This window comes from Myotis myotis, unplaced genomic scaffold, assembly GCF_014108235.1.
Source record: "Myotis myotis isolate mMyoMyo1 unplaced genomic scaffold, mMyoMyo1.p scaffold_m19_p_12, whole genome shotgun sequence".
Classification (NCBI taxonomy): Eukaryota; Metazoa; Chordata; class Mammalia; order Chiroptera; family Vespertilionidae; genus Myotis; species Myotis myotis.
In genome coordinates this window covers 14,123,051-14,355,643 of record NW_023416316.1, presented here as the reverse complement: position 1 = coordinate 14,355,643, position 232,593 = coordinate 14,123,051, and the positions used below count along the sequence as shown (strand labels likewise).

General features: G+C 54.4%; 1 protein-coding gene, 1 long non-coding RNA gene and 1 pseudogene across 7 annotated transcripts; 1 reads left to right on the top strand and 2 right to left on the bottom strand.

The window, feature by feature from the left end:
- Window positions 1–3,156: 3,156 nt before the first annotated feature.
- On the bottom strand, window positions 3,157–163,904 carry LOC118667129 (DAB2 interacting protein). Of its 6 annotated transcripts, XM_036329902.1 has the most exons (17): window positions 119,634–119,865; window positions 98,535–98,638; window positions 79,133–79,287; window positions 28,244–28,397; window positions 26,516–26,614; window positions 25,038–25,592; window positions 23,348–23,492; window positions 23,118–23,262; window positions 21,111–21,347; window positions 19,166–19,367; window positions 17,201–17,379; window positions 14,580–15,468; window positions 13,762–13,914; window positions 11,647–11,840; window positions 6,853–6,940; window positions 6,010–6,080; window positions 3,157–4,997 (listed from the first exon to the last, which is right to left on the bottom strand). In XM_036329902.1, exons 1-17 carry the CDS (start codon window positions 119,755–119,757, stop codon window positions 4,988–4,990), a joined length of 3,504 nt encoding a protein of 1,167 aa, XP_036185795.1. In that variant the 5' UTR covers window positions 119,758–119,865; the 3' UTR covers window positions 3,157–4,987. The 6 variants fall into 6 exon arrangements, with proteins under 6 accessions (XP_036185795.1, XP_036185793.1, XP_036185791.1 ...); XM_036329900.1 differs by lacking the exon at window positions 119,634–119,865 and adding an exon at window positions 163,642–163,904 and having other exon boundaries at window positions 3,157–6,080; XM_036329898.1 differs by having other exon boundaries at window positions 3,157–6,080; window positions 119,634–119,864.
- LOC118667131 lies at window positions 78,269–89,658 on the top strand. Its single transcript, XR_004971167.1, has 4 exons — window positions 78,269–78,520; window positions 80,943–81,108; window positions 87,385–87,434; window positions 88,728–89,658. It is a non-coding gene; the product is annotated as an uncharacterized LOC118667131 (long non-coding RNA).
- A 48,044-nt stretch (window positions 163,905–211,948) lies between the features above and the next one.
- On the bottom strand, window positions 211,949–212,660 carry LOC118667680 (annotated as a pseudogene).
- Window positions 212,661–232,593: the final 19,933 nt, after the last annotated feature.

Here is a 232,593-nt window from a genome sequence, read left to right as displayed (position 1 = left end):
TGCTGGCCTCATAAAAAGATCTTGGAAGTAATCCTTCCTCTTGGATTTTTTTGAATAGTTTGAGGAGTATAGATAGGTGTTAGTTCTTCTTTGAATGTTTGGTAAAACTCCTCTGTGAAGCCATCCAGACCCGGGCTTTTGTTTGCTGGAAGTTTTTTATATTATTATTATTGCTTCTATTTCATCAGTTGTTATTGGCCTATTCAGGTTTTCTGATTCTTCCTGATTCAGTTTTGGGAGATTATATTTTTCTAGGAATTTGTCCATTTCACCCCCATTGTCCAGCTCATTGGCATAGAGTTGTTCATAGTATTTTCTTACAATCTTTCTGTGGGGTCAGTGATTACTTCTCCACTTTTGTTTCTGACTTTATTTATTTTGGTCTTCTCTCTTTGTTTCTTGATGAGTCTGGCTAACAGTTCATCAATTTTATTTATCTTTTCAAAGAACCAGCTTTCGGTTTCATCGATCAGTTGTATTGCTTTTTTAGTCTCTGCGTAATTTATTTCTGCTCGAATCTTTATTATTTCCTTCCTTCTACTTACTCTGGGCTTTTCTTGTGGTTCTCTTTCTAATTCTTTGAGTGGTAGGGTTATATAGTTTATTATTAATTTTTCTTGTTTTTGAGGTAGGCCTGCAGTGCTATGAACTTCCCTCTCAGGACTGCTTTTGCTGTGTCCCAGAGATTTTTTCCCTTGAATTCTACTTTGTATGGGGCCGACCCAGCAGAGCGATGGCAGGCCCTGATTGTGGGGACTGGGGACAGTAGTGCAGAGCGCTGCGGGGGCCATGGTTTTGGCGATGAGGCGCTGGTGCGCTGGGGAAGAACAGGAGGTGAGGAGGCAGAGAGGGCAGGTTCCTGGAGGCAGTTCCAGCTAAAGAAGGGGAGGGAAGGAGACCCAGCTCGGAGCAGGTGGAAGCCCAGCACATGGAGAACAGTGAGGCCGGAGGGTTAGGAATAACAAAGGCAGCAGGGGTGAAGGGTTGGGAACAACGAAGGCAGCAGGGGCGAAGGGTTGGGAATAATGAAGGCAGCAGGGGCGAAGGGTTGGGAATAACGAAGGCAGCAGGGGTGACTGGTTGGGAATAACGAAGGCAGCAGGGGCGAAGGGTTAGGAATAACGAAGGCAGCAGGGGCGAAGGGTTGGGAATAACGAAGGCAGCAGGGGCGAAGGGTTAGGAATAACGAAGGCAGCAGGGGCGAAGGGTTGGGAACAACGAAGGCAGCAGGGGCGAAGGGTTGGGAATAATGAAGGCAGCAGGGGCGAAGGGTTGGGAATAACGAAGGCAGCAGGGGTGACTGGTTGGGAATAACGAAGGCAGCAGGGGCGAAGGGTTAGGAATAACGGCAGCAGGGGCGAAGGGTTGGGAATAACGAAGGCAGCAGGGGCGAAGGGTTAGGAATAACGAAGGCAGCAGGGGCGAAGGGTTAGGAATAACGAAGGCAGCAAGGGGCGGGCGAAGGGTTGGGAATAACGAAGGCAGCAGGGGTGAAGGGTTGGGAATAACGAAGGCAGCAGGGGCGAGGCAGCAGGGGGTGAAGGGTTAGGAATAACGAAGGCAGCAGGGGCGGAGGGTTAGGAATAACGAAGGCAGCAGGGGCAAAGGGTTAGGAATAACGAAGGCAGCAGGGGCGAGAGGGTAGGGCCTGGCCAGCAGCTGCCTTGGGAAGAGGATCACCTCCTCTCCTGTTTGCTTTCACATCCCGGTGTGGTGAATGGGAGCAGAGCTGAGCGGGGAAGGGGGCAGGCATCCACAGGGGATGAGGAGCCGGGTGCTTTTGTCCTGCAGGTCTCAGCCGCCCAGAGAGTAGGGGCCATTGGTGGACCCAGGGCTGATATGGTCAGAGCATCTGGTCAGAAGAGGGGCCGAGGAGGGAGACGCAGGGCTAAGCCTGGAGGGGAAGCAGAAGAAACACAGGGAGCCTGGGAGGAAAGAGGCCTACAATGTGGGAGGTGACAGGGAGGGTGTGACAGAGGAGACGAGGTTGAGAGCCTGAGAGGCCAGGGTGCTGAGCAGGTGGCTGTCACCCAGGCTGATGGGGGCAAGGGCACAGTCAGATGGCAGTGTGAGGCAGGGGTGGGGGCTTAAGATGTCTTATAGCTAAGCCCTGAGGGGCATGGGTTGGGAGAGCAGGATGCAGCGCCCCCCCCCCCCCCCAATAGATCCACAAGGGTTTGGAGCTACCCCAGGGCTCAGACAAGGGGCCCTGGGGGTCAGGCTGGCGAGAGGGTGGACAGCAGCCGGTGGCTCTGCTGCACCCTTCCACCCCACCCCTGAACCAGCCCTCCTACTGGAGCAGCCCTGGGGCTTCTGTGGAAATGCTGCACAGCTGGGGCCCACAGCCCTGGCAGGAGCCGAGACACCTGTGCAGGGGACAGGCCAGGGTGTCTATCTGGTGATTTGGCCAAATGCAGCCCTGCCCCTGCAGAACCTTGGCCTTGTGTGCCAGGCTGAGATGGGCAGGGGCTGGGCCTGGACTTGCCCCCTCTGAGCCAGTCTCCCCATATGTGCAAAGGGGATGCACTGACCCTTAGTGGTTGTTGCGTGGTGCCTGGGACCTGCTCAGTGGGACCCAGGGCTGCAAGGGCTGCTGTGCACAGGTGCAGCTGAAGGGGTTTGTGGGCCAGTTTGTTCACAGTGGACGCCTTGGGTTCGGTCTTGCAGGTGGGGGGCTTGGGAGAGCCTTATGAGTTGGAACCTTCCAGACATTGGAAGGTTGGGTTCCGTCCAACTTTGCCATGACTTGCTTGACCTAGGCCAACCTCTTCCCCTTGATGGGCCTGTCCCCTCCTGGAGGCAGACTTAAGCAGGTGGGACAGCATCTGAAGCAGAGCTGGGCAGGAGCTGGTGTCTGCTGCAGGGCAAGTGTGGGCCCTTCTCCCAGGAGACCCTGGGACCAGCAAAGACCTCACTTCCAAGCTGGCTGAGCCATGGGGGAGCTTACAGCCCACCTGCTCCACTGCCTGGAGGAGGGGACACCGGCTCACTCAGGGAGCTGAGACCACCACTGCCATCGGCTTGAGGGGCCTTCCCTGTGTGCAGTGCCACCAGGTGAACCAAGTGCTGGCACAGGGGGGCAACATCAGCCCATGACTCAAGGGTCACCCCCACAAAATCTCCCGAGACACAGCTGAATGGAGAGGCGAGCCAGGCTTAAAATAGCTAAATAAATCTTTAATATTTCTAATTGCAAATGTACAGAAATTGCACAGCCACACAGTCTTAGAACACCAACAACTTTCTCTGTACATTATTACATCGTTAAAAGTCACAGCTGGAGGGGCTCCGGCCGAGACTCCACGTTTGTAGTTTTGTCCTTTTCACATACTTACAAAAGGGGGGCAGGGAGGTGGGGAGCCGGGCGGCTTGGGGGGGGCGAGTGTAGAAAAGAGAGGGGCTGTTTCCCTGGACAGTCTGCCTTTCGCAGACGGACGGGTGGGAGGGAGAGGTGCATCTGGCAGATGCTCTGTGGGGGAGGGGAGAGCTCTGGCCTCGGTTCCCCACCCCCTTATCGGGCAGTTGGAAAAAGTCTTCACTTATAGGAAGTTTGGCAGTTTCCTTCACCCTAAACATAAAAGTTCACCAAATAGGCGCCTCTGTTGGCAAAGCAGAGGAGAAGGTCTCCCGTAGGGTCTGGGCTGGGACCGTGGTCCTCCCCTCACCCCCGCCCTGCGGGCCCTCTGTCTGCAGGCCGTCCAGCACCATGACGTGGGTTCTGTGTGGCCCAGCCAGGGCGCATGTGCCCATCACCCCCACCCAGACAGCACACTGCAAAGCAAACAAATTAATGCCACGGGCAGGGGGGGAGACCCCAGCACCCAAATCCCAAGCGTCTTCCTCCTGCCCAATACTGTTCTCTAAAATATAAAATACAAACCATCGGGGAGCAGCGGTCCCGGGCAGCCCTTGGCAGCACCAGGACTAGAGGACTATGTACAACCGTTAGGTGAAATAGTTACATTACAGTCAAACACCAAGAACATTTACAAAAATGGTCAGACTTGCAATTCAGATAAAAATCTGGAGTCTGTACACGTTTACAGTTTTTGCACTAGGTAAGTAAGGTTTTGGCCTGAGAGCTCACAGCCCAGCCAAGGCCGCCAGCACCGGCCACCACGCTGGCCTCCTGCGCCTGCTGCGGGCCCTGGGACCTCCCCCGTATTGCTAAGAGGCGCTCAGTCCGAGGTCGCTCTACGAGGCATCGGTGGGCGGAGAGTCAGGTGGGGGGGTTGGGGGGGCTCACTGGGCGGACGAAACGGAACCAGAGGACATCACCGGGGCCAGGCCCCGCCTGTGAGACCCCACGGCCTTCCCTCCTGAGGTCTGTGACCCTGGGGGTCTGCCCTCGCCCACCAGCGTGTCCCTGGCCTGACTGTACTGCAGGTTTCGTCTTAGCGCCCATTCCCTGAGCATGGTCCAGGCCCAGGACGGGGTTCAGTGAGGTCTGGGCCACCCCTCCCCCTCTCGCCCTCCTGGTGGGCTCTGTGGCAACCCCAGCCCTGGCACCACGTCTCCAGCCCCTGGGGCAGGAAGGGCTCGGCGCTCTTTCCAAGGGTCTCCTCGCTTCCTGAGGCTGAGGCCGAGGGCTGGCCCTGGCTCAGCCCGTCTCTGCTGCGGGGCAAAGGCCCAACTTTTGTATCCAGGGCGGGGGCTGGGAACAGGGAGGGGCCCAGAGAGACCCACGCTCCTGCCCACCTATGTCCCGCACGTGGGGGCGCAGGCTGACAAGCTACAGAACAGCCTGGAGCTGAGGAAAACCGGCCCAGCTGTGGGGTGTGCCCCTTCCCTGTCTGCGGCGCCTGGTCCTTGGCTGGGGGCCCCGGGAAGGGTGAGGAGGCGGCGGCCGCACACGGGCCGGGTGCAGGCCGCTGCTGTCTTGGAGAGGGAGCAAGTCTAACATCCTCCAGGGCCGCTATTTCCCATGCAGTGCGCACGCTCAATTTAAAAGGCCCCTGTGTTCCAGCGAGCGAGCGGGCTTTTGTTTCTAATGCATACTGCGAAAGGAAAAGAAACCACAGTTATCCGCCTGCCCAGGGTGTGGGCATTAGAATTCTTCACCCTAGAGCTCAGCCTTTCTCTCAGGATGGGCCCCAGCGGCCACTCCCTGCAGGGCCACAGGAGGGCAAGCAGTGCTGCTGGGCCAATGCTGCCCAGGTCTTTGGCTTTGGGAGCCCCAGACACTGGCCCGGGCGGAGGCTCTGATGCGGGGCAAAGGCCCGCAGGTGCGAGGGTCCAGAGGACAGACGGAGCCTCCCTGGGTCTTTTTGGCAGAATGAGGGAGGGAGGAAGGAGGCGGCGGGAATGTGGGGACAGGTCTGGGTGATCCTCGGTTCCTCACAGCAGGGTCCCCGACAGGCTGCATGCAGTGGCAGGTGCTCAGAGCCGGGCAGGGGACACGGACCTCAGGCAGCTCCATCCTCCCCCCCCGCCCTGCCCCCCACTTGTCAGCTCCTGAAACTGCAGGGCAGGGCCCACAGGGAGGGGCCTGGCTGCCAGGGAGCCTGGGCCCCATCTCTTTAACCCCCCCGCCCCTCTGGGCAGCTCCCTCCTTGGGGAGCACGAGGAGTACATGCACTTGGTCAGGTCAAGAAGGAAAGGTGACACACACCAAATTCAATAACCAACAGAGACAGATTCTGGCTGCCCCCGCTCCCGCCAGGCTGTCCCACTCCCCGCGTGCAGTCTCTTCGCCTGAACCCAACACGCTTCTTGGGCAGAAGAGAGAGGGGCTCCCGCTGCGTCAGTCTCTCTCGGCTCCCTCTGTGGCCGCCTCCGGGACCGTGGACGGAGGGCACGGGAGACGAGCCTCGGCCTCTCACCCCCCGCGCTGGGGCTGCAACTGTGGGGTGCTCCTCCCCAGGCCGAGGCCCGGCCCTGGGCCACCACAGTCCTCCCTCTCCTCGGGCAGGTTAGCAATTGCTGCTGTTTCTGAACTCGCCGTTCTCGGTAATCTGCAATTTGGTGGGGTTGGTGGGGGAGATGCCGTTACGGGCCTGCATGCTGTACCTCTCTTTCAGCTGTGTCAGGGCGCTCATGAGGCGGGCGTTGGCGGCGTCCAGGGAGGCGATGCGCTTCTCCTGTGGACAAAGAGGGCGTGAGATGGGGTCACGGAGGGGAAGCATCTCCTTGGGGCTGTGTGCGCCTGCAGGAATGCTGGCGGGGAGGAATGTGGCCTGGAGGAGAGGCCCGTGGAGCAGTGGGCGAGTGGGGCAGGGCGGCCTTGCCGTCATGGGCCACGACCTCCTGGAGTCTGCCTTTCTAACGCCGACCACATCGCCTGCCTCTCATCCTCAACAGAGCAGCTCTAGTGTCATCCATCAGCCGCCCGAGGCCCGGTGCCCTGTGCCTATGCGTGACATGCAGAGCTCACAGCTCCTGGTCCTGTGTGCAGTTTACAGTCTGCAAGGACTGGCCCTATTTCTGGGCGCTTGAGAGGAAAAGGGAACAGGCCTGGGGGAAGGAGGCCAAAAACCTCTAACATGTCTCTCCTCTCAATGCAGTTGGAAAGTCACAGCTCTGAACGGAGCCCCTCCCACTCCCTGTGCCACCTCCAGACTTCCCCATTTGCCTCCCAATAGATCCACTCTTTGGTTAGCACCCCTGGTGAAAGGCAATACCTACCATGTTGCCCCAGGGGGGAGGAGTTGCCCTACCCTTTCACAACCTGTCCTAGTGAGCTGTGGTCCACTGAGACCCTCAAGTCTGACTTCTCAGGGCAAGGATCTGTTCTCCTATTCCTCTGCAGCTTTTGCAGTGGGGTATGACTAAGGATATGGAGAAGCCAAAGTCACCCCCCTTATCCTAGGTCCTTTACCACCTGTGGCCGACCAAAGGGCCAGAGCCCCCCACCTGGGCATCGATGATCTTCTGTTTGGAGTCTACAGCTGCTTGCATCTCTGCGTGGTCCTTCTTCAGCTCCTCCTCCACTGACATCAACCTGTGGCCAGAGGTAAGGACAGTCGGCACGTGAGGGAGCAGATGAGGAGGTGGGTGTGGGCCTGTGGCCGAGGAGACATGTGCCTGGGACAGAGGGCCTCCGGCTGGCCCCTGGCCACAATGTGGGCTGGACCTATTCCTTCCTAGACTTTCCCCCAATTCCACTTCCAATTCCCCAGAAGCCCCTGGGGCTGCCCCTTTCCTGATGTTCTTCCGGGGGGTGGGCGTGGGTGATCGGTCCTCCCCATCCTCCAGAGCGTGGCAGGTGTTATGAGGTCATGGGAACGTGGTCTGGGTGGGAGACAGAGACCCTGGAGGACTCCAGAGCTCTCTCCTCCCTCTGCACTCATGGGGCTGTGCCGGGCACACGTGGCAGCGAGATGAATGAAGTGTGGTCCTTCCCCTCAAGGCACTCATAAGGCCGCAGGGACACGGACAGACAGTAGCTACGCCCTGCACGGGCAGCTCAGGGCCATGGGACAGAGCGGGAAGGGGGTGCACACACGGAACTGGACATCTGAAGGACAAGTTCTGCGGGTGGGAAACAAGCAGAGAAGGCGGGAGGAATGCCATCTGCAGAGGCTCAGAGCTAAGGCAGATGTGGGTCTGTCACCAGCTGCTCCTTTCCTGAGACCCTTCCCGGCTTCGTCCTGCTGGTCTCTCCCACAACTGTCAATCACTCCCCATCACTCCTACCTCCCAACTCCCTTCCTTTGGCTTCTGAAGCCCACACTCTCTGGGTCTCCCTGCCAGCTCCCAGGCCACTGCTGGCAGATGCCATGTCCTGGCTGCCCCTAGGATGTCAGGGCTCTGCTTCCTCTCCGTTCTTCTCGCTCTACAAACACTCCTCAGATGAGCTCATACACTCCCACAGCTTCCTCCCCAGCCCAGCAGCAGCTCCCGTCCCCTAGGTGAGCACTCAGCTCACGCACAGTAGGTGCACAGGGAGGTCAACAGAGCTGGGCAGGCATCACACAGGGCTGTCATGAGAAGTCAATGGGTCGGGAGCACTAGTCAGGAGAAAGGAGTGTGGGGCCACGTGGGGGGTTCCTGTCACAGGAAGGCAGTCATGGAACAAAGCCTACCAGAGGGGGTGGCGGGAGGCAGAAGAAAGGCAGTAGATGGCATCATTAGAAGGGAAATTAGACTGGGGGAGACTTCTGTTTCCAGCTATGATGGAATAACAGGGACTAGATTTATTCTCCTGCCATAAAAAATAACTAAAAAACTATAAAACCAGATAAAATACATATAAAACAAAGTTTTCCAGATACTAAATAACTGGCAGCACAGTCCAGTGATCCCTACAAGAAAGGAACATGCAGTGTGAGCCCCGTCCAGTGCCTGGAGTGTCCAGGCCAAACAAAAGGATGGAGGAGACCCATGGAGGGCAGGAGATGGGGCGCTGGGATTCACAGGACAGTGCGGACAGGAGGAAGATGCAGAGAGAGGGCCCCCTGTCTCCTGAGGGGTCCCCTTAGGTCTTTGGCTGAGGACTGGTCTGCATGCCTGTGAGAAAAGCCAGGCGGGGACAAGAACCACTGGAAAGTTCACAAAACCACTCCAGGAATCGTGCACGTTCCTTCCGAGCACAGTGGAAAGATGTTGTTAACGCAGGAGGCCTCCAGTGGGATCCCCAGAAAGAAACTGCCAGATTGGGCCTCGATTGAAGGCTGTCCAGGACCCGCCCAACAAGTGTAAATGTGAGCCTCAACAGATCCAAAAGTGATTCCAGATAACCTCATTGTGTCCCAGGACAAAGCCCAAAATATTTAAAGGAACACAAAACATCCAGCACGTACGTAAAATTCACAATGTCTGGCATCCAACCAAAAATGCAGAGAAGTAGAAAAACATAACCCATAACCAGGAAGGAAGAAAACTAATCAGTAAAAACAGACTCAGAAATGTCAGATGATAGAATCGGTAGGCAAGGACATTAAAACAACTATTATAAATATATTGCACATGTTCAAGAAAATATAGAAAAGCATGAACGTAAAGAGAAGTATATGGGATTAAAACCAAAGTCTAGAGGCAAAAGTATAATAGCTGATAAAAAAAAATACTTAGCAGATTAGACACCGAAGAAGAAATGATTAGAGAACTTGAAGACAGAGCAACAGAAATGATCTAAGATAAAAGACAGAAGAATGGAAACAACATAGAATCAGTGGGAAGTGAGGCAATATAAAGCAGCCCAACATATGTGCAATGGGAGTCCCAGAAAGCAAACTGAGGAGGCATGACTATGTACCCACAGACCCAAGAGCTCAACAAACCCAAGAAACATGAAGAAAACCACACTAATCAGTGATAAGTAAGTAAATCTTAAAAACAGTCAGAGGAAAAAGGTATGCTAAATACAGAGGAACAAAGATAATGACAGAGTGCCCATTATTACAGCCAGTATTAGCCTGGTATATTCTGAAGGTTAAAGCAGGCCTACGGCCTGTGTTTGTAAACAGCCACACCACACAAACAGTTCTGCTGTAACAGCAGAGTTGAATAGTTGCAACTGACACCAAATGGCCTGCAAAGCTGAAGACATTTATCACCTGCCCCTTAACAGAAAATTTCTAACTCCTGTCCTAAAGCAACCACAAAGAGATTAGCTAATAAACCAATAGGAGATAAAATGGAATCATAAAAAATACAAAAGAGGGCCAGAAAAAGGGAATAAAACAGTCCAAATAGAAAACAAGTAGCAAGATAATAGGTTTAAACATAATTATATTGACAATTACATTAAATGTAAATGGTCTAAACACTTCAATTAAAAGGCAGAAACTATCAAATAAAAAGCAAGAACCAACAGTAAGATGTCTGTAAGAGTAATTCACTTTATATAGAAACACAAAGATGGGTTAAAAGTATAAGGATTGAAAGGGATATACCAGGCTAATCCTATAATTACAATTAAGTTCTGGCAGCCTTATTAATATCAAAGATGATTTCAGAGCAAGGAATATTATGAGAGCTAAGGAGGATGACTTTATAATACAGAGGTCAGTTCATCAAAGTACATAACAGCCGAAACCGGTTTGGCTCAGTGGATAGAGTGTCGGCCTGCGGACTGAAAGGTCCCAGGTTCGATTCCGGTCAAGGGCATGTACCTGGGTTGCGGGCATATCCCCAGTAGGAGATGTACAGGAGGCAGCTGATCGATGTTTCTCTCCCATCGATGTTTCTAACTCTCTATCTCTCTCCCTTCCTCTCTGTAAAAAACCAATAAAATATATTTAAAAAAAAAAAAGTACATAACAATCCTAAATATGTATACATCTAGGAATAGTGTTTCAGTGTACGTAAAGCAAAAACCAACAGAAATAAAAGGAGAAATAGACAAACCCATAATTATGATTAGAAAATTCAACATCCTTTTCCCAGTAATTGACAGAACAAGCGGAAAAGCTAGTAAGGATACAGAAGACTTGAACAACACGATCAACCTAACTGACACTTACATTAGGGAGGAAATATGCCAGGATTGGTTAGTAGAGATAAATGTGTTAAATAAGCCACTGAATTCAGGAAAGCATGCACCTCTGAGCGAACAGACACAAAGAGGAGGTGGTTAGGAGGAAAGTGCTTCCATTTTTGTGACCACACATGTGGAGAGAGCAAAGAGCAGAGCTGGCAGTCAAGTGGACAGTGGGTTTCTGTGACCCTGGTTACAGGCCCTCTGCTCACGCTAACCATTTTCCAATGAACAAACCCAGAGGTAAATGAAACAATAATTAGGAGCAGAAAAACAGGTCATCTAAATAGGAGGGATTTGGGAAGGGTTTTTGTAGTGAATAAATTTAGCATGAAGCCCGGTGTGCTGGGGAACATCCTGGCTACTGCACTCCTGTGAAATGTGTCCAGATGACAGGCTCTTGTACCTGGTATTACTGTCATAATAAAGTCAACTCCAGGACTGGGACTCTGTGGGTTGGCCTGGATGCTACACTTTGCACTCCCTGCCCACAGACACAAAGGTGCTCCCACCCTACTCAAGAGTAGGGAGGGGGGGGGAAATCAACACAGAATCTGATATAAACCATCAATAAAGATGAGTCAGAATTAACACCCATCCCCCTCCCCCGAAATCTTCCTGTATGACCCCCATAGGCACCTTAAAACCCAACACATCCAACACTGGTGTCATCACCATCCCCCTCTCTCCCCACCTGAACTGCTGCTCTTTCAAAGTTCCCCATCTCAGTAATTAGCACAACGACACACCCAGATGCTCTTGGTAGAAAAGTCTGGGGATTATTCTGTCTCCTTCCTCCCTCTCACCTCCCACCTTCAGCCACAGAAAGTAACTGACGTTCATTCCTATTTTTCCTGCCCTGAACTGGGTCCTCATTGTCTGTCTTGGCACCTCCAATCTGGCTTCTGCACTCCCGAGTGCTCACCAAGGAAGTGGGACTCCATACAGGGCCCACAGGTCCTCCCAGAGCTGGCCTCGGCTGACCTCACTTCTGCCAGGCCTGGCTTGCATTCTACCGTCAGCACACACTGTACTCTGTGGAGCTCCCACACTCCAGGCTACCTTCTACTTCTAGGCCTGTGCCACAGTCCCCACCCCCTGGGACACTTCCTGCCTTCCTGTCTCCACACTCCACTCACCCTGCAGCTGGTCAGCCCCTCCCCGGAGCCTCCTGGAGGGCTGTGTGGGGCCAGGACTGGACCCAGAGTAGGAACAGGACTCCTCACCTGCTGATGATGCCCTTCATCTGGATGTCTTTGTCCTCCTGCTGCCGCCGCAGCCGCTCCTCACCCTCCTCCAGCCGCGCCTGGTACTCCAGCACCAGCTTCTGCGTCGTCTCCTCCTGGCACTTGAACAGGGTCTCATACTCCTCCAGCTTTTTGGTGGAGATTCGTAACTTGTCCTGCAGCACTGCCAGGTCCTGCCAGGAGGGCAGCGCGCCACAGCACAGCACCCAGGACAGAGAGCACAGCCGCGTGAGCCCAAGCAGGCGCCCAGGGAGGGAGGGAACCCAGGTTGGACTAACCTGGGGACTGTCCCCAACCCAGCTCACTTCCCACTGTGAGGAGATGCCCCCACCCGGGGCTCTCTCCACTCCAAACTCCCACTCCCCTCGTCTGACCTTACAGCTGTGAATGGGATGAAGACTCAGAAGTAAATTAAGATCTTTAGCTTTTTATAGCAAACAACGGTTAAGGAGATTTGACAGTTCCCTGTGAGATGGGGGCTCTGTAGGAGGGGAAACTGAGGCTCTGAAGGCAAGTGACCGAGTCACATGAGTAGCGTGGCCAGTGGGGTAAGATCCAGCCTCCCAGCCTCTATCTGACCCTAAAGCCAGGTGTGGTGGGAGAAAGTGAGGGGGTGGGGGAAAGGGGAAGGGGATGTTAAGGGCAAGGTGGCCTGGCTTTCTGGATCTGACTCGGTGCAGCACGCTCAGCCTTTGGGGGAGTCAAGGATGGGAAGGCAGCAAGAGAAGCAGCAAGCTAGGAGGCTGTGCGGGCTGGACAGAGGGCAAGGCAGGCTGATGCCGGAGTCGGGGGCTGGGGCCAAGGTGCCGTGAGAACACAGGCTGGGGGAGGCAGGAAGAGCCTCCGCTTGAGTCTGGCAAGAGGAGCCCAACTCTCTCAACAGTCAAGGACTGTCCCGAGGTCAGAGGGCAGCAAAGCCAGAGATCCACCTCCAATGTAATCCTTGAAGCAAAGCCTGACCCCAGGGGAGCCTGGCTCCACCCCAGACCTTCTGCCCCCCCCTGCTCAGCGGGCCAGAGGAGTGAGGGGAGGGCCTGCCAGAGGCAGGACCAGGTCCCCAGGGAGCTCAAGGAACAAAGGCCTGGATTTGCCTGCGAAGGTTAGTAGCAAAGTGGGTGAGAGAAGCAGCAGCTCATTCAGCCAAGGGACAACGAGGAAGGGGGCACTCCAGCCTGGCCCGAGGAGCGTTCCGGCCATCCTTGCAATTCATACATGGAAGTCTGAGCCTCAGAAAGGCACGGAGCCTGGCCCCAGGTCCACGCAGGGAGCCTCGGGGGGGAGGCTGGCTCTCCTTGCCCCCCAGCCAAGCAGTGGCTCTCGGAGCACGGTGCCCCATGTCCCCCTCACGGAATTATGGAGAAAGCAGGTGGATGCGGTGGGCCACGGGGCGGGGGCGGCATGCAGCATGGACATGGACCTCGCCCTAGGCCAGAGAGGGAGCTGCCGCCTGACTCCACGGCCCTGCCTGAGGCTGCCACGGGCTTTCCTGGGGCTGAGAGTGAGAGGGGGAGTGACTGCTGCCTGGGGGCCTCGCACGGGTAGACCTGGGCTCTGGCCTCGAACCAGCCATGGATCCAGGGCAGCCATCACACCACTGGGAGAATGGGAGGCGCCCACTGCCCACCAAGGGCCAGATGTGTGTGGTGGGCGGAACGTGGGTATTTTAGAACCACTTTTTCCCCCGGAGGAGAAGGGGACTGGGAAAGCGCCAGGCCTTGGGCAGGCACAGCCCAGAGTGGAGGGGGCCTGGCTGGGGCACCCTCCCAGCTGTCTCGGGGACGCATGCCTCCCCCGCCACATGCACAAGGCTCCCTCAGGGTCTCCATGCACCTCTTTGGCACCCTCAACCCCCAAGTCCCAGCTGAGTCTCACGCACAGCCCGTGTGGGAAACCTCAGGTCTAACCTAAACCCTCCTGCTGCTCTTCCAGATCCCACTGGCTGCTGTCCTCACAGGAAACCAGGGGTTGAGAGGGGCCTGGCCATTTGCAGGAGCAAGCAATGCCCCCTCACTCAGGTCTCGAGCGGGGAGAATCCTGTCAGCTGCCAAGGGATGCAGCCCCTCCCTGTCCCGAACTGACAGGGTCCAGCGTTACCTTTTCTGCTTGGCTGAGCTCCTCCTTACTCCTTAGCCTATCCCTGTGGGGGGGATCTGGGCCCAGTCCCTCGTCTTCTAACAACTGTGCGTTCATGGTCAAGAGCCAAGCAGCTGTGCGGTCCAGGGCATTGGGGCTCACAGGTGAAGGGCCCTACAATGAAACACAGCTGTGAGGGCTGGCGGGCGGCAGGGGGAGGGTAGGAGGCGGGAGTAGCACCCGGTGAGCCACGAGAACAGGTGGCTCAGAGGCACGGGAGAAGGGAAGGGACCTTCAGCTGACCGGGCACCTACTGAGGCAACAGCGCCTGACCGAGGCGGCTCCAGCTCCCAGCCGGCAGCCTGGGGCGGGGTCAAGCGCCCAGGTGAGAGTGGGGAGCTGGCCCGGGAAGACCAGGCGCTCTACCCAAAGCAGGACAGTTCCATGTACTGCGTGCAGCCCCTGGGTGACAGGAAGCACGAGTGGCAGCTGAGCTCTAGAGGCCAGCTCCGAGCACGTCACAGGTCAGGTCCGACCCTGGGCAGGGCGTCAACAGGCTTAGAACTGAATATGGTCTGACCCCTCACTCTCTCCCTGACCCCAGCTGTCTCAGGGGAAAGGGGCAGAGGGACCTGGAGGCTGCAGTGTCCCTGGTTCACAGGACTGAGGCAGAGGCCAGCAGGGCCGGGGGAGAGGAGAGGTGTATGTGGTGGGCTGGGGCTGAATGTGGCATCATCAGCATGGGATGGCAGCTGGGTGAGGGGAGATGAAATGACCGGGAGGAGCAGCATGGCCCGGGGAGGACCACCCTCACGCCTGCCCTCCACCTGCACACTGACCTGCTTGTGCACTGCTCGAGGCTTCAGCTCGGGGCTGTCGCCCTTGGAAGAGGAGGACTGCTGCCGCAGCCGGGCTCCGGGGCCAGCCCAGTCGGGTGAGGCCGACGCCAGGGTCCCGCTCGAGGGCCGAGGGTACTGCAGGGTGCTCAGCAGGGTGGGCGGTGTCCGGCCACGGGGTGCAGGAGGTGGCGGTGGGGGCGGGGGCGGCGGCTGGTCGATCCGACGCTGGGGGCCGGCACTGTTCTGCCGTGGCACCGTGGGCTGCCCGCCCTTTTCAGTCAGTGACATCTGCCGCCGTGCCAGTTCCCCCGGCCGCCGCCCGAGCTCCTCAGCGGCGCTGCTGAAACTTCCCAGCTTGGCGGCGGCTGCCAGCTCCTCACTGTTGCTGTGGGAGCTCAGGGAGCTGTGGCCCTCGGAGCCGGAGTCGCCAAGGCCGCGGGGCGACAGCGGCAGGCCAGCCGCCATCTGGTACACAGGGTTCTGGAAAGAGAGCGGTGCCAACAGCTGGGGCCGGCCTGGTGCTCCCTCGGAGGTGCCCGGTGTGGTTGGCGTCTGGCCTGCCCGCCGCACTGTGGCCAGCCCTGCCAGGCTCACGGGGGCTGCCCGGGCTGGCCACCCAGCCACCAGCTGAGCTGCAGGCATCTGCCCATCGGTGGTGAGAGCGTCGGGGCCCGCTGGGGAGCCCGCCTCCCCATCCAGCGTGCGGGCGTCTTGGAGGTCCACCATGGACAGGCTCTTGCCACCGTTGGCCATCTGAAGATCAGGCTCGTTGGCTTCCGAGTAACTCGAGCTGCGGGCAGGTGATGGCTGGACCCCGGAGGACCTTGTGACAAAAAACAAGTCCTTGTTTTCGGGGGTTGGAGACGGTAACCGGGTGAAATCTATCAGACTGCAGGGAGACAAGCACACACAGGGAAAGAAGGGGGAAGAGAAGAACTGTGAGTGCGGCCAAGGCGGGTCCGAACCGAGAGCCCCCGCCAAGCTGCCGGGCCTGGCGGCCGGAGCCAAGGCTGGGGGAGGAGGGGGCGGGGGCAGGGAAAGGAGGTGCTGGGGCAGCAAGAATCGGAGAGTCCTGGGGCCCAGACGCAAAACGCACAGCCTGGGCAGCCGACCCCAGCGGAAGCCACTGTGGACTGGCTGGCCGAGGTGGCCGCTCCTGCACAGAACCTATGCCAGGGCGTTCTGGAAATTTCCCTTAGCTGAACCCCATCCCACAACGCAGTGGCTCTCTGCTCCCCAGGGTCCTGCACAGAGGAAGCCGACGTCAAAGCCACTAGGGCTCTCTCTGCCTCTTCCTCTTGTTCCTGATCAGCCTGAGAACCAAGGTGGGGGCCTGCTGAAGCCTCCCCTGCCCAGCCTCCTGCTGCCACACCCCCTGACTGACAGGCAGGCGGGGGCTGGCGCTCCTGCTAAAAACACGGAATCAGAGGAGGATCCTCCAGGCATGACTCACGCGCGGAGGGACTGCCCCTGCAGTGGCAGGCTGTGCCCTCCCCGAATGTGGCCCCGTGGAGGACGGCACAATGGAGTGGGGCCAGCCAGGCTTGGGAGGGAAGGCCGTGGGGGTGAAAAGGGCTCTGAGGGGGCTGGCGGCAGCAAGGACTTTAGGGTTTGACATGAGCTTGGAAGGGGAGTAAGAGTTGGCTTAGCCTGAAACGGAGAGAGGAAGCGCCAACTGGTGGGCTTCGGCAGGGCAGGCTGTGACCACTTGACAGCCCTTGTGGGCTGAGAAGACGTGACCGAGGCGGCAGTGGAGCTGGGAGAAACCCGCACCAGCAGCCACCTGGTCAGGTCTCCTCAAAGCCATGCATCCGGCCATCTCTCAGCTAAGCTGTGTGCCCACCTGAACAAAGACTTGCCTCACAGGCAGGTTGTATAAATGAACCCCAAGACTCAGAGGGACCTGAGAGGTGGCATCTGGCCTCCAGTCCTGTGCCCCACACCCTCCTCCACTTAAAAGCCCGCCATTGCCACCACCTTCAGGGGAGACCTGCTCCCAACTCTGCTGGCCCAGCCACATCCTCACCAGCTGGCCCAAGCGGCCCCTGGTAGGGAGGGGAGTGTACGAGGGAGGCACAGAGGGGTCAATAAACGCCTCTGTTTTAAAGGAATAGCCTCATTTTGATGTCAATATTAGAGAACGTGTCCCTCTGCCTCCACCAAGTGTGCATTTGCCCCAGGGCTGAGGGCTTAGAGTGAAGGTCAGGCCTGAGCTCCCAGCCTCAAAGCCTCGTAGTTACCCAAACTCCTGCTGAACACACAACCGTGCGCACCACTTTTGGAGATTCCGACTGGGCCTAGCAAATACCAGGAGAACTGGTATGTTTAACACACCTAGACGACCTGGAGGTATTTGGGACCAATAAATTGTTCTTCGACAGAACATTGTTGCCTTTGTGTTAGGCCCTCTACCCAGAATGCTTTTTCCATCAATGAAAATGCTCAAAACTACAGCACCACCTCATCCAGGCAGCCTTCCCGGATTTTTCCTAAATGGAGGCTCACTACTGAGGGCCTGCACAACACATTTCCAGGCCTCCTCCTGCCCAGCTGAGACTGCATGCAGGTGGGTTGCACTTTGCACGTGTACCCCACAACGCCCAGCACACCAGGGCTCTTACCCAGAGAGGTCATTCTCGATCACCATCTTCTGCAGCCCGGCCGAGATGCTGCTGCTGCCAGAGCCAGGCGTGGAGGCCAGGTCATTTGTCCCTGGGAGCTGCCCACTGCCCGGGGTGCTCAGTGCCGTGTGGACGTCCCTCAGGATTCGAGGCAGGGGCCCCAGTTTGGATACGATGCTCTGTGGACACACGAAGAGGCAGATGTGACCTGCTGGGGCCACCTGGAGAGGCCACGTGAGCTAGCTGCAGCCATGGTGGTTTAAAACTCCTGAGGCATCAGGCAGAAATGCAGACCTCTCTCCTACCAGTCAGATCCAGCGGGTCGGAGGTTGGCGGGGGAGGTGGGGGGGATGGGGGAGGAGCCAAGGACAGTGAAAATTACATATTTACCAGCATCCCAAATATTTCTGAGATGAAGGTGTGAGGCCCACAAGGAGAAGTGCTGAACCAGTCCTAGCCTTTGACCCAAGTTCATCCTACCTTTGCCTCCGGGGAGGAAAATCCACGAGGAATCCAGAACTTTTCGCACCCACACCTCCCCATCTGAGAGGCTTCTGGGACAGCCCCTCCCACATCACCTCCTCCAGAGGGTGGGTGGGGCCTGACCCATCGATACCTGAGGCCCAGGGGACATGGTCCAGGCACAGAGCAGGCAATGGTGGGATTAACAAGTGGAGGGCCAGGCAGAGGCAGCACCTCACTGCCATGGTTAAGATCGACGGTGCTAAGGATGCCGGCTGTGGGCCGAGCGGAGGGAAGGGGACCTGCCTTCACCTGCTTAGCAGCTGGCTTCCAGGTAGGACTTTGCACAGAAAGAACATGTGAACAGAGCAGAGCCTCGGGAGGCAGAGCGCTCCGTTTCAGTCCTGCTACAGCACCGCCAGCTGTGATGGCTGCTGACCACGTGCAGATATGGGGCCGGCACGGGGGCTCAGGAAGTGGAGGCACTGGGGTGACTGGCCTTGGTTCCCATTCCCCTCCGTGTCTCTCGCAGCCAAAGGGCAGTGGACAAGGCTGAGCAGAAACGACTGCATCAGCATCTGTTGGTGAAAAGCTGGACTAACCCGAGTGCCCGGCAACAGAGGGCAGGGAGCCGCGGAGCAGACGTCCACACAGAGTGTGAGACACACACACTGCAGTGCACACCTACGTTCTCCCTTTAGCACACTCCAACCAGGAAAAGAGCTCTGTGCTTGCGTGTGCACCTAACACACGTGGATCCAGAGGCTGCAGCCCTGAGCGCCCTGCGTGGTCCCCTGCGGGAAACAGAACAGGAGCAGGAGCCTCCCAGCCCTGGTGCAGCAGGAACTGCTTTTGTAAGGGGGTCTCTCGGAGCCCCAGGAAGCAACAAATATCCTGGAGGTCGACGGTGGCAGGTATAGCCCTTGCTGCCAACAACCTGTCCACTGTGGGCAGAGCTGCTGGGGGCGGGGCAGGGAGCCGCGGGTGGCAGAGAGCACACGCCGGTGGCTGCAGCCATCTCAGGGATTTCTGGGCAACAACCATTTCAACTGACTTGACGGCCAAGGGCAATTGTGGGAAGGTTTGTGGAAAGGTTTGTGGGAAGGTTTGTAACTTCCTGCCTGGTGCTTGAAGGTATAGCGGAGCATACTTGGTCTTTTTCTTATGGTGCCCTTAAAACCCAGAACAAGGACATTTTCACAGAAAGAGCTCAATCTGATCACATTTCTCACGGGTAGGAAACACACCTTCATACGTGGAATCTGCCCACTCAGCGCCGAGTGTACAGAGACACAGCCAAAGCCCCAGTACCCAGGACGGGCGCCCGGCCCGCAGGTGCTGGCGAGCGAGCACGGCACCCCCACCAGGGAAGCGGGCCCCAGTGATCCCAGCATGTGCCTCGGGCTGAGTGGGAGGTGTGAGCCCAGCACCGGGGCAGGCTACTGATCTGCACCCACAGGAGAGCCCTCTGCCCGCACCCTGCCCGAGGGACAGGACAGGCACCTGCTCCAGCTGGCTGACGGCCTCCCAGAGCAGCGCGTGCAGGCTGGACAGCTCGCGGCCCAGGTCGATGTAGCCCTCGAAGCCGGCAGTGTTGGAGATGGTCTCCGGGTTGGAGATCTCCAGCAGGAAGCGCTGCATGTTGGTCCACTCGTGCTCCAGGAACTGGTTCATGAACGACATGTACTCCTCTTTGCTGCCAAACCTGGAGGGAGAGCAGGTGGGGTGAGCGACCCAGGTCCGCGGACGGCCTGAAAGCCATGCTCACCCAGAAACCCTCCTTCTCGGAGATACCCGCCCTCAGCTCCCATCCCTCCTCACCCACTGTGGCCACTAATCCACCAGCCAGCCGATCTGCTATATGACTCAGGGCCCTCGTTCCTCAGGGACCCTGAGGACCCCTTCTCGCAGGACCTGGAATGTTCTGTGGCCCTCGTTCCCCTTTCACTGCCGGTCACAATCTCCTTCCTCTCTCCCTCCAGGTTTCCAAGGCCTGGTGGGCAGATGATTCCCAATCTATGCTCGGCCAGGCCTCTCCGCTGAGCCTGCAGACGTGTGTCCATAGCAACTCCCCTCGCACCCAGCCTGGCCAAGTCTGAAGTCATCACCGTCACCCCAAGCCCATGCCCTCCTTCCAGACTCCCTGTCCCAAGTGGAAACCCAGGTCCACCAGAGAGCCGAGCCAGAGCCTGTCCCGTCATCTCCGCCCTCCCACCGGCAAGGCCCCTGACTTTGTCTTCTCATCGCCCGTTGACCTTGCAGCCCCTGCCTCCTGCATCACCTCTCCAAACCCCAATTCCCTTTTGCCAGAAACACAGCTGTGCTCTGCTGAGGTCTCTCAGGTGCCAGTCCCACTCCCTCCAACCCCCTCCCCACTGCTGTCAAGCTGACCTTTTTAGGACCCAGAACAGACAAGGGCCACCCCTCCGCCCCCCATGCTTAAAGCCCCGCCTGGCCGTCAGGTCCCTGCGTCCTCCTGGGTCTCATCTCCCACTTCTCCCTGCCTGTCACTTGGAGATTCAGGAAAGCCAGGGTGCCTTGTCCCTATAGCACACGGCCCTCCCAGGAGCTGCCCTGCCTCTGCTCCCATCGTTCAGCTGGGGGCACGTGTCTGGGGAAGTCTCTCTGTCTCCTCTCCCAGCAAGCTGAAGGCCCTCCTGAGAGACCATATGCACCTCTGTCGCCCTCCCCTGTCGAAGGGCTGGGACCAGGTGTGACTCCGAGCCCAGCACAGAGGGGCCCGGAACTGGCGACTGGATGACCAGCCCTCCCGTTTCTGCCCCCGCGCTCTAAGGCAGTGATAGCGAAACCATGACACGCGTGTCAGAGGTGACACGCGAACTCATTTTTTTGGTTGATTTTTCTTTGTTAAATGGCATTTAAATATATAAAATAAATATCAAAAATATAAGTCTTTGTTTTACTACGGTTGCAAATATCAAAAAATGTCTATATGTGACACGGCACCAGAGTTAAGTTAGGGTTTTTCAAAATGCTGACACGCCGAGCTCAAAAGGTTCACCATCACTGCCCTAAGGTATAGTCCAAACACGGACGTGCTCGACGAGCAAGGACATTCTTGACAGCATTACACAAGGACAGTGTGAAACAGCCCGCGGACCGGCTCAGGGGCCGGGCTAGGAAATATGGGCCCTCCTCCCTGAAGGCATATTAGTCGTTCGTTTCAAAATGAGGCTTATGGCTGTTAAGCACATGGGAGAATCCTTATGATTAAATGTTCATTCGAAAATGCTGCAGGAAAAAACATCTTGGCTTCTCACCTCTGAAAATTAAGGAAACATACCAAAATGGCATGTACCTTTGGTAGGGAGGGAGGACGGGGTGTGGAGGGGACAAAAGCAGGGCCCATTGCGCAGCCCAGCTCCTGGGAAGACACGCCCATGGCCTGCCCCCGTGGGCTCCTGCCCGTCGGGGACACAACACTCACTTGGCGAAGTTGGCCAGGTTCTGGGTAACCTTGGCGATGAGGGTGAGGGTGCGGGCAGTGCGGTCATCGGGGTACTCCTGCAGCAGGTTGAAGAGCGAGGGTGACATGATGGCCGGGCAGAGGAAGCGCAGAAACAGGGAGGCGCTGATGAGCCGCTCGCTGATGTCCGGCCGGCCGCGGCTGCTGCACTCTTGCCGCCACGAGGCAAACACCTCTTTCAGCTCCCGTGGGAAGACACTGGGCAGGAATAGACAAGAGTGGGCCTGGTGGTCAGGCAGGGCGCCAGGACAGGTGGGTGCAGAGCAGAGACTTGGTTCTCAGTCTGATGGAATCCTGAGCTCCAACCCTGATAGCTATGAGCTGGCCCTGCTGCCCATCACCATTCTATCATCCATCCCCCTATCCATCACCCACCGGACAGGGTTGCTGGGGGAGCTGAGGCAGCACAGGGCGGGCAGAGCGAGTGCTCAGGAAGGGCAAGGGGTGCAGGGCCAGGCACTGAGTGATGACATCTACCCATGGCACCCAGAACTGAGAGGTGCCTCTGGGTCTCTGACAAACACCAGAAAGAGGAAATGGAAAATCATTGTCCACGATATGTTTCCCTGAGTGCCACACCCACTGCCCTGGGAATAGCAGGGCCGAGTGAAAACAGCCTGGCCCAGGGCAGGAAGTGTGTTCCCTCAGAGTTCAAGGCTCCCAGGTCACTGCCCCGCCCCCTCAGTGCCATGGGTCACGTGACCTAGCCCGAAGGGCCAGGCTGGTCCAGGTGAGCCCAGAAGCAAAGAGGGGTGCAGGGCGGGCACTGGCTCCGCTGGTTCTCACCATCCCCTCGCCTAGCAGGCCTCTCTGCTGAGCAATCACGGAGCCCTTTGGTGTGCCCAGCCCTGAGCTGGGGCTCCACCAGCCTGGTGCTCCCAGCACGTGCAGGAAGCAGATTTACATCAGATTTACTCTGATGGGATCAGGGCTGGGACAGAGGATGCCCAAGAGGGGTGAGCTGACCTAGGCAGGCCACAGAGGGAGCCAGGCATAAGCCTTAAAGGAGAAAGGGAAGAAGTGTGACCAAAGAGAGGAGTCAGGTATCGCTGGGGGTGGGGAGGGGGACGCAGGTCCTGAGCTGGTGCCGTGACAGGAGAAAGTCTGAGCAGCCGTGCAGTGTGAAAATAACCCGTGCTCGGCACTGGCAGCACGTCCCTGCCCTGGACAGTTATGCCTGCCTCACCATTAGCAAGGCTGTACCCTGCAGTCAGCTGGCACCACACCGACCTGGGAGGAAGCAGGTGCCCTGTAGGCTGTGGCTCACGCACCAATCCTGGCCCCGACTGTGGTCCTCTCTGAACAGCCCGTCCGCACGCCCCGCTCCTTCTCTCGGGGCTGCAGAACTACGTTCTCCTTAGACCCCCATCCTGTCTTCTCCATCCCTACAGTCCAGGCACCACACGAGCCCTAGCTAGGCCCAATCACCAGCCTGTGACATGAGCACCAACAGACGAGGGGTCTCAGGTTAAGTCATCCACCCACCCCAGGGGGGTGCCCGAGCTGGGCCTTGCCAGTCTCGCTCCCTGTGCAGCCTCAGCACCTACAACAGCACCAGGCACAGGGGGCGCTCGCTAATGAACACGTGCAGTGGACTGCCGCTGCTCCCAACCCTCCACGCGGCACACACCGTGTCCTGCGTGGTCTGGAACACTCCCTCACATCGGAGAACCCAAAAAGGGCCAAGACTTGCGGAGTCAGGCAGAGGGGTTCCCATCCCAGAGCCACCTCTCTGAAGCTGTGTGAGGCCAAAGGCGTGTCCACCTGCCCTCTCCTGGGTGAGCCTCAGCTCTCGTTTGTAAGTCAGGCACAGGCAGCAGCCTCTCCCTGAGCCGTACGCATGAGGACGGCACACCATGCCTCGCACCGCACCTGGCACACTGCAGGCACTGACACAGCACGGGTCACGCGATGGGTGGGGAGGCCTGGGCAGCTGAGCCCAGGGAGGGGGTGCGGGGCAGCACTGACCAGTAGGAGTTGATGATCTTGCAGAAGGCCAGTTCACAGCACATCTTCAGGTTGCCCTGGTGCTCGGGGAGGTCAGAGGCCGAGCACTTGCTCGGGTCCACCTCGCAGTTCTCGTCCGACTCATACAGCGCTTTGATGAACTCGCCTGTGACCGGGAGGGCAGAGAGGGGCGGTGAGGACCTGGTGGGCATGTCCCACCGTCTGCCCACGCCGGCCCAAACCCTCCCTACCTAGCGCGTCCTGCAGATACTTCTGGCCCACCAACTTGAGGTACTCCTCGATGGCCTTGGTGGCCAGCGTGTTCTCTCGGAAGATGAGGTGCTCGTTGTCCCCACAGCGGTCCACCTCTGACATCATCAGGTCAGTCAGGAAGTCCTGGGGAGGCAGGCAGTGAGGAGGGAGGGCCTGGGCCAGCCAGTAGGGAGGACCCTCGGGTTCCACACTTGCTGCCTGGGCAGCAGCCAGAAGCCCCTGCTTCCCAAGGCTGCTCCACTGTCCACCTCGGGGGCTGCCGGAGGGCAGGGCCGCCTGGTGACATCACAGCTGGGTCTTGGGACCGGGGAAGGCAGGCCTGGGCAAGAGCATGCCACAGGGACACGAGCTTCCTGCCCCATGGCCAAGCCAGCTGGACTCAAATCCCTGCTTGGCCCTGAGCAGGCCTGGGTGACCAGGGAACTCCCACCCCCCCCCATCACCATCAACGCCAGAGAGGACAGACGGGCACCCTCTCCACCATCTACCCATGACTCTGATGAGTCTCCCACACCAGACATGGCTCGCCTTGAGTGGTGCGGCAGAGGAGGAGAGAGGCAGAGGCTGCCCGCTGCCTCGGGGGCAGTGAGCCAGTGCTCACCTGGGGAGAGAAGGGAATTTAGCTTCGTTGGGAAGGTGGTGGCACCACTGCCCACCTGGCAAACCCAGGGCAGCAGTTCCTCACTGCTGAGGGCAGCTGTTAAGTAGACGAGCCTGCTGGGCCCCCAGGCAGGGTCATGGGCAGACCCCAGGAGGCAGCCTGGCGCACATCTCCCCAGGCCTGCAGGGAGGCTGGAGAGTGAACCTGCTGCCACGGCCCAGATGGGAGCTCCCTTCCTCCAGAGACCCTCCTCCCACCCACAGCCAGCCTCGTGACTTGGGGGAGGGAAGAGGACAGGCAGGGAGTCAGAGGCCCAGGGGAGGGTGAAGGGCAGGGCAGGGGCCACCAGCAAAGAGGCTACAAGGTGGCCAGCGTGGGCCAGGGTTTCTGGTGCGCACAACTTTGGCAACCTCTCTGACATCACACATGGCCCCTCAAATACAGAACTGAGCTTGCGGCCCAGGAGGCCCTGCTGGCCAAAGGAGGGATGATGGGGGGGTCGGGGAGGGGGGGATGTTTAAGTAGCTCCCGCTGCCTCTGGGGACCACATAATCTGAGGAGCCCTTCCTGACCCTTAGCTGACCTCTGGGATCTCCTCGGAACATGGAGGCAGGACCCCAGCTCCTCCGCCCGGGTCTTCCTGGGCTCATGGAGAGGTACCCAGCCCAGGCCGGGTGAGGAAGAGCTCTGTAGAGCGAGGACCCAATGAGGGAGCCAGCACAGAACAGGAAAGTGACCTGTCCAAGGCCACAGCTCCCAGGCCAGACCTGGCCCAGGCCTCCTGCTTCCCAGAGCCCGTTCCTCCTGCTGCACTGAGGGGAGAAGGGGTGGCAGGGAGAAGCCCTTGGAGTCCACGACAGACTGAAAAGTCACTGCTCACTTCCTCACTACAAGCTGCCATCCCGTCCCTCAGCTCCACATCTGCCGCAGCGGTGGGGGCAGAAGAACGAAACCCCTCACTCCACGACACCACGCTTGGGTTCAGGGGGACCACCTGGTCAGTGCCCCCGACAGGGCTGAAATCCATTGGACATAGGAAACAGCAGGTAACCTCGTGTCACACGCACCTTCACCTTGCCCGTGCTCTGGAGGATGTGCACCAGGGCCGACGCCATCTCCTCCTTGGTCTTGGCGCTCAGGATGGGCTCGAGGGCTGCGCAGAGCCCCAGGTAGTGGTTGGTGATGTGCTCGGCAAACTCCTTGTACATCTCCATGGGCAGGATGCTGATGGTCTGGTAGCGCGCCTTGATGCGGATCATGGGTCCGGGGCCCTTGCCGCCCTTGGGGTTGGGCGTCATCACTGGGTACCACTTTTCCACGAACTGCCGCCCGGCCACCGAGGCGGCGGGCAGGCTCACCAGGCCCAGGTAGCTGTTGCGCTCCTTCTTCTTCTTCTTGTCGGTCTCCCGGTACAGGTGGACGGTGACGGTGCGCAGGGGCGGCAGGTTGTGGAACTCAAAGTGCTCGCCCCAGAAGACGTTGTCCGTCTTGAGCTTGCCCGTGGTGCGGGCGTAGAGCACATCGTCCAGGCACAGCTCGCACAGGTACTTCTTCTTGGCCGGCAGGTCCTTGGCCTCGATCACCCACAGCTTCAGGATGTGCTCCACACGCCGGCTGTTGTCCTGCATGTGCACAAGGTGAGCCGTGGTCACTGAGGGGCCGGCCACCTGCCCACCGCCTGGCCAGAGCTGGGGGAGCTCTCAGATCCAGGAGAGCCCTGGAAGGTGTGGGGACGGGCCAGGCACTGACAGGATGGGGCGGGGGGCGGGACAACTCTGGAGTCTGGTGGCCACGAGGCTGGATCTCTGCTCTGCCTCAAACAAGCTCACTGACCTTGGGCAGGTGACTTAATCTAAGACTCAGTTCCCTTTCCCATAAAATAGGAACAAATGGTGAGAGATCAAGTAAGAGGTTAGCACAGTGCTTGGCACCGCAGGCCACTGTGCTACGTATCAGGCCTTCTAGTTTGCTGGTCTGTAAGTCACTTAAGAGGGGACCACTGCTAAGGCCCCTCTGCAGTGATGTTATGGTGACCAGGCTCAGCCCAGGCCCGGTCAGCCACGGGGGCAGACACAGAAGCAGGTGATTAGAGTTGGGGCCCATGAACCTGATGGGGGAAGCCCAGGGTAGTGGGAACACAGAGCAGGGCGTCAGGCTGGGCCAGCGGTGCTCACTGGAGGATGGGACAGAGGTCTGAGCTGGAATTGGGTGGGTGGCCAGGAATCGGCCAGGGGAGGAGAGACAAGAGGTCCAGGCAGAAGGTCACCAGCACCCAACTCCCTAACAGCCCATTCTCAGTTCTCTGGCCCAGCCTCCGTGGTGTAGCTTCGAGGACAGAGGCCCACAGCACCTGAGTCGGCTTGGCTACCTCGAACCCCTGTTCCAGGGCCCAACCCTACTGCCCACTCAGGCCCCACCCCCACAGGCTGCCCTGCCCCCACCCAGCCCACCCCAGAGACCCCACTATGCTCCCTGGTGTCAGAGTATGCGCTGCTCCGGGTCTAACCGCAATCCCCGGGCTTTGGTGAGAGGGGACGCAGCCTACCTTGTTGGGGTGCACTGCTCGCCGCAGGTTCTCCATCCACTTATCCCGCTCGGCTGCTGACCGGCAGGAGAAGCACTTGCTTCCTGACGATGTTGTCACCTGTGGGGCCGAATAGGACAGTGTCACAGGGGGGAACACAGCGAGGGACAGGGCAGGACAGAAGACCTCTGGGGTCTGGGGCTTGAGCCACCAGGTCTGCAGCACTGCCTTGGGAGGGGGCAGAGTGAGGCTCAGAATGGCCTATTTCCCATTGGCAGGTGGTGCCGTGAGATCACTGTCCCAAGTGGGTGACAGGGTGGCCCAGCCCTGACCATCTGGCTCCTGGCCCTGGCTCCTCTCCCCGTTCCTCGACATCCTTTGTCCACGGGAAAGTATCTTTCTGACTCTAACCTCACTCTCCGAGGATGGGAAGAGAAAAGGCACGGGGTACCTGCTCCCTCTCTAAGTGGAGCCACGGGCACCAAGGACACACCCTGGGTAGGCACAAGGATCGCCTCCGTCCTCAGCTGACACTTGCTGACGGTTATCTTTTGCCGAGTGACAGTAACAACGATGGCCACAGAAACTTAACATTTTTAGGGGCCAGACTGGAGAAATGAAAACCGGGCTGTCCAGGTGTGCTGGGCCTGGGGTCCTCCTGCCTGGAACCCGTACCCTCCCCCGCCATCGGACTCTCGCTCCTCCTCCAATCCCCACCGGGGAGGAAGCCCAGCCCAAGCAGCTCCTCCTCTTCCACTGCCCCCAGCATCATCCTATGGGCTCGACAGAAGGGAACCAGACTCCTTATCCAGCCACTCAAGGGCCGGCACAAGCCGTAGCACCCACTGTGGACCAGTCCCCCGGCACCGTCAGCCTGTCCCAGGCAAAGAAGCCGGAGCCCAGATGGAGCCCAGCTGGACCAGGAGTCTTGATGCAGAAACAATGGGCACAAGGGGTGGCGCAGATGCCAGGCACATTCCACTCTTTCCCTGGGGCTGGGTTGCCAGGAGGTTGCCACGAGTCCCCGAATGGCTGACTTTCATTACCAGGCTCACCCCTCCATCAGAGAGCTCCCTAATTATGTAAGCTCCTTGTGGGTGGGAGTGGAGGGTGAGGTGGGCAGGGAATCTGATTGATGAGAGAAGCAGTCAGGAACTCCCAGGAACACCTACGACATTCATCACCCCGGTTCTGGCGTGGCCTCAGACTTGTGGTGTGACCTCTAACATCTTGCCTCTCTGGCCTCAGATTCCCCATCTACTGTGAGAGACTGGACAGGTGATCCCCAGGTACAGCCCTGCCAGGTAGGGTTGCTGCCCTCTGCTTGCTCTTAAACCTTGCATCACCAAATGCTGGGGCACAAAAGATTCTGATGTCTTTATAGAAGGGGGAGACTGGCCCAGAAAAGAGGGTGCTCTCTACCATTTAGGGGGTTTCTAAGGAGGGTGAGCAGGCTTCAGGCACAGGCCCTGGAGCTTAAGCAATTCTACATGGACTTTTACCCCCTTTTACTGCCGGGAGCTCTTGCCCCCACCAGCATGGAGAATAGTGCTGGTCTGTCTCCAAGGAGCCCACAGAGAAGGAACGAAGCCCCCATCTCCAAGCTCTACCTGGTCTCTTAGGAGCCAAAAACAATGGACAGTTTCCAGCCACTGCCCAAAGCTGAGGCCTCTGAGGACTCTAGGAAGGGTCTGGAGACCGGCCTGGCTCGGAGATGTGACCAGAGCCTACCTGCCCCAGCGGACCCACCTCGAAGCAGTAGTCCTGGCCCAGGATGCTGCTGTGCACAGGCTTGATGACCACCTCCTCCTCCATGCTGAGGTCCAGCGCCTCCACCGCGCTGCTGGGGCTGAGCAGGGACTCGTGGGAGCGAGACTCCTTCACCCTGGGCATCAGATGGGACCTGGGGGGTGGGCAGCAGGTGTGTCAGGCTGGGCCTGTCACTCCCCTCCCCTGCCCTGTCCCCTCTCCTCCAGGAAGCCTGCCCAGACCCCCCAGTGGGAGGCAGTCACTCCTTGATCAACCCCCAAGTCCTTGTCCTCTAAAGGCAGACTTGGGGGAGGGGTACGTCTGTGCAGGAGTCAGAGACCCAGTATCGGTCCCTTTGCCCACTGCAGGACGCTGTGTGGCTGGCTCAGCCTCTAAGGGAGCAAGTGGCTGAGGATGAACCAATCAGGAGCTGAAAGTCAGCACTGAGTGCAGGCCAGGGTCTGCCTGGCTCCCAAGCAGACTCTGAGACCCACATACAAGAGCTGAGCTCACCCAGGTGGCCTTCCCCACCCCATCCCATCCCCTCCGCCCTGGTCCCCATCCAAGACCAGAGCAGTCACCCATTTGTCCAGAATGTTACTGTCAACCGAGCCTTTCTCATATGCCACCCCACTCGAGGCAGGAGAGTCACAGGGACCTCTGCTGTACCCATTTTATAGATGAGGGCAGTGAGGCTCAAAATGCCAAAATCCAGACAGGTCCACATGCCGGGGCTTGGGGGCCCAGGCCTGAGACAGTGGGCCCAACACAGACACAACGAGCGGAGGTAGTGGATGCCACCTGGTGCCGAAGTGGAGCCTGGACCTGGACTGGCTGACAGATCTGGCCTCACTTCTCGCCTGCTATGTGGCCCTGGACAAGCCACTACCCTTCCCTGAGCCTCGGTTTCTCAGCACAGGCCATGGAAAGAGCCTCAGATGGCACCTGCACCAGTGGAGTCTGCCTCAGAGCTGTGCAAGTCCCTCTTCAGAGCCACCGCACACAGCAGTGCCCGTGGGAGCTGCCTCCCACGGCTGGGCACAGGAAAAGCTGGAGAGCCAGCCAAGCCTGATAAGACCACCTCTGGCGTGGAAGCTGAGCAGGCCTTGCCCCTCTTCACGTCCACGGCCCAGACCCCCGGCATTGGCACAAAACCCTCTGTGGGCTTTGCTCACCCAGATCTCCCAATCCCTCTCCCTCTCAGCTCCTAGCCTCCAATCCATCAATCTCTCCCTGCCCTCATGTCAGTGAGGCCTGGCAGGGTCACCACACACTTCCCTGCCGGACACACACCTGTAACCTACTTCCATGACCAGCTGGAGTAAGGGAGGCGGAGGCTACTATGTGTGCGATCAGGAATCCAGAGAATAGCGGACGGGTCCTGCTCACAGGGACTCACAGGCTGGCAGAGGCCACCCTCCACCCCCAAACTCCACGTCACCATGGCAGCAGCCTACCCTGACATGGAGTCCTGTGCTGGGCGAGGCATGGGAATGAGAGCTGGAACTGGGACCCCAGCCCTTGGGGACCCCACAGCCCAACCCAAGAGGCAGTCAGCCTCCCTGCACCTGCTCCCCCAGGCCCAGCATGAAGCTGGCACATGGCAGGGCTCAGGTCACTTGCGCCATATTGATGTCCTCGGGCAGAGCTTCTGAAAGCTCCAAGGGAATGGACAGACCACAGGGAGGCTGTGAGGCAGACTGAAATCAAGTTAGAAACACACGAACCTCCACAGGGCCCCCGTGTGGAACTTTCCGTGAGGCCCAGCCCACCAGCATCCCAGCTGGGGTGCCTCTGCTCTTCCAGCGCCCTCTCTGGGAGGCAGTGGTTCACACACATGCGCTATGGCTGAACACGTCACCCAGTGCTAGGTGCCGACAGGCTGCTGCCTTTGACAAGCCCTCCACCTGCTCCCCCGTCACACTCCTGACCAATGCCTTGGGTGGGTCTGTTATGCCTTGGGTGGGTCTGTTATGCCTTGGGTGGGTCTGTTATGCCCAGTCAATATTCCACACAGGGCTGCTCTTCCTCATGGGGCTTCATGGCCAGTGCAAGAGAAGACCTGCCTCAGATGCTTGGGGAAGTCACCAGGCCAGGAACGGCAGGGACCCACAGGCCCTGGGCCTGCCATGCAGGGCTGGAAACCCAGCCTGCAGATCGGGATCGGGCTGCTTTCTGGCCCAGCACAGAAACCCTGACGGGTAAAGACGCTGGGAACCAGGGCAGGTGCAGTAGGGACCCATGAGGTGCAAACAGAGGGGCTGGTGGGCTGCAGAGAGGGGAGGGAGGCACAGTTCAGTGGACTGCGCCTGCCCAGGAGACCGAAGGGCCCTGGTTTGACAGGCCAGGAGCCCAGCAGGCCCAGACTTGACCTCAAAGTGGCCAGAACCTGGGGCCTGGAGCTGCAATACCCACTTTTCCTTCCCCAACATCCTGTCCCACAAACATGCCCCAGCTGGCCCTGGCCTCAGGGGGAGGTTCCTGCGTGAACTCTCGTTCATGCATCCTGGCTGCAGCTGGGCAGCCCTGATCCTCCTCATCTCCCCAGCGTTTCTAGGCCACAGCAGCACCCTCTGACCAGACCCCTCTACCCAACTGGCATCACTCCCATCTACCTGCAGTCCCCTCAAGGCCTATAGATAATCAAGTCGCCACACTTCCACCTGGTGTTGAACCCGCCCTGGAATGACCCCTCTGCACTTGCTCTCACAACCCACCCTGGAAAGATGCTCCTCCTAGCTGGTCCCTAACTTCCTCTGCTCTGGGATCCATGACCATGTTTCTCCCGAACCCGTACTACCTCCCCCAACCTTCTCTGCCTCACAAAAACCGTTCTCCATTTTCAAAGCCCAGGCCAAAAGCCACCACCACCACGCTGTCCCTAGTCCCTCCAGCGGACAAGCGCTCACACTCAGGCCATGTGGCTGAGCCCCACTCCACACCACGTCCCACCTGTCTCCTCACCTAATTAATTCTCCTAACAACCCATCAGGATCAAGGTTCCACACCTCAGGAAGGCCAGGTGGCTCGCCCATGACTGCACGGTGGCAGGTGGCAAAGGCCGCGTGTGATGTGGACTGCATTCAGCAGAGTCCAAGACTAACTCCATCAACACAAGGTTCGTCTTCTCATCTCCCCACAGGTGATGGGCAGAGAAAGGCCCACAGCCAGCTGAGCTGCTCACTGGAACCCACTCCTTCCAGGTCTGGGAGAAAGAGCTAAAGAGACTGGCTGGGGCAGGGCACCCCTCCCAGGAGCCCAGGAAACGTGGGCACACCACGGGCAGGGGCAGAGGCAGAGCTGCTGCTGGAGATACAGCCAGGTCCCAACAGCAGCTCATTGTGCGGCCAGGGAGCAGGAACAAGGAGACCTTGTCCCAGCTCCTGGGCCACAGCCTTATCTGATAGCCTTCCAGCAACCCACGAGCTGTTTTTCAACCCCGCCCTTTTTTCTCTTAAAATGTTAGTGACACAGAAGTTTAGCAAATTCCCCATTATTTCAAGGAGGGAGGAGACCCCAAAACAAAACCTGCAATTATCAACAAGTTCCTGACATGGTGAGGACTTCACCAGCTATGGGTGGAATGAGCTGAAAGTGGGGTTGTATAGCCTGGAAAGTAAGAGCCTCAGGGCAGGCAGAGGGAGCTGTCCTGTATGCCCACAGGGAGTAGGGCTGGGACCAGGAGAGGTCAATTACAGCTCAGTCACAGCTGGCCCCACACGGGCCAGGCTGGTTCTAGGGGAGTCAGCACCCAGTCTCTGACGGTGTGCAGGTAGGAACTGGGAGACCCTTTCAGACATGCTGTGGAGGCGATGCCTACACTGCTAGGGGGCTGTTAGGGTAACAGGCGGGCAGTCTGAACATGCAGGCAGGCAGTGGAAGGAGCCCAGGAGTGAGCACGCACGCCCCCCTACCCCCCCACACACACACCTGTCGATGGGAATAGGCAGGAGGGCCTAGTGTCAAGGGTGCCCAGCTGTAATCTAGTCTCCATTCCTTATAAAACATGCAACCTTGAGATTTTTAAATCATTCAACTCTCCAGGCCTCAGTTTCCCCATCCATAAGTGGGGAGAATGAATCTCTTCCTCAGAGGGCTGCTGTAAGGATCAGGTGAGAATGCGGGGGAGATGCTAGGGAGAGCAGGGGTAAATGCCGGTGACTCCATCAGTCACTTGTGACAGTTCCAGTGGCAGGAGCAGGGAACGGCTGTGAACAAGGAAGGATGCACCTGCTGTTATCGAGGTTGACGGCAGATGACGCTCCTGACATTTGGGGTGACAAGATAGGGACTCCCCAGGCCATTGTTTCCTTCCTCTGACCACTCAAATCCCTTACCTTCTCCATGCCTCCATTTTCCCCATCTACAAAATGGGACAAACTCCTTCTACCCAAATGCAGGGAGGGATGTCTCAAAAAAAAAAAAGCCCTTAATTTCCTGTGTGGGCCCTTGCCACTGCCACTGCCATAGCCAGGCCTGGAAGGGGCAGAATCCTGGATAAAGCTGGTCTCGAGAGAGGAGGTGCCCACTTAAGGGCTGGCAGGACCTGCGGACTGTGGAGTCAGGTCACAGCGTGCCAACCATGCCTCTGCCTGTCACAGCCAGGCAGGTCCAGGAGGCCGTGCTGAGAATCTGCCCACGGGTCCAGGCAGAGAAAGGGCGCCGACCTCCTGGGAATCCAGTGAATCTAGTGGCAGGACAGTGCCCCACCCAGAACGCCCAGCAGAGCCAACTCCCCCCAGGCCCAGCCTCGCCCTCCAGGCCTGGGAACCGGCTGCTCAGCGGCCAGCGCTCAACTCCTGGCCCAACTGGAGTCCCAGGGGAAGGGAGAAGAATGCAGCCGCCCTGCGGCTCCCGGGGCCCTGGGGAGACAGAGCCTGTCCTTAAAAGGCAGGGAGGTTACCCATCCGGCCTGGGAAGGCTCCCTGGGATGACAGGGCCTAGCCTGGAGGCACGGACTCTCTTGGCCCAGGGTTCCCTGAGTCCAAGGCGAGGGGCAGGTCCTGGCAGTCACTAGAACCAGCATGACCCTGTCCCCATACCCACATGAGCCCTGGGCTGGGAGAGGCCTGGTCTACTGCCTGGGAGCCTGTGCTTCCCCTGTCACCACAGGGCTGAGCTGGCAAAGGAGGCTCCACATCCTGGCAACCAGACAGGAGTACTGGCAATGCATCACGTGCTGTGGCTACAGCAGCCTGCACTGAGCAGCCACTTAACTAAGCACCTACTATGTGTTCACCTGTGTAACACATCGATGCACAGCCTTCTTCAACAAAAGGCGCGTCGCCCCAGCGTAAGGGAGAGCAGGAACTCAAACAGGTTGATGAGCCCTGGTTCATGGGGCAACCCTCCCCACACCCCCAGATCACTCAAAGGATTCGATGATGGAAGCTTCAGGACACCAGGCTTAGAGAGAGGAGTGGCTTGGCTGGGTCACAGGATCCACAAGTGGAAGCTGGGACCCTAACGGCCAGATCACCCTCTGTGGGACTGTCCTGGAACCTACTTCACACGGGGGCAGGCCTGGGGGCCGGCATCCAGTCAGCCAGTGCCCCAGCAGGCTCCTGTCCTCGTACGCCCTGAATCTGCCGGTGACCTCGGGCGCACCCCTTTCTCCCTTGGATCCACAGATGCTGCAATGCCCTGACAGGTTTCCTCCTCTCTCTAGGCTGCTATTTCCTCACCTGAGCTACTTCAGAAAGCACCACAACCCCACCTCCTAATGCCAACTCCGTATAAACATAAGACCCTTTACTAACTGCCATCTCTCTTCTTCCCACCGCCACCGCCACCCTAGTATCCACAGAGTGATACCTCATTGCTGCCTGCTGGTGACCTGGGCCACAAGGCTTGAGGAGAGACCAGGGACGCGGGGAGAGACCCCCATCCCCCATCCCGCATCCCGCATCCCCCATCCCCCATCCCCATCCCCATCCTTGCCAGTATAATTCAACAGCCTAATGGAGTTTTCAAAACCATCCCAGGACACATTTACCTCCCCACCCCTTCTTTCTTTTCTTTTTCTTTTTTTTGGGGGGGGTGGGGTGGGAGGGAGGTGGCAAAGGGCACGCAGAGAAAGAAGAAACAAAAAAACTTTCCATCTAATCCCTCACGTTCTCCTGCAACCTGAATAATTTTGGGTTTTTAATCAATAGCTGCCAGACTTGTCAAATTACTTTGGGGACCTCACAGCAGTTTTTAAACATTCATAAACCTCAGTGGAACTGCGAAGTGCCCTGAATTTTAAGAGAATCTGAGGAGCACTCATTGGATAGGATGGGATCTGGGCAAATTGAAAGTTAGCTGAGGGCCTCGCGCCCCTCCTCTTCTGAGTAGGGACAGCTCTCTATCCCCTTCTTGGTCCCCAGGAGAAATTACCAAGCCTGGCCCCGGCCGGCGTGGCTCAGTGGATAGAGCGTAGGCCTGCGGACTGAAGGGTCGCAGGTTCAGTTCTGGTCAAGGGCATATGCCTGGGCTGCGGGCTCGATCCCCAGAAGGGAGCGTGCAGGAGGCAGCCAATCAATGATTCTCTTTCATCACTGATGTTTCTATCTCTCTCCCTCTCCCTTCCACTCTGAAATCAATAAAAATATATATTTTTAAAAAAAGAAAAGAAATTACCAAGCCTGGCCCAGCCACTCAGAAAGATTAGAGAGGGTGACACCCCCAAACCGTAAGCCACCCCTAGTCATCCAGAGTAAAGAGCCCCTCCCCCTCCCGGACCCAGGAGCACAGCGTCCAAGACTGAGACCCCAGCCTCATCTGCCACAGCCTGGACACTGTCAACCCCAGAGCAGCCACTGCACGCGGCCGGCTGCCCGTCCAGCTCCTCCACGTGCACAGCAGGCTCTCGAGAATGGTTCAAGGCCTGGCCAAGGCGTTCCCTCCCTGCCAGCTCAGTCTCCTACTCACACATGTAAACACACCCCTCGGTCCCCACAGATCACACCACCCACTGTGGGACTGGTTCCCCCACCCCCACCGGAAACCAGAAACACCTCCAACAGCTGCCTCGGGCTAGGGGGACTCATGACCCAAGTAGGAATGGATGATGAAATAGATAAACGAACGCGCTGAAAACCAAGGACTTCCGCTCCTTAAAGACGCCACGTCCCCTCTGGCTTATCAACTCCCTCCCATTTCTCCACCTCCAGGAAGCCCTCCCAGGTTCAGACTGTACCCCCATGGAATGTGAGGGCGGGGCAGGAGCAGCATCTCCCCCCTCATCTCCTCCACCCAATGCCCGGGCATCATGCCATGTGGTCTCCTGGTGCTGTGTGGGCCATTCATGCTAGTGACAGTATGACCTTGGGAGAGTCCTTCCCCCATCCCTGGGCAGCAGGCTTTCTGTCAACCAAGGACCAGGCCCTTGTCAACACAGCCCAGCTCCTGGCACCACACTGGCTGATGACTGGTCGAATGTGGTAAGGCCTCCTTCCTCAGAAACAAACACATAAACATAATGCTCTGTGACTCTGTTAACCTGCACGCCTCAGCTATCCCCTCTGTAGAATGGGGAAACAGTACCTTCGGAGCCACAGAGGGAGCCTGTGTGCAGCCTGGCCCTGCCTCTCTTGGGCATTCGGCCCTGTGTCGCCTCTCTGGTTGCTCCTGGCTTTTCCCTGGGCCCCCTGACATTTCCAAGACGCCTCTCACTCTGCCCAGCAGGCAGAGCCCTCCTGGCCCTCCCTGCATGTGGGCTGTCCAAAAGCCTCTGCCGACTGACCCCGAGACCCTCAGCCGCGGCACCGACCCACTGCCTCCCAGAGCAGCTGGAGGAGACTGACATTTCAAGTAGGCGCCTCAAGTCCCCTTGAAGAAGAGAGACATAGCTCGGAATAAACGCCGGCACCCTCCGCTCCAGCCCCAGTGCTCACCTGCAGCCCAGCTGTGTCCATCCCAGCCACCATTAGGGACAGAGGGGCTTCGTGGCAGCAGGGAGACAAGAGGCAAAGGCAGGGAGGGGGAGGGGTGCTGGCTCGAGGGAGCGTAGACCCCCACAGGGCCTCTCCTGCTCCTCAACTTCTGTATCTAACAAATGGGACCTCCCTTACCTCCTGCCAGGATTTGTTCTGAGGTTCATTATGCTGATGCCCCCTCCTCCCGGGCTAGCGAGTCCAGCACCCCAGTATAGTTACTGAGTACCTTCAGTACGCCAGCACTGAGCCGGGGGGCCTTGGGACCCCCAGGGGGGACCCTCAGAGCTCTGTTTCCCACTGTCACATTCGACAGGACAGGAGAAGGTGGTGCCAGCAGGCCACAGGCTCCCAGGCCACCAGCAAAGGCAGACACTCAGAGAAATGATGTCAAAGAAAACTGGGGTGTGGCTAAGCCCTCTGTGGCTCTCTAGTACCTGCCTCACCCAACACACACCCCCACTTGCCCACACACCTGGGAAGTGCACAGGCAGGCACCAGCTCCACACTGAACACATCCCACATCGCTGACCCTCAAGTAGCCCGGCTGCCCAACTACAGTTAAGAAAAAGGAGGCTCCAAGACCTTGGGGCTTGCCAAGGCCCAGATAGTGCATCAGACTCCGAGAGCCCACCGCCGCTTCCCACCCCACAGGGGCTGACTCTGGGCTAAGCTGGCTCTGTCATTTGCCACCTGGCCCATGGACTCCAACCCATCACGCCACACACTTTAAATGCAGCTTCCCAGGTACCTCCCAGCCCAGCCACAGCAGCCCTGCTCAGCCCCATCTGGCCTCCGGTCACTCGGGGCTGTCCACCTCCAGGCCTGGCCCCAAGACCACCACCTCCACGCTGTCCCAGCAGAAATGACAAGACCCTCCAGGGTTTGCCCTTACACCTCCGCCTACACAAAGAAGTGGTGGCTCAAATGGGTCCTGCAACTCGCCCTCGGTCAAGTTCCAGACCAGGGCTGGAGGCCTGGCCTCCGGGCTCCAACTCCACGTCCTCTGAACGGCCTGACGCTGCCTCAGGCTTTCACCAGCCGACAGAAACCGTGGGATCAACCGATCCAACTTCCGTAACGTACAGGAACTCTGGTCACCAGAACGCTCACCTCCTGTGCGACCCTGGGCAAGTCGTTTCCCCGGTCGGGAAAAAGGGGAGGAGGACATCAAGCTGGTAGGAATCTGACCCACTGCCAGCCCCAGCAGTGGCAGTGAAAGCGGCTAAGGACCAACGGATACTTGTGACAAACCAGGCAGCTCAGTTATTCCTCATGACCCATCCGCAGGAAAGTTTGTAACAGTTTCTGGCTTCAGAGATGAGGACTGCCCCAGCAGAGGCTGCATCACAGGGACCCGGCTCCTTCCTGACAACTGTTTCAAATATTTATGCTGGAGCAAAACACACTCTAGGCCCAGACACAGCCTGCCTGGTCTTCCACCACCCCACCCCGCAGGCCGACGGACCAGGGGACAGGCACCGGCAGGGAGGAGGGGAAAGGAGAGACCCACTGGGGGGCTGGGATGGAGATGACATGGCCCCCAAACCCTGCACAGCCCCACCCAGCCTGGCCCAGGGTGGGGCCACTCAGAGCAAAGGCCAAGTTCCTCAGCTCAGAAAACTTCTCATCGGCTCCAGGCGCTTCCCGGTTCTCAACGGGGCCGCCACACAGGCCACCGGACCTTGCTCACAGAAAGAAACAACACACCGATTTCCTCTGTTAAAGACTAAAACAGCCGCGGCACTTTCTGTTTCTTGCTCTTTGGCGGGGCTGTCCTAATTGCTTCCATATTCAGGCTGGCTGTCCATGTCTGCAGAGGGACGGACACACCATCCCCGGGGAATTCCTGAGCCCCCCCACCCCCACCCCCACCCCCCAGGCTGGCACCTGGGCAGTCCCTCTCTAACAGGTAGCACCCACCCATCTCACAGAGGTGGCCCTGGGCCCAGGAGGCTGGCTGGTGGCCCCAGGGCCAGCAGCTTCCCTCCTTCCTCCTTCCCGGCCTCCCTCATTCCAACCTCTGTTCAGGCCGCTCACCATCTCTCAGCGTGGCCACCGAGCCCGCCAGGCCCAGGACACCAGGGGGCCGGGCCAGCCAGCCAGCCGCCCGCCGTTCCCCACCGGGCCCAGCCAGTCCAACCCAGCTTGGGTCCTGGACATGCCACTCCAGCCCTGTCCGCTGGGACTAATCATGGCTAGTTAAACAAAGGCTAAGTTCCAACTCTCCGTAATGTGCTTTTAAAGGAACAGTGTCCCGCTTGGCCCAACCAGGGTCTTAAAGGCACAGATCCCTTTTTCTTTACAGAAAACAGGACATCAAACAACAATAAAAACCAAAGAGTCACGATCAGATTGAAGGTCTTGGGCTTCCAAGGAAGACTTTAGATAAAATGCACAATAGTAAAAAAATCCAAATTTCACCCAAAGGCTCCAAAGAACCCCAAAACAATGGGGCTACATCTTGAAGAATAAGCGTAGAAATGGCAGCCGTTTTTAAGCACTCGCTTCGCGCCTGGCACGGCGCTTAGCACTTCATAGCACGGGCTCACTATTCCTCACAACCACCCCACAAGACAGGCAATAGCTGGCCCCATCTCAGAGGAGGAACGGCCATGGGCAGAGGTTCCCAACCTGCCCAGGACTTCATACAGCGTGCGGAAAGCTGGGACCCGGCCACAAGAGGTCAGCCAAAGCCAGGATGCGTTCCCCCACTTGCTCCCTCCCACTCCCGGAGGCCCAGCTCTCCCCAGCCCAATAGCCCCTTTCCTTCATGGGCAAAAGGAAGGGGTGAGGATGAGGGCTCCCTTGTCACAGGTGCCCTAACACGGGGCTTTCATCTGGGCCTCAAAACCCTGTGAGGTTGGTTCCAGTCTTTCCCCTTCTCACATACAGATGAGAACACTGTATCATGACATCTGGCAGGACACGAAGGAGACAGGCAGACCTGCAGCGGTGGGCACTTCACACCCAGGCCCAGGCCCTCCTGGACAGGCTGCATGGCCAGAGGTGGCGGCAGGTGAGGGGAGCCCGGGGCTCAGCAGGCTCTCCTGGGGCCCCAAGACTCCAGAGGGTGGGCAGGGCCTGCCCAGCTGCGAGATAGAAGGGGCCCAGGGGAGGAAAGGAAGAGACTTGACTGCCTGGGCCTCAGTACCTGTTCTAACAAGCCCTCTGAAAAAGACGGGCCATTTCCTGGCACCTGGGGTAGCTAGGCAGGCAGTAGACGCTGTTTCTCAGATGCCATCCTCTATCTGAAAGGCCAAGGCCAGGTGGAGTCCTCAGGCCTAAAGCTGCAGGGGCGAGCCAGGCAAGGATTTACCACCCTCCTTCTGTTTCCATGGAACCCCCAGTCACATAAGTTTGAGGCTACAGCCTGGCGGTTAAAAACATGGGCTCTGAAGCCGGAATGGCCAGTTCAAATCTGGGCTGTGCCACATACAACTTGTGTGCTCTTGGACAAGGCCAGGCACCTCTCAGGGCCTCTGTTTCCCCCTCTGTCAGATGGACAATAGTAATGGTATTAACCTCACGGGGTGGCTGTGAGGAGTCACTGATTGCAGACAAAGCGTGGCTCAGAGCGAGCACTGAAGAGAGACCAGCCCAGGCTATCCCGGGAGGCACACAGCTGGAAACCAGTCCTGGGTAGTAACCCTGGGCAAGTCACTTTTCTCTGGGCATTAGTTTCTTTCTGTAAAAAGGAGGGAGTCCAATTGGGACCCTCATGACTACCAGGCAAGACCACCCTCCCAGAACCTCTCAAATGCCCACCCTCTCCCAGGAGGCCAGAAAGACAGGAAGGCTGGGCTGTGGCCCAAATACTTTGAAACCTGAAAACAGCCTGCCTCTGCCCCACCCCCAGGCCAATTGGGATTTGCTGGGCAGGGGGGAGGGAAGAGAGGGCACGAAGCAGCCAAGCAGCGACACTGACTGTCATCAGGAGGCAGCGTAAGAGTGTCACCTCTCCAGGTGGAGCCCAGCCCGACCTTGGCCTTCTCTGCCCGTCCCCTCACACCCCAGGTGTCCCCGGGGTTTGTGGTGCAGCTGAGCTCACTTTCCTGTGGGAAGCTGTGCAGCAGTCAGACAAGCCACCTCACACCTGCCGCACAAACAGCCTCCCTCGGCCCCAAGCGCCCCAAGGCTGGGCCAGGCTGGAGGTCTGCCTCCTTCTACCTTCCCGGAGCCTAAAGCTACCAGCATGTGTGCTGAGGGCGGGCAGGGCGGGTGTGGAGCACCAGAGGAAACAAGATAGGCTGCGGGATCAATGCCCTGCAGCCCTGGCAGACCCTGTGGCCACTATCCCTGGGGCAGCAGGGCCCTGGTGACTTAGGCGCCACCATCACCTCCTCACCCACAGGGTTATTAATCAGTCAGCAAGGGGTGGCCTGACCTGGCGCCCCTCCTCCCGCACAGGCCACTGTGCTCCTTCCCAGGCACCCGCATCACCTTTCCCCCAGGTGTAGTTTCTCAGCATCTGATTTGGGACACTCCTCCAGGAAGATACTTTCCTTTGGTGATTTCACCACTCCTTAGCTTTAAGTATGCCCAGTGTGCTCAGGACTCCTATGTTTCTATCTCCAGCCCTCCCCTCCCCTGAGCTTCAGGCTCACAGATCTAAATGCTGGCTGACATCTCCTGGACTCCTGAAAGTCCAAAGTGGGCCTCCATCTCGGTGGTTAAAGCTTAGAGTCTCAAACGCCACAAACCCTACCTCTCCTTGGCCTTTAAAATGCAGCCCATCAGCAAATCCGACTGCTACCTCCTCTGAAATCCCACACTCATCCACTCCATGGAACCTGCTCGGGCAGCCTCACTCCACCCCCCAACTCCCTACTAGGGTGGAACTGGGACCCTTTAGAAATGCAAATCATTATTTAACTCCAGGGCTAGAAACCCATCACTTAGTCCAATCAGCACTCAGAATACAGCCAAAGTCCTCCCCAGGTGGAAGATGTTGGCCAGGTGGATTACCTGCCCTCAGCCCTCATCCAGCAGCCCCCACCCTGCACCTGCAGGCAGCCTGGGCTTGTCTGCCTCCGGGACTTTGTACTGCGGCTCCTCTATTTTCCCTCTTCCAAAGGCTGGCTGGCTTAGGGAATCTTTTGGAACTCAGCCCTCCCCCTACTGCCCCATTCCAACAGCTCTTGACACATCTCCATTACTCCCCACTGAACCACCTAGGATGCTTCCTTCATTGCACCGTCCTCATTCAGCCAGCAAATATTTAAATGCAAACTATGTCCCAGGCACTCTTTTGAGCACTGGGAATCCAGGTGCTGAACTAAGCAGACAGAAATCCCTGACTTACATTTCAGTTAGGGAACTTCACCCAACCTGGAGTTCCTTTCCAGAGCTTGGGATGCCCCAGGGCCACGTCTGTTTTTTCCACATCCTGAGGCACAGGGGGGTGGGGTTTGGCATGCTGTAAGAGCTCGGTAAGTGTTTAAAATAATGACTGTGCAAAAAAACAGCATGGCAGCAAAGAAACCAAGCCTAGAAAGACACAAGTCAAGAGTCCAGCCTTCAATGCCTCCTAGGGAGATGACTCTCGCTCCCTGGGGAGTGGGGGGGAGTCCCAGGTGAGCGAGAGGCTTCTGCCGCCCCCCAGCCCCTATGGGAGACAGACTAGATGCACAGTGGCAGCTTCGGTTCACTGACTGGAGAACAGAGGGATGACCGCAGGCCTGCGCAGCCAGGGAAGGCTCCCTGAAGAGGTGACATCTGAGCAAGGCCACGTCACCCCCTAGAGCCCCAAATCTAGGGAGAGGGAGAAAAATAAAACTGTGGTTTAGGACTCTGATGTCCTTTTCTCTAGTAGGAAAAAAAGAAAAAACCATGCTCCAAAAACCCCTTTACTTTTCATTAGTGTCTGGATCAATACAAGTTTTCGGAGTCAAGCTCCTCTCCTGCAATACTAACCACCAGAGAGACAGGCTAGGATTATTAAATCTGGGTCCAAGAGCCCCAGGGGCTTGCCCCTTCTCCTCACCTGCGCTGGCAGCCTCCCCCTAAAGAACAGGCAGGGGTCCTCACTGGGAACACAGCCTGAGGTCAAAGCCCCCTCCTGACAGCCTGCCTTGCCAACCCCACCAGTTCCCTGGGCCTAGATCACCTTCCAGGTGCCCCACTGCCTCCCCTCCCCGAGACCTGATGCTCCCAGAGGGAGGGCCTGATTCCCAGAAGGAGGAGAAGCCAGTCTAGCAACCCCGGGCACCCACCTTTGCACTTCCTCTCAAGCCCCTGAAGGGTCCTGGCTGGCTGTTGACCACCTTCACTCCTCAATGAGGCCCTGGCCCAGGACAGGGCTCCCAGGAGAAACAACCCCACAGCCTCGTTTCCCTCCACCCCCATCATAGGTCCACGGGGGAAGGAAGCTTCCTGTGCCCCTGCCCTGGCAAAGCCACCCACAGACCTTGGCGGTGAGAACCCTGGCCTCTCCGCAGACCCAGGTCTGGGTACCAGGTGCCCGGGAGTCAGATCCAGCTTTTGAGAATGGGCAGGCCTCCACAGCGCAGATCCTCTGGCCCGGTCCAGGATCTTGCTGAGGTTGTCACCAAGGAGTCCAATACCACAGAGGCTCATCCCCAAGGATGGTTGGCATCCAGGTGCCACTTCTGGCCGGATCAGGAGACCTCTCAGCCCAGGCCAGCATCTAAGAGGCGTGCCCAGGCAGGCTTCCCCCTTCCTGCAAAGTACACGTTGAATCTGTCTTCCAAGTTGAAATTTCACAAACGTCTTAAAAAAAATACAGCGGTGACAACATCAGAGATTTCCGGGTCCTCCAGAGAACAGTGGAAAATTACAGCCTTCCATACAGGTAACCAGTAGGCACCATCTCCAGGTCCAAGAAGTTTAGAAAGACGCCTGGAAACCGCCACTTCCGGCCTCAGGAAAGGGTCCTTCCCAGGGCACCTGAGCAGGGAGCTCTGGGCCTGGCTGAGACTCACAGCCAGGAGAGGTCCCTCCCAGGCTCCTCCCCTAAAGCGCTGGCTCCGCCCAGGGTCATCAACGGCCGGGAGCCCCGCCTCTGGGTCTTTGCACTGGACATTCCCTTCGCTGGCCCTGGCTCTAGGCAAGGCTGGTTTTGCCTCATTCTTGTCTCAGATCAAGTGTCCTCTTCTAGGACAGGCCGTTCCTGAGCACTCCCGCTAAAGGAGCACCCCCTCACCCTCCACTCCCCCACCGTCAAGTTATCACCTGGCTTCATATTCTTCATAGCACTGGCCTGGAATCTCACCTTGTTTGCCCCCTCTCTCCCACCATGAGAATCTCAGGTCCGCAGGAACAAACCTGCTCACCTGGTAAACCTGGCACACCGTAGGCCGATGCTGGTACAAGGTAGGCACTGACAGATGTGTTGAATGAACCTTTCTGGGATGGGCCAGCTAAAGCTGTATAGGTGGGAGTGGGGGTAACCAAAAGACTGGGAGGGATGCCAGAGCCACCTCCCTGGGCACTGCACACTGAGCCTTCCAGACTTCCGCACCCCCCCCCCTCCCGCCACCCCCCCTCCACACACACACATGCTCTCCAGCCCGCCCCACCATCCGCCGCCACCGAGCCAGGCGGCTCGCCCACCTGCAGCCACAGGCCCTTCCCTTCCCGGGCCAGGCAGCTGGGTACATTCCGAAGCCAGCTGCCCCCAGCTGCAAACACTTTCTTCTCTGATCACAGGGAAGTACAGCCCCACCCCCAGCTCAATGCAATGGGGGGGGGGGGTAGACTGCTCCCCCCGCCCCCACCCTTCCGCCCCCGCCCTTTCATTCAAACATTTAAAAAATTCAAACAAAGACGGAGGTGCAGACAAGGCCAGCGATTTGCCTACCAAGGTCACCAGACTGGAGGGCCTGGGGAAGCTGGGCTCCCGACTCCCGCCTTCCCGCCTGACTAAGGGAGTCAACAACAGAGGCACCCAGCTGGGAGGAACTGAGTTCCCAGCAGCAGTCCAGGGTTCAAGTTTCCTCTGGGCCTGGTCCCCTGGGCTGAGCCAGAGCAGAGAGGGGGAGGGTTAATCTCGGGAAGGACGGAGTACACAGGCAGGTGAGCTGGGAGAGCTGCCCAGGTTTGTGAACACCACAAAGGCGGTCCCATCGCTGGCCTGCTCCTTTATCCTGGGGTCACGTGCACCTGATCCTCAGTGAAACACAAGTCCCTAGGGAAGGGCAAGTCCAGGTAACCCAACATTTTTGCCTGGGGTCACCCCCTTTTCTGTCCACTAGAGAAGCCAAAGCAATGCCTTGAACCTCTACCACAGGCAGGAAGCACTCTGTGTCCCTGACAGCCACCACCCAGTGGGACCAATTCAACTGAGGCCCCCCACCCAGTGGCCTCCACCGAAGGGGCTGCTGCACAACTCCTTGATGCAGTGGGATAAGAGATTCTAATCCCTCCATGTAAATATGGGTAAAGAGGGGCCCTGGGGGGTCAGAGCCCTACTGGGGTCCTGCCTACTCCATGGCTTCTGTATCCAGAGGCATCACAAGCCCCAGTATAAGTCCCCTGCTCCAGTCCCTCAGCAAACAACTGAACCCCTACTAAGTGCCAGACCAACAGGCACCTACTTGGTGCAGGACTCTGGCTGGGGCGCCTGCAGGGCTGGTGAACAGGTCTGACTGTGGTCCAAAGCAACCCCCAACCTGGGAAGTCAAACTCATTCCACCCCCTGCTGTGCCCTGTTCTGGGCATAGGTGATTCTGACCACAGGTGATCCAACAATGCCCAAGTCCTCCCCACCCCTCCCCCATTCCAGGGGGCTCTAAGCCAAGCAGTGCACTTAGTGGTTCTCTTTCCTCTGAGGTGGCATCTCCCTCTCACAGTTTTCATCTGGGCCTATCCAATGTCTTAATAAAATTTCAGGAGAAGCCCCTCTGGCTCCCAGAGCAGCCAAGGCAATGACGCAGGAGGGAGCAGAGCACCTCCGAGCACCTCCTCCCACTTGAGTTCAATTGTGGCAACGAAGAGACAAGGCTGATGCTGTGACCACTTTATAGACAAAGAAGTCAATAAAGAGTTCAGTCACTTGCACAAGTTGATGCAGCTTCATCTGAAAGAAGTGCCTCACCGCAGACAACCATTTGTACCTATTACTCGTCCCCTCTTACCGCCCTCCCAAGTCTAAAACCCTTCCTCCTGGAAGCCTTCCCAGATTTCCCCTGCTGGTTGGTCCACACAGTTCTAATATCTGTAAGAAAATGGGCTCCTGTGACAGAGTCTCTCACTCTGCATGACAGCTGTCACAGGAGGGGGGGGCGGTGTCACAAACTAAAAAGAAATAAGCCTGTATCTGGGGGTCAAAAGATGTACATCCCAACTTAGGCTCTCACACTTACCGGCTATTTGGCCATGAATAAGTTGCTTCCTCCATCCCCTTCTTAGCCTCAGCTCAGAGGACTGCATAACCTCCTGCAAGCTCCTCCCACAGTCATCTCGAACAATATGCAGAAGCAGAGTGAGTACACCTGACCATCCTTGACCATGTGTAGCTAGGGAATTTCAGAGGCTGCCCGATCCAGTCCCTCCTGGTTCCAGCACCTCCAGTGAGCCAGCCTCCGTAATTTAGGCCCCACCCACCACACACTCCTCACCTTTACACCCATTCCATCCAGCCACCAGGGCCTCCTTTTCTATTTTCCCCATGCATGCCCTGTCCTTTCTCAGGCTACACCTCCTATTTCTAATTCTCATTCACCTTCCAAGATCCAGCTCAACTACCCACACCTAAGGGGGGGCCTTTCTCAAGGTCTCCAGGAACAGGAGTGTGCAAGCTCTCTCCCTCTTCCTGAATCCCCGGCCTGCCTCCCCGTCTCCTGGGTGCTGCTGGGGGTCTATTCATCTCTGTTTCTTCAGGTCCTGGGACTCAGTAATTGTGCGATGGACATATACACCCTGCAGGCCAATCTTCTCCCCAAAGCACAGAGCCCAGATGTCGCATCATTTCAGATCTGAGGGTGTCTCACCAACAGGGCGAGGCTCTCTGGACCCCTCCTCCCTCAGAAAGCTTTGCATTTCCTGGGGTGCGAGAGAGCCAGCCCCAAGACTGCCAAGGAACACTTCCAGGCAGGGCCAGGCATTCCCTTGGGGGGAGAGAGAGGCTCATGTCTGGGAGGGACCTTTCCTGTGACCACGGCTCTCCTGTCTAGAGGCTGTGGGAGGACAGGCCCTCTCTGGGGGGCCTCAGAACTGCCTGAGCGGGAGGAGGAGGCATCAGCGGGACAGAAGCAGACACAGGACCAGACAGGGACGCCCTGCAGACAACGGTCAGCCCCAGAGCCTGGCTGTTCGTGGACAAAGGCTTCTGAAGAGACCATGGCTCTCCTCAGCGGAGGATGAGAAGCAAATGTGGTGGTAGATTGGGGGCCAACTCTGGGTAACAGTTTCAAAGCAGCTGAGCCATTAATTTATATGAGCACATCTATGCTTGTGTGGTTTCATCACCACCAAACAACAAATGTGTCCTGGCACCGGCCATGTGTAAGGCTCAGTGCTAAGTATTTTACATGCATTATCTTGATTAACCCTCCAAAGAGCCATAAAAACTGTTGGTGTCCACGGCTACATTGTACTAAAATGAGGCGGAAGCACAGGAAGGTTGGACAGCTGCCCAAGGTCACACAGCTAGTTACTGTCGGGAGCTGGCATTCAGGCCCCTCGGTCTGGCCCCAGCCTGTCTTTCTGGTCTGAGCGGCCAGTGCCCCGTTCTCTGTCCTTGCCCGCTCCGCATGTGTTCTCCGCTCACCTTGTTTTTCGATGTGTGGGGGTTCATGTATATTGTCAGCCTGCAGCCTCCCAACTACCCCCTCCCTCCTCTTCACCTGCTCAAGACATCCCCCCAGCTCACATCCCCGCCTCCCATCAGGCCAGCCAGTTTGTACCACCCTATCTGCCCGCCAACCAGTGTCTTGTGGAAATGACTTCAGTGGGCAGAGAATCCTGGAACCTCCCCTCGACAGAGATGTTGACACATGTTCACTCAAAAAACGTAATGATGATTCCATTCAGGGGAGTAAATTCCCACCCATGCGAAGGCTCCTCGGAAAAATGCAGAGTAAATTTACTCAAACAGACGGTGAGACACGGTCAGCATTTCTCTTTTCTGGTTGTCACGGTGCCATGTGCTGGGTGACACTCAGCACGGTGGTCCAGGGACTGAATGCTGTGAATGCTGTCAGGGGGCAAGAGGAGATGGCTCCAGTTGATGGGCCTGTGACTGCCAGCCCCTACGGTACAGTATGCTGGGGTCAGCGGGTGTGTGTGTGTGTGTCCCCCTCATCCCCAAGCACTGTCCCCAGGCTCCAGTTCTACTCACTGTGTTCCCACCAGAGCCCAGCTTCTGTGTCTCTGACTAGTTACCTGCTGCCCAGGACCCAAGTCTTTTTAAAAAATATATATTTTATTGATTTTTTACAGAGAGGAAGGGAGAGAGATAGAAACATTGATGAGAGAGAAACATCGATGAGAAACATCAATCAGCTGCCTCCTGCACACCTCCTACTGGGGATGTGCCTATAACCAAGGTACATACCCTCGACCGGAATCGAACCTGGGACCTTTCAGTCTGCAGGCCGACACTCTATCCACTGAGCCAACCCGGTTAGGGCCAGGACCCAAGTCTTATCCCCACCCCACTCTGCTCTCAGAACTATCACCACTACCCCATGTCAGAACCAGGCCCAGTGCCCAAGTTCACACACGCCTCCTAAAAGGTCAAGGAATTCAAACCTCCCTGAACTGTGTCCCCTTACTCACCCAAAACCCTTGGGACCAGTGACAACACTGTGAGGTGGGGGTGGGGAATCTTGCCCCACCTCCAGGTTCCAGCACTGCTAAAAGGCAAGGTCAGTGGCAGGCACTGGACCCGGATGCCTTGTCTAGAGGTCAGCAGGGCATGGGAGGTCCCAGCCCTACCACTGGCAACTGGAGATGACCATGAGGCTGGAGTACCTGGCCTTGGGGCAGGCCCAGCCCTCTGCAGCAGAGAAGGTGGAGCAGAGGCGGGGAGACCGCCGGCCACACCCTGCCCACACTTCTTCCTGTAGTCCGATGGTACTTCTGCAACAAGATGGCACTGCCAACCCACTCAGGACCCCCGAATCCGGCTCTTAGGTTCCTGGCGTGAAGAGAGAGTGGAGGGAGATGTTAGGGTTGTCGAAGGAGGAACGTATGAGGCCAAAGTGGTGAGGGATTATACATTTACTAGGTCATCTGGAGAATAGATGGGCTGAGCCCCCAAATGGAGCCAGCACCCAGGGACGGGGAGTCGGTGGTTTTAAAGGACTGTAGGCGGGCTTTTTCGGCGGGGAACTCTCTGGGCGGGTCCGAATCCTGGGATAGTCCGGAGAGGAGAGATAATGGTCTCAGCAAGTGGAATGTGGTCTTAGCAAGTGGAATGTGGTCTCAGTGAAAGGGAATGTCAGTTGTGAAGTGGCCTGAAGGTCAGTTCCCAGGGGAGGGGGTAATGATTCAGTTACTTGGTCAGACCTAACAGGAAGCATCTGATTTTATTTCCTCCAAGTGTTTTCTGATCCGCTGCAGGCATCTCCCACAGCGGGCCATGTCTGATACTCCTCGCCCCTTCCCGTGCCATGTGCCAGAGGGAGGCATCCTGTCCCATTTTACAGATGAGGAAACAGGCCCACCAAGGTTAAACATCCAGTCCAAGGTCACACAGCCAGAATACAAGCAGGTGAATGAGACACCTGGTCTCTGCCCTCAAGAAGGTGGCACTCCAATGGGGGAGGGTCGCACACAGACATTAATGCTAAAGAAAAACACACTCATCAAGCCCTGGGCCCAGAGGAAGCTGCACAAGGTATCCATTGCAAGGCCTGGCCAACAGGGGATCTGTAACAGCGCAAGGGCACATGCAGGGTGGGTGCAGGGAACTGGGGAACGTTTCACCAGAAGGAGGAAGTCCCAGCACATCCTCTCCTGCTGAGACCTGGGTCCCCACCGAGCTCTGAGCCTGGTACGTTGTGCAGTGTGGACAGGTGGGTGCACCCAGGCAGACCCCTGACATACTGTGTCACATTTACCTCACCACAGCCCCACCCCAGGTCAAGTTCTCGTGCCTCATTTACAGGCAGGAGACAGAACTGCGAGCGGTCACGTACTCTGCCCAAGTCGCACGGCTGGCACAGTCCCCGTCGGGTCCGACTCCAAGGCCTGCCTCCCCCGCAAGCACTCTCCTTCGCCGGGCCTTAGTCTCCCCACTTGCAGAAACTGCGCTGTCAGGAGCACCTCCACGGCAGACTGGTGTTGGACATTAAACGCCCCATACCTACAGCCTGTTGGGGGAATGCGCCGAGGACGGGCCTGTTCCCCAGCCAAGCTTGCCAAAGAATGGCCGCTGACAGGGACTTCTAATTGGTGAGCCTGGCGGCACGGAGCCCAGCAATACACCCGGTGGGTGATGGTGTTGCAGGGGAAACAGCTGAGCACAGCAAATATAGCACTGACCCAATTCAGTTCTGTTCTGTCTTCGAGAAAATAATTGAGTTTAAATGAATAGGTTTCCCATGTCCCCTCCGGCCTCGAGGAGGGTGGAAAGCGAGAGGGGGAGACAGGAACAGTTCCGCGGGCTCCCTGTTGGTTATTTCTGAATCATTAGGCCTGTGAAAGGTTTCCTTCTTTCCTTGGCGGTTGGGGGGGGGGGGGGGAGTCGGACAGGGCTGGGAGGGGGTCGGGCAGGGCTGGGAGGTAAGGAGGTGAAAACCACATAAGGTGGGCGGTGAGGTTGGAGGTTTAAGTCCTGGCCTCACCAGCAGTTTGTGGAGTGGCCCAGTCAGTCCCCTTGGGCCCCAGGGTTGGCATCTATAGAATAGGAACCCCCACCCCCACACACACTTCCCCCAGGACGGCTGGGAAGAGCTAATGCAGGTGAGCACCTGAAGGTGGGGTGAAGGAGTCTGGGTGAACTGCCGAGGCCAATGCTTTGCCCTACAGGAATAGAGGCCCAATGTTGCCACATCTGTGTTTTGTTTGTTTCAAAGAAAACCCCCCCCAAAACCCAGATTTTTCTAGTGCATGTTTTAGGGGTGGTTAAGTATTGGTAAGCAATTACAAAAAATACACACCAAAAAACACCGCTCCACCCTCCCAAACCAAACGAAACCTGCCTGTGGGCTACCTGTGGCCACGAGCCACTCATGTGCAACCTCCCATTTTATGACAAAGTGTGTCAAGCAATCGGTGACGTGATGAGATGCCAGTGTCCTCCCACCTGTTTACTGCCCTCTCATTTCCTTTGATCAGAGGCCAAGCCCAGCCCAGCTGGAGTAGGAAAGGCAGACACCCTCCCCTTTGGACCTCGGGGAGGGCGAGGAGGGGCTGCGCCCTTCACTGTGGGAAGGTGGGTGGAGATGCTGGGCCTGGTTTTACCCTAGAAATGCCTGACCTCCGCCTCCCCTCTTGCACTGCCCTCAACTCTGTTAGAGTCTCAGCTTCCTCTTTAGCAAAAGGAGGTTTCTGAGAGGACCAAACCACCAGCAGAAAGCTTCAAGACACAATGCGAGCACAGTCCTGTGTCCTAGAGAAGTCCTGTCAAAGAGAGGAAAGAATGCAAGGGTCGGCAAGGCCTCGGGGCATTTCCCCAACCGCCAGCTCTGGGCTGTGTGAGCCCAGGGCACAGATTTCACCAGAGTGCTTCAGTCTCACCCTCAGGAATCTTAGGGACACAGAGCTGTTGTGAAGATTCAATGAGATGAAGACGATCAAGTGCCTGGTAGGATGCCTGGCACATAGTGAGAGATCAAAAATGACAGGCACTATTATTACTGTTGTTGTTATCTTTAGTGAGGAGCAGCCGGGGAATCCTGACGGCGTGATCACAAGAATGTAGCACAACCAGGCAAGCTTGTTCACAGAGGAGGCCACCTATAATTAGCACCATCGTTATGCATGCAAATGGTGTGGCTTAGATGCTGCAGAAGGGTGTTCTTTGAAGTGTGTTTAAATAACCTCTCTCCCCTGGCTGCCCGCCCTCCCCAAATCTTATTTATACTATTAATTTCATTAGCAAACACTTTCTTCATAAAGCAAGACACAATTCCAAACGTTTTTAAATCAAGGGGGGGTTTTAGCCATGTGAGACCCTGCCCGCCCCACCTGGAATTGTTTGTGGGGGCCCCTCCTAGGGCTCAGGGGGCAGCTGCAGGCCTGGGGCTGCCAGTTTCTGTCTCTCCGCCCTCGTTCCCAGGAGGTCAGGCTGGAGGCCTGGCTAACTGGCTAACTCCGCCAAGCACAGCGCAGCTGGGAAGAGGACAGGTGGGGCTGGGTGTGTTCTTGGCAGGGAGCAGGCACTGTCAGAAGAGGCTCTGAGCAGCATGAGTATGACGGGGGGGTTCCCTAGCAGCCCGGGCACAGCCTATCAGGCATACCCCATTACCCATTTACATCGGAGAAAGCCCCGGCTCAGAGACACAGAAGGAAGTAATGTGCCCAAAGTCACAAACTTCAAACTTAGGTCCGCCTGCTCCATCCGGAGTCTGCTCTTTGGGCTCTGCCCTGACACTGCACTCAGACGGGGTGTGCGCACATCCAACACTGGTCCCAGAGCTTTTGACCGGGAAGGAATCACCAGACTGACCTAGGTTTGAGGCTGAAGACACCAAGGTCCTGTAATCTGCCCAGCGTCCCACAGGCAGAAGAGAGAAGCGCCCAGAACCCAGGGCCTCTGGCCCCAAGGGTAACTGCTTCTGCATCCAGAACTTTAAACACAAGACAACACAACAATCTTCCTCCCCCTTAATAGCTGCCTCAGTATATTAACCATCCCTGCCTGTCCTGGGCCCAACACAGGCCCACGCAGATAAAAGATGCTGAGGGAAGGTTTGCTGAACTGTTTTCTTGCCCCAAAAGACAACGCTGAACCAGGGGCGCGGTGAAGGCGGGTGGTGGCTGGGCACAAGGGAGAGAGCAGACCAGCCCTCCTCTCTCTGTGGGGGAACCTGGCGTCCTCAGCTGGGCAAGGACCCCTTTCAAAGCATTTCCCTGCTGGACACCTACTGGAGTCGGGCAGTTAGATTCTCACTTTTGGAAGAAATGAAAACAGAAGTTTTAACAGATATGTGAGCCCCTCACCAGCCCCTGCAGGCTCAGACCTCCATCTCAAGCAAAATGAAATGTTTGCTTTTCTCACTCATTTCTGGGCCCAGAAATTGAGGCTGGGAGAGATGAATAACTTGCCTGGGGGTTCAGGAAGTGGACTAGGACCCTGACTTCTTTCCTCTCCCATCCTCCCTCCCATCCCTGGTCTACCAGCTTTCCAGGGGTGGGGACAGCAGCCCCTGGCTGTATGAGGTAGGGGCAGGGAGGAGACTCTTCCCCTTGAGGATGACAGGGAAGATGGGGCCAGCCCTCAACTGCCAGCTTCCTGCTCCTCCTCCTCTTCCCAGACACCCTCCAGCACCCACCCTCACACACAGCCAGGGAGGTGCTCCTCACATCACTGATCTGACCAGTTCCCACCTCCTCTAATCCTTCCAGCTCCCAGTGACCTTAAGGATCAAGTTCAAACCATGCCTGCCTTCCCACTATCTTCCTCCCTATTCCCTGCCACGCCCCAGGCCCAACATACAATCACACGTGGCCAGCAACGTAGCCTGTCAGCAAGCCTTTCCCCTCCTCTACGCAGGGATACCTTCCACCAGCCTTCACCTTCCCACTGTGGCCAGACCACCAACTCCCAGAAGCCCCTCTAACCATAGGTTCTGGTGACCCATCTGCCTCCTCTAGCAGCCAGCAGGAGCCCTTGAGGGCAGAGCCTGGGTGTGCTGGCTGAAGTTTGCTGCCCTGGGCTCCCCATGGACAATGAGGGCCAGATTTAAGGGTGACCATTGGGAGGGGAGGCTCTTGGAGGAGATCTGACCATAAACCTCTGGCCCAGGTCAAGTTAGGGCCAGCCAACTGGCTCTCCCAACCCAGCTCAGAACTCAGATAGTGCCAGGCCCAATCTTTCCACAGAGGCCTGACAATGGCTGTCGAGAACCACAGGAGATGAAGTCATCGCTCCCAGATATAAACTGATTAAGAAGACGTGACAAGGCAAATAGCGAGGCTGGACACAAACACACACACACACACACACACACACACACACACACACACACACACACTCCTTCCCTCTCTCCCTCCCTCACCATGTTTCTCCGCCCTAGGGCGGAGACCTGAGCTCATTGGGGACATGGATGATGTCAGATACCAGAGCCGCCAGCACAAGGAGCCTGGACTCTGGTGGCACGTTGGTCTCTGGGAGCAGTGAGGCCCCAGAAGGACTCTGCTCTGGGGTTCCCTTGCAAAGGCTCCCTGTCCAGACCCTTGCTGATGTCCTCAACTTGCCCCTGGCCCTCTGACACCCCCCAGTTTCTTTTCTCACTCCCTTCCTGCCCCCACCCCTAACCTCTTCCTGGGATACAATCCCCCTCAGTCTTGTCCTACCCTGGAGCTCTGTCCTGTTCCAGCTGTGTAACCATGAGCTAGTCAATCCATCTCTCTGGGCTTACGTTCCTCCTCTGTACAATGGAGGTAGCAATGTGTCTGCTGCAAAGGGGTAAGATTAAATGAAATATGTTGATCTGTTCATTCCTCAATCTTGTGTCAGGCCCTATTTTAGAGACACACTAGGGAAGAAGACATCAATTTCCTGCTCCCCTGGGGCTTCGTCTAGTTGGGAGATGTTATGGGGGGACACAAAGGCTGGGAAAACAGAGAGTAGGGCCCACCTAGGGGAGGGGAGGAGGCTGTGTCTGACAGTGTGGTTGGATGGAATGAAGAAGCAGGTCACCGACATACAGGCCAAGAGCAACCTGGGAAGAGGGAATAATGAGGGCAAAGATCCTGGTCTGGGGCACCCAAGGGATGGGGGACAGGGATGCGCACGGGCAGTGAAACCAGCAAGGCAGGCAAAACTGGAGGTGGAGACCTAGGGTTCGGCTGCAGGACCCAAGTATGAGGTGGCCTGGCGTGGATGTGGCAGTGGTGGTGGTGGTCCATGAAGCACAGGGCCGGTGCCTGGCACAAGGTGAATCTTCAGTATTCTTCTTCTTGTCCCTGTCCTCCTCACCATCCTCCTCCACACCATCACCATCCTCCTCACCATCAACACCCTATCGCCGCACTGGGAGGACTCCGCTGGTCCCGAAGCTGGGAGTCAGGCCGATGTCCTCGGCCCGGGGTACAGATGACCAAGTTCCTCGCTAAGGTCTCCCGAGCAGGGCCAGCACTCTGCCCAGACTGGGCTCTCCGGTCTAAGCAGCTGATCTCCATGAGCCCTCCCTTCCCCCATGAAGGGCCCCATCCTCAACCAGCTCTGTGTCTCAATCCACACGGGGCCTCCACTGGGAAAAAAATCAGACTCCAAATGAAACAACAGCACCAGTGTTTGCGCCTCACAGATTCGAGGGCTTTCTATCCAGTGTTATCACTTGCGAACAGGAAGGTACTTCAAGCCCCATCGATGATGGACTAGGACTGAGAAACTGAGAAAAGCTCCTTCGAATCCTAGTTAATTCTACCTCCTCCAAGAGCTTCCCGGAGCACAGCCAACACTCTTGCCTAGGCCTGGCGGCCCCCCAGCCGCACCCTGGGGCCAGGCTCCAGGGCCTCTGCACGGCAGCCCGCTGGCCCCCATCAGAGTCCCCAGGTAGAGTCACTAAGGCTGGATGCACCTCTGCCACCCCAGGCTGGGAGCTCCTCCAGGGCAAGCAGGGGCCGCAGCTGATTCCTGTCCCTATCCCTGTCCCCAGGGCCGGGCACAGGTGAGCAAAAACAGAAATAACTGAATCCCGAGGGTCCCTTGGGGAGTCTTGTCTGCACAAGACAGCCATCCAGCTGCCTCTTTCCTCTCTCACTCACCACCTCCGAGTTTGGGGGAAACTGCTAGGAAAAGACCATTCCCTCCCTGCACATGCTCCCCTGCCGCCCAGCCCAAGCTGAGGGGCTGGGAAGAGGGGTCTGTATGATATGCCCCCTCCCCACCCAAGGGTTCTAGGCCAGACAACCAGTCTCCCCCTCCCTCTCACGGGCCAACGAGGTAAGATTAAGCTAGACCACATGTTCTCAGGCACACGTACATAGATACATTTTTTTAATAAGCCACCGAAAGTCTGCAGGAAAAGTCCCCAACCAGCAGTCAATGGTGAGGTGGAAGGAGAAATTTCACTTTTTGCTTTACACTCCTGTATGCCTGGAATTGGTACTCTTATGTTTGTATTTTTAATTACCTTTATGTTTAAAAAGGCTTAAACGTAAAGTTAAATGAATGAGAGGGCATCTGGCAGGTGCTGGCACCTGTTCTTCCGTGACCCCATGAGCTCCAGAAGGCCAAGTGCCTGCCTTACATTTTGTTTCTTCCGCCTGGTCCCCACCCAGCCCGGCCAGCCCCCTGCACACTCAGAGGAGAGAGCAAGAGTGGGAGGAGGCAAGGCTGGGAAACCGGCCAGGAGCCCCTGCCTCAGACCCAGGCATTTGGGGATGGCAGCATCACCTCACCTCCTCCCTGACCATCCCCCCCTCATTTTCTGCCTCGATCTCCTTTACACAGACCCCACTACTGTCCATGTGTCTGTCTACTCCTTCAGTCACTGGCTGCCCCGGGCTTCAGTCACCTGCGAGTTTCTGACCTAAGGCCCTGCACAAGCAGCTGCTCAATGAAAGCTTGCTAGACAGGGGACATTCTGAAGGACCGACGGTATCAGGTGATCATTTAGAACAGGGGTGAGGAACCTTTTTTTCTGCCAAGGGCCATTTGGATATTTATAGCATCATTTGCAGTCCATACAAAATTATTAACTTAAAAATTAGCCTGCTATACTTGGTCAAACATCTATAATAATAAAAGCATAATATGTTACTTAGACCAGACGTCCGTCCTTCCAGACGAAGCCGGGGCTGCGAGGGTCGAGCCCCTTGCACAAATTTCGTGCATCGGGCCTCTAGTTTAAATATATTTTTATTGATTTCAGAGAGGAAGGAAGAGGGAGAGAGACAGAAACATCAATAATGAGAGAAAATAATTGATCAGATGCCTCCTGCACGCCCCCTACTGGGGATCAAGCCCACAACCTGGGCATGTGCCGTTGGCTGGAATCAAACCTGGGACCCTTCAGTCCACAGGCCAATGCTCCATCCAGGGCTGGTCAAACATTTCATTGCTCGGCAGGGCCCAACCAAATGAGCGGGCCTTATATGGCCAACACCCAAGGACCAGATGTTCCCTACCTCCGATTCAAAAGAAACTCAAATCTGGATTATGGAGGGAGTGGCAGATGTGGCAGAAAGGGTGGAGAAACAAAGAAAAGCAATGCCTGCAGGCCCAACAGGAAGACACCCAAACAGGCTTTGGCCAGAGCAGTTCTAACCCTCAGAAGAATGCAAAACTGGGCAGGGGGGAGAGGAGTGAGCCCTCTTGCGCCCAAGGACTTAGAATTTCTAGTGCCTGAGGAGCTGCACAACCTGCAGGAGAACAAATGCAAAGGGAAGGGGAAGGTGAGCGTGCACCTGGACACACAGACAGACAGACAGCCCCCAAAGCTGTGTAGTTACTTACACCTTAGCTGAAATGACCTTTCTTCCCTTCGCTCTTTCCTGACCAAAGCCTCTGTTCAAGGTGACAATGCTGGACAGAAGCAGGAGACACAGCTGCCGCAGGCGTCTCACACCAATCAGGCTCTTCCCTCAGCGCTTGGCCCCATCGGCCCTGCAGCTCCCGTCCCCTCACTGTCCTGAACACCTTCATGCAGATTCCCACGGCCACACCCTTGCCCGGACGGCTCCCAGGCCTTACCGATCCTCTCTGCCCACCTGGGTTTTATCCAACCTATGATGAAGGTCTCGAAGAAGTAAAGGCTGTATTTGGTCAACATGCATGTTTTGTTTAGCCCACATCGTGTCTGACATTTTTGGGTTTTGAATCAATTGCCAACATTTAAAGATGTGAAATTTCAAAATGTCACCCAAAAACAGCTAGATGTCTGCTGTCTCTTATGAACCCAAAGGCCCAGTGCCACGGCTTAGTGGCAGCTGTCCCCCTTGGCAGGACTCACTCTCTCCAGGTTGCCAGTGTCTACATCTGTGACGGCCCCAGCCAGTGGCTCCTGTGTGGCTGCTGCCAGAACATGGGGCAGGACCCACACAACACATCTCCAGGCACACACTCAGGCCATTAGAGACCCAATGCCGCACTGTGCCCAGGATCTCCTGATCTCTACTTGCTTCCCCGAAAGACCCCAAGCAGGGACAGGACAATGCTCTTCCGTCCTGGTCCCCTCCCACGGCGGGGCACACCTGCAGCGCGGGGCACACCTGCAGCGCGGGGCACACCTGCAGCGGGGGGCACACCTGCAGCGCGGGGCACACCTGCAGCGGGGCACACCTGCAGCGCGGGGCACACCTGCAGCGCGGGGCACACCTGCAGCGGGGGGCACACCTGCAGCGGGCCACTGGGGTAGCCTCCAGGGCTCCGTCCAGGTTCTCACGTCAACATCTGACCTCCGCTTCAGTGGTTGTGTCTTCCGTAGGCCAGTCAAAGCTACAGCGGGGATCCTGCCGTCTCCACGCCTTTGATAAAACTGGCAGGATTCTGGGCCAGCCCGCAGACACTGATCCCAGGACTTTTGTTAAACTGAAAAAGGAGAAATTTGGCAGCAGGAACTGACCAAGCAAACGCTCCTTCGTTGCCCGCCTGCAGGAGGCCTGCCCCCTTTGAAGCCGGGGCCAATTCTTCCCTTTTCCTGGGTTTTCAAGGTCAGACTCGCATTGGCAGGAAGGGCTGGTTCTCTTTGTTCTCCTGCCTCTGACTTACCTCAAACACAGTCACTGTCGCCAACAGCCAGTTCCTCAGCAGGGCAGTGTCAGAGGAGGCCCTCCCTGCCCCTGCTGGGGTGGAGTAACGAGACAAGAGGAGCCCCAGGGACCCTGCTTCCTGGGATACAGGTCTCCATGGGCCTGGCCTCCTGGGCCTGGGAGTGTCACTCTGGTTCTCAATGAGGGTGCTTGGTAAAGGCTGGTTGGAGAAGAAGGAATAGCCGACAGCCTAGAGCAGGAACCCGCTAGGAGGACTGGCTGGGAGATGGGCTTGGCCTGGCTCTGCCCCTCCCCGCTGGTGATGTGACCTCAGGCTACTTGCCTCCTCTCTCTGAGCCTCTGTTTCCAAACAGGGAAATAAACACCTGGCCTGAGACATTCAACCTCCTAAAGGAACTGGGAGGAGCTTTGTCAGTCGTGAAGTGTCACCAAAGTTAATTACTCCCGCCTTTGGCGTCGCACCCGCACCTGCATAGTGGGGCTCACTGTATCCCTCACGGTGCAAACGTTTATTGGGTCCTTGTGCTGAACCAGGCTGCATGGGAGGGGCCAGAGGCCCAGAATGAAAGCCTGGGCCCTGTGCACAGGTCTATCCTTCAATGTCACACTGTGAGAGCTGCCAGGAAGTAAGGATGCGAATGCTGTGAGGCCCACAGCACACCCTGGGCTCTACAAGGTGGGAAAAGGGACCCACGCCATACAAGAGTCCCACCTCTTGGCTGCCGGGCTACAGAGGTCAGAGTTGGGGCAGCCCAGCTGTAAGGTGCCTGCCACTCCACCCATTTCCCATCAGCCTCATTTAAAGAGAGCTGTCAGCCTTGGTGAGCAACCCAGTTCTGTGAAGGCACCCATGTGCATACACACATCTGGGCTGTGCGCATCTGGACATGAGTGCTGGGGAACTGGCAGTGACACAGCACCTGTGTGGCCAGACCCCTTGCCACGCCTTTTATATACACTGTTAGTGACCTGCACACCTACTTGGGGAAGAGTGAGCTTTTAAGAGATAAAGCATCACTCTGGCTGGTGTTACTAAGTGGTTAGAGTGCAGGGCAGCGCACTGAGAAGAGTGGGTTCGATTCCCGGTCAAGGACATGTAACTAGGACGTGGGTTCACTCCCTGTGCCAGTCGGGGCCCATGCGGGAGGCAACCAGTTGATGTATCTCTCACATCAATGTGTTTCTCTCTCTCTCCCTTTCTCTCCCCTTCCCTCCCTCGTTTCCGTGCTGTCTGAAAAGCGATGGAAAAAATATCCTCAAAAAAGGACAGCGCCTGGCACAGAGGAAGTGCGCATCTTCATGCCTACTTCCTCACTCTTGGCCTCAGCTTCTCTCCTGTGAATGACTTCTCATTCTAAAGCCCTATGAATGAGCTCGGTCACGTGATCTATTGGGGGGAGGGGGGTTGGGGCGTGGGGAATTTCCAGGTTCACCGAGATTCTGGAGGACTGGGAAGGTGCCAGACACTGCCTTGTTCTACCCAGGACAGCAAGCCAGCAAGACTAGTACAGCTCAAGAGATCCCACCAAGTACCCTCAGGCCGCCTCACTTGCTATGGGGAGCAGACCCCATAATAAAGCACAGAAAATGCAGAGCAAAGGGAAGTCTATCCGGGATGAGGTGGGATCGGGACAGGCTTCAAGCAGGACCTAGGACTTGAAAGACAGGATGAAAGTAGGAAGAGCGGTAGGAAGAGAAGGGGGCATTCAGACAGAGGGAACACAATGAGACAGGGAATCTACGGCACAGTAATGCTCACACAGCTGAGGTGCCACTGCACCCGTCTCAAGGCAGTCTGCTAAGCTCAGCTACAAATCTCATCTTCCTCTCCACAGCTCTTCGGATAGGAATTGCTATCATCCCCCTTTTACAGAGTTAAGCAAGTTCCCCCAAGTCACAGAGCTGGGATTTGAACCGGGCATGCTGGCTGCATCTGTATGAGTAAACAGGGGATGAGGAGGGCATGGCGGCTCAGGGGAGTGGGGAGGCAGTGAGGTTGAGAGTCTGGGGGCTCCCGAGAGACTCATTAAGACCTTGGAAGCCAGGCTCCGTTTTCCTTGCAGCCTGATCTTGAATGGCGCCCAAGCCAGGCCGATGTTATTGATGAAATCCTGTGAGGGTGACCCCACCCACGCACGGAGTGTGCAAGCCAAGAAGAGTCCGAGGACCCCAGCCCTGCACTTCCTTTGCACGCTCTGCCTGAAGGATGCAGGAAGCTGCTGGTAATGAGTGAGCGAGCAGGGGAGGGAGCTGGAGGCGCCGTAGCCAGTCAGGAGCCACGGCTGTCAGCGGCCACACCGACAGGCTGGTGCGGAGCTGTTGCCAGGGCAGCCCAGCGATTCTGCCTTCACAGGCAGAGTGATTGAGAACTGGCTGCTCCGTCTGGGCAACCAGCTCGGAGGTGAGCGCCTGGCCCTTCCAAAACCTCAACACAAAATGCCAGGGGCCTGGTAGTGGGGCCACTGGCACAAAAGGCCGTCAAGACAGAAAGCAGGGGCCTGCCTCACATGATGAAAACAAGTCCCTAACAGGGACCATGGCTGGAGGCTTGAGGCTTCTGGGCCAGGAGTTCCAGCAACCCAAGCTCATCTCGTAGGATGCTCACTCCTGAGTAGTACTTGCCCCTCTAAGGAGGGGCCCGGACCTGCAGCACAGGCAGCCATGGGACTAGAAGGGGAGAGGAGAGAAGAGTGATGGAGGGTGGGTGGGGCTGGGATGAGAATGATCCAAGGAAGGCAGGACCCTGATGGGACTCTCACCCAGGCCTCCTCTCAGTGCCCAGCACCTGGCTGCCACAGGGCAGGGTCAGACAGCAGCTAGAACAACTCCAGGCAGAGGGTGATGTTAGTTCAGAGAGCCCTGGGTATTGCTAAGGTGTATGTCGGCCCCTTTGAAACATATTAAGGCAAATGACTGACTGTAATAAACATGTGTGAAACATTTAAGTGAACCTACCCAAGGCCAGATTTGCAGGGGCCCTGATGGGGACTCCAGGCACAGGGGTAGCTACAGTAGGCCCATTAAGTAGTTTTCTGTACAGCTGCACTAGATAGGATGCAGTGTGTCCTCTCATTTAGAAATGTGTTTCCACTGTGCAGAGTGGCTTCAGACGTGACCAGACAAAAAGGCCATAGGGCATCGCCATCCTGTCTGAACCTGCCCTAAGAGTCAGCAAACGCAGCAAGCCAACCCTTTGCAAGTAGCCTCTTGGGGTCCAGAATTCTGTTTGCCCCAAGTACCATCACACAAGGGAAGACCTTGTCCCCCAAGCCACTAAAGAGACTGGCAGTCCCTGCCGTGAAAAGCTGTGGCATTGCCTGGGAGTGAACCAACGCTGCAGGGTGCTTCTCCAGGGTGGAAGGACAGAGTGGGGGGCTGCCCCGGCTTTGGAGAGGCCATGGACTGTCTGAGAGTTCCTAAACCACGTGTGCACAGGGCAGTCTTCACGGAAACTCTTCCTGGTAGCTGGGGGCAAAGGAGGCAAGAGTCCCACCCACTGCTAACAGTCAGAGGCTACATGTTACTACATGTTACCGAAGGAACATGACAAGAGCTAAGCAGCCACCTTGACCTGGGAGGGGGAGAAAACAGGAAAGACAAATCAGAAACGAATGGCGGCCAACCACCAGGCTTTCTGGTGAGCAGCCCAGGTTCCCCAGGTTGGTCAAAGACCAATGGAAGGCACGGAACCAAGCTAAGGGGACAGCCCGCTGTCCACCTGCGAACAACAGAGCACCTGTGAAAACAAGCAGGTCCCAGGGGGGCATGTTGGGGTAGAAACTGAGGGAAGTGAGACTCTGGAATTCATCCACAGCCCAAGCGGAGGAAAGAGTGTGGGATAAGCTTTGGTCCAGCTCCTTCTGCTTCACATATGCCTGGACTCATGTCATGTGGCCCGAGCCTGCCGCCACGGAGGGACAAGGACTGCCTATGGGGAGACCCATGATTTGGTACCCAGAGCCAGAGCTGTTGTGGTGGCTGGCGTCAGAGCTGTGAGTGGGTCTGGCATGCCTGGCTTTCTCTCTGAAGGAGGAACTGGCTCCTGGAGGAGCAGGAACTAGACCAGAAAGCTGACCTCGGGGCACCAACTCCAGAGAACCACCATGTCCCCCTCTGGGAGCCTCAGAAGTGCTGGGGCAGGGCTGGACCCTCTATACCTTCAGGGCCAGGGCCAGCCCAGATCTCTCTGGAACCCCACAAGGGATGCCCTGCTGTTTATCTGAAGAACTAAGCAGATTTCTTTTGGAAGTGAAATCTGAGCAGGACAAAGGGCCCTCAGCAAGGGCTCTTCAACCAGACCAAATAAACACTCAGCCTCTCAACAGGGGGCCGGGCAGAGCCAATCAGATTTGAGTTTGGGCTGAAACTGGCTCTCAGCCAACAGCAGTAGCAAAGTACCCCAGGCCCAGTTCCTGCCTTGTCTGGAACTCAGCTGCCCACCTGGCTCTGCCCTACCAGTGTCCCACGAGGCAGGGTCAGGCCTGGAGTCCCAGGCTGGAGCAGGCAATGGTATATCCAGTCCCAAGGTTACTCTGCAGCCTGATAACCCGGCACCCCCACCCCCACCCCCACCCCCAAGGAGGCATGGGATCCTTCCAGAGAGGGGGGTATCCAGAACTGCTAGCTGGAGGTCTCAATGCGTGAGTGGGTCTCAGAATCAGCCAGGGTGCCATGGCACCATGACGCTCAGCTATATCCAGGAACCAAGACAGATCGGACGATCTCTGATGCCCCAATGCCTCCTTCCCAGTGCCCACAGGAATGCTTGGTGGCTCCCATCTGCTGCTGAGCTTCCTAAAACCCTTGGAAGTCCACAGGTCTCTAAGCACCTTCAGCTGACCACCTCGCCCACCTCTGCAGGCAGGCCGTAGGCCCCAGATGACAGGCCTGCTGGGAAGAATGGCAGGGAATAAATCAACCCACTTCATCGGAGACGGGCGCTATTAACAGAGCTTTTTCAAAGAGGAGTCATTAGTCAACATGTGTTTTGATCATCAGAAAATTACCCAAGTTTTGTTGCCTTGAAGAGGAAGCAAAATCCCAACAAGGCAGAGAGGCCTGGCTTTGGGTTGGCAGCCCCCGCTTCACCCTATGCCTCCCCAGATTAGGAGAGTCTTAGGCAGCCCTCTGCGGAGCCCAGACCTACAGGAGTGAGGTCCCTGACACTGGCTGTAGAGACTCCCGCAGGGCAGCAGGTGCCAAGGCCAGCTCCCTGATGCAGGTGGGCATGCACCTCAGCTTGGAGCTCCATGGACCTGGGTTCAAATCCAGACTCTGCCATATAAGGGTTACATGATCTTGGGCAAGTCTTTTAACCAACTTCAGCTTGGGCTTCCTCACCTGGAAAGTGAGGAAGTAGCTACTTCTCAGGATTGCTGTAGGGTTAAGATCACAGGGACCTTCAGCCCCTCACTCCCAGACCCAGTGGGTCTGCACAAGCCCCTCCAACTGCCTAGAAGGCTCTTCCCTGAGAGCTCAGCTCTTTCCTCTTTTCCTCCAGGAAGCTGTCCCCACCACCCCCACACATCAAACCCTCCAGTTCTGGGCTCTCAGTGCCTTCAGGACACGTGCCTCAACTGCAATCTACCTGTGGGATGATTCATTCCAGCCTGTCTCCTCCACAAAGGAGGGGCAGGCTGGTTCTGCTCAACACTCCACCCTCCACACTGGCATCGTGCCTGGCAGAGAGTGGGCCATCTCCTCAGGAGTAGGTCATTGAGCTCCCTGTCCCATCGCTGGCTCCAAACTTGACCACTTAGGAACTCCCACTTCCAGCCCCTTCGACATTCAAGCCAGCGCCCAGAAGGGGCCCCCCCAGACCTTCCGCACCTCTGGAGCCTCTCAACGCCAGTAGCTGCTTCCTGGGACTCGGCCGCACGTGGCTCTCCAGATTTCTCATAGTCACACCTTCTTGGAGTTTTAGAAGCAAGTCATTTGCCAACTATTTTCTCCCATTAATCTCACAATGCATTTGCTATTTTCCCTCCATAATGACTCATTTAGCAGCAACAGAGCAATTAGGCAGACCACAGAGTATCGATTTTCTAAGTGGGAGAAAAGTCCGCACAAACATCTTTCATGTCTGTCTTGAGCTGTCTCCTGCTACATGATGGGGTGGACCCTGTGAGGGCTCGGCCAGATGTGCTGGCAGGATTCTGGGGTCTCAAACAGAAGCTCAAAAGCATGATATGTGCAAATGTGAGAGTGTGCGCGCGCACATGAGATATGATAAAATCATCATGTGACATATACGATCCCATGTGACCTCAGAGCCCTAAGACGCCAACACCATTGTCATACCCATTTGTTTTTGTTTTTTTAATCTTTATTGTTGAAAGTATTAAGTCCCCGTTTTCCCCCCACTAACCCCCTCCAGCCTGCCCTGTCCCTCCAGCCCCGCGCCCCAGGCCTTCACTACCCTATTGTCTGTGTCCATGGGTTATGCATATATGCATACAAGGTCTTTGTATCACACCCATTTTAAAGATGAGGAGAAAAAGGCTCAGAGATTAGGTGACTGGCCCAGATCACAAAGGAAATTAGGGTCAACAGAAGATCCATGTGTCAACAGAAGAATTCTGTTCATTAGGGACCAAGGTAAATATGTCACTTGGGGGCAATGCAGTAGGTCCCTTTGATGATGTGACCCAAGGAGACTCCTGGCACATAAAACAGTTGGTTGAGGTCCTGAAGTCACCCCTCAGCCTAAGTGCAACCTCTGAGTCTACCTTCTGTAAACAGGCTGTCCTTGGCCATCCACCAGGCCTGGGCATGGCTCTCAGAAAGGCCTGCAGCTGGACACCCCTGCCCTCCTCCTCCCCACAGACAAGAGCCTACCCACCCTATGAAAAGAGAGGGCAGAAGAAAAGCATGAGTCAAGAATGGTTTGATGAGCAGGACATCTGAGAGTTTTATGCCCATTATCTGGGTATGGCTCTGAAAGCAGGCCTTGCAGCTGAGATATTATTAAACAGGGTTTTAGCTTACCTACTTCCTACCCCCAGAAACTTACTCTAAGCAAGCTGGGATGGGAGCTATAGGAGCAACAGGTCCCCAATGTCCTCAGGACCAAGGCCAGCCAACATACTGACCTTTACCCAGAGAGTAAATGGTTTCTTCTTCTTTTAATATATATTTTTAATTGATTTCAGAGAGGAAGAGAGAGGGAGATAGAAACATCAATGATGAGAGAGAGTCATCTGTTGGCCACCTCCTGCATGCCCCAAATGCCCCTGGCATGTGCCCCAACCGGGAATCAAACCGTGACTTCTTGGTTCGTAAGTTGATGCTCAACCACTGAGCCACACCAGCAGGACAAGGAATAAATGGTTTTTTGTTGGCCAAAGGCAAGAGGTGAAGATCTATCTAGCAGACATTGGTTTAATTGCCAACTCTACCACCATCTATGTGTCTTTGGGTGAGATAATTACCCTCTCTGAGCCTCAGTTTATCTATAAAATGGATGATGCCTGCCCTGCCACCTCCCCAACTGGTAGGAGGGCCAAATGGTAAATGATAAAGTGCCACATAAATGCTGGCTAGAGAAACTCAACAAAGAGGTGGGTTTCCAAGGGTGGGCAGTGTCAAGCAATGGCCTGGGCACCTCCCCATCTCAGGAGATGTGCAAGCAGACGCTGGACAGTCTGTGTGGATAGAAAGCAGAGCATCCTATATATCCTCCTATACACCCAGATGCACGCTAACATTAAAGGCTCCTAGGAGTCAAGCATTGAAGAGACTTAACTTGTTTTGGTTCATTGGTTGCTTCCCTCACCTGTTTGGACTTTGGAATCCTCTTATCCCAAGCACCCACCCATTAACGTCTGCAAGAATGTGGAACTCAGTTTGAGAAACAGTCGTATGGGCACTTTGGACAGTGACTAGGGGAGGTAGTGAAGACTGTCCCCTAGATGCCCCTCAGCGCTATGGGTGGCTATGGGTGGCCGGGGACATTCCTCCACCCCAGCAAGGCCTTTCAAGTACACCCCTGGCTTGAAAAGACTATAGGACCTCTCCCAATGTCAACTACATGTCAGGAGTACAGCCAGCCCTCAACATCCTTTAGCCCAGAGAGAAAATTCCCTTCAACAACATAAACGACATAAAAAAAGGACTTAGAAACCTCAAATAGGAGTCACTTCCCGGCTACCCAGATCTTACCAAGGCCAAAAACTTGAAGGGATTGAAGAAAGGCCTCGAACTGAAATGCCTCCCTTTCCCTGCCTTTGCCTGAAAACGCCCATCACTGCCCTTACCTGCTGGGTCAGCAGTGCCCCCCCAGGCTAACCAAAAAGGACACCAAGTCTCCACACCAGCTGATCACACTTCAGGGAAGAGCTTGTGGGACCAACCACACAAAGCGGAAGAATAGAATCCCAAGTCATCTGTGTGCTCGAGACCCATTTGTGGGTCCTGGAGAAAGAAGCCTGTACTGCCAGCCCCGCCCAGTATGATTGACATGGACACACCCCCTCCAATCCAGTGCCCTCTCTTCTCTCTGGGGGACTCATGCCAGGAAAGGCCGAGGAGTCCGGGAACCATCAGCTCCCTAGAAGAGCACTGGCAAACCCACCCATCACGGTGCAGACATTGCTCCCAGCAAGGACAGAGCTTTATTAATTATTCAGGGGACAGTGCAATTATGCAAATCAGTGGGCAGCCTCTGCCCGATTGCCGTCTTCCACAGGAGTCCAGTGGGGGATGGAGATGCCCAGAGCCCAAGCAGCTGGGTGCCAGGAGGGAGCACCTAGCCCACAAAAGGGGAAATAAACCCCTCCAGGCTCTGGGCCCACAGAAGCCAGGCCCCACCCCACACACAGGAGAGCTGGTAGCTGCCTTGAGGAATGGTTCTGAGGACCTGGGGATGCCTTATTCCAGAAAAACACATCCCAGTAGCTTCTTCTGGGCCAGCAATGCCATCCCTCAAGACTTACTCCTGTGCGTCCTAAAGGCATGGAATACTTCCAAAGTTCCCTCCTAAGGAACCCACTTCTAAGGAGAGGTAACACTTCCAATTAGTGTTTACCAAAGAATGTTTGGCAGAACATCACTACTCAGCAGATGCTGCCAGCCACTCCTGGGGTGAGAGTAAGGGTGCGGGAACAGAAGGCCCAGGACTAACCGAGGTGAGGCTGCAGGACCCCTCAGGGCCTTCAATGTCCTGGATCCTAAGAGTGAGTTTCTAGAGTGAGGATGCTCCCACACCTGTGGAGGAAAATGCCTAGTGTCGCCTCCAGGAACCGAGTTTGAGAACCTTTGGGCAGATTGCTCACTAAAGCCCCTGTCAGATCCATTATTCCTTGATCTGAACTCCCTTGGAGCAGGTTTTCACTACTCTCATAGACGGCCAAACATGTGGACTTCACATGCCTCAGACAACTGGACGAGACCACCGTGGGCAGGCCAGAATACCCGGCCTCAGCATGACCACTGCCCCACACCTACCTCCAGCGCCCTCCCCGAGGCCGAACAGTTACGCCTATGCCCAGCGCCATCTCAGGGCCACAGACGGTGTGTCAACAGGGAGCCTGGCGGCATGATCAGTGGCCCTCAGCCAGTCTTGCTGGAGGTCTCAGCACCAGACTCTCCCATCCTCCCTCAGGTCAGGTCCAGACAAGGGCTGGGCTGGTTGGGGGAATGCCTGCCTGCCCCCATCACTGCTTTCTCTTTACCCTCCTGGGCAATGATGAAAGTGTCCTCTACAAGCTGACCTGGAGAGGAAGGGGAGGTGCTATGCAAAACCAGTGTAACCTACCCATGACCTCTTCCACCTGCCCCACCTCACCAGGCATCATAAATCAATAGATTCAAATGCAGCACAGCTCGTCAGCTCTGCCGAGAAGAAAAGAGATGTGGGGCCCAGAACCCTGGGGCAGCCCACAGAGAAAGACTCTTATAATCACTGATGAATTACAAATCGCATCCTGAGGGGTCCCACCCACTGAGGCTGGGAGAAAGGCCTGCCTGTGCTGCCGCCTCTACCACCAGGACTTCAGCAACAGAAGCCCTGCAGCGCTATGGGTGGCCGGGGACATTCCTCCACCCCACTGACAGCTGTTATGCGCTCTCAGGTGGGAGACATAAGCACTCTGGAAAGATTTAGGTACAAATCCCATCTCTGCCACTCGTCTGCTGTCTGACTCAGGGCAAGTGGCTTTCACTTATTGGACCTCAGTTTCCTCATCTGTAAAATAGGGAGAGGGCAGTACCGGGCAGTAGTTAAGAGCACAGGCTTGGGAGCCAGACTACTTGGGTTCGAATCCTAGGTCTACCATTCCAGCTATGCACCTCCTTTTCTGGCTGTAACCCAGGGATGACAACAGTGGGTATCACACAGGCTTTTGTGAGGATGATGTGAGTTCCTCCCAGTGATGGGCTGAGAGCAGACTTGGCCCACAGGGTGTGCTCATCCTGTTAGCTATTCCACTAGAGAAGCCCTGGCCCTGGGCCCATAGAGACTTAGATTCTAAATTCATCCTGAGGGTAATCCCCAATAAGTGATTTCACTTCTTCCAGGCCAGTTTCGTCACCTGTGAGAGTAGCCAGAAGGATCAGAGATGACATGCACACAACATATGATCCTGGGCACATAGGAGACACTTTCTATGTGGCAGGTAGTTCACTGATGTTATTATTGACAGAGCATGTCATCTGTAGAACAGGGCATCTGAACAGATGTGTGGTTGATGGTGGGCTTTTCTATAATAAGCCAGACCACCTGGGTTTGAGTCCCAGCTTGGCTACCTCTGCGCTGTATGATGGGCCCATTGTGCAGTCTGTGTCTTGCCTCAATCTGCTCTGTAAAATGAGGGCAATAACAGTCTCTATCCTCCTAGTGCTGTTGTAAGGACGAAATGAGAAAATGACGAAATGAGAGAATGAACAAGGCGCTGGGCATGGAAGCTGGCCCATCATGAGTGGCCACTCCAGAGCACTGGGGGGTTCTCACAGCACCAAGAGAAGCTGGCTGGCCGTGTGATGAGTGTGAAGATGGAAAACATTGTGTCCCATGCTGCTGCCACCCCTCCATTCTGCAATAGCCCTGGGGCCTCATGACCTGAAGGTGGTGCAACAAAGCCTCGGCAAGACTGGATGAAACCTGGGCTAGCTGCTTTCCTTCAAGAAATCCCAGAATGCTGACTCCCAACGTATTAGTCTTGGGTTTGTGCTTTGTTGAGGTGGGGAAACAGGCTCAGAGAGAAGCAGTAGGTGGAGTTGGGCCTTGGACTGGCTCTGAGTGACTGACACATCTCCTCGGCAAGCGGCAGTGTGGGGGTAGGGCTTTGAGTAAGGCAGTCATGAGTTCAAATTCTAGTTCCACACCCCACGGCCCAGACTCCTCCTCTCCTCCCGATACCCTCCTCCCCAAACCCTCAGCAGGTACCTGGCCTCTCGCAGCCGGCCACTGTCCCGGTGGGGGTCAAGGGCACCAGGTCCAGCCCTGAAATGTTGGCTAGTCCTGTTCCCCGAGCTTTCACTCAGTGGACCTGGGCTTGAACAACCATACTGTCACTCTCTCCTTCCTGGTAAGTGACTCCACCTCTCTGCACCTCAGTTTCCTCACCTGTAACCAGGGAGACAGCAAGAAGAGTGAGCCTTGTTGGGACAGGTGGGCAAGCACTGGACATGACGTTAGCAGTAAAGTTCCAACTCTAGATCTGCCCTTCACCTCTCTGAGCCTCTCCACCTCCCTATAAAATGCAAGCGTACTTGGGAGACCCCGGGCTTCTCCTTCCCGTGCGAGCACAACAGGGGCTCCTGGCCACTCCTCTAGAATGGGGAAGGTTGATTTCAAGAGGCACCACACCCATTCACTGCTGCTGGGAATGTAGACTGGCACAGCCACCATGGAAATCAGTATGGAGGTTCCTCAAAATATTAAGAATAGAGTTATCATTTGACTTAGCAACCCCTCTTCTGGGTATCTACGTGAAAAAATTAGAAAACATTTATTCACAAACATATATGCACACCTATGTTCATTGCAGCATTATTCACAGTGGCCAAGACATGGAAACAACTGAAGTGTCCCTAGATAGATGATTGGGAAAAGAGGATGCGATGCATACATACTATGGAATACTACTCAGCCAGAAGATGAAATACTGCCTTTTGCTACAACATGGATGGACCTTGAGAAGATCATGCTAAGTGAAAACAGTCAGAAAAAGTTAAAAACCATATGATTTCACTCATATGTGGGACTGAAAACAACAAATGAAGAAACAAGAAAAACAAGCAAACAAAAAACTCATAGATCTAGACAACAATATGGTGGTCACCAGAGGTAAGGGGGTGGGAGGAGTTAAGGGTAAAGGGGGCCAAATATATGGTGACAGAGATGAACTGACTTTGGGTTGTGGGCACACAATGCAACATACAGATCACGTATCATAATAATGAACAGTTGAAACTTATACAATCTTATTAACCAATGTCACCCCAATAAATTTTAAAAAAGACTTTTGAAAGAAGGCACCAGAACCATAAAAAGGAAGGGTCTGCATGCTAATGGGGGTATGTGGGGCACCAACCAGGGAATGGACTGCCTGGACATGGGTCCCCCAGTGTGTGATTCGGGACCAGTTACGTTCCCTCTCTTGGAGTTTCTGTTTCTATGTTTGTGAAGTGGGAAACAAAAACACCTCTCACCATAAGGAGTCATTAAGAACACAGCGTGGGCAGTTCCTAGGCAAGTCACTGGCCCACAACTAGGGCACAGTTCCTGCCCCTCTGCAAAAGAAATAAACTTAGGGCAACAGTTCTCAAACTGTGGGGAAACTCAATTACTCCACCAGACTCTAATTCAGAAGGTCTGGGGTGGGGCCTAAGAATCTGCATTTTATCAGGTGTCCCAGGCAATCTCTCTTTATACTGCTTTGTGAGGATGAAGGGTCAGTCCTACTGGGCTAGGCTGGCTGGTCAGTCCAACTCAGAGGCCAGCCCCTCTGCTTCCAAGACAAGAGTGTAGTCAGTCAAGCCTGGGGCTGGGTGTCCTGATGAGATCTGGGGAAGTTGCAGAGGGAAGAAGAAGGCAGGAAGGGAACAGGAACAGAGTGGGCGGGGCTGTGAACAATCTATTAATCAATCCCTTCAGTGGAAACAGAAATTGTTAAGGCTTGCACATCCTTCACGTGCTAACAGTCTGCAGCTGCAATACACTGCTTTGATTACGAATGTCAAAAAGACAGAGCATGAAATTAACTTCCCCTTAGTCAGTGGGCACAGGGAGCCGCCGCACTAATTCACTGCCCTCATATGAAACCCCCGCCACGACTCAGGGCCTGAGCTACCAGCGTGCGTCTATAGCTCTGCCCACTGCTCTCTTTCATAATCATGTCTGGCCTACCAACGAGGGTCCAGAGGATGCAAGAAAAGTCAGGGCAACAGGGCAGGTCCAAGGGTTAACTGGGTGGTAGAGCCAGCTGGAACGGGGTGGGGCCTCTCCCATGGGGGCTGCCCATTAGAAGAGGGAGGTGGGGAATCATTGCGACAGGTGTAACTCACCCCACAGAGCATCTAGCTGGGCCAATTTCTGCCCCACTGGCCCCACTAGAGAGATGGGAAAACTGACACTCGGTAGCTTTATCCAAAGCCACGGAATAGAGCCTGGCCCAGGAGCCTCGTTCCTGCAACCCCTGAACTCTGTTCGCTCTAGGTTGGCCTGTAGCAGTCAAGGGACAAGTGGCAGCATGGGAAGGGCAGCAGGAGGGTGGGGTGGCAAAGCCTTGCTCAGGGCGCCTTTGGGGGAACGTCTAAGGAGGTCCTGGGCTGCCCTCTAGCTCCTCTCCTCCTCCAGCACAGTAACCAGCCCACCCAGGCCGCAGCCATCGGCGAAGATCTTTGAGGGGACAGCCCTAGGAGTCAGGTGCTCTCAGGCTTCCTGAGCGGGTCTAAGTGGGGGTACAGGGTGGTTCTATTTTTGGCATACCCCGAGAATCAGGCTTGACCTCCAGCCTTGGGGTCACTTCCTCCCACCCATCCAATGCCCAGGATATTCCCAGGCAGACTGCCAGGGATCTTTGCAGGTGGGGAATCCTATCTCCCTGTCCTTCCCCTGGGTCCTCACCCCGCCACCCGCCTTGCTCAGAGGGGACCTCTGGTGCACAAGTGGTGGCTTCCACAAGGACCTGGAAGGTTCGTACAAGTGTTTGCCGGGTGGCAGGCGGTGAGGCCTGTAGACAAGACTGGGTGGGGCACCATGGCTGTGTGCCCAGCCATAGGCTCATACCCACACATGCCCACAGAGGATAGGATGCCCTCTACCTCAGAGGGGAGGGATCACAGGCCACCGCCAGCTAGGAAGGGAAAAACTTGCACATCATTTCTATCACAATAATCTCCTTGGGCTTTCAGCCAGTGCTCTGAGGGGGTGGGCAGGCATGATCACAGATGACTCCACACTGAGCACTGGGGGAGCACAGGGAGGAGGGAGCTGGCCCCTGGTAGAGATTTAGCCTTTCCAGAAGCTGCCTCAGGCAGTAGGGGAGGAGGGAGAGCACAGGGGGTCTGTAGGCAGCAGCCCAAAGTACCCCGGAAGAGTAGGAGAGGGGTCAGTTTTACTGAAGAGTGGTCAGTGACTGTCCTTCCCACAGCCCAGGTCTTGGGCGTGTCACCTGGCTGCAGAGGCCTCAGAGGCCCGGGAGGGGGTGCGGATAAGGCGGTACGGCCTCACCTCCGTCCAGGCTTGCAATCCACAGCTACTCACACAGCCCACCCCCCGGTGGGAATGCACCCAGGCCACTCCTCAGAGGACACCAGAGGGTCTGCATGCAAAGGGAGCCTTTCACTCCCCCTTAGCCAATCACAAGGGAGTGGGCGGCAGCTCAGGCAGGGAGAGGCCAAGTGTGCTCTGCCGCCTGGGAACGAGTCACCGGGCACTCCGGAGGGGAGTTGGATGTTCTCCTTCTTGCCTTTTCAGTCTCCCTAGGATCTCTTCTGCGGCCTTCTAAAATAGCCATTCATTAGAGCCTGGTAATTAACTTTCTGCTTCAAGTAATATTTTGCAAAGGGATTCCATTAAAGAGTCGATTTGCATGTCCTCAGACATGGGGCTTAGAAACAAGCAGAGTTACTTGGGGAGAATGTGATGGGCCCCACGGCACCCCTCAGGCCTGGCACCCCAGCCTGGGCTCTGCTGGCACCTGAAGGCTGAAGGGAATGAAGCAAGAGGGCTGCTGTCCTGATGGCCCAGGTATATGCTGAGCCCTGGAAGGTTCTCCCCAGGAAGGTGGGCGGTTTGTCACATAACAGGCCAGCTCAGCAGCCACACACCCAGACAGAAACTGCACACAGATATGCACATGTGAGAGCTCAAACACAGAACATACTATACACACATGTACACAGAATAAACAGACACAATAACAATAATGGTAGTCAGCACTTATTGAGCACTTATTAGATTGAACCATATGCCCACATTTGACCTACAAAAACAGCCACTTCATATGGTCTAACCCAACATGAAGTGCCAAGCACTATTCCAAACATTTTACATGTCATTACTCATTTCCAATGCACAGGCATGTACAGGGTATTTACATATAGCGTACACACAACACTCATGAGGGCAGGTGTGCACTTGCAAGACATACACAAATGTGCACACACAGACATATATATATCTACAGATGCCAGTACAAAGAAAGGTTCTCTAGTCTTTGAAACGCGAGCCTGGGGCTGATCACATTCTCACTAGCTAATTTCCACCGTTCCTAAAAATATTGCCCGGCTCGGATCTCTGGAAGATACACGAGGGAGCTGCAGATCTAAAAGGAGGGTGATAAAAATGAAAAGGCAAAAAATAAATTGGTTCTTCTGTACGTCCGAGTCGTGTTCTGTGGCTTCCCCCTCCTCTCTGGAGATGAGGCTCAGGATCACCTGCTCATGTGTGGGGCTCAGGTCAGCCTTGCTGCCAAGGTGCCCACGGGCTCCAAGCACAATACTGCAGGTGGTCAGGGCCCTGAGGCAAGGCCCGGCTTCGGTGACAGTCCCACCTCCATGCCTGTGACTGTGTACCTCAGTTTCCCTGAATCTAACAGTGCTTTCACTGCCCACTACCCAGTAGGGCGGAAGACCTCTCCAAGTGCTGTGTACTAGTATACACCAGGCCTCCTTATGATAATTATCGGATTAAGAATTAAATCCGATTCCCTTATGAAGAGGCAGGGGGAAGGGGAGGAGAGAGAGGAGAGAGAGCTGAGAGGATTCCTTGTAGATAATTAATGAATTCCCTGCCATACCTCTCAGAAGGCAGAGGCCCATTGAACAAAGATCCACCTACATGGGGCCTCTCAGAGCAGAGGGAGGCCATACAAGGCAACCAAGAATCCTGCCAGGGGCTTGTCAGAAGTCAAAGGACAGGAATAGACAAGACTCAAAAGGAAAAGCACTTCTGGCCATTAAACTCAGAAAACAATATTCAATCACTAGCAAGGAAAGAAATGGAAATAACAAAGAAATACCATTTTTTCCTGCCTATTCAAATAACAAAGATTGTTTTAATGATGACACCAAAATGTTTTTAAGGGTGTGAGGACATAGGTGCTCACGAGCACTCTCAAAAATCATTAAGGGAGTGTAAATTATTATAGGCTTTCGGTGGGAGGCATTTCTATCTATTCTTTGACTTAATAATTCCATTTCTAAGACTTTATCCTAAGGAAACAATCAAGAAGTAGACAAAGATAAATATTCAAGGATTTAAATACCAGTATTAATTTTAATAAAAGCTAGATAACCTAAATGCCTAAATGATTAAAAACAAGTATGATCCAACATAAAATGTAACTTTTAAAACCGATTTTTAAAACACACATAGAAGAGGTTTGCTTCCCCAGGTGTAGAGAGGAACAAAGGTCACTCTATTACTTGTGTTCAAGGTAATAATGACCCTCTTTACAGCCCTTTTCACCTTACAAGGGACAGCAACATCTGATAACTCCCTTGAACCTTGAAATAACACCTCAGGATTACTTGTTTTTATTCCCATGTTGTTGATGAGAAAACTGAGGCTTACCAAGATGAGGCGACTTTTCCCAACCAATATTAACTACAATTTATTGAAAGCCTGCAACATGCTAGTCTAGCCTCTTTTGCATGCTAATACTTATTGACTAAAATTTTAGAAATACTTAAATGAAATGTGCAAACCCAGTGTTAGTTGCAAAGGAAATAGCACTGAATAGGACAGACAATTCCTATTAAGTATGTGCTAAATATATTAAGATTAATGTTTCCACCAACATTACCATCAGGCCCATTTTACAGATGTGCAAATTGAGACCCAGAAAAGTTAAGTGACTTGCTCCAGGAAAGCCTGTCTTCAAATCCAAAGGTCGCATACTTCCCATTATGCCTAGAAACTGTCTATACTACACAGTCACCCAAGGGAAGGCAGAGAAGAACAGGGGAAGGAGGGCAGGCAAGAAAAACCAGGCCTGGATGCCCAGCCCCTCCTGCACCTACTGTCAACACTAATGCAGAAAAACAGATCCTGTCTTCCATTTTCCCTGCTCCTCATCAAGCTTCCTCTCCCGCTCCAGGGACTACCTCACCCCAAGTGGCAGAGCCAATTCCTACCTACTCAGGGCCAGTTGAGGGTCCCTGAAAGCCCTCACCTGAAACTTCCAGTATCTCCCTTCCTAGCCTCACACTGCCTAGAATCCCACCAGTAATAACTTCCAGGTATGGGAACTCAATTCCTGGGAGGGATAATCCATCTCTAACTCCTCACACAGCAGCTCTGCATCCCTGCACCTGGGCTGCCCACGTTTATTCGATAAGCTCTACACTGGAAGAATGGGAAGGGGAATACAGTCACTGCAGAATAACTATAGGTGTAGGGGAATAGTTAGAGAGCCAGAGAGGACATAATCCCAGCATGGGGGGTGGGTGGGGGCGGGGGCAGGGTCACCCAGAAACGGTGTCAGGGAGAAAAGGGATAATATTGCCAGCTGACCCTCCTAGCTTCTCAGGAACATTAATAAATAAACGAGTGACTTGGAAATTATCTTCTGGGAAGGCAGAACCACCACATCCTGGACCGCTTTTACCCACATTAAAATAGCCTTGTAAATGAAGCGGCAACATTTCCAGCCTGCAAAACAAAAATGCTTTGGCCAGCACACCTTTCACCTGGAAAGCCTCCGAGCAGCATTCATTTCAGTTATCCAGGAGCAATGATTACCTGTCCTTGGTGCTTATTTTCAAAATCTCCAAAGAAGAAATGAGAGTCTAGGGGCCCAGGGATTTTGGAGACCAGCTGGGAACCTCCCCCAGGCCACTTCAGGGGATTAAATACAAAGGTTCAAACCTGTCCTGTAGCCCTAAGAACCCCCAGTACCCAAGTGTGCCCACCAAGCACTGGCTGGCCTCATGCCAGCCTCATAATTAGACATCAGCCCTCTCCCCCAACCAGCCAGCCTCAGTGTCGCCACACCTGGGGCAGGTTCCTTTCCCGGGGAGCCCAGGGAGGTTTCCATCCTCCAAGTAAGAGAATTCCAGTGCAAAAAATAACCTTCCCTACACAGCAGTTTGTAGAGCACACAGGCAGCATGCAACAAAACCACTTCAACAGCCACAAAACAGACAGGTTTATCCAAAGTCAGAACCCAAGTGGCCGCCCCCAAGCGCCCTGTGCTGTCTGTCTACATGGGGAGGCCACAGGGACCAGAGCTCACGCTTGTCACCTAGAAGCCCCACCCTCTTCCCATTCACATCCCGGAGACTGGCATCTATGCACTTACCCTCCCCCCCCCCCCGCCCCACCCCAGCAGAAGGCGTGGCAACCCAGTGGGGGTCCCATGAAGCTGAATTCCACCCCCTCCTTGCTCCTAAACCAAGCCAAAGGCAGCCTTTCTGCCCTCCCAGCCTTCAACAGCACAACCACACCAAGTCAGAGTACAGGGAGGTACCTCACTCACCCAGGTTGACCAAGAGCTTTGTGGGAGTTGGGTCGCCATAGTCGGTTTTACTCACTCAACTCCAAATAGGATGACTCCAGGGGGTGCCCCAGAGAAATATCTGCCCATCCATCCCAGCAGCAGCCAATGAGTCTATTTCTAACCAAAGCAGCAAAACAGGAGACCCCAGTCCTAGCCAAGCCTATTTCAGCTCCAAGGCTGGGAAGAGAGATTTCAAACTCAGCCTCTGCCCGTCCGTAGGAAATCTCCTGTGCCAGAGAAGCCACCAAGCCAGATTTTGTTTATGGAAAATTAATAAGACAATTCCACACCACTGCCGTTGCCATTCTGCTCCAACCACTACCGTTTACCACCATTTCTAGAGATGGGCTTAAACAAATTCACTCCCAACCCCCAACTCCAAGCCCCTCCAGCATTTGGCAATGCTGACCTGAGGCCAAGCTGGGCAGGACCTGCTCGAGGGCATCTCAGCCATGCCCCAACCTCCAGCCAGGGTTGCCGGCCAAGCGTTCACCAGCTTCTCGGTGCAGGCTCTCCAGGGAAAGGAGGTAAACATGGCATGCACGCTGTCTGCTCCTGGGAGGGCAGACACACTCAGAGGCCGGACTGCCTGCTGTCTCTCCTGCTCCCCGACAATCAACACATGCACACAAAACGGGGTACGTACACAAGCCCCCGCATGCGGGTGCAGAGGTTCCTGACCCCCGCCAAGGAAAGCGCAGAGAAAGGCATGTTCCTGGGGGAGAGAGCCGGAGGCGGGGCCCGGCGTAGGGAGGAAGGCAGCAAACCCGGTGGCCTGACTCCGAGACAATAACAAAGATGGGAAGCGAGATTTTCAAAGACGCAGTGGCTGCACCCAGCACTGAGCTCTGGCCTGGCTGCATGTGCCTGGCACGGCACGCCTGGTCCCCTGGGGCACCACGGCCATCAGAGAAAGGCTGAGGGTCCTTCCTCAGGCTAGGCTTGGCAGCCGGGGCAGGAAACTGGCTGCAGGCAGCGGCAGGATGCCCTGGGAAGAGCAGCTCTCGGCTGGTAGAAATTACAGGTCTAGTAATTCTACTGGGGCGACTCTCCGGAAAGATGCTAGGGGTCAGTTAAAGTCACTCAACCTTGGGCAGGAGTTGGGCTATAACTTGTACTCCTTTCCTTGCTGGAACTAAGGGGGAGCAGAAACACATTTTCATTCCTCCCGTGCCTCCCCTACCCGCCAACTCGCTGATCACACACAAGGCACAGCCCTATTAAGGCAGATGCCAGCGGCCTGAGATGTGGGGCTGAATGGTGCCTGCCCGTTCTTTCACCTCCACTAGCTGAGCAGGGAGGGACACGTTCTAACTGGCACCGGAATCCATCACTGTACCTGTGCCCAAGTGGAAAGCTGTGGTGGCTGGCAGGGCTCAAGGAGTGTGACCTGGGCCCCGAGGGATTGTGCCTGCCCAGTGCCCCTACAGGCGGGCACAGGATGGCTTGCCCTTGCGAGCTGAAGCCTGCTCAGCTCCCGGTGACTCCAGGCAGGCTCAACTACCTCCCCCCTCTCCTCCGCGGGCCCACAAGCCACCTCCCCCTGGAATTTCCACCCTGCTCCTGGCTTGCCCAGGAAAAGGAAACAGGGAACAGGAGACACCCCTGGGAGTGGAGAGGTAAGGAAGGGAAGCAGCTGCCCAGGCTGGAGAGGCTAAGGCCCTTCGTCCACAGCCTCCGGCGATGTCCTGAGCTCAGGACCCCGGCACTGCCGCTCTGCTCACCCCCGCCCCCAGAAGAGCGTGCGCCCTACTTAGAGCAGATGTGCCCCCTGAGCGGCCCAGCCCCCTGCTCCTCCCTGCCAGATGTTCACCCTTTTCCTCACCACTGGGTTTCAGCAAAACCCAGCAGAAAATGCCTTTTGTATCGGACACCCAGGGGCTCCAGAGGCGGGGAGGGTGAGTCCTGTGGATGGAGGCGCCACTTCTGTCCCCAGCGCCGGGCACTGCAGCGCCCGGGAAACAATGCCCACCTCGGCCAGGCGAGGCAGGACTTCTCGCCGAGGGCACGTCCTGCCCGGCCTCACCCCGGGGGAGGTGGGTAAGAGAAGGGTCCGCCCGCCGTACCCCCCAGCCCGTGGTGGCCCCACAAGTTGCCGGAGGGCGGCGTGGCGCACCCTCCCGCGTTCAGCGCGCTCCGGCGCCGGCTCCCGCTTTGTCCCCGCGCCCTCCGGGGCGCATCCCGGGGCGGCGGCGCGAGGAGGCCGGGTCGGGCGGCGGCGGCGGGCTCACCTCTCATTGTCCGCGGCGGAGGAGGCGGAGGAGGCGGCGGCGGCGGCGGCGCTCCGGAACCCCGGCAGGATGTGGCGGAAGCTGTGGTTGCGGTCCAGCTTGGGCTGGCTCTTGGTGCGCTTGATGGAGCCCTTGAGGCGGCGGCTGAGGAAGCCCTGCGCGCGGGGCGACAAGAAGGGGAAGGGGAGGCGGGGTTAGCGCGGCGACGGCGCTGGGCCCGGGACCCGCGCGGGACCCGCGCCCCGGCTCGGGCGGCCGCGCGGCCGAGGGCGGGCGCGGGCTCGGGCTCGGCCCCAGCAGCTCGCAGCCCGCGCCGCCCGCCCGCCGACCGAGCGCCGACGGCCCGGCCCGCGCTGCGAGGCCCAGCCCACCCCGCGCCGCCCGCCCGGCCCAACCTAGCCCAGCCCAGCCCGCCACATCGCCCCCGCCCCTAAGCCACTGTTGCCATGGCGACGCGGAGCCGAGTCGCGCCGGCCGCGGCCGAGGCTGCCCGAGCCCCCCGGGCAGCGGGGACAGGGGACGAGGGGGCGGGGCTGCGGAGGGGCGGGGACCCCCAGGGGCTTGGACGGCCGCGGTCCCCTCACCTCTACCGGAAACGAGGTCACACACCCCCCACCCACCTTGAAAAATCCACGCCTCCCACACCTTTCCAGATTGACAAAGTGCCTTCCTCCCCACAACCCTGGTTACACAGATCGGGGAAACGAAGGCTCTGAGAGCAGGTGTGAGGTCCTCCAGGGGCCGGCAGGCTACCCTGGCCACCTGGACCCTTAACCTGGGTGCCCTTCCTTCCGTGGATGACCATCACTGGCCCTCAGGGGGTAGCCCTTGGCTGGAGTCACAGTATCCCAGCCGGGCAACCACCTTGGTTTCAGGGTCCCTAGTGCCTAGCTCAGGGAGAGCCAAGGGGCTGAGGATTTGCTGAGTATCTCCATTGCATGCTTCAAGATGTGGAGCCAGGTCCCAGGGATGGGGGGGGGCCTTCGTTAGAGGAACAGCTGCCTGGGCGCATTCTTGACTCATGGTGGAGAGGGGCTGCTCCTGGAAGGAGTGTGGCAGATCTCAGCTGGGGGGAGGGCTTTCAAGTCATTCCTCCATCTACCAGACTTCCCTGGACTCAGGGCAGAGCCTAATCCCACCTCCAGCCCCAAGAACTCCTAGCCCAATAGTGAGACAGGCGTTCATTCAATACTGAAATGCAGGCTGAACCAGCGCTCCCTTTATAAGAGAATGGGTAGATTTGGAGCCTCAAGGGGCCACAGCCTGAGGTGTTCTGAACTTGGAACACACAGGATGCTGGAAGGGGAAGAAAACTGGGGTTTGGGGGGAGATACCCTGAGGGAGAATTTATCTGAGAGGGCTCCGGGGCTTCACCATCCCCGCCTCAATTCCAGACGAATGGGATATTAACTTATTTGTACACAATCTGAACATCACATTTCATCCATCACACAACAGAGGGTAGTTTTAGGGGCCCTCTCTGGTCCAGTGGAAAAGTGGACATCTGCTATAGGTCATGCCATGTACGGGATCTGCCCCTCTCTATGGCCCCAGCACCCTGGACATGACAAGGTCAAGCATTGGTTGTATACATCATCTCATCACCCACACAGAAAAAGAAAAAAAAAATGAAGATGGTAAACCTTGCTCAGAGAAGTAAAATGACTTCCCAAGGACACACAGCTTCCAGGCCAACCTAAAGCCAGAGCTTTCCCCACAGGATCCCCACTTCTGCCCACCCTCTCCAAGCTTTCCTTTTCCTTTCTCCCCTTACTTTTCCCTCCCACTCGATCTCTCACATCCATGGAAGACCTATCCCTGTGGCTACCTGTCAGAATTCTGCACATCCTACAAGGCCCAGCTGAAATGCCACCTCATCCAGAAGGCTTCTCAGGCCTTGGACTCCAAAAGCCTCTCACCTCTGCAGCTCAGAGTACCCACCCATGAAGATGCTCTCACCAGCTGCAATTCACCAGGTATCTCTCAGGTGTTAGCTGCAAGAGGGACCCTAATCCTGAGGGTCACCCACAGGGCAATGCCCAATGCAGAGGGACCACAAAAGGTGGCGGATCAGGGGACATTAGACCCTCTGGGGAACACAGCATGGAGACAGGAACCCACACCTTCACACAAGCTCTTGACTCTCCAAATCTTGGCCTCTTGCCAGGTATGGGGGGAGGGGAGATGCACCTGGTTAACTTGGATGGGTTCTTTTGGAACAGGTGTTGCTGTCAAGCAAGTTCCCCCAATGGGTTTGTACTTTTTCTTGTTTTTTATTTTCTACACTGATGGAAATTTCACAATTTTTACACTCATGTGGCACAAAGAACCACAAGACATGTTTCAAAATCTATGTTGCTTATTATGTAGCAATATTGACAGCTTTACCCATATTTTTAGTGGAAAAAAAAATTTTTTTCCCCCTCCTAGGAGATTGAGTGAGACATGTGTCACTTCCTCCCCCCCACCTTTCCTAAGGTGACACCTAATACTCCTCTGACAAGCAGCCTCCCAACTGACCGTGAACTTAGGGACTCAAACTCTCTGTAACGGTCACTCATCCACCACCTATTAAAGCCCACTATGTGTCAGACACAGTGACCAAGATGGTCATGAACGCTAGGAGGTGAGCAATGTACAGATTAAGAGGCCAGAGAGCTCAGATCATGGGAGAGTGATTCTTTGCGGTTCTCAACCTGTGGGTCGCGACCATGGAAAAACACATATAGCATATCAGATATTTACATTACGATTCATAACAGTAGCAAAATTACAGTTATGAGGTAGCAACGAAAATAATTTTATGGTTGGAGGTCACCACAACATGAGGAACTGTATTAAAGGGTCGCGGCATTAGGAGGGTTGAGAACCAAAGTTTAGGAGAACGGGGAGGACCCCCATTCACTCCCATCACACTGCACATGTCTATCCTTGTGTCCCCCAGAGGACTCAGCTCCTGTCCCTGCCTATGCCAGGCTTAACAAATGCTCATCACCCCAGAAAGCCACAGCTAAAAGGGGACCCCAATCCAAAAGAACGCATTACGAGGGTGAATGAGGCACCAAGGTCACACAGCAAGGTTAGTCAAAGGTTAGTCCAGTGCCCTGCTCTGGCCAGCCTCACAGCTTGCTTACTGACCTCTTCGTGGGGTGGAGGGCTCAAGGGTGGCTCCTCACTCAGTGCTGGATGAAGGAAGCTGAGCCTTTTCTCCTGTCCCTTCACGGGCAGGTCCCCAGACATTATTTCTGGAAGCAGCTGCAGCCCTGAACTCAGGAAGAGAGAGTGGCGGTCTTCCAGACAGAAAATCTTGTTCTAGGCCCAAGTCAACCTTTAGTGAGGGGCAGTGGGAAAATCATGTTCCTTCTTTAAATGAAACAGGTTCTAGGACTGCAGCCGAGCCCGCTGGGAGCTGGAGGAAGGCAAACGGGGCTCAACTCAGGCTCCACAGACCCCCTAGCCGGGGGATGGCTGGCCAGGCCCTCACCTCACTTCTCTGTGAAATGGGTGCGGACTGCAGTGAGGCTTAAGTAGGACAGATCAAGCTCTGGACTCCTCTTTCCACACCCGAGGGGCCTGACTTCATCCCACCTTCTCCAGGAGGCAGATCCAATGTAAGATGGCCCTGCTGATCATACCCCGCACAAGTCCTCTCCCACTACTGTGTTCAAATCTTAATTCTGATAAGCGAGGACTGAAGGGAGGGGGGAGTGGGGGCGTGCAAATTACTAGAGCTCTCTGAGCCTGTGTCCCTATCTATAAAATAGGCTAATGACATCTATAGGGTGGGATTACATGAGGTAAAAGATCACCAGTAAAATGGTAACTATTAAGCAACTAAACATAGTAGTTGCCAGCTTTATTATTATTATCACTGATGTTGCCTCTAGTGCAGCGATTTTCAACCTTCTTCCTCTTGTGGCACACATAAACTCCTAAAATCCTGCGGCTCTAGTGCAACCGCCGATTTTTGCTCTGAGAAGGTATGTGGCCACCACAGGTAGAAGTCTGTCTGGCAATCTGAGGAGCTTGACGGTGGCCTGGCAGCCTGACAACATGCCTAGGAAAGGAACGAGCACGCTTGCAAAGTGAGGCTGGAGTTACAGGCTCTCATCCAGTTGGGTAGTTTTGAACTTTTTTCAACAAGCGCTGTGTTTTTTTTTAAGGCACCTCACAGAGACTCTGGAGATACAAAGAGCTGGGGCGGGCTGCTCTGGTGGCGGCCCCAGCTCCCATTCACTCGAGCAGGCACTGATGTCTCAAGCTCAGCAAGGAGCCCGCGCAGTCCCGCACAGTCCGTGGGAAGCGAGCCCCGCCCTCCCCAGATGGGGTGCTCTGCCTCCCCTCACACAGCCGTGTTCCCCGTGCCTCTCAGACAGCTGTCACTGACTGAGGTCAACTCAGGCCCCGGAGGCTTCTGCACAAGGCTGCTGCCTGGTGCCATGCCTCCCCCACCCCCAGTCCAACCCTGTGTTTGGGAGCTGACAGCTGTGAATGCCCGCTGCCCATCTGGAAGTCCTCCGGCTAGCCTGATCCAGGGGACCCCTGGGCTTTCATCCGGGTCACTGACCAAAGTGCAAGGCAGTCTGAATGGAGGACAGGAGTCTGTGGGGTCTCCGGCTGGAAGGACCGCAGTTCTCAGCAGCTCCCTCACCCCTGTTCCAGCCACTACGCCACCATCCTGGCGTCGGGCCCACAGTCCTGCTCCTTCTCCAGGATGTTCTGAGACTTTCTCAAGGGCCTTTCAGAATTCCAGACACACGAGTTCTTCACTCACCCATTTCAATCAATTCCAAGTGATGATGATGATGATAAATTACCCGTTATCGTGCTCCGGCTCTGCCAAGTCGCTCTGCCCCTGACACCCGCTGCACGTCCCAAGGAGGGCCCAATGCCTCCTCCTGGGCCTCCTTGGGAAACTGTGCGCCTCAGAATTCAGAGTGTGTCAGGTTTTCAAGTGGGTAAATGGAGGCTCAGAGAAGTTAAGCCACTTGCCCAGGGGCAGAGCTGATAGGCAGTAGAGCTGGGCGTGTAACCAGGAGAGTTCTAGCCCACGGCATGGGCAGGGTGGGTACCTCTTACACATGCACATGTACACACACACACACACACACACACTTGCATGTGTGCACACATATAAGTCAAAAGCTAGAAGGAGAACTGACAGCTCAGCCCATCCTCCCTCCACGGAGCCCCAGGCACTGTGCTGGGCCTCTGGGTGGGAGGACAAAGGGAAGGTGTGCTCTCTGAGAGCCTAGAACTCACAAGTGAGGACCTGGAGGCTCAGGAAAGGGAAGCCTGGCCCATCCTCACATGTGCTTCGCTCCCTGACCAGGAGGCACCTAGGGGTTTGCATTCCAGCACCAGCACTTGGGCACCTGGGAGCTGCATGTCACCACTGGTCTCTGGGCCACTTTCTCACCCTAGTGAAAAGCATCAAGTGCCACGCCCGGCTCATAGTGGGTGCTCTCTGAAGGGCGAGTTCCTTCCCCCAGCTCCACCATCTACTTGGTCCTGCCTTTTTCAGCTGCTCCCCTTTTAGCAAACGAACCCTAGGTCACTGCAAATGAATGGATGGGCCTGCCCTGCCAGTGAGCCCCGTGCTGCCCACCCTGGGCCGCTGAGGCAGTGCTCAGGATGGAGGCAGCACCTCACCTCATGAGCCCTCCCTCTGCCAGGCCCAGCTCCTCCTCCCATGGCCAGTTCCAAGGCTGGCACCCAAGCAGAAGTCGTGTCTCAGTATCTTTCTGGGGCTTTGTGCAAATGCCAACAGCACGCCCAAGTAAACAGGAAAGGGAGGGGCAGATCCCATCCAGATAGCACCCCAGGAGAGGAGATCTGTGGGGCACACAGGCTGGCAGGCAGACTGGACACCTCACCCCACCTGGACACAGGCTCTGGGAAGGGGCTGGGGGCAGTGAGGAGTCCTCACCGTTCATACCAGAGTCACAGGGTGAGAGCCAGGAGGGCTCATGCGGGCAATCGGGCCAATGTCCACATGGTACAGACAAGGCACCTGAGGCCCAGAGGCAGTGATCTGCCCAGAGTCAACCTCTCCTCGCCCACACCCCACCCTTCAAGGCCTCCCAGTCTCCCCGTGTTTCTTCTTTCCAGGCCTCAGTCTTCCCATCTGTACCATGAGGGCTGGGTTGGGTGATGGCCAAGCTCCTTTCCAGTGCTGATAACTGATTCTGGAAAGCTAGAGCAGCTGCCTTCCACAGTGGGCTCTCCCTCCCACAGGGCAGTACCAGTGAATTCTCCGGCTTCACGGAGTCCTTCAGATGCTGGATTCCTCCTCCCTCCTTCTCTGTTCCCGGGGCTCCACCCTCAGCAAGCCCTCAGGCCTCCTGGCCTCCTCCTTTGGGAGGTATGCATCATCAAAGAGATGGGAATGACTCACTAATGGTGGAATGTCAGACACTGTGACAGGTGAAACAGGAACTGCATGTTAAGCCAGGATTAAGTTGGTGCCTTCCTGGTGGCTATCTATTCACAGGCCATCCTATACCCATAAAACCCTCCTTCACCCCTTGCCAATGTGCCCTTGAAATGTAAGACCTCCATACTCTTCCCTACCCAGAGAAGGCAGACAGACTGCCTGGGTCACTCAGAGAACCAACTCATGGGCCATGAGAGCCAGGAGGGAGTGGGGCCTGACACTCAAGGATCATTCCCAAATTAAAATAGTACCTGGATAACGACACCTAAACATGTTCACATGGACAAATATGCAGGGCCAGAAAAACACACAAGGTCAAGGACACAAGGCAAGGGGGCGGAGGAGGGTACCCACCAAGAAATGCATGTGTAAACAATACAAGTCTCCCCATCACCCTCACCGTGTAAACACATGTGCACATTGACCAACACACACACACACACAATCATAAAACGCACAGATAAGCTCACAAACACACACTCAGCTGTCATTAGGCTCTCACAGAATTACGCTGACACCAGGCCAAACACACAGGCCCACCAGGCTCACGTTCACAACCACAACGGGAAGGAAGGGAGAGCGTTGGGGTGACCTCAGAGCTGGAAGCCCATGCTGGTGACCTCCCGGTCCCCCTGCTTTGCGGGCAGGCCCTCACCCTGTGCCCCTCTCTGAGGATGACCTGTTTGCTGCTCTCACCCCCTGAAAGCTGTCCTGGCAGCTCCCTGAACATGAGGTTTCTCAGAGTCTTGCGGCCCAGCAGGTTGTTCAGAGCCAGGAACCCCCGCTCCAAATACTTCTCCTCTGCCATCATCACACCTCAAAGGCCACCAGGTGCTCGGGTTACCTCCGTCTCTAGGAATCCCAGGTAAAAGGCAAAGGCTTCCTCCCCCACCCCGAGAAGCAGGGGAGCAGCGGGTTCCACTGCCTGTGGCTCTGGGCCTTAGGCCAGTGACCTGGCCGACTGACCCATTTCCTCTTCTGTAGAATGAGAAGGGCAGCCACCACAGGTTGCTGTAATGGTGTCTGACATCACGCATGTAAAGAATTTAGCCCATTTCCCAGCACGCAGTAAATGCTAGCTATTATGATCCTCACTGGCATTGTCATCATTTTTATTTTTTTATGGCTTGGACTTTAACCACCAGGAGCCAGCCAGCCATGAGCCAGAAGGAAACAGAAAGCAAGAGTTAACGGAAACCATCTTTAAGACCCACATCTCCTCTGACGAGGCAGGGTGCTGGTCCACAGCTCACCAGGGCGTGTCCCCTGAGCCTCGCCATGTGCTGGGCCCCGAGAAAGCCGGCTTTCTGCCCTCAGCTGCAAAGGCAGGCCTAGACCTTCACAGACACCTGCAGGGGCCTCCTCACTGCTTTTGTTACCTCCAGCCCTGCCACCACCCCCCCCCCCCCCCCGTTCATTCCCCAAGGGCATCTAGGAGGAGCCTTTAAAAGCAGATCAGATCTTACCACTGACCAGCTCCACCTCTTGCACAGCTCCCCAGGGCTCCTGGGATAAAGGCCGCACTCCTTTATGAGGCCTATGGCCCCTCATGACCTGCCCCCGACCCTGTGCTCCAGCTCCTGTCTTCAATGAGACTTTTGAAATTGCCAGCTTCTCCTGTCACAGGGCCTTTGCACAGGCTGTTCCCACTGCCCGGAACAGAGGACCCCTTTGCCCAGAGGGCCTGGCACACCCTTCAGTTTCTCCTCACATCTTCTCCTCAGGGGCCTCCCATGCCCTCAGATTAGGCCACGTCTCCTTACAGACTCATCACAGTTGTAATTGTGCATTTATTTAATGTCTGTCTCCCCCACAGGATGGTGGGGGCCCCGGCAGCCGGAGTCCCCAGCGCTGAACACCTGGCAGGTATGCCATAAATACTTCCTGAATGGATTAACAAATATTTATGGTGTAAAAGAGAAAGGAGGAAGGCAGAGAATGGGATCTGGGAGGCTTTTTAAGGGCTCCCACTTGGGGTCAATCTGGGTGGGCTGCCCAAGGTTACCTAGAGCAGGGCAGCCACACACAGGCATTCCAGGCAGAAGCACGGCCGAGCACTGGTGAGGACAGCAGCGAGCCTGGCCGCCTCGGAGGCTGCTGCAGTGACCACAGGTCCCTCTGACCTCCGAGTGGCACACCGAGGCCAGGCTTATGACATGGGCATAACTCCTGCAGAGGATGCCCAGGCAAAGGGGGCCCTTAAGGAACCCTGAGAGTCTAGAGGAGGTGGGAAGGGAGCCCGGTTGGGGAAAGTATGGGGGTGTGAAGGTGGGACAGGGAAATAAGGACATGGGGAGAGGCCCTCCTGGTACCTGCCAGTGCCCAGGACTGGGTAGCATCAGTGACCAGAAATCAGACACACATTCCTGTGGTCCAGGCAGGGACGTGATAGCCCAGAGCAGCCAGGGAGTGACTCACTGCTCTGTAAATCTTGCACCAGCCTCAGCATAATCAGCCCATCCCAGAGGTCTGGATGCCACAGACACTCCATCAGCTCTTAAGCCCTCGGCCAGCTCTGACCTCTCGGTGGGGAGTCTGGCACCAGAGCCACACGGCTGCAGGGAAAGCGACTCCATCAAGGAGCCTCACCCCTTTCTCCCTCTGCCTCCCTCCAGGCCCTGTCACTAAGGTCCCTTCACCAGGCCAGTCTTCCCAGGGTGACTCACTGATTTCGGCACTTATTCCCCATCAAAACCTGTGCTCTGCGCACTCTGTGTGCGTGAACACTCTCAGCAGAGGCCACCCCACAGAGTGACAAAAAAAAAAGCCATGCTCAGAGCCAGGAAATCTGGTCCCAGCTCTGCTAATTAATAATGGTGAAGCCTATTCCAACGTGCTCAGAGTGAGCCAGATATAGTTATGAAGCTCTAAGCCTCGGGCTCGGTATTAAAGCTTTATGCGGCTCCCATCATTTAATTCTCACAACCCAATGTGCAGATCAGAGAATGGAGGCTCAGAGAGGTCAAGCTGCTTCCACAGGGCCACACAGCCAGGAAGAGGCAGGGCTGTGTCTAACCCAGAATGCTTGCACCCAGAGCCCACGCTCTTCTAGAATCCCATCGCTGCCCTAGGAGGCTCTGAGCGAGCTTGTTAGCCTGACTCCGTTTCCCCATCTGTACAATGAGGGAGTTGGTTAGCTGATCTCTAACTCTTTTCCAGCTTGAACTGGTATCTTTCGCCTCCATGGTGACCCATCTGATGACAATAAATGGGAAGGACCTTCTGGAGACAACAACTTGCCGGAGGAAAGGTACTGACAGTGGGACTTCAGCTCTGTGCTGGGCCATAAGGAGCTTCTGTTGGGTCAGGTGGTCCCACCCTGTCCCCCCAGGCACCCAGTCAGTCCAGACCAGCAAGGCAGGGAAGAGGTGTAATCCTGTTTCTCCCTGCACCAAGCCAGCAGGAGCAACCGGGCCCCAGGGTGCCTCAGTCCCAGGGACCTGCAAACACTCGCGGGAGGGAGAGGCAAGAGGCAGGCAGCAGCCCCATAAATCCACCTGAGTGAGCAGTGCTTTTAAAAGCCCTTTCACTACAGGATACAAAACGCACTGTTTTGGGAGAGGATTTTATAGGCTATTTCTGCTCTTGGGTGATTTACAATCTGCAGGTCAGGCTCACCTGGGAGTCCTGCCCTGAGGGATCATGGGAGCCCATGGGTGGAGTAAAGGTCAATTTCAAGGCCAGGGTTGGTGCCCTTGCTGGGCTTTGCCACCGGGTGGTGGTCTGGGTGACTTGTCCTGACCTCTCCTCCCAAGACAAAAGGTGTGGGGCTCTCAGAAGCAAGGAGATGGATGCCCGCCTCGCGTCTCCTCACCCTGCACTCGCTTATTCATCCACTGCCTCTCACACACCTTCACCCCACAAGCTCCTCCATGTGCCCAGCCCCAGTGCCTGGAGTTCAGATACATCAGAAACAGTAGTTGCCCTTGAGAAAGTCCCCAGGTCTGGCGATAGTTAAGTCTCAGCATCCGTGTTCTGGAGCCTAAGGGAGGGGATGCCTGCTGGGGTCCAGGGGGAGCACGGAGCAGAGAAGGAGCTCTCGAGGCAGAGGAATGGGGAGGAACTGTGGCAGCAGAGCCAGCTGTGCAAGGGCACGGAGGTTAGGACAGCCGGGGGGGGGGGGGGGGCGGCGGGGGGGCGGGGCGTAGGGGAACAGGGCACCTCAAATGCTGGGGAATGGATCCCACCCCTGGGAGCCATCTAAGGTACCAGAGCAGGGCAGTAAAAGTCATGGCTCATCTCAGACATTCCACTGGAAAAGTTACTCATCCCAGTGTGGGACCTTGTGTCGGAAACAGATGTCATCGCTGCCACCGCAAGAGGGCTTCCTGGCTTGGGAAGCAGTTCTCCCCAGAAGACTCAGATGTCATTATGTCTGCAATCCAACCCAAATGTCACTTGATATGATAGAGACAATCACTTTATTTTCATACCATGGGGGTGGGGCATGAAGGCATCTGAGCTAGCCCCCTATACCCACTCTTTTGAGCCCCCTGGAAGAGGGGCAGGCATGCCAGGGACACAGGGTGGGGTGAAAAAGGGTGGTGTCCACCCTGCACAGACACCTTCTGACCAGTGGGGGCCAGGCCAGGGGCAGGGGCAGGACAAGATGGGGAGATGCAGGTGCAAACGCCAGTTCTGTCCCTGGTTGGCTGAGTGACCTCGACAATGCACCTCCCCTCTCTGGGCCTCAGCGTTCTCAATTATAAAACAGAGAATAACAACTCTGGCTGGCAGAGACTGGGCTGCATGCTGTGGACCGGCTCTGCGAGACCTTCAAACCCACACTCATGAGCTGAGTGATCGTCAGCAAGTTCTTCACTTTCCGTCTGCCTTGGTTTTGTCACCTTAAAAAAATGGAATGTGTGTTCTTTGCCCCTTGGGTTGTGAGGACTAAATGAGGTGATGCCTGGGGAGTGCTCGGCACAGGGCCCAACCCCGCAGACTGTGCAAAATGAGCCTTACAATCCCCCGTTGCACAGAGCAAAGAGCTGGTACAGCTGGCTCCAACCCAGCTACGCAGTTCAAGTCCAAGCTCTGCCCACCATCCCGACTGCCCCAGAACGCCTGCCTTCCTTCCTCTCAAAGCAGAGGTGAGGATGGAGCAAGGCACCTGCAAGCCTTCGAAGGACCACCATGAAGAGTGTCTAATTGGCCCAGCCAGGTGACCACAGTAGGGCGACACTGCCTGGCCCCTCCTCCTGCTGGGAGGCTGCCTGGGCTCCTCGTCCCCTCCAGTGTCCCTGACACAGGTCCCTTTTCAGAAGTCCCAGGTCTCTGGTCAACCCAGGCTCAGTCAGTTCAGCCACCAACACAAGGTACTCCCTGACTTGATCTTTTCCCTCCAACCAGCGGTGGGCTCTGGTTTTTTCAGCTCAGCCGGCTCCCTGCAGCCCTGGGGTAAGGGACACAGGATGGAGGGGGGGCCCACAAACCCCTGGGACTTCAACTCTCCTCTGGAAGTAGCCACCCAGGCGTCCACTTGCTGCACTCTGCTGCCCCCAATTGGTGGGAAATGGCCCTGCACACACCTGGGCTTCCTCTATCTGTATTCACCACTGGGAGCGGGGTCTCCGGCCCCTTGGGCACTCTCTGCAATACGTCTTTGAGGCAGAAGGTGAGGGGTGCAGAAGGGAGGACCTGAGGCTCTGGGGAAGGTGTGGAGTAGAGGTGAGCCCCATTCACCAGCAAGGGGAGCCACCTTTGCCCATTTACAAAGGCTCAGAGGTGGGAACTTGCCTGAGCGATCCCACAGAGGGAAGCCATGGACCAAGATTCAAATCCTGCCTGTCCTGGGTGGACTACTAGGAGAAACCAGCAGAATGGAGTGGGGGACGGGGAAGGGCAGAGAGAGAGAGAAAGGCCCCCAAACAGCATCCCACCTGCCAGTCACAGAGCCCGACATTCCCCGTGAATGACTGAAGCTTCCCATTGATAAGGCTCCTTTTGTGCTAGGAACCTGTAACACAGGGATTCAGCCACTGACACCTTAGGGGGGACCGGTTTATCAGACTCCTGCTGCCCACCAGGGCAAGGAGGGGGAAACGGAGCTTACAGGAATGGCCCAGAGGTGGCCCTGGAAGCCCCAGGGCAGAAAGAGGAGGGAGGTCCCAGGCTGTCCTTGTTTCCTTCCCTCTCTATCTTTCCTACGCAAGCTGCCAAGCGGACACCTCCCAGGATGAGGAAAGAGATTCCAAGGTTCCTTGAGTGGATACTTCTCTCTACCCCTGCCCTCAGGGACCCCTACAAAGAGCATTCTACGCTCAGGGGTTGGGGGGCAGAGATGGGCTCCCTCTCTGGGGATTCCATACTCCTATGAATACAGCCCCTGATCCCTTTTGCTCTGTACACTGCCGTGAATTGGCCACCCCTCGCACTCCAGCCACTTCCTAAAATTTCAGCCCCTCAAGCTGCTGCCGGTTCCTGCTATCACTTGCTCAGGCTGCTTCCCACCCCCTGGCCTTTGCAGGGGCTGCCCTGGCTGCCTGTGTCCTTTCCCCTCACCTGCCTGGAAATTACCTCCTCAAGCCCCAGGTGACCCTCTGTATTTTTGCAGGTAGCAACTATGTTTTAGTTCTCTTTGTGTCAAGTGCCCTACAAAGGTCCCAACACATGGTTGATGCTCATTAAAAATTTATCAAAAGGAAGGCAGAGAAAGGAGGGAGGAAAATTAGCTCACACCCACCGTGGGACTCGAAGACCAGAGTCTGACCCCCATCCCTGCCACTCACCGGCTGTGCGACCCTGGGACAGTCCCCGGGCCTGGTTCTCCTGATCTCAAAAACGGAGCAAATGAAACCACATTCCTGTTTCTTAATGGGGCAGCCTCCCACCCTCCATTTCGGGCCTCGGACCCTGGCCTGGCCTCGGATTCAGGAGTCGAGTCTCCAAATGGCCCCTGGTCCCACATTCTGCCTGAAGACCATCTGGGCCCAGGCCTGCCACCCTGGGCAGCGCCCGGGCCTGGGAGGCGCCTTTCCCACTGCAGGAAAGGGGGCCTCTCTTTGTGTAAGGGGGACACAGACCAAGATGATAGTAACTTTGCTTTTGGGTTGGAACAGTTTAATAGCAATTAGGGTCTGTGACAGGCAGAGGTGGAAGGGACTGAGGGTGTGGGGCCTGATGTCTCCACCTGGGAACACCAGCCACACGCTGGGTTAGGAGACTCCAGCTCACAAGGCTCAACTGAACAATAAAAATAAAAATAAAAAAATTAAAAAGGCAGAGAAAGAGGGAGGAAAATTAGTTCACACGCCCGGGACATTGGCCTCAGGGGCAAATTCCTGGTGCTATGAAGAATTCGGGGCACCCATTCATAGCACCCCAACCCAGCACTATTGCCAGGTCGGGCACAGCCTTCCACTGGTGTGTGGGCCACAGGTGTGGATGTGTCCCATGTACATGTGCATTTGAGATGGGCCAGAGCAGCCTGGAGTGGTGGAGGGAGCCCCGGCAGGTATTCCGGGCAAACCTCCCCTCTCTGAGCCTCAGTTTCCCCATATGCGCAGTGACAGAGCTGGTTCGTCTAATCTGAGCCTGACCAGCTTTTCTGTCCCCCACCCCAATGCCCAACGGAGTCGCCCTCGCTGAGAAGGGACACTAACGGGAACAGAGAGGCAGAACCCGTAGGGAGCAGAGAACGCCACTCTCCTGCCCCTCATCACTCCTCCTCCAGGCAGCCTCCAGTCCAAACTGTGAGTCCAGCCGTCATTGGTGCTGGGACCCAGTGGCCAGGAGGTGGCAGTGTGCTGAGGAGTGGGAGGGAGCGAGCAGGGGCTTCCAAGGACAGTCAGACCCACAAATACCCCTTCCCTTAGGCCCCCTCCCCCAAGAAACAAAAGGAGGCTGGGAGAAGGGCTCAGTGGTAGGGAAGAGAAGACAGGAAGGAGCAGGACTCTGGACCACTTTATGGGCAATGGAGAGGGCTAGGCTCAATTCCAGGCCCTGCCCCCGATGTGTGGTGTGACCTCGGCAGAAGACCCTCCCCTCTCTGAGCCTCAGTCCCTCCTCTGTACAGAGAAGGGGAGGACCAGATACTTTCCAACAGCCTTTCCACAAAGGGTCACCCACAGGTCTGCAGTGTGTGCTCATGTACCTGTTTCTGTGTGTGTGAGAAAGATGGGCAGCTGAAACTTGGGGAGGGTGCAGGGAGGCTGCAGGAGTGGGCAGAGAGGTGAGCAGCCGGGGAAACCCAAAGTCCACATCCCAGAGATCTCCTGCTGGCTCCACTCCTGCCCATCATCCCCTGTGGCTCGTGTCCTATAGGGGGAAGTCCAAAAGCTTTAGTCCAAAGGCTTTACCCACTCCTTTTCCCTCCAGGCTCCTCTCCTTCATGCCTCCAACTCACCCAATGCTCTAATCACACAGGGCCATTGGCTTCTTCCTATTCAGTTAGATCCCCCTTTAACTGAAGTACTCCTCTCCCTTTGTTCCTGAGAAACTCCTACACATCCCTCAAAGCCCAGCCCCAAAGATCCCTCTTCTAGGGATTCTTTCTAACTGCCCTTTATTCTGGGTTCTTACAGCACCACAGGCACACCTCCATCACAGCTTCAGAACCACCTAGGATACAACATTTGTGCATTCAGTAAGAGTGGGTGGTTGAAAGGAAATAAGCCTCACTTCTAGAGGTATTTGCAATCAACCGGGTACTGAGTTTATCTGCAGCTCCCGCCAGTCCCCTGTGCCTTCCCCTCTCTGACACTTCTTCTCCATCTCGCAAAAAATAGCCGTGAGACCTAATTTCAGCTAAGCCTTCAAACACGACTCTCCACTTTCAACTTCCCGAGGAGGAATCAATTGGCTGTCAAGTTTCCCAGAGCCTCTGCCACCTCCCACACCCCGGCCCTGTCAGCTCTCCTCAAGGTCGCTGGGAGGGGTGGGGGCAGAGGAAGGACCCAGCCTGCACCTGGGGAGTGTAGGTCTGGGGAAGGCAGCGGGCCGAGGGGAATCAGGGGGAGACCTGTAACAGTCACCATCTCCTTACCCCCAAATCAAACCATGAATTCCTCTAACATGGGGTGGCAGGTGAGAGGGGCAGCACCCTGGGCCCAGCCTGCCAGCTTGCCACCTGCTTTCCTTCCTTCCCTCCGTCCCTCTCTCCCTTCCAGGACTCCCTACTAGTGCAGTGAAGACAGACCTCAGTTTGAATCTTGACCTCACTATCTCTTTGGGGCCTGAGAGCTGAAGGCCAGCGAAGGACAGGAGGTCCCTTTGCTCACCTGCTCCCAGCTCATTTCTCCATCCTACCCTCATCCAGGGTCCCCCATAGCACCACACCAGCCTGCTGGCACCATGCGGCCCTGGGGAACCACTCCCCCACCCCAACTCCACCTGTAGGTAGAAGGAAGTTGCACCAGGTGGACAAAAGGTTCCATATCTTGCCCAAGTAGCAAAACAGATATGAGGCTCAGCCCCAGGCCTGCTGACTTTACAGCTCTTTCTCTTAGTGACTACATCAGAACATTTAAGTGCCTACCGCATGCCAAACCACATGCTGCCTTCCAAAGTCCACTCCACTCACGTTACAGAAGGGTAAACTGAGGCTCTGCCAGGGTCCCATGGTCCCCAAGAGGCGGAGGTGGAACCAGCACCGAGCCTCTGATGTCCTGTGGGGTGGCTGCGGTCCTAGCCTAACTCACCAAAGGAGCGAGGGCCACCTTTAGGGGTGCAAACAGCCTAGACTCAGAAGCGCCCCCAGCTGGCTGATGACCCTGGACAGGCCTCAGTTTTCATGGAAGAGGTGAATAGAATGAGTCCTACAGAACCCAAAACATTGATTCTCTGTTAAACTACATGGTTGCAAAGGGGCATGCATTCCTGTTTGAGGTGGGGACATCCCATCATCCAGTTTGAAATGGCAGTGAAGACAGCAGTTGCTCAGGTATGTCCTGTGTTGTCTGTCTCCCCTGCCTCCCCTGGCAATACCATGTCCTCCGGGTCCCCCGTAGGGCTGCTCCCAGCAGCAGTCGGCCGAGCACATGGGAGCTGGTGGCAACCCTGGCTGAGGGGGAAAGGGTGTGCTTCTGGTCCTGCAAAGGGTCTGGGTCTGTTTCCAAGGCCCAGGCCAGACATTCCCCTCAAACACCTGCCCTCTGCTGTCCACCCGACCCTCCCCCAGTCTTTGCTGTGCTGGAGCCACAAAGGGACGCACCATCAGCCCTAGTGATGGGTTTCATGTACTACGCACCTATCAAGGGTCAGACCTGGGCTGATGCGAAGGTGCACATCGTCCTTCGAGGCAGGCATCCACACTTCACCGACAAGGGCAGGAGGCTCAAAGAGGCTCTGTGACTAATGAGGTCACACAGGTCACTGAAGATCCCCAACTCCGATCTTTCCAGTCCCCTCCCCCAGCTCCCAGCACCAGCTCAGGACAGAAACTCAACTCACAACTGTTTCCTAACTGCTACACACAGCAAGGGACCAAGGTGCCCAGAAAAGGACAAAAAACATTGATGTCCTACAGTCCTGGCATCCAGGCCTGGTTATGTCACTCAGCAGCTGCATGACACGGGGCAAACAACTTCCCCTCTCTGAGCCTCCGTTCCCTCATCTGGGACACAGGTATACTAATAGCGCCACCCCTCAGGGCTGTGGTGAGAAGAGGGTAAACGAGGCCTGAGCACAGTTGCCATCCTGCAGACCCTAATTGGGCAGGCGGGACCAGGAGTCCCGGGGGCCTGGCAATTCAGAGGGCTGGTGCTGGCTCTGATCCACAGGTGGTTTCCACGCCAGGAAACAGAGCAAAGGCGCCACTACAGGAAAAATGCCAAGTCTAGCTGGCAATTAAAGAGCTGCAAATTATAGCAACTTCAAGGTGTGATGACACACCTATTAGAGCAGCAAAAGAAAAGGAAGAGGGTAAAAAGTGATGCTGATGGGGTGCTGCGAGGGTGTAGGGACAACAGCTTCTCTTCCCAGCAAGAGGAAGTGTGTGCTCACGCTCACGCTCTAGGGCCAGAGAGTCTGGGTTCAAGTCTTGGCTCCACCACTAGCAGGTGGCGCTTGGGTGACTTCATCTCTCTAAACCTCATTTTTCCCATCTGTAAAGTGGGGTGATCAAAAAAATCAGCTGCAGGGTTGTCTCAAGGAGTCAAAGAGTTCATATGTGTAAGACCCTGAGCACAGAGCAGCTGGCTATGTTATTAGTGGTCATTGTTCCCTAAGGCCCCAGCTGTTGTGGCTCCAGGGATCCAGGGAAGGCAGGACTGGCCTCTACTCCAGTTGACTCGAGACAGGGTCACCTCTGTGCCAGCCTCCTGGCCCTGCCTGCAGGCTGGAGACCATCTCCCAGGGGCCTGGCCACACCCAGGGAAGGGACCCTGAGTCCTCTCTCAGCACTGGCTACCGTCTCCTCCTTCCCTTCCCTCCTGGAGGCTGATCCAGAGGTTGGGGCTCCGAACCACTCCCTCAAGGAGCTTGTTAAAATGCAGATACCCAGGCCCTGCCCCTGCCCCACTGCACTGGAATCTTGAGGAGGCTCAAGAATCTGTTTTGACAGCATTTAATGACATATCGCCAGGAAGGAGAACCAGTGGCCCTGAGGAAAGCCCCTCCCCCGAGCCTGGCTCAAAGGCTCCACCCGACCCAGAGTCAGCCCAGCTTTCCCGCCTCACCGCCCACCCTGTCCTCCAGACCTCTCACCTCCGGTTCCACCAAGTATGTCACCATTCTACACACAGGTCAATGTCCTGTGTGCCTCCATGCCTTTGCAACTGATGTTCCCCCTACCTGGATTCCCTCTCACTGTCCCTGTCTACCCAATATCTAGTGCCCCTTTAAGACCCAGCTCAAAAGTCAGCTCCCTGGGGGAAAACCCTTCCCAAGCCACAGGAACAGTTGGTCACTCCTAGCTCACCTGACCCCCCACATCACAGTGTAGGGTGACAGCCAGGCCTGTGCCCTCTCTGTTTCCTCTACCAAAAGCCTCTTTCCTCTGCTCCCCAGAGGGCTGGCTCCTCATCCCTTGGGCCTCAGCCCCGATCACACCACTTCAAGGAAGCCCTCCTGGTTTTCTCCTGGATATCATGTAGCTCCAACGTGAGAGCATGAACGCATAGGCCAGGGGCCTCATCTACCTCACCTGTCTTGGCCAGTTCCTCCTACTCAGCCCCAGTCCCAAGAATGGTGCCTGGCACACAGCAAGCACTCCATAAAAAACTGTTGAATGAATGAATGGGTAAACAAATGATCAAAATTCCATCTCCCTAGACTCTGTAAGCTCCCAGGGGAAGAGAAAGTGTCTACCCCTCCGTGTCTCTTGTGGCTAGCAGAATACTGGACAGGGGACACGTAGTAACATACTAAATGGGGAAGCAAAGGGACACAAAACTGCCTGTGTGTGAGCAGCAAGATTGGTGGGGACACAGAGGGGCATGGAGAGTCAGGTATGAAGGCTTCTCGGTTCTGTTTCCGTAAAGCTGTTTAGGTTTGTGCGAGTGGGACCACTAAAATAAACAGCTACAATATTTATACCGCATTTTGTTGATTCTAATATGCCATCAATTTAAGACCCAGCATTATTTTATGTGCCACCAAGAAAAAACACAGCAATTAAATTATGACACATCACGGACTATAACATGAGAGATCTTAAAATGTAGAAACAAAATCTGTGCACCTCAAGAGTCGGGGAAGCATGGTGTGTGTGTGTGTGTGTGTGTGTGTATGTGAGGGTGTCTTTATCTGACCTAACACTAGCCTCTCTCTTCCTAGCTCAGGTCTGGGCCCCTCAGCTGCAGGGCTGTTTGTCCTCCACCAGCCCCCTCCCTCACAGGATGGGACCCCCATATGGCCCCCAGGGGTGGGGGCTGAGCCACAGAGGGGGGAGCAGCTGAGTGATCGGATACCTAGAACAAGGGAGGCTGGATGGTCTCCCGATCCATGAGGCTCCAGGAAGGGGGGCCGTGGGGTCACAGAGCAGCACCCCAGGCCAGGTGGTGATGGTGACGCAGAGATAGTTACCGTGACCCGGAACGACGCAGCGGCTGAGGGCTCCATGCTGGGGCTCTTCTCTGAGAGGCTGCCGGGCAGGCTGCGCCGGGAGCCTGGCCTTTCTTGGGGCGACTCTGTCAACAGAGGGAGAGAGAGGGTAAGCACGGACAACTGAGGCCACCCCATCAGGTCCTCCTGTCATCCCATCCTGGCCAGAACAGCAGGTTGCCATGAAGTAGTACAGTCACTGTAAAAAAACAGTTCAGCAGTTCCCCAAAATATTAAAGACAGAATTATCGCATGACCCAGCAATTCTACTCCTAAGTATATACCCCAAAGAATTGAAAACAGAGACACAAATACTTGTATGCAAACGTGCAGTGTGATTCGCAATAGCCGAAAGGTAGAAGCAATGCAAGTGTCCATTAACAGATGAATGGACAGAGACAGCCGTGCATCCACACAATAGAATGGTTATTCCATCATAAAAAAGAATGAAAGTTCTGCCCAGCGGTGTGGCTCAGTGGTTGAGTGTTGACCCAGGAACCAGGAGTTCTCTGGTTCAATTCCTGGTCAGGACACATGTCCAGTTTGCGGGCCCAATCCCCAGTGCGGGGCGTGCAGGAGACAGCGGATCAATGGTTCTCTCTCATCATTGATGTTTCTCTCTCTCCCTCTCCCTTCTTCTCTGAAGTCAATAAAAAGTATTTTTAAGAAGAGATAAATAAATAAATAAATAAATAAATAAATAAATAAATGGTCTCCTAAAACCCACACTTGGAACCATCCATCTTGAGATGCAATGAGCTCCCTGTGACTGGAGGAACGCAAGAAGTCTCTTCCAACATGAGAACCTGTGATCTCTGGCTTCCAATTCAGACCTTCTTTTCCAGGCTTTAAATTCGAGAGAAGTTCAAGGGCCTGGCAGGTAACGGAATCACGGGTAGCAGCCAGACGCTTAGCTCCAGCTGGTTATGTCAGTGTGGTAAGCGGGGCCCAGCGTAGCTAGAGCTTCCCCCAGTTCAAGAGAAGCTGGAAATCTGGGTTTCTTAAAATACGAAATATGCCGATTTTATCTGGTGACAGCGCATTCAAAACGTTGAGCCCTGGCCTGAGCTTGCTTGTTGAAAACCTCCCAGGTCAGGCCGACCTGGCTGCTCCCTCACTGGCTCCCCCACACCACGCCTGGCACCGGCTGCCTCTTTCCCACTGCTCCAGCGATGGGCCCTGCAGAGGACTCCCTTCCTGTGCCTTCCAGCCTGAACCAGCTCAGAGGCCTTGGAGGGGACCTTGGTAACTCCTTCTGCCCCCAGCTCTTGGCCCACTTCCGCTCCTATAGCAACGGCCAAGAGCGAATCTCTCCTATCAACGTTTGCACAGAGAAGGGGGTGGGGGGGTGGGGTATCGCCGCTTGCCTGCAGAACTCCTAACATCCACGCCTAAGCATTTCCACGTCCCCAGTCCCCTGCGTGGAGGCTGCTGCCTGGCAGGTGCTTGGGAAAGACCTGTTGACTCAAAAGGAAGAAAGGAACAGGGTGGAGGTTCCTCTGATGCCTGTGAACACACAGTTACAGTCAGAGGTGCACGCCCAGCAAACACACACGTTCACATCCACGCAGAAATGCCAGCGTGGACCGGCTCAGACCCACACCCCCAGGTCACATCCACGCGTGGGCGGCGCACAAACACCGGGCAGATGCCGAGGAGCAGACTTTCCCAGGGGCAAGATGGGCCATGGGGGGCAATGTTTACACATTCCGGGCCATTCCCTCCATGCAGCTGATTGGACAGGGGCCCCAGAAGTGTGGGAGGAGAGAACTGGCCCCTCCCCCAACTAGGACAGGCGCCAGGGTTGAGCTCTAGCAATGGTCAAGCAGACAAAGCCACCTGGGGCCTAGGGGAGGTGGGCCATCGGCCAGTGGGAACAGGTTCAGGCGCAGCTGACCACCGGGCAGCCCTGGGGCAGGGGTTGATACCAGGTCGGGAGGTAGACTGGCCACCCCTGGTTCACCACGACCCCTTCTCAGCCCGGTGACCCCTTCTCTTATTGTGCTCCCTAATTAGATCCTTCCTAACTTTTCCTCTGGGATCCCTGCTCCTCTCACTTTAGGGAACACCCCCTTTTCCTGGGATTTTCCTAGGAAATCTCTTCCCATGCTCACAAGTCAGCCTTCACCTCTCCCCCACCACAACACCCCACCTCAGTCACCTCCATAGCCACGGTGTCCTACCCATGAGTGAGGCACTATGCTCAGCCTCCAGAAGCCTCTTAGGAGCTCCCTTCCTATCACCAACACACACACACACACACACACACACACACACACACACACACACGGTCACACTACCCCATCCTGGGCAGGCAGGTCCTCATGGCTCTAGCCAGGAGACACAAGGAGTCACCCAGTAGAACATGAGGAGCCCAGCAAAGCTGCCTCTCCTCTGAGACAAGTCCGATGTGCCCACAACCTGGGTTCTCAGAGATGGCTTGGTCCAACCATCCATCTTACCAGTGAGGAAGCTGAGACCAGAGGAGAGGAACTTGCCCATGAGCCCCTAACCCATTAGGTCTATAGCAAGGATCATCTCAGGGACTTGCCAAATGGCCTTAAACTTCAATGCAAGCCCATCTATATCAAGAGGTAGAAAGGCAGCGAGGAGGCCTCAGGGCAGGGCCTGCACTCCAGAGGAAATGAAGGAGATCCTTAGTCCCTTTCCAGGCAGCTTCTGCTTGGCCCCAGCTCCATTCTCCATCCTTCTCTATCCTGCCTTCTGCTCCAGGGGCTGCTGACCTGTGCAGACCACACCAGCCAAGCTTCATGGGGTCTGTCTGGCCAATGGGAAACGCTGGTGGGGGATCAGGGGAGGGAGGAGAGGCACCTGGGCGGCTGGCTCCCTCCAGTGAAGTCCCAGCTACCACAATGACTGCGTTTCCCCGGCTCTCCCCTCCCTCAGGGCCTGGATGGATCAGCCCCGGCTGTCACTAGCTCTGGGGTCCTGCACTCCTCTTCACGGTTCCCCACACCCGCCCACACCTCAAATCATCCTAGTGTAAGTGCCATCTGCTTCCTGCTGGACCCCCACCGAGCCACCAGGCGCCATCTCAGCGGCTGAGAACCAACCAGTCCCCATTCGTGCAGCTGATGGAACCTCCTTTCCGTCTGGACAGGAAACCAGGCCTGAGAGAAGCTGCGATGTGGTCACACTGAATATCAGGGGCTCTGCTATTCACCAACACACCAAACACACCGGACAATTCTCGCAAGCCTGCCATGAGCTCTAACCACAAAGTTCATAGTCATAACCTCATGGGTCCCTGGGTTCTGGGCCAGCGTTTCCTTACCTCTTATTCATTATCTTTCCCCCTAATGAGTCTTTTTAAAGACATTTTCCCTAGTTTCCCCCCCCTAAAAATGTCATATCACATATATAGAAAGTAACTTTTATGCACTGCACATATATTGAGCTTTATACAGAAAAAGAGTTAAATTTTTGTCACCGCCCCGCTCCAAGAACCAATTTTTTGCCCACTCAATATTGCCCCCTTTGAGAATGCAAGTTCTGGACCCATTCAACTATAACCCCCACATGACAAATGAACAGCCATGATGAGCTCCATTTTCCAGATGAGGAAACTGAGGTGCTGAGAGGCAAGTGACTTCCACTAAAGATCCCCCGGGTAGGAAGTAAGAGTACATGCTGATATCCCCTTAAACTGTCCCCACCCCAAACCCACATTTAGGCCTCAGAGAAGGCTGAGCGAGCCTGGAGCAGGGGTGTGGGGAGGAGCCGAAGGTTGGATGAGAAGACAGGATTCAACCCCAGCTCTGCTGTGTGCCTCCAGGCCATGCCCTTTCCGTCTCTGAGCTCACAATTTCTCAGCAGTGCAGTGATCAGGGGAGTCAGAGCAGCGACCATCTCCATTTCCCGCCACCACAACCAAAACAAAACCTTCTTTATTTGACACGGGCAAAGAAGTCGGGAAGTGGATCCCTGAGTCCTAACTCTGCCTCCAGGGATTTAGCTTTGAAAAAACACAGCTGCCTTTGGCCCTTGTTTCAGCAACTTGTCTTTTCTAACTTGGGGAGGCAGACACTGAGAGGCTTGGGCCTCATGCTCCCACAGGTATATACACAGATGGTACAGCATGAAGGTGGCACCCCCAGGGACAGATCCTAGGAAGGGAGAACTGGCTGGCCGACCTCGTAGTCTCCCCAAGACATTGCAGCACTGGTCGAGGAGTCTCCCCTCAGCTCAGACTCACTATGTGACCTCCACATGACCTCCCAGGCTGCAATCTGCAAAATCAGGTCACAGAACCAGCTGATCCTGGATCCCCTTTTCACTAAGAGGTCAAAAGAGTCTCCACTGTACCCGGAAGGCCAAGCTGCCTTCCTATTCTTGGAAACCACAGCCAGAGAAACACATTTTAACCTTCACGTGTTTGCAAAAAATAAATAAAATAAAATCAGTTTCATTCAAATGCTGCTGGCTTGGTTGCCATGGACACCACCTAATCATGAAGGATGATTGTTACTTGTTCCCATGGAAACATGGAGGCCTGAGGAACATCCTGTAATTTCAGACAAGACACCAAATTTTAGTTGTCGGGTTTCAATGCCCAGGTCTTCATGCTTCAAAACAGGTAGAGGCAGTAACCTCTAATAGCAGCGTCAGGAGAAAAGTCACCACAAGGGAAAAAGAAGGCATGCATGTGTGTGCTGGACCTCAACCGTGATCAGGAAAATGAAAATTAAAACTACCAGGTACCATTTCACACCTTTTTCACACCGAATAGGCAAAGATGAAAAAACACTGACCCCAAATGTTGACAGGAATGTAGAAAAATCTTTCATCACTGCAGGAGAAGTGAAAAGGGTTTGGAGAACAATTAGACAATAACTAGTTGAAACTGACTGACACACTGACTCTGGGACCAGACATTTCCTTCCTACATGTCCAGTCTAGAAAAATGCTTCATCATTGCAAATGGAGATCTGCACAAAAGATGACTACTGCGCTACTGTTCGTAGTGCCAATGCGGGGAGAGATGACTGCACCTTGAGGCAATTCCTCAGTGGAATACTATACAGCAAGGAAGAGGGTACAACACCAAGGGACGCTGTTCTGACCTTCAGAACTGCAATGGAACACAACAGTGCTACAGAAGACCCAGTTCTATAGGATCAACAGAAATAATACTCAGAAATATGAGGTTGAGTGAAAAACGTACATTTCAAAAGGAAACAAGAGTGCAACCCACTTTGTAGTGTTTTTTGTTTTTTTACAAGACTGTTCATGGCAGCTTCATTTGTGATAGCCCCAAACAGGAAACAACTAAAACGTCCTAGGTGAATGGTTAAACAAACTGGTACATCCATCAAGTGTGAAGCAGAATAATGCCCGCCCCAAAGAAGTCCAAACCCTAATTGCAGAACCTGTGGCTGTTACTTACATGGCCAAAGGGACTTCATAGATATATTTAAGAAGAAGAAGTTGGAGGTGAGAGTTTATCCTGGAGTATCCAGGTGGGGATCATCTTAAATGTGGAAGAGGAAGGGAGAAAGATGAGTCAGAGAGATGTAATGATGAAGAAGAGGCAGGAGGGAGTCTAAGCGTGATAGGAAGGATGGAAGAAGCCAAGAAATGTAGGTGACCTTTGTCTAGAAACTGGGAACAGCCTCAGCTGACAGCCAGCAAGAAAACAGGGACCTCAGTCCTACAACCACCTGAAACTGAGTTCTGCCAGGAACTGGCAATGAAATTGATTTTTTCCCTACAGCCTTCAGAAAGGAAGGCAGCCTGCTAACCCCTTGGTTTTATTCCTGCAAGACTGTTGACCTCCAGTACCGCAAGAAGACAAATCTGTATTGTTTAAGCTTCTAAGTTTTAGTTTGTTATGGCAGCAAGAGAAAGCTAACACACAAACTATGAAGTACTGAGCAATGAAAAAGAAATGCACTATTGCTACATAGAGTAACTTGGGAGGATCTCAAGGTCATTGTGCTAAGGGGGAAAAGCCAATGTCAAAAGGCCACATTGTGTATGATTCCACTTATGGCATTCCCAATGCGGTGGAGTTTCATTGATGAACAATAGATTAGTGATCACCGGGGGTTAGGGAGGATGGGCAGCAGGCAGGTGGGTGTAACTACAAAGGAGCAGCACCACAGAGATCTTTGTGGTGATAAAGTCTTGGGTCTTTTTTTAATTCAAAATTGCCAAGTTTGACTTTATTTAGTTGTTATTGTTATTCCTCACCCAAGGATATTTTTCCATTGATTTTTAAAGAGAGTTTGGGGGTGGCGGGGAGTGGGGGGGAGGAGGAGGGGAGAGACATCAATATGAGAGACACACATCAATTGGTTGCCTCCCACACACGCCCTGACTGGGGCCAGGGAAGGAACCTACAGCCAAGGTATCTGCCCTTGACTGGGAATTGAAACCCAAGTCCTTTGGTGCATGGGCTGACAGACACACCGGCCAGAGCAAGTCTTGTATCTTGACTGCAATGGTGGTTACACGAATCTACATGTGATAAAATGACACGGAAGTATATGCACACATCTCACCAATGTGCAGAAAAGAGGGACAGCAGCAGCCCCTGACATCTGGAAGTTTGCCTGGCACTCGCAGCTCTGCCATGTTATGCTCCTGTTGGACACAAACAATCCCACTGGCTACCAACCTGAGACAAGGTCACCACGATCAAGTGAGGCCAAACAAGGCCACTGCATAATTTTGTTTAAGCATCTGACAAAAGCCAGGTCACAGCCCGGCCGGCATGGCTCAGTGGTTGAGCATTGACCTCTGAACCAGGAGGTCATGCTTCAATTCCTGGTCAGGGCACATGCCCAGGTTGTGGGCTTGATCCCCAGTGTGGGGCATGCAGGAGGCAGCCAATCAATGATTCTCTCTCATTATTGATGTTTCTACCTGTCTCTCCCTCTCCCTTCCTCTCTGATATCAATAAAAATACATATTTTTTAAAAATATATTTTATAGATTTTTTTACAGAGAGGAAGGGAGAGAGATAGAGAGCTAGAAACATCGATGAGAGAGACATCGATCAGCTGCCTCCTGCACATCTCCTACTGGGGATGTGCCCGCAACCCAGGTACATGCCCTTGACCGGAATTGAACCTGGGACCCTTCAGTCCGCAAGCCGACGCTCTATCCACTGAGCCAAACCGGTTTCGGCAAAAATACATATATTTTTAAAAAGCCATGCCACCCACAAAGTCCCAAACACCACCCCTGTGGCTAAAACAAGTGACTGCTGCTGCCTCACAAGCCCAGCTCTCCTCATGCTGCCTCGTCTCCCTGGAGATAAGATCTGCGATCACCCATCACACACTTGGCCACCCTTCCTGACAGCAGCCAATCTAGCATAAGCTCCGCTTCCTTAGACTTCCCCAAAATCACCTGACCAACGCTCAAATCCTCCTGGTACAGGAGGTTCTTTCTACCGCCCCGTGGTTCCCCAGTGTGTGGTCTCCTTCGCTGCAATGACTAATAAATCCGACTTGTTCAACTAGAGGTGCGTTCCTGGTGGGCCTCTGTCTGGAGGGCACTGACGCGGGAGGATACTGTACTACAATTACAGGAAAACTGGGTGAAGGGTACGTGAAAATCTCTGTTTTCGCAAGTGCCTATGCATCTGTAATCATTTCAAAATAAAAGGTTCCTGACTAGCCTATTGAACTATATGGAATAATCGTATCTGTGTGTAAACAATTGAGATTTCCATCCCGAGCAACTAGCTGCATAAGGATTGGTGTCCAGTGTTACCTGAGTGGAGAGTGGCCAGCCATCGAGCGGTGAGAGGCACAGGAATAGAAAGATCCCTGCCAAGTGGGGCTCTCCAGGCGCACATATGTTTGCTGTTTATGTGGTTCAGCTAATGTGATGTTTCCCTTTCTGTTTGTAGATGTGTGCGCTTTATAGAAAAATATCACAAACAGTTCTCACACACTTGTTACCAGAGGTTTTCTTTGGAGAATGGGACAGGCTACGGGTGGGAACAGATGATGGTGCTATTTACTGAATGAAGAATAACAGGCTTCCCAAAACTAATAGTAAAACTAAAGTATAAATAGGTGGTATGATGACTCAGTACAAACTGTGCCTTCTGAGTATGGCTGAGGAGGAAAGAGGAAAAGAAACAAGAAAAAGAAAATGACATCAACAGCAGCCCAAGTGACCAGAGAGAGAAAGTGGATCAGGAAAGGCCACAAAGTAACCTGCGGGTAAAGGAACATAAGAGCTCCCAAGCCTAGAGTGCCTACGGGTTACTGCCCCGGGTCCCCAACCTCGGGAGTGGCCAGGTGAACTTGAGGAAGAGCCAAAGGTGAAATCACCATGGCAACAGGGCACAGAGTCTCCAGATTGATAGGACATTCCAGACACAGCAGTCCAGCTGGTGTGTGTGTGTGTGTGTGTGTGTGTGTGTGTGTGTGTGTGTGTGTGTGAAAGAAGCACATCTGTACTGTTATTATCCGCTCTTAACAGTTAGCCAAATAGTGGGTTTGCCAAAATATTGCATTGATAAGCTGGTAGGTCTCCTTGCACGCTTTCCAGATCAGCCTTTGGTCATCCATCTTTGGGAGAGTGAGGAGAGGTGTTCCTTAAAGGTCATTAAACCTTACCCACCTGAGCTAGGCACAACAATGGCCCCTAAAGGGCCCACATCCTGACCCCTAGAACCTGAGAGTGTTACTTTCTATGGCAGATGTGATTGAATTAAGAAGCTGGAGATGGAGAGATCGTCCTAGATTATTTAGGTGGGTCCGCTGCAATCACAAGGGACGTCCCAAGAGAGAGATAGGAGGACTAAGGAAGGCAGAGAAGGAGATGTGGTGATGGAAGCAGAGGTGGGAATGATGTGGGGCCATGAGTCAAGGAACACAGCAGCTTCTAGAACAGGGGTGGGCAAACTTTTTGACTCAAGGGCCACAATGGGTTCTTAAACTGGACCGGAGGGCCGGAACAAAAGCATGGATGGAGTGTTTGTGTGAACTAATATAAATTCAAAGTAAACATCATTACATAAAAGGGTACGGTCTTATTTTTTTTAGTTTTATTCATTTCAAACCGGCCGGATCCGGCCCGCGGGCCGTAGTTTGCCCACGGCTATTCTAGAAGCTGGAAAAGGCAAGGAAATTGATCCTCCCCAGACCTGCCAGGAGGAATGTAGTCCTGCCGACACCTTGATTGTAGCCCCAGGAAACTGATTTCAGACTTCTGACATCCACAACTGTCAGATAATAAATCCATGTTGTTCTAAGACACTAAATTTGACAGTGGCAATAGGAAACCAATCCACCCACTGATGAAAGCACAACTTATTCCAATTACATTGAAGTAACGATAGAGGGAGAGCGGTAGCAGAATACTGGCCGATTTAGGACTGTGTACTCGCAAGGTCTCTCACCTCTCCTTTTCCAAATCTGCAGCTGCCTTAGAAAAGGAGACCAGCCCTGGCCCGGGCGGCTCTGTTGGTTGGAGCAGGTTTGATTCCATTCAGGGCACATACCCAGGTTGTAGGTTTGACCCCTGGTCAGGGTATGCACAGGAGTAGGGGTGCTTACAGGAGGCAACCAATCAATGGTTCACTCTTTTTTTTTTTTAAATATATTTTATTGATTTTTCACAGAGAGGAAAGGAGAGATTGAGAGAGCTAGAAACATCGATGAGAGAGAAACATCGATCAGCTGCCTCCTGCACATCCCCCACCGGGGATGTGCCCGCAACCCAGGTACATGCCCTTGACCGGAATCGAACCCGGGACCTCCCAGTCCGCAGGCCGACGCTCTATCCACTGAGCCAAACCGGTTTCGGCAATGGTTCACTCTTGTATTGATGTTTCTCTCTTCCCCTCTCCTTTCCTCTCTCTCTACAGTCAATAAAAACATATCCTCATGTGTGAGGATTAGAAAAAATTTTTTAAAGAAAAAGAGACGAGCTTCCTCTTGGAAATATAACATTCATCACCATATATAATGTAAATGTCTTTCTTCGCATGCATTCATTATCAAATGACATCAGTGATAACCACATACTATACCTGAAAACCACAAAAGTATATGGCACCTTGTTGGCTATGTCATAATAGATGTTTTCACGTCTGCACATAAAGAACATTTCATCTTTTAATACTCACTCAGCACCCTGTGTATTTATCCTTTGAATAGATGCTGATTACATCAATAACACTTCTTTAGGGTTTATAAGTCATAATGATAGCACCCCAGAGGGAACCATGATGATCCAAACATAATATCCATATGTATTATTAAATTCATCCTATTTTCCATTCATGCAGAAAATACAAACCATTTCTTTTTGCCCCCAACTTCCACCTTAGTGCTTAATATTCTGCACTTTTGTTCAAAAACTGTATTATTAAATCAGAACAACATAACTATATAGCAGGCTTATTTTTTTTCCAACAAATTTAGATGGGCATAAGTTTTAAATGTGTATAGATTGATTTTTACATATAACTTTAAACTCTCTTTACCTTTCCGTGTTTTAAATTATCTCCAAGTTTCTAAGTTAATGATTTAATACTAAAGCAAACTGAATTTCGGTTCCTTGTGTAATTTTTAGCCGGAGGAAGAGCTGACCCATAGGTTACATATCGGATCCAGGAAGGGACATGAAGTTGTAATTTGGAAAAAACAACAGAGCAGACCATCTTATGTCTTAGGATAGACCCCCTGTGACTGCCTGGGAACTTGGGGGAAAGGGGAGTTGATGCCTACATGCGGCTCATGCCACCTGCTGTGCCATGAGCCCAGAGTCCTTTGTCTCTGACCCCGGAGTCTCATGTCTCCTGACAGCACCCATGAACCTCTACCAGGTTAGGTTGTTGGCTTGCAAGTAAGGTAAACTCTCCACCCCACACAGTAATTAACAGAGGGCATCAAAAATACTGAGGAATAAATTTAACAAAATGAGTACAAGACGAATAGCTTTAAAAATATTGCGGAAAGACACTGAAGAAAATCTCAGTAAATGGAGATATACACATTTGGGAAGCCTCACTACTGTTAAGATGCCATTTCTCCCTCCCACAAACTGATTGGTAGATTCAAATATGCAATTGCAGTCAAAATCCGAGCAGGCTTTTTGAAGATACTGACAAGCTCAATTTTAAATTCAGATGGCAAAGCGAAGGACCTAGAATAGCCAAACGATCTGGAGAAAGAAGAAACAGGTTGAGAGACGTATATTACTTGGTTTCAAAACATACGTTATAATGTTGAAATATAGCTGAAGTAGTGAAGGCAGTATGGTTTTAGCAGAAGGATGGACATACAGACCAATGAAACAGAAGAAAGTGCAGAAATAGTCCCACACAGATATGGTCGACTGATTTTGGGGGAAAGTTCAAAGTCAATTGATGGTGGAAAAGATAGTTTTTTCTACAAATAGTCTAAAACAAGTAGATTTCTGTATGCAATAAAAATGGACTACCAGCCCTGGCCGGTGTGGCTCAGTTGGCTGGAGTGCTGTCTAGCACACCAGAGGTGGCAGTTCAATTCCTAGCTAGGGCACACACCCAGGCTTCGGGTTCCATGCCCAGTTGGGGCGAGTTCAGGAGGCAATGCATTGATGTTTCTCTCACATCAATGTCTCTTTCTCTTTGTCTCTCTCTCCCTCTCTCCCCCCTCCCTCCCTCTCTCTCAGATCATTTTTCTTTCTTAAAGGACTATTAGAAAGCATGGAGAAATAAATCTAAGAAGGACATTGATTTTGCTATATAGGCATATTTTTAGCCTAAAACTGACTCCTGAAGTAAGAAACATCAGCTCCAACTTTAATGAGAAGAAAGTGAGGTTCCGACACATCAAGCCTGAAAAATAAAACAAGACCAAACAGCTAGAAAACGCAGAGGTGGGATTCGAGCCCGGCAACCTCTAAATCTAGGGGCTGCCCCATGAGAAAGGAGCCTCTGTGCACAGGCCAGTGAGAGGGCGGGTCCCAAGTCGCCCAGAATCTGCGTTTCCTCCCTGCCTTTGGCTTCTCCCTACATTTCCAGGGCCATCCCAGCCTGGCTAACAGGCAGAAAAGGATGCCTCGCCTGGTCCCTCGTGTTTTGTGTCCATGATGTTGTTGGGTGTGGGGAAGGGTAGGTGTCATGAGACTATGGAACTTCGATGCTTGTCGTCTCTCGAGTGGAAACGGGTCAGAGTTCGCATTGTCTTTAAGTCCAGAATGTGGGTCAGAGTCAGTGGAGGGTACCCACTGTTGCCGGGGTGGGGTCTGCTGGGAGAGAGGCACGGAGATGACCCGGCAGGGCTGGGGTCCAGGGAATCGCTAACTGGCCTGAGAACCCTTAATGTAGAGCATCCAGCAGTCAAGCTGCTGGTGCTCAGGGAGTCGGGGGAAGAGGGAGCCTAGGAGATGCGTTCCCTCCAGGTCTGTCCCAGGACCCGTGTAGGCCTCTAACAAGGCCGTGCAGGGTTCGCGCCCTGGCCCCTGGCTAGCTCGTGTAAGTCCTGCAGACTTTTCAGCCTCTGTAGACAGTGACCAGCTCTTCTTTACGCCCTTCTTCTGGAGCCCCTTAACCACTGCCTCTGATACTACCCGCTTCCCGTCCCTCCCCCTGACATGCACCTCACTTTCAAAGACTCCCCAGCCTTCCAGCAAACTCCAGGTTTCCTGGGCACTCCAGGGATCGGTGAAGGGGCCTGAAGGCTTCTCTCATCCCCGAGTCTCTTTCTCCCCCTTTGCTTTCTGAGGATCCCTGCACACTTCAGTGTCACCTTCCCCATTTTCATTCCTGAGTGTATGCCTGTGACTCTTCGCTCTGCAGCCACAGGGCCTATGCCGGCCAGAGAGCTGGCCTTTGTTCTGTGCTGCTGAAATTGAGGAAAGTAAGGAGGTCCCAGGGTTCGCTCCTCAGGGCTGTGTGCAGTCTCTCTGTTCGTCTTTGTAACACAACACAGCATCACACGTTTTGAAGTATTTGCATATGTAGTAAAGTATAAAAAAGCAAGTGTGGGCAGGACACACACCACCCTCAGGAGGCTGGTCACCCCTGGAGAGGGTGTGGGAGGCTTTAGCTCTCCCTCAGGGGTCAGCAAATGTTTCCCCTGAAGGACCAGAAAGTCAGTATTTTAAGCTTCAACTGCTCAATTCTGGTGACAGATCGTGAAAGCGGCCACAGACAATACAATAGGTAAATGAATGAGTGTGGCTGTGTTCAATAAAACTTAACATATGGACACTAAAATGAGAATGACATATCATTTTCACGTGCTATAAAATATTATTCCTCTTTCGAATTTTGTTTCAACCCCTGAAAAATGGAAAAGCTATTCTTAGCTCGCAGGTCACCCGAGACAGGTGGCAGCTGGATCTGGCCCGTAGGCTGCACTCTGCCGACCCCTGCTGTCCCTGAATCACTTTACTTCTAAGAAAGAGGAAAAGAGAAGAGAAGAAAGTGCGGCTGTGTTAACATTTGTTACACCTGAAAGGTGAGTGCACGGGTGTCTGCAATATTATTTTCTATACTTTTTATACTTTCCAATATTTTAGAATTTCCAAAAATCTAAGAAAGAAAGGGAAAAGCCTAGAAATAACCCCCAAATACACCCAAGGCTTATCACTGGGCCCTGGAATTAAAGGTGATTTTTATTTTCTTCTCTTCTGCTGTGGATTTTATTGCTTTTTTTGTCATCCTGGGAGTTGGAGGAGGAGGAGCAGAGAAACATCAACATAAACAGGTACAAGTGACACTTGTAGCAGCCTCTGGGGGAAAGAGATGCCAAGGAACCATCTGGAAGGTTTGACCCCCACAGGCATCACATTTTATTTCTGGAGCAGCCCTAATAGAGCTGCAATTAACCCCTCAGGCTTTAGATGAACAGATAATGACAATTCGCCCAACCTATAATGACAGCTTATGCTCCCTCGCATCTAATTGTTAGAAGTGCTTCTGACCCTAGGATGTTTAGGGACTTGTCTGAGGTCACACAGTATTTATGGTGCACTTGGGACTCACCTGGCCACCCTCCTGAGCCAGCTCAGTCTCCAAAAGAGAGGTACAAATAATCAGAAACCCACTTTTTCCACAGATTGCCAGTTTATTGGTTTCTGATCTCCAAATCCAAGTTTTATAAATCTCCGTGCCAAGAGGGACACTAAGAAGCAGCCCCATATCTGGCTACCCTGCTACTCTGGCCCCACTCTCTCTTCTCCTCCCCTCTGCTCCTTCATCCTCCAGGGACTTGGGGGGGCAGAGCCTCAGAGCCCCCACATCTTCCTCCCCGCGCTCTGCCTTTTTCATTTCACAGCGGTGTCAACGCATCACCTCCAACGGCCAAGAAAAAAGAACTAACACAGCCCAGATGCCGACGGTGCTCTCCTGTCTGTCAGGAGGAAGAGGGGAGGGAAATAAAAGCCAACAAGACTTCCAAAAGCAAAATCCCCAAACCTCCTCTCGGGTACCCAGCAGCTGTCAAAGTCAGCACAGGAACCTGGCGAGGGCGGGGAACCACCCGGAATTAAAGCCAGGCAGCCGTGGAGTCGGAGACTCACAGACCAAGCCCGGCTGCATTTCCAAGGGCGCGATGGGCATCCTCGCAGGCTTGTCTATGCTGCTAACGTACAGGTGGTCCGTCTAGACTGCAGAACGAGCCTGTCTTCCGAGAACCGAGTCGACTCCTCTGCCGCCGCGCCCCCCCCCCGCCCCATTATTATTATTGGAGGGCCATTGAGATTCCCCTTGCTTCCTCATTTATGCAATCAGAGGAAATTGCAACACAGAGAGCTGTTCCCAACTGAAGGCCACGTGGGCCAATTTCAGATGGATAATTAAATATTGAACAAACGCTGAAATGCCTCTACGGGCTTGGGATGGCTAAAAATAACCACCCTGCCACTCCAGGCGAGGGCATCTCGCCTGCTCGTTCTCAAATCCTTCCTCCCAGCAACTGTCAACGCCAACCTTCTCAGGGAACAGCAGAGAGGGGATAAGAGGGGTGACTCCCCAAACACCTACTTCACAGAAAACAAAACTTCAGCTCCCAGCAAGCTCTGAATGTTCCCGACCAGGAAATACTCTCCCTTTCCTGACATTTAACCAAGTGGCCTCGACAGGAAGGTGCAGGGGAAATATCGTAGCTGTTCGTTCCTGTTAAAAATAGTCAGAGACTTCGGGTCATTTCTAAGCGAAACACATATGTGGTCCAGGATATGAGCACGTTTGTGTCAAATTACACAGGAGTGTCCCCCGCCGAGAAGACCCAACAAGGAGTCCAGCTGCCTCAGTTTCCCTAGCCGGGCTAATCTTAGGAAAAGCAACAAACAAAATCAAGGCATCTGGACTCCAGACTGGGTCTCGCACTATACCACCTTTACATGACCTTGGGCAAATGGCTTGGCTCTGTGGGCCTCGGTTTCCCCAGTTGTCAAGGGGAACAGGTAGCTCCCAGTGCTGAGCTGAGCTACAAGAGGGCACAGGACAATCTCTCCAACCTCCCCTGACAGCAGCCAAGCAAAGCAGGCTCCGACCCCTCCCTGTACCACCCAGTTTCAGGAAGTATAGACGCCATGGGGCAGAGACAGAGCACCAGAATCAGGACTCTAAACGTTATCCCCTGAGGTCGAAGGCACACACTGGGCCCGTTCAGTCCTCCCTGGACTACACCCACCGAAGAAAAGAAGCACTGGCTTCTGCAGGTGTCAGCGTTGGCGCCCACTGGCCTCGGTCCGAAGCTTGCCTCCACAGCGAGCGAGCGACTTGACCACCCTGAGCTCAGTTTCCTCACCTGGCAAAGGGAAGCGATGACAGTGACCCCTACCTCCCGAGAGGGCTGGAAAGGTAAAATGAGATATGAGATGATCAGGGGGGAGCTCTGGGCACAGGGCCTGGCACACGTTCAGCTAGGTAAAAGGAAGCTACGGCCTTCCTTACTCTTAAAGGTGATGAGGAAGGGCTGGAAACAAACACAGAGGCCAAAAGGCTGACATTCAGCCGATGAACTGGGGTCTCTGGACTCTGTCCAGCACCTGGATAGCTCTGGGAAGTGGGTCTCAGGCTGGCTGCACGTCTCCAGGGATTTCACACCAGGGAACACTAAGCTATCAGCACAAAGGGACTTGGTGGAGAAACAGGGCTGAGCCCATAAGGCCTGAGACCTGTCCAGGGAATGCATATGGTGGGCAGGCATGACTGCAAGCAGGAGACAGGGGTGAGGGTCCTGGGAGAGATGGGGCCTGGGGATCACCTGAGTCAGCCAGGCAGGCAGAGGAGCCACCAGGAGGGCTCTCCACACTGATGCCAACAAGGTCATTCCTGCCTCCCTCCTGAGTTACGGCCAAGATTGTGGGAAATGATGGTCGAGAACACTTGGTAGAGTCGCTGACTGTACAGATCAGACCGGAGAAAGAGGTGGCCTTATCCAAGCTCAGGTCTAACCCCAGAAACATCTGGACAGTGAGGTGGTGCATTTACACACTCAGGATCTGGAGTCCGGCAGAGATGGGCTCCACTGTCCCTGAGCTACGTGACGATGGCGAGTCTCCCGGGACGTAGTTTCCTAACCTACAAAATAAGGGTAATACCAGTGTCCCTCTCACAGGGGTGGTGTGAGCATCAAATCAGATAAGGCAAGTACAGAGTTAAGCTCACTGGCAGGCACTGAGTAGGCCCTCAGCAAAGAGAAGTCATTTTTACCTTTATTACCTGCCATGAGAGGGAGTAGTGAGCCTCCCAGTCTCTGAGGTGTGTAAGGGTGAGGAGGGCCTGGAGAAGCTGGGGTCAAGCTCCAAAGGAGGGATTGTGTCTCAGCGGGAACAGAGGAAGAGACAAGTCAGAGAAAGGTATATATACAGTTTCAGGGGCACATCCAAGTTAGGGGCAGAAAGCCAGGCCTTGGGCCCTTGGGTATACATTTGAAGACTATGGGGCTACAACACACAACCAGCCCTCACCCCAAGGGCTTGCCCAGCCCACAGGGTCCGAGCTGTTGCCCAGGGATCACTCAGTAGGTCTCGCTGAAGCTAGGGTCCCATGGAGAGGTCCCAGCCCAGCCCTTCCCTCCGGTGGCCCAGAGGTCCTTCCCTAAGCATTGCTACCAGTTAGAAAGCAGCTGTGTCAAACCAGCACCCTTCCCAACCATATCACCATCTTCCTGGGGGCCAGCAGTCCTTGGTGAGGGCTGCATTCCTCAGAGTGTGCCGGGGCACTCCTGGGAACCCCCTCCTAAGACCCCACAGACAGACTCCAGCAGATCCTGAAAGGAAATAGGCCTTGGTGGAAAGAGGGAGGGGACCACACAGCAGCCAAGACACAGGGCCACGCCATGGAGGTCTGGATGGGTGCAGAGGGGGGACTGACCGTCTCAGGAGAAAACATTCACCAAGACCCCAGCACCCAGGCAGGCCTCACATGTGGCTGGACCCCTGCAAACACTCAGGTGAAGACATGACAAGAAGAATCCAAACCCTCCATGAGTGCGGGTGTGGGTGTTCCAAGAGTTCTCCCTATTAGCCCTGCTTGACAGATGGGGAAACTGAGGCCCTGGGAGGGGCCCAGAGTCACACAAGCTTGTGGCTGAGCTGGGAGTTCAGAGCCCCTATCTCCCACTGACCATTGAGCTCTCAGTGCCCTAAAAATGCTCTGTGCCCCAGTACACCCCATCAAGACAGTCTCCCCAACAGACTGGGGCTTGGCAAGGGCTGGGAGCACAAGCCATTTATCCCCTTGTCCCCGTGCCCAGCCTGGAGTCCAGCACACAGTAGGTGCTCCCAGTATGTATGCTTGCTGAATGAATGGGCCAGGCTTCATCCAAAGTGAGAGGAAAACTTGCATTTCCCCCAACAGTCCTGGAGGGACAGACAGATTAGACAGACAAAGCTTTCCTTGACCTTGGTGGGAAGGCAAATGGCTGGTGACACCCTACTGGGGAGAGGACCCCCTGAAACCCATCGGCCATGTCCAGCCTTCAAGGGGACTTAGGGTCACAAAGCACAAAGTGAAAGAGCCAGATGACCCGCCATCCAAGGGTCACTGTTTCCACCCTGCCTCTGGCAGTCGCCAACAGGTCTATATTGCCCATTCTGCAGATGGGGAAATTGGGGCCCAGAGAAGGGAAGAACCCTGCCAACACTGTCCCTCACTTGGAGCCCCACCAGGGAGAAAGTCCTGCTCTCAAGTCCACAGTGAGGCCCCTCCCACCACTCCAGAGGGGCAGGAGGGGGTGGTGGGCAGGGAGCTTCCTCAGAGGTGGCACCCTGGCCACAGCCATTTCCCTAGCCAGGCCAGCTGTGGGCCCCACCAACAGCCAACTGTTCCCTGCACTTTCCTGTTTCTGAACAAACACACACACACACATCCTCCAAGTTCTCGGTCACTGTCCTTCCTTGCTAGTGGCAGAGGCCAGAATGGGTGTGGAGCAAAGGCCTGACCAGGGCTGTGGTGCTGGGTACTACCCCTTCCTCTGGGGACCAAGCTCCTAAGCAGATACGGAGACTGAGGCCTGAGACCAGAAGGGATGGCCTCCCCCAACTTGAGTTACAACCTGGGTGGGGACACTGCCCTCAGGAAGGGTGGCCCTAGGGGCTGGTTCAGGGATCTGGGGCTATGGTGGAGGGAGGTCAGTGGCTGCTCTAGCCACCCCCTACCCAGGTGGACAGGAGTCCTTCAACCTCCCCCTCTCACACTGCCAGGAAGCTCTCACCCCCCACCCATGACTCCCCATCACTCAAGGCCCTTTATCAGGCCCAAATTACTGTTCCAGCTATTCCCTCCTCCACCCCACGATAAAATGTTTACAACACCTAAGACATTTTCCTTCTTCCTGTTTCTGCACGGGCTTTCCTTCAGTCCAAGGTAAGGACAACAATAGTTCAGACTCAACTGTGGCCTAAGTCCCAGGCAGCATGGACTTGCAACTTTCCTTGATTTGCCCTCATTTCTTAAACCACCCTGCCATCACTACCCGCATTTACCAGATAAGGCCACTGAGGCTTGGAGAGGTAACTGGCCAAAGGATAGTTTTGTGCAGAGCTGAGGCTTGAATCTGGCTCTAATTTAACCACTCCCTCCGCAAAGGGAAATCCTATCCAACTTATGAGACCCAACCCAAATGTCACCTCCTCTGTGAAGGCCTCCTTGATTTCCCCAGTTGTAACTTCTGTTCAGCAACAATCTCCTCCCTACTCCCTGCAGGCTTTGAGCTCCTTCAAGGCTGAGACACAATGAGGGGCTCCTGCACAGTCGGGGCTTGGGAGCTGAGGCTCTGGCGATACCCAGACATGTTGACTGTCTCCAGCCCAGTCAGCTGAGCAGAAGGGGGACTTCCAGTCCTCTCTGCCACTGTGGTCAGGGGTGGAACCAGGCTGAGGTGAAGAGTGGAGGGAGCCCAGCCCGCATGGCTCAGTGGTTGAGCATCGGCCTATGAACCAGGAAGTCATGGTTAGATTCCAGTCAGGGTACATGTCTGGGTGCGGGCTCAATCCCCAGTAAGGGGCATGCAGGACGCAGCCAATCAATGATTCTCTCTCATCATTGATGTTTCTCCCTCTCTCTCTCTCTTCTTCCCTCCCTCCCTCTCTGAAATCAATGAAAAAAAGAGTGGAGGGAAACGACATTCGGGGCACTGAGCAGGGGGGCGGGGGTTACAGGATGAATGGAGTGGCTCAAGCATAACTGGGCATTTGTACAACTACCATGTCTCACAGCATGAACTCCTTTTCTCATGAAATCCTCCACATACTACTAGCCCCCTTTCACAGTTCAAGGAACGAAGGCTCAGAAAAGGGAAGGGACTTGCCCAAAATCACAGAGCTTGAACCCAGATTTCCAGACTCCCAGACCAAACCTGGAGGAAGAGACTAGCCGAGGTCCCTTTAAGAAAGGCAAGAGTAGGGGCGGGATCGCAGGCCCTGAGAGACCCTGTGGACTGAACGCCCAGCACTCACCTGGGCACACCTCCCAGCCTCAACGTGAACCCTTCCAAGCACCGGGAGTCACTACTTCAGGAACTACCTGCTTCCTGAGGAAGCCCGTATATTGTTGCTCAGCTCTGACCAAGGGAAAAGTCTTCACCATTCTGGGGGGAAGCAAATGAACGTTTACTGCCTGTCTGCTTCATTTACGCTCCAAGCGACCAGCAAACAGAGGTCCACGGGAAACACCGTGGGCCCAGGCCACACAACCAGCACCTGGAGGGGTGGGGATCTGATCCCAGGTCTGGGGGTTCCAAGCACAGCTTTGCTCACACACCTCTCCGAGCAGGCACCGAGCCAGCCTTCCCGCTTCCCAAGACAACCTGATGGTGCAACCTCGGCCCAGGTCTCTGCAAGGTGCTACCAACCCACCTCCTCCCTCCCACCGTGGGCACCTCCGTGGGCCTGAGCCTTGGCCCAGGACTCAGGCCTCCCAGGCAGCTTCTAAAAGCTCCTCCTTCCAGGGGTCCCCCCCCCTCCTTCTCTCCCAGCGGTGGAAGGAAGTACACCTCCCCCCCCCAGCCGGCAGCCCCCTGAATCACACCCGTTTCCAGCTGAGGATCCAGTTACTGGAAAAAGAAAACGCTGCTTGAACCGCCCCCTCCTCCCCTCCGGTCCAGGGCTGGAAACAGAGAAACTCCGTTTCACAGGAGGCGGCGCCCACCCACTGGGAGGGTCCCAGATAAGTCCTACAAGGCTAGGCTCCTTGGAAACCTAGGACCCCTGGGGACAGGGTCCCCTGAAGTCCAAGCACCTGTCCCTCCACCTAAGAGGTGGAGCGCGAAGTCCCTGCGGAGAGGACATGGGGGTCGGGGCGAAGCTGAGAGGCCAGGGCAGTGAAGGCAAAGCCCAGGGCCCCTCAGCGTTACTGCCCAGCTGCTGAGTAAACTGAGGCACAGGGGAGCAGGAGGTGCGATCTCCGAGGTGGAAGGAAGAGAAGCCCGGAGCCATCTCCCGTTCCCTACCCACGGCCTGGAGCCTCAGTTTCCCCACTGCGGAGGGAGAATGAGGAAGGGAGCTGCTGGGGGAACGAGCATCAAGCAAACACAGAAATGAGCCACGCCAAGGGGCGGGGAGGGAATCCCAGGGTCCGTGGCATCCCCGGGCATCAGGTGGGCAAGTAGCGGTAGGGGCCCTGGGAGTCAGGGGTCGGGGCGCGCCTACCCCTGGCGGGCCGGGTCCGGCTGCGGGAGCGGCTCCTCTGTCGCTGCAGCCGCGGCCGCCGCAGGAGCCGGTAGTAGTAGGAGGGCCTCCCGGTGCTCTTCCTGGCGCTGCCGCCCGCGGACATGCTGCCGCCCGCCGGGCACCGGGCCGGGCCTGGGCGCGCTCACACGGGCCCCATCACCCGCTCCGGCCGGCCCGGCGGGCGTCCCAGCGTTTCCCCGCGCGCCGGTGCGGCCGCCGCGAGGCCAAGGCTGCCCCACAAAGTCGCTCAAACTCCTCCTCCTGCCCCCGCCCTCCCCGGAGCAGCCGGCCCCGCCACGGGGGCCGGGGACCGGGGCCCGGCTGGCACCGGCCCGAAAAGTCAGTGCGGGAGAAATCCCGGCCTGGAGTCGGCGGGGCGAGGCGGCCTGGAGTGCCCCGGACCCCAGGCAGGTCCCAGGAGGGTCACCCGCGCCTGAGCACCGATACCCAACTCCGGACGTCCTGCGTGCCCCTTTCCGCGGGAGGGTGCACACCCGCATGTGCGCGCTCCCCGGGACTGGCCAGGGCGCACAGGGGAGGACAGGGGGCACTGTATTCCGGTGCCGGTTACCTTCAGTGAGGGTCCAAATGAGGCTGAAGCCATGGGGCCCGATTCTGCCACCAGCCCACAAGGCTGCCTATCGACCCGCAGACACCATTCCACTGGCTGCTGCCCCAGGTTAAAAAGACTTCCCTTCACGCAGTCTTTACATTTTAAAAACTATCCCGTTTGATACACTCTCAATGTAATTAAAATCATGGTACCTATTTCCAACACACCAAGAGTAGAGAAAACATAATGTGTATCCAGCAGGTTTTGCCCTCATTTGATCTAGATGGGCCCCAAATAAAACCCCACAGATGCTGTGAAGTCTCCTCCCACGGGCATTTACTGCAGCCCTGGCAGGCCTGCGGGCAGGGCAGAACAACCCTTACCACTGCAGGGCCAGGAAACTGAGGCTGGGGGAAGGGACGATGCCAACTAGCTCTAGTCTTTGCTGAAAAGCTTTCTCCATGCCACTCACTCCCCAGCTCAAGAACCTTCCCTGCTCCCCAGCGTCCAAAAGCAACAAGTCCAAGCAACTCCCCTTGGTATTTGAGGTTCCAACTACCTGGCCCCAACCAAACCACCTCCAGACCCCACTCCCACTCCCCTACTTCTCACCCGTCTTTGCCCTACTCCCAGCACTGGCTTTACTCTGTCTGGCCAAAGTCCATCCTCGGGCCCACCTCCTCTAGCCTTCCCGACTCTCCTGGCCCTGGGTGGCATCTCTCTCTCTCTCTCTCTCTCTCTCTCTCTCTCTCTCTCTCTCTTTCTCTCTCTCTCCAGCGCTCCCTAACCTGCACAGCTGCATTTATCTTTTAAATTATTCAATCACCTGCCTGAGCTCTAACCCCCTCAAGTACTGAAAGGGAGATCAAGGCCCTGATTGAAAGGTTTGACCGGCCTCAGTCGAAGGGAAAAGTAACAAAGGCAAGTGGTCTTAGCCCAGGGCTTCCGGGTGTGTTTGTGGGAGAGCCACATGTGGGTGCCTTAAGCGGTCTTGATGTCCTCCTCCAGAACAGCTAGCTGAAAAGGGAGGCACTGGAGGGGGCCGGGCAGCCTGGGCAGGAATCCAGGCCGGGTTTTGCACCTCACAAGGGTAGCCCCCTTCCTTGCTACCTCAGTCAGGGGGAGGGCCCCCAGGTCAGAAGAAGCCGGGATCACAGCTGGAAGCCAGGCGCCTTCCCGGGACCTTGGGGGGAGGGGCAGGAGGTCTATAGCTCCTCCAAACCCACACAGGGTGATCCAAAGCTATCAGCACCCCCGGCTTCTCTCCCCAGAGTACTGGTCCATCCCTGGGGAAGATGGAAAACCACAGGGCTTGCAACCCATCAGTCCCCTTTGAGTTAAGCATTGCTTCTGGCTTATTCTCAACAGTAGACATTGCAAGGAGCATCTTTTATAAGTGCAGAGGCTCCCGGGAAGAGTTGGACCCAGGTCCTCAGTCCAGAGGCAAGTGTGAGTGTTCATCTTCCTCCCCAGCCCTGAGCTTACCCACTCAGGTGGGGTTCCCGCAGCCACCTGCCCACCCTTGTATTTCCGGGAATGAACAACCTCCACGCTGGGACCACCAGTGTCCAGTGGGTGGAGGATCCCCAGGAAGTCTAGCTCAGTCTTCCTGGGGGCGACAGTCTTCTCTGCTCAGGGCCTGGAGTTCAGCTGGACCGTTTCCCGTCCCAGAGCAGGAATCCCCCATCAGCCAGGGTCTAGCCTTCCTGCCAGCTGGCTCAACAGTGGTGGGGACAAGTGCTCCTGGCCTGGGCCCCCCAACAAGCAGATTTCCGTATGTGTGTGTGGAAGGAGGGGGGAAGTAGCTAGGAACTCAAGAACGCATCTGTAAATACAGTTGGGCTCCGAAAGTCTGTTATGGTCTCTCTCCTTCAACTTGGGTTTCTCAAGTCCTCTGTGGCCCAGTTTCCCTGCTCACAAGGAGAAGCTATGGACCCCCCAGCCTATCTGCCTTATGGAGGGAGAGGGTCAGCTAATGAGGAAGCGTCAGGCCTTGGGGTGGGGTGTGCATTGCCAACCACCGAAGTCGGACATCTCCATATGATGGGTACCAAGTAGGTCCCCGCTGGGGTGCTGAGCAGGAAGGGGGCAGGGCAGGAGCTAGGAGAGAGGGGCCTGGGCTCCCTGCCCCTCCTCCTGGCTCAGGACCCCCGGGCAGGCAGGCAGACAAAGGCTGCTCCCTGCAAGCCCAACAGAGCATCTGGAATCAATCCTGCTGTGGAACAAGCCACCCACCCCCTCCTGCTGCCCCTGTGGCCTCCTCCCTTTAAACAGAAGCAGCCCCTTCCGGAGACGGCCTAGACTGGAGGAGGGGCAGGCGGAGAATGCCCCCCCACACCACTTCTGCTACAGACCCCTGCCAAGCCGTGCTGATCCATGAGAGGTGAAGGGGGCGTGCCTCGGGCCAGGACTGATATAGTCTGTCAGTGGTCTTGCCTTCAGGAGGGCTCTAGAATAGGCCCAGCTCCCACCTCCCCCGAGTACTGCTTTGTGTGGGGGTCAAGGTTGCAACCTTCACAAGTCTGAGCCTCCAAATCACCCCAGCTCATTACAAATGTGTATTTCTGGGGTTCCCCCAAGACTCTTGATTCAGTGGGTCTGGGTGGGCCTGGAATTATGCAGGCTAAATCAGATCTGACCCAACCCCAACAACCACCTTCACTGATCCTCCAAAGCCTCCAAAAGTGAACTCCCACAAACCAAAAAGGACCTAGCACCCCTGTATCCACCCCCATCCACCCAACCTGATCTCTCTGCTCTCAGCTTCCAAAGGTCCCACGCTCATCCCGCCTCCGGCCTTTGCCCTGTTGGTCAGATGGCTGCCGCTAAACCGTCCCTTCTGCACCCACCTGGTGAGCTCCTCTGTATCCCTCCGGACTCCCGCTCCAAAATCCCCTTATTAAACAAGTCTGAGCCCCAACAAGAGACACTCCCCAAGCCCTCCACACCCCACCAGTCGGTTTGAATAATGAGGACACAGGAGACGATCAGGGAGAAATGGACACACACAATTTCCCTCTGGGCAGAGAACCAGCAGCATGCGAGTGTCTGGACAAGAATTACACCCTGGGGGAAGGAGGCGGTGGGTGGCCTGAGAGTGGGGCTGGAAGTCCAGGTAAACCATACGCCAGGCCAGGGCTGGGGCAGGAGGGCTGCCCGGCGCAGGGGTGGGGGCCAGCCCAGTGCAGTCTCACATCGCACTGGGGCTGTTAGGTTGACAGCCAGTGAGGAAGGAGCAAAAGGCCTGCTGCCAGAATTACCTTTGAAAAGACTTAAATTGCCCATAAAGAAAAGTTTTCCCTCCAGTATTAGGGCAGATCACCCATTTCTTCCACTGAACACAGAGCAGAAGGGCCTGGTCTTTCCTGAGGGGACCCTTTTGTGCAGGAGGAAAAAAGCGCAACAAGCGCCAGTTATCCAACACCAGGCTTCCCCCAGGAGGAGAGACGATCATGCCTGGAGGGGACCACAGAAGTGCAAGACTGCTCACATAGGAAGGTTACAGGTTTGGCCTCTGAAGGTTTGTCTGGGGGTGAAGTTTGAGTTTAATACAAATAACTTTTATTCTCCATGTACTGTGTGCTAGACCCTGTCTGCAGCATTTTATGAGGCAGATGGTTACCATGTTGATTTTACAGAAAATATTGGAGGCACAGAGAGGGCAAGTAAGTTCCCTAAGGTCACACAGCTTGCACTAAGAGTCGAGATTTGAACCCGGGCAGGGTGGAAAGAGAAAAGTCTTAAGGTTGAAACAGGATTGAATGCAGAGATGGAGGAGGGGCAACAGCCTGGAACTTTCTGTAAGACACAGCTTTGACAAGGACCAGCAGGAGGTGGAGAGGGACCGATGTCCTAACAGGGGAAACACTAGAGCCCACACCAGGCCCCACACAATGGGTGTCTGGAGGACTCAGACCTGTCAGGTTTCCTGTCAGGACAAGGTGGGCAGTGGTGACCAGGAAGTCCCCAGCCAGACAGTCCTGTATACATCCGCCTCCTAGGCAGATCTCAACCTTGGAGTAGCTGGAACTCTGGGCAGGGGTGTGAGTGGGGATGCTGCAGGATCATTCATGGTTAAGGTCATGGGCCTCTGCCCTGGGAGGTGGCCCATCTGGCAGGCAATGACAGCTTCCTGAGTCCACCATTCATCCGGGAATGAGGACGGACCAGGAGTAGGACCTTTATTCAGTAGATGGGGGAGGCTGGAATGGGGGCTCACTCCACACAGCAGAAAGTGCAGACAAGCCCTGTGAGGTCACACTCAAGGCCCAGCCCGGAGTCCACTGCCTCCCCTGCCCCAGCCCCACCCCCTAGGGCAGTGATGGCGAACCTTTTGAGCTCGGTATGCCAGCATTTTGAAAAACCCTAACTTAACTCTGGTGCCGTGTCACATATAGAAATTTTTTTATATTTGCAACCATAGTAAAACAAAGACGTATATTTTTGATATTTATTTTATATATGTAAATGCCATTTAACAAAGAAAAATCAACCAAAAAAATGAGTTCGCGTGTCACCTCTGACACGCGTGTCATAGGTTCGCCATCACTGCCCTAGGGGCTTCCTCTCTAAAGCCACCAGCGAGTGTAATGACATCCAGCTGGGGGCTTGGATGGCTCTGTGCCCCTGAACAGAGGTGGAACTGGGGAACCAGTCAAGCGTGGACATTTCAACACACACAGACAGAGCCTCTGGGCATGTGAGCGTTTTTTAAATCAAGTCACCCAGCCCGGCCGCTCAGTGGTTGAGCATCAATCTATGAACCAGGAGGTCACAGTTCGATTCCCCGTCAGGGCACATGCCATGGTTGCAGACTCGATTCCCAGTGTGGGATGTGCAGGAGGCAGCCAATCAATGATTCTCTCTCTTCGTTGATGTTTCTCTCTCTCTCTCCCTTCCTCTCTGAAATCAATTTAAAAAAAATTTTTTTTTTTTTAATCAAGTCACCCAAACCTGAGCTGAGGGTGTGAGGCCTTGGGGGAGGCCTGGGCTCTAACAGGGGCAGAAGGCCACTTGGCAGGGTCGCTGTGTTTCTCTGGGCGCTTTGGCATCTCTGGGCCTCAGAGACGTGATATCTCTGCCCTGCCCGCTTCCATGGATTCCATCAGGATCTAGACATTTCCCTCTGTCCAGAAAAGGGGACATACATCTCCCTTGTAGATGTCAACAGCCTGTCATAAAATCCAGACTGTCAGAGTAGATGGTGGACCGGGGAAGCTGAGGCCCTTCAGATGGCCATGTGCCTGGAGGACCCTGCCGAAAGCCTGGCAAGCTGGGGATGCGGCATCAACTCTCCCGTCCTCCCCTCCCATCCAGCGTGAAGAGCATGGCTCCCTGCACGTGGGCACTGAGCCTAGGACAGGCAGTGGCTTGGCTGAGGTCACACATGGGAGCTGGGGGTCAGTCCCAAACAGAGCTGCCAAGACCCACTTTCCTCCCTCAATTACCTGGACCACCCCTCTTAGAACACCTAATATAGTCTGCCCACAGGTACCCTGAGCCTCCACTCCAGGCCGGCTACCCCCAAAGCTGAGGACTCCAATCCTGTGGCTGGAGGAGGCTGGGATCCAGTCTCCAGGCCCCAGCCTGGCCCTTCCCTCTGCACCCCCACACTAGCAGCCGGCATTTCAGCCCAGATGGCCAGGCCTGGAGCCACTCTCTTCATGTACTTCCTCTCCCTGCCCTGACCCAGAAACGCTGCCAAGCTCCAGGTGGACCCACCTCCCTCCTCCTCCCACCCGGGCCTGGGACAGGGACTCCAAGTCTCCAGGCTTCTTCCTCCCCTTCCAGTTGAAGGGCGAAGACAGCTCCACGCCTACTGAGCCACCAGAGGGGGTGACATATGGTCCCAGTGTGAGGTCAGAGAGCCCCTTCCTTCCCAGGCAGGCCTGCCTGGTCATCTGTGAACCATTTCATGGCTGGCACTGGCGTGGGTCCCAGGGGGACGGGCCTTACTCAATCCCAGCAGATCCCAGTGAGGAGGACAGATGAACAGATCCAGTAGCCAGCTCCTAGGAAGGAAGCTGAGAGAGGGTAAGATTCACAGTCAGGAGCCAGCACCGTGGCTGTGTGACCCCAGATTAGTGACTTCACCTCTCTGTGCCTCTGTTTCCTCACCTATACAACAGGCATGATGATACTAGTATTTTGTAAGGTTGCGGAAGATCAAATAGCATAGTGAATCAAAGCCCTGTGGATAGTATAAACTGGTCAACATCTGCCCCTTCCAGGCCATTTCTTTTCCCACTAGCCCGTGGGCTCCTGGAGAGCAGGACAGCCAGAGCTGGTCAGCACAGATGCCAGCCCAGAGCAGGCTCCAGTAAGACTGATGGAGAGATGGTAGCAGCATTTGGGAAGAGTGGCTGAGCCCCTCTGATCTGAAGTCCACACTGAGGAAATGCAGGAGAGGGGGAAGTCCCAGAAGGCTTTCTGGAGGAAGAGGCAGTGGCATTGAGCTAGAAGGCTGAGTCGGAGTTGCATGGGTAGAGAGCAGAGAAGTGTATTCTTGGAGGGGGAGACAGCAGGACAGCCAGCTGAGAGAGGAGGTAGAACTCTGTGGCCAGAGCAGAGGATGCAGTGGTCCCTGGGAGCAGACTGTGCAGGGTGTGTGAGGAGTGAGATTGGGGAGAAGAGATGAGGAGATAGATCCAAGTGGGGGTGAGACCGAGGCAGCCCCTCCAGAGAGGAGAAGTAAAGTGGTAAGGAAGGAACCCTGGCTTGGGAGGCAGAGGATCTGAGCTCCAGGCCTGGCTGCAGGGCTTTGAATAAGTCACAACCCTCTCTGATCCTCACTCTGCAGCTAGGAGAGGAGGGGCTGGCTCTATGACCCAGGCCTGCAGGAGTGGGACAAGGCTGGATGCCCAGGATCTACACAGGAGTGTTCAGAAATAGACTCCCCAGCATCACCAAATCCAAATCTTGGTGGGTAGGCCCAAGGAATCCAAATTTTTTTAAAAAAATATATATTTTATTGCTTTTTTTACAGAGAGGAAGGGAGAGGAATAGAGAGTTAGAAACATCGATCAGCTACCTCCTGCACACCTCCTACTGAGGATGTGCCCACAACCAAGGTACATGCCCTTGGTCGGAATCGAACCTGGGACCCTTCAGTCCACAGGCCGACGCTCTATGCACTGAGCCAAACAAGTTAGGGCGGAATCCACATTCGTAAAAGAGCTTGCCAGCGCGTCACTGGCTAAGATGGTTCTAATCTAGACTCAGCCAGTCCTGCCAATCCTTAAAATAAAATGGCCAAACGTAGTCTCACCTCAGGGCCTCTGCGTTTGCTGTCCCTTGTGCCTCACACACTAACCCCCGGTCTTCAGATGGTCAGCACCTCCTTGTCACTCGGGCCTCAGCGCAAATGGGCCTCAGCGCAAATGTCACACTCTCCGAGGCCTTCCCTGGCCACCTTATCTCAAGTGCCTCTGCCCCAATCCCCTCTCCCATTGCCCTGTTTTATTTCCTTCAACTTATCACTTCCTGAAACTATCTTATCTGTCTATTCAGTTGTTCACTAATTGTCTTCCCCCAAACTTTAATGAGACCAGGGGCCTTGTTAGGCCTGTCATAGCCATATCCCCCGTGCATAGAACAGTACTCAATAAACATGTGATGAATGAGGTGAATGAAGGAAGCTGGGCTCAAAGCCCCCATTATTTTTCAAGAAGGGCAGCTGTGGGACTAGCGGCAAGGGACTTCACATCTCCGGCCCTGCGCTTTCCTCTGCGAGACATGTTTGTAGACAGCAGGCTGCAGAGTTGACTTTCAAGCAGCAGCCTGAGGTTGGTCAGGAGGCAGGCTGTAAATGTAGACTCTCTGCAGGGCACTGGCACAGAATTAATGAATGGATGAAGAAATGCCTTTGAACAAGTCCCCTCCCATCACAGCTCCAGCTCCCCCTCTTATAAAATGGGGTGGGCCTGGGTGGGTTTTCGGACCCTCGGGCACTGATACTCAGAGCCTCTGTGCCCAGTCCAGGACAGAAATGGGAGCCACAGCAGGTGTTAAAGGAGGGGCAGCCTGTGCCAGAGCCATGATTTTGAACTTACTGACTTTTCTTGGAGATCCCACCAAGCCCACAGCTGGCATTCTAAGGTGTAGGTGAGCATTAAGTGTAGCTTCTGCAATATGTCACCCCTCGACTCCTTTTGAGCGCCAGAACAATGCTGGCCCTGCCCCCACCCTGGGAACAGCACTTTGTCTGGAAATTCCACCAGGGGGAGGAGGAAGGGCTGGGGCCCTAGAATTTCTGCGCTTGCTTGTACAGGAAGTAGCTGAAAGTTTGGGGCCAAGGAAAACAAGTTCAAGGCCATCCTGGAAATGAGCAGCCAGGATCCCCCCCATAGCTGGGGACTTGTCCCTTTACCCAGGTGTGGCTCTCCTCATGTTAAAAATTAACATAGAAAGACAGTCAGCATATGGAGGGATGGTCCAGGACCACAGGCAAAGGCTTAAGTAAAATTCACTCAGCCTTGTCTGGCATACCTCTGATGACAGGGGGCTCATTACCAAACTGGTCCCTGTCCTCAGAAAGTCTGAAAGTGAAGCTGCTTTCCCACAGCTAAGCATTGCAGAGGCCTTGAGAGATCTAGCAGTCATCCCACCCTCAACCAGGGCTCGGAGGGCTTGGGACTTGGTCAAGGTCACTCAGACACACCTGGGTCCCCCCTCTGTTTCCAGCAGCAGATGAAGCTATTACAGGCACAACAAGGGGAGCCAGTAGGGCAGTCAGGGCTGGAGTCTGGGCTTCAGCCCCACCCCCTCATCTCTCCCAGCCCCCTTTAGTAGAAAGCCTAGGGGACATGGGTGGGACTGAATTGATCCCAATCCTATCAAGACCCCTGGGGAAGCAGCCTGGATTACAGAGGCCTCTACACAGCCTCTCTGTCACGATGGCCTTCTCCTCTCCCTCTCTGGCATCTGCCCCAAGAAGCTGCAAGGTGGCTTCAGAATTTTCTGGACCTTTCTCTGACCTCATGTTTCCTGTGTCCTCCTGGTGCCCCCTCCCTCATATACACCCCCATACAGGCTCCACGCACGCACAGACCTGCCTTCCCGCTCTCTGCCAGGCCCAGGCCCAGGCCCTCGGGGCAGCCTGGAGCCCTCAGGAGGTGCTGGCAGGTGCTGCCCCCTGCCGGGCTGTGGGGGCCCAGAACAAAGTCTATCTTGGCCCAGGTGTTATGATGGGGAGCACTAGCCTGGCTGGGGAGGCCCAAGCCTCCAGGGCTCCCGGGGCTGTGCCTGCCCCCTGTGGGCCCCAGGGAGGCATGGCACTGGGTCCCAGCCTGCTGAGTGACTTGGGTGTCTTCCACAGCCCCTCTGGGTCCCTGTTCCCACTGGTGTAAAGGGGATGGCCCAGAACCCCAGTTCTCAGGCATTAAGACACTTGTGTCTCCCAGGGAGCATGTTAAAATGCAGGATTTCAAACCTCACAGTCTAGACGGGCAAACCGGACTCAGAATGGACGGAGAACACCCAGTTCGCCCAGGTCCCGTTCCAGAGTGACACCCCGCTTCCCCTCCCTCCCCAGGCTCCCCAATGCAATCTAGATCCTGGGGTCCAGCGGGTCAGCTCAGGCCGGGCAGCAGCCCTGACTGGTCCCCTTTGTCTTGGTCCCTGTGCCCTGTGACCTCACCGCGTCCTGGGCTGATGAAAGTATCCCCTTACAGCCCCGATAGGCCTGGTGTCTCCTTACAGGGCTGGGAGGGACCCAGTCCCATCTGAAGGGACACGGCCAGCTTGGGGACGCACTCGCAACACTGCTGGCACAAGGGAGACTAGAGGACCTCCACCCAAAGTGTCTGCACAGACCAGCCAGGAGGGACCGAGGCCCAGGAAGGGGAAAGCCCTGCCCGAGGTCACACAGGACGGGTGACGAACCCCCGTACAGTGCCCACTCTCTGCGAGGCAGAATGAATTCCGCACGTCCTTATAGCAACCTGAAGAGGCAGACACTGTGACTGCCCCGGTTCACAGCACAGAACGGCGATTGTGGCAGTGACAGGACTCGGTCTCATGTAGCCTGGCTCCTAACGGTGGCCCTGGGGGCCCCGTGCTGCCACAAACGGGCTCCCCTCACCTGTCCTGGTAAGTAACCTGCCAGCCCCTTTCTAGGGGCCAAGAAGACAGAGCCGTTTGTAAAAAAGTGCCCTGTATCAATAAGGCCCAAGCCTTGGCTTCCAGTCCCAGCCCGGGGTAGCGGTCAGTGGATGCTGCCCAGCGCCCTCCCCGACTCCCCTCTCATCACCCCCTACACCTACCCTTTCCTCAGCCACACTGGTCCCAGCCTTCTCCCTGCCCCCACTTCTCTCCCTCATGTCTTTGCTCCCACAATGCCCACTCCTAGGACACACGACTTGGGGTGTGCTTCCTAGACACTGAGCCCCCTCTGTGAACAGACTATTGCTAATTCCAAACTCCAGCTGGAGTCTGTCTGTCCATCTCTATCTCCACCATTGTTACCTGGATGCAGGTCACTACCATCTCTAGCCTTGGGGACTCCCACAGCCCCTAACTGGTTCCCCCAAATCCTCTCTTGTCCCATGAGTCTATTTTCCACAAAGCAGCCAAAGTAAACATTTTACAAACAGCCCTCTGTTCCAGCCCTCCTGGCTTCGCTCGTCTTTGGACACTTTTTCTGGCTCATCTCTGCCCCTGGGGTTCTCCCAAGTCACCTGGCTGACTCCCACTCACTCTTCTTTTCCAGAGAAACCACCCCTTTCTCCCCAAACTCACTGCATCCCCCCTCTGCCCCACCCCCGCAACCCATGGCTTCCCCGCATCATTCTCTCTAGGCTCCCTGCACCTTTCCTCCAGGGAACCCATCACATTGTGCAATGATATCTTTTTTTTTTTTTTTAATGGACACTTGTTACCAGTTTCTGGCTGTTATATGAGAACTATTTTTTGATGATTCATCTCACATCTTTCTCTCCTGGCACACTGCTCCCCCTGCCCCCAAGGGTCGGGTCCTTTCTGCCTGGCTCACCATCATAACCCTTGTGCCCAACCTGGGGCTGTCGCCGGGCTGCTGCTAATCAGAGGAGGGTGGGGCATCACAGTCGTGCTTGGGGCAGAGCACAGCGTACGCGCATGTGCACTGCAGTCCTCAGACCGCTGGGCCTCCCTGCACCTTGAAGCTCCTGGGCCCACAGCAAAATGGGGCGAAATGCCCTCTCCCCCCACCCCAAACAAGGCACAGCTCAGGACTTATTAATGTTCCTCCCCGCAGGTTTCAGTGCTTTTCATTCTATGATTTATAGTCCATCCAATAAATTTCCCCCACTATCTTTCACACGCAGCGTGCTGCCTTTCTGCCATTTAATAATACATTTGGCTCGCTGGGCCTCTCCCAGGAGAAATCTAAGGCTTGGCTCCAACTCAGGAGCAGGCCCTCGAGGCCACGTGGGATTCTGAGGGCCCCTTTCAGACCAAACCTGTGAGCAGGTCCGAGCCTCACATTCAGGGCTGACTGGGCAGGCGCCCAACTCCTCTCCCCTCCCCACTCCCTCTGACAGGGAAGCCTGGCAGAAAGGATGGAGGCTGAGATGCCCGGTGCCCCCTGGGGTCCTGGTGGTCGGCTTTAGGGCTGGAGACTCTGGCGCTTCCCATCCAGCCTCTGCTTTCCAGAGGCTCCACAGCTATGATCTTCCCTCTCCAACTCCCCAGGTCGAGGCAGGAACTCAGCAGACCTGTTTCACTTCTCTGCACTACAGGGAGGCTGCACCCCAGCCCTGCTTACCCCACTGGGTGCTTGTGAGGGTCAAATGTGGTGAAGGAGGTTTCTGAGGCTGTGCTCTGTGCCGGGCACTGTGCCTCGTACTGGATTTGAATTGTCTCACTGCATCCTCACAGCTACTTTTCAAGGCAGGAGGTACTGTTATGCCCATTTTACAGATGGAGAAATCAAGCCTCACAGAGAAGCAACTTCCCTAGGGTTGTACGGGAAGCAATGGCAGCGCCCGAAGGAAGTCCTATGGAGTGAGGGATGAGAAGGCTCCAGAGGCTACAGGGAGGGCACAGCTCCAGGCAGAGCTACCCACTCACAAACCAAGAGTAGCAGGGAAGCAGGGGGAGCTCAGGGCTGCACGGTCTGACAGCCCAGGGGTTGCACTCCCATCCTGATGGTCCTCAGCTGTGTGACCTGGGGCAAGTCCCTTAACCTCTCTGGGCCTCATCTCCCCACTCTGTCCTCCCAGGATGATCACGGGACTTGCATGAGGCAACTTGTGGGAAGCTGCCTTGTAAGCTGTCCAGTCCTGGGCCACGTCATTGCTGCGTGTTAGAACAGTGGGTGAGACATCGTGCAAAGACCTGCAGGGAACGAATCCCTGCACTGCTCCTGGAAAAGTGTGACCGTGGCTCCACACCGTGCAGGGATCTGGGCAGAACGCACCAGCTCCTCCTCAGGCCACAAGCTGCTGACCTCACTCTGCTGCCAGGCACCTCACACCCAGGCTGGGGAGCAACCAGGCGGCCCACCTGCTCCCTCTGGCGGGGGTGCCGGGCGGAGGGGTATTCCAGGCCAGCCTGGGCCAGGCCACCCCCCCTCCCCTGGCCCTCAGCCTGCTTCCTCCCCTCCTGCTCCTGAAAGTTTCTGCTTCTACTTTCTAGTTTCCATGGCAACCACCTCTCTTCCTTTGACTGTTGTCCTCTCCTCAGTCACTTTGCCATCTTAAGAAACAAGTTTCTCTCTTCTTAATGCTAAAGGGAGAATAAAAAAGTGGGTTGGAGCAGGAGGTCTGGCCAGGAGAAGGACAGAGCAGGCCAGGCTAGGAGGGGAGAGGGGACCTCTGGGGTACAGCCAGGGGCTGGTGCAGCCACAGTTTGCCCCCAAATGACTTCTGGACCCGGGACAGCACACAGGGTCCTCCACAGCAGCTTCCTCAAATGTGACTGCCCAGCCTGCAGGAGATGCTCAGGCTGAGTAGGTTTTGCAAGCTGGTTGGGCCTAAGTCTGCTTCCCACTGTCTTGTCTTCACTCACAAGTGCCCTGTGTTTGGATGGCCTCCACCCCCGTGTCCCACTCTCTCTGCTTTGCTCCAAAGTACCCCACCGGAAGGCCCTGCTGATGCCCTGCCCCCACCCCACCCCCACCCCCACCCCCACTCCCACCCCCATCAGAGCTCCTCTCTCCCCCACTGTGTCTGTTCACCCACATCCTAACCTTCCCCCCAGACGGTCTTCCCTGAGGGCAGGGCCCCTAGACAGCAAAGCCAATCCTCCCTCACTCCATGTCCAAGCAGGTCCCCAGGAGATCACGCTGAACCTGCAGCCGACACCAGAGCTCCAGCTGGTCACCCAGCAGGAGCCAAAGGCCCTTCACAGTGTCTCTAGAACACGATGTTCCCCTTGGCCCAATAAAGATGGAATGCGCTTCCTCCCAAGTCATTGGGGACTGAGTGAGTTTGTGGATCTGAAAGAGCTTGGAAAATTCTCAAGTGCTGGATTAGTTTTAGGCACTGAATTAGTGGCATCCAATGAGTAGCCCCAAAGCCTCCCTGACCCCACACATCTCATGGCTCTCTTTCTCCACCTGCTGACCTCGGGCGGCATTTACTGCCCGTGTCTGGCCAGCTTCACACCATAGCCAGCGCTCCACGATGCAGTCACCTCACCAGCACCAGCTTCCCCAACACACACACACACACACACACACACACACACACACACACAGCCACTGACACACCTGGGGGCCCACAGGCTGGCCAGGGGGCTGAGGGTACCTCTGAGGCCCAAGTGAGCAGGGAGCAGCCCAGCCCCTGTGGTGGGGGTTGGGGTAGGAGTGGGGATGGGAAACAGCTTCTTCCCAGCCTAGCCAGGACTGGGGGCTGGGGCCAGAGGTAGCCCCCAGAAAGGGCTCCCCAGCTGACTGACCAGGCTGGCCACTGCCTTCTCCTGTCCCACCACCCGCTTCATTTCCAGGTCTGCCCGGAGGCTGGATCACTAGGCCTCACCCCCTTCCCTTAGGTGAACCTCACCCCCATTGTCCGCCCAGTCTCAGACCCACACGTCACCCCGTGCAGACTGCTCAGAGGCTGCACCTGCCCAGGCTTGTGCTAGGCTGGGCTGGTCTTCATGTGCACGGGGACTCCTCAAAACATGGCATCTCAGGGGTGGGGCCTCCTGTAAATACCTGGGGACCATTTCACCTCCTCAAAGACCTGCAGAATCAGCGGGCTTTGAGCAGGCTCAGAAAAAAGAAAAAAAGGATAAAGAATAAAGACTTGTGAAGTGTCAGAACTGAGGGAGTAAAGGCAGGGCCAGCCGTGGCAGCCTCCTGTGCCTCTTCCCCTGTGCCCATCTCTGTGCCTGCTCTACTCACAGTTCAAGAGCCCGGGATTCCCATAGCTGGCATGGAGAAGCCAGACCCTTCAGCTTCCACACTGGGGTGCACGGTGGGGGGGGGCACTCCCCAGGAGCTGGCATTGGAAAACCCATGCAAGTCCTGGCACAGTCCTGGGAGGGGCACTGTGTGGGCCCAAGGGGACTCCAGCACAGTCCCTGTCCTCCGGGACCTGGCAGTCTGGTGGGACACATGAACTCCCCCAGGAACCCACCAACAACGACCCAAGCAGAGAAAGCATAAGGAAGGGGTAACTGATTCTGACAGGCAGGGCGGGGGGGACATCAAGGTGGGCTTCACAGAGGAGGTGGCATCCAGGCCAGGCTTTTAAGTAGGATTCCAACAGAGAGCAGCAGGGAAGGGAGGGAACTTGCTGAGGATTAGCAGGAACCTGGGAACCACAGACCCTTTTCCAAATGCTACGTGGTTAGACCATGGTGAGGGCTTGGGCTTAGAGGGTACTGGCCCCAGGTCCAATTGGCTTAAGCCAGGCAGGTAATACATTTCCTAAGATGGTCCAGAAAGAGGCACTTTCCAAGCTGGTTCCTGAGACCAGACCTCGGGGCAACGTCTGTTCTGGTCACTGCTGTCACGGGGCAGTGGCCCGCGAGTGCCAAAGAGGGATAGAGCCTGCCAGGTCTTAAAAGCCCCAAAGAAAGGAGTCTCCTCAAGTTCCCTGAGCAGCCCGTTCCGGGATTTCACACCACCCCACCCTCCGCCAGGAAGTTCTTCCCCCTATCTAACCTACATCTCTCTTGCTGAAATGGACACCCACCTTGCTCTGGAGACACAGGAATTACAAAGCACGGAAGCTGAAATGCAGCCGAGGTGGGAGTGGGGGTGGGTCAGTGGGCACAGACACCACCCCCGGCTCTGACAAGAGAGGACAAGGCCCCTTTGTCTGCATGATTAATTTATAGGCCTGGGGAGGGCCCAGCGAGCGGGAATGTCCTCTCTCTGGGCCTCGGAGGCTTCCCTGACCCAATTTAGAAGCCGCGTTTATTGTGTTGTTCGTGTCAAACCTTCCCGACGAGGTCTCTATTCCCAGCGTGCTCATGAATTTTCCGGGGGCTTAATGGTGTACAATCTGAGAACGATTTATTAAGAAGATTAAGCCCCCCCCCCCCATATGCTTCCGCATGTTCTACAAAACATGGCAAATTTATTCTCCGGCGTCAGTGGGCTCCCACTGCCCAGAGCACTGCCATCGCTCAGCAGTTCAAGCTGGAGCCCCCCCACCCCAACCAGGGCAGGAGGGAAGCCACGTGGGGGTGGGAGCTGCAGTCGGGGACCGGCTGAGTGTGGGAGGTTAAGATGGAATCCCAGGGCACCGAGGCTCAGTCCCAGTGGGAGCAGGGCCCGGGTTTGAAGATCCAGCCTTTCTCCCTCGCCCCCCACCCCACCCCACCGGGAATGTCCCTGCTGAGCAAGCGCTCTGGGCTCACAGCAGGATGCTGGTCTCAACCCTCCCTGCTCTGGGACTTGGAAACCAAGGGAGCTCCTAATGTCGCTCTCTCTGAGCACCCCTCTCAGATCTGAAACCTCAGACTTGGCCTCTTTTCCCTGCGGCCCCTCCCTCCCGATGCACCCCCAGGACCCGGTTTTATTCCTGGTGATACAAGCAGTCATCGCTGAGGCGTGGCCACCACTGACTCTGTGCCAGGCCCTGTGCTGAGCTCTAAATGCTCCCAACCACCCTGCCGGGCGGGTGCTATTATCAGCCAGCGTTTCAGGTGAGCAAGTAAACCTTGCGAGTATAATGGACACGCAGCTAATGACCCCCAGAGTGGGATTCACACCCTGCCGTTCAGACGCTAGTGTCTCGTGGACCTTCCAACCCATCATTCCACTCTGGGTGACTCCCCTTTCTGGTCCCAGGAGGACCCCCAACTTGGGCTCAGTCCAGGTCTCCACGTCCCTCCACGGATGGCTCCGTTTCCTCGCTGGCCAGGCAGCCTCCAGTCCCCTCCCCTCCAGATGTCCCTCCCACCAGCAGCCAGGCCTGTCCTGGGACCCAAACCTGAGCACCAGCACTCCGGCCTGAGAACCCTGCTGTTCCGGGCTGACAGAAGGTGCCCGCTTCTTTGCCATCCCCTCCTCCACGTTCATAGCGTGTGCCCCAGCCTTCTGGTCTCCGTGCCTTTGCTCATGTGGTTGCCTGGGCCTGCCGTGCTTTCCCCCATGTCTCCCACTTCCAAGTTCTCAAGTCCCAAATCCAATGTCACTTTCCTCCACGAAGCCGTTCCCAGGATCAGGTCCCTGCAATGGAAGTGACTTCTCCCTCCTCAGAGCCCCAACAGCACTGGCCCCTTCCAGGACTGTGCCAGTTCTTGCATGGGTTTTTCCAATGCCAGCTCCTGGGAAGTGTCCCCCCATGCACCCCAGGGTGGAAGCTGTATGTGTACGGGTCCTGCTCCCCCCGAACACACATTTCCAACCAGCCCAGGAGCCCCAGGAAGGCAGGCGCTCCTTTCCCCGGGCCCAGCCCAAAGCTGGGGACCCGGGAGCTGATTCAGCGCAGATGTCAGTCACTGCGGACAGGACACCTTGGTCCTGTGAGTGAGGGAGCAGGGGCGCCTGAGTGCCCAGCCTGCGAGTCCTTTACTTTTCTTGGGCCCCCCTAGCCTCTGGTGAGGCCTCAGACCTCCTCTTGGAAAAATATTTTCAAATGTAGAAAATAAAATACCAAGGATTACAAAGGAAGCCAATTACATTGAAACACGGTTATCAAAATACTTTAAAAAACATTCACAGCAATATAAATGGTGTCCCCAAAAGTGTAGACGCACTTTGAATGACTAGAAAGGCAGTGTTTGTACTTTATCTGCGTTTTCAAACTTCCAGCGGCCTGTTAGGGGGAATTTCCTTCGTTCAAACCTTAGTCTGGCTGAAAAGAACGGAACATCAATTGAGCTACCAGCTGTTAAAGTGCACATACATGTTTTGGGTACACCCTGTATGTGTGCTTCTGTATTTATGCCTTAAATAAGACGACCTAGTTTGAATACTTCAAGATTCCCACAAAACTACACTGTGACATGATAGTGTCTGTGATTTCCACAAAATCATAAAACAGCTAATGCCACTGTGGTTAGTCACCTACATTTGCAATTGAAAGAATTACAATTTGCAATTGTGATGAGAGGTTTGCGAAGAGAAAGATGCAATTTTTTTTTCTGTCCAAGTTCTTGGAGGCTGGATTCCACAGTGACTCGGGGTTCCTGGTTAAGAAGCCCTGGCTCAGAGGCGGGGGCTGAAGGGAAAAGAGCAGGGTTGGCTCTGAAGCCCAGGTTCTGTCTGTGTGCTGCCTGGCGTGTCCCTAACCTTCTGGGGGTCTCGGTCTCCACCCACCTGCCGCAGTCAGATCACCGAGGGACCAAACTCCTGCCAGGCTTGGCACAGCTCCCTGGAGGACAACCCCTTGGAGACACTGTGCCCCAGACAGCCCAGCTCAGGGCCTCGGGCCCTTGGCAGCCACCCAGAGAACTTGTTTTATGTCCCCAAAGAGCAGGCCTGACAGGTGATAAATGGCCAAGGAAGGCTGGAGTAGACTCAGACCGTCTGCCCGGCGCCCGCCCAGCCACCCTGCTGTACCCACCACGGCCCTCTCAGGAGGGTCAAACACACCATTAATTACCCAGAAAGAAAGGGCGCCATGAGGCCGCGCCCAAAGGCTGCTCGGGGAGCATCTCTGGCCACATTTTCTGAGTGCAGCACCCAGTCTGGCGGCCGCTGTCAACCCGCGCCTCCCTCTGGCACCAGCAGTCTGGGCTTTTCCCTCCCATACCCCCAGGGCCACCCTTCAACCTGGGTTCTGCCCCCGAAGGCTCCTGACCTCTCTGCTGTCCCTGAAGGGATTGCTTTCTTTAGTCAGGGCCCCCAAGTAGTGCTCCCCAGGCAGGGTGGGACCTGGGAGGAAAGGGACTCAACATTATCATCTTTGTCACCTTCACAGCATGAGTCCATTACCTATGAACTCCACCCAGGACGTGTCTCTGGCCTCACCCGGACCCCACTGCCAACTCTAGTCATCATCCCATGCCCAGCTGATTGAGTCACCCACAGGGTACCCATACCAGTTACTCTGTGCAGGTCTGTGCCAACCAGTGTCCAGGCAAGAGCTCAGGCAACACTCCTGCCAGCTCTGGAATCAAGGCACTATTATGATTCCATTTTACAGACAAAGTAACTGAGGCTCAGAGAGGTTAAGTGACTGGCCCAAGGAGGCACAGTTGGAAACAGACAGAGCCAGGGTTTGAGCCTAGTTTATCTGGCTCCAGATCTCCCCATTAGCATCTTTTTACCTCCACCCCCACCCCCGCAGTGGTCCTCCCTGCAACCACAGGTGGCCAGAGAGTCTCTCTAAAGGAGGTTTAGCCAGGCTCCTCCACACACCCCTCCCTCCCTTTCCTGCCCCTGCCCCTCCTCCTGCCCAGGGGCTCCCTCAGAGTCCAGAGACCATCTCCAAACCCCACTGTCTCTTGTACCACCTCCTCCAGGAAGCCTTTTCTGACTGACCACCCTCTGCAGAGTCAGACGTCTTCAGGAGCCTCCCAGCTCTTAGCACCAGGGATGGCCACTAGCATTGCCTGTGGGTAGGGGCTGAATGAGCCTTTTCCTCATCACCCCCCACTACCATACCTCCAGCCAGACCCAGAGACCCCACAGGGGCTCTTTCAGAAGGAAAGATGAAGAAAATCATTCTGGCAGGTAAAAGAGTGAGCCAGGCCCAATGCCAACCTTCCACCAGAGGCAGGGGACACACACAGGCAGGGGACAGCTCCCCCAGGATCATCGGATGGGGGCCCACTGACGAGTCAACCAGGAGAGCTAAGAGGGCTAGGAATTGGCACTGCATGGGCTGGACCCACATGTTACTCAAGAAGAACCCAGAGCGGAACTAGACCTGAATTCAAAGCCAAGGTAAAACCATCACTTCTGCTCTGAGCTCACGGCAGGAATAACCACTTTCCGAATTAATGTGCCTTCTCTGGACAAAGGGAGGCTGGCACCTGAGCCTGATGAGGCCTACAGGGGTGCTCCCCGGAACACCGTGCGGGCCTCAGAACCCACAGAGGGTGGTAAAATCAAGCGCTGCACCCACAACTGCAGAAGCTCTAAGCAGCAGACGGAAATAGCAAGGTAGAGGTCCATGTGTGACTACGAAAACCTTTCCACAATATCTTATTGAGCAGAAGCAGGCAAGTTACAGAATAAATGATTTTTAAAAACTGTTAAACAGACTCGCGGATTTTCTGAGGATTCATAGGTATACGAGGGCACAGAAGTGCCCTGAGAAAAACACACTCCAAATGCCTCCTGAGTCCCCCACCTTGGCTGCCTCATGGAGTCCACCCCAAACCTACCCCAGCCCTAGCTCAGCCCAGTTATTTTTCAAAATATTTTTATTGATTTTAGAGAGGAAGGGAGAGAGAGAGAGAGATAGAAACATCAATGATGAGAGAGAATCAATGATTGGCTACTTCCTGCACACCCCACACCAGGGCTTGAGCCCACAACCCGGGCATGAATCAAGAATCAAACCATGACCTCCTGGGTCATACACAGATAGACGCTCAACCACTGAGCCATGCCGGCCGGGCTCAGTCCAGCTCTTGATATTGGAGAAGCTCATGACCACATCAACTCTCACCCACCGTAGACAGAGCAGAAACCGCCACAACTTTCGTGAAGGACAACTCAGCAACACATATAAAAAATTAAAATCCGTAAAATATCCATTTTAAATTCATATATTCTCCTTCAACATCCTGTCCCTCAAACTCTCACAAGCATGCAGAACAGGTGTACAGGGATGTTTACACACACCATTTGCAGAAGGAAAATCTGTAAACAGTCCTCATGTCCATCACGGGAGCCTGGCGAGCACATTACAGTGCCCTCTGAACATGGAATCCTGGTGGCCACGCTGCAGCAGGAGGCGCAGACACGGATCCTGACGTGGTACACCGCCAGGTGACACTGCAGGGCATATGGGACGAACCCGATGGATAGGTCCCTGGGAGCATGGAAACAGGTTCTCACATATTCTTCTAAAAAAGAAACAGCGATGCCCTGGCCAGTGTGGCTCAGCTGGTTGGAGTGTGGTCCCATATACTGAAAGGTTGGGGGTTCGATTCCTGGTCAGGGCACAAACCTAGGTTGCGGGTTTGATGCCTGGTTGAGGAACCTTTGGAAGGCAACAAATCAATGTCCTCTCTCACATTGATATCTCTCTCTCTCTCTCTCTCTCTCTCTCTCTCTCTCTCTCTCTCTCCTTTCCCCTTTCTAAAATCAATAAGCATATCCTCAGGTGAGGATTTAAATATGGATAAACAAACAAACAGTGGTTACTCTGGGGAGTGTATGTGTATATTTTTGTGTGTTCTGTGTGTATATATGCATGTGTGTATATTTTTATGTATGCATGTGTGTATGTTTGGACATGTGTGTATGTGTGTGCTTCTGTTTGTGCATATGTTTTGTGTGTATGTGTGTGCATAGTGTGTATGTTTGTGCATGTTGTATGTATGTGTGCATATGTGTGCATGTGTGTGTGCATGTTGAGGGGGGGGTAAGAAAGGAGACAGGTTTCATTTTCACTGCATACCCTTTGGAAATGTTTAATCTTACCTAAGTCATGGGATATGCTGTGTTTACATGCTAGGAAGCAGATCGCAGTACGGGTTGTTGATGGTGGAGGGCGTGCGTGTGGGGAAGCAGGAAGTATATGGGAACTCTCTATATTCCCTGCTCAGTTTTGCTGTGAACCTAAAACTACTCTAAAATATAAAATCTATTTTAAAAAAAGAACAGATTAAAAGCCTTTAGGAATCAAAGACACACAGAACTTTGTCCTCCAAAATCAGCGCTGCTCTAGGTTGCCTCTCCCTATACCTTCCTCATCCTCAGGCACATCCTAAGTCCCAGCCTGGCTCCCCATGGGAGGGGCACGAAGGTAGGGCCCCCAACTAAAGCTCCAACTGGGAACCCGCTGAGGCCCCAGCTTGGAACCTCTGCTCACGCGATGTCCTCTGCCTGGAATGCCTCTGCACGCCCCTGTTCAAGCATCATCCTCCCTGAAAGTGATGCCACGCACCCCCACCCCCTGAAATGCAGGCTCCCTGAGGACAGTCTGTGTCCCAAATACTCTCTGTCGCCTCCAGGGTTAGCCAGTGCCTGGCACAGAGCAGGAGCTCATGAACCATGTGCCCCGTCCATGGATGCCCTTCTGAACATATTACTATGTTTTTTATTAAATTTATTGGGGTGATATTGGTCCACATTACTATTTCTAAAAGCCCCAAGCACTGTCTGAATATCTCTGGGGCCACTCTTTTTGCCTTGAATTATGATTCTGCCTGTCCTTAGCAGCCATGAGCTCCTCAGGGGTGCTCCTGGGCGCACACCAGCCCTGTTGCTCACCCCGCTCAGGATTCAAGAACACAAATGCCAGCGTGAGCCAGGAAGGGAAGGGGTGAGCGAAACAAGCTGGCCAGGCTAGATGGAGCATGCATGCCACAGTCCACCGAGGTGCCACCGGAAAGCAGGCCAGGATGGCCAGATGATCCCATTTCCAGAGCAGCTACCAGATGTTAATGTAAAAGCCTCCTGACTGTTAAACGTAGGTAACTAATTCGCAGTGTAAAACAAACAAGCACCAGACAGGTCATATCTCATAGGCTGCAGATCAGATTCAGCCCAGACTCCCTGCCTCTGGTGGCCTCAGGGAGTGGCAGCTCAGAATTCAGAGCAGCCATAACAAACAAGGAGGAGGAGGAGGAGGAGGAGGAGGAGGAGGAGGAGGAGGAGGAGGAGGAGGAGGAGGAGGAGGAGGAGGAGGGAGGAGGAGGAGGGGGAAGAGGAGGGGGAGGAGGAGGAGGGGAAAAAGGCAAAAGGTTCATTTTTATTCTGCCCTCCCTAGCCCACCCCCAACCTTTAGCACCCCGGGGGAGACTCAGAGACCAGGCGGGCGTTCTGGAGGCAGCAGAGTGGCTCTGCGGCTACCTGCTGTGTGACCCAGGGCAAATAACTTTACCTCTCTGAGCCTCCGTTTCCTCCTCTGCAAAATGGGGGGAAAGAAAAATAGGGGTGTTGAAAAGATGCTGAGTGGTCATGAGGGAGAGGACCCAGGAAAGGGCCATACCTGTAAGGGCTCATTCTTATCATGACAAACAGGAACAGCTGAGCCTAGAGGAGATGGGGGATGCAGACACATCACAGAGGGGCCCCTTCTCCCTCAGCCTCGCAACCACGCGTTTGATGGGGCAGGAAACAGTGAGCCTCAGAGCTTCCCAGGCAGGTCTGTTACGGAAGCCGATGAACCCCAGGTAACAGAATCAACCCTATGGAACATGCAGTACATGCCTGGTACCATGCTGAGGGGTTCAAATAAGTTCCTCTCATCTCACGTTCTCAACAATCCCAGGACACAGTCACTATTACCTCCCCATTTTACAGATGAATAAACTAAGGCTCAGAGAAGCTCCCTGATAAGTCCAGATTCACTTAGTAAGTGGTGCAGCCTGCTGTGGCTGTACACAGTCTCTTCCAGCGCCCTCCCCAGCCTGCTCCACGGACACCTTCCTTTCTGCTTTCCATAAACCTTTGTGAATATCACCATGTGCCAGGTGCCGGCCAGCCCCAGGCCCACAGGAATGAGACCCCCTCCTGCTCAGGGCAGCCCGATGGGAACCATGGACTCCTGTCTGGAAGGGCTGCTTCAGTGCGGACAGACACCTGGGCCAGGGCCATGAATGAGGTGAGGAGGAGCAGGGTCAGAGGGCAGAGGTGAGCAGTGGGCTCGTTGCACCAGGAGGGAGCCCGAGGCACCCCCAAACTTTGAGGCTGGGGTGGGAACTGCAGTCCAGACAGAACCAGCTGAGCTGGATGAGAGAACAGACCAATGTGGAAGAAAAGGAAATATACAAACAATATAGAGGCAAAGAAAACTTAAATTTTTATTTATTTTAAAATATCTTTTTATTGATTTTAGAGAGGAAGGGAGAGGAAGAGAGAGACAGAAACATCAATGGTGAGAGAGAATCATGGATTGACTGCCTCCTGCATGCCCCACACTAGGGATCAAGCCTGCAAGCCAGGCATGTGCCCTGAACAGTTATTGAACCTCAACCTCCTGGTCCATAGGCCGACACTCAACCACTGAGCCATGCGGCTCAGCAAAACTTTAAAGTTTAAACATTACCCTTGGGGTCCCCCAGCCCCCAAGAAGTGGAGACCTCTTCCCCAGGCAAAGCTTCACCTGCCTGGTACCAGCACCTTAGATGTCATATTGGGGGGAAGGGGCGGGGTGTCACTCAGGCCTAGGTGGTACTATGGGCTGAAATGTATTCCCCCGAAACTCATATGTTAAGTTCTAATCCCCAGTCCCTCATAAAGCAACTGTATTTGGAAATAATGTCTTAAAGAGGAGATTACGTTAAAATGAGACCATTAGGCTGGGTCTAGTCTAATCTGACCAGTGTCCTTATGGGAAGAGGAAATTGGACACGCCACGGACACAGGGGGGCACGTGCACAGAGGAGGACCATGTGAAGAGGCAGCGAGAGGGTGGCCATCCATGGGCCAAGGAGACAAGCCTCAGAGGAAACCAACCCTGCCAACACCCTGATCTTGGACTTCGAGCCTCCAGAACTGTGAGAAGACACGTTTCCACTGCTGAAGCCCCCAGGTGGCATTCTGCTACGGCAGCCAGACTCATCCATGTGGGGACCAGCTGGGCAGTCAGAGCAAGGACCCTGGCATGGCCTTCTGGAGCTCACTGTCAAGGCCACCTCCTCTGCAAAGTGGGGGTGAAGAGCTGGTTGCTCCCTTAGCAGGGACGTGCAGGACCCCAGGCACCCACACACTGGCCTTGTTAAGACTGTGAGCATTAAACAGCACGAGCACCTTGCAACACCCAGTCCCTAGGGAGGGGCATTTGCCTGGTTTCCCTGCAATTGTCTTGTTTTAAACTGAAGGCCCCACACCCCGGGAGTCCTGGGCAAAGCGAGATGGCTGTCACCCAGCGGAGGGTTGGGCCTCTCCTGAGGCCTCCACTGGCTCACCCGTGCATTCCTCTGACAAATATTTATCTGGGGCCTGCAACGTACCAGAAACGATGCCAGGTACTAAGTGAAAAGCCAGACCGGAAGCCTGCTCTCGTGGGCTTCGGTCCGGGGGAAACACAGAAAAGCAAGCATTAAAAATCTCACTCCTGTATGCAAGTATATACATATAAGTTAAAGCTGATGCATGCTATGAAGGAAAAATCAAGGATCCGGGCAGACGTGAGCTGGGGAGGGTCACCCTCTATTAGACACAGGGTCCCAGAGGAGGGACGTTGAAGGTGAGAGCTGAAGCGGGAAGTGCCAAGGAGGTGAGGGGTCCAGGCCAAGGAACCATCCAGGCCAGGTCCAGGGGTGGACAAAACCTGCATGAAAGGAGCTGAAGGAGAGGCCAGAGGGGCCAAAGGGCAGTGAGGACAGGGAAGGGGTACACACTGGGCAGGCCTAGCCAGAGAGCAGTGGGAGCCGGGAGCAATCCCACCCAATCCATGTTGAATTAAAAACCACAGGCACATTGGCTGCCGGTTAGAGAACAGGCTGCGGGGGGGCGGGGGGGGTGGGCGGGGTGGTCAGGCACACACAGCAGTGAGTCCAGTTGGAAGCGTCCTACAGTCCCTGGGACAGAGACGGCAGCTTGGATCGGGGTGCACTGGGGGCCAGGGCATGGACAGATTCGTGGTACTTCCCAAGCTCCCCTCTAACTTCCCCTTTCACTCAGCAGCCACTGTGCTCACCCCAAGAAAAACCCTGGTAGGCAAAGTGATTCCAAGCCCAATGGCCTTGGCAATGGCACTTACCCCGCCCCTTACCCACACACCCCACAGTACCTGTCATTCTCTCTGCCCAACCTGTCCCAAGCTGGCCGTGAATCAATCTCTTCTAAGGGGCCAAGTGACCATGTTGTTTCCTCTTCCCTGGGGGTGGAGGGTGGAGTGCTGGCGGTATTTTTAAGCTATTAACAGTTGACATCTGTTAATTATTAGTTTGTCCACTTCTGTTTTGCTCTCACCCACACCATTGCTCAATCCGCTGGCAGCCCAAGTCCTGAGAAGTGGAATGTTACCTCCCAACAAAGAGGTGAGGAAGCAGAGCCCCGCACAGTCAGTGGGGGGCTCTCAGTCATTAGACTCCATGCATCTGACAAAACCCACTTGGCCTTCAAGTACTGAACTATAAGGAATAGAGCAAGCTCTGTGCCAGGTTCTGGAGGTCCCTATCTGGCCGCCCCTCAAGACCCACTTTGTCCCTGCAGAGGCGGCCCTCCTAGTCAGGCCACACCCTTCTCCTATAAACTCCGGAGATTTCTGGGCTGAGCCCCAGCAAACAAGCTGCAAATATTATAGATTCTATGGAAGGAACATTCCACGGAAGGCAAGGGAAGGGTAAGAAGCACCAACAGCCACGCTATTCTGGTTGGAGGCAGTGGGCTGGGCCTCATGGACACCAGCACGTCCTCTGGCTTTGTGCCTCTGATCACACAAGGGTAGGATCTTGACAGGCAGGCACAGGCTGAGGGGATGGCATTCCAGGCAGGGGAACCTCAAGAACAACGGCATGGCAACAGGACGGGCGGGAGGCCATGGAGCATTCAGCTGGGTGAGCTCCTGAGTGCAGAGAAAGGAACAGTGGGCAAGGAGGCTTCTACCAGAGTTCGGAAGATCCTGAAAATCAACGTGAGACCCCCAGACTATATGAGAAAATAGGGAGCTCCTCAAGACCCTTGAGCAGAGGAGCGACCCCATCAGACCAAGGTTGGAGCCCTCCCCTGGGGCAGAGGGGAGAGGGATGGGGAAATAGGCAATGTGACAGGAGGCTGTAGCTGGGCTGTCCCAAGTGGAGTTGGGGCAGGGATGGAGCCAGGAGCCAGTGTCAAAGGGGAACTACCAGTCCTGCACGAAGGAGGAAGGAAGGAGAAGAGGGCAACCCCCGGACTGGGGTTCCCTGGCCCCGGGACTGGCCAGTGCAGCCTTCACCTGAAAGAGGGACGTTGAATGGGGAGGGATGAACAGGATTGGGAGAAGTGGTTTTAGTGGAAAGAAAAGGACTTCCATGTTGATGTGCCTTCAGAGCATCCAGTGAGAATCGCTTGCTTCTGCATCTGGAACTGGGAGAAGGATTAGGGTGAGAGATTTATAATCAGGGTTGGGAGTAGTTCAGGCTCAAGGGTCATTGGCACCCTGGGCATGAATGGGGCTCCCAGGTGAGAGTTGGTAGGTGAGCTGGTAGGAGGCACCCAGGGAAGAGTCATTGAAGGGTCAGGAGGCATCCACAGAGATGCATGCAAGAAGCCAGGAGGGTGCAGAGTCTGGGAAGGCAAAGGTCATGTGGCTGGAGGGCCCGTACCCACGCTGGGGAGGCTGGCGGAGGCCCTGAGCAATAATCGATATATATAAAAGCCTAAGTGACTGTTATGACCAGAATGACTGGTTGACCAGTCGCTATGACGCACACTGACCACCAAGGGGCAGATGCTCAACACAGGAGCTGTCCCCTGATGGTCAGTGCACTCCCAGAGCCAACCTCCCCCTGCCAGCCAACCTCCTGTGGCCCTCCCCTTAGTCGGCAGGCCCTGATCGGGACTGGGCGAGACTGCCCTGATCGCAGGCCAGGCCTAGGGACCTCACCCGTGCACGAATTCATGCACCAGGACTCTAGTGATACTATAATCATGAAAGATCCCAAGTATTGAGTTCCTTTCATATGCCAGGCCCAGGGGGCTGACCTGCATTGTCTACTTCACTGACACCTCCAAAATCCTCTGGGGTTAGTACTGTGATCCCATTTTACAGATGGGAAAGTAGCAAAGAGCAGCTCAGTCACTCAGCTGGTCAAGCCTGGTCCTGAACCCAGTGGGACTTCAGAGGCCACACATACTTTTAACCACTCTATGGGGTGAGGGGAGGGTCAGTGTTTGTTACACAGCCAGTGACCCATATTTTCATTAGGGAAGGGGTCCCTAGGAGCCGGAAGGTGAACAGGTAGAAGCAGACAACTATTCGTCCAGCTAGGAAAACTAGGAGGGTGGCTCTGGTAACTTCCTCCAGCCGCTGACCCCAGGTGGCCAGAATGGGAGCCACCCATCTGAGCGGAAGGATCTGGAAGGCTGTAGAAGGAGACCAGGGCCGGGAAGGACCTTTAGTTCTTGTTTTGCCTTTAGGATCCAAACTTGGAAAACAATGACTACTAAGAGATTCGATGATTAAAATTTTTGACAGTTGCTAAGTTTAGCACTCAGGGTCGGGTAGACACAATGGCATACAATGTACAAACCTCGACTTCCACTACCAGCCCAATGTTGCCTGGTTCCCTGTTTAACTCCCCTAATTCCACATTTCCAAAAATAACTTCCACCCCAAGGAGGGCTTAGAGATGAATGAGACCCCCTTCAGTACTGCATTAGTACCCAACACCTAAACTAGAAAGGGCAATGTTGAAGCCAAAGGAATCCATCCCTAATGGTAGAATTTCAGGCAACAGAGCTGGTTTACAGGGGCTCCTAAAATCATACCACTTCTCAATCTGCACTAACATAGTGCCTGGCACATGGTAGGCACTCAAGCATATGTGGTCTCCAGGTAGGAGTCAACCTGATACATGGCTGGCTCTCAATAAGTATGTGCCTTCCAGTCAGGGACTATGCAGTCCCTGTGGTCACAGTCAGGACAGGAAGGCCTCCCTGGAGCCTCGGAGAGCAAGGAGCCACACCCTCCAACAATCACCCCTCCATCACATCCCATCACATTACAATCTATCTGTTGATTCTACAGGATAGTATTACATTGGCCAGAAAGGGCTTCCAAGCACATATATTTGACCCTTTAAAGTTTGCGGGAATCTTTCACAACGACATGTAGGTTCAAACAAGTTGTTTTCGATCCTTGAAAGCGCTTCTATCACCCCAACATGTAGAGCAGAGTTGGCAAACCGGCTAGCACAGCCCCCTCCGCCCCCCCCACCCCCACGACGCCTGGAACCGAGGCTCGGGCACACATCGTTAAGCACATATTTCTGCCAAGCCAAGAAGTGGCTTTGGATCCTTCTCAGCGCCCAGTGTCTGCTTTGTTTTGCTCATGGGAGATAATGTGCCTCCACTGTCAATTCCTCCTTTGGAGAAAGAAAAAAAAACAGTTTCTACAAAAATCCATTGAATTTTGCAATATAGCACCAACTCTAGCTAAGAGATGTGATGGAACCAGAGAAAGCATCCCCTCCCCCTGAGTGCCACCCCCTCCTCTGCTGGGCAGCTCGTGAGTTCCCACCCCCTCCGTCAGAACCCCCAAGGTCCTGAACCAGGAGTCAGGAGACTAGGTGTGAGGTGGGAACTTGAACCCTGGGCCTCAATTTCCTCACCTGTACAATGGGGATGAAAATGCCCCATGACACCCAGACGGAAGGCTGTGGAAGGGGTGGGTGATCATTAGACAAAGGACAGGCCACCTCTGTGGCTGGACCCAAACCTTTGCCCCATGGGTCTCACGAGGGAGGGCTGGAGGCAGAGGGGAGGAGACTCCACAGAAGCCACTGCACCATGCTGCTTCCTCCAGACAAGCCCCAGAAGCAAAAGACCCGAGGAACCTTCTAGTCCAAGCTTTTCCTCTCCTGTCCAGAGCGTTCGCTCATTTGAAATTGGGCCTTCTCTGGGCACTAGCCAGGGGGTGCCATTTTGGGGAGAAAATACCCCCACTGCCTTTTTTAATATATATATTTTATTGGTTTTTTACAGAGAGGAAGGGAGAGGGATAGAGAGTTAGAAACATCGATGAGAGAGAAACATCAATCAGCTGCCTACTGCACTCCTCCTACTGGGGATGTGCCCACAACCAAGGTACATGCCCTTGACCAGAATCGAACCTGGGACCCTTGAGTCCGCAGGCTGACGCTCTATCCACTGAGCCAAACTGGTTAGGGCCCCCCACTGCCTTTTTATCCACTGAGCAGATCAAACTCCCAGTGTCATCGGGTCTCCTCACACTGAGGTCCTCCCTTCACGCTGTTCTCCGTGTCCCCATTAAGCCAGGCTCCCTAACCTGCCCTTCCTGCAGAGGACAGCAGTGCTCGAGGGGGCGGGGGGGGGGGGGGGGCGGACCCGGAGCCAGCTCTTCAGTCTGCCCAGAAGAAAGGTCAGCCGATTCACAGCAGCTGCTGTCCTGTCCCTATAGGCTCTCCAAGGAGTCGTCACTGCCTCCCTGGTTCTCTGGGAGGCCACAGGGTGAGAGGGCCAGGGTCAGGGTCAGGCCAGGGCCAAGGCCCAAGACTGACCTGCTTGGGGTGAGGGGAAACCAAATCCATCAGGCCTGAGGCCTACTTCTCAGCTCCTCATTTCCTACAGCAAACCTACCCCCAGTTCCACAGTCAGACTAGCTCCCGTGCAACCCACGCACCTTCAATACAAGAAGGAGAAAATTCAAAGGTAAGAAATACATTAATGCAGTCACCGCCCCACCCCCACCATCACCATCACCAGCAGCGCCGCTGGCTGCCAACGCCTTTCGGAAGATGCCTTTGTGGGCATCCCCCTGCCTCTGCACCAGCCTAAAACAACATCCAGTTCTGAATTACCAAAATCAATTACCCTAAGAAGGAACTCAGGCAGACAGGCGCTGGAATAAAGACAGCGGATAATTCCCACCGTCAGGTAATTGCTCCCTTGAGAATTTCAGATAATAAAGGGGAATCTTAAAAGAAAGCATTTTTCCCCAGAAAGGAAGGGAAGCCTGTGCATTGATAAACAGACGGCTCTTCTCTTCCTTGCTGTCGTCCCTCCCCTCCCTCGGCTATGCGCCTGCAGGGCTAACCCACAGTGGGGTCATGGGAGTCCGCGGGCGTTGGGATGGGAGGCAGGAGGGCCCCCGGCCCCGGGGACAGTGCTGAGCTCTTGAGGGACATCTGACTCTCTGTCCTTCTTTGGTGGCTACACGGACAGGGCCGGGGCTCCTGTTACACAGGGCTCAAGGATACAGGACTGGCAGCTAATCTCTCCCTATTCCATGTGTCCTTCTTATCCCCTCAAAGGCCAAAAGCTCTTTGAAAGCAGGTTCTTGGTTGTCACTCCCAGCCCTTCCTCACCACCTGGCCCTGGGCATTCACATAAAGGACCTGTCAATCCATCCAGGAGGTGATGGTGGGACACACAGGTTTACCAGGAGCCAATTATTGAGCCCTCTGGGCCTTGATATCAAATGGGAGATAACTTCAAAATATTACATAGATGTCACAATGCCACATCCCTAAGAATGTCACAGCGCCTTGTCAATGGGTATTCCAAGAAGAAAGTCCTCCGGGGAGGGATTTGGAGAGTTCCAGAGTAAACTAGTCCAGCAGGTTTCTTTACTGCAGGACTTCTCAGAGCCTTTAAAACTGCTAAGGTGACTTGGTGCTGTACGAATGGGCATAAATAAAGCACGAAGCCTTTCCCAAAACTCCTTTGTTAACAAAGCATTTCCCCAACTGCCATTCCATGGAACCCACTTGGGCCAACAACGGGGGCAGACATGAGGCGTAACAGGGATTAAGGAGGCATTTCAAGGGGACCGGTTGGGGCACTATAGGAAAATTTCATGGAGGCTACAGTGCTTGAGATAATTCTGAAGGAAAAAGGAGGAGCAAAGACAGAGCAGGGGGCATTCCATGTCGAGGGGACTGCCCAAGCGGAGCCGGAAGCAGGAGAGCCCTGGGCCTGCTGGTTACTGGAGAGAAGGAGGTGAGGTTGGAAAGTCAGACTGGGGAGGGTCTCGAAATAAAGAAGGTGAGGTCTTTGAGTGAAAATAAAGGCTTACTTGTATGAGTACTTACCACGTGCCAGCACCGTGCAAAGCACAATTCTTACAACATTCCCAGAAAGCAGGTGCCATTGTATCCCTCGCTTTAGGGCCAAGGACAAGCTAAGTGGCTGCCCTAATTCATACAGCGGTTAAGTGGCAGGGCAGGGAGTACAAGCCCCCAGCATGTCAATTTCAGAACCCAGGCCCTTAACCACTGCACTTCCCAGAACCCAATGCCAGCAACACCATCAAGGCATGGAGGAGAGTTGATTACTCCTCCCCATGGGAAGCCTTGTAGGTTATTGGCTTACACTCCATCAGCCAGTACTCCCCCAATATATACAGGCCATTCATCCTAAATCTTTAAAATGACTCTTCAACTACCCCTCTGTGAATGGACAGGAAGGTGTCAAAACAGTGAGTTGGCACCAACAGAAACCCATCAACATCCTCAACAAGATTTATGTTTCCCAAGCACGTGGCCGCTGCCTGATTTATGGAGCCTGTGGAGGTGTTCTAAGACGGAGCAGGAGTGGGGGAGAAGGCATCCTCCTCACCAAATATTTCAATAATCTTCTCAATCACAGTAAAGAAAGCACCAGGCCTCTTCCTGCTCCTGCCCGGGAAAGGAAGTGAAATTGTTTGCCTTAATTCAATCAAGAAATTAACTAGACAATACAAAGAGAAATTCCAGCAAGGATATAAATACTTAAAATCCCTGCGCTGGTTGTTGAGGAGGATGTCAACAACAGGAAGTCGGTGGCTGGCGAGGGGAGAGGTGAAGGTGGAGAGGTGTGTCCTGAACTAAAAACAACAGCGCAGGCAGCAGTTTATAATGACAGGCACTGACCCCGTGCCAGCTCTGTGATAAGCACTTTGCATGCATTACCTCACGCCTCGAAACAAGTCGATGAGGTAGGTGTCACGATTATCCTCACTTGACAGGGGAGGAAACTGAGGTGCAGGCGGAGAAACGACTCGCCCGAGGGCACGCCGTGGAAGTGGCAAACTCATCCCTGAGTTCAAGCTCGCGTCTTCATCCGCACCCCGCTGCTCCTCTCCAAAGGTATGCCAGGGGACCTAGGGGTGCTCTGGCCTAAATGGGGAAACTGAGGCAGGATTGGATACTCCTCCCCCAAGTGACCTCCATGCCAGGCTTCCCAGCTGACCAGGCTGCAAGGCTGCCATACAGAACCAGACAAGTGATTTTGCAAACCTGTTTGTAGGAACTTGGGCAACTGTCCTCCTGGGACCAGCTCCAAGCCACACCGCCTCCAGGAAGGCCCCCCCCAGACTGCTTGCCCTCCCCACACACCAACCTGTGAGCTCACCAAAGATGGAGCACCCTTTCCCCCTAAGGGTGGACCCATAGTTTCTCTGGAAGGAGGGAGGAGTGGAACCTCAAATTGGTTCGAGTCCCCCACCCCACCTTCACCCACTCACCCCACAGGCTTGCTTCAACAAACACTCACCCGGGTGACGAAACCACAGAAACAAGCTCTAGTGGAATCTGAATGCCATGCGAGAAGTAAACTTCAAGTGTGTTCAAGAAAGCTATCTCTTCCCCTATTGTCCTCTTTCTTAGGCATCATTTAAAACCCATACTCAAAAGCCTTTTTGTTTGGCTGATTTGAGTCACTGTGTATCTTTACAAGAAAAATAAATAAGTAGTTCATATTGTCTCTTTAGTTCAGACTTTTCCACACCCAGAACTTCCTTCACCAGACTTCTGCTTCATCACACCTCATATCCCCACAGTCATACGTTCACAATCCCAGAGGAGTCGGCCCGGCAGCTGAGGGCAGAGAGCACAGTGACTGACCCCGTGAGCTGTGGAGTGGGGAAGACTTCCACTCAAACTCTACCCACACTCCTTTCCAGCTGGGTGACTTCAGGCAAGTCACTCCTCCTCCCTGGGCCTCCGTTTCCTCATCTGCAAAACTGAGATGATATGAGGATCTCACGGATTAGGTGCGAGAATCCGACGGGCTAATTCTTGGAGAGTCTTGAGCCCAGTGTCTGCCCGTGGAGAATACTCGGAATGTCTGAGCTGCTAGCAATCCTTATGACAGCCCAGAGAGGTCCTGCACCTCGCTCAGGGTCAGGGAGCCAACGTGAGGCAGAGCAAACACTAACAGCAGTGCGGTTCCAGCTCCCGGTCCAAGCTCTTTCTCAACCCAGAGCCACTCTCCTGGGAACCTGTGAGACGGCACCGCCCAGGGGCTTATCATGGCCCAGCAGCTTCCCCGGGCCGGCAGTCCGCAGGCCAAGTGCAAAGCTCCAACCAGCAGGTTTGTTTTTCTTACGCACAGGCACAAAATCGTCAAGTGGCTCGGAGTGAAAGTTCCCAAAGCTTGGCATCCTCCCCCATCCAGAGGTGAGCAGTGATCTCATCCCTGTGACTAAGCCGACGCCAGGAGCCCTCTCTGGGAACCCACAGGCTTGGCGCTGCTGGCTCCCAGCCCCGGGAGGAGACAAGGCTGCAAACCCAGGATTCTCACAGAGCTTCCCAGCTCCGGGAGCACAGAAAGGAGAGAGTGGTTCTGAAAAGCAGGCTGGTGCTACGGCTGAAGGCCAGCATGGAGCTGGAGATCGGGGTTCGAGACCCAGCTTTGCCATGAGCTTCTCACGAGCTTTAGGCAAACCCAAGCCTCTGTCTGCCCAACTCTAAAATGGGTGGATTGTAGATTTCCAATGGTCTGTCCAGCTCAGATCTGGTTCAGCCCTCAGGGGCCTCTGGCCTAGCGGGGAAGGAGTGGCGCGGGGATACCGGTATGGGGTAGAGGACAGTGGGCACTAGAATGTGCAGAAGGAGAGGCCAGTGTTGCTGGAGTGGTTGCCCAGCCTGCCCCGAGGAGCTGGGGTCTGATCAGGGATCCTAGCGGGGGTGGGTGAAGCTGGGAGGAAGAGAATGGATTCTGGGGTCTGGGAGCTTGTCAGCAGCAAGGAGCCCAGAGCCAGAGGCACTAGAGCAGCCTGAAAAGGCTTCAGTGAATCAAGCCAGGGGAGGAGAAGAGCCTTTGCCCAGAACTTCAGCCGCCGCCTCCTCCCTCTCGATTAATTCCTGCCACCATGGTGAAGACAGACAGACAGACAACCAGAAGAACGTGGATCAAAAACTAGAAAAATCCAAGAAACCCAGATAAAGACTTTGCCTAGAACTGGTTCTTCCGAGAACCCAAAGGCAGCAGAACATGGGATCTTCCCTCTCCCGTGGTGCCGGGGTACAGAAGGAAAGGCAGGAAAGGACAAGGTGTCTTCTGGGGATTTTTAAAAAATCTGCTCTACCACACACCATAGAATGACACCTGAAGCAACACTGGGGTGGGGGGCACACCACTGCACTGCAGTGCACTGTTGATAAAGTGGGAACTGCTGTGCTCTGGAACCCTCAATGGCTCCCTATTGCCTAAAGCATCATGTTCACATGCTCCTTACTATGGTATCTGGGACCTCGATTTGGGGTCCTGATGGCACTTTTCTGCTCCACTCCCATCACTACCCTGCCTTCCCCCACTTCCCTGCCCCAGCCAGGTACAGCCTCTGATCCCCAGCCCCATCATGAGCCTTTGTCCCCTGGGGCCTTGATCCATCCTTAGGTCCGTAGTCTTCTCACTGTCCTGCTGCTTTGCTTAACAATCTACCCCTATTGTCTCCACCACCCCATTTCTCTGGAGCCTCTTCATTAGGCTCCTCCCAAGAGTAAAGAGTACAGGCGTGGGGAGCAGGGCACAGACCCAGGTCCTGCCACCAAATTCTGGATACGTGAGGAATGGGCACACGCCTCCGCGCTCATTTTCAAAGTGGGCAGTGCGACCGCTACCTACGTCAGCGTCTGCCGAGCCGCTCAAGTGAGATAATGGAGCCAAGAGCTCTGCACAGCCTCAAGCGTGACACAAACTCAAGGGATCGGGACGGCTATTTTTAACTCCCCACATCCTGGCCGAAAACAAATCCCTCACACACCCTGCAGATCCTATCGGGGGCTGGCAGAGACTTTTGGGAATTCTCTCCTCCGGGAAGCAGCGCCAGGCCAGTGCCGATGGCTCACCCTCTGCTGGGAAAGACTCCAGCTGGGCCCAGCTCCCATTATGTCTGGCCTGGCCGGGTCCGCACAGCCCCTGTCAAACAGCCATTTCCTGGTAGATTCGGTTGTCACATATTCTCCAGCTGGTGACAGCCCGACAGAGTCACCAAAGATGCTAAGAGAGGTCATTCATTCATGTGCTTATTCATTAACCTCCACATGTCCTCCTGTCCCCCCTCCGAGGGGGTGGGGCCTGCTGCAGGGCCACCCAGAGGGGTCACCATGAGCACCTGTGCCCCGGTGCTCAGTCTAGGGGCAGTGATGGTGAACCTTTTGAGCTCAGCGTGTCAGCATTTTGAAAAACCCTAACTTAACTCTGGTGCCGTGTCACATATAGACATTTTTTGATATCTGCAACCATAGTAAAACAAAGACTTATATTTTTGATATTTATTTTATATATTTAAATGCCACTTAACAAAGGAAAATCAACCAAAAAAATGAGTTTGCGTGTCACCTCTGACACGCGTGTCATAGGTTTGCCATCACTGGTCTAGGGGCAGAGCAGGGGTGGAGACAGGCAAACTAATAGAGCAAAAGCGGGTGGCACCATCAAACGCAAAGGCATCATGGAGGCTATGGGACTCCAAGGGCCCCTGCCAGCCTCCAACTGGGCAAGGGACTTGGACAGCATCTGAACGGAAAACCGGACCATCATCCATCTCCCTCCAGCACCCCCAGCATCCCTCGGACCTTACTCCCACACGGCAGCAGCCACTGTGACCGACAGGGAGATGGGCGCTTCCTATTTTAGGACAGACAGCTCCTACCTGGTCACCGGGCCCACCTGTGTGGGTGTTGACTAAACCCGTAAGGACACGACCCACTCTCCCTGGTCCCACCCCGCCCCCCTGCCTCTGCCTGAGTTCACTCTGATCACAGGATGTCAGCGGGGAAAGTGACTCCAACACAAGAGAGTCACAGAGAAAAGCCTCGCTCCGAATGCGGAGCCGTCACTGTGGAGCGCCTCCTTTTGGCCCCCACTCCGAGCCCTGCCTCTGTGGAGGGAGGCCAGGGGAGTGCGGCGAGCACTGGATGTGGAGTGAGAGGCAGTTCGAATCCGGCGTGGCCTCTTTCTGGCTGCGTGAGCTCAGCCTCGCGTCTCTCAGAGCCTCAGTTTCCTCGGCAGAAAGTCACATTAAAGGACCACATTAAACAAGACGGGCCGTGTGAAAGTGCTTTACAAGCCCAGTGTTTTATAGAAATGTGTGCTTCAGCATAAGTTCTTTGTCCTCATTTTTCATCTTTCCCCTCTGACCTCGGGGACAGACAGTTTCTCTGGATGTTCTGGCCACAAATACCTGCAACCCCAGAAAAGTCATGTGACCCCACGGAGCCGCTGGAGCCATCACAGTGACCCCCAAAACCCTTCACGACTGCTTTGCAAACACCCTTACGAATTCTAAGGAATCAGGTGGATCTGGGCTGGAGGAGACCTGAAGTGCAGCCAGCAGGCAGGGGAGCGGACGGGCGCCCTTCTCAGACCTGCTTCCAGGCTGCTCTGTCTTTGATGCCGCAGAGCCTGAATAGACTTTTTTAAAAAGCTGATCAAGAGCGATCCAAAGGAGGCCGGAAAGTCTTTCTGCACACCAAAGGCACCTCTCTGTCTGTCCCTCGGCTGGAGCCAGCCTGGCCAGGGCACACACTGAGAGGACCCCTACCTGTTTGCCTTGCAAAGCGGGGTGCAGGCAAAATGCTCTGAGTCAGGAGCAGAAAAACCAAGCCAGGTTACAAACCAGCCCAACCCTACCAGGCTTTCTGAGCATTTCCTAGACCCAGGAAGGCCCACACCGGACCCCACCAACTTTGTGGGCACTGAGATGAGAGGTAAGACCAGGGCCTTGCCCTCCAGAAGTTCAGAGTGCCTCTCGGAGACAAAGACATGTAAGGCAAGGTGGTTAATAAAGCCCCTGGACACTGAGCCCACAAAAGCCTTTCTAGCTGATTTCATAGCAAGCCCGAGTGCAGGGGGACAGCTCGCCCTGAGTGGGGTGATGAGACAGAGTAGAGGTGACATTTGTGCCAGACCCAGAGGGGCAGGAAAATTTGGTCAATGACACAGTGGCCGAGAGAGAAGGACATCCAGGAGTCCCCCGCAGAGAGGCCAGGCACAGGACCTGCAGAGCAGAGAGAGAGGAGGGAGGAATGCTGAGCAGGATGGGGCCTGAAGGCCAGGCCAGGGAGTACGTGTTTGATCCTGTGGGTGGCTAACAGGGAGCCCCCCCTGGGGGGTGGGGGGAGAAGAGGCATGATGGAGGGGGAAACTGAGGGCAGGTGGCTGGCAGAGGCTGCAGTTAACGGGGCCTGCGTTGGGAAGCCAGGCTGCCGGGGGGGTCTGTCCTGGGCCTAGAAAACAGACAACTGGATCCCCTCAGCCAGATGCTCAGCTCTGGCTCCTGGGAGAGGTTCCAGCCATCCAGGCACAGGTACCAGTCGGGAGGGGCCGGGCTCAAGAAAGGCAGGGCACGCCGGGAGAAAGACAAGGGACTAGTACACATCCTCCTGGTCTAGACCAAGGTTATTCTGGGCCGAGAGGGGTGCTCAGTTGGGTTGGTCTCAGACCCCATGCTACCCCTTGGCTCCCAGTTATTCCCACCATCACCTCCTGTAGTGTTCAGAGTGCAAAATACCTTTTAACTCCAAGGCGAAGCACCCTGGGCTACCTCCTACCATCCCCCGAACCAGCTCCCTGAGGCTCCTGGACACTGAGCCCACAAAAGCCTTTCTGGCTGGTTTCAGAGCAAGCCCCAGTGAAGCCATCTGCCCTCCAACCCAACCCAGTAACTCACCATGAGCCCTGAGCCTATCATGGACACCCCTCCCTGTAAATGCAGAAAGAGAACAAGAGATCTAACTAAACACCTTCCCTTCATTCACCCTTTGCAGAAAACTAGGGTTTGAAAAGATGGCCAGCCCTGCCTAGGATCACACAGCCCGAAGGTGGCCCAGTCGGAACCCAGGTCTTCAAGCTTCCAGGTAAGAGCTCTGGCACCAAAGCCAGACCAGGTGGGGCAGAGGAACAATGAGGTTGGGATCCAGTGTAAACAGCCCTGTGCTCATTGTCAAGGGACCTGGGATCAAGTTCGAACTTTACCACCTTCCCCTCACACACACAGACATCAGAGCTTTGGACGCGTCACTCAGCTTCCTGGACTCAATGGCCTCCTCTATAAAAATGGGTGTTTAATACATCTGCGCCTTTCCCAGGATCAAACAGGATTGAGATGGAAAATGCTCTGTGCACGCCACAGCTCTGAGGTCAGGACTCCGATAGTCCAAGGCCTAGGTGGGCGATTCCTTTACCCCTCATCCTCCTGGCAGCCAGCCCTGCCCAGCCAGCCTCCAGTCACACATTTCTCTGGAGCTTCCCATGGGCCAGCAGAGCAGCCACCCAGGGGAAAAGGTAGGTTTCTACTGGGTTTTACAATATAGATGCACAAATGGCAGGTCCACCCCTCCCCCTCCCCCAGAAGTTCAAGCACAGCACCTCCTATCTGAGAGGTCAGAGGCCATCATGGGGCCATGGAGGAGGAAGTGTGTGTGTGTGTGTGTGTGTGTGTGTGTGTGTGTTCTAACCCACCTCTCCTGAATCCCCACCATACTTGCAGTGAAATCTGAGCACACGGGCCTCATCCAGGATGCTCCAATATTTCTAGAAAAAAGAGGCCAGAGGCCTTGGAGGGTGGAGAGGTGAGCAGGGCCTTCTGAGAGCCACAGGCTTGCTACCACACACATCCATGTGTGGCAGGAGAAGCCTCTGTCCTGGGCATCTCTGCTCTCCGAAGGCCTACCCTATAATGCCTGCCATTGCCCAGGAGACTTCCACAACCATCAGCAGACACTGCGTGTAACATCGTGCCCACTTTACCACTGGGAGAAAGGCCCCGAATGGAAAAGTAATCAGCTCAAGAGACTGAAAACAAGACTGAAATTCAGATCTCTTGGAACCCATATCCCATATTCTCTCCCTAGGGCGGTGTTTCTCAAATGGTGCTGTACATGGGAATGGCCAGGGGAGTTTAAAAAGTACAGATTCTTAGGTTGAGAGCAGGGGTGGGCAAACTTTTTGACTCGAGGGCCACAATGGGTTCTTAAACTGGACTGGAGGGCCGGAACAAAAGCATGGATGGAGTGTTTGTGTGAACTAATATAAATTCAAAGTAAACATCATTACATAAAAGGGTACGGTCTTTTTTTTTTTTTTTTTTTTTAGTTTTATTCATTTCAAACGGGCCGGATCCGGCCCGCGGGCCATAGTTTGCCCACAGCTGGTCTAGAGTAGAGGTGAGGAATCTGCATTTCAACAAGTGCCCAAGGGATTGCGATAAAAAGCACCGCCAGCATATCCCACAGACCCAGGCAACCGCCCACCCCACCCCCGTGGGCACACGTGATGGCACAGGACAAAAGTAACCGTTACAAGCCTGGGCTCTAAGAGCAGATGCTGGGTTTGGGATGTACTCCAGTTCCTTCCGGGTTATTTGACTTTGAGTAAATCTCTTAACCTCTCTAAACCTGTTTCTTCATATGCAAAATGAGGATAAGAAAAGACTCAACCTCATGGGGTTGTCCTTAAGATACAAGGAAATGTGTATAAAGCCCTTAGCACAGGACCTAGCATATAATAAACACTCAATAAATGGTGCTGTGATCATTGCCAAATTCAGTTCAGTGTGTTACATGCCTAAAGGAAGGAAGAGAATGCCAGGCGCGGGGACTGCAGTGAATAATTGAGCCAGTAAGAGGTGCCTGCGGGGCTGTACTAAAACCAGTGGGTAGAACTAACAGGGACACAGATTTCCACTCCAAACAGGAAGGGGTTTTTTTGTGTTGTTTTTTTTTAACAGACTGGAGTTGCCCAATCATGAAGCCAGCTGCCTAGTGGGCTGACTGTCGCTAGAGGATTCCAGCAAAAAGGACTAGATGTTCACCAGGTAGAGACACAACACCAGAGAAGGAAGAACGGCGAGGGGATGATCTCGAAGGTGACTTTGGACCAGGTTCTGCAGGTCAGCCCCGCTCTGTCATGCTGGTTAATTGGTGCATTCACATTTCCCTGATATTTACAACCTTTACTTCCACGTGTCCAACAGGGATGAGGAGAGCGATCAGTGACAGACAGAAAGCCTATACCTTCTGAATAGTTCATGACAAGGAGGAGGATGGAGGGGGCTGTCTTAAATCTGAGACCTACAAACCCACTGGAATCATATGCCTCAGAAGGCATGTGCATCTGTGCACTTTTCTCAAAAGAGTTTATTAAGAGGGGCTGGTCCACACCAACTTTTGAGAGGAGGGGAAAGAGGGCCCAAGTTCCAGGTTACAGACTGGCAGCCTTCCGTGCCTTACCTCTCAAAGGCCTTACTAGATCCCCCTGGCGTGGGATCCTTGAGCTCAGAGAAGTTAGGAAACCTGCCTAAGGACACACAGTAGTGAGGGTGGGGCTGAAGTTTGAACCCAGGTTTTCTGGGCTCCAAAGCTGGTGTTTGATTTGGTTTTTAACCCTCAGGTATATGGTCTTAGATCAAGAAAAAATAGAAGTTTGGCTTTGATACTGAAGGGAAATCATGCCAAAGCGATACTCCTCATAAGTGACAACCCATCTACTCATCCAGCCTCAATCAAAATTAAATTCAAGTCAAAATTAGTTTCCCCGTAAGCAGCAGAAGGGGACCTGGGGAGAGGGGTGCAGTTTCCCTATGACTCGAGCCAGACAGCTGAAAAGAATGGACCATCGGAAACCAGTCAGCCAGCAATTGCCCCCAGGCTGGGAATTGGGACTTGGCTGGTTTTGATTCCTGTTCCCACTCTGCTTAGCTTAAGGTGTTTTAATGGAGGACAGGGTACAATCACCCAGGAAACAAAGAAACCCCATTTCAATGACCCCACCCCCTGAAAATTTAGGAGTGGCTAGGGTTGAACAAAACAACACCCCAAACTTGGGTGCCCTGGGGTGCCTGGCTCTGCACAGCCACGGGTGGCTATCCAATGATCGACCCTCAGGCGGCGATTCTCAACCTGTGGGTCAAGAACAATGAAAATACATCCTGCCTATCAGATATTTACATTATGATTCATAACTAGCAAAATCACACTTATGAAGTAGCAACGAAAATAATTTTATGGTTGGGGGTCACCACAACATGAGGAACTGTATTAACGGGTCGCGGCATTAGGAAGGTTGAGAACCACTGCCTCAGAGTGAGGTTAAGGAGGGTCTGAAGTTTTGGGAGACCACTGGAAACGATGAGGTTGGAAAGTATAGAACCCCCCAACCTCCTGGCCAGCTATGGGCCCCAGCTGATGCGGGGGGCGGGGGGTTCCTTATAACAACAAGAGCTGTTCTCTCCCAAGGACTCAGAGATAGTGGCAGGGCGCACAGGAAAGTTTAGAGTCAACCCACTGGCTAGAGAGCCTTACAGCACAGCAGGCTGTAAGGTGGAAGAGGGGTGAGTAAAGCAAAGTCTCAGCCCACTCCTCTGTCCGACATCCCCGTATCTCCTATCAGGGCCTCCAGACCCTCTCGAGCCCCAGATCCCTCTGGGGTACTCCTGCATGCCCTTGGGGCCCCCTCATCTTGATTCAGAGACTCTAGCTCTTACCTCTAGACGCCTGTGGGGCCGCTGGGCGCTGCCATCCCAAAGGCGCCAGAGCCGCCCCGGGTCAGGGTCACGAGGCGGCGGGGTCGCGGGATCGCCAGGCGGCAGGAAAGTTTCCGTAGCGCCAGCCAGGCCGAGCGCTGCGAGCTGGCCAGGCAGGCGGCGGCCCGCAGGAGCGCGCCCAGCCGGCTCCGCGCCTCCGCCTGCGCCGCGGTGCTCCGGCTCCCCGGCTCCCCGGCTCCCCGGCTCCCCGGCTCCCCGGCTCCCCGGCTCCCCGGCTCCCCGGCTCCCCCGGCCACCCGGCCCGCCCCGCCCGGCCAATCGCGGGCCCAGCCACCGCAGCTCCTCCCGCCAGACCGGCACCGAGCCGAGGCCGGGAGGGGAGGGGCGGGGGCGCACCTGTTAGACCCATCGACCCCCCCACTGCCACCCCGCCAGGCCGGACTAGGCAGGGCGGACCCCTCATTCCTGGCTCACGCCCCCTGTCCCCGCTTTGGCTCAGGGTCTGGGCCGGGCCACACGCCCCCTCCCTCCCACCCCCGATCGAGGCCAGGCCACACTGCCCTCCGCACCCGGGCCCGCGGGGTCCACCAAGGCCCTCCGTGCGGACCCCAGGATTTCAGAGATAAAAAAAAAAACTCCGGCTGAAACCGGTTTGGCTCAGTGGATGGAGCGTCGGCCTGCGGACTGAAGGGTCCCAGGTTCGATTCCGGTCAAGGGCATGTACCTGGGTTACGGGCACATCCCCAGTGGGGAGTGTGCAGGAGGCAGCTGGTCGATGTTTCTCTCTCGTCGATGTTTCTAACTCTCTATCTCTCTCCTTTCCTCTCTGTAAAAACTCAATAAAATATATTTAAAAAAAAAAAAAACAAACAAAACTCCGGCTTTAGGCTGTGGGCTACTGGGGTGTACGCGACTGAGGAGTAGGACTCTGCTTTGCTCACCCCTCTACCACTCTACACCCTCCCCCCCACACACCCCAAGGGTCTTCGCGTGTCAGCTGACCCCTGAAACTCTGAAACTTTGCTGTGCGCCCTGCCTTGATCTTCGACCGACCACAGGGTCCACGATCTGATGCCAAGTCCAGAGCTTTGGGAGGGAAGGAACGGCGCGGGGGTGGGGGAGGGGAGGGGGGTCACCGAAAAGGCAATTCTAACTCTCCTACTCTTTCGAGGACCCCATCTGGTTCTGGAAAACTTGTCCAGAATGCTTGCGGTCCGCTTCAGCGGGGACCCCAACTTTTTGGGGGGGGTCACAACAAATATTAAAGTTTGATGCTTTCATTGTCCCATTTTCCAGATAGGAAGGCGGAGGCCAACGGGAGGTAAACACTTCTCCGACGCTGGTGGCAACACCGCAACTTTTTCAAACAAAAGGCGAGTTTGCAGAGAGCGCTAGGCTCTTCTCTCCAGCCCTCTGCGGATGCCTGGGGTCCCCCTCCCCCCCGACCCGCTCCGACCTGTCCCCCGCCTCTACCCCCCCACCTGCTGCGGACCTGGCGTGGCGAAGGAGAAAAAGGCCCCAGCAAGTGCCTGGGAAGAGCAAGGGGCACGCCCGCGGCCGGCGGCCTTACCTCGGCAGCAGAGCGTGTCCTCGCAGAGCGCGCCGGCGGGAGGCCCCAGCAGGGGCAGGGAGGCCCAGGCGAGCGCGCGGGAGGCCGTGCCGCCGGCTCCCATCCCGCACCGCCCCGGCCGCGCCCGGGCCCGCGGACCTTCCACCCTGCGCGGCACCTGTGGGGGAAGCGCTGTGCCCGCGGACTCGGCTTCGGGGACGGGACCGGGGCCAGGCCCGGAGTGGGGGCGTGCGGGGCTCCCCGGGCTGCGCGGGCCGTCGGCGGCTCGGACTCCGCAGATCGCTGCCCCAGCTCCCGGCGGGCACCAGGCGCGCGGGGCAGGGCACTATTTTTAGCGAGAGCTGCTCTCCCAGTTGGACAGACAGAACCAGTTAATTCGGCCGCTGGGGAAGGGCCTGCACCTGGAGCTCCCCGAACGGCAGCCGCAGCTCCGCTGAAAGCTGATCCTTCGCATTCCTGCCTCTCGAGGCGGGAGGGCGGGAGGACGCCTAATTCCTGGGGGAAGCCAGCGTCCTCTCCGAAGGCAGCGCCTGGGCCCCAAGTGCACACCCAGGATGGAGCTCTTTCAATGGACTCTGAACCTCTGCCGGACTTCCTCCTGCTGACCCCAGGCCTCAGACGAGTTCCCACGCTCCGTACTGGTCTCTGGCAATGGAGAGAGCCCCTCCCCCCAACCACCACACACACACACACACACACACACACACACACACACACACAGGGTTTGAGTTCCAGCACCGACAGAAGCTGGCACACATACATCACTCAGGAGCTACTTGTTGAAAGAAGGGAGGAAGGAGTGACCATCTGGGACCAGAAGAGCAGGAGCGTCAAGTAGAGCCTGGGCATATGGGGTGAGTGTATAGGGGTATAGGGTGCCTTTAAGATCCCACAGAACCCTGAATCCAACACTTTCCTGCTGTGTGACCCTGGCAAGCCATCTCACTTCTGTGCCTTAATTTCCTCTTCTGCATAAGAGAGTCTTAGGAGCCCAGGAGACAGAGTGTGAGGGGACTTTGCAAACAAAAGCATGAGGTGAATGTTCATGTCATGGTGCTGAGAGGGATGCAAAGATGAATAAGACATGTATGTGCTCTCCGGAAGCCACTAGCCCTGCTAATCTAAGGGAGGAGGTTCTCGGGGACTAAAAAGGTACACGGAGACCATCTGATATGAGCACAAGGAGAGATGGCTAAGGCCAATGATAGAGGCTGCAGAAATAGACCCACACATGTATGGAAACCTGATGCAGAGGTGGTACTGCAGGGGGGGGGGGGGAATAGAAACATCTATGAAAGGTACTTTTATGGAACAATTGGTTGCCCATATTGGGGGGGGAGGGGGAATGAGATGGAATCCCTACCTCATGCCACCCGTAAAAAAATCAGTTCCAGCCCTGGCTGGTGTGGGTCAGTGGTCAGAGCACCGACCTTCACTCTGAAGGTTCTTGGGTTTGATTCTCGGTTATCAATCAGTCAAGGGCATGTACCTGGGTTGCAGGCTCCATCCCCAGCCCCGGTTGGACATCTGCAGAAAGCAACCAATTGATGTCTTTCTCATATTGATGTTTCTCTCTCTCTCTCTCTCCCTCTCTCCCTCCCTCCCTTTTGCCCTCCCTTCCACCCTCTCTAAAACTCAATATTTTTTCAATGGAAAAAATATTCTCAAGTGAAGATTAACAAACAAAATCACTTCCAAGTGGATTAAAGACTTGAATGCAGAAACCTTGTAATATTGAAAGATTTCTTTTTTAAAATATATTTTTATTGGTTTCAAAGAGGAAGGGAGAGAGGGGAGAGATAGAAACATCAATGATGAGAGAGAACCATCGATTGGTTGCCTCCTGCACGCCCCCCACTGGGGATCAAGCCTGCAAACCAGGCACACACCCTTGACTGGAACTGGGACCGGACTGGGGACCCTTCGGTCTGCAGGCTGACGCTCTGTCCACTGACCCAAACTGGCTAGGGCTTGAGAGATTTCTTAAAGTCTCTTATGTCTTTAAGACAAACCATTAAGAAATCTCTCAAGCCCTAGCCGGTTTGGCTCAATGGATAGAGCACCGGCCTGTGGACTGATCCTGGATTCGATTCTGGTCAAGGGCACAAGGCAGCCAATCAATGATTCTCTCTCTTCATTGATGTTCCTATCTCTTTCTCCCTCTCCCTTCCTCTCTGAAATCAATAAAAATATATTTTTTTAAAAAGAAAAAGATTGATATATTTAATTGAAGTGTAAAACCCCTTTTTATCAACAGAAGATATTTGGAACACAATATCCAAAATATGCAAAGATCTTCTACAAATCAATTTCAAAAGAAGGGAGAGGAAATTGGGCAAAATATATGAACAGGCAGTTTGAAGAAGGGAAACATGAATGGCCGATAAACATATGAAAAGATAGTTGGTCTCACTCAGAATAAGGAAAACGCAAAACACAGCCCAGTAAAGTGCCATTTCCCACGTGTGACCAGCAAAAGGGTGGAAACAGCAAAAAGCACTCCATGCACTGCTGGTGGGAGGGGACAAGGGTAACTGAAGAACAATTCGGCCGCATTTAGACATGTTGGCGATGCACGCACCCCATGGCCCAGACTTGGGAACCTCCCGCTGGTGGCAGCAGTGTCTGTTCTAATGAAGCATCGGAACAGCCTCGAGGCTCATCGGAGGGAGAATACACTGTGGGGCTGTCAGTGAAGTCCTACACTGCAGTGAAAAGGAATGACTGGCGCTCCTTCTGAAGTATAGTAAGTAGGGGGGTGGGGAACAAGTTGCAGAAGATCAAATTGTATGATATCATTTATATAGGTTTTTTTAAACGTGCAGAACAAAATGATACCATATATTGCTAGGAATGTACATACGTGGAAAAAGTATAAAGAAATTCAGAGGAATGATAAATACACCATTCAGGGAAGAGTTTCTCTCTTGGGGGAGGGGGAGACCTGATGGATGGTGGGAGGGGCTTCAGTCACATTGGTAAGGTTTGATTTTTTTAACCTGGACTGTAGTTACACAGGTGTGTGTGTGTGTGTGGTGTTGTTTTTTAACTCTTCATAACTTTTGTTTAAAGGACAGCGCAAGCATGGTAAGAGTCTACATAAAATCCAGTCATGCTCTGAACTTCAGATTTCTTATTTTAATAACGCGGTCATTGCGTCTGTGAAGCTCTCAATAAATCATAAGAACATGACTAGCCTGCTCCCCAGTCTCCACTGGGGCCCTTCACACCCTAGTCCCAGCCAGCTGAGACTCCCGAACCCAAGCACCGCCATGCAGCCAGGTCTCCCAAGCCCCCTCCCCACCCCCACCTCTGTCATGCCTTTGCACAAAGCCTTTACTCCTGGACGTCCTGTCCTCCCTGTCTGCCGGGCCAGGGCCTGTTTCTCCTATTACAATCCAGCTGAGCCATTGCAACCCAGGTGAAGCCGCTGGGAGCTCTTCGTGGGCCTTCCCAGGCAGCAGGTCCCACAGCTCCTGCCCACCCCTCTGTCCGTGCCTATGACATTGTGGATTGTTGCAGCCAGTGGTGCAGCGGTCTCCTCCTCAAGCAGACTGAGCCCCTCCCGGTCACAGACCTTGTCTGAGCCACCACGGGCGCCCCACCACCTGCATATAGTCTGGCCTCAGGGAGGTTTGTTGAACTAATAAAGGGGTGAATGGGCACAAATACTCAGAAACAAAAAAGGGGGTCATGCCAAACTCCCCAAAGGAAAGCAGTCCCACTCTACGGACCTTCACCGAGTGCTCTCGGGAGGTCATGTGACCGTTGGTGTCCGAGAGACCTGGGCTCACACCTGGGCTGAGCCACCTGCCAGCTGTGTGACCTGGGACAGGCTCCAGCATCCCTCTGCACCTCGGTTTCTGTGTCTGCACAACCGGGGTGTGGCTGCGGCTTATTGCAAGGGGCTCTCGATGAGGTAATGGAGGCAAAACGCACGGCCCCATTTTTGGAGCAGGTAGTAATTATAGTAGTTATATGAATATTGGCCAAGAGGAAGATGTTTACAGGCGAGGGTGGAAGGAACCCAATGGAGTGACTGAGAAAGTGGGCGGCTGAAAACTATGTCAGGGAGTGTTCTCCAGTGACGAACAAAAACATGCACCTGGAGGCCAGCCCAGCCGGTGGGAGGGTCAGAAGTGCGCTCCAAGTTAGTGCTTCCTCCTGGCCTTGGTCCTTCCCCGGGGTGAGGGGCTGTGCAGCATCGCAGAACCACAGACCCGCCTCTCGGCCTCCCCACGTCCACTCTGGCCCCCTCCAATCTGTTCTTGCTTATAGCCCAGGGATCGCAATCTGGACCCGTCTCTTCCTTGCCAGCTTCCATCTGTAGGGGCCACAGAGCCTGCGGCACCTTCCCCGGGGACACGTCTGAAGCGATTTACCAAATGCATCGTCCGCACTATATATGCAAAATCCACATATGTCCGCTCGTCAGATGCCTCCAGCAAGGCAACACAGAGGATGGCACATTGCTTATGGCCCAGGCGCTGGAAGATGAATTGGCCAGTGGTACATGTTGTACGAGCAAACAAATACGTAAAGTCGCCAGGGCTACATGGGCCCTGGAAAAGAACAAGACTGTGCATTTCGTGGGCTTGGGGGAGATTTTCTGAACTAATGAGCAGATCCTCTTCGATCCAGATCACACTGGACAATGTAATATTATTCTCGTGACATGGACATTAGCCCAGTTGGCTCTTTGTTCCATGCAAATGGCCATGCCAGGCAGGAACCCACCCAGCTGAAGGTCTCCCATCTCTATGCTCCTCAGAAAGGTCGCCGATGACCTTCCTGTTAGTCACGCCAAGGACACCTTTCCATCTTCCTCTCACCTGACTCGGCTTCCCTTCACCCGCTGGACATTCGCTGATCTTTTCTGTCTCTCCGCCCTCCCCCAGGTGTTCTCCTAGTTCTCTGGTCCTCTCCTTGGCCCCCTCCTTTTACTCCCACCGGGCTACAGAAGCTGGAGTTTGAGATGGTCTGAGTCCCTCTTATCCTTCCAGACTCTCCACTTCAACTGCATCCAGGCCCGTGGCTTCCACGGCCGTCCTTACGCTGGCGAGCCCCAAATGTTTACTTCCAGGCCCGGCGAGCCTCTGGCTGGGTTCTCTTGCCTGGCCTCCAGGAGGAACTAGCTGGCTCCCTGCGTCCACCTGGCCCTCCCTGCTGTTCTCTGAATGTGGCTTCTCCTGGGGAGGTTTGCACAGCTCAGGTTCAGTCGTATCACCCCAAGCCGGCTTGAAAGCTTTCAGTGGCTTCTTGTCTCCATGTGGCCTAGCAGGCCCTGGGCGCTCTGGCCCCAGCCCACCTCTCCGTCCTGGCTTCTTGCCATCTCCCCTCCCTTTCTGCCTTCAGCCACCCAGCCAGCTCCCAGGTCCCAGTTACGCCATGCTTTCCCCCATCACACAGACTTTGCGCACCAGGCTCCCCTCTCCAGACACTCTCCTCTGTCCCCTCCGCCCCGTGGCCCAGTTCACTTCTCCCCAGGGCAGCTTGGGTGTCACGTCCTCAGGGAAGCCTTCCCTGGCCTTGCACACTGCACACACTCGGCCCGGGTCACGTTTCTTCACGGCATTTACCGCAGTTGGTGGCTATGCCTTCGTGGTGCGATGCCCCTCCTGGGGCTGGATGTCCCTGAGCACAGCCATCATGCCCAGTTTTGTTCATTGTTACTTACACACACACACACACACACACACACACACACACACACACACACAGAGGAAAGGCTGTCTCCTCTGCCCACCATGCCCTCCCCTCTGCACACTCTTCCAGGACGCCTCCCAGGTCCCTCTGGGTGGGTGGAAGCACCTTGGTTGTCTATGAGGCAATATTTCCTTGTCTCTAAAATGGGGATGGGACCGCCGCTCTCAGGTTAGCGAGGGGACAAGAAACCTCGTTCAGAGAGCAACAGAAGCACTGCCTAATGCTGGCACTCACCCCTCGCCTGCGCCTAGGCCAGTGCCTGGCACCCAGTGGGCACGACATGAATTGAACTGACTCAACTCCAAGGTCCTGAGCTTTTAGACTTTAACTTGCTTCTTGGAATTACCATGCCCGATAGTGGAACTTAGACAAATTCAATTTCCTACAGTGAGATGGTCTGAAAAGCCACCGCAGTTCTGATTGCCTAATGGGTTTCTCTCCAGTTGACAAAGGACCAAACCAGTTCCTCAGAAAGGGCCGCTTTGGACCCAAACATAGCGCCCGGCCTCTCCCGCTGGAAGCCGGTGACACCCTCCACACGCATTTCCGTCTCCAGCCCTCCCAATCCCAGACCAGGAACGGTGATTTCTTCTAACCATTAGCATAATTACCCGGCTGCAATGCTACAGAGAAGCGATGAGATGAGCCTGGGATTTTTGCACAGTTATTCGTCTCAGGTAAGTCGCCTGAAGTTCATCTGCCATCAGGATTCATGGCTGCATTCTGTAATCGCAGGGAATGATTTTGCTAATAACAGAGGTACCTTGATCTACCGGTAATTTAGTTTTAATGCCAGGAGGTGCCCTCCCAGAACAGTCAGCGCCAGGGCCATTCCAATTTGCAGGTTTGTTTCACATTCTGGAGAGAAGATTTGATTCAGGGAGGCTGAAGTTACTTCTTTTTTTTTTTTTTCTTTTTTTAAAAAATATATTTTATTGATTTTTTACAGAGAGGAAGGGAGAGAGATAGAGAGCTAGAAGCATCGATGAGAGAGAAACATCAATCAGATGCCTTCTGCATACCCTCCACTGGGGATGTGCCCGTAACCGAGGTACATGCCCTTGACTGGAATCGAACCTGGGACCCTTCAGTCCACAGGCCGACGCTCCATCCACTGAGCCAAACCGGCTAGGGCTGAAGTTACTTCTTTATCACCCCAAGCCATCTGGGGGCAAATGGAATCCTTCCTCTGCATTTACAGAAAAATGCGGGCGAGGCCCCGGGATAGGGAGCTGGTGGCGGGGCTGGGGTCTCCCACAATGGAGGACAGCTCTGACGGGTGAGCACTGGGGTGGTTGGGACCACAGGCATTCCCTGGGAGAACCCGAATGTTCCTTCCATTCATTCATGGTCTCATCTTCTTTTATTCCGCTTTCGGAGGCCTCTCCTTGGTAAGACCTAGTCTCCGCTGTCGTGTGAGTACAAATATTGGTAACAAACACTCAGGGAGCCCTGTTCTAGGCACCTGACAGGTTAGCTCGTTACACCCGATGGGGCAGGTGGTGCTACTGTTATCCCCACTTTATAGACAGGAAAGCAGAGGCAGAGAGGTTAAGAAATTGCTTCAAGTCAGACAGCTAGTAAGGGGCACAGCTGAAATGTGAGCCTGAGACCACGAACTTCCCGTGTTCACATACAAGGAAGGATCCTGAACCCCCCAGGAATTGCTCAACCCCTGCTCCATGCTCCCCTTTAACCTTCACAACTACTCTGGGATGGGGGTGTTGCTGGCCCCACGTCACTGAGAAAGATTCTGAGTCTCAAGAAGAGGTTGATGTGGCCAAGGGCAACAGTGAGGCAAAGGAGGAGTTGGGACTTGAACCTGAGATTCTGGTTCTACACCTCGGGCTGCCTTGGCTAGAGCCGGGAAGCCTGTGTGGGGTCTGTGCACAGGCTGGGCGTAGTGGAGGTACACTAAGTGCCTGGCGACCCAGGGCCCCGGCCTCCAGCTCTGGGGCAGTTCTTCTTGCCCATCCCCCACCCCTCGCCCCAGAAACCCAGTGTCCTTTGTTGTCATTGCATGTTCCCAAACAAAACCTACTTTCAGATTCCTGTTCATTCATTCACTCACATGTTTATGCCTTCAGCAGAGGCTGCGGTGGTGGAGGAGGGCCAGGGGGTCAGCCTGGCTCTGCCCCTCTGCTCCTCTCCTGGCCTTGGTCTTCCCATGTGTTCGAGAAGGAGGTGGGTTAGACCAGCCCGTTTTAAACTGAGCCTCAGAACCCTGGTTTCAAAGGTTCTGTGGACAATTTCAGGCAGGCCCAACGTTCATATCAGATGAAAGCAAGCTGCTGAGGGCAGAGTGGTGTTAGGGGAAAGGGCGGTCTCCCCTATTTGGCAACCTGTGGGCATCTCCTTGCCAGCTCAGGGCTCCTCTGACAGGTGGAAACCAGTGGCCTGGACAGTCGATTGGCTCTTGGGGTTCTTAGAACCCAGTAAACTGGGCTCCACAGATGGGCAGGGAGGCCCAAAGTGTAGTGTGGGCAACTAAAGGCCCCCTTGGGACCTCTGTTTTCCCCCCGTCCCCAGCACCTGTCCTGCCTGGTGGGTGGCATCAGGGCCATGTCTGAGAGGGGCTGTCGCCGAGGCCAGGCTGTGCTGACACTGCCTGTGGGTGAATGAGCTGCCCGGGAGTGTGGTCACAGAGACACGACACCTGCTTCTCCAAGCAGCTGTGGGGTCGGTCTAACCTGCGCATTCCCCAGTGTCCCGAAGGCCAGGCTACTCCCCCTTTTTAAACACATGCTTTTCCTTCACGAAATGCTTGCTAGTCCCCAGCTTGCCGTTGGAGGCCTCGGGCTGTAGAGAAACCAGATGACATGGGCGATACCCTCAGGACAGAGATGTCACACAGAGACCGTTTGATCCTGGGCTGCCACCAACGCACCAGGCACCCACTCACGGCAGCTGGGAAGGCTTCTTGGAGGCAGCGGTGACCAAGGGGAGTCAGCCCAGCGTAGGAGGAGGCAGGGGTCCAGGCTCAGCAGAGAGGGGTGGGAAACACGGAAGCTAGTGAGGCCGAGTGTTTGAGGTGCTGTCCTTTACTCGGTCCGGCTGGAGTGTGGGGTTCAGGGACCAGGGCAGGTTAGGTGAGGTAAGTATCCTTGAGGGGCTGTCCAAGGGCTGTGGACTTGACCCTGAGGCTCATGGGAGCTAGTAGAGGTGTTAAGCAGAAGAGACGGGGAGGCTCAGCATGCATTTTAGGAGCTCATTTGGCTGCACATGTGGTTGGGGTTGGGGAGATGGTGAAACGGGGCCTCTGGCGCCCTTGTCACCTTCTCAGTCCCTGCCACCCCTCAACACTCTCCTCCAATCCCTGGATCCCCCTGAGACCCAGCCCGCAGACAGGGGAGCAGAAAGGCTTTGGGCTGCTGGCTGTTCCCTCTTGGGCCTGCCTCCCCCTCCCTGCCTGGAAGAAAGCCCTTGACCCCTTCACCCCCAGGATGTCTGGTCAAAACTCCATCCAACTGGCTGAGATGCTTTGGTTTCATGGCCCCTGAACAGCGTCTGTTTGTGAACAGGAACAGGCAGACGGTAGCTTCCCCACCCCCTCCCAGCACCTTCTATCCGAACCCCCCTGCTCTGACAAGCGCCTGCCCCAGCCTTGCAGCCCCTCTTGGCCTGGATCACTGCCCAATGTACCCCCACCCCCACCCCATGCTGAGGGGGGAGGGAAGGTTCTATCCCCAAACACAAGCTCTTTTGTCCCCTTACTCCCCGCAGCTCAGCCCTCAGGCCTCATCCCTGCGTCTGTGTTAGTGGAGGTTTTCCTGGCACCCAGTGAGCCCCAGGTCAGCTGAGGGATGAGGCTTGATGTGGGCATCGAGGGGCTGAGGACAAGGGCTGGAGCACAGGCCATTCAGGCTGCAGGCTGGGCCCTGTGGGATCTCGAGCTCACTCGCCCCTTGCTGTGCCTAAGTCTGTGCCACTGAATGAGGAGAGGGAGCCCTGCACAAAGCGAGGGGGTAGGGCTGGAAGCTGAGCAGGCCCAGCAAGAGGGAGGTTGGGGGGGGGGGAGAGAGTGGGAGAGAGTGGGAGAGAGTGGGAGAGAGAGAGAGAGAGAGAGAGAGAGAGAGAGAGAGAGAGAGAAATAGAGAGGCTCCAAATGGGCACCGTCTATCCCTCCAAGCTGCCAGAGGCCCAGTCTTGGGGCGAGCCTAGAAGAGGGGTACAGCCACCCTTCCTTCACCCACAGAGCTGGCAAAAGGAGGGAATAAAGGGCCTAGAGCAGGCACCCTCGTAGGTGCCCTGACTTCCAGGCCATAGAGTTGGCACAGCCACTTGGTCAAGGACAGTCTCACCAGGAGAGAAGGATCTCCACCCCACTCCCACCCTCCCATCCCCAGGGAGACACCAGGAGAGACAGACCTGGGACAGACCTGGGACAGCTCCCAGAGGGCTCCTGAGCGGAGCCTGCCTGCGGCAACCCCAGGCCTCAGGAGGCAGAGCCCACCTGCCTGGCCCTCCCTCCTGACCCCTCTGGCCACCTTGCGGGTCAGCCTCATGCTGTGGTTTCAGGTCCCCTCCCTCCATGGCCACCTCCGCTAATATCCCACCATTCGCAAAGGCAGGATGAGGCCATTTATCCAAGATTTGGGTCCAGGGCGAGAGAGAGAGAGAGAGAGAGAGAGAGAGAGAGAGAGAGAGAGAGAGAGAGAGTCCTGAGCAGAGGTGGGGTGGGGGCTGCGGGACAGGCGCCCCCGGCCATTGCGGGAACTGTGATCCCTGGAGCACAGACCCACTGGCTCTGGCGCAGTCTGTGCAACCACAGGGTGGGAACGTGGTCGCATGCATGCGTGCAAACACACACACACACACACGCACATGCATACACACGCGCGCGCACATGCACACACACGCGCGCACACGCACACACACAAGTGGGCTGGGATGTAGGTCACCGGCTAGAGCGCCTCAGGCCGGGGATTGTGAGGATTCAGCCAGCCAGACTCACGCTTCCAGATTGGACAGGAATGCTCCTCCCTCTGCCTGCCTCTTCCGCCTGCTTGCCCATGTCAATCTGACCCAGAGCCTCCCTGGGCTTCTGTTTGGTTTCCCCAGGATCCCACTGGTTGAGGCTGCTCTGTGCAGGGTTTTTCTCTGTGTGTGTCAATCCCTGTGTGGGGCAATGTGGAGTCTGCAAGAGATGGAGGAGTGTGGCCCCACCTCAAAGGCTCCAAGGCATAGCCTGTGAGATGTCCTAGGGCCAGAGGTGGTGTGACCAAGAGGGCACAGTCAAGGAGGAACCAGAGAAGCTGGTCAGGGCTGGCTTCCTGGGGGAGGTGGCAGGACCGTGGCTGGGCAGTTGAGTGAGGACTTCAGGAGCCTAGGAAAGGGAGTGCTGTCGGTGCAGCTGGGAAGGCCCTGGACACTCCGGTCCTCCACGCTGGAACTGGGGCCTCTCGGAGGCCACACCTGAGATGACCATCACAGGCTCCCGCACAGAAAACCCTTCAGACACAACCAGCCCAGGACATCACTCCCCACTCCCTCCCAGAATCTGCTCTTCCACCTGTGTCCCCCTCTCAATGTGGACGCCAACTTCCCCTGACAGGTCACCTGACCTCCTTCCTCACCCCACCCCACCCAGCCTCCCAGTTTTCAGCCTGGCTCTTGGAGCAACTCACAGCCCAGAGGTGGAGACAGGCACCTAAAGAGGCTCAAACAAAGTAGTCAGGGAAAACTTCCTGGAGGAGGTGACATCGGAACTGAGACTTCAGAGTGAACAGAAGTGTCCAGGTTGGGGGAGGAGTAGTGGGGAGAGCTGATATGGGGGGGAGTGCTCTAGGCAGGGGAACAGCAAGTGCAAAGGAGAGGGAGGAGAGAGAGAGATGGCACATTCAAGGCAGAAAGTAATTCGTGATGAGGAAGTGGAGAGAAAGAAGGGGTGTGGCTAGAGACAAGGACAGCAGCACCATCCAGGGGTCAGATGATGGACCACTGGAGGCTGTGCCAGTGAGTTTGGGATGTTCCCTGCTGCAGTGGGGTGCCCGTGGGACTTTAAGATGTCTGTGAGTGGCCCCCCTTGGCTGTGCACGGAGGAGGAGTTTGGGGGAGGGGAGGAAAGGAGAGCCCTGGGAAGGGGCAAGACGTCCATGGTGGAGCCTGGCCTAAGGTAGGGCTGGGAGTTGGAGAATCAGGGCAGATTTCAGGGCCACTCTGGAGGTGAAATGGACCTTGAGTGGTTCTGGTTCCTCAACTCTCAGGCCCCCGTCTTCCCATCTCGTAATGGGGGATGGACAGGAGGGCCCCGAAGACCTCTCCCTTGGGCCTGCGAGTGGGAGCACGGTGAGGTAGCTAGCACTGTCCCACCCTATGATGAGAAAACCGAGGCTGACAGCCACGTGGCCCAGGCACAGGAGGTGCAGAGGGCGGGAAGCCCCGGGCTGTGCTGTGTGTGACCCTCGCAGTTCAGGAGGGAGCCCACCAGAGCCCGTGAGAGGACGAGGGTGAAATATCTTTGTTTTCTAAACATCAGGAGCTCCTGGGTGAGCCTCTCCCTCCTCCCACCAGGAGCCCCTCTCTCTCTGGCGGACACCAGCTCCTCTCTCCCAAGCTTGATCCCGGCTCTGCCTGGCCCAGCTCCCAGTCCAGGGGTGGCCCTCCCGCCCTCCTGGGCCTCACTCTGCGGCCTTGTGCAGCCAGCTGCTCAGACTTGGGTGCATAGATGATTTAAGCCCCTCCCTGGCTGGCCTCATTGTTCTTCTTTATTGACTAGTCTTCCTGATTTAGCCTCTTCCCAGAGTCCTGTGGGACAAGAAGGGGTGCTCTACCTCTCATCCAAGTGCCCGGCTGGGGAAGGTCAGAGGCTCAGGCGTAGCCGGCCAGCAGGACTGAGGCTCGCCTGGGCTGAGGATTGGGGGCTAGGAGAGCAAATGGGCAGCCCGGAGTGGTGGGCAGAAGCACAAGGGTCTGGGAGGCCTGGGTTTCAATCAGGAGTGCCCCCACGAGCTTACAGCCTTGCTTTCTAAGCCGCAGTTGTTTCATCTGAGCAATGGGGTTGTTACTTCCTCAGTAAGGCTCAACGATTTCATGCAGAACATCTAGCACAGAGCCAGGCCCATAGGAAGAGCTCAGTAAGTGGGGTCCCTGTTCCTCCTCCCTGGCCTCATTTCTTCACCTGAGAAAGGACCTCATGTAGGAGTGTGGCTTCTGTTCCATCAGGCCCCAGGGCCCAGCCAGCTGGTCCAGGACAGAGCCCTAGAGTGAGATGGAAGGAACCTGAGTTTGGCATTCCTTCCCCATTCCAGGTCGTCCAGGCTGGCATCATTAGTTGAGTGGCAGAGCCAGGAGGAGGCCCCAGGCGCTCGTCCCCGAGGAGTAGGGCAGCCTGAACAGCGCCCACCTCCCAGCACTCTGTCCCAACACTCCCAGCCTCAGAGGGCACAGGTTCAGAGTATGGGCTCTGGGGTAGGACTCAGGTACATGACTCTCAGCTTAGCCATTCACTAGCTGTGTGACTTCGGGTGAGTCACTCAGCCTCTCTGAACGTTTCTCCTCATCCCTGACCTGAGAACGGTAACACCAACCTCACAGGGTTGGAGGAAAGGAGCGGTGATGATGAATGGGAGGCATGTGGCCTGGCACACGCTCTTACTTTATGGTTCTTGTCTGTTTGTTACCAGCTGAGGCAGACCCGCCTGATGACATCTTCAGCTCCCCGCTCCCACAGGAAGGGCCTGGGAGTGGTGACATCAGGCCTCCTGACAGCTTCCAGCCCAAAATAGCCCTCTCTTTAGTCTGACCCTATCCCGTTACGGCGGCTTCTGTGCTCGCTGTTTTCATCTGAGCTGACATCGCCTCCAGTTGCAGTTCCTGCCACGTGGTGCTCGTCCCTTAAACTCCTCCAACAACCCTCCCGGGGAGGCCGGATTTGTCATGGGCAGACAGAGGGCCTCCAGGCAGCTCCAGCCCAGTCACACCTTCAGCACCGCAAAGTAAGTATCAGGGCTCTGGAGCAACCTGGGTTCAAATCACTGATCTCCCTGTCTGGTCTTGGCCATCACTGATTCCCCAAGCCTCAGTGTCCTCATCTGGAAAATGGACCTAACAGCAATCTACCTGGGCTGTTGTGAGGACCTTAGCAGACAGGCACAGACATAAAAGACCTTACACAGCATTTTGCCTACTGAGGTACATAGCACCGGTTGTGATACCGGGAGCACCGGGGAATTTACAAGATCACCTCCACTTGCCCTGCCTCAGGCCCCAACTGGGGCAGGTGTCCTTGCTGGTTGGTTATTGCTGTGAAGAAACAAGCGTCTGAGCTGCCCCCACCACCCCCAGGATTTCCAAAACAACCAACCTTTTCCAGAGCGTTTAACGCAGCATCTCTCTGAGCCCAACTCTCTCCTCGATGAGCCACAGACTCCCCCCAACAGGTGTCCGGCCGAAATGGCTTAACCTCTGTCACTGCTCTGAAGCCCCAGGACAACCAAGGAAGCAGGCAGGTCAGGCCTGAGTCTGCCCATTTGTCAGACAAAAACACAGGCTGAGAGGTGAAGGGACGTGGCCCAGGCCACCCAATGGCAAAGGGAGCTGGGGTGGGGCTCAGGCCACAGGGAGGGAAGCGGATGGGAGTGCTGGGTCAGAATTAGAATCTCAGGTGGTCAGAGCTGGAACGTTCTGGTGTTATGCAGTACAGCACCCTCAACTGGCAGCTAAGGAGACAGGACCCAGAGAGGGGAGGGTGCCTGGGGGCATGCAGCCAGTCAACGCCAGAATGAGTACCATTCATTCATTCACTCACTCATTCATTCCTTCACTCGTCCATTGGTCCAGCAAATGTGTACTGAGCACCTTTTCAGGGCCGGCGCTTTGCAGGACCCTGTAGATACAATGGCAAATAAGACACAGCCCCTCCTTCCAGAATCACAGGGTCTTAAGTGGGAGTCACGCCAGCCACCAGGCGATAAACACTGCCGGTGTCCTGCTGGGGAGGCTCCAAGGGCTGCTGGCAGTGCACAGGTGGGAGGTGGCATCTGCGGAGGGGACATGGCAGGACCCTGTGAGGACCCGAAGAGAGAGCGTTCTGCTGGGCGAAGTTTGCTCCCTGGGCTGGCCCACTGTCAGGCCTCCCTCTTGGCCCTTCCTCGGCAACCGACTCCTCACACAGTCTGAGGGCTCCACACCAAACTCCTTTCGGCCCCTGAGCACCTGCTGAGTGGAATTCGAGCACAGGATGTCCACCAGATTAAAGAAAGTCTTGCTCAGTTTGAATCAGGGAAGGGTGCCCAGAGCCCCACGCCCAGCTCTGCCTCTGCCAACCCTGTCCCCACCGAGGGTCCCCCAAAGAGCTCAGCTCACCAACCCCTAACCAAAAGCATCACCCTCACGGGACATTTCGGAGAACTCTCCCAAGTTCTCCAGCCTCCGTGCCTTTGCACCTGCTGTTCTCTCTGCCTGGAATGCCTTTCCTCACCTCTGCTTGGGCGAACTGCATTCATCCACTCACTCCTTCAGCAAGTATTTGTTGGATGCTTGCTACATGCCAGACAGCTATGCTCTGGGGATAACAGCTGTCAGAGATCTTAGGGACGAGGGATACAGCAGTGAAACGTGCACATATACAATGATATGCAGTGCAAAGAGGAACATGTCTTACAAAGGAAAGGAGACAATGTGGGTGGGATATAATGGATGGATTGGAGGAACATGGTCTAGGGAAGGCTTCTCTAAGAAGATGACTTTTCGGTTGAGTTTGGGAGGAGGTGGAGGAAAGTTAGACTAGTGAAGAATGAGAAGAGTGCTCCAGGCAAAGGAAACAGAATGTGCAAAGGCCCTGGGGTAGTAACTACTTTGATAAGCATGCAGAAAGTCAGATCAGTGTGATGGAAGCCCAGAGAGCGAACCAGTGAGGGAGGAAGGGTCAGATCATGTGGGCAGCAGAAGCAGCAGACCTTGGTGAAGGGACCATGGGGATAAAAGGGGGCGGGGGGGGGGGGCGGGGGGAGAGGCATCTGAGAAAAGAAACCAGAAAAAGAGACTGAGAAATTGGTTGGAGAAAATCAGGAGAACGGCCTATCCCAGCAGCCAGGTGAAGAAAGTATTTCACGAAGGAGCATCGCCTACTTCTTTAGTGGAGGAGACACCTCCTCCAGGAAGCCTTCCAGACTCCACATGTGAGGTTAAGGGTTCCACAGTGCCTTGGCCTTCCTCATCAGAGTGCTTACTTGTCTCCCATAGTAGCCCAGGAATGTCACAAAGGCAGAGACAAGGTTTGACTTGTCTCTCCAACAACAGAACTTAGAACAGGACCTGAGAATAGCAGCTATTAAATGAATGAACATAGAACCAGGACCTGGAAAACAAGTGACTCTGAGGCCACATTTTTCCTTTGCTGGCCTGGCCCCGGACAGCCCTGAAGCCAGACCCCTGCTGGCTAGACCCGGGACCACTCCCCAGGAGAACCTGGGCTCCTCCGTTCCTGCCTGACAATTCCCGAGGTCCTCTGTCTCTGTGCCTCTTCTTCCCGGCCCCCAGGCACCTCACTGCCTGACCAGCTTCTAGAACAGCGGTTCTCAACCTGTGGGTCGCAACCCCTTTGGGGGGTCAAACGACCCTTTCACAGGGGTCACCTAAGACCATCGGAAAACACATATATAATTACATATTGTTTTTGTGATTAATCACTATGCTTTAATTATGTTCAATTTGTAACAATGAAAATACATCCTGCATATCAGATATTTACATTATGATTCATAACAGTAGCAAAATTACAGTCATGAAGTAGCAATGAAAATAATTTCATGGTTGGGGGTCACCACAACATGAGGAACTGTATTAAAGGGTCACGGCCTGAGGAAGGTTGAGAACCGCTGTTCTAGAAGGTCAGCAGGTGAAGACAAGGGGTGCTCTGTGTCCGGGGCCCTACAATTAGGATGAGGCAGCCGCGTCTCCAGGGCAGCAGCCTTGCCCTGCCCAGAGGCTGCCAGAGGCAACCTGGGACAGCAGGTGGGGCTGTGGGTTCCCGAGACATCGCTGGGTTCCAGGTGGGGAGATGGAGATTTGGAACCCTGCTCAGTCATGGGCTGGTTCCCCCAGACACGGTGCTGTGCCCTCCAAGGGGCAGCATCCAAGCACCCCTGTGCCAAGGCCCGGGGAACAGCCCTGGAGACAGGCAGGCCTGTCACACACCCAGACGATCTCCCCAGGCGCCCCCGGGGGGCTCATCACTCTCAATCCAGTCTCGGATCATTTGTCTGTCTCCCCTTGGAGGCTGGGACCTCTTCCAGGGCCCTTCTCTCTCCCTACTTTCCTCCTCCCTCCCTCTCTCTCTTTCCTCCCTCCATTCACTAAGCACCAACTATTTCTTAGCCTCGAGTCCTTCATCTCCGCACCCCTGACCCCAGCACACAGCTTGGCATGTGGGGAGAGGATATGGGGCTGAATGGTCACTCGGCTGTGTCCAATGGCCACCCAGCTGCCCAACGATGCCAGGGCCACAGGCTGGGCCTCGCCAAGCTCCCCTGAGGGTTGCAGCTCCCAACGTGGCAAAGGGCCCCTCTCCCTGGAAAGAGCTGCGCTCCTGCAGGAGGAAGGAAATCTGGCCTTGAATCTGTGCCCAGACTGGCCGGGGGCGAAGAGGGGAGGGAAGAGAACTCAGTTTTCTTAGCAGGCACTGCGGTCCCAGGAGGACCTGGGCTCCCAACGCCCAGCCCAAGCTGGGGTGAGGCCAGCTCTCCATTGGGCCTCTCCTCTGAGGCTGACAGGGCCTTCTCCCTACTGAGCCCCCAAACCGGCTGCCCCCACACCCTGCCTCAGTCCCTCGGCCACACTCCTGCCCTCCTGTTTCCCTCCTCTGCGCTGCCCAGAGATATCCAGAGTGTGCCCGGCTCCTAGCCCCCGGGCAGCAGCCTGGCCGGCTGAGCAATCAGGGTCTTAGTTACCGCACCCCTGGAGCCCCAAGCCTGCAGCCACTGCCCCGGCCAAGCTGTTCCAATCTTACAGTCCCTGCCCCTGCCCCGAGCGCTCAGCAAGGGCTCCGTCCCAAACAACTTTCCCCCAACCATCAGCCCAGGTTTTCCAGTGCAGCCCCTGGGGCCCTACAAAGGGGGGAGCGCCTTCAGCCTGGCTTTAATTACAGGGAGCATTCCTGTTGCTGGACCATCTATATTTATCTGCAGGATCTCACTAATTAAATTCCCCACAGCACCCAGCAGGCCTGCGGACAGCGAGGGAGGCCGGTGGCGGAGGGGCAGGGGGGCTGCAAACTTCCTTCCTTTTTTTCTTGGCCAAGAGCAAAACAGAAGCAGCAGAATTCCCGCCGCCCCGCCCCCCCACCCCCACACCAATGTCCAGAATCTGGGGGTGGGGGATGGGGGGGAAGGGAGGCTGCCCAAGGCTCCACTCGGGACCCTGCAGCCCTGTGCCCCCTACCCCGGGCTCCCAAGACCAGGCAGTGCCCAGCTGCCTGCCCACCTCCCCGCTTAACTCAGATTCCTGCCGTAAGCAGAGAAAAGTCCGCCTGAGCAGCGGCTGAAGCCCCACTCAGCCACTTTGCCGGCGCCACTCTTACCGTAGGAGTCGTCTTGGTCCAGGAGGGAGTCGGGCTCCATGGCGTTTGGGCCCCCAGCCCCCGGCCCCACCTGATTTATGAACCGAGGCTGTCTCCATGAGCGTCTGGGTTTCTCCTTTTGTATTCCATCTGGCGGCTTTTCCAACTAGATGACTGGGTACTCCTGCAAGCAGGCCCCTTTCCAGCCCTCTCCTTCATACAGTACATTTAAAGTAGCAGTAACCTCTTTTTCCTCCCCCCGCAGCCTGACTGGAAACATTAGAAGGGACCGAGGCAGCGAGATGTCTAAAATAGGAAGACGCCGGGGACGATGGGCCTGGCTGCCCGCGACGCTGGCTGCGGGGATCTGGCCCAGCTGTGCAGATGGAAAAGCTAAGAGGTGAGTCTGAGCTGGGGCTTAGCATCTGGACACTGGCTCTGGGGCCCCGGGGGCCTGTGGGAAGGGGGAGGGCTGACCCGCTGCGGGAGGGGATGGGGGTCAGCTCTGTTCACCACCCAGCACCCAAATCCCAGGGGCTTCTCCCAGGCCCTGCTGGAACCGCCCACTCAAATCTGTTCCGCAGACATTTCCTGCAGTGTGGGGGATGCAGAAATTGACTCATCCATCCATTCAGTTAGTCACTAAATTTTTTTGAGCATCTACTCCGTGCCAGACACCATGCTAGATGCTGGGTTCACAGCTGGGAGCCCGTCTCGCCTCACAGAGCTCCCAGGTAAACAGGTCATCTCCATGCAGTGTGTGGGGTAAGTGCTGCTGGAGCACTGGCTGGGGGAGGTGGTCATGGAAGGCTTCCTGGAGGAATGGGCACCTAAGCAGGGGGTCTAAAGGATGAGTAGCAGTTAGCCAGGTGAAGAAGGAGGGAGCAAGGGGGAAAGGTGTACCAGATGGAGGGAATGGTCTGGTCAAAAGCCTCGAGTTGAGAGGGTGCATGGGGTGGTTAGAGCCCCAGATAAGCTCCGGGTGGCCGGAGCAGTGGGTGAGGAGGAGATGGCACAGAGAGAAGAGACCAAGGCGGGCAGCGGAGGAGGGTCAGGCAGGCCTCGCGGGGATGTTCTCAGGCCTGACCCTACGGGTGGTCCATGGCAGTGACATGTTCCGAGTTCTTTAAAAGGCCTCTCTGGCTACTGTGACTCTGGGGGCCACTCATTACGCAGCCACCAGAGCTGGGTGCTGTTCTGAGTGTGTACCACCTGCCTCACACAGTCCTCGATGACTCCTCTGGCAGACACTCGGGCTCGCCTATTTAAAGAGGAGGACAGTGCAGCTCAGAGAGGCGACATGACTTGTCCAAGGCCGTGAGTGGCCTCTGGGGCAGGCCTGGACTCCAGAGAGGCCTTGGTGCTTGGGGACGGGATGGGGCTGCGGGGGAGACAAAGATACATTAGATGCAGAACACAGAAGAGGGCCCCAGGCTTGGGGGAGAAAGAGTACGTCATTTGTGCTCAATCAGGGAAGGCTGCCTGGGTGAGGAGGCTTGTGAACTGAGCAGAGAGAGATGAGCAGAATTTGGATGGCTGAGCAGAAGGAACGGCAGGAGGGAAAGCATGGAGACAGGAGGGTAGCTGCCATGGGGGATGACGAGTGACTGGGAGAATGTCAGGGGCGATGAGCCGGTTGGGGTTGAAGCAGGAAGGACCTGAATGACAGCCTGGGCATGTGGGCTGGGTCCAGGGGGCGACATGCAGCATCAGGAGGCAGCTGTTGCAGGGAACGGCTCCTTTCCAATGATGCCTGAGTATTCCCGCAAGAGCCTCCCCCCTCCCCCCGCCCCCTTCTTACCACTCTGCACTTAAAGCAGGAGAAACCTTGCTGCGTTGCTGGACCGTTAGAAGCCAAGCCTCGGCGACTACCTTTTTGTTGACAAGGGTCTGATGCTGAGGCAGAGGGGCCACCAGAGGAGAGAGATGGGAGACAAGGAGACAAGCCAGGAGGCCACAGGCGGACCCAGGCCGGGGGTGGCAGGGAGGGAAACACCTACCTGGGCTGCCCCCAGCCACCCCTGCTGCCCAGCTGCTCCCAGCGCAGCCAGTGGCTGCTGATGTGGTTGGCCCAGCCACAGGGAAGCTCCTCCGGCATGCCTCACCCCTCCGCGCCCTGTGGATGACAAAGATCCCAGCTCCCAACTTCCCGCTGCTTAATTACAGGGAGGCCAGGCCCTGCCCCGGCAGCTGCAGGCACCAGGCTCCCTGGTCTATTACTCAGAGGGTGTGGGGGGCAGGCTGTGGTAGGGAGAGGGGGTCTAGGAGTTGGGGTTTGGTCCAGCTCTCCAGGGCCCTTGGGGTTTGGGGGTCCCATCTGAACATTATGCAGCGGTGGTCTCTTTCTATACATGGTGCAGGGGGGCTGAAATTGACCACTGGGTTCCTAGCCAGGCTCTCCGCTTACCACCTACATGACACTGAGGTAGCTACCTCACCCCTGGGAGTCTCATTGGTAGGATGGGGCAACTCAGCCCTTCCTCACGGGATGGCTGTGTGGATGTGATAAGGTGCATCAAAGCCAAAAGGCAAGGCAGGACTGGGCAGGTGTGCCTTAAGCACTCAGGAAGGGTAATACTGATCCGAACCTAAACTTTAACCGTCCTGACACCTACAAAAGAGGTAGGGAAGGGGGGGTGGCGGGATATGGACCCATTTTACAGATGAGGAAGCTGAGGATCTGAAAGACAGAACTTGCCTTGAGGGCCTCACGGTGAGGCTCAGGATGCACCCCTCACCAGGCTGTGCCCCCAGAACTGGCTGAAAGCAGGGGGTGGAGCTTGGTGGAAGGGGGACCTGGGCCCCAGTTCTGGCTGTGCCTCCAGGCACTGGTGTGATCCAGAGACAGGCACTTCCCTGCCGGGGCCTCGCTTTTCTCACACGTCAAGGTCAGGGTAGCATTAGCATGGCAGCTCCCAGCTTCCCAATCCATTTCCCTCTTTTCTATGAATTAGACAAAATTTGAGTGCAACCAGAGCTCCCGGCTCCAGGATCTCACTTACAACAAATCCGTCTTGAGCACTGGGCTCTGACTTCTTCCTTTGGGGACATGACAATGCGGACAGACCCATCTCCTCCCGCTCAGTGGCACACAGCGTTCCACCCTTTGGCTGGGCCATGCCCGATCTCAGCCATTGCCCCGCCGATGGACAACAAACCACAGTGTGGTGACCATCTCAGGCATACTCTCTGCACATCTACCTCGTGACCTCCTAGGGTGAAATTTCTGGGTCAAAGAGTGCCGGCATGTGGAGATGCCTGCATTGCAGCAAAGGGCGTCCAGCCCCACCGGGTTCTTTGACTCATCCCACCAGCAGTTACAGATGCTGACTCTGTGCCCGTCCTGTGCTAGGGGCCAGGATGAGAGCGTCCTTACCCTCATGTGACTTACATTCTAGCCGTGGGCAGCACGCACCCCTTCCGAGGAAGAGAAGTGCCAATCGTGGGATTAAAGCAGGGCCACGTGCCAGAGCGGGACAGGGCACTGCTTGCAGTCAGGGGGCTGGGGAAGGCCCGTCTGAGGGGGTGACATTTGAGCAGTGACCTGGCCAGGAGGTTTGGGGAGAACAACCAGGAGTGAGCAGAGTAGGAGGCTCCCAACGACGGCCCAGGTGGCCAGGGCTGGGCAGGAGAACGGTCTGAGGGAAGAGGAAAGCCGCCGTGGCCGCTTCCCAGAAGGCTCTGTGGGCCAGAGGGGTGACATGAAGGCTGCTGGGTGCAAAGTGTCAGAGGAGGGGCCACAGCGGATGTGGGGAGGCCAGGTAGGACACTGCTGCAGTCTTTGAGGTGACAGATGCTGGTACTCGCCCAGGGTGGTGGTGACAGGGTGGAGGAAGGCAGACAGATTCAGGGTACATGTGGGGCCCTCAGGTGTGGCGGAGCCATCGGATGTGGAGGAAGTGAAAGAGCACCCTGACTGGCCGGAGCACCTAGATGGGCACACAGAGCTGGAGGAGACCCAGCAGGAGAGGGTTTGGGGATGGGGACCTCAAGCTCTGTTGTGGGAAATGTAGGCAGACACGCGGATGTCGAGGAGGCGGTTCCTGGCTGCAGAATCGGAGCTCAATAGAGAGGTGGGCCTGGTGGGTCCAGACGCTCCGGGCACAGCCCAGTGCACAGCTCGCTGCACCAGCCTGTTCCAGCAGCAGCAGCAGGAACCTCCTGCTTCCAGACTTGACCTGTCACTGCATCTAACGAGAAGGAGCTAAGTAGTCACAATGGCAGCTGGCCCAAGTCGGACCGCGTGGAGGAACGCCGGCAGGAGGGAGTAGGGGCAGGAGAGCCCGGCAGTGGGCATAGTGAGAGACGGTGGGCATTCATGGTCGGCTTGTTTATTGCCTTCCCTGCTGGGGAGGCCCAGGCCAGAAGGCTGGCATGGAGCGATGCTGTGTCTGCCCCTGCCACGCCCGGGCTGGGCCAAGCCCAGGAGCCAGACACATAAAGGGAAGAATGCATACCCAGGGGTCTGAATGCTGGAGGAGGGAACCTGCAGGGTAAAGCCAGGCCAGAGGAGAGCCACCTGCTCAGCAGAATCAGAAAAGCCTTAGTTTAGGAGGAGGTGCTAGCCAAGCTGGACAGTGAGGGATGAAGTAGAGTTCGCCAGGCAGACATGAGGAGGAAAGGTAGGCAGCACTATCGTACGTACCAACTCCTGGTAGAGAGGCCCAACGTCCAGGGCTGTGTGAGCTTTCAGTTAATTTCCTGGCCTGGGTCCTGATTTTCTAGCTAAATCCTGCTATCCAGGGCATCTAAATCTAAAATCCACCCCACTACCACCCCCTCCCGCTTTATATCCTGGGCCCTGCATTGAAGGGTCGGCTCTGCTTGCGTGGCTTGTCCGAAGGCCTTGAAACTGAGGGTTGGCTTCTTTTAACAAGTTCTGAGCCAGCTGGCAGGGGACGAGGGCAGGGGACGTGCCAAACAGAGCCCATGGGGGCCCACAGGGTCTCGCTCCTCCTGGGGCTCTGAGTGAGGATGGCGCCTGACTCACGCCTGCCTCTCCAGCACACAGGCCAGTCTGGGCCTGAGTCTGCCCCGGAGCATCCTGGGTTTCTCAGGTGAGGGCAGGTAAGCCTGCCTGAGTCCAGTTCCCAGCCCCACTCACCAGCTGGGTGACCCGCGGCAAGTGATTTCACTTCTCCCTGCCTCCGTCTCCTCATCTGTGATCAGAGGATAAGGATAGTCCCTGAAAGGCTGGTAGGAGAATTAGTGGGTTAATACAGGTAGAGCTTAGAACAGGGCGTAGGAAATCTAAAATCCAGAACCCTCGGCGCGGACTTCAAGGCCCTGCATGGTCTGGCCCCTCATCTCCTCCCCTTCCTGCCTCCCCTTCCTCCTCCTCTCTTCTCTCCCTCCCTTTACCCTCCCACCCCTCCTCCCATCCCCTGCCCCCCCCAACTCTCTCACCGGGGCCTGGCCACTTCCTCTGCTTGGAGAGAGGTGCCCCAGAGCCTCGTCCTTCTCTATGTGCAGTCTCTGGTCATATGCCACTTCCCTGCCACCCTCTCTGACACCGCGCCCACCCCCCGCCCCTCCCATGACTCTCTAGCCACCCCTGCCCCCGCTTAACTTTTCTTACTGGCACAGGCTCCTACCTGACATCGCATTACATATTTATTTGCGTGTGGTCTGCCAGCCCCTCTTTGCTTTTATGCAAGCTCCATGCTGTACCCCAGCACTTAGAACAGTGCCCAGCAGCGGGGAGCCCCAATAAATATGTGCGGGATGAAATATCGGTGGGAGGCATCATCGGGAGCTGTAATTATTGCCCCTCCCCCCCCGCCCCCCCACTGCCTCTGGCCTTGATTTATCAGCACAAACCCAGGGGCACTCACTTGAGCACCAGGGCACCACCCTTCCAGATACCCCCACCTGCATCTCTCTGTGTGTCTTAATGCTTGTCTGGGTGGCCTGGGTCCTTCCTTCTCATGAAGTGCGGGGGCCCCAGGAGGGAGACCAGAGGGTCTTCTGCTTGGGGCGGGGGGAGGGGGGGCGTCCTGTGAACCTGGCACTCTCCATGAGCCTCACTGGCAAACTTTCCAAAAGAGGTGCTCTGAGCCCCATTTCACAGAAGGGAAAACTGAAAGGCAGCACCAAGTCCCCGAGGTGTGGCAGAGCTGGGGCTGGAGACCGTGTCTGCCTGACCGAAAGCCCTGCTGGCCCCACTGAGCACCCAGCAGCGCCTCCCAGCCACGGAGAAAAGAAGCGTGTCTGGGCGGGGGTGGCCGGGAGGCTAGAGATGCGACAGGGTCACTGAAAAGGAATGTCCAGCCAGCCTTTGATCACACACTCACACACACACACGCACACACACACACACACACGCACACACACGCACACCACTACCACCCCCGCCTGCTTTATATCCTGGGCCCTGCATTGAAGGGTCGGCTCTGCTTGCGTGGCTTGTCCGAAGGCCTTGAAACTGAGGGTTGGCTTCTTTTAACAAGTTCTGAGCCAGCTGGCAGGGGACAAGGGCAGTTACAGGCTGGTCCTGTCATCTGCTCCCTGGGGCATGCATGAGAGGCTGGTCTCCTGATGACAACAGCTCTGGCCTACATGGGGCCTGCAGGGTTCCCCAGAGCTCTCTCTCGGGGAGGAAACCAGGACTCCAGAAGGGCAGTGCTCACCTGCCTCACCCCCCCAGTACCCCCCCACCCCCTCACCCCCCACCCCATCCTCCCACCACTGCTGGGTGGGAGGGGATGGAAATGTGAGTCTTTCCTGGGGAAGGGGAAGGAACTGGACCCTGTGGTTGGTGGTCGCGCAGTGGATTGCAAGGCCCGCCGCTCAGCCAGAGCGCGGTGGCTCCTCGTGCCGCACCAATGTGAGGCTGGATTATCATTAAGGAACCTCAAGCCTTTCCGGGCAGAAGACAAGCCCTAAGTGAAGGCCGGAGTGTGGGGATTTCCAGCCTGTGGGGAGGGGGATGGCGGCCCAGGGTCCTCCACTTTCTGGAAACCACGTCCTGGCTGCCAGACCCCAGGGCCCTTCCTCCTTAGGGAAGCCCTGGAGACACTGCACGCCCTGCATTTCAGCAGCAGGATGAGACCAAATAAGGGGGATCTCCTCTCCTCCCCAAGGCTCCAGAGTGTGACCTTGGTGATGCCCAAGTGCGTGGTTCCCAAGAACTTCGGGCTTCCCAGAGCTCCAGATTGGAGGCTCAGCCAGTGCTCCCACCCCCCCTCCCCACTGAAAGAGCAAGAATCTCCTCCATTACATCCTCGGTCCAAACAGTGTTTGCTTACCTCCAAGAACGGGGAACTCACTTCCTGACAGCTCCCTCTGACTCCAAGTAGGGCCCTCCTCAATGCAGTCCTGCTGCTGTTCCACGCTGGTCCCAGCTTGTGCTCCATGGTCACATGGCGTGATTCTGCCCTGGCGGATGCCCTGTGATCACCAGAACCCCCATATGTGCTCAGCTCTCTGCACTCCACCTGACCCCACTCCCCGCCTCTACTTCCTGGCTAGCATTCAGGTTTTGTGGTGATTCAGAAAAAACAACCACAAAAAAACCAATACCAAGAAGTCTGGAAGCGTTTTACCAACCCAACCATGATGGCAGTCCATGCAATTCAACAAACTTTAGCCAAAAACTGTGCCAAGTGCTGGAGACACAGAAAGGAATCAGAGCCCATGAGGACCGCCACTAGGATAGGGGGTGGGCGGGTGGCGAGGCACCCGGGCATCAGCCGGGAGGGGCAGGGATCGGCAGAGTGAGGGGCCATCCTGGCCATGGGGAGGGTTGTACATGATCTCTGAGGATGGCGAGTTTTCCAGCAGGTAGACGGGGAGATGGCAGAGAGAGTGCATACAGGTCTGTGGTAGGTGGTTAGACAGGCATGAGCAGAGCGAGAACAATAGGCCAGGGGAGGAAGACCACCAGGGCGGGAAGCCCCCGGTGCCTAGCAGTGGGTAAAGCTAGGAAAGCAAGGACCCCCACTGGGGATTTCCCTCCCCTGGCATATCGCTCGGTTCAGACCCCCTGGCCTTTCATATTGCTGCTCACAGGATCTGGGCCCTTAGAGGAGGGACAGCAGGCCGGAGAGGAGCCTCATATGACTCCCAAGCAAGCCCTTGCACAGCAACCACTCTCCTAAGCACTGAGGCCTCAGGACAATGAGATTCCGATCCGCATCAAATAATCTTGGGGATAAAGCCTCCGGTCTATTAACCGCAGAGACAGAGTTTTGGTTAAATTAGAAATGACATTTAGACCTCAGTTGTGTTTCAGCTCCAGGCCCAGAAAAGCAGCAAAACTAGACAGAGCAACGCCATGGCTGACATCAGGATCAGAGGCAATGACTAAGGGCCCCCTCTCCCAGTGCCAACCAGTCCGTGGAGGCCGAGACCCTGAAAGGACACACCTGGAAAGCTGATATTCTCTTCTCTCTCTCTCTCTCTCTCTCTCTCTCTCTCTCTCTCTCTCTCTCTCTCTCTCTCTCTCTCCCCCCCCCCCCCTCAGCCTTCTTCCTTTAGGCATGTCTTTTCTTGCCTCTGTTTCTCTTAACCTCTAAGGGTCCTGGTGAGACTTGCAATCAGGAGAGCAGTGGGCAGCAGCAGCTCGTCCAGGGCTAACTCCTGAACCTGTTTCCAAGGCCCCCTTTCCTCTTCCTTCTCAGGGAGTAACAGCAGCCCTGCCTTGGCTCACGTTGTCACTGTGACTTTTACTCCTCAGGGAGTCCATGCAGCCCAGCATGGCTCACTTCTTTCCTAGAATGTTTCTAGAGGGCCAAAGCGGAGCAACGCCTGGGACACCTCCTGTTGCTGCGTGTACCCCAAGCCCTTCCCTTGTTTCACTGTCCCAGCTTGAGCAAATGTGCTCTCAAAACCACCTGCACTTGCGTTGTAAAATCTCTCCTGCGCAAAGTCAAGAACCCACACGCTACGGGTGGGCCCGAGGCAGACCCACTCGGGGCCCTGTCCCTTTCCCCTGACAGGAGAGCAAAGGCCAAGCAGTGAGGCCACACAGCTGGCTGATTTGCTTGGACAGAAGAGACTATATTTCGGGGATCAGCAAACTTTTTCTGTGAAGAGCCAGAGAGTAAATATTTGAGGCTCTGCAGGTCTCTCAGCCTCTGTTGTAACTACTCAGCTCTGCCATCATAGCTCAAGGCAGCCAGGGATGACACACCAATGAGTGAACGAGGCTGTCTGCCAACACAACTTTATTTGTTGACATTGACATTTGAATTTCACATGATTTTCTCGTGTCATGAGATAATACTCTTCTCTTGATTATTTTTCAGCCATTAAAAAAATGTAAAAAGCATTCTTAGCTTACAGGCTGTACAAAACAGGCAAGGACCGGATATGCTGACTCCTGCTCATGCCTGTCTAACTGCCTACCACAGACCTGTATGTTGGGGGATCCTGGGAGAGTGTACTTGAAATTTGGGTAGAAGGGGGCCTTGAATGCCTGGGTGATGCTTTCAGGATTGGTTGGGTCAGAACCTGGTTACACCCACCACCCTAAGGGGTGAACTTGTCATTAACCCATCAACCCACCCTCCATGCAACCCAACTGTTATCAAACCATTGCCTGCCATCAAGAAGCTAGAAATATGTATGTTTAGATTAAGTACTAAAACATACATAGGGACAATTTCTTTGAAAACATGTATCCAATTACATAGAAAGGAGAGCTTGTTGTGAACAGAAAAGTCAGTAAGGAAGTATATACACTAACAAGGAAATTTCCCTTCTAATCCCACTCTGTGTCCAGCGATGGCCGTGGCTGGGTGGTGGGTGAGTGTGAGTCCAATCCCTTTCCAATGCACACGGACATGGACACATGGACACACACACACACAAAATGTATTTATTCACGCCACACATGCTCATTCTATATTATTCTCTGATATGCTTTTGTCGCTTAGCAGCTCATCCCAGCACATGGATCCATCTCTCTGATTTGTGTATCAACCGCCAAGCTCCGTGCAGTGAGCTGCACCACCATTCACCTGTGGTCCTCTACTGAGGGACATCAGCCTGGTCCCCTTTTTGCATGGTCGCAAACAGTGCAGCCATGACCCCCTCCACACACATCTATCTCTGTGCACCAATGCAAGTATTTTGTTGGAAAGATTCTCAGAAGCAGAACTGTTGTATCAAAAGGCATGAGAACTTAGAATCTAGATCAGTTTCTTCTTGCTGCTGGTAATGAGCTTAGCAAATCTGCTGGGGCCAGTCAGGATCTGAGACCTCAGCATCTCAGGTGCTCTGGGGCTCAGGTGACTCCAGGTAGACAGGCCTGCCTCTTCCTGCAGAGCTGGGCCTGGGACAACATTTGCTCATTCGACAACTTGGTCCATCCCTTCATCCACCCATCCACCTGTCCGTCCACCCATCATCTATTCACACTCACCCCCTCCCTCCATCTACCCACCCATCCACTCTTCTATGCCTTCAGCATTTGTTGAGCGCTGATGATGGCTTGCGTACTCTGGTGTTGGTGGTGAATACAATCATATTCCTGTCTTTTTAACTCTTCACTGTCTGGTGAAGGAGGTTCTAAATGTACCAGATACTGAGAATATAGCAGGGAACTCAAGTGAAAAAAATCCCTGTCCTCCCAGATCTACATTCTAGTGGAAGAGATAGATAATGAACTCATAAACAAATATGATATGTGGGTTGGCGGGAAGAGCTCATAAGGAAGATAAGGCAGAGGGAAGGGGTAGGAAATACTGGGAGGAGAGTTGTATATGGTCAGGCAAGGCCTCTCTGAGCAGAGATGTGAGGGTAGTGATGTGGGAAGCTGTGCAGACATGCGTGGTGGAAGTGTGAAAGGCAGAGGGAACAGCCTGGCTGGCGTGGCTCAGTGGTTGAGGGTTGACCTACAAACCAGGAGGTCACCGTTCAATAGATTCCTTGTCAGGGCACATGCCCCCATTGTGGGTTCCATCCCCAGTGCAGGAGGCAGCCGATCAATGATTCTCCTTATTGATGTTTCTATCTCTCTCTCCCTCTTCCTTCCTCTCTGAAATCAATAAAAACACACCAAAAAAGGCAGAGGGAACAGCCAGTGCAAAGGGTCTGAGGCAGGATGTTCAAGTACCAGCCACAGAGAGCAGGTCAGCTCCCAAAGGTCTTGCAGGCAGAGAAGGGCTTGGCTGCTACTCCAAGTGAAGAGGCAGGATATGACCTGACTGACAGGCTGGCTGATGGGTTGAGATTAGACCAATGTGGGCCAGGGTTAAAGCAGGGAGACAGGTCAGCAGGCCACTGAGGTTAACCTAGTGAGGAATCTTGGACCAGCTGGTTGGATGGAAGTGGTGAGAAGAGGCGGGGCACTGGCATATTTTGAAGGCAGCCATGGGCTTTCCTGATACACTGGATGTAGGGTGATAAAAAGGAGTGAAGGATGATGCCAAGGTTTTAGGCTTAGGAACCAGAAGAACGGGGACTCCAGAAGAGGAGTTGGTTGGGGGAAGGGTGTTTGAACAAGACCTTGACCTGAACTTGTTAAGCTGGAGGTGCACATACACCAACAAGGGGAGAGGCGAGGAGCAGGTGAGAGGGCGGGGCCTGGAGCCAGGAATCAGGTCCAGGCTGGAGACAGGAACATGGAGCCTGTCAGCACGTAGAGGGGACTTAACGTGCCAACATGCCAGCACCGAGGGAGAGAGTAGATGGAGGCGAGAGGAGTGTGGGGGCCCAGCCTGGGGCATGCCATCATTCGAGGTAAGGCAGGGAGATGAGGAAGGGGCTGCCAGAGACCTGAGAAGGAGCAGCTGCTGAGCAGAAGGAAGAGGAGCAGGAGGGGAGAAGGGGTTTTGGCACGGAGGGCACGGCCAGCTGAGCCAGGCGATGCTGAGCAGCCGAGTGAGCTGGGGACACAACACTGACCACTGGGCCTGGCAACACAGTGCGACCCAGGCAGAGACGGGGGGAGCCAAGGTGACCGTGGCAGCCGAAAGGAAGGGAACTGGCCCAGGGAGGGCTCCCTGGAGGAAGGGGAGCCTGAGGAAAACATACACATTTGCCAGGTAGAGAGGGGGTGTCCAGGCCTAGGGCTCTGCACAAAGGCCAGGAGGGGAGAGCAGTCACAGCTCATTTGGGGAGCTGAGCATGAAGAAGTCTGGTTGTAAGATGAGGCGGAGGGGCAGGTGGGGAGGGGGTGTTGTCCTCACAGGACCCCAGGGCGGTCAGCAAAGCAGCTGTGGGGTCTTTGATTAAAGACCGGGTTTTGGTGATAGGTGAGTGCATGGCAGAGGGAGGAAAGGGCAGTGTCTTGAGGCATGGGGGACCAGGACAAAAGCAGTTTGGGGAAGGATGATGAATTCAAATGAGTTTAGGTGCTGAGAATGTTCGGGGCGGTCAGCAGAGCCCGTGGACTGGACATGGGGGTCTGGGAGGCAACCGCATGCTTAGGGATGACACTGGGCAGAGCTGGCTGGAGCTGCACCAGGCACTCACCTCTCCCGGTGCTGCTGGAAGCCAGCCTGGCCAGCCACCTGCTGTGTGCTGGGGAGAGGCCTGGCAACCGCCAGCCATTGTGGTTCATGTCCAGCTGAGGGCAGCCAGAGCCCAGGGGAGCCCAGTGGTTTCTCTGGATGGGCTGTTGTAACTGTACCCAGTCCCTTCCATCTCCTTCCCATCCACAATCCGAAGCACCCGTGCCAGGCCCCGAGGCACCTCAGAGAAAGGGCCCCACCCCACAACGCACGTTCATGAACACTCATTCACGAAACAGTGATGTCCGGAGCACCTACTACACCATCCCACCATCCTGCCCTGTTGCAGTGACAGCCCAGGCAGACAGGCCTCTGCCCTCCTGGGGCCCCCGTCCAAGGGTAGGGAGGCAAGTAATGAATACAGAATTTGAATCAAGTGTGGTATTAGGAGAGGGAAGCCTGATGGGGCTTCTAGGAGGAGGCAACATTTAAAACTATAGGGTCTAAAGAACACATCAGAGTTAGCAAAAAAGAGAGAGAGAGAGAGATGGACAAGTGTTTGAATGAATGGGAACAGCATGTGGAAGGTTCAGAGGTGAGAGCGCATGGCAGGTGGAGGGAATGAAAGGATTCAGAGTGATGGAGCAGGGGTGCGGTGAGGTGGCTGTGTGCTGGGGAGCGTAGTGGCGGTGAGGAACCTCCGCAGTCAGGCTTAGGAACTTGGACCTTTTTTGTGGGCAATGGGGAACCTTGGAGTGTCTTCAGCAGAGAGGGACTTGCTCAGATTTGCATGTAGGAGAATTCAGAGCCAGATCAGAAACACCCAGTCTCAGCCCAGAGGGACCCAGCATCCTCTGGTCCAAGGCAGGATTCCCACCCTCACCTCTACCCCTTCCCCCACCCTCTTGTTGCTCCCTTGACAGGTGAGGTGGGTCAACATGGCTTGATAGTGAGGGACCTGGTGCTCACTACCTCTGGAGACAGGCCCCAAGGACGATGTAACAAGACCTGTGAGGGCCCTGCAGGCATGTTCTGGGAATCCAGTCTTGTCACTGGGAGATAGGAGATCCTTTAACTCAGTGCCCGGAGGTGGGATGGGCGGCACCAGGCGTGGAGAATGGCTTGGAAGCTGGCGCTGAGATGCTCTGGATGCTCCGGAGCCAACTACAGGGGGCGAATGACCTGTTGCCTGCGAATGATCCGGATGCCGCCTGGTAAGGGCGTGGGCGGCGGGCTGAAGAAATCAATCTGTTCAGGAAGAGGCGCTGCCTCCGCCCCACCACACAACACTCCACTCCCCGCTTCCCACTCCCACCACCAGCCCTCCAGCGCCACCGTGTGGATGAGGCAGGTCACGACAGCAGGAGTCGGGAAGAAACCCACATTACAAAGGCCTTTCCGGGCTGCTAGGCACACCAGGGCCTATTCTCATTATATTTTTAAATTTTTATTTTTTTCAAAATGGTAATATACTTTCAGCCTGTGTGTAATTTGTAATTATGTGAGCAATACATGCTTACTGAAAAAATATGCAAACTTCATAGATGTCTTTAAGGCAGAAATGAACTCCCCCCAGCCCCTCACCCCCATTCCCGCATTCACCACCCCCTCACAGGCACACACCTCCACAGACAGCCACAATTGCATTTTGGTAAAGAGGCTTCCGGATTTTTTCCTACCAAAAAAAGGTATACATTTCTGTTTGTCCCACCTATTTTCTGTTTCTTTTCTATATATACATATATATGCAAATGAGATCATATTGCTGTATATGTGCCTAGTCTCCTGACATTTGATTTGTGTTTTCAATTTGTTCTTATTAGCTATTGGGTTGAGACAAAAGAAAGAATATTTAGCTAATATGTGTAAAGTATATATCTATCAGGTCAAAATGAACACTCTGCACCTACCACTCAGTTTAAGAATATTTGTATTACCTTTGAATTTTCTTTTGTGCTTTACTCTTTTTTTGGTTAGAAAATGTATTTCTTTTTCTCTTCTTTCTCCCCTTATTCTCCATGGATTTGGTATTTTTTATTAATCCATGCCATCTCTTTATTAGCTTGTTAGTTTCCATTCTTTTAGTGTTCACCCTAGAGCAGTGGTTCTCAACCTTCCTAATGCCGCGACCCTTTAATACAGTTCCTCATGTTGTGGTGACCCCCAACCATAAAATTATTTTCGTTGCTACTTCATAACTGTAATTCTGCTACTGTTATGAATCGTCATGTAAATATCTGATATGCTATATGTGTTTTCTGATGGTCGTGACCCACAGGTTGAGAACCGCTGCCCTAGACATTGCAATATGGATGGGATGGATGAATGCATGCTCTAGCCTTGGGGTGGGGGCAATGCAAGGGCATCTAGGACCTTGACCTTTTGTAGACCACACCCCTCCCGTTCCACATGGAAAGGATTCAAACTTGGGTAATTCTGCCTCTCCCTGAGCTTCAGTCGCCTCTAAAAGGGATAACCAGACATCTCCCAAAGCTGTTGGGGGGAGTAGCATAGGACCAAGGATGGAGAAGAGTAGGCAGGGTCTGGGCAGACAAGGGTGGGGTAGGTGTGAAGTTTGTGTGTGACAGGACACTCCCTGACGTTGGGTTCTCCCAGGCGTGGGGGCCACAGTGGGGGTAGGAGCAACCTCTGGAATTTGGCAGATGGGGGTTAAAAAAGCCTTGGAAGCTGTACCTGCAGAGTCTTTGGTGAGGAAAGTAGAGAGTTGCCATGGAAACCATCCCATACATAACAACCCATTCCAATGGGAGCTCGCGGAGTTTCCTTCAATAAGAATTCTCATCTCACCTCTTTTAAGATACTGTTTCTTTCCCACATCTGCACCTCCAAAGGGATGTGTGTGTGTGTGCGCAAGTGTGTGCATTTGCCATGTGTGTCTGTGCGTGGCCCCTCTCACTGCACAATTAACCTGGCTCTGTCTTTTCTGGGCCTTTGAGCATGCCATTTCCTCTGCCTGAAACACCTTCCCCTCCCCCACCTTCACCTTTGCCTGTGCTCATTAAAAGTGTATGAAGGAATCGTCTTTCCTGGGAAGCCTGACCCCCATGTCTGGCCGGGGGCCTCTCTGGTGTTCCACGACCCCCACCTCGGGCTTCCTTTTTCCTCAGCACTGGTCACATGGGGCTCTGGTTTTGTGTCCATGGGTTCCTCAAGGGCAGCGCTGGGTCTTGTCCATCTCTATGTCCGCAAGCACCAGGCAGGTCCTGGCGCAGAGAGCAACCCAGATAATGCTTGCTGAATGCATGAGCAAATGAACGAATACATGGACAGCCACTTCTGTGGGTGGGTGTGGAACCCAGGCCAGCCTTCCCTGCTTGCTTCTCAAATCCCACCGTAGACCCACTGAATCAGAATCTGCCTTTTAAAAATATTCCGGATGGTTTGAATGCACATGAAAAGGTGAGAAGCGCTGCTCTCAGTGGACCTCACTGCCCATTTTATAGGAAAGAAAACAGAGGCCCACAGAGGGGAGGGGCCTTGCAAAGCAGTAGCTGGGCTGGGACTTCAAGCCGGGTGGCCTCCTCCCAGATGCCAGGCTCCTGCCCACACCCCCACCTTCAGCCTCCACCCCAATCCCACCCCCCCAGGCTGCACCTTTCTGGCTGGCTAGGCCTCCGTGTCCAGACCTCTTCTTCCCTTTCTGCTTCCTGAGGTCTTGGCAAGGACCTCTCACTCCCCCTAGTGGGAGTAGGAGGGATAGTCTGGCCAGAGTGGCCCGCATCTTCTCCACTCCGGTTTCTTCTCCTGACACCCCCTCCCCCGGCCCTGCCAGCTACTTAGTCCTGTCTTAGTACCGACCTCATGCCTGTCCTGAGCGATTGGTTTGTCTTCATTCATAGACTTTGGGGATTGTTGACGTGGCTGTGGTTCCCTCTTTGTGCCGCCTGCCGGGAGGCTTAGAGCCGAGGCGTGGCCCTCCACAGCAAGAACGCAGTGAGGCGGGAACCCAGCACCTCACATCAAAAGAACTGTGTGCCACGTGCCCCAAAAGTTAAAGCCTCAGCAATGGAAATATCCTAATGCTTTACTCCTTCAAATTATACGCCCTTTGGGTTTTTATTTTTTTTTTAAGAATATTGTCTTTTCAAATGTATATCTGAATCCTTTTTCGCCTGAATACCTCATTTAGTTTAATGACTCTCCTTATTTTCAGAATGTATACCTTGAATCACTTTTCAAATATACATTCTAAGGCTCTCCCTCCCCTGTGCATCCCAATAGGATTTCTAGAAAGACGTGTGCACATGTGTGTGTGGTCTGTGCATGAAATCATGAGCTATGCCCACGTAGAAAGAACCTGTAAAACTGGCGGGTGAGAGCGGAGACGAGTTATCACTCAGATGTGGTTGGCACATGCGCCTCTCATTTCTCTGTGCCTTGAATGGATGATTTTTAAACATCTTCGACATTTTTGTGTGTGTGTGTTGTTGTTTTTTTGAGTCTGGTCTTCTTTCCACCATAGCAGAACCTTACGGTCGGTATTTTGTGCTCCCCATCCTTGTGTTTTTCTTTTTCCCCCGACACTCTTATCTTCTGCTTGGGTTGAATATTATGCATCGTAGGAAGCTGCCCGAGGTCCTTTCTGCAGCAAGTCCAGGAGCAAGTCAATCAGCCAGCTTACCTGCAACCCAGCTGCCGGAGGCTCAGGCCTGGCCCCTTGTTCTTCCCGTGTCAGCCAGAAGGTGGCACTAGAGTGTTCCCAAATGTCAGGCCAGGGTATGGTTAGGGTGCCCTCTGGCATTGTGTGGACAGTGGCTGCAGATGGAGGCCTTGGGGACAGTGGCGGGAAGGGGCTGGGGCAGACGTGAGCTGAGAAACAGCAGGAGCAGCATGTAGCAGGCAGGGGTGATCCTTGGGCCTCCTGAGCTCGTCAATGTCAGGTAAGTATTCTGGGTCAATGTCAGGAGTAAATGAGACAATAGATAGAAGGTGCTCAGTGCCTGGCACACAGTAGGTGCTCAGGATCTGCTGGGATCCTCTTCCCCTGTGCGTCCCGGAGGAATGGGTGGCTTTGCTCCTTAAAGGACCAGTGTCTGGGGCCCAGCCCAGAACCATGCAGCCACCACTGCATTGTGGGCCTCTCTCCCTGCAGGACAGACCTTGCTCTGTTGTAGCTGCTCCCCTTCCATGGAGAAATGGGGTGGAAAAGACGGTAGGAATAGCGGCAGCTTGTCCCATTTCCCTCTCTTCTTCTCCCAGAAGAGGAAGCCGGTGGGAGTGGAGGGTGGTGAATGGGGGTGGAGGGTTGAGGGGGAGCTCATTTCTGCCCAGTCTTAGGGCCTGTGCTGTTGCCAGCAGCGAGCCTCCGTGGAAAGCACCTGAAAACTTGAGTTTGCAGCTGCTGCTCTGGCTAGAAGCCTGGAGTTCGGTATCAGCCGGACCTCAGACCAGTGTTGGCATCTGGGCACTGATGCTTACTGATTTCCTGACCTTGCACAGATTATTTAATCTCTCTCAGCCTCAGTTTCCTTGGCTATAAAATGGAGAGAGGCATCGTTGAATAGAGAAGTCAATGAACAAATGTGAGTCGGGTGCTTGGCCTGGCACCGGGGCTTCAGTTCCAAGCAGTGCTGCTTATCACTATTGCTGCCTTTTGCGGGGTGACCCAGGGCAAGCAACCTGGTCCCGTGGAGCCTTGGTTTCCTTCTTTGCAAGACAGGGCTGTGTATAGCGCCCTCCCGGGGCTGTTGGGAGGATTAATGGAGCCAGCAAGTGTATCGTAACCTTGGAGAGTGACCAGAACATGTCCTTTCACTGGGGATTGGATTAGAATCTGCAATCATGTCAACAGTAAAAATTTTAAATTAAAAAAATAAAATAAAAGGATTCAGAGATGGAGGGAAGCATTCATTCTAATCCCTTGTACAACACCCCCTCTAAGTGGGTCCCCTATGTTTGTTTGAATGCTTCCAGTGATGGGAGGCTCGTTGCCTCTGAGGAAGCCCTGCCCCTTCTATTTCTGTTCTAGCCACAACAATGCCCGTCTTTAGGCAGGGCCAGCATTCATCTCCTAGTAGTTTTCCAGCCAGGAATTGAACATATTCCAAACCCTGATCTCCCGGGGGCCATCACTAATTCCTCACTTCCCTTCCCCACATCTTCTGCTAAATGGATTAGTCCTCCAGCCTTTGCACAGTTAGATTCTGGATCTGGCAAGCTGGAGAGGGGGTAGGGTGAGGCAAAATTTTCCTGCAGTTTAGCAGGGTAGTTAACTGCTTCTACACCAGGGCGAGGGTTGTCCTGGAAAGTCAGGATTCGGTGCAAGGGGCTGCTTCTGTTGGGACTCACAGAGTCCCTGTGCACACTGTCATGGCTGCCTGATGCCTGAGCAGCACTCGCTGGCTGCAGGTGGGGAAACTGAGGCTTGCAGGATAAGTGGCCAGACTGGGAGCTCCCCCTATAGATGAGTTTATTCATTCATCCAAATGTTCTCTGAGCCCTCACCCTGGGCCAGGCCCTGCGCTGGTCTTAGGGAAACTACGGTGAACAAGACAAAGACATGATTTTGTGCTGGGCTAGTGGTAAGAGTAATGAAGAGGGAGGCAAAGGGGGCGGGGGATCATTTATTCTCCCCGGGAGCGGGGGAGATGCATGGTTCATTCACCCATCTGTCTGTGTCCATCTGTCCACCCATCCCCTGTCCACCCATACAATAAAATGTATGAACACTTAAAAAAGGGGTCCCCAGAATTCAGGGGTTCGCACCTCATCTTTCACAAAGGTTGTCTTCTAAATATCTCCTGAATCCACCCTGCCTCTTCCTACTAAGGCTGCCCGGGTTCAGACCCCATCCCCTGTCACCTGGACTCTGGCCTTCACCTCTTCCTGCTGGCATCATCCTCCATGGAGGTCCAGCCTTTGGGCCTTAAGAACTCAAGAGAACATTCTTCCAACCTCTTGTTTAGGTCGGGCATGGTGGGGTTACTCCTGGCTGCCGGCATTCTGGGAGCGGGACAGGGAAAGGGCTTGAAGACCCGGCTCTTTCAGTGCCGTTCTCGGCTGGGCCTGGTATTTGTAAGTCTTTGTTGCTCAAGTCCTCCAAGAAGAAACGGATGCCCTTAGGCCTATGGGTACAGCCACCTGTACTTGTAAGACCTACTTCTCTTCCCATCTTTAAAAGATCTCTTTTCTGCTGGTGCCTCCTGACCCAGCTTCTCTGTCCCCGTGGATAGGTTACGCCTGCTTTATTCCTTCACTGCCCGTTTGGTGGGGTGTGAGGAGGGACCGGGATAAAGGCCTGTGGCCAGCCCACTGTGTCTGCGTGGCTCACAGCCAGAGTTCAGGAGAGAGTTGCCTCCTCCTTTCACTCACTCTCTACCCATCCCCTTCCCCCTGGCTCCGAGCTCGCCACTTCACTGAAATGCACTTCATCAGGTCCCTAGGAGCCAAATCTGCCAGATTGTTTTGTTGTTGTTAATTCTCAAAGGAGGGAGGAGGGGGAGAGAGAGAGAAACATTAATGTGAGACACATCGATTGGTTGCCTCTAGCATGCTCCCCAACCAGGCCTGGGAATCAAACCAACGACCTTTCGGTACACAGGCTGATGCTCTAACCACCGAGAAACGCTGGCCAGGCCTACCAGACTGGCTTTGGTCCTCACATGACTTACTGTCTTGGTTGGGCTTGACACATTCAAGCTCACTTTCCTTCCCTCTCCCACTTTAGCTTCCAGGAGGGACACACGTCACGAAGATCCTTCCTGCATTTTCCCAGACCTCAGGCCTCAGCCTCCGGGTCTAAGCTGGCTGTTCCTCCTTCCACTTCCTCTAGATTGTTACTGCTTCTCAGGGGTCCGTTCTTAGTTCCCCAGCCTCCTATCCTCATATGGTTTCCCTGAGCGTGCTCATCCATTCCCACGGTTTCACTCCAAAAGCTGATCTCTTTCAAAGGCTGACCTCCAGCCCTGGCCCCTCGCCTGGATGCCAGACCCCACCTCCAGCCGTCTTCCACTCATCTCTCCTTAGATGGCCCAGCGTCCCAGCTGGACTCGCTCCCCTCCCAGACCTGCCCCTCTTCCTGTGCTTCTAGCCCAGGAAAGGTCTCCCTGTCTGCCCAGTTGCCTAGAAACTTGGTTGTCATCCTTGACTTCCCCGTTTTCTCAATGTCCACACTCAACTGATCACCAAGGCCCATTCGCTCTACCTCTTTAATGAATCCCTATCTGTCCACCTATCCCTTATCCCCACGGCTTCTCTCTCAGCTGGTCTCCCTGCCTTCAGTCCATACTGCTGTCCCTCTCCTGCGAAAATGCAAATCTGGCCACATCATCCCCCCACTTCCCCAAAAAGCCTCTGATGACTCCCCACTATCTAGGAATTAAGTCCACATTGTCCCCGGGGCTGGAGTCGCCAGATTTAGCAAATAAACACACAGATGTCCAGTTAAATTTGGATTTCAGATCAACAATGAAATGTGTGTGCACGTGTGTGTGTGTGTGTGTGTGTGTGTGTGTGTGTGTCCCATGCCATATTTAGCATTAGACTTCTTTGGTTTGGACCCTTTCCAACCCCCATCCTCATTTCTTGCTGAACTGCATTTCACAGCTGATGTTGGACAGACTGAACTGCTCGGAACTCCCGCAGTGGGGCAGGCATTTCCCATCACCGGGCCCTTCTTACCTGCTGCTCCCCCCCGCCCAGAGGCCAGCTGCCCTCTCAGCCTGGACACCTTCTGCTCAACTCCTGGGCCTCGGCACACAAGGACCCTCCGAGGAGCCTCCCTGCTGCCTCACAATGGATTGGGCTCCTCCCCTGGGTCACAGAGGCCCCTGTGTTTCCCCAGGTGGCGGTGCTTCACCCTGATGGGCATGTCAGTTTGTTCCCTGTCTCTCCCCCCTGCAGACAAGGAGTTGCCAGCAACTCTGTGACTTTCTCAGCCCACATCTGGCTCAGCCCGCATGGCCCCATCCAGCTGGATGCTCCGAGGGCCCGGGCCTTGGCCAGGGCCCCAGCTTTCTTCTCGCTGCCTTGGCCTCAGTCCCAGGCTGATGGTTCACACCCCCTTTGTGCCTGAGTTCCCACAAAAAGTGGCCTCCACCCCCAGTCCCCTGCCCAGGGCCAGATTACAAAATGCTGAGACAATGGAGGCTTCGAGCCAAATTTCCAACAGGCCTGCTGTTCAGTCTCCCACAGCATCTGCCTGTACGCTGGCAGCTGTGGCCCAGAGACCATGTTCGCTCGCTCGCTCTGGGTAAGCCTGGGCCTTGGTGGGAGTCAAGCGGGGGGAGCTCAGACCTAAAGTTAGGACACACACACATAGTTCCAGTTCTCATCACTTCCACCCTCACAATAAGAAAAAGCTGAAGAAACTGCAAATCTTAGCTCCATCAGAGAACTTCATCCTAACAACAAAACGCTGGAGCTGGAACTGGCAGGAACACTTCTGATGGGAACTTGTCAGATGCTGGAGGCTCCGGGGGGATTAGGTTGAGAGTTAAAAGCCCTCAGGAGCCCAGCCCTGGCTGGTGGCTCTGTTGGTTGGAGTGCTGTCCCTTACACCAAAAGATTGCGGGTTCCATTCCTGGTTGGGGCTTGTTCCAGAGGCAGTTGATTGATGTTTCTCTTTCACATCTCTCTCTCTCTCTCTCTCTCTCTCTCTCTCTCTCTCTCTCTCTCTCTCTCTCCCTCCCTCCCTCCCTCCCTCTCTCAGTTTTTCTCTCTCTCTAAAATGAATAAACTTGGATAAGGATTTAAAAAAACTCTTAGGGGCCCAGTCTTAGGGCCCCGACATGTTTGTGGGTTTTCTTTCCGGGAACCTACCATGTTCTCACAGTGAAGACTGGAGAGCGTCCTGGCTGGGGTGGCTCAGTTGGTTGAGCATCATTCCCATGCATTGAAAGGTTGCCGGTTTGATTCCTAGTCAGGGCACTTGCCCAGTCAAGGTTTCGATTCCTGGTCAGGGTGCTTACAGGAGGCAACTGATCAATGTTTTTTTGTTCTCTCTCTCTCTCTCTCTCTCTCTCTCTCTCTCTCTCCCTCCCTCCCTCCCTCCCTCCCTCCCTCCCTCCCTCCCTCCCTCCCTCTGAGATTACAGCTCTGGTGGTTGGCTCAGTTGGTTGGAGCATCGTCCTACACACCAAAAGCTTACGGGTTTCATTCCCAGTCAGGGTGAAAAAGACAAAGCAAAAACTGGAGCGATCCCTCATGCTTCTGTCATGGGAAGAGTGACCTTGTTGAAATATACCCAGATGTTGTGCCTGACCCCAAGGAAAGCTGCTTTACCAGAGTCTTATCTGATCTGGGTGAAGGACAATTAGACAACTCCAGCCTCCTCCAGCCTTCCTGTCTCACATGAGGGGGTGGGGTGGGAAGTAAAAAACACTTCTGAAGCTCACTGCCCAGGGACTCAGGCTCACTACAGAAACAAAACAAAACAAAACAAAAGAATGGGGATTTAATCATAAGACTATTGACTACTTCCCCTCCCCAACATCAACATACATAATAATAGTAGGTTACCATTCAGAAAGCTGCAGTACAAAGACGCCAATGAAGAAAGAATTCACAGCATAGTCAATAATTTTGTAATAACTATGTATGGTGTCAGGTGAGTACTAGGCATATTGGGGGATCACTTCGTAAGTTATGTAAATGGCTAACCATTATGCTGCAGACCTGAAACTAATATGATATTGAATATCACTGTAATTGAAAAAGAAAAAAAAATTAGGGAAAACCAAAGACAACAGGAGAGAAACAGCAAGGAACGAGAAGAAACTGAAGCCTCTGGCACCCACAGCCACACAATGTTACACACAGTCCAGCCGCCAGCCAGGTTACATAAAACCTCACACAGAAAGCCTGCTCTGTCAGCCCCAGTGCCAGATACGTCACGGCTGGCTTTCAACAAGAAATTATAAAATGAGAGAGAGAGGGAGAAGGAGGGAGAAGGGATAAAGCAAGCATTAGAACAAGACTCGGTACAATACAGATTTTAGAATTATCACAAAGAATCGAAAATAACATTAATATGATAAGGGTTTTAATAGAAAGGTGGGTACCATGTGAGAAGAGATGGGTACTGTAAGCAGAGATGGAAACTCGAAGAAAGACTCAGAAGGAAAAAAAAAATCAAAAACACTGGAACAGAAATGAAGAATGCCTTTGTTAGAGTCATTGGTAGACTAGACAAAGCCAAAGACAGAAACAGTGAGCTTGAAGACATGTCAACAGAAACATCCCAAACTGAAATGTAGAGAAAAAAGAATGGGGGGAAAAAGAAATAGAATAACTAGAAACCAGTGGGAGTATTACAAAAGGTATAACATGCAAAGGGAATACCAGAAGGAGAAGACGGAAAGGGAGCAGAAGACATTTTGGAAGTAATCGTGACTGAGAATTTTTCAAAATTAATGACAGACCCCCTAACCACAGATCTAGGAAACTCAGAGAACAACAAGCAGATAAATTCTGAAAAAATTGACACCTTCGGCACATCTTATTCAAATTGCAGAGCACCAGAGACAAAGGGAAAATCTTGAAAGAAACCAGTAATGAAAAAAACCTGGCCTACAGAGGAACAAGGATGAAAATGACATTGGACTTTTTGTCAGAAAGCATGCCAGCAAGAAGAGAATGAGTGAAATGGTCAAAATGTTGAAAGAAAAAAGACCACCAACCTAGAATTCTGCATGCAGCAAAATTATGCTTCAAAAGTGAAAGAAAAATACGCTCTCAGACAAACAAAAACAGAGAGAATGTGTGGCCAGTAGACCTGCCTTGCAAGAAATGCTAAAAAAAGTTCTTCAGAAAGACGGAACGTCATATAAGCCTGAACCTCAGATCTTCATGAAGAAACAACACGAGGGAAGGTGTTTTGTGTTTGTTCTTTATGTGGTCAATCAAGTGTGGCCACAAGACAAGACACAAGAGCAGGCAGGAAAAGAAAGTGTGTTATACTCACAGTTCCTACAGGCAGGGCACAGCAGGCACGCCAGGCAGGGCCACATGGGAAGGACATCAGGATGGTCCGGAGGCTGAAGATAGGAGTGAGGGAAGGAAGCACTTAGGCCATGGCCTTTACTAGGGTTTCCACAGGAAGGAAAGTCAGGACAGAGTAAACCGTTTAAGATGGGCTCATTTGAATAATTCTGGGAGCTTTAGGCTACAGTTGCTTGGCACCCGGCCCTGTAATCATTAAGGTCGAGGGATACTGTCTCCTGGAGTGGGCGGGCCAGGTGAGGAACTGTGGCTCCGGGTTGGTTCGTTGGCAGATGAAGGGCGTGCTCCTGGCTGGGCCCTGTGCTCTATGTAAGAACTGACTATCCCAGGGAGAGGCAGTCCCCCCTCAGCCAGACAGGTGTGTGGTTTTTTTGCTTTGTTTTGTTTTTAAGATGTCAGAACAACATAAGAGACAGAAACAATTTTTAAACAAATAAATAAAGATAGAAAAATGGAATTGAAAATTAAAAAATAGATACAAACAATGCAGAAGGAATAAATGAAGGTAAAATAAAATATTTTGTTTTTCTTAGTCTTAGTTGATCTGATAGATAACTATTCAAAGTCATAATAAAAGCCACAATGTGGGAGGTAATGGTAGCATATGGATAAATTAAAAGAATGACAGCAATGCTCTTTATATTTATATATTTATATTTACCTATTTATATATTAATATTTACATTTACACTTATGTGTATATTTATATTTATGTTATATAAGGGGACAGAAGGGATATGGTGCTGTTCATTGGCTCTTATCAGAAGGCATATTACTGGTGATGCTAACTTGAGTCAGGCGGTGTCTGCCGTGTTTCTCTTCCATAAAATTACTATTAATTCTTTGTAATTACTAGTTGTCTTGTGGGAAGATACTGTAAGATGGTGCAAATATCCTGTTTCTCTTCATGCTGTGGCCCACCAATTTTAGCATCTATCCAAATCCTCAATTAATACTTGGTGTTTGCCTAATGCTTATTTTCTATTTTCACTATTCCTTCTACATTGGATCATTGGAGTCCTACTGTAAGAAAAAGATGTCCCTTCTCCTTTATTTCTTTATTCAATCACTTAGTATTTATGAATATTTAGTTTATGAATATTTAGTTTATTCTGTGAGTTGTAATGCATTTCCACCATTATTTATTTTGTTGCTCAAATTGTCTTAAACTTTGAGTCCTCCTTTGCTTTCTGTCACCAGAAGATGTTCCAGATTCATCTTGCATTTTCCTGGCACCTGTCCCAGAATCAACCATTTCTTCAAGGAAACTGGATTCCTTTTATTGGGGAATAGTCTTTAGAAACTAAAATCTGGGCACCAAGTGTCCTCACTGCTATTGGGGTGTGCTATGGTTTGAATGTCTGTGTCCCCCCACCCCCCCAAATTCCCATGTTGATATCTTAAACTCCCAGTGCCATGGTATTAGGAGGAGGTAAGGTCTTTAGGAGGTGATTAGGTCATGAGGGTGGAGCCCTCCTGAATGGGATTAGTGCCCTTAGAAAAGAAAAAAAAAAAGAAAAAGAAAAGAGACCCAAGAGAGTCCCTTCCCCCTTGTACCATGTGAGGACACAGTGAGAATGCTATGTCCAGGAAATGGGCTTTCACCAGACAGCAAAGCTGCCAGCACCTTGATCTTGGACTTCCCAGCACTGACAGTTGTAAGAAATAAATTTCTGTTGTTTATAAGCCACCCAGTCTATGGTATTTTGTTATAGCAGCCTGAAAAAACTAAGACAGAGTGTCACTGATTCTTGTTCCTCTCAGCAGACAGAGCTAGGAGAGACATTTATGTATACTTTTGTGCATGCGTGCACCTCCCTCCCCCCCACCCTCCACACACACACACAGCCAAGAGTCAGATTCTCATCCAGCACCACAGAATTCATTCTCACCTTCCTCCTTTACTTATTTCAAGCTCTTTCTCCACTAGCACGAAACCTGGCTCCACAGTACATTTACTTAATTGCTCAACCCTAGTATATGCATAGAGCAGTTTCAGAATTGTTAACCCATACTCCTTGAAAAACAGATTGACTAACTGGAATACAATATTGTGTACAGTTCCTTTTGTCTTTAGCCTTGTAGTCTTTTTTGTGTATGTCTAGTCAAAGTAACTGTTTTCCAAAGTTGCTTAAATTCGTTCTTTTCTTCCCCATTGCACTCAGTGTGGGGACATTATTCAGTTGCGGTACCATTAGGTTCATCTGTTACTGTTTGCATAATCTTTGGGGCTCCCCCTACATCCTGGTTGCTTCTGTGTAGCGTCTCAGTTCTGGGTATGTGAAATGTCTGGGTATGTGACTCTTAGTTCTAAGAGTCAGAGCTACACAAAAGGCAGACTCGAGAAATGTCACTCACCCTTCCCTCTTCCCATCCCCCACTTCCTTTCCTCACCTACCCCTGCACATAACCGATCCTGCGAAGTTCTGGTTGATCCTTACTGTATTTCTTTTGCTCCAATGAGTAGATACTGTTTATTTTCTTTATGTCCCTTTAAAAAACACACTTATCTTGGAAACATTTTGCAAAAGTTCTATAAGGTAAATTCTAAGCATGAGATTCTGATGGGTGCTGTGTTTGTGTCTGAGGCTGTGCAAATTGCTTCCACATAGTAGGGCAAATGCTCCATAAAGGGTTGAAGAATGAATGAATTTGTGGCTTGAGTGATCTGGGGACAGTCTCTCCATCAGCTGTTCCACCTTTCTGGGCAAGGAAGGGTCTTCCAGTTCTGAGGTCAGAGCATCCATGACTAAGACCGAGAAGTGTAGGCTTGGCCTACCCCTCCTCGCCTTTCATGATTCCTCCCTCTACTTGCTGTCTACCTCTCCATTCCATCTCCATCAACAATAACAAAAAAGAACCACAACAATAACAACGTCTACAACTATTCCTTCAGCACTGGCTATGTGCCCTATCTCATTTTGTCCTTACAAAACACACCCATGGTAGGAACTTTCATTATTCCTGTTATAGTGACAAGGAATTCCAAGTCTGGGAGGCTCGGTAACTTGCCCAGGGCTGTGGAGTTCTTTTTTTTTTTTTTTTTTTTTGACAAATTATTAAATTTATTTATATTTTGCCTTTTAAAAGCCAGAATGTAACAAATTCCACTTTCTGGGAAAAAATCTGATGAGAAATACGTGCAGTGCACTTAACACAAGGAAAGCAGTTTCTTGGTACCGCCAGTGAGACGGACATGTTCTCTTCTGTGCCCTCAAATGAAGGTTTCACTCCATTTCCGTTAAACGTAGACCGAGATGATCTCCATTGAGGGAGGTCTGAGTGAACTCTTTCCAAAACCTACGGTGAAGAAGCTGAGCTTAACATCTGGGCCCTCCCAGAATCGGTGCAATAGTAACAACTGCTTTGCCCCGGGGGCCCCATCTCTGCCGGTTACTAGGCACCCGGTTCTTACTGGCAGGGAGGGAGAGGCCCACGGCAGCAGGGCACAGGCCCCAAGCCCTGTCACTGGCAACCTCAGCCACTGACCAGAAGGAAGTTCCACGTCAGACTAAAGAGGTCTGGTGTGAAAAAGCAAACCGAAATCCAGATGCCCTTTGGCCAATCAGAGGCTCTGCTCCTTGTGGACTTGACTGCCAGCCCTTAGCCTTGTGTTTATTAATATCGTGAAGCATGTTGAACTTCAAGCTTTTTTTTTTTTTTTTAAGTATTTTTATTGATTTCAGAGAGGAAGGGAGAGGGAGAGAAACATCAATGATGAGAGAGAATCACTGATTGGTTGCCTCCTGCACACCCCCTACTGGGGATCGAGCCCACAACCCAGGCATGTGCCCTCGCAGGCCGACGCTCTATCCACTGAGCCAAACCAGCGAGGGCGAACTTCAGGCTTCTTGAGCTGCTACCAAAGCAAGTTTCCAGGAGACCGTTTCCATGAACAACTGCTCACCAGAGAGGTGCCTTTGAACAGTGTCTTGTTAGATGAGAAGGCAGGCTGGGGGGACACGATTTCCTACCACCTCCCGCTGATAGAAAAGCAATGCTCGGTTTCATCTAAGTTAACCAAAGATAAAGGAACTGGTATCCACTCGGCCCCAAACCTCTTCCTTCTCATTCATTTGAGGACTCCTTTTTGTGTCTAAAGGACAAGAATGCAAGCAAGCTCCCAAATAGAGAAGTAAACATGACCCAGTCATCTGAAAATACCTTATTAATTAGGTCCTCCTGTCTCTCTTAGCTGACCCTCCTCCCCACTTAAGGAGAAATGGAGTCTAACCTAAGTTTCTAACCTAGAAACACTTATTTCCACTAAAAACATGTGGTTCCACCTTATCCTAAAAAGGCACCATGCAGGCATTGAAGACTGAACCAGTTCATTCTAAGGGTGTGCAGGGGTGGCAGCAAAATATCACGAATCAAAACTTCCAGCATCAGACCATGCTAAACCCAGAACATTCACCCCAGCAGGACTTTTCAAAGGTTTCCTGAGAGGCAATGCCCTCGGCGGTCCCGGATCTGTCTATTGCTTCAACAGTGTTTGAACGGAACAGACCCAGGGACACCCCTTCTTTCAGCCACTGGCCTCTCTGCTCCGTCTTATCCAGTCACCACCTTCAGAACCACCTCCTCCTGGACCAGCCAACACACCAGGCTTTTTTTTCTACCTTCACTCCTTATTGCCCAACAGTCACGAGCTCCCAAATTCGTCAGAATTACTCCACCGAGGTAGAGGCTGCGGTCAGCCTCCTGGCCAGCCTGCCTCTGCGGGCCTCGCACACCTACCTCTCTCGGGCTGCTATTTCCTCTGTGAGGATGTGGTCTTGGGGGCTGGGCCGCTTCTTCCACAAGTTGGCGGAGAAGAAGCTGAGGGCGCTGAGCGGCTCTTAAAGATGCAAAACCAGCACGCGGCCGCATCCTCTTCCAGAACATGCTGAGCCTCCCCAGATGAGCGGCCAAAACTCAGGGTCATGGGGGCCGCCCTGGCCTTGGAGAGGAGCCTGAGCCAGGCCCTTTCGGAGCTGCCGGCCCTGGTTCTACCCCATCCCTGTGACTTCCTGGAGAACCACTTCCGGGTGAGGAGGTGAAACTCATCAAGAAGATGGGCGACACCTGGCACCTCCGCAGGCTGCCGGCCTCCAGGCTGGGCTGGGCGAGTGTCTCTTCCAAAGCTCACCCTCCAGCATTTGAGGGGCCCCTCTGCACCCCCTGATGCCTGGCTGTGACCTGAGCCTCTCCCCAAACTACTAGCCATTCTTTAACCACTATGAAGCCCTCTCCCATGCTCGGGACCAAATGAAACAATAAAGCTTTGTGCAGCAAAAAAAAAACAATCAATCAATCAATCAATCGATCAATAAATGAAAGTTTTCCTGAGAGGTAACTCCGGCTCTGGCCGCTGATACCAAGGACCAGCTAACAGGCGCTTGCTCAGCACAGGAGGAGCTCCATCACTGATCAGATGCACACACCCCCCAGGGACGAGGCAAGGAGAGACCGGTCTCATTTGTGCTATTCACGTCCCACAAAAGGTCCTGGCGGGCGTGGAGGACCTGAGAGAGGAATGCTGGGTGAGAGGAAGGAGGACTGGTGGAGAAGCTGGGTTTTCTTCGGAAAGAAGCAGCAGAAACCCCAGGAAGTAGCTGAGGAGCAAAGACAAGATGCGACAAACAGGGTTAAGCCTGGGGGGCGGGGTGGAGCCCAAAGGGAAGGAGAGGAGGGCTCTGGCCTGGGAACCTGTGTCCCTGTTAGAAGTGACCCTGTCCTAACACCAAGCTCCCTTCCAGATCTACCGCATATTCAGGGCTTCACACATAACACGTGATGGAAGCTCTGAACTCCAGACGGACGGCAGAAGCCCTACGCACCGACAGAAGCTGGAGCGTTGCAAGGCCCCATGCAGCATGTCCTCTTCGTCAGCATCGCAATCCACCAACGTGCCCTAAGAAAGCTGGTGCCGCCGCTGGATGTGCTCGACGAAGCTGGTGCCGAGGTAGCGGGGCCTCCCCCGGGCATGGGGCACAGGCCGGACAAACACAGATTTGGTGTCCGTGCTCTGGGACAACTCGCCGTGTCCCCAAGTCCTTCTTGATCGAAGTTCTTCTCGGGACAGGAAGGCCAAGGAAAGGTGTGGGACATTCCTTGGCTGAAGGGACACATCCTTGGTGGTGGCCTTCACACCTTCCACGATGCAATTCTGGTATTTGGAACAGGTAGCCACGTGGGCCGGGATCTTCGGAAGAACTTGTTAGGGCGCCCAGTGCCCGAGGGTGCCGGCACACCCTCTGGCCTCAGCTGCATTTGCTCTGGCTCAAGAGGCAAGTGCTAAAGGCAGACAGGCTTCCTCGGGTCAGGCAGCCCTGCGGGTGTGCAGAGCAGGGACGTACGTGGCCGCAGAGCACCTGCACCGGCTTCTCTGCGCCTCTAAGCCGACAGGACAAGGCCTCTGGGCCCTGCCAGCTGCGCACCACCCTCCCGTCCCGCCGCCGCCGCCGCTGCATTCTTGATGGTGGAACAAGACTTAAGCGTGCACCTGTCTAGTGTAGCCCAGTGGCTGAGCATCAACCTATGAACTACCAGGAGGTCACTGTTTGATTCCTGGTCAGGGCACGTGCCCTGCTGAGGGCTCAGTCCCCAGTAGGGGGCGTGCAGGAGGCAGCTGCTTGCTCAATCCCCAGTAGGGGGCATGCAAGAGGCAGCTGGGGCTCAATCCCCAGTAGGGGGCATGCAGGAGGCAGCTGGGGCTCAATCCCCAGTAGGGGGCATGCAAGAGGCAGCTGGGGCTCAATCCCCATTAGGGGGCATGCAGGAGGCAGCTGGGGCTCAATCCCCAGTAGGGGGCGTGCAAGAGGCAGCTGGGGCTCAATCCCCAGTAGGGGGCATGCAGGAGGCAGCTGGGGCTCAATCCCCAGTAGGGGGCATGCAAGAGGCAGCTGGGCTCAATCCCAGTAGGGGCGTGCAGAGGCAGCTGGGGCTCAATCCCCAGTAGGGGGCGTGCAGGAGGCAGCTGGGGCTCAATCCCCAGTAGGGGGCGTGCAGGAGGCAGCTGCTTGCTGAATCCCCAGTAGGGCATGCAAGAGGCAGCTGGGGCTCAATCCTCAGTAGGGGGCGTGCAGGAGGCAGCTGGGGCTCAATCCCCATTAGGGAGCATGCAAGAGGCAGCTGGGGCTCAATCCCCAGTAGGGGGCGTGCAGGAGGCAGCTGCTTGCTGAATCCCCAGTAGGGGGCATGCAAGAGGCAGCTGGGGCTCAATCCTCAGTAGGGGGCGTGCAGGAGGCAGCCAATTACTGATTCTCATCATTGATGTTTCTCTCTCTCCTTTCTCTCTGAAATCAATAATAAAAATACATTATTTTTAAAAAATAAAAGACCTGAACACATGTCTGTCTGACCATTGAGTACACTTGGCAAAACTTCATGAATGCTGCTCTCCTGGAGTCCGTGCAGGTACAGTCCCTGCAAGGACACAGTGCAGGGGCCCGATGCTGCTTCTGCCCACTCCCTGAGCCCCGGATGAATGCTATGTTCTGCTCAAAATAAGGGAAAGGGAGAATTTCAAGTAATGGTGTGCCTCCAAATTCTTGCGAATCCAGCAGTTTTTCAAAAGGTTAATAAAAATTATTGCCAAAAAATTTATTTAAAAAATAAGAGAGAACTGTCCCAATCGATATTTTCAGGAAATTGCAGGTTAAGTAAAATGACACAGATTCCTTTGCTACAGGACTTGTCAGAGCCCTTAATGTATTAAAGACTGTAAATCCAAGAAGGAGAAATGGGCTGTGGCATTTTCCAAACTTTTTCACTATGGCATTCCCCCCCCCTTTTTTTTTTCATTAATTTTATTTTTTAAGTTGATTTTAGACAAAGGAAGGAAAAGAGAGAGAGAGAGAGGGAGAGAGAAATGATGTTGAGAAACATTGATTGGCTGCCTCCTGTACGTGCCCCAACGATGAATTGAACCCTCAACCTGGGTATGAGCTCTGACCAGGAATTGACCAGCATTTGGTGTACAGGACGATGCTCCAACGTACCAAGCCACACCAGCCAGGGCTTCTTTCCCCTTTTTCGAAATGAATGTTTCAGGAAACACAATGCGGAACTCTGGCCCAAGCGTTTTCAAAAAAAAGTCAGCTTTCCCCAAGGACATATAGAAAACATCATTTTCCCCTTCTGCCCTCCCAGCTTGAATCATTTTTCCATTCCTGAGACTGTTGGGACCCTGGGGTAATTATGTTTAACCCACCAGTCCACGGCCAGGGGATGAACTGTGGTATTTATGGAAGTCCTAGGATGTGTGGGTTCTGAGCTGGTCCAGTCTGTGTGGCTGAGATGCCTAAGTTTCCCCTGTAGCTCCCAGCCTGAATGGGACTATCATTTTGAATGTCGATATATTTGGCCAATCTAGTCACTGTTAGTGATGGCCCCTGGGACCTGGACCCTGCCTGTGTCCCCATCTGCTGTCTGGGGAACCACTATAAAGTGTGTGACTCCCATCGCCTACATACAGTGATGGCGAACCTATGACACGCGTGTCAGAAGTGACACGCGAACTCATTTTTTTGGTTGATTTTCCTTTGTTAAATGGCATTTAAATATATAAAATAAATATAAAAAATATAAGTCTTTGTTTTACTATGGTTTCAAATATCAAAAAATTTCTATATCTGACACGGCACCAGAGTTAAGTTAAGGTTTTTCAAAATGCTGACGCACTGAGCTCAAAAGGTTCGCCATCACTGACCTACAACCTCCTACCATTTTTACTCAGACTTTTTGGTATGAAACCAAAGTGGATTCTCATTTTGACTCTGCCACTCCGCAGCTATGTGAATCTGGGTGTGTTATCAGACCCCCTTTGTGGCTAATTATGCCCACATTACACGGAAGTTACAGGACATACACCAGAAAAAGGATGTACGTAATGAGCTTAGCCCAGTGCTAGGTACATGGTAGGTCTTTGTTAGTCCTGTTTGGCTGAGTTGATTGCCACTTACTGGTTGTGTGTCCTTGTGCAATGTGCTTCTTGACCTTGAACTTCACTTTTCTAATTCCTAAATTAAGAATAATCATGCGTGTTTCGAAGAGTCATTGGGAAATTGAAAAAGGCAATGCATGAACATGCTCTTGGGAAGCTGTGAAGCCCTATGTAGGTATAGTAACCATGGTAACAGCAATGAGTTTGTGAAATGTAAAGTTGCTGCACCAACCACCGGGAACCCATTCTAAATCCCTGAGGAATTCTGTGTACTTGGCAGCAATTCCCACAGATTGACAACCATTCATCCCACAGATATTTTGGGCTGCCAAATCTATGCCAGATTCCAAGTTAAGGCTGGGTAGGGTATGAGATTTTGCCCTACTTGTGAGCTAACTTGAATGCTGGCAGGAGCACAAGACTCTTGGGTCAGAGACAAAGGACTTGATTACTCATGGCACGTGGCACAGGCATCAGCATCTTTCCACCAGTTCCTTCTGTCCCTAAGTCCCACGGGAGTGGGGTTACCCAATTTAAGAAAATAAACACATAGGGTACACGGTTAAATTTTAATTTCAGATGAGCAATGAATGCTGCTCCAGTATGTCTCGAATATTGCATGGATCATACTTACATTTTAAAAAGTATTCATTGTTTAACTGGGTGTCCTGTATTTTAACAGGCAACTCTGCACAGGGGTGACACGGAAGGGCCCAGCTGGGTGATTCACATGCCGTGGCTGCAATACAGGAGATGAGCCCTGAGCTGAGAGAACCCCACACTTTTATAATGGGCAGTAAGCATGCCTGCCCTTTGATTCAGAAAGAGAGCTTTCTCCATCTTGCAAGGATGTTTGCTGTAAAAACTGGCCTCTCAGAAGCTCTCCCCCTCCACTCTGACTGCTCTGCCCTCCTCTCGCCTGCTGACCGCTGGGCACTGGCAGGCGGCTCCCGGTGAGACCTCAGGCCCTGGAAACCTTACACGGCTTCATGTTTCTCGGGCAGAGTCTCCATTCACAACATCAAGGCCCTGGGATGTCTCCACTGCTTGTAGAGGCCCTTCCTCACACCCTCTATCATAACTGTTTTGTGTTGCACCATAGCCCGTTCTGCTTTCCCCCTTCAGTGCATCTTGATGAGCCAGTCCGGCCCTCTTACCCAATCTCAGGACTTCCCCCCCAGCGACCTGGGGGTGAGCGGGACAGAGAGGCTGTTGCTTTGGAGAGAGGAAGAGGACGGGGACACTGGGTTCTGCTTCACCTTGCTGGGTCCATGGTGTTGCGGTCTGACGGGTCAGCTGGACACCTCCCCAGCCCCCTCAGCTGTCGGGAACTCCAATCCCCTCCTCAGTGCCCCTCCTGACACCCACCCACCCTGCCTGCCTGCATCCCGTCTCCATTGAGGTCCGAGCTCCAAGGCTTCCTTAGGCACCCGCCTGCTCTACCAGACTGAGGGCTTCCTGGAGGCATGACCCCATCTTGGCATCGTTCTGCCAATAGGACTTCTCAAATGGACCATGAAAACAAAGTCCTTGAAAAGATCCTCTAGAATAAAAAGCAGTCAGTGGCTCTGTTTGCCAGATTTGAAAGACCCGTGGAGAAACGTCTTCCCACAATAGCCCAGGGAACAGGTGTGAGGAAGAGGGTTCCACTCATATTTCTTCTCTAACCTCCCTCTGCACCCCCAGGTCCAACCCGCCTCCTTTCCAGGGGGAGTGGCTTCCATGCTCCTTCAGGTGTAGACCTGTCAAAGGAAGAAGTGAATGAGAACACACACCCTCTCCATGCCAGTTTATTCAGCAAATGTTGGTCCAGTACCTCCCATGGTCCAGGCACCAGGTGGGCACTGGGCTGAGCAGAGGAGCAGACGCAGCTGGCCCTTGCCTCCTGGAGCTCACAGCCTGCTGGGTCCGGAAGGGCACTGAGAGAGATATGACTGCTCCTTTTCTGGAAGGACGCAGCTCGATTGGGAAACCCCCTCTCACTTCTCTCCCTGAGGCCTTGGCTGCAGCCACATGGTTCCCGGGGAGCTCTCCACTGCCGTGTCCCCACTTCCCCTCCTTTGCTCCAAATCCAACGGCTGCCTGGCAAAGCCTCCACTCCACCCCTTTCTGCTGCTGACATCTTGCTTTTCCTGGGAAAACGTCAGGTCCAGCCTGCCGCCTCCAAGAATCCTTCTCAGAATGATGCTTCCTTTCTTCACACCCCTACTGGAGATTTCAGGCTCCCTTTGAGCACCAGTGAAAACTGCTTTGTATCAGAAGGATAAGGAGGCACCCGGAACCTGGACTCTGGGGTCAGACTGCCTGGGTTATAGGTCAGGCTGGGCCACCTTGAAGCTGAGCAACCCTGGGAAAATCACTCCGCCTCTCTGGGCTCTGCTCTCTCCTCTGCCCGGAGGGATCATAGAGAGAATTCCATCAGATAAGGCACAGAGCAAACGCTCAGTCATTAAGTCCCAGTGGGGACAATTATGACAAATTGCTTTCCGATTCTATTTCTGTTGATTTCCCACAACAGGCCTATCTGGCAAGTATTAAAATCCCCAATTTACAGATGGAGACACTGAGGCTCAGAGATGTGAAGTGCTTTGTCCAAGCAGCGCTGGTAAGTGATAGAGCTGGGATTCAAACCCGGGTGAGCCTGCCTGCAGAGTATGTGTTCCTCCAATGACAGACAGCCTTGGGAGCCAAGGTCACCGGGAATGCTAGTTGTGGCTTCCGGAAGGTGAGGCTCCATGAACCCAAGATGTGCCGATTTTCCACACTAAGCTTCTCTCTACAGAACTCTGGTTGGCTCTCCTGGCATCTTTTCTTGCTGATCCTCATCTCCAACCTGGGGAGAAATGGTCTGTCTGCAAGATGAATGGTCTCGGTGGACGGCGGCACCTCTGGTTGCCTTGGCAATGCTGTTCGCCCCTCACCAAGACCTGCCCTTAATAAGTGATCCTGAGCCTTCTCAGACTCTGGCAGCTCATTTCCTTTCCTCTTGTTCTGTCTCCCCTTCCCTGCCCGAGGCCGGTTGCCAGCACCCCCTGAGCCGAGCCCTGAGGCCTCCTGCTTGCCTGGGGCCGGTTTGCTCAGGAAGAGCCCGGCCTCCAAGTTTCCTGAGATGCCCAGGGACGCTATGAGCCACAGTTTGGAGAAGTGGACAGAGCAGAGGGTGCTGGGCTCAAGTCAGTGGACACAACTGGCCCCTGATCCAGGGGTCACCAAGGCCCAGCAGCCTTCCCTTCTTCTAAGTTCTGGTGACAAATTTGGACTCTCCCTCCTCAGGCAGCAAATCGTGTTCTACTTCTGTTCCCCGAATTCAGTTCAAACCAGCTGACTCCCCCCCCCGCACCCCCCCCTCCCCCAGAAGGTTCTATCTCACACTCTTGGACTGTCGGGGGACTCGGGGAGGCTGACAGACGTCTTGTCGCTGCGCGATGCTGGGAAGCTCGCTGCTGCGTGCTGGGGTGCCTTTCATAGTTTATAGTTTTGTGGAGGCTCCACTTCTTTAACAATTAGACCCAGAATATAGTGACCCAACACAAAAGAAGTTTATTTTTCTCTCATGATAAGATCTAGGAGGCTCGGGCTGGTGGGGGTGGTGGCAGACCTGGGCTGATGTGGGCTCTGCCATTGTCCACACATGGCTCCCAAGGCCGTCCCCCAAGCAGGGAGGGGCTCCGGGAGCCAGGCCGGAGCCAGGCCGGGAAGTGGCACTCGTCACTTCCACACACATCCCACTGGCTCCAGCTCCATCGTCTGGCCACACCCATCTGCAGGGGAGGCTGGGGAATGTGGCTGTGAGTCCAGGAAGGGGGAGAATGGATGGATCTCCATGGATAGCCGGTGGTCTCTGCCAAACCAAACTTTCGCGAATCCTTAGATTTTTCTTTTCAGTGTGTGGTCTCTGTTTCATTTTGCCTTGACGTAACCAGGAAACTTAGCTCTCTTTGAGTTGTGCAGGTACACACACACACACACACACACACACACACACACACAAGTTGTATCAAGCACTGTGGACGGGCAGATGTTACTGATGAATTGGGGGTGGAGAGGAGATGGGTGGTGGTACAAATAGCGTCTGGGAAACAGTGATAATGTTTCATTCCAAAACTCTCCTCTGGTCACTCCTTGGCTTGCCTGCAGGTCTGGCTGGTCCCCCCTCCCTGGTGCTGGCTCTCTCCATCTTGCTGGCTCTTCTGCCTTCCCCTGTACTCTCCCCCATCCCTTCTCTCCCAACCCCAAGAGAGCCTTCCCTGTTACTGTGTTACACTGAAGAGATGCCCGGCTTATCACATCCAGCCTGGTGAGTCTCTGCCAGTGTTTTCCCCAAACAAAGACAGTTTGCCAGCTGTTAAGACAACTTCCTTTGTTCCTGTTCTCAGTAGCCCCAGGGGTAGGCATTGTTACCTCACTTCACCTAGGAGAAAGCTGACACCAGGAGCAGGCAAGGACGTGCTTAATATAACAGCTGGTAAGTCACAGTCTTGGCATCAGAGACAGAGAAGCAGCCTGCCCGCCGTTAGCATTAAGCCAGGCCACCCTGCCCTGCCGGGCAGGAGCCTGGAAACCTGGGTCTGGCGGCAGCTCTGCTCCTGATCGCCCTTGACCTTCAATAAATCCCTTCCCAGAGCCGAGCTGACATACAGGACTGTGCAGTTCCTGGCAATGCTGATGATTCGGAGGCTGGGATTCTACCCCACCAGCTCGGCCAGCGCTTCCATAGCCACCTCTGCAGGGCCAGGCCCAGAGAAGCCAATCTGGCTCTGTGAATCTGTTTTTTGTTTTTATATCTTTTTTTCTTTATTGATGAAGGTATTACGTATGTGTCCTTATCCCGTCATCCCCCCCCACCCCCACCCCCACTTATGCCCTCACCCCCCTGGTGTCTGTGTCCATTGGTTAGGCTTATATGCATGCACACAAGTCCTTTAGTTGATCTCTCCCTCTTTGACGCCCAGTCTGCAGTCCATGATGAACCTGATAGGAAAGGAGATGTTTTCCTGCCACCCCTTACTGCACATCTCCTCCCACCACGGTTCACGGGCAGCCAGCCACCGTGGAACTCAGATGTCCTGGGACTGCTTTCCAAACAACCAAGAAGGAGGAGTTCCTGAGGAAGGAAGAAACTGAATCCCCAAGCCAGCCTGAAAGCTCCCATCTTGCTCAGGTCCATGAGGTGGCACAAGTTCAATGTGTCAGGATGGCACCTCCCTGGCTTCCCAGGGCTTCTCCCACCTGGAAACAGCCGCAGCACTTTGTCCTCGGGCGACCAGCTGGCCCCAGTTTGCCTGGGACTGTCTCCGTTTTAAAACTGAAAATCCAGCATTTCAAGAACCTCCTCAGTCCTCGGCAAAATGGGATGTTTGGTTACTCCACTCTCATCGCAGTTTAGAGAGAGAGGAAGGAAAAGAGAAGGAGAGGGAGAGGGAGAGGGAGAGAGAGAGAGAGAAACATCCATCGGGTGCCTTCCATACGTGCCCCAAATGGGCATCAAACTTGTAACCTGACAGGGAATTGAACCGTCAATCTTTCGGTGCCTGGAACGATGCTCAACCAACTGAGACACACCGGCTGGCACTCTCATTGTACTTTCACATTGTCTACCTTCCGTTTTGCTTGGTGATTATGAATTAGGGCTCTGGGGTGGGCTGGACCAAATCCCGCCTCTGCAGGTGGCGTCTCCTCCCCAGCCTCAGTGTCCTCCACTGTAAAATGGGGACAGTGAGCCCTGACCTGTTTGGCTCAGTGGATAGAGCGTCGGCCTGCAGACTGAAGGGTCCCGGGTTCGATTCCGGTCAAGGGCATGTGCCTTGGTTGCGGGCACATCCCCGGTGGGGGGTGTGCAGGAGGCAGCTGATCGATGTTCCTCTCTCATCGATGTTTCTAACTCTCTATCCTTCTCCCTCTCTGTAAAAAAATCAATAAAATATATATATATTTTTAAAATGGGGACAGTGAAAGCACTTTGCTTCAGAGGGTTGGCTTGAAGATTGACTGAGATAATGTTTAGTGGTTGAGTTCCTTGGGTCATAGAGATGACCTACTCTGGCCTCTATGGAAATAGATGTTAGGTCTCTGAAAGGTAATAAGGTTCGAGTGGAGGTCAGTTCTGAGTGTCCTGGGGCACAGGGAAGGGCTGATCTAGTCTCCAGGGATGACAGGAGACTCTGGAGCAGCGGTTCTCAACCTGTGGGTCGCAACCCCTTTGGCGGTCGAATGACCCTTTCACAGGGGTTGCCTAAGACCATCCTGAATATCAGATATTTACATTACGATTCATAACAGTAGCAACATTACAGTTATGAAGTAGCAACGAAAATAATTTTATGGTTGGGTCACAACATGAGGAACTGTATTTGAAGGACCAGGAGGTTGAGAACCACTGCAAGGGATGAAGAGCCATTAGGTGGGGCCTTGAGAGTTGAGTTGGAGTTATTCAGGCTGCGAATGGGGAAGAACACTGTCAGCAAAGGAAGCAGGCTGGGGAAGGGTGTGTCTGGTCAAGTTTAGCTGAGCTGGAACTACGTTTTCTGGAATTTCCTCTGGGTTAGACTTGGCCATGAGAGCAAGCTGCATGAGGTTTGGAAAGAAGAAGTGTACAGCTTAGCGATCGTCCTAACCACCAAGCTGTACACCTGAAATGAATACAAAATAAAAATTTAAAAATAATCCATTTAACCTAAATAATAAAGACCTTAATTGGGGTAATATATATTTCTGTATCACAAAGAAGTAATAACCATTTGAAAATAGAAAATAAAAGTAGAAGTGGACACAGCCCTTTGGGTGTGCTCAGACATTCAGTCGAGATAGAGCTGCAGCTCCCGTGTACCCACGTATCTTGGGCTCTGTCCTTCTCGGTGGGGGTGTGATGTGGCAGCCAGGCCAGCACCTGCTGCAGCTCCTGCCACATCTTCTCCTTCAGTTTCTTTGTCTCATGGCTCAATTTCTTTATCAAAGACTCCGGCTTCTCCTGCAGGTCAACCTTATGAAGGAAGCTGGAGGCTCGGACACAATGAGAGACCAGTGTGTGTTCCAGTTCGTCCTCCTGGGGTCTGGCGGGCCTTGCTGTCCCCAACTCTTGACCATTGTATTTCCCTGTTGCCTGCCTGCTGGCCTCAGGCCTGGCCTGGCAGAGGCCACAGCTGTGGGTCAATCTTGTAGGCAGCCATTATGTCCTATAATTGCTTCAAGTCAGCTCCCTAACTATATCCGATTCTCTATAACACCTGGTGAGGGGTTCTGCTCTTCCAAACGAACCCAGACTGATACACTGAGCCTTGCATGACTCGGGGAGGGGGACCGGGATCCTGACGGTGAGTGATGGGAAATGAGGAAAGAGAGGTGGACAGGGGCCCCATGACCTGAAAGTCATAAGTGTCTGGCCAAGGGGCTTGGAATTTATCCTGCCTTTAACGAGGAGCCATTGAAGGTTTCCGGGCAGGGAAGTGACATGGCGTAGCCCACATGTCCTTGTCCTCTCTAACATTCTTGTCCTTTGATTCTATGTTTAGTCTGAGCCACGCTCTGGGCTGGGTCCTGGGAAAGAGAGAGGGGTCAGGCACGGATCCTGCCCCCCAGGGACTCACAGACATGGGTGCGTTAAGTCTCTTCCATGAAAAGGAACTCCCAGGCAGAGCGTGGCCGGAACTGTAAGAGGAAGGCCGGCAAAAGAGTGCATTTCCTCAGCTACAGTCTGACTTTCTTAACCCACATTTCTCCTACCTCCCCCCCTCCCCCCGGGGGGCTGAGTAGACAGCAGTTGTTTGGGGATTGACTTAGGGGCTTATACTAAACTGAGGCTTCAGAAATGGTCTCTTCTCTTCTCTTGTCTTCATTTACCTAAAAGTGTGGGTGGATCTGGTCATTAGAAGGGATGGGAAAGGAGACCTTTATCCCTAATCCTGGGGGTCCTGGCTGGCAGAGTTAGCTTTCAGGCACCTTTGTACACAGGCCCATGTAGGCAGCATGCTCCACCCTGCCTCGCGCTATTCGTACCCAGTGATTTACAAGAGGCCCGAGGAGCTGCCTGGGAGAGAGACACGTGTCCACATCAGGTTCAGACATTCACAGGGATGTATGGCAGAGTGAGTGGAGGAAGAGGGAGGGGCCGGCCGGCGAGGCACTCAAGGGTTTGTCCAGAGGGCAAGGCATCTGGTGCGGCATAGCAGACGCAGCCACAAGACCTTGTTCCCAAGATCCTTGTGGGAGCTGGAGGAGCGGCCTCTCTCCACTGAAGCACTGTATGTGCCCTGTGGTTTGCTGTGGGGCTGAGACAGTGTGTGACCACAGAGGGGGAGCCCTCTCTTCTGTAGTCACGTGACAAGCGGTGGCAACGCTGTGAGGTCGTCCAGGGGAGGTGGCAGTGCTGCAGGCTGAATCTTGGTGGTGGGGCCTCTGAGAGGCATGGGCTGGGTCAGCCGGAAACAGCGCTGCCGTGGGCACCCATCACCTTCTACCCCCAGTCCAGTGCCCTTTTCCTTCCCACTCCAATCCGATGGCCCTGGGCTCCTCTGGTTCTGCTTTCCTTGCAGTCATCAGACCTGCTCTCCAGCCATCTGCCCTCTATTTGCTGGGCTCTTCTGGGCCAGTAGGAGAACCTGTCTAGCCCACAGGGTCTTTTTTATTTATTTTTTTTAATCCTCACCTGAGGGTCTTTTTCCATTGATTTTTAGAGAGAGTGGAAGAGAGAGGGAAAGACAGAAATATCGATGTGAGAGAAGCACTTCGATTGGTGCCTCCTGTATGAGCCCCAACCAAGGCCTGGGCCAGGGAGGAGCCTGCAGCCGAGGTACCTTCCCTTGACCGGAATCTAACCTGGGGCCCTTCAGTCCGCAGGCCGACGCTCTATCCACTGAGTCGAAACGGCTGGGGTGCCACAGGGTCTTCTAGATTTTCTCTCTGCGCCACCTGTGACCCTGGGGCATCCCCCTTGGATGGAGGGTGACGGCCCAGCCCAGAGTTGGGCTGTGGAGGGTACTAGTTCTGAAAAGCTTTGTAACTCGGATTGGCCATTTGACCTCCCTCCTGTTCCCTCCCTCTGAGCGGCAGGACTGCCAGGGACGCTGTCAGCTCTCTAGGGACCTGTTGCTACAAACAGAAAGCAAAAGAGTGTGTACAACTTCTCCCTGGAAAGGGGCTTCTGGTTTACTGGTGTCCTGGGCCAGCTGCTCCCACGGTTTCCATGGAAAATAAGGATTGCCAAGGGATCTTAGAGAAGCAGCCAAGTTGTGGGGTGGGAGCCGTATGGCCAGACCCAGCCTCCCCCTTTTGGTCTGCACATGGCCTCAGCGCTACGTGCCGGCTCCTCGTTTCTCCGAAAATGCTCATTTCTCCACCACCCTCTCCACTGTTCCTAGTGCAGGGTCTCCCCAAAGCAGACCCTCCTTTAAAAAAAATGGAAGGAAGATATCAGGAGGCCAGGACCCTCGATTTAGAGTCAGACCTGGGTTCAAATCCCAACTCGGCAATTCTCTTGCTACATGATGTTGGGCAAGTCCACACTCTCCTTGAGCTTCAGCTTCCTCATCTGTAAAATGGGTGAATCATCTTCACTCCAGAGCCGTGGTCGGCAAACAGCGGCTCGAGAGCCACATGCGGCTCTTTGGCCCCTTGAGTGTGGCTCTTCCACAAAATACCACGTGCGGGTGCGCACGTACAGTGCGATTGAAACTTCGTGGCCCATGCGCAGAAGTCGGTATTTTGTGGAAGAGCCACACTGAAGGGGGCAAAGAGCCGAATGTGGCTCGCGAGCCGCAGTTTGCCGACCACTGCTCTAGGGTATTTAAAACATCTTTATTGCCCGGCCAGTGTGACTCAGTGGTTGAGCGTCGACTAGGAGGTCATGGTTCGATTCCGGTCAGGGCACATGCCTGGGTTGCGGGCTCAATCCCCATTAGGGGCCATGACTCTCTCTCACCATTGTTTCTATCTCTCCCTCTCCCTTCCTCTCTGAAATTTTTTTTAAAAAAATCTTTATTGTAGTAAAATATTATGTAACACAAAATGTACCATTTTAACCATTTTAAGTGTACAATTTGTTGATATTTACACTGTTGTACAACCATTCTCAGCATCCATCTCCAGAACTTTTTCATCTTCCCAAACTGAAACTCTGCCCCCATTAAATAATAACTCCCATTTCCCCTCCCTTCATCCCCTGGTGACCACCATTCTACTTCCTGTCTCTATGAACTCGACTCCTCTGGGATCCTCATATAAGTGGCGTCATACAGGATTTGTCTTCTGTGTCTAGCTTATTTCACTATCTGCTGTAGGGTGTTTTAAGGAATAATTGAAAACCTGCGTGTGACGACTCCCACTGCAGGTCGATGGCGCACAGAGATGATTGTGGATGAATAACTGTCAGGACAGCCCATTTCTCTCCTGTCTCCAGAGGAAAGAGGACGGGGAAGAGGGAGGAGCCCGCTTCCCCGGGCGAATCAAGCCCGGGAAGGGAAGCAGCTTGCACAGGTCACAGAGCTGCCCAGTGATGAGGGCGGGCCTCCAGATCGCGCTGCCCTAAGGCAGGCCATGTGGTTAAGGAGGAATCCACAAAGGTCTCTTGCACACTCAGTGCCACTGCCTGACAGTCTGCTGTTAGGACTTCATTACTCTGCGTATTCATGGTTTTGATTCCCAACTTGTTCACCATCTATCTCTCCTCTGGAGTAAAAGATCCTCAAAAGCTGGGGCCCTTGCTTGTTCATCGCTGTAACCCTTGAATCTTCAGGGCAGAGCTGTGATCAATACCTGCCAGCATTACCTGCTGGGGAAGCGCCCCACCAGAGCAAAGTACTCCTGGGAGTGCCTATGTCCATCCGGGGCCCCTGGCGCAGCGTCTCCTCAAACCAGAGGCCTCTTTCCCCCAGCTTGCCTCTGCCTGGGCTCCAGAGACCTGGCAGGGGAGCCCTACGTTTCCCTGACCACTGCTCCCCAATCATCAGGGCCCTTGGGGGTCAGATTCCTACTGCTGCTGAAAGTTCCCAAACACTTAGCGGCTTAAAACACACACACATTTATTCGCTTATAGTTTGGGGGTCTGAAGTCTGACACAGGTCTCCCTGGGCTAAAAGCAAGGTGCCGGCAAGACTGTGTTGCTTTCTGCAGGCTCTAGGGGAACAATCGGTTTCCTCCCCTTTTCCAATTCCGGAGGCCGCCCGCCGCATCCCTTGACGTATGGTCTCTTCCCACCCTCAAAGCTGGGGAGAAGGGGCTGAATCCTCACGTTGCATCACCCCAACCTCTGCTTCCTTCTCGGAGTCCTCTTCTGCCTCAATCTTCCAGATTTTAAGACTCAGATAATCCAGAATTTTCTACATTTTATTTTTAAGGCCAGCTGGTTGGCAACCTTAAATCCTTATCCTCTACCCCAGCGATTTTCAACCTTTTTCATTTCATGGCACACATAAACTACTACAATTCTGTGGCACACCAAAAAATTCTATTTTTTGCCAATCTGAGAAAAATAGAGGTATCATTTTTGTTGAGTAATAATAATACTAATTACCTTCCCTTTTTGCTCCAAAAGTGACTTTTTAAAAAATCAGGTGGTGCCTATACTTGTATATAAAGATTTCCGTTATCGAGTTAACCAATCAGATGCAACTTTATTATGCAATACGACCAATAAGATGCAACTCTATTATGTGACCTATTATTTATGGTTCAAGACAGGGCATTCACACCTGGAGGCTGTTGTTGTGTCAGCTGCTGTCATTTTTTTAATTTGACAATCTAAGGCAGTGGTTCTCAACCTTCTGGCCCTTTAAATACAGTTCCTCATGTTGTGACCCAACCATAAAATTATTTTCGTTGCTACTTCATAACTGTAATGTTGCTACTGTTATGAATCGTAATGTAAATATCTGATATGCAGGATGGTCTTAGGCGACCCCTGTGAAAGGGTCGTTCGACTGCCAAAGGGGTCGCGACCCACAGGTTGAGAACCGCTGATCTAAGGGGGAAAAAAGGTCAGTGCCCTGACTAAATGCATGGGTTTTTTTGTTGTTTTTTTTTAAAAAATTGTTTTATTGCTTAAAGTATTATAAAGAGTATTATATATGTCTCCTTTTTTTTCTCCCCTTGACCTTAAATGCGTGTTTTAAAAACACTTGCGGCACACGGTTTGAAAGTTGCTGCACTGTCCCAATATTCTGTTTGCCACGTACTGTATCACACTCACAGGTTCTGGGATTTGGATGTGGGTGTAGAGGGGCCAGAATTCTGCCTCCACACCTGTCGCAATGCAGATTCCTGCAGACAGGGGTGGAGTCACCGGCTGTGGCTCGGGAGCCGGCACGTGTCACGTGGCGTTGGGAAGGCATGTGCTCCACAAACCCCTGTTCTGCCAAGGGTCTTCCTCCCTGACAGCTGTGTCCTGCTCCTCCTGTTCAGAGAAACCAGAGGCCCTGGGGCAGGGCTGGGCCAGGCCACATGGTGGGTGGATTAAACCTCAGGTCTGAAGCGTGTGTGTATGTCTGTACGTGGGAGGTGAGAAGTGGGGAGGCAGGCAGGGTGCCCAAGTGGAGAGCCCCAGCTCCTCCAGTAGGTTCTCCTGACTCCCAGAGACCTGCCTTTCCGTTCGGAGGATCCTGTGCCACCCTGGCCACCTTTGGGGTCAGATTCCTGTTGATAAGACCCCCGTGGGTTGTAGGTGCACTAACGGTGGCAACAGTCATTTCTAGGTGTGTTTCTCTGTGATCCTAAAATACCTGCATCCTGAGTCACAGGGTGGTGAGGAGAGCGTGTGGGGGCTGCCGAGTATGCAGAGGCATCCTGGGGAGAGGAGATGTCTCAACAGGTGGAGAGGAGTCACTCTGTCATGACATGACTCGGATGATCTGGAATGAGGAGGACCCTGTTTGCAACCCTCAGGCCTCTGCTGCTCGCAGGGTAACGCACGTGGCCATGGTCTCCGTTCAGGCTTCCTGGCATCACCAGGAGGTTCCACCTTGTATCAGGCACCCCATGTTGCCAGTGAGGAAATGGAGGCTCTGAGAGTTTTAGCCACCTGCCCACCAGGGGTGGGAGCAGCATTTGAACCCAGGGGTCTGCCTCCAGAGCTCTTGCCAGACCACTGCAGGTGCTGAGGCTCAGCTGGCTGGGAAGGGGTCCTGCCCTGCCGCCCGAAGGGAACCAGGAGTGCGGAGGGAGGGAGGTGGAGCAGGGGCTCCCACTGCGGCCACAGCCCTGGTGTCTCCTCCCTCGGGGCAGGGCCCTGTTCAGTTGAGCTCTTGCAAACTCACCCTCTGGCTCCCACAAAGGAAGCAGAATTAACTGGGTGTGTGGGAGCTGCTAAGGGGCTGCTAGCGGCCCTCATGGCCCCATGGAAGTGAAAGGGGAACTGACCACTCATACAAACCCACAGGCATTTCCTGACTTGGGGAAGGGAAATACACCCAGGGCTACCAGGCTCCCTGCACACCCAGGTGCCCGAAACACTCACCCTCACAGCACACACGCATGCACACATATACCCTCATAGCATGCATACATACACACCTTCATGCAGCACACATGCATGCACACACCCACACAGAATACATACATGCACATATAATGCACACACTCACCCTCACAGTACACCCCAGAGACATGCTCATGTAACACCCTTGCAGACAAGGTCATGAATGCATGCACACATGCACCCACTTTCTCACGCTCAGCCATGCAGCCTCACTGAAACATGCACTCGCACTTCAAATGCACTCTCACACCTGTGTGTGGGGACATGTACTTACAACACACACCCAGGCACCTATATCCATCCATGCTTCACCCCCACCGCAAGGCACATTCAGATAAATATACAGGAACACACACTCAGCCACACACACGCATCACTACACAGGTTGACTCAAGCACACACACATACCAATTGATTGAGCACCTAATATGTGCCAGGCACTGCCTATCCAGGGACACACAGACACACATTCAAACATATCCACACGCACAGATGCACACTCAAGCATACACACAGTCACAAAGACAGGCACCTATATAGGTGTGCACACACCAGTTTTGGGTTTTCTCCAGCTTTATTGAGAGATAATTGATCACAACGGTTGGATTTCTCAGTAAGTGAAGATGATGGAAGGTGTTGTTTCTCGAGTCTTGCTTTGGTGGCCTCTTCCTGCATCCCCTCCCACATCCTTTCTCCCTTCCTGCTCTCTCCTTCCTTTCATCCCCTCCTTTACTCTCCTTTCCTGTCTGCCTCCTGTCTTTCTCAGGATGGGTGGCTACAACACTGTGCTACATTTATAAGAAATTCACCTTGAAAACCTTGTGGAGATGGACTTCTTTCTTCCCTTGCATTGCTCCAGCTCTTTTTCTTTTGTTCAGATTAACCCGACTGCCTTTAGCTGAGGGCAGGGCTGGACACTGCTGATCTCCTAGAACAGTGGTTCTCAACCTTCCTAATGCCGCGACCCTTGAATACAGCTCCTCATGTTGTGGTGACCCCCAATTTCATTGTTACAAATTGAACATAATTAAAGCATAGTGGTTAATCACAAAAACGATATGTAATTTTATATATGTGTTTTCCGATGGTCTTAGGCGACCCCTGTGAAAGGATCGTATGACCCCCAAAGTTGTCGCGACCCACGGGTTGAAAACCCTGTCCTAGAAGAAAAGAGTGAAATCTGTCCTGGAACCCAAAGTTTGAAGAATTTGGTTAGAAAGCTAGAGGGACGAGAAAAGGGTCTAGCCATTGGCCATAGGGTGCACCCCTTGCCCTAACTATCAGCCCAATCCCTTTACCTTAGGAAGAAAAGATTGAAGCTAGGGAAAGAGGCAGAAACTTGCTTGAGCAAGGGCTGTGTCCAGGGTGTCTATCTATCCTGTTCTGAGTGGTTTTCCCCACATCAGCCACATCAACCAACAGCCTGATGGGACTGTGTGATGAGGATGATGGTGGTGGTGCTAGTGGTGGTGATGATAGTGATGATGATGATGTGATGGTGATGGTGATGGTAGTGGTGGTGGTGCTTGTGATGGTGATGATAGTGATGATGAGGTGATGGTGATGGTGGTGGTAGTGGTGGTGGTGCTTGTGGTGGTGATGATAGTGATGATGAGGTGATGGTGATGGTAGTGGTGGTGGTGGTGGTGCTTGCGGTGGTGATGATGGTGATGGCAATAATGATGGTGATGGTAGGGATGATGGTGATGGTGACGATGATGGCAGCCATAGTAAGCATTCAAAATGAAAGCTGTCACCACCTCTGTGCAAAGAGACACACAGGAGCGGATTCTTTGGTATCAGACATTGGATTTTGCCTACAGTTAAGATCTGATAGCCCAAGAAAGCTCCCCCGCAATATCTTCCTAATTGCCCCTTCCAATCCCTGACATCCCCCCATCTGAGGTTCATCCTCAGGGTCTGATAACTGCTGCAGCGATCACATGTTGCCAGGGGCCTCACATGCCTCATCTCTTTGGATCCTGCCAGGTGGGTGCCACATTATACAAATAAAGTAACCGAGGTTCTGAAAAGGGCAGCATGTTGCCCAAATACCCCAGCTGTAATAGTCAAGCCAAGATGGGGGCCCTCTTTGTTAGAACTCAGGACGCTCTCTCTCTTTGCTGGGGCTGCCACTGCTAACTCTAGGGCCGTCCTCCAGGCTGTGACGTTTGCCTTCAGAAAAGGGATAACTTGGGTCTTGCATGTGGGATGCCTCCAGAGAGCCAGGTGTGGGAGCCTCTGTGCATAATGGGTGTAAGATTGAAAGTGAGGCACCAGGGAGCTAAGAATTTTATTTTATTTTATTTTATTTTATTTTATTTTATTTTATTTATTTTATTTCTAATGCCCAGAAGTTAGCTTTTTAAAGTTGTGTTTTTATTTTATTTTTGTATTTAATTTGAAAAACAGATTAAGACATTCTTTCTTATGGAACTAGAATCCAAAAGTAAAAAACAGATTATAGTGAAGGCATGCCCCAACCCCTCTCCTCCACCCAAGTGAATTACCTTTATGACCGTGTTAAAGGTCGGAGAAGAATACTTTTACAACTGCTGGAATGTAAGTTTGGGTGGGTAGGCGAAATTTTATTTCAGCTGCTAGAATTCTTTGGCCCTGGGAGCACTGATAGTTTTTTAAAATGAACCCAACAACATTAAAAATACTTGGCTTTTCCCCTGTTTGTGCCCTTTCAAACTAGATAGATATAAATGACAGAAGTGAAATATAATATCATTAGAAAACAAATGACTTCCAAGTGCAAAATTAAGTGAAAAGATAAGATATTTCCTTCCCTGGAAATGATTTTAACAGCATTCCCTTGGTTCAATAAAGGACAGAGAAGTTGATGGGCCTCTAAAGAGCCAAGTCAGTTTCCTGTCTCCAGGCTTGTCAATTCCTCCCCTCTTATAGATGGTTCAGCTGGAAGGAAAGCGATTCTCTGATGCGGTCCCAGATCAGAAAGCCTTTCCTCCCCTCCTCCCTCCCTCCCTCTTCCCCCCTTTTTCTCTCCCTGCCTCTCCTTCCCACCCTCCTTCCCTCCCTCTTTTCCTTCCTTCCTTCCTGTCTCTCACTCTCTCCTTCCTTCCCTGCCTACTTTATTTTCTTCCCTTTGACTTGTGGACATAAAAATGTACAAACCAGTAAAGAATTTTTATAAGATTTTATTTGAGCCAAACTACCAGGAAGCAAAGTCTCAAATGCTCTGAAGAATGACAGTTTGCCATTTCTTCTTTGCATCTGAAATTAAGGAAGGGAACTAAGGAAGATTACATGAAGGTGGGAGAAAGCAGGGCAGGGACAGTGCTTGGTAAGGCAAAGGTAAATCTTTTACTAAAGAAGTTATAGGCCCGGGGCGTGATTACCCACCATGACCAGCCCCTGGAGGAATTTATGATCAGGTCAGCCTGTGAGGCTACTTTCCGTAGAAAACCTTTTCGTCCACAGACTTCGGGTTTCTGTGGCAACTGACAGCAGGGGTAGGAGTAATCGTTTCAAACACAACCTCCCTCATCTCCCCTCCTTTCTGTAGGAAGGACAAAAGGCCCCCCCCCTGGTCTTCCCCTCCAACAGCTCTCTGCTCTGACTCCAGCTTGGCTCCTCGAACCCCGGGCTGATGGCCAGTGCCTTCCTGTGGGGACCTCGTCTGTCCAGTCCTCTGTGCCTTTGCACGGGCGGCTCCCCTGCCTGCTGCTCCCTCCCAGGGGCTCTCTGCTCATCCTCACTTCCTCCAAGACTCAGCTCTTACACTCACCTCCTGCTTTTCCTGGCTCACTCTGCCTCTTCTGGTGGCTACTTTAAAACACCTTCCCACACCCTGGTATGGGAAGCATCATCCCGTGGACGTGGTGGGGCTTCAGGCTCAGTCCTGCAGAAGGCAGCCGATCAATGTTTCTCTCTCACATTGATGTTTTGCAGGGTTTTTTTTTCCTCTCTCTCTCCCTCACCCTTCCTTTCTCTCTCTAAAATCAATATAAAACATATTAAAAACAAATAA

What these genes read in the sequence shown, in the direction of transcription:
- LOC118667129 (XM_036329898.1), bottom strand. Translation starts at nt 119,757, where the DNA reads ATGTCCGCGGGCGGCAGCGCCAGGAAGAGCACCGGGAGGCCCTCCTAC. An exon ending in CTCGAGCAGTGCACAAGCAG is followed by an intron (nt 13,915 to 14,579) that starts GTCAGTGTGCAG and finishes GTTTCATTGTAG; the next exon opens with GGCCCTTCACCTGTGAGCCC. An exon ending in ATGAAGGGCATCATCAGCAG is followed by an intron (nt 6,941 to 11,646) that starts GTGAGGAGTCCT and finishes CTCTGGCCACAG; the next exon opens with GTTGATGTCAGTGGAGGAGG.